The sequence below is a fragment of the Bos indicus genome, chromosome 7 (genome assembly GCF_029378745.1).
Source record: "Bos indicus isolate NIAB-ARS_2022 breed Sahiwal x Tharparkar chromosome 7, NIAB-ARS_B.indTharparkar_mat_pri_1.0, whole genome shotgun sequence".
NCBI lineage: Eukaryota > Metazoa > Chordata > Mammalia > Artiodactyla > Bovidae > Bos > Bos indicus.
The window spans coordinates 43,392,046-43,663,627 of record NC_091766.1 but is presented as its reverse complement, the minus strand read 5'-3'; the positions used below and the strand labels follow the sequence as shown (position 1 = coordinate 43,663,627).

The 271,582-nt window shown below is 57.2% G+C and overlaps 17 protein-coding genes and 3 non-coding genes across 65 annotated transcripts; 7 read left to right on the top strand and 13 right to left on the bottom strand.

Moving 5' to 3' along the window:
* Positions 1-1,626: 1,626 nt before the first annotated feature.
* MEX3D (mex-3 RNA binding family member D) lies at positions 1,627-10,332 on the top strand. Its single transcript, XM_070793546.1, has 2 exons — positions 1,627-2,486; positions 8,092-10,332. Exons 1-2 carry the CDS (start codon positions 1,880-1,882, stop codon positions 9,459-9,461), a joined length of 1,977 nt encoding a protein of 658 aa, XP_070649647.1. The 5' UTR covers positions 1,627-1,879; the 3' UTR covers positions 9,462-10,332.
* An 11,920-nt stretch (positions 10,333-22,252) lies between these two features.
* On the bottom strand, positions 22,253-26,710 carry PLK5 (polo like kinase 5 (inactive)). Of its 2 annotated transcripts, XM_070793544.1 has the most exons (11): positions 26,540-26,710; positions 25,822-25,935; positions 25,554-25,670; positions 24,787-24,916; positions 24,604-24,691; positions 24,410-24,505; positions 23,579-23,777; positions 23,322-23,448; positions 23,088-23,164; positions 22,865-22,950; positions 22,253-22,627 (listed from the first exon to the last, which is right to left on the bottom strand). In XM_070793544.1, the coding sequence occupies exons 1-11, from the start codon at positions 26,648-26,650 to the stop codon at positions 22,546-22,548; spliced, it is 1,227 nt and encodes a 408-aa protein (XP_070649645.1). In that variant the 5' UTR covers positions 26,651-26,710; the 3' UTR covers positions 22,253-22,545. The 2 variants fall into 2 exon arrangements, with proteins under 2 accessions (XP_070649645.1, XP_070649646.1); XM_070793545.1 differs by lacking the exon at positions 24,410-24,505.
* An 11,948-nt stretch (positions 26,711-38,658) lies between these two features.
* ADAMTSL5 (ADAMTS like 5) lies at positions 38,659-47,143 on the top strand. Of its 8 annotated transcripts, XM_070793541.1 has the most exons (13): positions 38,666-38,822; positions 39,658-39,978; positions 40,246-40,444; positions 40,552-40,643; positions 40,876-40,936; positions 41,081-41,189; positions 42,512-42,639; positions 42,951-43,062; positions 43,394-43,480; positions 43,607-43,770; positions 43,979-44,168; positions 44,242-44,313; positions 44,661-47,143. In XM_070793541.1, the coding sequence occupies exons 2-13, from the start codon at positions 39,923-39,925 to the stop codon at positions 44,960-44,962; spliced, it is 1,572 nt and encodes a 523-aa protein (XP_070649642.1). In that variant the 5' UTR covers positions 38,666-38,822; positions 39,658-39,922; the 3' UTR covers positions 44,963-47,143. The 8 variants fall into 8 exon arrangements, with proteins under 8 accessions (XP_070649640.1, XP_070649642.1, XP_070649641.1 ...); XM_070793540.1 differs by having other exon boundaries at positions 40,372-40,444; positions 43,394-43,770; XM_070793538.1 differs by having other exon boundaries at positions 40,297-40,444; positions 43,394-43,770.
* A 2,489-nt stretch (positions 47,144-49,632) lies between these two features.
* Positions 49,633-49,705, top strand: TRNAG-UCC (transfer RNA glycine (anticodon UCC)). Its single transcript has one exon. It is a non-coding gene; the product is annotated as a tRNA-Gly (tRNA).
* Positions 49,706-51,402: 1,697 nt separating this feature from the next.
* On the bottom strand, positions 51,403-58,288 carry REEP6 (receptor accessory protein 6). Of its 4 annotated transcripts, XM_070793535.1 has the most exons (6): positions 56,624-56,720; positions 55,494-55,530; positions 54,688-54,781; positions 54,459-54,597; positions 54,120-54,288; positions 53,369-53,595 (listed from the first exon to the last, which is right to left on the bottom strand). In XM_070793535.1, exons 1-6 carry the CDS (start codon positions 56,630-56,632, stop codon positions 53,555-53,557), a joined length of 489 nt encoding a protein of 162 aa, XP_070649636.1. In that variant the 5' UTR covers positions 56,633-56,720; the 3' UTR covers positions 53,369-53,554. The 4 variants fall into 4 exon arrangements, with proteins under 4 accessions (XP_070649632.1, XP_070649636.1, XP_070649634.1 ...); XM_070793531.1 differs by lacking the exon at positions 55,494-55,530 and having other exon boundaries at positions 51,403-53,595; positions 56,624-56,730; XM_070793533.1 differs by lacking the exons at positions 55,494-55,530; positions 56,624-56,720 and adding an exon at positions 57,914-58,136.
* Positions 58,289-59,564: 1,276 nt separating this feature from the next.
* On the top strand, positions 59,565-65,850 carry PCSK4 (proprotein convertase subtilisin/kexin type 4). 14 transcript variants are annotated; one of them, XR_011567662.1, is made up of 16 exons: positions 59,565-59,808; positions 60,025-60,129; positions 61,495-61,587; positions 61,662-61,790; positions 61,875-61,951; positions 62,048-62,136; positions 62,324-62,496; positions 62,590-62,802; positions 63,126-63,226; positions 63,305-63,408; positions 63,482-63,599; positions 63,890-64,099; positions 64,270-64,394; positions 64,494-64,572; positions 64,730-64,852; positions 64,998-65,163. XR_011567662.1 is itself a non-coding variant. In XM_070793528.1 (16 exons), the coding sequence occupies exons 1-15, from the start codon at positions 59,575-59,577 to the stop codon at positions 64,770-64,772; spliced, it is 1,893 nt and encodes a 630-aa protein (XP_070649629.1). In that variant the 5' UTR covers positions 59,565-59,574; the 3' UTR covers positions 64,773-64,803; positions 64,998-65,135. The 14 variants fall into 14 exon arrangements, 12 of the variants coding, with proteins under 12 accessions (XP_070649629.1, XP_070649628.1, XP_070649623.1 ...); XR_011567661.1 differs by having other exon boundaries at positions 64,469-64,572; XM_070793528.1 differs by having other exon boundaries at positions 64,730-64,803; positions 64,998-65,135.
* Positions 65,851-71,178: 5,328 nt separating this feature from the next.
* C7H19orf25 (chromosome 7 C19orf25 homolog) lies at positions 71,179-76,195 on the top strand. Its single transcript, XM_070793517.1, has 3 exons — positions 71,179-71,324; positions 71,417-71,555; positions 74,766-76,195. The coding sequence occupies exons 2-3, from the start codon at positions 71,426-71,428 to the stop codon at positions 74,990-74,992; spliced, it is 357 nt and encodes a 118-aa protein (XP_070649618.1). The 5' UTR covers positions 71,179-71,324; positions 71,417-71,425; the 3' UTR covers positions 74,993-76,195.
* Positions 76,153-102,288, bottom strand: APC2 (APC regulator of WNT signaling pathway 2). 3 transcript variants are annotated; one of them, XM_070793514.1, is made up of 15 exons: positions 102,160-102,288; positions 95,375-95,533; positions 95,129-95,219; positions 94,855-95,035; positions 93,924-94,032; positions 93,684-93,800; positions 93,032-93,109; positions 92,778-92,876; positions 91,898-92,288; positions 91,011-91,106; positions 88,368-88,507; positions 87,948-88,025; positions 87,691-87,807; positions 87,185-87,399; positions 76,153-83,234 (listed from the first exon to the last, which is right to left on the bottom strand). In XM_070793514.1, exons 1-15 carry the CDS (start codon positions 102,211-102,213, stop codon positions 78,326-78,328), a joined length of 6,834 nt encoding a protein of 2,277 aa, XP_070649615.1. In that variant the 5' UTR covers positions 102,214-102,288; the 3' UTR covers positions 76,153-78,325. The 3 variants fall into 3 exon arrangements, with proteins under 3 accessions (XP_070649615.1, XP_070649616.1, XP_070649617.1); XM_070793515.1 differs by having other exon boundaries at positions 93,684-93,797; XM_070793516.1 differs by lacking the exon at positions 102,160-102,288 and adding an exon at positions 98,448-98,683.
* A 3,822-nt stretch (positions 102,289-106,110) lies between these two features.
* Positions 106,111-107,890, bottom strand: RPS15 (ribosomal protein S15). The gene is made up of 4 exons (XM_019964875.2): positions 107,771-107,890; positions 107,301-107,386; positions 106,338-106,572; positions 106,111-106,256 (listed from the first exon to the last, which is right to left on the bottom strand). The coding sequence occupies exons 1-4, from the start codon at positions 107,771-107,773 to the stop codon at positions 106,143-106,145; spliced, it is 438 nt and encodes a 145-aa protein (XP_019820434.1). The 5' UTR covers positions 107,774-107,890; the 3' UTR covers positions 106,111-106,142.
* Positions 107,891-110,339: 2,449 nt separating this feature from the next.
* DAZAP1 (DAZ associated protein 1) lies at positions 110,340-129,345 on the bottom strand. 6 transcript variants are annotated; one of them, XM_070793509.1, is made up of 13 exons: positions 129,165-129,345; positions 122,930-122,970; positions 122,304-122,470; positions 121,959-122,024; positions 120,549-120,659; positions 119,713-119,761; positions 116,678-116,760; positions 114,380-114,533; positions 113,535-113,564; positions 113,298-113,438; positions 112,513-112,689; positions 111,839-111,927; positions 111,113-111,254 (listed from the first exon to the last, which is right to left on the bottom strand). In XM_070793509.1, exons 1-12 carry the CDS (start codon positions 129,191-129,193, stop codon positions 111,839-111,841), a joined length of 1,137 nt encoding a protein of 378 aa, XP_070649610.1. In that variant the 5' UTR covers positions 129,194-129,345; the 3' UTR covers positions 111,113-111,254. The 6 variants fall into 6 exon arrangements, with proteins under 6 accessions (XP_070649608.1, XP_070649609.1, XP_070649611.1 ...); XM_070793507.1 differs by lacking the exon at positions 111,839-111,927 and having other exon boundaries at positions 110,340-111,254; positions 129,165-129,339; XM_070793508.1 differs by lacking the exon at positions 111,839-111,927 and having other exon boundaries at positions 110,340-111,254; positions 120,549-120,656; positions 129,165-129,339.
* A 7,202-nt stretch (positions 129,346-136,547) lies between these two features.
* GAMT (guanidinoacetate N-methyltransferase) lies at positions 136,548-139,590 on the top strand. Its single transcript, XM_070793506.1, has 6 exons — positions 136,548-136,796; positions 137,777-137,922; positions 138,040-138,103; positions 138,386-138,453; positions 138,657-138,767; positions 139,244-139,590. Exons 1-6 carry the CDS (start codon positions 136,616-136,618, stop codon positions 139,382-139,384), a joined length of 711 nt encoding a protein of 236 aa, XP_070649607.1. The 5' UTR covers positions 136,548-136,615; the 3' UTR covers positions 139,385-139,590.
* A 414-nt stretch (positions 139,591-140,004) lies between these two features.
* NDUFS7 (NADH:ubiquinone oxidoreductase core subunit S7) lies at positions 140,005-146,476 on the bottom strand. The gene is made up of 9 exons (XM_070793505.1): positions 146,362-146,476; positions 146,109-146,208; positions 144,435-144,468; positions 143,481-143,549; positions 142,987-143,104; positions 141,346-141,525; positions 141,215-141,261; positions 140,667-140,755; positions 140,005-140,168 (listed from the first exon to the last, which is right to left on the bottom strand). The coding sequence occupies exons 2-9, from the start codon at positions 146,122-146,124 to the stop codon at positions 140,071-140,073; spliced, it is 651 nt and encodes a 216-aa protein (XP_070649606.1). The 5' UTR covers positions 146,125-146,208; positions 146,362-146,476; the 3' UTR covers positions 140,005-140,070.
* Positions 146,387-146,460, bottom strand: TRNAN-GUU (transfer RNA asparagine (anticodon GUU)). The gene has a single exon. It is a non-coding gene; the product is annotated as a tRNA-Asn (tRNA).
* A 116-nt stretch (positions 146,477-146,592) lies between the features above and the next one.
* TRNAF-GAA (transfer RNA phenylalanine (anticodon GAA)) lies at positions 146,593-146,665 on the top strand. Its single transcript has one exon. It is a non-coding gene; the product is annotated as a tRNA-Phe (tRNA).
* Positions 146,666-149,547: 2,882 nt separating this feature from the next.
* Positions 149,548-166,979, bottom strand: PWWP3A (PWWP domain containing 3A, DNA repair factor). Of its 4 annotated transcripts, XM_070793504.1 has the most exons (15): positions 166,778-166,917; positions 165,728-165,856; positions 165,066-165,151; positions 163,916-163,986; positions 161,934-162,350; positions 161,658-161,768; positions 160,681-160,782; positions 158,924-158,994; positions 157,541-157,617; positions 157,026-157,086; positions 155,675-155,750; positions 155,360-155,410; positions 154,466-154,902; positions 153,374-153,462; positions 149,548-150,906 (listed from the first exon to the last, which is right to left on the bottom strand). In XM_070793504.1, exons 2-15 carry the CDS (start codon positions 165,782-165,784, stop codon positions 150,852-150,854), a joined length of 1,761 nt encoding a protein of 586 aa, XP_070649605.1. In that variant the 5' UTR covers positions 165,785-165,856; positions 166,778-166,917; the 3' UTR covers positions 149,548-150,851. The 4 variants fall into 4 exon arrangements, with proteins under 4 accessions (XP_070649605.1, XP_070649603.1, XP_070649602.1 ...); XM_070793502.1 differs by having other exon boundaries at positions 161,658-162,350; positions 166,907-166,979; XM_070793501.1 differs by having other exon boundaries at positions 161,658-162,350.
* Positions 166,980-217,001: 50,022 nt separating this feature from the next.
* Positions 217,002-231,808, bottom strand: EFNA2 (ephrin A2). The gene is made up of 4 exons (XM_019964871.2): positions 231,395-231,808; positions 221,678-221,991; positions 219,420-219,485; positions 217,002-218,447 (listed from the first exon to the last, which is right to left on the bottom strand). The coding sequence occupies exons 1-4, from the start codon at positions 231,532-231,534 to the stop codon at positions 218,326-218,328; spliced, it is 642 nt and encodes a 213-aa protein (XP_019820430.1). The 5' UTR covers positions 231,535-231,808; the 3' UTR covers positions 217,002-218,325.
* Positions 231,809-238,220: 6,412 nt separating this feature from the next.
* Positions 238,221-241,909, bottom strand: FAM174C (family with sequence similarity 174 member C). Of its 2 annotated transcripts, none has more exons than XM_070793500.1 (3): positions 240,679-241,909; positions 239,381-239,497; positions 238,221-238,589 (listed from the first exon to the last, which is right to left on the bottom strand). In XM_070793500.1, coding segments are annotated over exons 1-3 (507 nt in total). In that variant the 5' UTR covers positions 241,068-241,909; the 3' UTR covers positions 238,221-238,588. The 2 variants fall into 2 exon arrangements, with proteins under 2 accessions (XP_070649601.1, XP_019820429.1); XM_019964870.2 differs by having other exon boundaries at positions 240,793-241,120.
* A 141-nt stretch (positions 241,910-242,050) lies between these two features.
* Positions 242,051-246,883, bottom strand: CIRBP (cold inducible RNA binding protein). 7 transcript variants are annotated; one of them, XM_019964863.2, is made up of 9 exons: positions 246,725-246,883; positions 245,524-245,632; positions 245,332-245,438; positions 245,100-245,238; positions 244,942-245,023; positions 244,790-244,857; positions 243,154-243,268; positions 242,417-242,550; positions 242,051-242,262 (listed from the first exon to the last, which is right to left on the bottom strand). In XM_019964863.2, exons 2-9 carry the CDS (start codon positions 245,624-245,626, stop codon positions 242,066-242,068), a joined length of 945 nt encoding a protein of 314 aa, XP_019820422.2. In that variant the 5' UTR covers positions 245,627-245,632; positions 246,725-246,883; the 3' UTR covers positions 242,051-242,065. The 7 variants fall into 7 exon arrangements, 4 of the variants coding, with proteins under 4 accessions (XP_019820422.2, XP_019820423.2, XP_019820425.1 ...); XM_019964864.2 differs by having other exon boundaries at positions 242,051-242,259; XR_011567659.1 differs by lacking the exon at positions 243,154-243,268 and having other exon boundaries at positions 242,109-242,262.
* A 9,074-nt stretch (positions 246,884-255,957) lies between these two features.
* On the bottom strand, positions 255,958-265,379 carry MIDN (midnolin). Of its 5 annotated transcripts, XM_070793498.1 has the most exons (10): positions 265,232-265,355; positions 265,013-265,140; positions 263,395-264,029; positions 262,282-262,369; positions 262,028-262,090; positions 259,901-260,029; positions 259,511-259,816; positions 259,184-259,331; positions 258,717-258,962; positions 255,958-258,048 (listed from the first exon to the last, which is right to left on the bottom strand). In XM_070793498.1, exons 3-10 carry the CDS (start codon positions 263,625-263,627, stop codon positions 257,771-257,773), a joined length of 1,491 nt encoding a protein of 496 aa, XP_070649599.1. In that variant the 5' UTR covers positions 263,628-264,029; positions 265,013-265,140; positions 265,232-265,355; the 3' UTR covers positions 255,958-257,770. The 5 variants fall into 5 exon arrangements, with proteins under 5 accessions (XP_070649599.1, XP_019820420.2, XP_019820419.2 ...); XM_019964861.2 differs by lacking the exon at positions 265,013-265,140 and having other exon boundaries at positions 259,184-259,328; positions 265,232-265,379; XM_019964860.2 differs by lacking the exon at positions 265,013-265,140 and having other exon boundaries at positions 265,232-265,378.
* A 2,995-nt stretch (positions 265,380-268,374) lies between these two features.
* Positions 268,375-270,620, bottom strand: ATP5F1D (ATP synthase F1 subunit delta). Its single transcript, XM_019964859.2, has 4 exons — positions 270,363-270,620; positions 269,585-269,738; positions 269,010-269,098; positions 268,375-268,919 (listed from the first exon to the last, which is right to left on the bottom strand). Exons 1-4 carry the CDS (start codon positions 270,501-270,503, stop codon positions 268,797-268,799), a joined length of 507 nt encoding a protein of 168 aa, XP_019820418.1. The 5' UTR covers positions 270,504-270,620; the 3' UTR covers positions 268,375-268,796.
* Between the last annotated feature and the right edge of the window lie 962 nt (positions 270,621-271,582).

Genomic DNA, 271,582 nt, shown 5'->3' with positions numbered 1-271,582 from the left:
CTCTTTGGTTGACTTTCTGGGAGAGTTCCTGCTGATGTTGAACTCCTGCTACTGTGCTGTTAACTCTCACCAGTCCGAGCTTGTCTGAAGAACACGTGTGTGCATGCATGACCACCCACAGGGGTGCACCCAGGACAAGACACACTGGCCTGTTCCCCATCTGTTACCAGTAAGGGCTGGATACCACTCTTTGCCCCAGCTCAAACACTGTCTCCTCCATTCCTGGCCTCTCCTCTCCCCACCCAAGCCCCTTTCTCAGCATCCAACATGCCACCCTGGGTGGGGTTCCAGGAAGGGGAAAGGATGAGCAGGCACCAAGGCCCCTCCCCACACCGTGCCCCCAGGGGGACTTGAGGCTGGCCAGGTGGGCCAGGGCAGGTCCCCCTGTGCTCTGAACACCAGCTACAGCCAGCAGAACTTTGGGTGAGGAGACAGGACAAAGCCTGTGGCTGGAACAGAGGGGGCATGGGAGGGAGTGCCGGGGTCACACACTGAATGCTTCCTGGGAGCCCAGCAGTTCTGTAGCTCCAGTGCCTGCCTCCAGGAGCCCAGTCCTGGTGGGGAGGGGACACACATAAGTCAGGATGAAGTAATCAATACTTGAGAGCATTCAAACACAGAAAAGGAAAAAAGTTCCTCTCGGATCCTGAGAGAGAAACTGGGTGGAATGCAGCCTGGGGTCGGGAAAGGCATGAGGAGGAGGCAAGGAGTTGAGGGCTTCAAGGGCAGGGGGCACCTGCCAGGAGAGACAAGAGTCCAGGAAGAGAAGAGACTAGGTGAAGGACCATCTAGTCATGGGAGCAGCTATGGCTGAGGGACTCCACAGAATTCGGGGCAGGAACCCAAGCCCGGTGAGGATGGCAGCAGACCCAAGGGAGAGACCAGTGTTGGGCAAAGGGGCAGGCCGTCCCCTTTCGCACCCAAAGAGCACATGCAACTGTCCTGAGGTTCCACGGCATCCAGCCAGGGACTGGGGCCAAGGTCCCCTTGGCGACTCGGCGGGCCAATCCTCCTTCCAGCCCATCTATTTACCTGTAAAGGGAAACCGGAAGGCTCTTTCGCCCCAAAGGCAAAAAGAAGGCCCCGAAGGGCCGCTGGAGGCCACTAGGACAGGATGGCTTTAGGCGTGGGCACACGGGGCCGCTCTCGGGAATTTTACCCAGCGACGCTCACGTCCGAGGGCTCTGGCCTGTGGAAACCAGCCCAAGCCCGGAAACACCACCACTTAGGGGATGTGGGTGCCCGTGACCTCCCGGGGGTGCCCAGAGGCCAGGTGTGCACGGGGACCGCGGAGAGGAAGGGGACTTGAGTACAGAGCCCGGCAGGGGCGCTAGGGGTCTCGGAGTGGGGAGCCCGGGACTCCGGCGCAGAGGCGAGGTTGGGGCCGTACGCCCTCGCGCACCCTGCGCCCGGGCCGCCGCGGGCACCTACCTGCGGCCCCGGCCGCACGTGCCAGGGCGCCCGGCCCGCCCGAGCGCCCGCGGCAGCGGTGTCCACGCCACGTGACCGCCCCGCCCGCCCCGCGCGTGCGCCCTGCCCGGCGCCCCATTGTTGGCGGTGGCCGCGTCACGGGGGCGGGGCCGGGGCGGGGCGGCCGGCGGCCCGAGGGAGGCGGCGGGAGGGCGGAGGGAAGGAGCGTCCGCGCCGCCGCCGCCGCCGCCGCCGCCGACTAGCCGCCGCCGCCGAGAAGCAAGCAGAGCCGCGCCGCGCCGCCGCCGCCCGCGCCCGAGCAGCCCCGCCGCCGCCCCGCCCCGCTGCTGGATGCCGGCGGCCGGCGGCCGAGCTCCCAGAGGCGGAGGGCGGCGGCGCGGGCGGCGGCGGCGGCGGGGGCGGCCGGCGGCCGGGAGGCGGGAGCGCGGGCCCGAGCGCTAGCGCCGCCATGCCTAGCTCCACCGGACAGCCCGACGGCGGCGGGGGCGCGCGCGGCAGCGGACCCGGGGCGCCGGTCTGTGGGGACCCTAGCCCGGGTCCCCCGCCGCCGCCGCCGCCGCCGCCCCCGCCCGAGGGCGCCGATGAGGCCGCGCCCGCGCCCCGGCCGCCGCCCGAGCCCGACGACGCGGCCGCCGCGCTGCGCCTGGCCTTGGACCAGCTCTCGGGTCTGGGGCTGGGGGGCGCGGGCGACCAGGACGAGGAGGGGGCGACCGCGGGCGGCGGAGACGGAGCGGGTGCAGCGACTGGGGGCGCAGACGGCGGGGCCGCGGCGGAGCCGGCGCCCCCCGACGGGCCTGAGACGGGGGCGCCCGGGGTGGCCGTGGCCCCCGGCCCGCTGCCGCTGCTGGAGCCGGACGTGAGCCCCCCGCCGCCGCCTCGGCCGTCGCCGCCCGACGTGTTCGCAGGCTTCGCGCCCCACCCCGCGGCGCTGGGCCCCCCGACGCTGCTGGCCGAGCAGATGAGCGTGATCGGCAGCCGCAAGAAGAGCGTGAACATGACCGAGTGCGTGCCCGTGCCCAGCTCCGAGCACGTCGCCGAGATCGTGGGTCGCCAGGGTGAGTGGCCGCCGTCGGGGGCGCCGCCCCAGGGGTTCCTGCGCGACTCGCCCCCAGAGGGGCCGCCCAGCCCAGCCCACGGCTGGACACCAGACCCCGGCCACGCCCCGCGTGGGCTCGGGCCTCGGTGGCCGCCTGTGCGCCTTTGTCCTGCCGCTGGCCGCGGGAGAAAGTTGGGCGCGGCCCGCGCTCCTCCCCTCGGCGCTCCGGCCCCGCTGCCGCCTTTGTCTGGGCGCCTCCAGCCTGGAGAGCGCCCTGCGTGCAGCTCACTGCCTGGGCCCTGGGCTCCCGGAGGTTCCATCCCAGGGATAAGGAGGTTGGGCCGGGCAGTGCCCTCTCCACACCCAGAAATGGCCCGGGGCGGTTCGCTCGCGTGTGAGGGGGGCTAGGGGCCAGGGCATTCTGGCAGGGTCAGGAGAGAGATTTGGTGGCACAAAGAGGGTACACCTTAAGACTTGCCAGCCTGGGCACCCTGCTGGGGTGAGGGGGAGCAGGACAGGGTGAGCGAATATCCCTCCCGCTGTCAGCCCCGTCAGGGATCTAGGGTGTGCACAAGGACCCCCTGTGAAAGCCACTTGGGGGGATCCAGCCCGACAGCCCTTCTCTGGCCAGGGTGTGGGGGTCCCGAAGCGGCATTGTCGGAGGTCTTTGCAGCCGCCCCATTGTTCTCTTTGTTAGAGAGCCAGGCTGGGTGACATCAGGCCGGCGGCCGCTCATTGGCCCTGGAGCTGCGGGGCGGGCGGGCCGGAGGTGGTGGGCAGTGCCCGGCCCAGCACACACCCACCCACCCTGTTAGCTGCTTGCCCACCAGCCTCAACTTTCTCTTGCCCACACCTCTGGGCTCCGGCCTCTCTGTTGGTCAGCCAGGTTCTAGAACTTGGGGTGGGGCCTGGGCGGAGCTTGAGATGGGGCTGGGGGACCCTGCCTCTGGGACCTCGGTCACGGGAGCTAGAGAAAGGTGTGGGGGGCTTGAATTGCAAGATGACCTGTCACCCTAACTGCCACGGGCAGAGGACCACAGGGATACCTCAACACCACCCTCTACTAGTTCCTGGTGGGTGGGGCCTTGGGGCCAGCAAGCCTGCTGCCTCGGCCACAGGTACATTCAGTCATTCATTTGTCCATCCTTCATGTGGACACAAGGAGGGCCAGGTGTGGTGCTAGGTCGGGGGACTGCCATAAAGGGGTCCTTGGCTATGGGCAAGCACCAAGAGACCCCAATTGAACACTTCCCCTCCCTGCCTTGTCCCCTCCCAGCGCTGTCCCCTCCCTGCCCTGTCCCCGGTAACCGCACTGGGACCTGGAAGAAGACAGCTGCCCCACACCAAATGTTCAGAAGCCCGTTGGGGGCAGATGTGGAGACTGAGGCCGGGGATGCCACCCAAGGTCACTAGGCTGGTGGATGGTGGAGCATGAGGGCAAGCCCCCTGTGGATGCACGTGGCAGCACCTGGGGGTGTGGGCAGTAGGCAGAGGGCCCCAAGCCCTGGTCTCTTCTGAGCCATCTGGTGGCTGAGTCGTCAGGCTCCGCCCTGTCTCTTACTTGTGCCTCTGGTACCCGTTTACCAGGTGTCCGCCTGGGTTCCCACTGATGGCAGGCAGCAAGGCAGGGACCCCCAGAGCTCTCCCCACATCTAGGGTGGTTCCTCTCTGTGACGGGGGTTGGGGGAGAGCACCTCAATGGAGGTTTTTGTGAAAATTCTCAAGCAAGATGCTGGTTCTCCACCCAGTCCCAGCCGGCACACAGTTGCCGTCCCATAATTAGTCAGGTGCAGGGCCTCAGGGGGTGGAGCACACGTGCCAGGACAGGTCAGCAGCTTCAGCAGCCCTTGCTCCCCACTCTTGAAGTATCTGTGGCTCCCATCTTCCCTCACCAGTCCTCAGGCACAGCCTGGAAGACACACTATGCCCTTCTTCCAGTCACAGTCCCCCACCCCTCCCCATCTACCCTGTGGGTCCCTGAACATGGAGCCTGTCCCTTTTTCCTGCTCTGCTGGCCCAAGTGCAGGGGTCGTGGCCTGCCCTGAACTTACTCTTCTGTCTGACCCCTGGTCTAAGGCCACCCCTTCCCTGGAGTTCATGGAGGGGGTGTGCATCTGTCCAGCCTCCTCTGGCAACCAGAGCCACAAACCTGGGCTCTCCCTTTCCTGGACAACCCCATGTTGCTCCGTGAGCCTCAGTCTCCTCCCCACTAGGTCTATGCAACTTCTGGGCAAGGGGTAGGGACCATGACCCCTGTGGTGCTCCCTGGTCCCTGAGGCTGAGAGGCCTGAGGGACTGAGAGGACCACTGAGTGGGGGCCTCAGCCTGCCCCACGGTATCCCCTAGAGAGGACCTGTCACCTCCAGGCCAGGAGGGTAAAGCGGCTGAGGTGGAAGTGCAGCCATAGCCAGCTGGTAGGGCCGGAATTTGCACTCTAGTCTCTCAGACTTGTTTTGCACTGCGGGGGAGAAAAGGTGAGCTGGGAGAGAACTGGCTCCAGGGTTGGGTGTGTCAGGAGCTGACCCCTTTCCACAAACAAGAAAGTGGAAACTCAGAAGGACCAGTTTGGGGGGTGTCACCCCAGCCCGTAAGTGGGCAGGGCTGGCACACATCTGCTACCATTGACCTTGGCCCTGTTCCTTCTGAGACCCGCCCCCGTCCACCCCAGTGCCCTCCTGCCTGGCTCCCCTTGCCAGAGTTTGCAGTGTGGCCCTGACTGGGGTGTTGGGGTTGGGTCTTCAGCACCAAGCCTGGCCTGCAGCACACTAGGTCACGGTCAGGAACAAGTGACCTGCCAGCCACCTAGTGTCCCCTTCATTGTCCCTCAGTGAGAGGGACCTCTGCTTGGTATTCTCTGCCTGTGTGTGGCCCCATCCCTGTGGGATGATCCTAGGGTGATGGGGGGCCATGCCTTGAAATTCTTATCTACCCACCCAGAGTGGGGAGTATAGGAAGAGAGCCAGGCCCAGGTTGGGGGTCGCAGCCTTCCCTGCTTGCACAATGGCTCCCTATTTCACATGGGAGCCAGCTTTGTCCCCAGACATCCGACTGTGACTCAGCCTTGCTCTGGGACAGCACCCCACTGGGTTGTCCCAGCACCCGCCTGCTTGTGGAACGCTGTCCCCACTGTCCCCTTAGCCAGGAGCGCTCCCCCAGCATGCAGCCTTCTTCCCAGGGTGGTGCCCTTGGCTCCCCCACGTGACCTTGAGGTTCCCTGGATAAGTGTGGTCTGTGGTCACCTGCATGAGCTCCCTTGGGGCCTGGTTCCTTGAATGCCTAGTGCACTCAGTGCAGGGGTGGCCTGGATCCTGGTCCAGGCTCATGTGAGCAGCAGGAAGCAGGACTGCCTGCAACTAGGCTGCCTGTGGGGACCCGAGGCCCTGCCTCTCTGAGGGCAGGTCCGGCAGCTATGGGGCCCGCTGGGGCCGGGGGAAGTCACCCGCCCTCCCCGGTTCTCTGAGTTGGAATCCTGGTAGGGGCAGGGCCCAGGAATCTGCATTTCTGCTGTACCCACCAATTGGCAGTAGCCCCCAGGGTCACTCCTGGAGCCCCAGTTTCCTGTCTTGTGCAGTTCCATGCCCCCAAGCTCTGCCACCTCTAGGGGTCTTAGTGGTGGGGGGGGCAGTGACTATCACAGCTGAAGTGGGGGTGGTGAGCAGGGTTCTGTTTGGCCACTGAGGGCTCCACCCGAGGCTGCTCTCAGGTCAGGGCAGGATGGGGTCCCGTGAACAGAAAGCTGCAGGGTTCCACCCGCTTTGAGGCTCCCCCATGAGGGCAGGTTCCAGTCCCTGGCCCATCAGATCCTGCCCCAAACCTGTGAGTCTGGGTCTGTTTCTGCTCTCTTTTGACAGATGAGGAAATTGAGGCATGGAACGGTCCCTCAGATGCCCAGAGTATCCCCAGTGCACCAGCCTTACATCACAGTCCCCCAGTCTCAGAGAGTTCAGAAAGTTAGACATAAGGTCTGAGAAGTGTGTACTGGGGCCTGGTCCAGTATAGTCAGGGTGGGCTTCCCTGGAGGAAGGCATGCCAGGCTCTGATGTCATGCAAAGAAGGAAGAGGATATGAAAGTAAAGTTGCAGATGGGAAAGGTTAGGTGCGAGGGGACTGCAGGAGAGGCCCTTCCCAGCAGCCAAGTAGGGAGGAGACCAGGGCAGGCATGGACGCAGCCACAGGTCGGGGGGGCCTTTGGAGTTGCCAGAAAGGCCGGGCAGCCACCAAGGGGAGGACCCCGGGTGGGCATGGAGGAAATGGCCAGGGACCAAGAGGTGAGGCTGAGAGATGGCAGACCCCTGCTCACCTGCCCTGCTTTTATTCAGCTATGGGTGAGGGGCACCTGCCTGGGACCCAGGCTCCATCACTCTGACTTCATCAGCACAGAAGGCTTGCTGGCTAACTTTGTATCTTTTCTTGTTGAGAACTTAGCCACACTGTTAACTCCACTCAGAGCTGCCTGCCTGCCACAGGGAAACAGTATTCCTGTGTCCTCCTGGCTTCCCAGTGCTTAGAGGGTGGGGGGACTCCCAGTCTCCTGGGCCCCAGTTCAAAATGTCTCAGAAGGCCCTGGGGTGGGGGTGGGGTGTCAGGGGCCTGGTGAAACCACACCTGGCATTTAGGTTTCTCATGTGTAGCTTCCCCTTAGCCCTGGAAGGGCTGCCAGATGCTGGGTGAGGTGCCAAGTCAAGGACCCTGCATGACTGACCCTCTCCTCAACAGATGTCCCGGCCCTTTTCTGCAGGGTCAACCCTCAGACTGCGGCCCAGGGTCACCTGGGCAGCAGTGATGAACCCCCAAGGCATGTCCCCAGCTTCCCCTCAGTGTCTGGGACCACTGGGGGGCCTGTGGAGGTGTTTTGACCTGGGGCACAGGATCTGCTGTTGGGGGAGGGTCATGTGATGAGAAGTTCCCACCACCCAGGCCTCGGGTTCCCCTCCAGGCAGTCTGGGAGTTGGTGTCAAAGAGTCTGCGTTAGTGTCCTCTGTCTGGTACAGTGGACCAAATGGCTTGAAACTAGAACTGAATGCTCACAGTTCTGCAGGGTGGGAATCTGAAATCGGGGTGTTGGCGGGGGACATGCTCCTTCCAGAGGTTCCAGTGGAGGGTCTTCTCCAGCCTCCGGGCTTCCAGTGGTGCTCACGAGCTTTGGCGTCCTGGGGCTTGTGGCCACCTCCCTCCAGCCCTAGGCTCCGTCTTCACATGACTGTAATCTCAGGGACACTCTGTGTCCCTCCCTCCATCCTTGGGCCTCAGTGTCCCCTCTGGTCCTACAAACCCCTGCTGCATAGCAGGGGGATTGTCAAAAAGGCAAAGAGAGGCCCTGTTGTAGGTTGAAAGGTGTCCCCCCAAATCCATGTCCACCTGGAATGTCAGAATGTGACCTTACCGGGCAAGAGTCTTGGCAGATGTAGTTAGAATGTGGTCATGATGGGTTGGGGTGGCCCTGAATCCAGTGACCAGTGTCTCTATAGAGGAGGAAGGACATGTAGAGTGGCAGTCTGATGTTACAGCTGGAAGGTGGGGGCACCCACCCAGGTCACCAGCTGTCCCATGCAGCTGCGGCCCTGGAGGGGCTGTCCTGAGGAGGGGTCCCCGCCCTCACCATGTCTCCCCCTCCCCCACCCCAGGGTGCAAGATAAAGGCTCTGCGAGCCAAGACGAATACGTACATCAAGACTCCGGTGCGAGGGGAGGAGCCGGTCTTTATCGTGACCGGCCGCAAGGAGGACGTGGAGATGGCCAAGCGTGAGATCCTGTCGGCCGCCGAGCACTTCTCCGTGATCCGGGCCACGCGGAGCAAGGCGGGCGGGCTGCCGGGTACCGCACAGGGCCCACCCAACCTACCCGGACAGACCACGATTCAGGTGCGCGTGCCCTACCGCGTGGTGGGGCTGGTGGTGGGGCCCAAGGGCGCCACCATCAAGCGCATCCAGCAACGGACGCATACATACATCGTGACGCCTGGGCGTGACAAGGAGCCGGTGTTTGCCGTGACGGGCATGCCCGAGAACGTGGACCGGGCACGCGAGGAGATCGAGGCCCATATCACACTGCGCACGGGGGCCTTCACCGACGCCAGCCCTGACAGCGACTTCCACTCCAACGGCACAGATGTCTGCTTGGACCTGCTCGGGGCGGCCGCAGGCCTCTGGGCTAAGGCCCCCAACCCGGGCCGCCGGCCCCCAGCGCCCACAGCCAGCCTCCGTGGGGACACTGCGCTGGGCGCTCCGGGAGGTCCTGAGTCCTTCTACGCGGCCAGCCGTGGGGGGCCGCCGGTGCCTGTGCAGGTACCGGACGCCGGCCCCGCCAGCCCCTACAGCACTTCTGGCAATGGGGGCTTCACCTTCGGCGGGGACGGTCCTGGGGCCCCCACAGGGCCACCCGCCCTCGAGGACTGCGACTTTGGCTTCGACTTCCTGGCGCTGGACCTGACCGTGCCCACCGCGGCCACCATCTGGGCGCCTTTCGAGCGGGCCACCCCGCTGCCGGCCTTCGGTGGCTGCTCAGCGGTCAATGGGGCCCCCGCCCCGCCAGCCCCGGGTGCCCGACGCAGCAGCGGGACCGGCACACCACGCCACTCGCCCACACTGCCCGAGCCCGGTGGCCTGGGCCTGGAGCTCCCGCTGGCCCGCCGGCCTACACCAGACCCAGTGGGCGCCCTGCCCTGGCGGCCCCCACAGGGTTCCCTGACGTCCTTCTCAAGCAGCGCCAGCTTCTCCACAGCCACCTCGCTGCCCAGCAGCTCCTCGGCCTCCTCGTGCTCGGCGCTGGACTCCAGCGCCCCCGAGAACGGTCGTAAGCCCCCAGCGGCCCCAGCGCCTGCGGCCCTGGCGCGGGAGTGCGTAGTGTGTGCTGAGGGTGAGGTGATGGCCGCGCTGGTGCCCTGCGGCCACAACCTCTTCTGCATGGACTGCGCCGTCCGCATCTGCGGCAAGAGCGAGCCGGAGTGCCCGGCCTGCCGCACACCCGCCACCCAGGCCATTCATATCTTTTCCTAGCTGGGCCCCTGGTGCGCCCGCGGTCCCACCCCCACCCCCGGGGCCATCAGTGGGCGCAGGGTGGGTGCACAGGGCCTGGAGGGGAGGAAGCGGGCGGGGCGGCGGCCAGTGTTTACAGACGAGCTTTAACTCTTCCGGTCCCAGGCGTGGAGACGACGCGGCCAAGCGGCACCTCAGTTCTTAACAAATGACAGTATTGAGTCGACAGGTTAAAATAAACCAGAGAGAAAAGGCCTGCTTGCCTGCTTGCACTTTTTATTTAAGACACTCCCTACCCCCTATCCCCCGCCCCAGCCCCCAGCCCAAGGTGATCTTTTTAAGAAGAAAAAACACGATTTTTACAACTCTGGGTTGTACTTCTTTTGTATGTAGCGGATATCAATTTGACAGTGTTTGTTTTCCCATGGTCTCAACCTCTGTAGCAACTTCCAGGAGGAGGATGGCTCCCTTTGGGGGGATCATATGGTTACCCTGTAGTATGTAAGCCGCGCGCAGGCCGGAGGGGGGTGGGGGGGAGGGGGCGAGGGGCGTCCGGAACTTTCTAACTTTTTTTTAATTATTAATCCCTTTCTGCTGTGGTTTCTTTTGACAGTTTTTAATTTTTGTTGTTGTTTTTTAAAAAAAAAAAAAACTTTTACTTTTTACCTCTTGTGTATATGTAGGGAATTTATAGGGAAATATGTACTTTATGGAATAAATTTTAAGACTAAAATATATTTTATTTTAAATAAAGTAACGGACCTTTAATCTTACACAGCTAAATTACTGATTATATATTTGCTGAGCTGACCTAAGGGTTCAGAAAATTGTATCAAGAGTTTTATTTTTTGACTTCAAAGCCTTCTTAATAAAGTCTTTTTACTACATGTGAGACCTTGGCCTGGTGTGGGGTGGGTGGGCATGGGGGAGGGATTGGGATAGGGGCTCAGTTCCAGCCCCACCCACCTAGTCTTCCAGGTCAAAGCGTTAGGGCTCAGGATATCCTGCTTCTAGGCTTTTCCACAAGCCAGGTGCTGTTGGCATCTTATTGGGGTTCTACAGAGAGGTGGTCCAGCCAGGTCTTCTTATTCTCAGGACCCCACATCCTAGGGGACAACCAACCATGGGGACAGCTGTGAGCTATGTGGGGGAGTGGTGATATTGGTTGCTTCCTGGGGCACCTGCCTGCTGCCATGACACTCCCATGGCCAGCAGGATGACATTGTATAGAGGAGGGGCAGGTCTTCCTCCCAGGAGGGGTCCTGAGGTCTCCTGGGCCCAAGGAACATCTGAGTGATAAGCCTCAGGTGTTGTCCCCCAGGCATCTAGTTGGGAGCAGAGAACTCTGGGGTGTGGGGCTGCCAGACATGGTTCTTTAGGACTGGGACTGGCCCAGAGGCAAGAACTCGGGGGTCACAGATTGGACTGTGGGCTGCTGACAGGGGCCAGCAGAGCTCCAGAGATGGGAGGAAGCTGAGTGGAGTGAGTTGAGGATGGGATGTGCTGACAGGGAGGGGCCCAGGACTGCTCCAGGGACAAGCAAGCCCAGGGGCCAGGTGACCACAGGCTGCTGGCTCTGGAAACAGGCACTGAGGGACCCGGAGAACACAGCCCGCTAGGGAAACTAGGAAGACAGAGCAGAGCAGCCTGGAGGGCTTTCAGGAGAAGGCCAAGAGTTTGGGATAACAGGAGCATTTGAAGGGGCAACAGGGACAGAGAGGAAGCAGCCAGAGATGGAGAGGACATGCCCAAGAGCAAATGGAGGTCACCTCGGACCCTCTGGTTGAGAGTAGTCACCCCAGACTGTGGAACCCAGTTGGGTCTCAGGACAGACCCTGTGCACCCAGGGTTCCAGTCTAGTCCTGCTGGAATGTCCCCATCTGTAAATGGGGAAACACCTAGGTCCACACTCCCAGCACTGGTGAGGCTCCAGCCTTGGAGTGCATTGGTACATGGCCCCCAAAAGATACAGCCCTGGAACCTATGGGTGGGAACTTACAGACCGGGCTTTGCAGCTATAGTCAAGAATCTTGAGATCATCCTGCATCAGGGTGACCCTGTAAGACAGTGTCCTTATAAAAGAGCAGGAGTCACAGACGTGCGGGCAGAAGCTGTGTGACCCTGGAGGCGTCTCTGTCCATGGGATTCTCCAGGCAAGAATACTGGAGTGGGTTGCCATTTCCTCCTCCAGGGGATCTTCCCAACCCAGGGATTGAACCTGTGTCTCCTGTGTCTCCTGCATCACAGATGGATTCTTTACCCTCTGAGCTATCAGAAAAACCTTCATCTGTGTTAGGGTGGCCCTAAATCTAATGTCTTTGTAAGAGACACAGCAGGATCACAGACATGTGGGGAGAAGTTATGTGACACTGGAGGCGAGACTGGGGTTGATGCAGCCACAAGCCCAGGATGCCTGGAGTCCCCAGAAGCTGGAAGAGGCAGGAAGGACCACCCACCACCTGCCCTGGAGTCTTCAGAGGAATCACGGTCCTGCCACACCTTGATCCCTGACTTCTGGCCTCCAGAACAGGAAGAACATATACCTATTGTCTTAACCCGCCCACTTTAAGGTAATTTTTTAAAGCCGCTCTGGGAAACTGATATGGTAGGTGGGCTAGACTGAGGGTTGACTGGATGGCATAGTCAGGTGCAGATAGCATGGCAAAGACTTGGAGGTGATGAGATCCCAGGACACATCCAGGGAACACAGAATGGCTGCTCAGAGGGACAGGTGAGAATAATGGGGAGATGAGTTGAAAAGGTGGATTGGAGCCAGGCCTTGGAATTTCTCCTTTAATCTCTCCCACCTGTGTCAGGACTTTTATTGGGTCCCCATTTTTGCCAAGGTCTTCCTCACCCTTGGACCTTCCCCTTTACAAAAAGAAAGACACACCAGCCCATACTGAACTTTGGCCAAGAGAATTCAAATGTAAATAGCCCCAGGTGGCTGGAGGTTCCTCTGTGGGCCACGTCTCTCTGGAACGTTCCAGTTCAGGATTGTCCCATAGGGCATCTTGTTATGATGGGACTGTTGTAGACCTGTACTGACCTGTACAGGAGCCATCAGCCACATGGGTGACCCAGCATCTGAAATGTGACTTGTGCAACCAAGAGATTGAATCTTAAATGTTGTTTGGCTTTACTTTAAATTGAGATAGCATCTAGGGAAGCTGTTTACCATGTAGACTCTTTTAAAGCAGAGAAACAGGAAGGCCAGTGTGCCCAGAGATTGTGGTGAGAGTAACAGGGAGTGGAGGTCCTGAACAGAGTGGCCTGAAGGTGACAAAGCCACGGGGGAGGGAAAACCTGTGGGCTGCTGTGGTCGGCAGTATAATGATCCCAAAGACATCACCTCCTGATCCCAGGGCCTGTGGACATGTCGCCTCATGTGGCAGAGGGGACTCTGCAGGTGGGGTTAAGGCCCCTGAGATGCGGACAACCCTCGATTCCCCAGGGGGAGCCCAGTGTCATCACAGGGTCCTTATAAGAGGGAGGGGGAGGGTCAGAGGCAGAGAGACGGGAGATTTGCACTGTTGGCTGTGAGGATGGAGGGAGGGGCCGCAAGCCAGGGATGCGGTGCCTCTAGAAGCTGGAAAAGTGGGGAGCCAGTGTTCCCCGGGAGCCTCCAGAGGGGACAGCCCTGCCCACGTGTGAATCTGAGGACTTTTGCCCTCCAGGACTGTTAGGGAGAATAAATTTGTGTTGCTTTAAGCCCCCACATGTGTGGTGCTTCGTTTCAATATGGGAAACTCACACAGCTGTGTTAAAAGCTGCCCCAGCACCTTGGAGAAATGGCTGATTCTATGCCCTGTGCAGGGAAACTACAAAATGAGCCTAGACATCTTGCGGTGCCAGAAAGTAAGGACATCCTCAAAACACCCCATGAGAATGAGGGCATGTCCAAGAGACACCGAAGCCAGAGGCCAGAGCTGAAATAATGCATCCTAGAAGACAGAGGACACCCAGTGAACTTGAATTTCTAATACACAGTGGATCATGCTTTTAGTCAAAATCTGTCTCCAATATTGCCTGGGACACCCCTCTACCTGATGATCATTCGGTTATTTACCTGAAATTCAGATTTAACAGAACATATTATGTTTTTATTTGCTTCATTGGTAACTCTATGAGGCATGGAGGGGGATGAGAAGCCACTGATTTGCAGGGAGACACATATTTGCTGGAGAGGTCCCTCCTGTGGTTCCTAAATTCCACCCTGACTTTAAAGGTGCAGAGCAGCCTAACAGGATGTGGACAACATATTAAAAAGCAGAGACCTCACGTTGTTAACAAAGGTCTGTAGAGTCAACACTATGGTTTGGCCACTTGATGTGAAGAGCCAGCTCATTGGAAAAGACCCTGATGCTGGGAAAGATTGAGGACAGGAGGAGTAGGGGGCAGCAGAGGATAAGATGGTTGGATGGCATCACCACTCAACTGGACATGAATTTGAGCAAACTCAGGGAGATAGCCGGGGACAGTGGAGCCTGGTGTGCTGCAGTCCATGGGTTCCGAGAGGCTGGGACAAGACTTATGGACTGAACAACACCAGGATGTGGGGTGGGGACTGGCAGGTTCGTGAACCTGGAGCAGAATTAATTCCACACACATTTATGGATATGGACTGAGCGCCTTGATCCTTGCTATTCCAGGAGCGGGTTTGCTCCGGGGCGGAAGCTGGAGGAAGCCAGAAAGCCCCAAGTGCTTTTGCTGCTACTAACCCCTTGCGCCATCCCCAGCCGGGCCCCTCCAGCGGCCGGGAGGGACCAGAACTGCCCGTCCTCTGTCGCCACCGTGTGGCCGAAGCCGCGCACGACACTCTGCCCGATACAGCCGCAGAGCCCGCTCCTTATTATTTATGTAAAGTGGGCGTAACTGCCCTTAGCCCAGGCCTGTGGGCTCCTCAGGACATAAGCCGGTCCCCTTCCACAGCCCACAATCCATCGCTCAGCAACTCAGCGCTGGCACGCGGTGGGCCCTCCCTAAACGTTTGCTGACTGAATACACGACAGGGACCGCTCCCTGCTACCCAAATGAAACTGAGGGTTTTTTCTTTAGCCTAACCAGATCCCTAACCGCCTGACCTCCTGAGGTCCTGAGACACTGCGCACATTTAAATACACACCTGAGTGGGAGAGGAGGTGACACAAACGCTGGAAGCCACCTGGTTTACACCATCTGACCGTTGGGAATTTACCCTGGTGTCCAGTGTGAGTAGGGCTTGGAGTTTATTTTTCTAGATAATTAATGTAAGTTCTCCCCCTAGGCACTGTGGTCATTTGGGGTCTGGATCATGGATCATCCTCTGAGGGGCATCCTGGACACTACGGGGGTTGACCAGCATCCCTGCCCACCCCCCATTCGATGTCAGGAGCCCCCCTTTCCCAGTTCTGACGATGAAAATGTTCTAAAGTCTCCCCTGGTGGCAGGAACCTCCCCTCCCCCAGTGAGAACTGTTCATCCCATTTCTCGGGGATTGGACCAAATTGGCCCTGAACAGGCTGTGTCCCGGAATCTCCCCACATACCCACCCACATGGAGGGTTCCGCTTGCAGAGTTGGAACATCTGATTTTCGTTTATTTCAAGCAACCCTTAAGATGGATTCATGTCCCAGCTAAAATGACTTATGCTTGACTCGTAGAACTTTTTAGTGTTGGAAACATCACATGTAAATCCAAGCAGAGAGGGTCAATCCAAAGGACCCAGCTTCAGCAAATAACCAATTCTCAAATTCCCCAGCAATTCTTGGCTGTTTCTCTCCAATTGCCCCACCCTCACCAGGCTCTGTAGCAAACTGCATTTGTCCACAAAGCCAGAATGCTTACTGAGTAACACACGTAGCCACAATGTCACCATCAGAACTTAAAATTGTTAACAATAACTTTAAAAAAAAAAAAGTTAAGACATGTAGGATCTAGTTACCTGACCAGGGATCAAACCTGGGCCCCCTCCATTGGAAGTGCAGAGTCTTAGTCACTGGATCACCAGGGGAGTCCTCATGGTAAGGCTGATTTCTTAACAGTAACTCTCTGGGCAGCATTTCCGTTTCCTCGAGTGTATTGTTATTGTTTACAAGTCAGTTGGTTTCAATCTACATCAGGCGCATATTCCCTGGAGATCTGGCTCTCATGTCTTGTTCACGTACTCTAACCAGTGGTTCCCAACACAGATCCTCAGTGTGGATGAGGAGGTTTAAAAAATATCAAAGCCTGAGTCCCCATAATTAGTCTGGGTGCCATGTGGGAAGCAGGATTTTTTTTTCAATTGTAGTAAACATAACAAAATTTACCACTTTGACGTGTACATTGAGTATATTCACAATTTGGCCCATCCATCACCCCTGTCTCATTCCAGCATATTCTCATCACTCCAAAAAGAAATCCCACCTCCATTAGCAGTCACTCCCCACCCCCAGCCCCTGACAACCAGGATCTGTGTCTATGGATCGGCCTGTTCTGGACATCTGCCATCAGTGGAATCACACCCTGTGTGTCTTCGTGTGTCTGCTTCCCTCACTGAGCATTGTGTTCTCAAGTTTCATCCACAGTGTAGGGAGGGTCAGGGCTTCTCTCCTCTTATGATTGAAGAATACTCTAGTGTATATATGGACCACCTTTTGTTATCCATTCATCCTTGAGGAATGAATTTTTAAATTGTTTTTATGTTAAAAATTTAAAGAAAAATCTTTGGCTGTGCTAGGTCTTCATTGCTGAGTACTGGCTTCAGTAGTTGAGGCACACAGGTTTAGTTGCATAGAGACCTAGGAATAAAATTGCTGAATTATTTGGTAGTCCTATGTTTAATTTATTGAGGAACCAAGGAACACAGTTTTTCAGTTTTATTTTTAATTTTCATCGAGGTATGCTGGCATGTGGGACCATAGTTCCCAGATCAGGGATCAAACCTGCACCCCTGCAATGGAAGCGAGGAGTCTCAACCACTGCACTGCCAGGGAAGTCCAAAACAGAGTTTTTAATTGAAATTTTTATTGAGATTATTGTAGATTCCCCTGGAGTTTTAAGAAATAATGCTTATCCCTTATACACTCTGTCCAGTCTCCCGCAAAGTTTGCGTTTGCAAAACGACAGTCGGTACCTCAACCAGGATACATTTATATCTAAATCAGATTTCCAAGTTCCTCAGTTTTTCTTGCGTTTGTGTATGTGTGTGTATTTAGTTATCTACAGTTGTATTAGTAGGGTAGGTACATGTATACACCACCACAGTGGCCCATTTCCCTAACCTTGGCAACCACTCAAATGTCCTCCATTTCAAAAAGGATATCATTTAAAAAGTGCTATATAAACATAATCTTACAGTATATGAGACTGTGACATTGTTTTTGTTTTTGTTTTTTGCTCAGCATGATTCCCCTGAGTCATCAGAATTTTTTAAACTCTTCAGTGAGGCAGTCTGATATGATTCAGGTTGACCTACTTACAGCTGTTCTGCTAGCAACGCATGTGCATCAGTTTTCTCATCTGTTAAATGGGGAGGGGGAAAGCACTCAGGTGAACTTTGAGAATTAGAGTAGATGGGGAACCAGGTGCCCGCAGTCAGGACCTGGAGCCAGAGAGGCTTTGTGATGGCACACCAGGTTGCCATGGCACCAACCAACGTGCCTGCCCGGGATGCTCCAGCCCTGGTCCCGCCTCACTTGCTGGTGATTGGAGGAGGCATCGTGACACATGCTCCCACAGACCAATGAAGAGGTAGGTAGTCCAGAGGCTGGGTTCTACCGACGCTTTAGATTGGGGGAAAAGGGTAGAATTGAGTGAAGCCAAATTTTCCCTCACTTTTCAGGCTTAAATAGGCTTTCCGTGGTTTCTTTAAAAAAAAAAAAAAGGCCTGGTCATCCCTGGAATGAATTCATTTCCATTTCATGAAGCTCCAACCCGTTGTAAATGCCCCAAAAGGTGAGGCTAATAATTCTTCTAATAATTTTATTTCTTAAGACACACAGTTAACCTCTCTGAAGAAGATTCCAGAAATTTTCAGTATGAGGGTGGTGTGGGCACTTTGCCATCTCTCGAAGTTCTCATACCTAGAAATAAGAATCGGCCTGGGAGGTTATGAAATTAATATATTCCGTGGTTGGTTTATTTTTAATAAACCACCATTGTAGGCTCAGGGTGTGGGCGATTCTCACAGATTGTTGCTGTTCTTACGCCCACAAACAGATGGAAATAAATACTCTAGGTAGGTCATTTTGCAAGATGCACAGTTAAATGGACTGTGGATGTTTTGCCTCCCCTCCACTCCCAGAAACAAATGTTCTGGGCAGAAAAGGGGCTGGGTTCTTTTCATGCTTTGGCATGTGTATTAGTTAGCTATTGCTGGGTAATGCATCACCCCCAAACTGAGTGACTTGAAACATCCGTTTATACATTAGAGTATTAGCCAGGAAAAAGAGTGACGTTCTGACACACTGCAGTGTGGATGGACCTTGAAAATACCATGCTCGGGACTTCCCTGGAGGTCCAGTGGTTAAGACTGTGGGTTTGCACTGTAGAGGGAATGGGTTCCATCCCTGGTCTGGGAACTAAGATCCCACATGCTATGCAGCAAGGCCAAATAAATAAATATTTTTTTAATTAAAAAAAAAGGAATATGATACTCGGTGAGAGAAGCCAAACACAAAAGGCCACACAGCATGTGATTCTGTTGATGGGAAATGTCCAGAACAGAAAATGGGAAGTGTGGATCTCCAGGCAGATCCACAGGCACAGAGAGTGGGTTCTTGGTTGTCAGGGGCTGTGGAAGTGGAGGGGGTGAGGAGTGACTGCTGATGAGGACAGGTGTTCTTCTGGAGTGATGGACTGTTCTGGAACTAGACAGGGGTGGTAACTGTACAACAGTGTGAATGCACTCAGTGCCATGGAGCTTTACCCTTTAAAATGGTGAATTTCATGTTATGTTACCTCAGTAGTAATAATAGTAGCAAAGTAAAAAAAAAAAAAAAACAAACACAATCCACACACGGTTTGTGTACTTTTCTGCTCACACCCCATTCCTCCGTGTTCTCCAGGGAGTCCAAGGAGATTCTAAACTCTCCCTCTTTTATGCAGAACAGTTTCTCTTCCCAGGTCTGACCACACTCAGGCCTGTGATCTCCCCTGATGGACCCCCAGCCCCTTCGTTCCCTCCCTTCACTCCGTTCTTCCACAAAATCACCAGCTGGGTCTTTCCACCCAGAGGCAGGAATGCACCGAGTCACAGTGTTGAGAAAAAGAGCAACACCGATGGTTTAATTTTTTCCATAGCAACATACTGAAAGTCACTCAGTCCTGTCTGACTCTTCAAGACCCCATGGACTATACAGTCCGTGGAATTCTCCAGGCCAGAATACTGGAGTGGGTAGCCATTCCCTTCTCCAGGGGATCTTCCCAACCCAGGGACTGAACTCAGGTCTTCCACATTGTGGGCAGAGTCTTTACCAGCTGAGCCACCAGGGAAGCCACAGAAGCATAAGTGCCTGAAAATGGATAGAAAGATCCAGAGAACCTTGCTGGGGCCTCCTCCCCAGGAAGGAAGAGGACCAGAGATGAGAGGCATCAGCCCTGGGGATTTAGCTTCATATGTCAGGTTGCAATTTGGAAACTGATAGCAGGTGACTTTTTGCGACCCACTGGATTGTAGCCCGCCAGGTTCCTCTGTGGAGAAGGCAATGGCACCCCACTCCAGTACTCTTGCCTGGAAAATCCCATGGATGGAGGAGCCTGGTAGGCTGCAGTCCATGGGGTCGCTAAGAGTTGGACACGACTAAGCGACTTCACTTTCACTTTTCAGTTTCATGCATTGGAGAAGGAAATGGCAACCCACTCCAGTGTTCTTGCCTGGAGAATCCCAGGGACAGGGGAGCCTGGTGGGCTGCTGTCTATGGGGTCGCACAGAGTTGGACATGACTGAAGCGACTTAGCAGCAACAGCAGCAGCAGGTGCCAAATGTCTTGCCCTGGTGTGACAGAGGTCACCATTTTCCCAGCCTCCCCATCCGTGTCTTGCCTGCCCATCCGTTAAGCAGTGTTCCATACTTGAGAGTTTTGGTCATGGCAGAACCCCACTCTGGTAAGGATTTCTGTGTTGGTGAAAATCTGGCCCATCTATCTGTGTCACAGAGAGCGGTGGGCTCAAATCATGCCGGGTTTGGGTGCCCGCTTGCCAAAGTTCCTCAAATGCCCCAAAGAGAGGCAGATGGGGCAGGCTGCAGAGTCAAGTTTCCTTTAATGAAAAAAGAACAAATCCAGACACAAGTCTGGGTTGAACAGTCATGTCTAGAGGTGAGGCGAGGCCCCCGCACCCCTTGCACACTCCCTATGCTGCCCCCGAGTACGTCACTCAGTGGGGAAAGGAGGGCAACGGGAGCAGAAATGGACCCTGGGTCCTGGGTCCATCAACATGCAGAGGTCTACTCTGACCCTCGGGATCGCTAGATGCTCTGTAGCATGAGGATGGCATGCTGAAGGTGCTGGTGGGTGCCTGGGGCACAGCCATGGCCCCAGAGGATGCCCAGCGGGTAGGAGGTGCCAGGCTGGCCCAGTTCCCAGACTGTGAGCAGCAGTTCCTCACCACCCCTGCTCAGCACGAGTTGTTCCTGATCTCTGCTGCTGCTGCTGATCTGCCAATGTGGGGAGAACCTGGGGTGGAAGGGAGAAGGGGCCCTGGCCTTTGGAGGGCAAGTGGACAGGAGACTGAGGGCGCCCTGACCTGAGTTTCAGTGGCTGCCCCACCCATGGGGACTCCAGGCCAGGAGCCAGGGCTCTACCGTGTAGACAGGGAGACCAAGGCTCAGATAGGACCCCCTGCCCATAACCACCCAGTGAGACCTCCTACTCAAGCCTGTGTCCTGGGGAACAGCAGCTCCTCACTGCTGTTCAACTCCTCTAGTTCCCTCACTGGGAACTGCCAGCTCTCCCTGCCGCTGGGCATGGCCATTTGAAGCCAATCCTGCCCTCTGAGATCCAGCCCAGGTCAGGGCACTCTGGTCTAAACAGAGATGGGGTTTTCACTATAAAATAAAATCATACAAATTTTTCTAAGATGATAGTAAGGATTGTATACTACTGCGTTGGAAGTCTGTTTTAAGAGCGGCTACAATTTCTCAGAGATTGCCAGAATCGCTCAGGATAACCTACAACTGATTCTGCAATGAGATGACATTTTGCCAGCTGCTACCGGTGACCACATGGGACCATGATCCCCAGTGACATTCTGCCATCATTTGAACACATTTTATTTCCAGTTTTATGCTTGGGAGTCATAAGTCTCAGTTCCTGGTTCCACCAGGAGCCAACTGCTTCCTAGGGCTTTCTCCCAAAAGCATGCAACACACCAGGCCCATTTGAGGGGGCCCCTTGATCCCCTGCACCATCCCATCGCTGAAGAGCAGCAGCACCACCTGCTTGGACACCAGGAAGCACAGCAGCCCTGGGGAACAGCAGGGCGCCCAGGAGTCTGGGCTCATTCCTCAGGGTAAACATCTGCAGCTTTTCCAAGTGGGGCGCATAGCTTACCTGGTTATTGTTGGGGGGGCACAGGGCGGTGACCATGGAGTCAGGGGCTCCATTCTGGGCAGCTCACACCCGAGGACACCTGCTCCTGTAGATCCTTGGACCATGATTTGAAACCAGCTCTACAGGGTCCAAGCCCTCTCTGTCCATCCAGTCCCAACCCTGGCCCTAAACTCCAGACCCATGGCGCCTCAGACTTGGCTGTCCATGCTGAGACCCTGATGGGTCCCCACATCTGCCCTCTTGCCACCTTCCCTTCTTGCCTGGTGGCTGCTCCATCCCCCCCACCACAAACCTGCAAACTACACCCAGATTGCAGCCCTTGCCTACCCCTCCACAGCCACCACCCCAGCCCAAGTCACCACCATTGTCCACCCAGCTAATCCAGCCACCTCCCTGCTGGTCTCCTGTTAATAAAAGTACAAGTCAGACTTCTCCTTCCTGCCCCCAACCCCAGCAGTCACCTGTGAGGCTCTGTGACTTCATGTCTGCCTCCATGCCACTCCTCAAACCCACCGCACTGGATCCCATCTTGGGGGCTCTGCACATGCTGTTCTCTTTGCCTCTCATGCTGTTCCCGACAGGCCCTTTCTCATCCTTCCTGTCTCACCTGAGCATCACTTCCCCAGAAACCCCCTCCCTCCACAACCACTCTGTGGATTTGCCTCCACGCCTCCCCCCGAGTCTGTCATCTCATCTGCTTTATTTTCTTCAGAAAACTGCCACCAAAATCAACTTAGTGATTCATTTATTTAGCATTGTTCTCCCCCAGCAGGCAGTAAGCACCTGTAGGTATGCACAGTAGGTATTTATTAAATACTTGAGTGAATGAAGAAAGGTGAAGGCAGGGAGGGCTTGGCCCCACAGCGGGTAGGAACTCCATGACTTTTCCCCCTGGGGGGTGCAGGGCCATGTGGGTGCTATCCCGAACCAAGACCCTGTTCCTACCGTCTGACAGTTGGTAGCCAAAGCCATACTTGCTATAATAGTCCACCCACTTGGGGGCCCAGAAAACAGGCTGCTGCTCTCCTGGGGGGTCCTGCATGGCTGGGCACAAGGAGGAAGTGACATGATGGGGGGTTCCTGGAGGGGCCTGGTGGAGGCACAGGAGATGGGGAGAAAGGTCCAGGGCATAGAAAACCAACTCTTGAGGCTTCCTAGCGGTCCAGTGGTTAAGATTCTGTGTTTCCACTGCAGGGGGAGCCAGTTCAATCCCTGATAGGGAGAACTAAGATCCTGCATAACGCATGGTGTGGACGAAAAACAAAGACAACCCAAGCAACTCTTGCCTTGAGGGGAGAGGACTGGGGGACCCTGGGGTCACAGCCGCTTTTAGCAATGAATAAATCTGAAACGCGTGTAAGGTCCAAAACACTGCAGGGCTTTGCTTTATTTCATTAAGCATTTTTTTTTTTTTTTTGGCATTAAAAATAAAATAGCTCAAGCCCATGTGGCAGCCCGGATGGAATCCTTGGAAGAGGAAAAAGGCGGGAATGGGGAGCCTAGGGAAATCCAGCAGCCCAGGGGGTGCCCGGGGAAGCCGGAAGTCTGTCTTCTGGGCTTCTCAGCAAATCTCACATCATCTTGTGCCGCCCCTACCTGGGGGGCCCGAATCCAGGTAGAGCTGCAGGTTCCTGATGGCTGCCTCTACCCCCTGCCTTGGACTCCCCTCGGGTCCTGGGGAGACAGATCTCTGTTGAGGGGCACAGGATATGGAGGACAACCCCACCCCCAGCTTCCACATCCAGAAAAGTCCCATGTTCAACCCAGGAATCCAGATACTGTCCACACTTTACAGGTGGGGAAACTGAGGCCAGGAGAAGGGCTGTGATGCTAGCAAGGCACAATCCTCACCCCCCACTTCGCAACCCTCACCCCTGCCCACAGTTCCTGTCTAGGATGGAGCATGCTCACCCGCTGGGGCACTCTGGAGGGTCCCCTGGGCCAGCAGCTGGATGGGGACCTCGGGGGCACAGAGCCCCACTCTCCAACAGGGAGTCCTGGGGAGGGAGCAACAGATGTTGGGAATTGGTGGTGGGCTCTGGCCTCCCCATGGAGACCTCGTGACTTCCCGTGCCCAGCCAGCTGTGAGGACGCCCTCTGCATTCCCCACTACCTCCCTGCTCCCGGCCCTCACCTCACTGCCCCACTCCATGGAGTCAGGGTCTGAACCATCTTCTCCAGGACCTGAGGCCTCCTGAGAAGCCAAGGGGCCTGCAGGGGGCACAAGGATTTGCGGGTGGGGGCAAAGCCTGGCCCCACATGGAGAGCATCTGCCGTGGAGACGGTTTCAGAGCAGGAAGGGGATATGACAGGTGTGTGAGATGCAGGGCAGGGAGGAGCAGGTGACGGGGGAAGGAGAGGTACTCACAGGGCGCCCGGCACTGGGGCAGTAGCAGCCGGCCCACCTTTCGGAAAAGTCTGCCCAGAGGCTGGGGGATGGCGAAGATGGGTGGGCTGTGGCAGCAGTGGGGTGGCAGCCGGTCCGGGGTGAAGCCCTTTAGAGTGGGGAGCTGGAGGTCAGCAGGCTGCTCCTGAGTACCTGTGCTACCTGGGGGTCCTGACCCTCACCTGGGTCTGCTTAGACACCCCATAGAGGGGCCGCCCTGTCCCCCAGACACTCCACACCTGAGTGAAAAAGTCATCCTGCAGCAGGTGGTCCAGGCTGGGCCGCTCGGCCGGGTTGGGGGCCAGCAGGCGGGCGATGAGGCGGCGCGCGTTGGCAGACAGGTGTGCAGGCTCGGGGTAGCGGCCATCTCGGATGTTCTGGTACATCTCCGACAGGGGAGCCGCCACGAAAGGAGGGACGCCAGTCAGCACCATGTACCTGGCCGGGTCGGAGGCAGGAAGCAGGGCAGAATAGATCCTGCTTGGATCTATTCTGGGCATCCAGGGTTGGTTCACACCTACCTATGCACCCCTACCCTCAATCCCTGACACCATTCCTGCTTCACACTCATTTTCTCACACCCGCCCTGCATCCACTCTCACCTAGTCATTCTTGTCTGCACAGAAGACACCAGCATCTGTTTGTACACCTGCCTGCACCTGGGTTACACCTGGACACCTGCATAGACCTTTCCAGTTTTAATTTATGCTTGCTCGCACCTGTTCCAATCCTGCATATACCTCATGTTGGTACAAATGTCCTGATCTGCCTGTGTACCTAACACCTGCACACACCTGTCCACACCTCTGGGCATGTTCAAACCCGTCCTCTGCTGTACATACACCCTCCTGTATCCCTATTCATACCTGTAGGCTCAAGTGATGGCAGGTGCCTGCTCCTGCCTGCCCCCCAGCTGCATACACTGAGGTTCTATGTTTGCTCATACCTGCCTGTCCCCACACTCAACCTCCTCCGTATATGCTTACACCTGTCCTTACCTGCCGGTGCCTGTCCCCACCTGGGCATTCCTGCCCCACTTCCCCAGGCCTGGGGCTCCCAGGGCGACTCACATGATGCAGCCCAGAGCCCAGATGTCCGACTGGCAGGAATGTCCGTTTCTGGACACTACCTCTGGAGCCAGGAAGTTTGGGGTCCCGCAGAGCACTCTGGGGGCATAACGGGGGCTCAGGAAGACTGGGGGCCCCCACACCAGACCAGGCCCACCTGCACCCACCCAGAGAGCCGGCTCAGAGCTTGCAGTCACCTGTGGCAGCGGCCCCCTGGCCCTATCTTGGTGGCCAGCCCCAGGTCTCCGATCTTCACCTCCATGTTCTTGTTCAGGAAGAAGTTACCTTGTGGAAGGGGACGCAGCCGGCAGTGAGGAAGGAGCGTGGCTTCAGTGGAAGCCCCGCCCTCACCCCGCCCCGAAGCGCCGCCCCGGCAGTACTGAGCTTCAGGTCCCGGTGGACGATGCGCCGCTGGTGCAGGTAGCTCAGGCCGCTGACCAGGCCTCGAAGATAGTAGCGCACCTCGGGCTCCGTCAGCGTCTGCCGTGCCTGCAGCACGTGGGCCAGCGACTGCAGGGGCCCGACAGGTGCCACACCACCGTCGAGGAGACACAGGTGAGTTCCAGGGGCCCAAGAAGGCAAAGGAAAATTCAGCTGGGCCCAGGTGAACGTGGCTGATTGTGGCATGGGCATTGGTGAGCTCTGAGCCCGAGGATGAGCACAGGAGTTCAGTGGACAGAGGGGCCACAATGAGCTTGTAGACCAGAGATGAACACAAGGTGGGTACACGCTGGGCACAGGTGAGCTTAGGTGTATTTAAGTGGGCTGAGTTCAAGGGATCTGTCAAGGTGCAGCTAAGTTCAGTTGGGTCCAGGAACGGGCATTCCCGCCAATCAGACATCTGGGCTCTGGGCTGCACCATGGAGTGGCCCTGGGAGCCCTGAACCTGGGGAAGGGGGCAGGGCTGCCCAGTTGGAGACAGGTGTGGGCAAGTGGGGCCTGGCTGAGTACAGGAGAAGCACAGATGGGCTAAGATGTGCCTAGGTGGGTCAAGAGAGCCTTTGGGTGGGCAGAGGTGCACAGGTGGGCCTGGTGTGGTCTCAGGTTAAAACAGGTAAGGAGAGACAGACAAGGGTGGGGGGACACAGATGAGCTCAGCAGACACGGGTGGGAGGGGACATGCCTCCCTCTCACTCCGCCCCCGCACCTGGCGACTGCAGTATTCCAACACCATGTATACGTGGTCCCGGTCAGCGAAGTGGGCGTGGAAGGCCACGATATTGCGATGTCGCAGGCGGCTGTGCAGAGCGATCTCGCGTTCCACCTGCAGGCAGGGCACCATGTGTATACACCCGGTAGGCACCCACACCCGAGGCATTCATGCCCCACAGGCGAGCTCCACACCCCAGGCCAGGGACCTCTCTGGGGACCCGCTTCGGTTCTGGGGCTCCTGGGCACTGACGCGCAGAGAGTACCTTGCAGCGGGCGCGTAGCCGCGCAGCCCCGCCCCCTCCGTGAGGCACCACTTTGAGCGCGAACACAGCGCTGGTGGACATGTCGGTCAGCTTGTAGCAGCGGCTGAAGGCGCCCTGCAGGGCAGGAGAGTCAAGCTGGGTGCATACAGGTGTGAGGACAGATGGCCAGGCCTCCTCACACACACACACAGCTCACACCTTCCTACCTGGATCCCCAAAGCAACACAACACAGATGAACACGAAGGCACACAGATACATCACAGACGCCTCCATACCTGGACACGCTGAGTCCACAGAACCCCAACACAGTACCCAGACACACGCTACAACGCCCGCACACAGAAAGCACAGACCTATGACAAACGCAGACACACACGCACAGGGACAACAAAACAGAGTCTGAGTCCGCACCAAGGCTCAAAAACACACAACACACCCATACCCTGGACATAACCCACGACACAGCACTGCACGCCCAACACCGGTTCCCGCCACACAACGCGCGCCGCACAGCGAGTACATCGCAGACCCGGGCATCCACCCACGCCAGCCCCGCGCCAGCCTCCAAACTCCCGCAGACACGCGGACACGCAGAGACAAAAGCCAGGGCACACACTGGCTCATCTGCGGGTCGAGATCTCGCTTGCGCTCCGCCGGGCTGGGACCCCCGCTCCGCCCGGCCCCCTTGCCGCGGACTTGGAGTGCTGGAGTCCCCACCTTGCCGATCAGCTTCCCGCGCCTGTACACGCGCCCCGAGCTTGGGTCGCGCAGGAAGACGGAGACCAGCGGGCAGCAACTGCGCCGCCGCCGCCGCGGCCGGGGATCCATCCCTCCCTGGGGGCCTTGGCTGGCGCACTGGCGCAGCCTCCGGCGCGACCACCGCGCACAGCGCTGCTCCAGGGGCCGCGCGCTACTGGGGCGCCTCTTATTGGCCGAGGGGGGAGGGGTGGAGTCCAGACGCTCCGGGCGGCCGGTACGGGAGGGGGCGGGCGCGTGGGGGCTTGTGGGCATGCGGGGACGCCGGGCTGGCGGGAGTTCCAGGGACCAGAGCGGCGCTGGCATCCTGCACGTAAACCCCGCGCCAGTCGCGCGCGCTCGGCTCGCTGGCTTCTTCAATCCTGCGCCTTCCGCCAAGCTGTGAATTGTCCACGCGCCCATTTCTCTGAGCAGGAAACTGAAGTCAGAAGGTTTGTCTCATTCTCTCGAGGCCTCAAAAGGAAGGGTGGGTGGGAATGAGTGCTTAGCGGGGCTCCCCTCAAGGTACACTTGAGGTTCGAGTCTAGTCGTCCTGAATACACTCATGGGACTGCTGCAGATAGGTAGGTCCCTGGGGCCTGCCTGTATGACAATGTGAAGCTTGATCATCTCGGCCCTGGGGAGCCACAGCAGGGTTCAGAGGAAGAGAGAGGAAGGGGAAGAAGCCTAATATCTCTGGGACTGGGGCTGGTGGGGAGGGCAGTGCAGCCCAGAGGGGCACTGCTAGGAAGCTGCTGTGCATAATGGACACTAGGCATGAGGAGCAGGATTTGGGGACTAAAGGAGAGGCACTAGGGTTGGTGACTACTGGCTCTGGCTTGGGCAGCCATGGAGAGGCAAGCGGATAGAGGACAAGAGGGCAGGCTTGAGCCCCGTGGAACTATGGTGGCACCTCTGAGCTGTGCCTCATACTTTCGCTGTCTCAAGTCACCCTTTCACTGATCCTGAGACCCGGGTACTGGCCTTGTCCCCATTTCACAGATGAACACACTGAGGCCCAGGGAGGTAAACTCACTTCTCCAGCCAGGAAGGGGCAATGCTGGGTTTGAATCCAGGCAGCTGCCTCCAGATGCTTCAGAATTAATACCCATACGTTACATAACACAATGAATGGGGAGGGGTTAGGAGGGCTCTGTTTGGCTGGAATTAGGCCTTGGAATTTTCCAGAGACCAGATTTCAGAGTCCGGCCCAGCCAAGCCACCAGGGATAGAAAGCACCTTCTGTGTAGTCAGATGTCCACCTGGCATGTCAAATGGGGGTGCCCAGGGCATGGGGAACTCTAAGGGTGCCTCAGTGCATTTGATGGGAGCCAGCCTCTGGCACCTTTCCAGGGGGGCTGGCCTCAGTGCCAGGGTCAAGGATTCCAGGCCAGTGCGGGGCGGGGCGGGGGGGGGGGGGGGCCCAGCTGACTGGGGCTGGGGAGCCCGAGTCCCCTGCTAATGAGAATCAGGTGCAGTGTGACCGGAGGAGGGCAGCTGGGGGGCCCGTGGGTCTGAGCTGTCACGTCACTGTTGCCCTGGAATCTGCATGGGCAGGCAGGAATCCAGGTTCCTCTCAGGGTCACACCTCTGCCACCTGCTAATTCAGGTATTTGTCCAGCACTTACTAGTGTGTGAAGCTTGTGCTGGGCTCTGTGTGCCCAAGACAGACCTGCCTAGCCCTCAGGAATATGTGGACAGGAGATCACCCAGACTTAACCAAAGTCAGGGGTCTGAGCCAGTTCTGGAGGCCAGTGTCAGAAACCCAGACCCCTTCCAGACAGTGGCTCATCCCGGAGACTGGGGCTGTTCTTAGCCCCATGTTACAGATGAGGAAACCGAGGCTTAGGAAGGCATATGGGAGCCAGTCACCGGACTGTGGCCGTGCTCAGCCTGGAGTGCAGGTTGGGGGATCCGGAGCCCCTGACCCCCCAGTACTACCCCCTGGCTCCTTCCCTGGTGGCCCCAGGAGCACAGGAAGAGCTCTCACACTGGGGCAGGAAGCTGAGCCCATTGGACCCCTAGAAGCCTCCTTGGGAAAAGAAATCCCAAGTTCTTGGCCCGGCGCCTCCCAGCAGGGCTGTCAGCTGACACCCTCTGCAGACAGCAACTCTGCCCCAGTCGCCCGGCAGCCTGCTGTTTTCCTGGCTAAGCCTCCTCCACCAGACTAGAGAGACTTTCCATCCTCAGCCTGCACCCCCTTGAGCAGGGATGCCCTCCCTCAGCACTCTAGAGTGGAAAACTTTATCATAAAAGGAAAAACTTAGATGCTCATAGCAGCCATATTCACACAGCCAAAAGGTGGAAATAGCGTGGGTGTCCATCAAAAGGTGATGGATAAATAAAACATGCTCCAAGCCCACAGGGGAATATTATTCAGCCTTAAAAAGGAAAGAAATCCTGACGCTTGATACAATATGGGTGATCTTTGCGGACAAGATGCTCAGTGAAAGAAGCCAGACCCAGAAGGACACATGCTTTCTGATTCCACTCATAGAAGGTCCCTAGAGGAGTCAGAGCCACAGAGAGAGGAAGTAGATGGTGGGGCCAGGGGGTGGGGGAGGAGACTGGGAGTCAGCATTTCATGGGGTCACAGTTTCCATTTGGGAAGATGAGAAGTTCTGGAGATGATGGTGGGGCTGGTTACACAACAGTCTGAATGTGTTTAATGCCACTGAGCTGTGCTCTCAAAAATGGTGACAATGGTGAATTTTGCGTGATGTATATTTTGCCACAATCAAAAGTGAAAACCATATTAGATACCACACCCCAAGAAGCCCTCAGCCTTAGGGGTTAAGACCCACATTTTACTGATGAGCAAACTGAAGCCTCATGTGTATGGCAAGCTAAGAATTGTAGTTTTGCAAAGGGGCCAGTGTTGGGGTAGGGGGCTCAGTGGGGCAGCCTGACCCTCCCATGCTAACACCTGCCTGGGGCTCAGGAGGCTGAGGAGCTGTGGGCTGGGGCCCCAGGCTGGCCACACAGCCCCCTGAGCCCCCTCGCTCCAGGCCACAGGCTTGGTTTGTCTCCAGTCTGTTCTTTCTCTGACCTGAGATAACTCCCCAGACTCAGCAGATTTCCTGGGAGAAGCACCACAGAGCCTTGCTCAAAATATAATACCTGCTGCAGGTGGAGGGGCTGGCTGCTGAGACAGCACTGGGGCTGGGCTAGGGAGGCCTTCCTTGGAGGGTGGGCTGGGTCGGCTTTGGGGTCCACAGTGGTGTGACTCATTCCTTCCAGAACCAGAGCGGGAGCAGGTGGACAGGCATAGGCATAACTCAGCCCGGCTCATAGGTCCCTCTCTAGCCTCTGGTCTCCTGGACTTTGAAGTGCAGTGGACTCCCTTCTTCCTGCTTGTCTGTACTTGGGAGCCCTCAGCCAGACCTTGCAGGTCTCCAGGGACAGTCCCCATGAGCAGAGCAGGCAGGAGGGGACCCCATGACTGCAGTGCCTGCTGCCTTGAGACTGGCCCAGCTGGCAGGGGTGATGGGGGCTAGCTGCCATGTCCCCTGAGTTTCCACAGGAACAGACCTCATCCTTGTCTCTCCCAGATTCCCAAAGACCACTGTCATTGGCTCCTTCTAGAAGCTCTGTCCTCTCACGTCCTCCAGACATGTCTCTGTAGGCTTTTCTCCCATCATTCTCACCCCATCTTTCTGGTTCTCCTTTGAGGCCCCTATTTGTTCTCCTAGAGCCTGGGGCTCAGTTCAGAGGCCCCCATACCCCTTGTCTACTCCCTCTTTCTGGCCTGGTCCAGGCCAGCAGGAGACTCACATGGGCAGCTTGTCTCTCCTCCCCTGTCTCAGTCTGGCCTCTCCCAAAAGCAGAGCCTGAAGCAAGGGTTTAGTGCAATGAGTTGATTTGAAGAGCAGGAGCGATGGGCCCAGGAGGATGAGTCAGGGCAGGACTTGGAAGCCACTATGGGCCCTTGAGGAAAGGGGTAGATGGTTCCCCAGAGCTGCCTGTCCACGGGGAGGATGGGGAGTGTGTGGACCCCTGGCCTCAGCCCCTCATTAGCTGGGGCCTCCACCCTGGATGCTCATTGTCTGTACGTGCAACTTGGAATGTCTCCCACACGTGGTCTGACTGCAGCTTGGAGAGTGATGAAGTATTGCTGGGACAGGAAGGGTGTGGGGTGGGAGTCTCTGAGGGGCTCACTGCCTACCCCAGAGCAAAGCAGAGCCTGGACTCAGTCACTCCAACCTCTCCCCTTTGACCTGTGACACTAAGATACATGTCCGCACCCAGAGTGGGGGAGTGGACAGAGTCAGAGAGGGGATATCCAGAGGAGGAGATGGAGCTGAAGACACCAGTGGGTGCTCCCTGTCGTGATGCTCAGGACCAGCCAAGGCCCTGGGTCAGGAGCAGTAAGGATAGCCACAGCCAGGGCAGGGGACACAATATGTCTGGGCCATCTGAAGCTCACAGAACCAGATGCTGGCTGAGAGTTGGACTCAGAGGACAGTCCAGCCTCTTCCTGACAATAAGAAGTCTTCTAGAACTAAATTGGATCACATCTAAAAGCCTGCTAGTGGGCCTCCATGGCTCTCCCACACACCCACACACACACCCTGGTCCAGTCACGCTGGCCTCTCTGTCGGTCTGAGATCCCACACCAAGCTCATCCCACCTCAGCGCCTTCGCACACACCATTCTCTCAGCCTAAAGCTCTCCCTGCCCCCTGGTCTTCATCCAGTAACTCCTTCTCATCTTCTGAGTTCCAAGCAAGGGCCCCCCCACACCCCAAGAGCCCTGTTGTGGTTCCCACACAACCTGAAATCATGCTGTTTCCTTTGTGGTTTGCTGGGTTTTCCCCCAAGGACCAGGGGCTCCGGTAGAAACATGTTGTGGTTTTCCTTGCTGTGTTCCCTGCAGGTGCTGACCCTCTCCCTGGGGAGGCCTTGGGCAAGTTCAGACCTTCCCCCGAGCTGCCCCGACCCCACCTGCTGGGTGGGCACCCTCAGGGTCCCAAATACGTGCTGCTCACCCCGGGCGTAGGCCCTTCCCACCATGTCCTCAGCTGGATGCCGTCTCAACCTCTGTTCAGGGACATTGATCAACTCCGGCTGCAAGCAGAGTGCTGTGTGAGCATCAGAAGCAGCCAAATTTCCACAAGAATAATTCATATTTTATCTGCTTGGGCCTTTTGAGCAATTATGAAAGAAACAGCTCAGTGTCATGTGGGCTCCTGGATGTGATCCTCGAACAGAAAAAAGAAATTAGTTGGAAAAAAACATAGAAGGAATCCAAATAACATTTGGAGTTTAGTCAGTCGTTATAGTAATTACTAATATTATTAATTAGAAATGGTGATATTCCAATGTCACTTCCTCAGACATCACAATAGTCATTGTTTCCTGTGGCTGTTGTAATGAGTTACAAACTTTTTGGCTTAAGAAAGCACACATGGGGCTTCCCTGGTGGCTCAGTGGTGAAGAATCCACCTGCCAATGCAGGAGACATGGGTTCGGTCTCTGGTCCAGGAAGATCCCACGTACCACAGAGCGACGGGGCGCTATGGGGCCCAGTGCATCACAACTGTTAAGCCTGTGCTCCAGAGCCTGGGACTGCAACTGGTGAAGCCTGAGGGTCCTGCAGCCTGTGCTCTGCAATGAGAGAAGCCCACACACCACAACTAGAGAGAAGCTCCCATTCGCCACAATTAGAGAAAAGCCTGAGCAGCAAGGAAGACCAGCACAGCCATGATAAATAAATAAATATAAAAGAAAGCACACATATATTATCTCATGTCCTGGAGCTCAGGCATGGGCAGGGCTGGTCCCTCTGGAGGCTGTCGGGGAACACTAGGTCCCCCCTTTTCCAGCTTCTAAAGGCACCACATCCCTGGCTTGTGGCCCCTCCCTCCATCCTCACAGCCAGCAGCACAGCATCTCCCATCTCTCTGCCTCTGAGCCTCTCCCTCCTTCTTATAAGGACCCTGTGATGCCACTGGGCCCTCCAGGGAATCCAAGGTCATCCCCATCTCAGGGGCATTAATCCCACCTGCAGGGTCCCCTCTGCCCTGTTACATGATCACAGGCCCCAGCACCAGGATGTGGACATCCTAAGGGGTGGGGTGGGGATTATACTACTGATGACAAAGGATAGACAGAACTGATAGTAATATTTTTGTAACTTTCTGTAAATCTAAAATTATTCCAAAATAAAATTTCTCTTTAGGGACTTCCCTGGCAGTCCAGTGCTTAGGACTCTGTGCTTTCACTGCAGGGGGTGCAGGTTCAATCCCTGGTCAGGTTAGTAAGACCCCATAATCGGCATAGTGTGGCCAAAATTTTTTTAAAGTTCTCTTTAAAAAATAATTAAAAGGTGACAAGAAATTAAAACCTCAAAGGCAGTGAGTAACTCAGAGTCACCTCTAACCTCCACCCCCAGATCATCGTGGGTGACCATGAGGGTTTACTCCTGTCCCCTTCCTATCTGAGTTAAGGCTAACATAGATACTTCTATATAACTGCCATTGGATCCTGCATAACTTTTCTAACTTTCTTACCTAATGCTTCTTGCTGTTTCTGTGTAACTTTCCCATGCTCCTAGCCCCCAGGCGCTGTGAGGCCCCTGTCCCCCACCTCCCCGGCTTCCTGTTCACCCCATTACACAGGCCTCCTCAGTGGGCCTGGTCCTCACCCGGCTTCTCTGGCCCCTCGGCCTTTGCACGTGCTGTTCTGCCAGCCAGGAGCACCCTCTCTCTCACACCCTCCTCTGTTCAGTTCCTCCTCATTCTCCAGGTCCTGCCTCCAGCATCCCCTGGCTCAAGAGTGTCCCCCCACCCCACTGCCTCAAAAGGAGCTCAGGAAGAACTCCCCTGGTGGTCCAGTGATTAAGAATCCAGGCTTCTTATATGACTCAGGGAGCTCAACCCTGTGCTCTGGGACAACGCAGAGGAGTGGGAAGGGGTAGGAAGGGGTGGGAGGGAGGTTCAAGAGGAAGGGGACATATGTATACTATGTGATTCATGTTGATGTATGGCTGAAACAAACACAATATTGTAAAGCAATTATCCTTCAATTAAAATAAAATAATTAAATTAAACAAACAATGAATCTAGGCTTCCACTGCAGGGGGCCTGGGTTCTGAGAACTAAGATCCCGCTTGCCTTGCTGTGCAGCCAAAAATTAAATTAGGGACTTCCCCGGTGGCACAGTGGATAAGAATCCACCTGCCAATGCAGGGGACAAGGGTTTGACCCCTGGTCTGAGAAGATTTCTCATGCCTCAGAGCACCTGATCCCACATGCCACAACTACTGAAGCCTGAGCGCCTGTGCTCTGCAAAAAGAGAAGCTAGTGTAACGAGCGGAGAAGGCAATGGCACCCCACTCCAGTACTCTCGCCTGGAAAATCCCATGGATGGAGGAGGAGCCTGATAGGCTGCAGTCCATGGGGTCGCTAAGAGTCGGACACGACTGAGCGACTTCACTTTCCCTTTTCACCTTCATGCATTGGAGAAGGAAATGGCAACCCACTCCAGTATTCTTGCCTGGAGAATCCCAGGGACAGGGGAGCCTGGTGGGCTGCCGTCTATGGGGTCACACAGAGTCGGACACGACTGAAGTGACTTAGCAGCAGCAGCAGCAGTGTAACGAGAAGCCTATACACCGCAACTGGAAAGTAGCCCCCGCTCTCCCCAACTAGAGAAAGCCCATGTGCAGCAACAAAGACCCGCTGCAGCCAAAAATAAATAAAGCAGTGTGTACATGTCAAGAAAATAGTTTGTGTTAAAAAAAAAGAAAAAATTAAAAAAGGAGCTCAGGACACCCATTCAGATATGAGTGTGAAGTCATCCCTCGCCCTCCAAGTCTTGCTGTGTGTGACTGTTCCCCTCTGCTCCCCAGAGTCCTGACCCATGAGGTGGGGTGAGGATTTCTCTCATGGGGGCCGTGGGGGATGTCACATCAGATATGGAGGCCTTCAAGGCAGTGGTGACCTGTAGATGTGAACTACTCCATCACAGGGTCAGTGACCTAAGAAACAGGACTCATCTGGGGAGTGAAGGTGATAGAAAAGATGCTGTTCTCTATTAGTGGGGACCCCTTGATGAGAAGTCACAGAAACTCAAAATTGCTCAAGTGAAACATAATGGATGGCTTCAGGTGTGGCTTTATTCAGGGACTCAAACAACTGTCTCAGAAGTCCAGCCCTTTCTGCTTCTGGCCTCTGTTGGCATCTCTCTAGGACAGAGAAGCAGTACCATCCCAGCTCACATGGGCCACCCTGGCCATGGTGGGGCCCCAATCCTGCTCCACTCATGGCCAGGAACAGCTGGGCAGCTTCAGAGACCCAAGTTCTGAGGCGGGATGACAGGACCCCTCCCACCTAATCTACACAGGAGGCTGGAGGGTCCTGTGGACCACGTGGCCAGGCCTGAGGGATCACGGGAGGCTGCAGAGTGTTGGGGAGGGAGTTTGGGAAGTTCAAGCTTGTGAGGCCACAGAGGGAGCCTGGCTGATCCACATCCGTCAGGACCCATGTTGACTGGGCCTGATCCTGTCCAAGCCCAGCTTCAAGGATGGGGTTCAGGGTAGAGTTCAGTGTTGGGAGACCCCATAACCCCTGGGCCTAGGTCTGGGCCAGTGCATGAGTTGGGGGTAGTGAGATGCCACCGCACCTGGAGCCGCCAAACCTCAAACCCACACCTCCCCTGCAGCAGGTGTTGTGAGTTGAGCTCAGCCTTCCCCTCCGGGAATCAGCTGAACCCAGCTGAGTTTCATCCCGGCTGGGGATGCGAGGCTGGAAACCTGGGGGGCAGCAAAGGCTGGGGGGCATGGGCAGGCACATGACTCCACACCTTCACCCCAGTCATATCTCGCCAGCCCTCAAGCGCTTATGTCCTCATGCCAGGCACAGACTTACTGTATACGCTCCCTGGAGGACCCAGTAAGCGCTGTGTGTTGTCCTTGCAGGACACAGGGCTGCTGTATGCTCTTTCTACAGGACTCAGTGTCTGCTGTATACATTCACTGCAGAATACAATGCCTGCCATAGACACTGTACTCAGTGCCTGCTGTGTGCACTCCTTGCAGTGTGCAATGACTTTTTTTTTTTTTTGCAATGACTTTTGTATACATTTTTTTGCAGGCTACATGGACTGTTGCATACACTCCTTGGGATGTTCTGCTGCTGCTGCTGCTAAGTCGCTTCAGTCGTGTCCGACTGTGCGATCCCATAGACGGCAGCCCACCAGGCTCCCCTGTCCCTGGGATTCTCCAGGCAAGAACACTGGAGTGGGTTGCCATTTCCTTCTCCAATGCATGGAAGTGAAAAGTGAAAGTGAAGTCACTCAGTCGTGTCCAAGTCTTTGAGACCCCATGGACTGCAGCCCACCAGGCTCCTCCATCCATGGGATTTTCCAGGCAAGAGTACTGGAGTGGGGTGCCATCGCCTTCTCCGTTGGGACATTCAGCGTCTACTAAATGCATTCCTTGCAGGTTGCAGTATCTACTGTATATGCTCCCTGCAGGACAAAGGGCCTACTTGATGCGTGTCTCTAGGATGCAGTGACTGCTGTGTATATCCCCTCCAAAGCCTAATGCCTGCTGTATATGCTCCCTGCAGAACACAGTGCCTGCTGTATGCACTCTGCTGGGCACAATGCTTGGAATATGCAGTCCTCGAAGCCTTCTGTATACCTTCCAGCAGGCACACTGTCTCCACCCCCTGGGGCTTGGGGCCTGAGGCACATGGTAGAGGAATGAGTTTGTCCACTTGGTGGCACTCCTGGTCAAGCCTGATTTCTTTCTGACATGGCCCAGGCCCCAGGTCCCAGCTTTGCACACAGTAGGTGCTCTGCAGAGGGCACCTGTCCTCACCACCACCCCCCTCCTCCTGCCACCCTCTCGAGCCCTGACCCACCAGGCTCAGCCTTGTCAAGGTCACTGCCTCCATCGATGCTGATCCACCAGCCACTGGTCCAGCTCCATCCTTAGCTCACTCACACAGGTTACTCCCGCCTCCTAGACGCCCATTCTCTGAAGACCTCAGGGGACCCCAGTCTTCGTTCTGTCCACACACACACCCCATGACCTCATCCACCACTCTCACCACCACTGTGTGCAGTGGATGCCCACGTGTCCATCTCTGGCCAGATGTGGCCCCTGGACTCCCAGCCTCTCCGTGCCTTATGCCTAGATCCATCCCCAGCTGACCTCTGAACTTGCCACCCCCATCCCTCAGGGAAGAGGGCCCCTCCCTGGCTGCTCATGCCAGGCTCCTGCCTGCCTCCTCCCATCCAGTCCTCCTGGGATCTGTCACACAGCCTGCAGACTACTCCCAGACTGCTGGGAACCATCCAGTGCTGTCCCTTCCCCCACCCCAGCCCTTGTCCCCACCATGCCTGCCGCTGCCTCCCCACTGCTTTCTGGAGCCCCCTCCTGCCCCCAGAATGCCAGAGACAGGTGTTCCCAAACCAGAGCGCCCCCCACCTCCCATGGCTGCCACCCCCCTAACCCTAACCCCTCTCTGACCACACCTCCACCCCAACCCTGGCTATTTGTTCCAACCACACCAACTTCCCTATGGTATCTTATTCTCTATTCCAGACTCAGGACCTTTGCATATGCTGTTCCAGGTGCCCTTCTGCCACCTCCCTGTGGCAATCACCTTCTAGGGAAGGGCCTTCTTGACCCCCAACCCCATCTGCAGTGAGCTTGGGCTATTTTTTCAGAGCCTCTAGGTCAGAAGGTGGCCTTACACCCTTCTAGGGGATGCCTACCTCACTAGCCTAATTGGTGGGGTTGTTTCCAGGTGCAGCAGCACATGTGTGTGATCAGTCTTCAGTCATGTCTGACTCTTGTTGACTCCATGGACTGTAGCCCTCCAGACTCTTCTGTCAATGGGATTCTCCAGCCAAGAATACTAGAGTGGGTTCGCCATGCCCTCCTCCAGGGAATCTTCCCAACCCAGGGATCCAACCAGAGTCTCCTGTATTGCAGGCAGATTCTTTACCGCTGAACCACGCAGGAAGCCCTCAGTGGCACACAGTAAGTGCTCAATAAGTTCTGGACAAATAAATGGCATTGGACAGCCCTGTTTTGAGCTGCTCCAGGCTGGAGAACAGAGCGGGACCTGCAATGCGCCCTCCCTGTGGTCTGGGCTGGGAGACCCCACAGCGGGCTCCCCGGAGAAGGCGGCACTCAAGCTGAGCCCGGGCCGAGCCCATGAAGAAGAAGGGCCGTCCTCCCTTCGCCCACTTGGTGACCCAGTATCCTCAAGCCGCTCGCCAGGGGGCATCCCGGGGCGACGGGGAGGAGCCAGGGGGAGGGGGTGAGTGGAGGGCGCCTGCGGCGTCCCTGTCAGGGCGGGAGATGGAGGGTACGCAGATGCTAAACCAGGAAAGGGTGGGATGGTGGGGAGCCCTGGGGTAACCCTGTCCTTGCCGGTCGGCACAAAATATCGCGGTGGAGACAGGTCCCGGCGGGCCCCATTGCTTGGCTGGGGAACCTGAGGTCGAGGAGGGCGCGGCCGCAGCCACATGAGAAGGGGACCTCCTCAACCAGGGCTAGCGTCGAAGCCACGGCTCGCCGCCCGAGGCCGTGCAAAGAGGGCGGGAGGCGGGGTGGGGCGCGTCCTCTGGTGACAGCAGCGCCCGGGAATGCGCCAGGCTGGGAAGGGGCTCTCCGCCCCCCACGCCCGGCCCCCGGGGCCGAGCTTTTCCCCAGTGCTCTGGGGCCCTGCGCTGGGGGTGGTCGGGACCTGGGGCGGGAACCCCGCAACCGCAACCCCGAGTGACCTTGAGGGAGGGGTAGGGAGAGTGATTTGGGGAGGGGTAGTGGCCGCGAAAAGGAACCTTCGGGGCGACGCGATCTGGGCGTCGGTGGAGACAGGGCAGCACCCTCCAGGAGCCACAGCAGGGCGCTCTCGGTGTGCGCACATTCCCTGGCCCTGAGCGCTGCGCCCGGAATAGCAGCCCCGAGGTGGGGGTCAGTTCCCGCGTGGCTCCCCTTCCCTGGGCTTCCCAAGGTCACCGGGACCCGGACTGTCGGACACCAGGCCGCAGTCCCGGGGCGGGGGGCGGGGCGCCGCTCGTGCAGGGCAGTCCCCTGCCGCAGATCCGTGCCCAGGCGCGCTACGGCCGCGCGGGGGCGCACGGCGCCACCGCCCCTCCGGACCCCGGCCGGGGCGCGCCCTGGGAGGCCGGGTGGGAGGGGCCGAGCCCGGCTCCCCCCGCCCCTCCTCAAGGGCCCCGCCGCTTCCGCTCGCCCAGGGGCCGCCCGGGGAGCCAGGACGAGCCGCCTGGGCTCTGCGTAGCCGGTAAGTCCCTCTTTCTATCCCCCCACTATCGCGGCCGGCGTCTTCTCCCCAACCCAAAGCTGGGGTTGAGGGGTGAGGCAACCATCCATAGGGTGGGAGGAAGCCCATCCCCACTTCCTCCTGGGGAAACTGAGGCCCGGAGGCGTGGCCGCCCTGAGATTGTACCCGCCGTGCGGCTCCTCGGGTAGGGAACCCTGGAGGGTGGGAACGGTGGTCCTTCTGGCCCCTCATGTTGCATCACCTAGACACCCCCCACCGCAACAAGCCAGTGCTAAATAGGGAGCAGTTGTCAGAAGGGCCAGCCCCCTTCCCTCCGTCTGCTCCCCAGCCGGGTCTTTTTCCTGCTGCCTAAGCCAGCCAGGGCTGGCGTTTAGAGATGCAGCGAGTCACACGGCTCTGATCAGACGGGGTCCCACCCCGGGGTTGCCCCCCACCCACCCAGTTCCTCAGTGTTTCTGAGCCAGGAGAATCGGATAACCAGAGAAACAGGGACTCGGGGGGTCTAGTGAGCCGGCCTGCCCCCACTCAGCGCCAGGACCTCCAGGCTGCAGGCCTCCAACGTCCTGTTGTGACCTCTGGGCACTGCTGGCTGCCGGGTGCCATGGCCCTGGCCCGAGAAAGGACTCACTAGGTGGCTGCTTCCCTCCCCCTTCCTCATCCAGTGCTGTGGTCACGTGGAGGGTGGGGATGACAAGTGACTCCATCCTTCCCTGACAAATGAGGAAACTGAGACCCAAGGAGGCAAAGTCTCTCTGCCACCCCCTCCCCTACTCCCACACAGCTGCCTCCCTCTTCCCTCCATCATCCTTACTGGTGGCCCCTTTCCCTCTTGCAGGCGGCTTGGGGGCTCCATCCCACACTCTCCGCACATAGGCCATGAGGCACCCACTGGACCAGGGCCAGGTCACTCCTCCCTGCCCCTCACCCCATCCAGGAGCTCCCTGCTGTCCCACATCTGGGAGCTGAGGGAACCCTGGAGGCTGAAGGCCTGCCTGTGAGGGGGTGCCTCTGCCAGGCACCAGCCCCAGCTCCCACCAGCCACACCCTCTGCAAGGTCTCATAGAATACTGGACAGAACCCAGCTGGTCCCCATTGCACAGATGGGGAAACTGAGGCCAGAGAAAGAGGAGCACCTGGCCCCTTGCCATACCAGAAGGTAGGCGCAAAGATGGTGGGGAGAGTGGGGAAGGACCTAGGACCCTAGAGAGACCCGTGCACATCCCTGGAATGAATGATTCCTTCCATGATGAGACACTAAATAAGCACCTACTGTGTGCATCATGACAGTAAACAACCAATAATAATAATTTTTACATTTTCCTTCTCCATACCAGGCTCTGTGCCTCCCATTTTTCTCACCTAATCTGACGGAGCCCTTAAAACTTTCCTATTAGGTGGGCTGTATTATGACTTCATTTTTCAGAGATGAGAAGGGAAATTCAGAGAGGTTGAGTTACTATCTGAAATCACACAGCCAGTCGGGACAGAGCTGGGGTTCAACCCCTGGCTTGCTGGCACCCCCACTGCCGTGCACCCTCTGCCCCCCTAGACCCCGCTCCCTCTGGAACCTCTTGCTCCTGCTGTGGACCTTCCTGAATTGTGGTTTGGGGGGCAACGCTCAGGTAAAAGGGGACATAGGCCCGGGGGCAGCAGGGATGGGGACCTGGCTGCGGCATGGGGTTAGCCAGCCTCCCCTCCAGGCTGACTGTGACTCTCTCTCCCCAAGTAGGGTCCGGGTGAGTGGACGCCATGGGGTTCCTGGAGTCGCTGTTCCAGCTCTTGTGGGCGAGGGCTCTCAGTGCGCAGCCGGAGATGTATCCGGTGAGGAGGCTGCCCAGTAGAATGGGAGGGGGTCCCTGCCCCTCCTCTCCTGCCAGCCCAGCCCAGCCCCTGGCCGCACCCTTGGCCTGCCCACACATGCTGTGACTTTTAATCCCACTGATCCAGCTGGAATGTGGGTGGGGTTGGCAAGGGTAGACTGATGGGCAGGCTGATTTTGGGGAAGGGGTTCCCAGAGGTGCTGACAACAGTCTGGCCCCCTTGCTCCTCATAGGTTTCCAAGGGAAGAGCTGTGCTGGGGGGACACCCATGAGTACCGCCTCTGCCAGCAGCCCGTATGTTCTACCCCACCCATCTCTTAAACTCAGTTCTCCCAGAAGCCCTCCTGCTTCCCTGCTCAAGCCCCCAAATATGCTTAGCACCATACCAGGTGCTCTTGGGGCTGTCCCAGCCTCTGCTGCACCCATCTCTGTCCCCAGGACTGTCCTCCAGGGGCCATGCCCTTTCGAGACCTCCAATGTGCCCTCTACAATGGCCACCCTGTCCTAGGCACCCAGAAGACCTACCAGTGGGTGCCCTTCTATGGTGGTGAGTAGCCCAGCCTCCTGTTAGTCCAGAGGGAACAACTCAAAACTGGCCAGGAAAAGTTGGCTTCTAAAAAGGAAGAGGAACTTGGAGGGTTGCAAGAAGGGGGCATTAGCACTGGGGCTTTGAAGGATATGTAGGAGTTGGTGAAGTGAAGCAGAGAAAGCATGTGGAGTTGTGAAGCAGGGGCAGGAGGAGGAAGGGTCTATCCTGCATAGGGTTGAACACCAAGCTGAGGATTTACTGGGAGTTGTATCCAGAGGCCAAGAGTTCTCAAACTTATACCAGTAGCAGGAAATGTTGTTGAGCTGAAAATAGCGAGTTATATAACTGTGTGCCCAGGGCAGCGTGCCTCCAGATTTAAGGGAAACAGGCAGCTTCAGACGCCACGGTGGGGGTAGACACAGATAAGAAAATCCTGGAATGGAGAAAGTTCCAACCGTCAACTCATGTTTTTTTTTTTTTTTTTCCTTCACCCTAAGAATTGGAGGAAATTTGCCATGATCTCACTCCCACAGAGGCCCGCCAGGGCCAGCTTAGGCTCTATTCCAGCAGGGTCTGCCAGCCAGCCTCAGGAAGTTGGGAGATGGAGGGAGTTTGAGTGGGGGTGGGGTGAGGGAGCAGGAATCAGGGCTGTGAGCCTGTGGGTGTGATCAGACTATCCATTGTGCCCCGCTGCCAGGCAGAGGGGGAAACAGAGTCCCAAGGAGGGACAGCAACATATTCAGGATATGCAGGGCTCAGCACTGAACAAATACTTTTTATTGAGCACCTGCCGGGTGTAGGGTCCAACTGCTGAGTAAGTTCTGCCCACCACTCTACCCAGAGCCTAGAACATTGTCTGGGAAATGTGCTTGATGACTGTTTGTGGAATGAACATATGAAAGAATGAGTGAAGAATAGGTAATGACGTTAATATTGTGTGTGCATGCTCAGTCGTGTCCAACTCTTTGCAACTCCATGGACTGTAGCCCGCCAGGTTCCTCTGTCCATGGAATTTTCCAGGCAAGAATACTGGAGTGGGTTGCCATTTCCTTCTCCGGATGACGTTAATAATGGGTCCCTAGTATTAAGACTTAACATGAATGAATGAATGAATGAATACATTCTGGCCCAGTATACGAGTCTGGGACAATCCCAGGGAACGGGAAGCAGAAATGCCTAAGGTCCAGTCCATGCTCTGCCTCAGCCTCCATGTGTGGCTTTGGCTGAATCTCTGAGCCTCATATGCCCAAGGGAATGGCTGCCTGGGGAAGACTGGCAAGGAGGGAGCTGGAATTCAAATATAAATCCCCCCACATTCCACCGACTTCTCCCATCCCCAGCACCCAACCACTGCGACCTCAACTGCCTAGCGGTGGGGCACGACTTCTATCACAGCTTCGGTCGCGTACTGGACGGTACCCCCTGCAGTCCGGGCGCCCAAGATCTCTGTGTGGCTGGCCGCTGCCTTGTGAGGATTCCAGGCCCCGCCCCGCCCCCTAAACTCCACCCCGCCTCTTCCCTCCATACCTCGCCCCCAAACCCCATTTATTTAGTTCCTGGTCCTGCTCTCTTCCCTAGGCCCCGCCCCTTATCAAGTCCACGCCCTCCCCTGTCCCATCTATCACTAGACTCCATCCCCAGCCTCCTCCCACGAGGACCTGCCCCCAAGGTTGCATCCTTTTAGGTCTTGATTCGGCCCTCTTCCAGGGTCCCGCCCCTTCGTTGGCCTAGGCGGGCGGGGACCGTCTGACGGCGCGCGTGTCCACCCCACCCCTTTAGAGTGCCGGCTGTGACGGTTTGCTGGGCTCCGACGCCCGCGAAGACCGCTGCGGCCGCTGCGGCGGCGCCAACGACTCGTGCCTCTTCGTGCAGCGCGTGTTCCGCGACGCCGGTGACCGTCTGCCCCGTCCTCGAGTTCTCCCAGAGCCCTTTAAGATGTCCGCGCTGATTGGACAGTCTCCGGGCCAGCCCCCCCCCCTCGTCATTCTGATTGGTCTTTGCCAGATTATCCCGCCCTTCCCTGAACAGACGTGGGTTTAACTCTTTTGCTGCCTCACTTAAAAGGTGGTAATAATCGTTAACTCCAATCCATCGATCAGTACTGGTCTTCGGAGGACCAGAGCCTTGGCTAATCTCCTTACCGCAGCATCTCACTTAATCCTCAAACCAGCCTTCAAATACACCCTAGCTGCTCCCCAACACCTTCCTTCCCTCCCGCCCAGGTGCCTTCGCTGGGTACTGGAACGTGACCCTGATCCCCGAGGGCGCCAGACACATCCGCGCCGCCCACCGGAGCCGGAACCACCTGGGTATCGCAGGGTCCGAGGGAGGAGGCGCCCCGCTGGCCGCCCGAATCCCCCGGGGAGGGAGATGGCAGGGTCGGGGAGATGGGCAAGGCCATTTCCAGGGAGCCCGGGCTGACCCTTCCCTTGCAGCGCTGATGGGGGGCGACGGGCGCTACGTGCTCAACGGGAACTGGGCGGTCAGCCCGGCCGGGACCTACGAGGCAGCGGGCACCCGCGTGGTCTACACCCGCGCCACAGGGCCGGAGGAGACGCTGCGCGCCGCCGGGCCCACCTCCCAAGATCTGCTCTTGCAGGTGGGGGCGGGCCTGAGAGGGTAGCTGGGCGTTGGGGTGGGGTCAAAGAATCTGGGAAGGGAGCAGGGGTCAGAGGGGGAAGGCTGGGGACTACCGGTCAGAGGGAGGAGGCAGGGTAGAGTGTGCGTGGCGGGGAGTGGCCGGCCACTCCCCGGTCCGAGGCAGTGCCCTAGTGTGTAACACTCTCCCCGCCCCGCCTCCGCCCCAGGTCCTCCTGCAGGAGCCCAACCCAGGCATTGAATTCGAGTTCTGGCTCCCTCGGGAGCGCTATGGCCCCTTCCAGGCGCAGGCTCAGGTCTTGGGCTGGTCCCCGCGGCAGCCTCAGCCTCGAGAGGTAGAACCTCAGCCCCTTGAGTCCCCCACTGTCATCCCTCCACGGACCCCGATACCCACTCCAGGTGAGCTGGGGACAGCCTGGGTGGGGGGCCAGCAGGGGCAAGGCCCGCACCCCTGACCGCACTGCCCCTGCAGAGCCCTGTCCACCCTGCCCTGACACCCGCGGTCGTGCCCACCGGTTACTCCACTATTGCGGCAGTGACTTCGGTGAGAGGTCCCTGACCCCATCCCTCACCTGGCCCCCAATTGACCTGAACTTGACCCCTGTCTTGCTGACCTGTAACTCTGGTCCAACTTTACCCTTCACTCCTTGACCTGACTACAACTTGACCCGTTGTGACCCTAATTTTGACTCCCTGATCTGATCCTTTGCCCTAATCTGACTCCTGACCCCTCATTGATCCCTAAGCTGATCTTGACCCCAGGCCACAGCTGACCACAGTCCCCAAGAGCCTCCATTGCCCCACCTGACCCCCAGTTCTGTCGTCTTGCAATGGGTGCATGGTTGGGACCCAGACCCTGTCCAGCAGGGCTCAGCATGGTCCCACCCACAGTGTTCCGGGCCCGTGTGCTGGGCCGCGTCCGCCAGGCTCAGGAGACTCGCTATGAGGTGCATGTGCAGCTCATCTACAAGAATCGCTCTCCACTTCGGGCCCTGGAGTACGTGTGGGCGCCAAGCCGCTGCCCTTGCCCCCCGCTGGCCCTCCATCGGGACTACTTGCTGGCTGCGCGGCGCCTCATCAGCCCTGATGGCACCCAGGACCGGCTGCTGCTCCCCCATGCTGGCTACGCTCGGCTCTGGAGCCCTGCCGAGGACAGCCGAGTGCGCCTGGCTGCCCGGCACTGCCCTCTCTGAGCCCCCGGACTAGACCTTGGCCACACATGGGTGACTAGTCTTAAAGTCAGCATATGTCTCCTCTTGCCATAGTTTCCAGGGAGCTAGGCACTGTTTGTCTTCCACCTGCAGCTCTATGACTCTCCCATCATCACACTCAGACACCTCTACATTCAGAGCCGCTCTCACCAGCAGGCCCACACGGGTGGGGACTCACTGAACAGACTTTTAATTCTGGTTTCCTCTCTCACCTTGGCTGCCAGGAAACCCATAGCTGTTCTACACTCAGAGACTTTGTGTCTGCTTTCATTCCCCTTGCTTCACACTCATGTGCTCAGAGACATTGTCACACACAAGCCTGGTCCCAGGAAAACATGCCTAAAGAGATGTTGTAATGGTTTTCCCTCTTGTCCTGCCTACCAGAAAGTTCATCACTGTTTAACCCCCGACACTCTCTCCTTTCACGCTGCTACTTACACATGTACTCTCACATTTTCAGAGACACTGTCACAAACAGGCATGACCCCCAGAAAACATGCCTACCCAGGCACTGTAACATACCAATGTCCCCTTTTGCCCTTGCCACCAGGAAGTTCACAGATAATCTTAACAGCTTCAGCAATTTGAGCGTGGGGTGGGCTTTCCTCCAGGCAACCCTGCTGTTCATCCCTTTTTTATTCCTATTTAATTTTTACAAGAGCTGTTTAAAAAAAAAACAAAAAACAAAAAACAAGCCCAATTACACACACTTGGCCGCAGACACTTTGGAATGCGCTGGTAATGAGATCTACAGTCATGCTCCCTGCTCACCCCCACCCCCCCCCCCACCAACCCCTGTGTGCACATGTGATCATGTGCCCTTTGTCCCTCCTGGTCCAGCCTCCAACTCTCTCCAGCATGACTGATCCTGGGAGCATTGTGATGACAAGAAATAGATGATATGGGAAGGTGGGGGTTTCTTAGGTCCCAACCCCATCCCCATGCCCCTTGGGGCCACACATTCATCTCAGGCCATTTCGAGGGGGGGACCCCTCCAGCAGAGTAGGCAGGTCAGTGCCCCACCTTCAGCCTGTGCCCTGTCCTGGTGTTCTGGATGTGGTCTCCTCATAGCTTCTAGAGCCAGGAGGGTAGGCCTAGGTCATGTGGATTGGAAGTGTCTGCGGGGTACCAGCAAACCTCTCCTGCCTCTCCACCCTGAGTGGGGTGGCTCATGCCATCATTTGAGACAACCTGCTCATCTGTACTGTCTGTGGTTGTTTTCCTCTGGGCCGCAGGATGGTGGGAGTGTTCAAGGGGTGCAGGACATGCAGGTCTCAGTGGACTCAACCCTTGACCTTGGGGGTGACTCCGGTCAAGCCCTGCAGCTCTCTGGGCCTCAGTTTCCCCATCGTGAGTACTCTTTCAGCCCCACTCAGCCCTGACCATGGGAAGCACACCCTTCGGGACTCCTGCCCTACCCCTTCGGTTCACTCGTGCGTTCCTCCAAAGACTATTTATTGAGCGCCTACTGTACGCCTGGGACCAGCAGCGCCTGGGGCAGCCCAGGCCTGGCCCAGTCTTCTGCAAAAAGTGATGAAGCCGGAGGATCTCAGGACCGCCCCCTCCCGCGAGGCCGAGCTGGTCGCAGCTCTGGAGGGAGGCGTGTGGCCCGCGCGCCCCCTGGTGGCAGGACGGGGAAGAAGGGATTCCGCGCTCCGGGTGTTACCTGCAGTCCCCAAGGGACCCCGAAAGGCCCAGATGGGCCCCTCTGCCTCACTACAGTGCGGGGATGGATCGGGGAAGTTGAGTCTCCGGCTTCCTCCGCCCCGGAGCTTTGTGGAATAGCGCTGCCATCTACTCACCAGCTATCTGGACCGGTTGTCCAGGGCGAGGCGCCTGCCCCGGGGTGGATTGGGGGTGGGGGGAGAAAGACGCCAGTGCGGGGTTCACTATCAGACAGCATGGCCTGTGACCCCACCAGCCGCGACTTCCAGCAGCCGCTCCTTCAGGCGGCAACATTGTTTCCGGAAACGACCATGTAACCAGGGATCGATGGAGCCATTTAAAGACAGAACACATTGCAATTTTAGATACTCGAATTCAGCAACGTAGTTGAGGTCCAAACTAGCATTAGCACTTGCCCAGCAAAAGTTCCACACCGCTTTGACACTTTCTTTTTAAACATGAATAAAAAGGCCAGGTGGTTACATGCAACAAAGGAAATGAGTGACTCAAGATCTGTTTCTTTGTGTCTTTACCATCCTCGGGTTTATTATTGACTGTCCACTTGGGTTAGCCACTGGATCGCTGCCCGGAGAGACCGCAGGTGATTACAGACGGAAACTCCCTCTCCAGGGAGGCATGCACAACTGAGTCCACTCAAGCCTCCCGCCCTGGGAATTCTTCAAATGGACTTCCTGCAGGAGGCAATGTTTATTAAAGGATGAAAACTGGAGAAGGAAATGACAACCCACTCCAGTATTCTTGCCTGGGAAATCCCAGGGACAGAGGAGCTGGGCGGGCTACAGTGCAAGGGGTCACAGTCAGACACGACTTAATGACTAAACAATAACAACTCCTTGGTCTTTGGTTCTGTGTAACTTAAAGCTAAGTTCTTGGGACTTCAACTTCCTAGAAATATTTTGAGGTTAATACTGGAGCCAGCTGGACTTCATCTAGCAGATTTGAGATAAATAAGGAGCTATGACAGGGCTTCCCAGGTGGTGCTAATGGTAAAGAATCTGCCTGCAAATGCAGGAGACTTAAGAGATGCAGGTTCTATCCCTGGGTTGGGAAGATCCGCTGGAGAAGGAAATGGCACCGCACCCCAGTATTCTTGCCTGAAAAATTCCATGAGCAGAGGAGCCTGGTGGGTTACAGTTCAGAGGGCCACAAAGAGTTGGACACGACTGAGCACACAAAGAATGGAAACAGGAAGTTTGGAACTTGCGTTCCTGTTAAAACTGTAGTAATCACAACAGCTAATTCATCCTCCCCACAAAAGATTGTATTCAGCAGTCTTGCAGCATGCCAGCTGTGGGGAGCCGGGTGAGATGCTTTTCTTACTGTTTTGAATTCTCTGCAGAGATCACCCCTCTGTTGGCTGAGCTTCTCTCTCACTGACCCTGTACCATCTGGCTGGCCCACAGGAGAACACATATCCAGTTGAGGGGCTGCCCCAAACCCCCGAACTGTCTCACACCCAGAGGGTTAGTCGAGGGCATGGGGGTTAGGATGGTATGACCACCTGGGTAAACAGTTTGGCTGTTTCTGCTATAGTTGAAGTAATGCTCGTGTACAAAGTTGAATTATCATGTTCGTGTCCTACCCTCTAGCATCTGTGAACAGGACCTTTGGGGAAAGGGTCTTTGCAATGTAATTGAGGGTCTCAAAGGAGTACCTGGGTGAAGCCTAAATCCAATGACCAAGCACCTTGAGGAGGCACAGAAAGAGAAGATACCCATGTGAAGACAGTGGCAGAGATCCGAGGGAGGTGGCCACAAGCCCAGGGATGCCTGGGGACTCCCAGAAGCTGGAAGAGGGAGGAAGGACCCTCTGCTGGGGCATCCAGAGGGAGCACAGGCCAGTGACACCTTGATCTTGGACTTCCAGCCTCCAGATGGTGAAAGGGAGAATTCTGGTTGTCCCAAGCTGCCTCACTTGTGGTAATTGGTGGCAGCAGCCCCTGAGACTCAGAAGTTCACCCCACACCCTGCAGTCTCTGACAGATAAGAGAGTCGCTAGCTCCACTCACCAAAGGCTGCTTCTAGAATGTTCTGAGCAGCTGTCGTCGCAATAGCCCGGACTGGAAACAACTCTAATGCCCATCAGCAGGGGACCAGATCATTCTCTGGCCTTCCTGCAAAATGACATGCTCTCCTCTCCAATGACAAAGAATGACACCCAGGTCACTTCCGCAGCAGCGGGGTGAGTCCGAGTCAGACAGGAGGGGACAGAAGATATCATGGACATGATGCAAGTGACCTTCAATGACAGAGGGGACCAAGGCAGGGTGGGGGCTCCCTGGGTGGGAAGTGACTGGGTGGGGCTGGTCCTGTTGTGTTATTTGCCCCCAAGTTGCTGGTTACACTTTTCCGTACATTTAAATTAAAAACAAGTCTGAAGAGCTAAATAAATATCAGTGCTTCCACCTGGGAGACAGGTGTGTGTATCCGCTCACCTGTACTCCCAGATGAGCTAATGGGTGGTGGCGGAGGCAAGGCCCAGAGACAAACTTCAAGGGGCACGGGGGGCAGGGCAAGGCCAGGTGCAGAGTGAGCCAAGGCCCTGTCTCCTGCCCCAGACCCAGGCCACACCACCAACATCAAACACCTGGGCCAGTGATAAGCAGATGATAAGATCCGCAACCCTAGAGCCAACATGGACTTCTCAGTAGGGTGGGGGGTTCATTAATAATTAGCCTTCATCCCTTCCTCCCAACAAATCCAACACCCTCTAGTAAAAGCCAAAGTCCTCACCCACACCTTCCAGGGACCTGCGTGGCCCCCCTGCCAGACCCACTTCCTGTCTTGCCCTGGCACTTGCGGTTCCAGGCACATGGGTCTCTCTGCTCTCCCTCTAACCTGCCAGGCATGGTCCTACCTCAGGGCCTTTGCACACCCCCCGTGCCTGGCCCAGTCCCGCCACCCTGTTCATAAAACTTATGCCCTCACTTTCTTCATGTCTCTACTCAAAAGTCACTTCCAGGGACTTCTCTGATGGTCCAGTGGTGAAGACTCTGCGCTTCCACTGCAGGGGGCACAGGTTCAATCCCTGGTCAGGGAACTAAGCTCCCACATGCTGCATTGCATGGCCATACACACACACACACACACACACAAAATCACTGCCATAGAGAGGCATTTTTCCAACGCTTCCAGCTTCCTGCCCTCAGCTCCCTAGCTCCTCACTGCATATTCTCCCATGACACTCTTCTCTTTCTGACCTGTTATGCATTTATCCTGTCAACTGTGACCTCCCCAAATTCTCAGGAGCAGGGGTTTTAGTTTCTCTGGGTCGTTAATCTATCCTAGGCTCCTGGAGCAAGGCCGGGCGTACGTTCAGTGTTTGCTGAGAGGTTGACTGAATGAAATGGACCTACCGCTCACTGGCGGCACTCATGCAGTACCTCCTCCTCCTGCCTTGCTGGAGTTCTCAAGGATGAGGACTCAGGGCTGCCCGGTTGGGGGCTGTGCAGAACTGCCTCATTTTCGTGAAAACTGTCTGTGGTGGAGAAGCTACCACCAGCTGGAGGCAGACTGGGCCGACAAGGGGGAAGAGGGAGGATGTGTCCCGGGATTGCAGGGAACTTCCTTGGCGGTGTATCAGTTAGAGAAAACCAGAACACCCTCCCTCTCCCAGCCATTCAAGTTCAGGTCCTTGGAAGCACAGCCTGAATCAGAAGGTGGGGGGTGGGGGAAGCTGAGCGATGTGGTGGTTTCAGGGGAGCCCCTGAAGCAGGTACCCCACCTTGAATCAACCCCACCAGGAGCCCAGGGGCCCATGTTTTGTGCCCCCACAGCTGTTGGTCACTGACTCCAGCCCACTCCCAAGAAGGGGGCTGTAACCTCCAGGGCATCTCCAGGGAGATACCTGCTGTCATCCAAAGACAAATCTACTGCCAAGGGGGCAGGTTTCATCCCTGGTCGGGGAACTGAGATCCCACAAGCCTTGCAGCATGGCCAAACAAATATCTCCAGACATGGCCCAATGGCCCCGGGACAGGAACATCCCCAGTTGGGAACCACTGAGCTGCTCCTGGAGCCACCGCCCTATTGGGGTCCCTGGTTTCTCCTCCTAAACCTCCTCTTGCACCAGAAGTGTGACCGACCAGAATCAGGGGTGCGCAGAGCTCTAGTGAGGGGCAGACTGTGATGGACACCATGGTCCTTCCAGCTGTGGCTGCAGCCGCCTTGTGGGAGATCACCAGGGAAGCCCCTTGCAATCCCGGGACACATCATCCCTCTCCCACCTTATAGGCCCAGTCTGTCCCCAGCTGGTTGTGGCTTGTCCATCACAGACAGTTTTCATGAAAAGGAGACAATATCTGCTCCAGGGGCTCCCCTGAGGCCACTGCCTCACTCAGCTCCCCTCACCTCCTACCTTCCGACTTAGGCTGTGCTTCCAGGAAATGTGAACTTTAACAAGTGGGAGAGGGAGGGTGTCCTGGCTTTCTCTCTTGTTGGATTGGATTTGCTACTTTTTGCTCATATGTTTTTGCACCTATATCCACACGACAGGCAGGCACATCACCTTCCTTACCTGTCCTGTCTCTGCCTGTTTTTATGATCAGGGTGGTGCTGGCCTCACAGAGGAAACCAAAGGCAGGTTGTAGGAGGTCCTGTCCCTGCTTACCCAGCTCCTGCCCCCCAATTTCCTAGGAGGCCAGGCGGACATCCACGGCCAGCCTCCCGGCCTCTCTGGTGAAGGTCGCCTGGTGGCAGCTGGTCCCATCACTTCATGGCAAATAGAAGAGGAAAAAGTGGAATCACTGACAAATTTTATTTTCTTGGGCTCCAAAATCACTGCGGATGGTGGCTGCAGCCATGATATTAAAAGATGCTTGCTCCTTAGAAGGAAACCCACGATAAAACTAGACAGTATATTAAAAAGTAGACATCACTTTGCCAGCAAAGGTCTATACAGTCAAAGCTATGGTTTTCCCAGTAGTCATGTACGGATGTGAGAGTTGGACCATAAAGAAGGTTGAGCGCCAAAAACTGGATGCTTTCACAATTGTGGTGCTGCAGACTATTGAGTCCCTTGGACTGCAAGAAGATCCAACCAGTCATTTCTAAAGGAAATCAACCCGAATATTCATTGGAAAAACTGATGCTGAAGCTACAATACTTTGGCCGCCTGATGCAAACAGCTGACTCACTGGAAAAGACCCTGATGCTGGGGAAGATTGAAGGCAGGAGGAGAAGGGGGCATCAGAGGAAGAGATGATTAGACAGCATCACTGACTCAATGGACGAGTTTAAGCAAACTCCAGGAGATGGTGAAGGACAGGGAAGCCTTATATGCTGCAGTCCATGGGGTCACAAAGAGTTGGACACAACTTAGTCACTGAACAGGGCTTCCCTGGTGGCTCAGATGGTAAAGAATCCAACTGCAGTGTGGGGAGACCTGGGTTCAGTCCCTGGATTGGGAAGATCCCCTGGAGAAGGGAATGGCTACCCACTTCAGTATACTGTCCTAGAGAATTCCATGGACAGAGGAGCCTGGCAGGCTACAGTCCATGGGGGTCACAAAGAGTTGGACATGACTAAGCCATTTTCACTTCACTAGCCACTGAACAACTGCACGCCTGGCCCTACTGCAGAGGTGCCTGCAAGGGGCGCTGGCTGGAGTGAATGGCCACTACTTCCCCAGTGACCAGCAGGGTGGTGGATCCTACCCAGCTCTCTTAGCTCCTGGGCAAGAAAAATCTCAGGTGTGCTTTCAACAGGGGACAGAGCGCCAGGTGCCAGCAGATGTGCTGGGTTTAGCCACCCCTGCCTTCTCAGCCTCTTTCTCCTCCTACTTTGATCTCTTTCTATAGGCTCCTCCTGGGTTCCCTCCCAAATAAAGAGCTTGAACTCAGATTCTTGTGAGGTGGGACTTTGCTTTTAGCTGGCTCCTCTGGAAGAGTTTTCAAAGAAGGGGGCTTCCTTGGCTTCCACTGCAGGGAGCATGGGTTCAATTCCTGGTTAGGGAACAAAGATCCCCCATGCTGCCTGATGTGGCCAAAAAAGAAGGGGATTGTGGTGAAGAGGCCTGAGAGCTCCTGAAGAAGGGGAGAGAGAAAGCTTAAGGACATGGGCTCAGAGTCCATCTTGGCCACTTGGTGAGACCTCCATTCTGAGCCTTGGTCTTCTCATCTGTAAAGTGGGGCTGGCCCAGCACCCGCCCCCAGGAAGCCCCTCCCCAGAGCCAGAAGACAGACAGGGGAGATGAGGCTGGTCCAGAGAGCTTTACTGAGCCCTCCCTAGCAGGCCAGGTGCTTCATCCGCCAGCAGTGCTGCAGGCAGCGGAGCCTGTGTCTGTAGTCAGGCCAGCTATAGGTGACCTCGGTGGTGCACTCTGAGCTGTACTCTGGGGAGGACTCAGGCTGGCAGGAAGCAGGGAGCTCTGGCACCGAGGTGCTGCTGGTGGCCTTTGTCATGGGCCGTTTCTGGTGCCGTCTGCTGGACTTGGGGGCGGAGGCATCCAGCCCATTGGGCGTATTGTTGGGGGGCTGCGTGGGGGTGGTGGTGCCACTGGGAGACTGCCCGAGGGCGGGGCCCTGGCTGGAGGTGGTGCTGGGCCAATGTGTGGGGCCCGAGGGCCCCTGGGAAGGGCCTGAGGAAGTGGTAGAGGGCCGGGCGCGCTGCTGCCTGGGGGCCTGGGGCTGGCTGGAAGAGTTGGCTCGAGATCGGAGCCCACCCCGGGGCTTGCCAGGCAGCTGCGTGCTGGCAGCTGTGGTGGCAGCCACGGCCTGAGGCTGGGCTTGGCCCAGGCTGGTAGAACTCCTGAGGACGGACTTGGCAGGGAGCGAGGGGCTGGTGGTGGGCTCTGCTGGTGAGTCAGTGGAGGACTGCGCAGACGACTTGTGCTGTGGCACATCCTCCGTCTCATGGTCCGGCGTGTCTGCGTTCGGGCTGGCTGGGGGCTTTACTTGGCCTTCTGAAGCTGGTTCACGCTTACTTTCCCTGCTGTGGAGAGAGCACGCCAGGGGTAAGTGAGGTGGGTCTGCCTGTGCTGAGAGCCCAAGGGCCCGGAGGCCATGCTCAGTCAGTAATACCTGAGCTCAGGCCACTGACGACCAGCATGCGGCCCACCTGAGGGACCGGCAGCCAGCCCTGGCTGGGATAGAGGCAGGTGCAGGCACTCACACACATGCATGTGCACTCACACACGTCTAGGACGCCCCCCTTCCAGGGGTGGGTGCTTACATACAGTCGACTCCGAGGGCAGTGAGGGGCCCACTGCTGTGGCTGCCGGGGTGATGAGAGCCCGGCTGCGGGCCAAGGCCTGCAGGACTGGTTCCCGAGAGCATGGGAGAGAGAGGCGGACAGTGAGATGGGGAGGAGGAGTGCTCGTCAGAGGCAGCAGGGATGCCAGATGGAGGCCAGTCAGAGTCAGGAGGACAGGAGGCAGGAGTGAAGTTGAGTCGGGCGGGGGAAGCCAGGAGACAGAGATCAGACATATGGACACCACTCGCCCTGCATGCACGCACCGTCCTTCGTCATTCCGGCTGCCACGTCCAGGGCCCGCCCGCTGATGTCGCTCACGATGCTGTCCACGGCCTCGTGATGCTTTAGAAACAGAGGACGTATGATGCGATGGTACAGCATATGAGCTCCGTTCCAGGGGCCGGGAGCCATGCAGAACAACAGGAAGGCGCACTATAGGCAGAGGTCAGGAGTCACACTGGGCCTCCTCCATCAGACACCCTTAGGGATGGGCCTGGCCTCCCCCATCAGACACTCTTAGTGATGGACCTGGCTTCCCCCATCAGACACCCCTTTGGGTACCCGCTCCCAAGATAGAGTGGTGTTTCCCGGGTGGTACCAACCTTGCCCGCGTAGTAGAAAGGGAACCAGGACAGGAGTAGATCGCTGAAGAATTCGGCTAGCCCGAACAGGCCGTACACCACCCAGTATGTGAGCCACACAGTGTCGTCCTCTTTGCTTGGGCTCTCGATAGCTTTGATCCTGGGAGAGGCATGGCAGGGTCAGAGGCTGCCCAGAGAGTGCCTCGGCGCGCCACACCCCGCCCCCAGCCCTGCCCCAGCAGGCACTCACGAAGCATATGCGGGGTATGCAAAGCCGATGAGACTGCACAGCAGAGGAGCCCCGTACCCGAACAGAAGATACAGGCTTAGCAGAGTGGCGGCTCCTGCAGACAGAATGCAGTAGGCGTGGGCTTCGCCTGCTGAGCCTTGACCCCAGCGTCCCCTGGGCCTGGCCCATGCACCCTGCACCATCTCTCCTCCTAGAAGCCTCACAGCCCCTGTAGCACCTGGGTACCCCCATCATGGCTCTGAACCCTGACTCTTGTGTCTGTAATACCCTAATATGTCCATCTCCCCCACAGGACTGCCAGCTCGCCAAGGGCAGGTGGGCACCTCAGGATTGGTCTGTACCAAGTACCTGCCCAGTGTTTATTGAATGAATATGGGATCTCTGCAATTGTAACTATCTCACTCCAGGCCCTATAGGAGTGGCTGAGCCGAAGGGGCTAGAATTTGAATAGAAGTCATGGGAGAAGACAGATTCTTTATCCTCTGAGTCACCAAGGAATTCTATGGATAGAGGAGCCTGGTGGGTTACAGTCCAGGGGGTTGCAGAGTTAGACAGGACTAAGCGACTAACACTTTCTACTCTCAGTGGGAGAAGAGGCTTCCCAGGTGGCGCAGGTGATAAAGAACCCACCTGACAATGCATATGTAAGAGACATGGGTTTGATCCTTGGGTCAATAGGAACCCACTCCAGTATTCTTGCTTGGGAAATCCCATGGACAGAGCAGCATGGTGGGCTACAGTCCATGGGGTCACAAAGACTGAGACACGACTAAGCAATTAAACAAAAATAACAATGGGAGAAGAACCTGAAAATGAGGCCATTCTGTTGTTAATACTTGATTCCTGGAGAGCGGAGAAAGGCAACAGAGTTTGTAACTTTGATCTTAGTCAAGGGTCTCTTCCCCTTGCTACTGCTGACTCCTGGGGGATCTTGGGCACTGTGGGGCAGGGAGAAGCATCCTTGCCCCCGCTGCTTGATGGTAGGAGCACCCCGAGTCGTGACCACCCGATGTCCCCAGATACTGTCCAGTGTCCCTGGGGGGCAACAGGACCCCCCCCCCCCCACCATGAGAGCCTTTGTCTTCGTGGCAGGATGCAAAGCATCATTCAGAGTCCCTCAGATGGAGAACTCTCACCCACTATGAGACCCCTAGTGAGTGTCTCTTGCTTGGAGCCTCAGTTTCCCCATCTGTCAATGGGGCAGTAGTGGCCCAGTCTCTGAGGGTTGGTGTGGGGGTAACTAAATAAGATAGAAGAGGGGACCCCTCCCTACACAGTGAGCCCCTATGGTGGTCCAAACACACTCCGAGCAATGAGGGTTCAGAGGACATTGTGGGGCGGGGGGTGGGAACCACAAGTGTTAGCCACTCTGAAATCAGAATGGTTGCTGTTGCATTTATTAAGCTCTTGTATGCAGGGCTCTATCCTCCCCCTGTTCTATCTCATTCAACAGCCAGGATGAAACAGAAGCTGGCGGGCAGAGGGTGGGGCGGTGGGGGTGAGGCTCACACTAGGTCACTTGGGGAGCCTCTGATTTCTGGGAGCACTTACAACCCCTCCCCCACCTCCAGGCTGTTATCTGCAGAGAGAAACAGAGGCCACCAGTGGACCAGAGGGCAGAGTTCCCTTCCCCCTCCACCCCCACCTGTTAGCCTTTATCCCTGGGGTCTGGCGTCAGGAGAGGAATGGAGGAATCCCTGGCTGGCCCGAGGCAGCCTGCTCACTGCTTCCTCTGGGTTTCCTCCTCTGGTAGCTGGGAGGGGAGGAGGGTTTAGACAATCTCAGGCAAGTGGGGCCTGAGGGTTTCTACATCTGGGAAAGGGGGTTGGGGAGTGGCACTCCTTCCCTGGAGATTGCTAGTTGGGGAGCAGTAGCTCTCCCAGGGCCCCCCTTCCCTCAATCCGGATTTCTGCAGCCTCAGCAACAGGAAGATGACCTGGGGCATGGGCGGGGGTGATCCCCGAGATCAGCAGCAGATGGAGTGGGGGGGTGCTCCAGACAGGGCAGATTGCAGGGGCAGCCTCCCATGCAGCCCCTACTGCTCTGGGCCGTTTTTCTGCCCTGTGACCCCCAGACTCCTCAGCAGGCCTCTCCCAACGGGCCCCTCCCCAGTGCTCTATGACCTAAATTCCCCACCCACTGGTGACAGGGATGTGGAAAGCCAGGCAGGGGATAAAGGGCTTGCTCCCAGGGGAGGTCCCTGGCTGACCGGACACGGGTTGGGCACCAGCAACCTGGAGGGACAGGTTTGGATTCTTCCTTGGGCTGCCTGGCATTACAATCCCCCAGCTGATGCGGAAACAGGAGGAAAGCAGACTCTCGGGATCTGTACACAGGTGCTTAAAACACATTGGCACGTCCTCACCCAGAGCCGCACCCCAGTGTCCGAACTAACTGTCCCGAGACTCATTCTAGGCGGGCTTCTTGGAAGAGGTGGCAGAAGGGGGTTGGGTCAGAAGCACCAAAAAATAGGGGCGGTACTTAAAGGGACTGGACAGTTTCAGAGAATGGCAGAGGCCACCCAAGGTCACTGAGGAGGAAAGGCAGGGGAGGGACTGTAATGGAAGTGACAATCAGGGGTGACTGGACTCCCTCTCCATGGGCCCCAGCCAACGTTTCTGCAAGCCCACCGCAGCAAACAATCCAGCTCAGGGTAGGGCAGAGTGAGAGGGCAGGCCAAGAGGTAGAGCTTGGGGTGGGGTGATTCTAGCAGGAAAACCTCGGGAGGGGAGGTGGGAGTGACGCTTCCCCTCCTGGTCTGGAGCATCCCCTGGGAAAACGGGAAGATCTCTACACTTGCTTCCAGGCTACAGTCCATCTGGGAAGAGGGTGGCGAGACTGGCAGGGCATTGCTACCTACCTGCCCTCTCCTCCCCCGGGACCAGAAGAACAACCGGAAGAACCGGACTTCTGCCTGGAGGGCACCCAGGGCCAGGAGGGAGGAGGGGGCAAAGGACGGCTGCAAGGCCAAGAGGGGGTTGGTCCTCGACTGAGGTCGCACGGCGGGGTCGAGAAGAGACTGCGGCCAGAACCAAGGTCCTGGTCCACGACCCCTCCCCAGGATCTCGGTCTCCTCGCTGGTCTGTGGGAGCGCCCCGCCGCCTGAGTTGGAACCCGCAGCAGGGGCGGCAGGAAGGGAGAGGTCCGAGGCCCCGATAGCCCAGGGCTTCACTGTGCCTGTCGGCAAAATGGGCGGCACTCCCAAGCGCTGCCCTCGACGGCTCACCCGTGGCCAAGTACCGCTTGTCGACACCTGTCTTGGCTTCGAGTGCCCCTAGCGCTTCGGTGGCCAAATTCCTCTGTTCCAGAAAGCGCTCGAAGCGCTGGCGCAGGCCGTCCATGGCACTTGGGCGCCCGGGACTGGCAGCTTGAACTCGACCGTCTCCCCGCGCACCGGCTAGACTGCTTGCGCGCCGCCTTCCTTCGGCGCGAACCGCACCGCTCAACTCCCGGACGGGTCTCCGCCCCCGGGCTGGTTTCCGCCTCCTGCCCTCCGCTCTGGCCAATGGGAGGGCAGGGCGGACAAAGGAGGTGGGGCCTGCCCCGTCTCCTCCGCCGCATTGCCCTCTGGAGGGCCGCGGCAGCCGCAGCCGCGACTTTGGAGGAAGGGGGCGGGGCACGGTGACTGAGGACACCGATTGGCTGAGCTGGAGGGGGACGTAGCTGATTGGAGGGGTGGGGTCATGGCCGGGGGATTATTGGCTGAGCGGTTGTGGGTGGAGCTGGGGCGGAGAGAAGAGTGCTGGGGAGGCGGAGCTGGTGGGCGGGGCTGGAGAAAGTTCAGCGCTGACTGGAGAAACAAAAAGATATTTATTAGGGAAAACAGAGGGGAAGTGGGGCCGAACATAAAGGAGGAGGGACAGAATCGGAAAAGCGGTGCTTCAGTTCAGTTCAGTCGCTCAGTCGTGTCCGACTCTGCGACCCCATGGACTGCAGCACGCCAGGCCTCCTTGTCCATCACCAACTCCCGGAGCTTACTCAAACTCATGTCCATCGAGTCGGTGATGCCATCCAACCATCTCATCCTCTGTCATGCCCTTCTCCTGCCTTCAATCTTTTCCAGCATCAGGGGCTTTTCCAATAAGCCAGTTCTTTGCATCAGGTGGCCAAAGTATTGGAGTTTCAGCTTCAACATCAGTCCTTTCAATGAATACTCAGGTCTGATTTCCTTTAGGATTGACTGGTTTGATCTCCTTGAAGTCTAAGGGAGTCTTCTCCAACACCACAGTTCAAAAGCATCAATTCTTTGGCGCTCAGCTTTCTTTATAGTCCAACTCTCACATCCACACATGACTACTGGAAAAACCATAGCTTTGACTAGATGGACCTTTGTCAGCAAAGTAATGTCTCTTTTTTAATATGCTGTCTAGGTTGGTCATAGCTTTTCTTCCAAGGAGGAAGCGTCTTTTAATTTCATGATTGCAGTCACCATCTGCACTGATTTTGGAGCCCAAGAACACGGGGCTAAATATAGGAGGCGGGGTTTATTCAAAAGCGCAATTCTGGTTGGATTAGGAAGGAGGCAAGGCTTATTCTAGGGGTAGGGGTGTATATGAAGTGGGCGGGGCCAACATGGGGCGGGGTCAATTATAGCAACAGTGAACTCGCTCCTCTAGGTCAGAAGAATTGCGGGTCTTTGTACAAATGGGGAGACTGAAGCTCCAGAGGGTTTGAGTCTACAGAAGACCGGTCTGAGCATGTGTTTCCCCCACACTTCTATTAGAGCTTTGCGCCCTTCCAGTGGGGGAGCCGCAAGGCTCCCTGGGAGTTGAAGCTTTTCAGGGGTTGCTATGGCGCCGGGGGCTGGGCGGGCGCTTGGGCCGTCTTGGCGGTTTGGCCAGGAGGAGGGGCTTTCTGAGGCCCCGCCCCGGCCCCGCCCCCGCCGCCATGCGGCCCGCCCGTACTGCGCTCTGTCTGCGCCTGACCTTGGCCCTGGGCCTGGCGCTCGTTGGCCCCATGGCTGTGGGGTGGGCCTCGGCCCGGGCCCCCATCTATGTCAGCAGCTGGGCAGTGCGGGTGTCCCAGGGTTACCAGGAGGTCGATCGCCTGGCGCGCAAATTCGGCTTTGTCAACTTTGGGCAGGTGGGCGGGACCCAGATTGACGGGAGGAGGCGGGAAGATGTAAGAAGGGGACCCAGATCTCTGCAGATGGGAGGGGGGCCCCTTGTTCCCCATATATCAAGGACCCCCAGCTCACCCCTGCCTTGTCTAACTTCAGATTCTGGGGCCCCCAGAGGCCACCTGGTTGGGGGAAGATGTAAGAAGGGGACTGGCCCCGGCCTGAGAAGAGCTCCATCAGGGGAACCAGGTCTCAGCCATGCTCCCCTTCATTCCCAGATTTTCCCTGACGGGCAGTATTTCCATCTGCGGCACCGGGGCGTGGTCCAGCAGTCCCTGACCCCGCACTGGGGCCACCGCCTGCGCCTAAAGAAAGACCCTAAGGTGAGCCTGGCCTTCCCTCAAAGTTTTCTGCCACCTCCTATTATCCTTGTAATTGTAATGAGTGGCTGTGTGACCTTGGGCAAGTCACCAGCTCTCTCTGAGTCTTGGTATCAATTTGGCTCCCTAGTCTACAGTGGGGAGCCAGATGGGGAAGATCTGTGGAGAGCAACAGATAACGTGTGAGTGCAGCACTCATCCCAGGGCCTGGTGCCCTGTCAGCATTTCTTGTCACCCCCCTTCTCTCCTGCATCTCACCCAGAAAGATCAAGGTCCCCAGGTATAAAGAGGCCGGCCTAGGGGACTGATTCACAAGAGTCAGCCTGAAACCCGCCAGGAGCACTGGTACCAAGAGAAGAGGCTGGTTGGAGATGTGGTCTTGATAGAGGCCAGGTCTGGCTGATGGGTTGGGTGTGGGGGGCAGAGAAAAATTCAGGGGCAGCTTCCATGTCTGGAGCTAAGCAAATGGGCAGAAGATGGACCTGATTGCTGAGATAGAGGTGGGAGGGGGAACATGAGCCAGTTTGGGCAGAGGTTGGGAGTAGAACAAGGAAAAGGGGGAAAGGGTAAAGGTCTGAAGAAGAGTGGCCCGAGGCAGGCAGAAGGGCATGTGCAAAGGCCCTGGGTGCAGCAGCCACTGTGGTTGCAGCAGAGGAAGGCTGGTGGGGGCCAGACAGGCAGGGGGCCTCTTGGGCTTCAGAGAGGGTGGGGCAGGAGGGCTCATAGACAGTGATGCTGCAGAATGCCTAGAATGAGTTGCAGAGAGGTGGCGGGGATGGGGCAGCTAGATGACCAGGCAGGAGGTGGGTATGGCCATACAGGTGTGTCCTGCACCTGGAAGAGTGTGGTCGAGAGAAGTGGACGCTGCAAGGGGAGATGGACGTGTCTTGGGGAGAGGGATTCTAGAATGTGGACAGAGGCAGAGTGAGCCACAGTGGCCCTGGGCAGCAGCTACCACATGTGTGGGGGTCCCTTGGGGATGGGTGCTCTGAGGATTTCAGCGTCCTCCCAAGGCAGAGCCTCAGGCACATGGGAACCTCCTAGAGCAGCCCCAGCAAATACAGGGTCCCTGGCTCCATCCTGTATCACATGGGTCCCTGGACAAGTAGGTGACAGCCCAGATACACAGCCTCCTAACCCTCAGCCCCCACACACGTCTGTCCCCCGACCCCGGCAGACCCAGTAAGAGGCCCGCCCAGACCCTGGAATCAGATTTTGGCCTCTTGGCCAAGAATCTGCAGAAGCGCTAAGAGGCAGGGCCCTCTAAAGCATCCTGGTGTGAGGACAGGAAGGTGGGAGTTGGGCAGGCTGCTCGCAGGTCCAGCCCCTCTCACAGTGTGGTCTCCTCTGCCCCCCACCCACCACCAGGTGCAGTGGTTCCAACAGCAGACAGTGCAGAGGCGGGTGAAGCGCTCCCTGGTGGTGCCCACAGACCCCTGGTTCTCCAAGCAGTGGTACATGGTGAGCTGGCTGGGCCGGGCAGCGGGGCCTGGCCATCTCAGAGCCCTCCTGACCCTGGCCCCCGCCTTGCACAGAACAATGAGATGCAGTCAGACCTGAACATCCTGCAGGTCTGGAGCCAGGGGCTGTCGGGCCAGGGTGTCGTGGTCTCTGTCCTGGATGACGGCATCGAGAAAGACCACCCAGACCTCTGGGCCAACTACGTGAGCCTGCAGGGATGGGGTGGGGGCTGCCTCAGGTCTTCCAGCTGGTGGCAGCCCCCTCATGTCTCCACCTACCTCCCCCAGGATCCCCTGGCCAGCTATGACTTCAATGACTACGACCCAGACCCCCAGCCTCGATACACACCCAGTGATGAGAACCGGTAAGCCTGGCATCCCCAGGGGTGTGGGGGCAGCCCCTGGTTCCCTACGAGGAGCCAGGAGGATGTGATGGGCTCCTGTCTCTGCCCTGGTGCCAGGCACGGGACCCGCTGTGCCGGGGAAGTGGCGGCAATGGCAAACAACAGGTTCTGTGGTGCGGGCGTCGCCTACAACACCCGCATTGGAGGTACTCAGACTAGGGGTGGGGAGCCTCCCAGCCTCACGCCCTTGCTGCTGAACGGTGGTGCCAGGGTGCCAGGCCCAGGGTGGAGGAGAACTGAGCACCCCCCATCGTCGACGCCTTCACCCCCAGGCGGGGAGAGCACGGGGCACAGGCAGGGTGTCCAGCGAGGCTGCAGCTGCTGCCCATGCAGGTGTGCGCATGCTGGATGGCACCATCACCGACGTGATTGAGGCCCAGTCGCTGAGCCTGCAGCCACAGCACATCCACATCTACAGCGCCAGCTGGGGCCCCGAGGATGACGGCCGCACGGTGGACGGCCCAGGCATCCTCACCCGAGAAGCCTTCAGGCGTGGAGTGACCAAGGTGAGTGGGTACAAGTCATGGCGGGTCTGGGGCCTACATGTGAGGCTCCCGCCCCACCCCAACTCCCACTTCTGTGCTGGTCCCTTCCTGCAGGGCCGAGGCGGGCTGGGCACCCTTTTCATCTGGGCATCAGGCAATGGCGGCCTGCACTATGACAACTGTAACTGCGACGGCTACACCAACAGCATCCACACGCTCTCAGTGGGCAGCACCACCCAGCAGGGCCATGTGCCCTGGTACAGTGAGGCCTGCGCCTCCACACTCACCACCACCTACAGCAGCGGTGTAGCCACGGACCCCCAGATCGTGAGTGCTCCCCCGCCCCCTGCACCCTCCCACGGCCAGACTCCCAAGGCCTCCTGCCTCTGCCTGCCCCACCCAGCCGCCTGTCTCTCACCTTCCCTCCTGTCCCCCAACTGGCCTCCTCCCAGGGCTGCCCCGTTGGCACTTGACACAGAGTGGGGTCCCAGACCATGGGTTGGCACCCCTTCACGCACCCTCCTGTCTACTCAGTGCCCCAGCCCTGCTGTTGTGCTCTGTGGTGCCTCTTTCTTGAAGCCCTTGGGGCTTTTGAAGCAGGGTGGGGTTTCTACGGGCACTGGTCCCAAACCCTTGTCTGTGACCCCCAGGTCACCACAGACCTGCACCACCAGTGCACGGACAAGCACACGGGGACCTCGGCCTCTGCCCCGCTGGCTGCGGGCATGATCGCTCTGGCTCTGGAGGCCAAGTAGGTGACGGTGGGGTCCCACCAGCCACCTGCGCCCCACAGCGTGGCCCTGGCTCACCCACCCTCGCCCACTCGCAGCCCGCTCTTGACATGGAGGGACATGCAGCATTTGGTGGTCCGGGCGTCCAGGCCCGCGCAGCTGCAGGCGGAGGACTGGAGGACAAACGGCGCTGGGCGCCGAGGTGCGGCAGGGCCGGGCGGGGGGCGGGGCCGCCGCAAGCACAGGGCCGTGAACGCCGGCCCCTCCCCCTGCAGTGAGCCACCACTATGGCTACGGGCTGCTGGACGCTGCGCTGCTGGTGGGCCTGGCTCGCTCCTGGCTGCCCACGCAGCCCCAGAAGAAATGTGTCATTCATATCGTGCACACCCGCACGTGAGCGCGCCCCTCTGCCCGCAGGACGCCTGCATCCAACTCAGCCCTTATGCCCACCTCCCCACAGCTCTTCTCCCTCCTGCCATCTTGCCTATCCCTCCCTCCCCCTACCTGCCACCTCCCCCAGCCCTCCTCCACCTGCTTCTGTACCTGCCTTCTCCCTCCACCTCCCATTGCTACCTGGGGAGTGGACACAGGGAGGCTTGCCCTGAGGTCTCAGTTTACCCATCTGAACAAGGAAAAGGTAGGCTTCAGGATCTGAGCCCAAACTCTGCCTGGCCCCCCACCAGCAGGCCAGCAGGAGAGGCCCTGGCCCCCATCCCCATCCTGCCGGTCATGCACGTGAGGAAGAATGTGTCGGCCTGCGCCGGCCACGCCAACTCCATCCGTTCGCTGGAGCACGTGCAGGTGCAGCTGTCCCTGTCCTACAGCCGCCGTGGGGACCTGGAGATCTCCCTCACCAGCCCCATGGGCACCCGCTCCACCCTCGTGGCCATCAGGTGCAGGGGCAGAGGCCAGCCCTAGGTGCAAACTCTCCCTCCTTCCTGGGTGCCCCTATGGGGAGGAGCCTGAGCACCCCCAGGTCAGGCAGGCTGGACCCCAGCCCTGTCCACATTGGCCATGCTGGTCAGGACTCTGGTTATGAACCCCTCTCACCTGTCTGTCTCAGACCCTTTGACGTCAGCAGCCAAGGCTACAACAACTGGATCTTCATGTCCACCCACTTCTGGGACGAAGACCCGCGGGGCTTGTGGATCCTGGGCCTGGAGAACAAGGGCTACTATTTCAACACAGGTGAGGTCCGGCCGGGTGCTGGCTGGGGCTCCACCCCTACCCACCTTGCAGACTGGAGCCCAGGGCCTCTTTAGCTGCCCCCCCTCCCCCACCTTACAGGGCTCCCACTGGTCTCCTGGGAGAGACTGAGCAGGCGGAACTGGCACTCAGTAGGTGCTCACTTACCAGCATACACCAGGTGTCTGGTTCCCAGCCCACAGAGGGTATTGGGCAACTCTGCACTGTCTGTGTCCAGGATGGGATGTGGGTGGCAGGGAGGGGGGCCCGGAATGGCATGACCAGGCTGCTGACAGCCTCTCCCGCTCCGCCCCGTACCCACCACGACCCCTGCCCAGGGACGCTGTACCGCTACACGCTGCTGCTCTACGGGACGGCTGAGGACATGACAGCGCGGCCCTCGGGCCCCCAGGTGACCAGCAACGCGTGTGTGCAGAGGGACACAGAGGGGCTGTGCCAGGGTGAGTGCCCGGCGTGGCATGGCCCATTTGCAGGGAGGTGGCAGCAGGGGCAGTGTGCGTGTGCGGCCTGGGGTGGAGGGGCGGGCAGGCCGGGGTGGCAGGTCTCAGCCTCACAGCCCCATGGACGTGTCTGTCCCTCATGCAGAGTGCCACAGCCCCGCCTACATCCTGGGCCACCTTTGCCTCGCCTACTGCCCGCCAAGGTACTTCAACCACACCCAGCAGGCGGTGACCGCTGGACCCGGGCACTCAGCTGTGCCTGCCATGCGGGTCTGCTCCAGCTGCCACTCATCCTGTTACACCTGCCGAGGCAGCTCCCCGCTGGACTGCACTGCCTGCCCTCCACAGTCCATGCTGGACGAGCAGCAGGGCTCCTGCTCGGGCCTCCACCCCGCTGAGGGCCATTCCCACTCCACGGCGACTGCCTGTCCCTACCCCCATGGCCCAGCCCAGGCCGTGGTACTGTCCCTGCTGGCCATGGCATTTGGGACACCCCCTCCTCTGCCATGTTCTCCTCACGGGCTGCCTGCTGCCATGGATGGGACCCCCTAGGACAGGGGGCCACTCCAGTTGCCACTCCAGAGCCCGCAGCAGGCTGGAACCCAGAGCCAGCTGACAAGGACAGCCAGCATGCACCTTGCTCAAGCCCTGGTGGGCACCCCCATCCTCCTGTCCAGACTGGCGCCCCATAGGAACCTGCCCCGGGAAGGTCCTGGCAGCCTCGGAGGCACAGGCCAGGGGTGGCCACGTGGGATCCTGCACCCCGGACTTGGCAAGTCAAGGTCAAAGAGAGAGAGAGAAGTCTCATTGCATAGTTTGGGTGGTGTGGGTTGGGGGGGCGGGAACCAGGCGGGGGGCCGATACCCCGATATCCCTTCCCTGTCCCAGAGTGGAGGGAGGGAGAGGTGGAGCAGACGACACGGTCCAGAGTCTCCTCTCGGGCACCTCATCCTCTGACTGTGCAGAATTTGCAAATAAAGGTTGAATAGAAGGTGGAAGTCTGTGGGGTCCTTAGAGCACCACTCTCTTCCCCACGGTGCGATTGCTGTTGGGGGTGGGGGTGTCCCATGCATACCATGTCTATCCCTGGAGAAAGGGTCGGGGTCAGTGGAGTCCAGAGCCCATGTCCTGGGGGGTGGGGGCTGGTGGGCTCCTGAATGACAGCTGTGGCAAAGCCTCTGAGTGCCCTGGAAGTGTCCTGGCCTGCTCTTACTGCTCTCCCATCCTTTTTTAATTTAATTTTGGCTGCACTGGGTCTTCATTGCTCCACACAGGCTTTCTCTAGTTGCAGTGCGTGGGCTTCTCGTTGTGGTGGCTTCTCTTGCTGTGGAGCACAGGCTTTAGGTGCTCGGGCTTCAGTAGTTGTGGCACATGGGGTTAGTTGCTCCATGGCATGTGTGATCTTCCCGGACCAGGGATTGAACCTGTGTCCCCTGCACTGCAAAGCAGACTCTTAACCACTGGACCACCAGGGAAGTCCCACCTTTGCCACCCTTATGCATGAGTTTCTCTTTAAGGCCGAGAACTAACAGAAGTGTTATCCACAAATGACAATTGCAGATCTACCCACATGGCCTGTCTACTGGCTTCCAATAATTGCACTTTTCTCTGTTTTTCTGAGGTCCTTGGGAGGCTGAGGGAATCATGAACTGGAGATACAATGCTCTCACTCCCCCAGGCTTCCACTTCCCCATCTGGAAAGTGGGTTCTCCACTTCTCTGGAACTGAAGGAGGATCCCAAAGTGCAGGGAGGGTGGGGCTGGGGTAGGGAGGGCATGGATGGAGCTATTGAGAGTCCTTCCTCTGTCCTCACACACATCTATGGGGTGGAGACACATTCCTCATTGCTTCTGATTTTCAGAGCTGGGAGGCAGTTTCTACAAGGAAGTGGAGGCTGTCCTGGTTGGTTGTGCCTTGACCACAGGCTTCACTTGAACTCCATGGAGTCAGTCCTGGTTTGTTGCAGGAGCCCCAGAGATACTCCTCCCCAGGGACCCTGGGCACCTGCTGAGCCACTAGGCTCAGGTTGGGCAGCCTCAAGCTGGAAAGTAATGGGAATGAGGTCAAGGGCTGAAGCTGGACCCACTGGAAGCAAGAGCAGCAGCCAGCTGCCCTCCGAGTGCAGTCCCAGCCACGCCCCTAGAGTCCCACCCAGTTCAGCCCCTGCTTCCAGAGTTAGCTCCAGGCTGTGAATCCAGAGCCATCTGGCCTCCCTCTCAGAGCCTCAGTGACCACACTTGTGCAACAGCATTAAACCTGGCACCTACCTCACCAAATACTCTCCAGGATCCAAAGAAGTAGTTTTCTGGCCTGACACATGGTAAGTGCCCAAATCATGCCAGTTTGGGGCAGCCACTTTGGGAAATAGTTCCACAGACAAACATGGAGTTACTGAAGAATTCAGCGATTCCACTCCTAGGCACATGCCCAAGAAAACTAAAGACACATTCACACAAACAACTATGCTAGGAAGTTCACAGCAGTATGATTCACAGCAGTCAAAATGCGGAAGCAGCCTGAATGTCCACTAACGTGGGTGAATGAATAAATGCAGGGTGGTCTCTCCACACCCGGGAGCGTCACACAGCCATGAAAAGGAGAGGAGCACTGACACTCCCAACAACTGCAGATGAACTTCAAGAACACAATGCTCAGTGAGAGAAGCAGGACATAAAAGAACACAGGGTGTGTGATCCCGCTGATGTGAACCGTCCACTGTCTATATATTCCCAAAACAATGACTTGTACACTTTAAACAGACTTTATGGTATTGTAGGCTTCCCTGGTGGCTCAGATGGTAAAGAATCTGGTCACAATGAGGGAGACCCGGGTTCAATCCCTGGGTCCAGAAGATCCCCTTGAATAGGAAATGGCAACCCACTCCAGTATCCTTGCCTGGAGAATTCCGTGGACAGAGGAGCCTGGTAGGCTACAGTCCATGGGACCGCAGAGTCTGATAGACTGAGTGACTAATACTACTACTCGTGGTATGTAAATTGCTTTTTTTTTTTTTTTGACTGTGCCAGGGCAGCTTGTGGGATGTAGGATCTTAGTTCCCCACCTTGGACTGAATCCAAACCCTCGGTAGTGAGAACAAGGAATCCTAACCACTGGTAGGTGGTGGTGGTGGTTTAGCCGTTAAGTCTTCTCCAACTCTTTGAGACCCCAAGGACAGTAGCCCACCAAACTCCTCTGTCCATGGGATTTCCCAGGCAAGAATACTGGAGTTCCTTGCTATTTCCTTCTCCAGGGGATCTTCCTGACCCAAGGATCGAACCTGAGTCTCTTGCACTTCTGGTGGTCTCCTGCATTGCTGGCAGATTCTTTACCACTGAGCCACCAGGGAAGCCCTAACTTACTTTCTATAAAGTTGCTTAAACAGAGAAAAACCTCCCTGGTCTGAGCAGGTCTTCCCACCCTACTTAAGAGGGGCAAAGCCAAAGATCAGTCCCCTCCTAAGGGGAGGGGGTTTTAGAGACTGGAGAGGCAACCATGAGGTGGATTTGGGAGAGCCCAGATGCGAATGCTACACCCCTGGTTACCTCAGTGGGACTGGCACAACTGGCATTTACTGAGTGCTCCCTGTGTGCCCGTCACCTGGTGTGTTCCCATGACAGCCACGTAGGTTGGAGGTCATGTCCCCATTTTTCAGAAAACTTGGCCTCAAATGCCTTGTTCAGTCCAGTTCAGTTGCTCAGTCCTGTCCAAGTCTTTGTGACCCCATGGACTACAGCACACCAGGCTTCCCTGTCCATCACCGACTTCTGGCACTTGCTCAAATTCATGTCCATCAAGTCAGTGATGCCATCCTATCATCTCATCCTCTGTCATCCCCTTCTCCTACTTTCAATCTTTTTTCAGCATCAGGGGCTTTTCCAGTGAGTCAGTTTGTTGCATCAGGTGGCCAAAGTATTGGAGTTTCAGCTTCAGCATCTGCCCTTCCAATGAATATTAAGGACTGATTTCCTTTAGGATTGACTGGTTTGACCTCCTTGAAGTCCAAGGGACTCTCAGGAGTCTTCTCCAACACCACAGTTCAAAAACATCAATTCTTTGGTGCTCAGCTTTCTTTATAGTCCAACTCTCACATCCACACATGACTACTGGAAAAACCATAGCTTTGACTAAATGGACCTTTGTCAGCAAAGTAATGTCTCTGCTTTTTAATATGCTGTCTACGTTGGTCATAGTTTTACTTCGAAGGAGCAAGTGTCTTTTAATTTCATGGCTGCAGTCACCATCTGCAGTGATTTTGGAGCCCCCAAAATAAAGTCTCTCACTGTTTACATTGTTTCCTCCATCTATTTGCCATGAATTGATGGGACCAGATGTCATGATCTTCATTTTCTGAATGTTGAGTTTTAAGCCAACTTTTTCACTCTTCTCTTTCACTTTCATCAAGAGGCTCTTTTGTTCTTCGCTTTCTGCCATAAAGGTGGTTTCATCTGTGTATCTGAGGTTACTGATATTTCTCCTGGCAATCTTGATCCCAGCTTGTGCTTCATCCAGCTTGGCATTTAGTATGATGTACTCTGCTGCATATAGGTTAAATAAGCAGTGTGACAATATACAGCCTTGACGTACTCCTTTCCCAATTTGGAACCAGCCTGTTGTTCCATGACTGATTCTAACTGTTACTTCTTGACCTGCATACAGATTTCTCATGAGGTAGGTAAGGTGGTCTGGTATTTCCATCTCTGTAAGAATGTTCCACAGTTTGTTGTAATCCACACAAAGGCTTTGGCGTAGTCAATAAAGCAGAAGTAGATGTTTTTCTGGAAGTCACTTGCTTTTTTGATGATCCAACGGATGTTGGCAATTTGATCTCTAGTTCCTCTGCCTTTTCTATATCCAGCTTGAACATCTGGAAGTTCACGGTTTATGTACTGTTAACCTGTACTGTTGAAGACTGGCTTGGAGGATGCTTTGTTAGGCAGTGAGAGAAGCCAGCATTGGACCAGATGCCCACCCTTTGTGCTTCTAGGCCCTGCGCGAGGAGGCTGATGTCGCTTCCTTCCTCATTATTTAACTTATATGCAGAGTACATCATGAGAAATGCTGGGCTGGAAGAAGCACAAGCTGGAATCAAGACTGCCAGGAGAAATATCAATAACCTCAAACATGCAGATGACACCACCCTTATGGCAGAAAGTGAAGAGGAACTCAAAAGCCTCTTGATGAAAGTGAAAGAGGAGAGTGAAAAAGTTGGCTTAAAGCTCAACATTCAGAAAACTAAGATCATGGCATCTGGTCCCGTCACTTCATGAGAAATACATGGGGAAACAGTGGAAACTGTCAGATTTTATTTTGGGGGGCTCCAAAATCACTGCAGATGGTGACTGCAGCCATGAAATTAAAAGATGCTTACTCTTTGGAAGGAAAGTTATGACCAACCTAGATAGCATATTCAAAAGCAGAGAAATTACTTTGCCAACAAAGGTCCATCTAGTCAAGGCTATGGTTTTTCCAGTGGTCATGTATGGATGTGAGTTGGACTGTGAAGAAAGCTGAGCACTGAAGAATTGATGCTTTTGAACTGTGGTGTTGGAGAAGACTCTTGAGAGTCACTTGGAGTGCAAGGAGATCCGACCAGTCCATTCTAAAGGAAATCAGTCCTGAATATTCATTGGAAGGGCAGATGCTGAAGCTGAAACTCCAATATTTTGGCCACCTCATTAGAAGAGTTGACTCATTGGAAAAGACTGATGCTGGGAGGGATTGGGGGCAGGAGGAGAAGGGGACGACAGAGGATGAGATGGCTGAATGGCATCACCGACTCGATGGACATGAGTTTGGGTGAACTCCGGGAGTTGGTGGACAGGGAGGCCTGGCGTGCTGCAATTCATGGGGTCGCAAAGAGTCGGACACGACTGAGCGACTGAACTGAACTGAACCCCACTTCAACTAGCTCAGTCTTGTCCAACTCTTTACGACCTAATGGACTATACAGTCCATGGAATTCTTAATACTGGAGTATTAAGATCCCTTCGCCAGGGGATCTTCCCAACCCAGGGATCAAACCCAGGTTTCCTGCGTTGCAGGTGGATTCTTTACCAGCTGAGCCAAAAGGGAAGCCCAAGAATACTGGAGTGGGTAGCCTATCCCTTCTCCAGGGGATCTTCCCGACCCAGGAATAGAACTGGGGTCTTCAGCATTACAGCTGGATTCTTTACCAACTGAGCTATCAGAGAAGCCCCACACATTCTGGTCCAGTGGTACCGAAACTCTCTCGGGCGTGGCCCCTTTAAAGGGGGGTTGGCTTCGCGGCGGGCGGGAACCCGAGAAGGCCGGAAGTGCGCATCACGTGCCTATAGGGCGGGCCCGCAGGCCGACCGGAAGCGGAAGTGGCCTCTCGGCAGCTGTGGCGGCTGAGTACCCGCGGCCAGGTGGATCTTCTGCTGGAAACTTGTCTTGAGTGGAGCCGGACACTGAAGCCCCAGACCGCGTGCTGTTCCGCCTTGGGAGGATCGAGGCAGGGCCGGCTTCCCCGGGAGCGGGGCTCCGGAGCGTGTGTGGGAGTTTGCCGGGCGGCAGGAACTGCGCGGTCAACGCTCTTTTCTGCAGCCTGCAGGAATGGGCTCCAAGGCCAAGAAGCGCGTGGTGCTGCCCACCCGCCCGGCGCCCCCCACGGTAGAGCAGATCCTGGAGGACGTGCGGGGGGCGCCCGCCGAGGACCCCGTCTTCACTGCACTGGCCCGGGAAGGTAGGGGAAGCCCAGGTCGTGCAGGGGAGGGGCGCTCCGGAGACCCCAGCGAGAAGGGAAGCACCTGGCTGCTTTTGAGACGAACTGGCAGAGTTAAATGGTCAGGACAGAGACTGTCTGGCCCTACAGTACCCAAAATACTTAGGTCTGGCCTTTTGCAGAGAAAGAGTGTCCACCCTTTGCTCAGAAGATAAACGGAGAACATTGACTGCAGGGTCCGACATACAGTTGTAGTCTGAATATTGTGTTCTCTATGAGTTTCGTTTATTCGTTCAACTTTATTGAGAACCTCTTATGGGCCAGGTTCTATTCTAATCACTGAGGTGGTGAGGTAGATCTGAACGTTGAAAGTCCCTGAGACTTCCCTGTCCGTCCAATGCTTAGGACTCTGCGATTCCACTTCAGGGGGCATGGGTTCAATCCCCGGTCGGGGAACTAAGATCTACATACCACGTGGCACAGCCAAGAAAAGGGGGAAAAAAAAAAAGATGAAAGTGCCTGTCCTCAGGCCATTCTAATGGGTAGAGAGGATCAGTATAAGGCTTGTGGGATGTCAGAAGGTGAGAAACACGTTGGGACTTTTTTGGGGGGTTCGTCTTTGTGTCTTTTTGTTTTTTTTAAATTAAAGTATAGTTGGTTTACAGTGTTAATTTCTGTTTTATAGCAGAGTTACTCAGTTACACATACTCATTCTTTTCCATTATAGTTTATCACAGGATATTGAAAATCCTGTGCTATACAGCAGGACCTTGTTGTTTATCCATCCTGTATATAATAGTTTGCATATGGTTATCCAAAACTCCCAGTCATTCTTTCCACCATCCCGCTTCCCCTTTGTGTTTGTTGTTCAGCCGCTCAGTCGTGTCTTTGTGACCTCATGGACTGCAGAACGCCAAGCTTCCCTGCCCTTCACCATCTCCTGTCCTTCACCATCTCCCGGAGTTTGCTTAAACTCATGTCCATTGAGTTTCTAATGCCATCCAACCATCTGATCCTCTGTTGCCCCTTTCTCCTCTTGCCCAAAATCTTGCCCAGCATCAGAGTCTTTTCCAGTGAGTCAGCTCTTTGCCTCAGGTGACCAAAGTGTTGGAGGTTCAGCATCAGTCCTTCCAGTATATATTCAGGGTTGATTTCCTTGCTGTCCCTCCCCCTTGGCAACCACAAGTCTTTTCTCTATGTCCGACCCTGTTTCTGTTTCATAGATAAGTTCATTTGCATTATATTTTAGATTCCACAGATAAGTGATATCATACAGTATTTGTCTTTTTCTGACTTCATTTAGTATGGTAATCTCTAGTTGCATCCATGTTGCTGCAAGTGACAATATTTTTGTGCTTTTTCACTGCTGAGTAGTAATCCATTGTGTATATATACACCATATCCTTTTCTTTTCTTACCGTACCTTTTTTATTCCTCTTTATCCATTTATCTGTCGATGGACATTTAGCTTGCTTCCATATCTTGGCTGTTGTAACTAGTGCTGCCTTGAACATTGGGGTGCATGTGTTTTTTTGAATTATGGTTTCATCTGGATATATTTGCACAGGAATGAGATTGCTGAATCATATGGTACCTCTGTTTTTAGTTTTTTGAAGAACTTCTGTGCTGTTTTCACAGTGGCTGCAGTAGCTTATATTCCCACCAACAGTGTAGGAGTGTTCACTGTTCTCTACACTCTCTCCAGCATTTGTTATTTGTAGAGTTTTTTTGTTTGTTTTAATATTTATTTATTTGGCTGTGCCAGGTCTTTGTTGTGTCATGCAAACTCTTAATTGCAGCATGTGGGATCTAGTTCCCTGACCAGGGTTTGAACCTTGGCCTCCTGCATTAGGAGCATGGCGTTTTAGCCAGTGGACTACCAGGGAAGTCCTTATTTGTACAGTTTTTAATGATGGCCATACTGACCTGTAGGAGGTGGTACCTCATTGTAGTTTTGATTTGCTTTTCTCTGATAATTAGCAATGCTGAGCATTTTTTCATGTGATTCTTGACCATCTGTAATGTCTTCTCTGGAGAAATGTCTATGTAGATCTTTGGCCCATTTTTCAACCGGGTTTTGTTTGTTGATATTGTGTTGTATGAGCTGTTTGCATATTTTGGAAATCAAGCCCTGGTCAGTCACATCATTTGCAGTTATTTTCTCCCAGTCTATAGGCTCTTGGTTTCCTTTGCTGGGCAAAAGCTTGTGAGTTTGATTAGGTCCTATTTGTTTATTTTTGCTTCTATTTCTGTTGCCTTGGGAGACTGACCTAAGAAAGCATAGGTAAGATCCATGTCACAGGATGTTACACCTATGGTCTCCTCTAGTTTTATGGTGTCATGTCTTATATTTAAGCCTTTAAGCCATTCTGGGTTTATTTTTGTGTAGGGTATGAGAGAGTGTTCTAATTTCATTGACTTACATGTGGCTGTGGGACAATTTGTTTTTAAATTAAGTAACAGTAAAAATTCTGTTCTTTGCTGCACATGGCCACATTTTACAGGCTCAGGAGACCCTTGTTGCTGCTGCGCTGAGGGGCTCAGCTGGGGACGTTTCTGTTGCCTAGAACGTTGTGTTGGATGGGGCCGCCTGAGGAACCACAGCACCTATTTATCCATAGCCTGCAGCTGGGTCTTTGGCGGCTGCTTGAGCCCCAGCTTAAGGGTCACAGGCCTAGGTCCCCAGCACTTGGAGGTTGGGGCCATGAGGCATGGCCAGTCCTGGGGCCATTCAGGGAGCAGGGGGCTGCCCCTGCCGGCCTGTGTCTGCCTCTGTGTGCACCTGCACTGTCTGGCCTTTCCCACCTTGGTGTCAGGCAGGTGATAAAGTGATCTGTAATCAAATGCAGAGCTTCTGGCCAGTTTGTGGACAAGGGGACCAGGCAGAGCAAGGAGGACCTTGATGTGTGTCCATGTGACCCTGGAGCCTGTGCCTTTTCCGCCCTGACTCCCCTCTTCTCCTGTACCCTTTAGGAAGTGTGGTCACTGGGAAGTGTGCATCCTGTCCTCTTCCCATCCCCCTGAGTGCTCAGAGTGCTGGTGAGAGCCATTCTGCTCCGTGATCAGGGTCAGAGTTCTTTCCAGGAGCCAGGGCCCACCCTTTGGAGGGACTGTGGTTCAGTGGAGTCCAGCCTTTCCTGTGACCTGTCCCCTCCAGTCCATTGTTTTCTCTGGAGGGTAAACTGAGTCCTCTGGTTAACGGGCAGTGATGCTGCCGTGTCCTATCCATAGACCCCCTGGGCCCCTCTGGGAGAACCGAGGATGCCGAAGCCCAGCGAGAGCAGCTCTACTTCCAGAGCCGAATCTATGTGGCTATGAACCAGCGGCTGCAGCAGGCGGGTGCCCAGTTGGAGCAGAAGCGTGCAGACCTGCAGCAGGCGGGCGAGGAACTGGAGCGGGACATCAGCCAGGTGGGCCACGTGGCTCTGCCCAGCACTGCAGCCGCCTCCTTGGGATAACCTGGCCCACTGGAACCTCGGGTCCTCCACTCAGCATCTGGCCTGGCACACCTCACCTGACATCTGGCCCCTGGGTCCCAGAAGCAGATTTCTGGCTCTCTGTTCTGCGGCCTAGGCAAGCCCTGGCACCCAGAGACTCCAGGGCTCACAGCTTGTCCAGTCGATGTGGGGCCTCACTGTGCATAGACCCCTCCCTGAGGATGGGATCTGGGTTGTGCACAGGCCCCTTGCCCTGAGGAGCACAGACTGGACTTCCTTCGAGGCTCGGGGGCCCAGGGCCGTCAATCCGTCCTCCCCTCCCTTCCTCTGGCAACCCTGTTTCACTGACCAATCAGACTGAGCTGGTGGGACCCACCCTTCTGGTTCTGCCATCTCCATGTGAATTGGTGGGGGCCCAGAGGTTCCAGAAGAGTGTGTGTGTTCAGTGTCCTCCCCAGCCCATGGTGGCTCTGGTTGTGTGAGGAGCAGTGGCCCTCAGGGTGAGTGCCACCTCTCTGGGCCCCTGGCACCCCATCTTGGGCCTGGGCGCTCCCCCAGGGCAGGCTCTCGTCTGTCTGTCACCTGTGGGATGCAGTCACATGGGGGTACCGTGAGAGGACGTGGCAGGCAGTCCCTGCCCCAGCTCTCACCCAGTGTCCTCCCTCCTTCCACCTTCACCTGCAGACAGGTGGGTAGTGGGCCAGGTGAGGACCGTGAAAAGGGCTCTCACCCTAAAAAACCAGTCCCGTGAAGACCAGAGCAGCAGAGGTGATGAGGCCACTGAGTACCTTCGACGACAGTCCCCCCATGGGCCCCTCCTTTTCAGGGTCCCAAAAGTTCAGGGCAGCGCTGGGACCCCGCACAGCAGACAAAGGAGACCTCACATATCCCAGGAGAAAAAGGTGTCTGCTTCACGCTTAGAGACCCTAAAACTGGAAACTTGGGGGCCCAGGTGTTGAGAAAGTGTGGATGCGGCGTCAGAAGAAGCAGTGGACACTGAGCAGCCTCCTCATCCAAGGGAGGGCACTCTTGCACACAACAAACCCTGTGTCAACCTCGAGTACACTTGGTTTTGGGGAGCGAGGCTATGCAGGCAGCACATGGACTCGGATGGAAGGTCTGCAAAGCCCCCTCCTGACCCCCACCCTGCCTCACCCCTCTGGAGACTAAGGTGCAGCCAGTTGGAGCGCGATTCAACAGCTGTTTATTAAAGGTGCAGTGAGATGCCTGGCTCTGCGGCCTCCTTCCGCCAGGTGATGGCTTTACAGGTGGGGGCTTTACAGGTGGGGGCTGTACGTATTTACAGGTGTCCTGTGGCACCTGGGATGGAGACGGCGGGGAGGGAACAAGCCAAGACAACCAGGCTCAGGCTGCGGCAGCGTGGTGAGGTAGTGCCCCAAAGTCAGCACCCAGCTCGCAGTGTCCATCTGCTCCGGGCCGAGGTCTGGCCTGGGTGCCCTGTGTCTCTCGGGTCAGGGCTTCACAGGAGTGTTTGCGGTCCTTGGACTTTGTTCCTCCAAGCTCCGGCCTCAGGCTGATTGTCCAGCGGTGGCCAGCACTGCCTCCTCCAGGAAGCCACTCTAATCAGGACCTCGGGCTCCCACCAGCCCAGCGGCTGTGTGGACCGCTGCTGTGATAGATGGAGGTGGCAGGGTGGGCGCTGGATAGGATGGGATGGCTCGGGCCCTGCCCCTGCCTGTGGAGAGAATGGCAAGGGGCAGCCAACCGGGAGGGTCCTCTGCCCCGTCATGGCAGCCGACCTGCTGAACCCAGAGGTAGCTCCCCACGGCCCACGTGGGGAAGCAGGCACACAGCTGCCAGAGCACAGCCTGGGACTCAGTACGGGGGCTTCCACTCCAGGCCCCCACAGCTTGGCAAGCTGGCAGCATTTCTCCATTTCCAGGGGTGGCTAGCCTGTGATGATGGGGTGCAACATTCTGCAGCCCCCACATTTGAGAAGGAGCTCAGAAGGCCACTCCCCCCTTCTGGCTGCTGATAGGATGGGAGCAGCCGTTTGCAGAGGTGTCTTATCCGCCCTGGAGAGGGGCCTTAGGGTCAGCAGTGGCTGTTCTAGCGCTTGCTCAGTCCCCACCGCTTTCCCAGGCTCGCTCTCCCCAGGAGGAGTACGTGGTGCAGCCTTTCCTGCGTCCTTCTTCCGAACCCTGGCCTGCGGGACGCGATGTCGCAGCGTGTGTATCTTAAGGAGCGGCAGCACAGCGTCCGAGGGGGGCAGAGGCAGGGCTCCTTCAGCACGTCCTCTCCACCTGGCTCTGCTCCCCTCCTCCCAGAGAAGAGACAGGAACCGGCACACTTCCCGGCCCCCAGAGCAGCTCGGCAGGGCGGTGTGACTGCAGATCCTTAGGGCGGCTGAGAGCAGAGCCGGGCTCCTCAGGGAAGTGGGATCGGCTGTTCGGGCAGGTGTGCTGGCCCCTGGGAGGAGGCCACGCCCCACGGAGCCCGCAGATCCAAAGAACAGGAGACTCGGTGAAAAGGCAAAGACCTGGGACCAGGCAGGCGCCCGCGGGGACCACTTCCCGCAGAGCGCAATCCAGGTCCCGTAGTCCAGGCCTGGCTACCGGGCGGTGGCTAGGCCCCGGCCTCCCCTCCGTTTCTCGCTCTCCTCAGCCACGGCGCTCCCGGCACGCCTGCCTCTCCTGGTTCCTTACGAAGGCTGCGGGGACGCCCTGTGTACCCAGCTCCCCCGACCAGTTTTGGGGTGCTCCAGGCTCCCTGCGCGTGTCTGTCTGGGGTTGGGGCGGCCTTTCTGTCTGGCACAGCACGCCCCTCTCGCACGCCCCCAGCTGAGGCCGAGACCGCAAACAAACCAGCTAAGCCGTAGTTAACCAATTACCCGGCCCTGCCCGTAATTACAGGCTTTCTCTTGCGCATGCGCAGCCGCCGCCCTCGGCTGGCAGGCTCCTGCTGCCGCCACCCTCCCAGCCCCTTCCCCACCTCGGCGGGCACTGTCATTCCCGCCCCCTCCTCCCCATGCGTTCCCCAAAGGAGAGGGGAGCAAGTGTGGTGCTAATGCAGGGCCCGGCAGGGCGAGGAACCCAAAAGGGCACCGCTGAGGACGGCCCTAGCCAGGAGGATGGTCTCCGCGCGGGCGCCAGGGCTTCGTGGGCGCCCCCTTGCGGTGACGCGCGCTCCAGCTCGTAGCTCACTTTCCTCCCGAAGCCGCCTCGGCTCAAAAGCAAGCGTCTACGCGGGAGTGCGAGGCCCGTGTGGGCAGGGGTGAGGCTCGGAGGGCGGGGCCCTGGGTTTGGGGGTGGCAGGCGGGTCCTGGGACCACCCTAGGGGCAGCCAGACGGTCCTGGGCCAGGAGAAGATGTTCTGGAAGTCCAGTCCCGGCCACTATTCCAGGAGGCTGGTGGGGACCGGGGTGGGGGCCTTCTCCACGGTGGAGTCAGCGGTGGCCGCCACCATGGGGCTGGGCACGTAGTTGAAAGGGGGGACACGGGCGGAGCGGCTGGGGGAGCCGTGCCGGCTGGCGGGGACGAAGGGGATGGGTGCGGGCGCCTTGGAGGGCGGCCCGTCCACGTCGCTGCCAAGAAGGGAGGTGGGGCCGCCGGCCGTGGCCTCGGGGGGCGCCCTGCTCTCCATGCTCGGGGACGTGCTGGAGTTGGTCTTCGCAGCCGCGAAGTCTTCAGTCTGGACCACGGCGTCGCTGGTCTTGCGCTGTGGTGGGCCGGCTGGGCCGTCCTCCGGCGGGGAGCCCAGCAGCGGCAGGGCGCGGGCGGGCAGCGTGCTCCGCAGGATGTGCGGGACGTCCTCGTCCCGGATGCGGCGCCACGTGGTGCCCGGCGCGGCCACCCTGGGCAGCGGCCCGGCCTCCCCTGCGCTGCTGCGGCGGGTGGCATCCGCCGCAGGTTCGGGGATGGTGGCATCCGGTCTGCGGGCCACGCTGATGTGAGGCAGGGAGGCGTAGCGCTTGACCGTCTCGGGCCCGGCGGCCGGCGTGCGGACGGGCAGGCGGGACGGGCTCTCGGAGCTGGTGCGCCGAGGTTGCCGCTCGCTGGGGCGGGGCCGGGCCGTGTGGGCCCGCTGCGGGGCCGGGGCCTGCCGGGAGCCTGCCCGCAGCTCATCACAGCGCGAGGAGCAGAGGAAGACAGCGGGTAGTGCTGGCCGGCCGCGGCAGGGCGAGGCAGCCTGGGTGGTCGGGTTGGTGGCTTCGGGTGCGGACAGTTCCGAGCGTCGGCGCCGCATCAGGCCCGGCGACTCCTTGATAAAGGTCAGCTGCCGCCGGAAACCCGAGCGGTCGGAGGATTCGCTGCCGCTGGAGCGGGCGGAGGCCACGCGCACCAGGCCCAGGCGGCCCCCTCGGGCTGCAGAGCCGCCTTCTGCGCCCACCCGGCCCCTGGGGCCTGGCTCCGGGGCTGCCCTAGCCAAGGGCGGCGGCCCCCGCCTGGCAGGCCTCTGCATGAAGGGGATCCTCACGGGTGACTTCTGCGTCTTGTGCTGCTTGGCCAGCAGGGCCCTTGCTGGAGTCTTGGGCACTGGGGAGGCCCTGGGGCCGGGCAGGGGCCCTGCAGGCTGGGCAGCAGGGGGTGACCTCCTGGGCAGAGGCTGGGAGGCCGGTGAGGTCTGAGAGGAACTTGACGATGGGGTCTTGGCAAGGCGGGCTGGTGGTGTGGCACTTCTCTGCGGGGGGCTGAGTGTTGCCAGCTCTGAGATCTTGCCAGGCCGGTGCAGGCTCCTAGACCGCTGCTGCCCTGGGTTGGGGGCTTTGGTGGGGGCTGCCGGCTGCACGGGGCTGGGCGCTCCCATCTTTCTTGCCACAATGCGGGAACCAGGGGCACCTCTGGGCTGTGCCCGGGTGGCCGGGGTGGGCATGTAGATCACTGTATGTCCCCGGAGCACCGCCGGCACCCCATTTGGGGCCTTCTGAGTGCCACGCGGCTTCTCCGGCCCGCTGCTGCGCTGGGTGAGGGCCCCTTCTGGTTTCTCTGGCCGCAGGGCACCACCCGCTTGGCGCTCTGCCCTTGGCCGACACCCCTTCCTATGCACAGTGGGCTGCAGGGTGGAACCCACAGACTGCCCTGTTGCAAAGGACAGAACAGAATCAGACTCTGAGGAGGCCTCACGTGCAGCCGCCGCTGCGGCCTGGTGCAGCCATGTGGCAACAGAGTTGGCACCCTCCTGGATGGCACGCCACTCGATGCTGTCCAGGTCTGAGGCATGGTCTGAGCTGGCCGCCTCCTCACCGCGCTCCCGGGGCCCTTCTGCTGCACGCGCCTTTGGCTGGGCCTCTCGGGGTGGGCGGCGCCTTGGGCCGGACACCTGGGGCTGGCGCCTGGGCAAGGCTGAGCCTATGCAACGCCGGAGCAGCTCTGCCTCAGCCCGAGGGCTGGGGCAGCCATCCTTCCTGCCCCCAGGGACCAGGTCCTTGGTGAGCCCTGGCTTGTGGACCCGGGGCCGACTGGCCATGCACTCGGAGGGCTCAGGTTCGCTGAGGGAGCTGGCGGAGGAGCTCAGGGAGTAGCACGGTGGTGTCTCATCTGCAATGAGGCTGGGCTGGGCCCGGGCAGGCGGTGCCGCCTTGGGTGCAGCCTTGGGCACAGCCTGCACCTCCTTCCTGGCACCAGTCGGGCGCTCCCTCTTGACCGCCCGGGGGATCGCAGATGCCCGCCGTGGGGGTGCTGCTGCCACTGCTGTGGCCGGCTCCTCATCCGAGTCATTGCCATAGAAACAATACACAGCCTCCTCGGTGGGCGTTGTGAGGCAGAGAGACTGCAGAGCCCCATCCCCATGCTCCTGGCCTGGGCGGGAGCTGTCAGTGTCCCTGCAGGTGCTCGGGGGCCGCCGGAGGGGCAGCTCCAGCCCTGCCCTGCCACTGCCAGCCCCCCGGGGCTGCTCTGTGCTCCGGCCCATGCCCCCCACCCTGTGCCGCTGCCCAGCAGACTGCCTAGTGGAGGCAGCACGACCCACGGGCTTCTTCCCATCCAAACGCCCACCATCCTTGGGGGGTCCCTGCAGGGTCTCGTCGCTGAGGGAAGCGGTGCTGGAGAAGTTGACTGGAGTGCCCTCAGCCGAGTCAGTGCAGGAGTCGTCCTCACGGGCCGGGGCAGGCACCAGCATGTAGACTGGCACGGGCAGCGTGCGGCAGCCAGGCACCAGTGCTGAGGCCACCTTTCGGAGCCGGGCAGGCACGGCCCCACCCAGGCACTCACGCAGCAGCTCCAGCTCCTGGTCGGTGGACGCCGGCCCTTCCAGACAGCCACTGGCCTCATCCCGTCGGCGGTGCCCTGGGCCTCCGCCTCCCCCACTGCCGCGCTCTGGGCAGGCAGGGGGCAGCAGCCGCAGCTCCACGTCTTTCTGCACGTAGAGCTCATGCAGGGCCAGTGCGCTGAGGCTGGAGGCACACGAGAAGTTCTCGTCGGGCTTCTCCACAGTGAAATGCACGCTGCCTGCGTCCAGCTCGGAGGGCAGCCGGCAGCGCTCCCGGCAGTCGGCGATGTCCAGGAAGCGCTTCACGTAACTCTCCCACTGCAGGCTGAACTGGGTGGCTTCCCGCTCGCCCGGTGGTGCTGGGGCCAGCGGTGGTGTCTTGCTGCGGCTCGGAGGCATGGTTTGCCCGGGGCTATCAGGCAGCTCACTGGGGCTGACCGTGCCACTGCCCAGCCCGCTGCATGGGTCACTGGGGATGGAGCTGGCAATGGATGGGCTCTCGAAGCTGCCCAGTGAACTGACTGAGCTGCAGCGGCTCAGCACCAGCGGTGTCTCCTGCACGCAGTTCTCAGAGGAGCTGGACGGCGTGGCATCCTCCACCCCCAGGCCCCGACCCCTCTGGGGCGCTGGGATGGCCATGGGCAGGGAGGCGGCCCCTGGGCCCCGCCAGGCCCCATCCAGCTCTGTTTCACCAGGGCCAGACTCCTCCAGCCCCTCCAGGGATGAGTCGCTCTCATCTAGGTCCCCAGCCTCACTGGGCCCCGGGCGGCCAGCTGAGGACAGTGAGGACAGCGAGCTGCAGCGGGACAGGCAGAGGGGTGCCTTCTCAACCACTAGCTTCTCAGGCACACTGCTCAGGCCTTCTGTGGACAGCCAGGCCTGTTTCCGGGCCCCAGGGGCCAGGGACCCCGCACCCGCCCTAGTGGTGCCCTCCAGCAGCGGCACGTGCTGGTAGGTGGGCGACAACTTGATGGTACGCACGTGGGCATCTGTGGCCTTGGCATCCCGGGCCTCAGGCTCAGCCTGGCCTCCAGGCAGGTTGAGGTCAAGCCGGCTGGGCCGCGCCTGACCACGTGGGGGCCCCTCTCGGTGCTCGGCCAGAGCAGCCAGCGAGCAGGGCCGAGAGTGTTCGCGAGGACAGTGCCCATCACTGGTGCTACCGCTGTTGAGACTGTCATTGGAAAGGCTGGCGTGGGCTGCCTTGAGCCGCAGCAGTGGGTGAGCCCGGCTGCTGCCTGCTTCCCGCCGCCCCCCCTCAGGCCCCCTGCAAGGTGAGCAGGATTGGGCACGGCCTTCTCGTGGGGCCTCCTGGCCAGGGTCCCCGGAGCTGAGGCTGAAGCTGTCGTCAGATGAGGTGTGCAGGGCCGAGATGTCCTCTACCAGCCTGTCGATGCGTGCCACCGCCAGCGCCAGCTTGGCCTTGGCCCTAGCTGCCACGGCTGCCTCTCCACCGGCCTCCTTCTCCACCTCCAGGCCTCCTCGGCGGGTGGGCGGGGCTCGGGCCAGCGCCTGGCCTTGCAGGAAGGGGCTGCCCAGGAAGAGGGAGAGCACTGCGGGGCTGGCGGGCTCTGCGGCAGTGGCGGCAGCAGCCAGGGAGGGCGCATCGTCGTCGTCAAAACAGCCCGAGTCAGAGGCGTAGTCCTGGGCCAGGCCGTCCAGGTGGCGCAGGGGCGGGAGGGGCTTCTTGCAGGCGGTCTCGGCCTCCGGCAGGCCCTGCTTCTCCAGGTGGTCAAGTGCCTGAGCCAGGTGCCGTGTGTCCAGCTCGGCCTCCAGCGCCCGCTGCTTGCGCACGTACAGGCTGGGCGCGCAGGAGCCCGGGGAGACCGCGGTGGCCGCTGGCTGGTACTTGGCAGGCCGGTGAGCCAGCAGGTTGCGCAGCGCGGCGGCGCTGCCCATGGCGATCATTTTGTGCTTGGAGTGCACCAGGTTCCGCAGCATGCCCACGGCGCCCAGGTCCCACAGCAGCTCCTGGTCGCGGGGGCTGCGGGCCGACAGGTTCCAGAGCGTGCCGCACGCGTTGCTCACTATGGTCAGGCTGTGCGACGTCAGGTGCTGCAGCAGCGTCTGCAGGCAATTGTGGTCTCGCAGCACCTGCCTGCGGGAGGCGGGGCGGAGCGCATCAGGCCCCGCCCAACCTGGACACCGCCCACCACCCTCCGCGGCCGGATGGGGAAAATCCAAACAGAAGATGCCCAGGTAACTTTGAATTTCAAAAACAGGGCTAAATTCATAGTGTAAGTGTATCCCAAACATTGGATGGGATGTACTTGTGCCAAAGCTTTTACTAGTATCAAACTATTAAACAGTACATAGAAAAGAAATGCAAAAAAAGCAAAATGGCTGTCTGGGGAGGCCTTACAAATAGCTGTGAAAAGAAGAGAAGCGAAAAGCAAAGGAGAAAAGGAAAGATATAAACGTCTGAATTCAGAGTTCCAAAGAATAGCAAGAAGAGATAAGAAAGCCTTCTTCAGCGATCAATGCAAAGAAATAGAGGAAAACAACAGAATGGGAAAGACTAGGGATCTCTTCAAGAAAATCAGAGATACCAAAGGAACATTTCATGCAAAGATGAGCTCGATAAAGAACAGAAATGGTATGGACCTAACAGAAGCAGAAGATATTAAGAAGAGACGACAAGAATACACAGAAGAACTGTACAAGATCTTCACGACCCAGATAATCACGATGGTGTGATCACTGACCTAGAGCCAGACATCCTGGAATGTGAAGTCAAGTGGGCCTTAGAAAGCATCACTACGAACAAAGCTAGTGGAGGTGATGGAATTCCAGTTGAGCTATTCCAAATCCTGAAAGATGATGCTGTGAAAGTGCTGCACTCAATATGCCAGCAAATTTGGAAAACTCAGCAGTGGCCACAGGACTGGAAAAGGTCAGTTTTCATTCCAATCCCAAAGAAAGGCAATGCCAAAGAATGCTCAAACTACTGCACAATTGCACTCATCTCACACACTAGTAAAGTAATGCTCAAAATTCTCCAAGCCAGGCTTCAGCAATATGTGAACCGTGAACTTCCTGATGTTCAAGCTGGTTTTAGAAAAGGCAGAGGAACCAGAGATCAAATTGCCAACATTCGCTGGATCATGGAAAAAGCAAGAGAGTTCCAGAAAAACATCTATTTCTGCTTTATTGACTATGCCAAAGCCTTTGACTGTGTGGATCACAATACACTGTGGAAAATTCTGAAAGAGATGGGAATACCAGACCACCTGATCTGCCTCTTGAGAAATTTGTATGCATGTCAAGAAGCAACAGTTAGAATTGGACATGGAACAACAGTCTGGTTCCAAATACGAAAAGGAGTACGTCAAGGCTGTATATTGTCACCCTGTTTATTTAACTTATATGCAGAGTACATCATGAGAAACGCTGGACTGGAAGAAACACAAGCTGGAGTCAAGATTGCCGGGAGAAATACCAATAACCTCAGATATGCAGATGACACCATCCTTGTGGCAGAAAGTGAAGAGGAACTAAAAAGCCTCTTGATGAAAGTGAAAGAGGAGAGTGAAAAAGTTGGCTTAAAGCTCAACATTCAGAAAACAAAGATCATGGCATCCGGTCCCATCATTTCATGGGAAATAGATGGGGAAACAGTGTCAGACTTTATTTTTTGGGCTCCAAAATCACTACAGATGGTGACTGCAGCCATGAAATTAAAAGACGCTTACTCCTTGGAAGAAAAGTTATGACCAACCTTGACAGCATATTCAAAAGCAGAGACATTACTTTGCCAACAAAGGTCCGTCTAGTCAAGGCTATGGTTTTTCCAGTGGTCATGTATGGATGTGAGAGTTGGACTGTGAAGAAGGCTGAGCGCCAAAGAATTGATGCTTTTAAACTGTGGTGTTAGAGAAGACTCTTGAGAGTCCCTTGGACTGCAAGGAGATCCAACAGTTCATTCTGAAGGAGATCAGCCCTGGGATTTCTTTGGAAGGAATGATGCTAAAGCTGAAACTCCAGTACTTTGGCCACCTCATGCGAAGAGTTGACTCATTGGAAAAGACTGTGATGCTGGGAGGGATTGGGAGCAGGAGGAGAAGGGGACGACAGAGGATGAGATGGCTGGATGGCATTACTGACTCGATGGACCTGAGTCTGAGTGAACTCTGGGAGTTGGTGATGGACAGGGAGGCCTGGCGTGCTGCGATTCACGGGGTCACAAAGAGTCCGACAAGACTCAGCGACTGATCTGATCTGATTAAACTACTATTAATTCATTAATAATACTCATTTAAAATGAAATTTAGTTAACTCATTTTATTAAAATTTTTATTCTATAATGGAGTATAATTGACTTACAATGTTGTTAGTTTTAGACGTACAGCAAAGTGGTTCTGTTATACCTTTGTACATTCTTTCTTGGATTCTTTTCGCATCTACTAGATTGAGTAGAATTCACTGTGCTATACAGTAGGTCCTTGTTATTTTACATATAGTAGTGTGTAGTATATTTCATTATATACCTATGCTAGAGGTTTTTGTTTCTATTTATTATAGCATTAGTAGTAGATGAAATGTTTTATTTTGCTTGATAAGACTTTTTTTTCTGTCCACTCCATGACTTGTAAGATCTTATTTCCCCCACCAGGGATGACTGAACCTGGGCCCTTGGTAATGAAAGCACACCAGGGAATTCTCTACTGGGGTAAGATCGTTAGCACAAGTATATCCCATGTAATTGGAGATGTGAATGGCAACCCACTCCAGTATTCTTGCCTGGAAAACTCCATGGACAGAGGAGCCTGGAGGTCTATACTCCATGGGGTTGCAAAGAGTCAGACACAGCTGAGCGACTAACACACTTACTTATCCCATGTAATATTTGGGATATACTGAAAATAGTATTGGGGGCTTCCCAGGTGGCGCTAGTGGTAAGGAATCCACCTGCCAATATGGGAGAGGTGGATTCAACCTCTGGATTGGGAGCCTGGACAAAGAAATGGCAATGCACTCCAGTATTCTTGCCTGGGAAATCCCATGGACTGTAACCCACCAGGCTCCTCTGTCCATGGGGTCCTAGAGGGTGAGACACAACTAAGTGACTAAGCACACACACACACACACACAGATAGTATTAAAAGGAAACAAATCTAAGTGTTGTTTCTTAATGTTTTAACTAATAAAATCTTCAGCACAGGTATATCCCATGCAATATTTGGGATATACTGAGACATATACTTTTTAAAAGTTATGTACTTTCATACATCAGAAGCATTACTTATTAGTAATATTAATAATTGATATTAATAAATAATAAGTTTTTATTGCTGTTTAGAAAATGATGCATTTTTATTTTAATAAATTCATTTAAAATTCAGTATAAGTATCCAATATGTTACATAGTAGGAAATAAATATGCTAATGAAGAATAGGTATTGTTTTACTTAATATTAATGAATATTTTAATAAAGAGCAAGTATTTATTATTAATGTTATTTAGAAAATTATGTATATTTTTACTGAGTTAATTTAAAATTTAGTACAAGTATATCACATGCAGAGTTTGGGATATACTTTTAAAAGTTATCTCTGTTCACATATTGAAGTATTGCTTATTGTTAATGTTACCTAGTAAGTTACTTATTACATAGTGAATAACATTTTAATAAATAACAAGTATTATTATTATTACTTGAATATTATGTTTATTTCTACAAAACTAGTTTAAAATGTAGTACAAGTATATCCCATGCAGTATTGGGGATGTATTTATACTAAAAATAGCACCTGGGGGTCATCTAGATGACTCATTGGCAGGAGAAGGCAAGGCTCCCCCGGGAGTTTACTGCAGAGGGGGAGCTGCCAGCCCCACCCCCGTACCCCCACTCCCTCCCCCACCTCTTTACCCCCAGCCCTGCTCCAGTGCCCCTTACACCTCCTTCCTCCACCCCACAGCACCCCCTCTCCTTCCCCCCGCCACTTCTTTCCCCAAGCCCCACCCCAGTGCCCCCCACACCTCATTCCTCTGACCCCAGCATTCCCTACTCCCTTCCCCCCCATCCCCTTCCCCTGCCCCCAGCTGACCTGTAGTCCTCGCGGGTGGCGATGAGGCTGGACACATTGCGCAGGATGCCACCACCGCTCTCAATGATGGCTAGCGAGTTGCTCTGGCACTTGTAAGTCAGTGTGCTTACCAGGAAGCCCAGGGCACCATCCACCTGGCAGATGGCCGCCTTGTTCTCCGTGCTGTGCGCCGAGAGGTTCCACAGGGCGCTAAGCACGCTCTTCAGGGTGGACTCCTGGGTGCGGGGCAGGAGTGGCAGGGGGTCAACAATGTGGGGGGGATGACACATCCTACTCACCAGGCCCTCTCCCCGGAGGCACCCACATAAGGTACCCAGATGCATTTTCAAATTTAACTAACAAGTAATGGAATCAGCCATGACAGGTTCTCTGAGCGGCAATGTTGGAAGCCCCAGGTGTGGGCCCATTACGAAGCAGTGGGTTGTCTGACTTGGTTTCCCCCTAGGTGGAGGGGCCTCCTGACTGCCCTGGCTGCCCCGCCCCTCAGCCACCCACCCGATGCCCACCTTGGTGGCTCGCAGGACGCACTGCATCAGGGCAGTCATGCTGCCCACTTCCCTCAGCACCTTCTTGCTGTTGATGTCGGCCCTCCAGGACAGGTTGCGCAGGATGCTAGACACAACCTGGGGGCGGGGCAGGGCAGGCAGGGTGGGCCTGGGCCAGGCTCCCACCCTTAAGGCCTGAAGCAGCTGGCACACGGCAAAGCCCAGGGGATGCCCTCCACCTTCCCCCGCCCCCCAGTGTTCCCACAGCCTCCTGATACCTGGTGCAGCTCCTCACTCTCAGATGCCAGCTGGGCCACAATGGCCTCCATGCAGCCCCGGCGGGCGCACAGTGCAGCCTGTGGGGGGCACAGGGAAGTCATGCCATATAGGGAGGACAGGTGGGGCGAGTGTTAAGCAAGCACTTGCAATGTGCTGGAGCTTGAACCCCACCCCCATCTTCACCACCATGGAGGGAGGGGAGCAGTCATTTCATTGCTCAGATGAGCCTGAGGCTCAGGCAGATGCAAACACTGGCCTCCCCCCAGCCCTCCATCCACAGCCCAGAGGCCCCCCAGTCCACAGGGCAGAATGGCCAAGAGGACGCTGGTCGAGGGAGAAGCTGGGCCACAGTCTCCCCGCCTGTCCCACAGCTCAGCGCTGCTCCGGGCCGGGTGAGGCCGACCCACCCACCCAGGCACCTTGTTGGCAACGTCCCCGAAGGTGAGGTTGGTGAGGGTCATGCCAGCGTATCGGCGCAGGGCCAGGTTGAGAGGGTCCCGGGTCATCTTGTGCATCTCATGGTCAACCTGCAGTAACTCCGCCACTGCCTGCAGCCCACCTGTAGGGGGACCCGGGAGCGCAAGGGTGGTCGGATGCCCCCAGCCATCCCGCCTCACAGGTCATTCGACTATACACCCTCCCTTCTGTTCCACCCCCAATCTGCTCTCCTTAAACCTACTTTTGAAGCCCGACTCTGAGGACACCTCCTCCAGATGGCTGGCTGGCAGGCTGGGCCTTCCCCCAGTGCCCTGTGCCTCCACGCCTGCTTCCTTTCCACCCTCAGTTTCCAGTCACACTTGGTCCAACTGCAGAGCCTTTGCATGCACTATTCCCTCTGCCCAGGTGCTCTTCCCCACTGTCCACCCAGTTTCCTGGGTCCCCTTCTGTTCAAGAGTCACTTCCTCAGGGAAGGCCCCCAAATTCCCAAACAAGAAGCCTCAAAACCATTAGACGGAGAACCACTGAGGGCAGGGCGGAAGGCTGTGCCCCGCCACGTCCCCAGGACGGACCAGATGGCATATGCTCAGGAGCCGTTGCTGATGGCCCACACACACAATCTTCTGTTCACTAGGACACAGGGTTCTCATGAATGTGGAGGGTGATGGTCAAAAGGTGCAGGAACCCAGACACACACGGCCCTTCCCCTCGCTCAGCAACGGGATCCTTCTCAGGGCTGTGAAGCGTTTTTGCTCATGAGCACACCAGTGGGGGCCACCCTGGGGAGGGGCTTGGCAACACAAACCCACAAGCTTCCAAAGTGACCCTTTGTATGTGTGTACACAGCAGAATGAGTCACGATACCCAGAAGATGGACAAAACCCAAGTGCCCATCACCAGATGATGGATAAACACAATATGGTCCCTCCACACCCGGGAGCATCACTCAGCCCTGAAAAGGAGAGAAGCCCTGACACTCACTACCATGTGGATGGACCCTGAGAACATGCTGCTGAGTGAGAGAAGTGGACACAGAAGGACACACAGGATGTGATTCCACTTATGGGAAACATCTAGAACAGGCCAATCCACACACACACAGGGTGGGCTCTTGGTTGCCAGGGGCTAGCGCTGGGGGAGAGGGAGTGAGAGGTTAATGGGGACAGAGTTTCAGTTTGAGAAAATATGATTTAAAATGGTTAGAATGGTGGGAGGTGGGAGGGAGGTTCAAGAGGGAGGGGACATACATATATATATATACACACACACACCTATGACTGATTCATACATGGCAGTATATGGCAGAAACCAACAATACTGTAAAACAATTATCCTTCCATAAAAATAATTGTTTAAAAAATGGTTAAAACAGTAAATTTTATGTTATATATAATTTACTACAATTTGAAAAAAATGTTGAGATACATAATTCAAAGTTAAGGAGGGTATCCAAAACCTTTTTGCTTCTTAAAAATCCACTCCCAGGAACTCATATATACATATAGTGGAATATTACTCAGCCACAAAAAAGAACAAAATATTGCCATTTGCAGCAACATGAATGCAACTGGAGATTTTCTGTGAAAGACAACAAAAGCCATATGATGTTACTTATGTGGAATCTAAAATATGACACAAATGAACCTATCTCCCAAACAGACTCACAGACACAGAGAATAGACTTGTGGTTGCTGACGGGGAAGGACGGAGTGGGGGGCTGGGGTTAGCAGATGTACGCTATTATGTGCAGGATGGATGCACAACGAGGTCCTACTCTATGGCACAGAGAACTATATTCAATACCCTGTGATAAGCCATAATGGAAAAGAATAAAAATATATATATATATAGCTGAATCAATTTACACCTGAAACCAACACATTATAAATCAACTATACTCCTATAACAAATATTTACCATACTATAAATTAAAACGGAGAAATCTTATAACCCCAGAAAGCACAGCCCAGGGGTCCTCAGAGTTGTTACGTGCCTGTTAAATTGCACTGAACACACCATGCCCACAAGAGGGGAAAAGGCAAATCATATCTTAACTTCATCAACACAGGTGACCTTTCAGGCCTCCTGGAGGGCCTCCACAGACCCCCTCCCCCAGGGGTCTGTGGAACAGCCAAGAGAGGAAAGCCTCAAGAGCTATGCGCTCTTGTAAAGTGGCCACTGCTCCAGATGCCCCCCGCCCTGCCCTAGAAAGGCTGCGCCCAGCTGCTCCCCCGCCCCTCACCCCACGATGTCGGACCATGTGAGACCTTAGGGAACTTCTGAGTGCTCCGACCACCTGCCAGGTGAGAAGTATGTGCCTTATTTTGTATTAATTAGAGTAAAACAGAGCAGACGAATGTCATTTGCACCCTTGGTATTTCTGTTTCCAACATTTCAACTGACCTTCGTTAGGAAAAAGATGTAATATTCCCAAACCTAAAATTTCACAGGGTCGCCCTGCCCTGACTACTGGTAGGTTCAATTCACCTCAGCTCCTGACTTTCCCTGCCCTGCCCCCATTGTCTGAGTCCCAGAACCACTAGGGCCCAGAGCCTGCCCTGCACTGGAGGAGGCCTGGAGACCTTGGACCAGATCAGAGGCGGGGGTTGATGAGGGACACTCACCCAGCTCATTCATAGCTCGGCGGTATTCCTCGTCAAAGGACAGCTTCATCACGGCGCAGGTGGCCTGACAGATCTGTGGCTCGATGGGCACCGGCGCTGTGGGCACGAGGACCATGGTCAGAGCCCTCCCACTCCCGGAGATGTGACCTGGTGGGTCCCCGCCCCTCCCTGTGGTCTGCACTCTGCAGGCCTGCCAAAACCACAGAGTTTTTGAAAGTGCTGTGCGCTGGGCTTGTGGGAGTCACTCCTGGAGCAGAGGGGCCTCCTTTACAGAACCTCTAAAGTGAACAAGGAGCGACCTGCCTCACTCAGCCTGGTGCTCAGCATCGGATATTAACTTTGCAATCAGCCACAAAAGCTGCTGCTGCTGCTGCTGCTAAGTTGCTTCAGTCGTGTCCGACTCTACGCGACCCCATAGACGGTAGCCCACCAGGCTCCCCTGTCCCTGGGATTCTCCAGGCAAGACACTGGAGTGGGTTGCCATTTCCTTCTCCAATGCATGAAAGTGAAAAGTGAAAGTGAAGTCGCTCAGTCGTGTCCGACTCTTAGCGCTGACCCCATGGACAGCAGCCCGCCAGGCTCCTCCATCCATGGGATTTTCCAGGCAAGACTACTGGAGTGGGGTGCCATTGCCTTCTCCGCCACCAAAGCTAGGAATCTCAAACTCCGCACTCACGTTTGGAGGGTTGCCTACAATCCATGGTTTCTTGAACATCTATCCCGCGGCCTGGGTTGTTCCTGGTTGTCCCTTCGCCAGTCTATCTTCCCAGGTTCCCATGAGACCTCAGCCAGCACCAGGCACAAAGCAGGTGCCCAGGAGAAGCCAGAGGCCCCTGACACCCCAGGGTGCTGCCCTGCCCCTCGGGGAGCCCAGGATGCACACTCACCAGCACCAGTGCCGCTGCCCTCAGGCCCGCCATCCCGGGCCTGCAGCCAGTCCCAACAGGTCTCGCAGTAGGCGCGGATCTGCTCCAGCACGTGTAACACGCGCATCTCCTTGCGTGCTAGCCCCTGGTCGGGCTGAGAGAAGACGATATTGTGCAGCGCTGCGTTGGCACGCATGCGCGCGTCCTTGGCTCCCGGAGCCCCGGGGGTCCCGTTGCGACCCCCGGCCCCGGCCTCAGTCCCGTGCAGGATCTGCAGCAGCAGCGGCAGACAGCCTGAGCGGCGCATGGCCACGCAGCTTTCGGGTGAGCTGGACATGGCGAGCAGCGTCCGCGCCGTGTCCTCCTGGTCCCGCGTTGCCAGCATGGACAGGAGCCAGAAGACCACCTCCACCTGCGAGAGGCAGGAGATGTCAGGGTGGGGAGGCTGCACTTCCCAGCCAGGGACAGTCCCCCAGCTTCTGGGGACTCCCCTTAAACAAGGGAGTCCCATCATGTTAGCCCTCGCTCACCCTAATACCCTCACCCTGCATCCTCCCAGAGAACAGCACACACATACATGCTACTGCAGAGACGCCCCCAGTCCGTGAGGGCCAAAGGCCCACCCCACCGGTATCACGGGTACTCTTAAGTCTAGCATGCCCTCCAAATTTACAGGACAGGTAGCCACACCTACGCCAGGCTCCAGACTACAACCCAGCCTCACCAAGCACTCCACCTCAGGGCGATCCTCCCACACCTGGATAAGCTTTATAGCCGCCTGGAGAGGAAGGGCCTTCAAATGCAGTAGGGGTGCAGGACCCACTTCACTATGTATCCCAACCAAGCCACCGCCATCCCTCCACCTCGCCTGTGAGCATCCCCCGACCTGGACTCCCCTCACCTTACTGTTGCCTGGCTGAGGGGCACCATCCTCAGGGTGCGTGGGGACCTCATTCTCAGCGTCCTCGTCCATGGGCATCGACTTCACTGCCAGCAAGGCCTGTGGGAGAGCGCCAGGCCTGTAGTTTCCGCCCAGGGGCACCATACAAAGCTCTCAGGCTGCCATGACAAAGTAGTGGGGGCAGGGTCTTGGGGGTCCCCTTAATGCCTTGGCAGTCGTCATCCACTAGGGCCCTAGCTCCGCCCCCCTGGTACCTGGGGCTCGGTCTGCTGCACTCGGTCCTGCGCGGACAGCAGTTCCTTGTCGATCTGCTCCAGACGGGAAGCACGGATCTGAGTGGGAGAAAATGCATGCTGTGGAAATCCTGACCCGTCCCGACTCCGCCCACGTCCCAATATGGCCCCACCCTCAGCTCAAATCGGCCCCACCCACTGTCATAGCCCCACCCTGGGCTCTGACCCTGGGCTTCTTCCTTAATGTGGCCCTCCCACTCTAAACCCCACCCAGTTACTTGTCTCCACTCACTTCCTGGCCCCACCCTTAACCCCGGACTCTGGACCCGCTCAAAACTTAGACCCCTGGCTGCCCACCAGGCACACTCAACTTTCTGACTTGGTCCCGCCATTTGACTGGCAACGCCCAAGTCTTGTTCAGACTCAGTTCCTCGCACTGTCGGCCCCGTCCCCATCGCCCGGGGACTCTGCCCTCTGTGCTGGGTCCGGCCTAAGCCCCCTCTGGCTTTGTTCACAACCCGCTCTAGCTGTGGCTCTGCCACCTGCGACAGGCCCCACCCACAGGAGCCTCTGCTCTCTGATTCGCCCTCAGGCATATAACCCCGCCCTCTAACCCAGACTCCTCCCACAAGATCTGCGCTCTAATTCGCCCACTGCCCCGCCCGCGCCGTACCTGCGCCCGCTGCACCATCTCGTCCGAGGTGCCGAAGCGCTCCTCCATCAGCGAGCGGATGTGTTGGGCCTCGAATTCCAGCTGCTGCCGGATCAGATCCATCTGCATTGAGAACTGCTGGGAGGAGCGGACGGGCCCCGGTGAGGGGGCTCCCGGGAGAGGGAGAGGCCTCCACCTCCGCTCTATGCCTCCCGCCATAGGCGGGGCCCTGTCGACCCCGGGGCAACCCAGGGAGCTCACCGTCTCCACGTGCGGGAGTTCATCCAAGCGCTTAGATAGCCCCTGCAACTGCGAGTAATACCAGAGCTTCTCCTTTTCCTCCTTCTCAATCTCATTCAACAGGAAACACCTGGGGAAGGGCAGGTTGGTGGGCGCGGGCTCTCAGGGCGGGAGCCGAGGCTTATGTGCTGTCTACCCTGATATTAATGATCACTTCTTGGGTGTCATGTTAAAAAAGTCAGTGTGGCAAAATCTCAGCGTCCATAGCACTCCCGGGACTGGGGTGGGGATGGGGTGCAGAAATTAATTGAAAGTTAAAAAGGCAACTCATTTGTAGATTGTAATCCTCGGAGAAAGGCTCTGAGGAGGTTAACACCTCTCCAATACTGGATAATCACCTTCTAGCCTACACAGGGTAAACTTGAGGCTCAGACTTCTTCATGACTTGTGCGGAGACACTGTTATTCCCATTCTACAGGGCAGAAGTCTGAGGCTAGCAGGGGCTAGGGTTCCTGCCTGAGGTCAGACAGCAAAGCATAGAGTTAACTCCAGCTTGCTCCAGAGCTGTTCTACCTGACCCTACACGACCCAGCTGAGCTAGGCACCCAGACCCTGCCTCCTCCTGGCCTCAGGCCCAGGTTTCTTGGGCAGCAGCCCTTTCTCCATAAAGATTGCCTTGAGTCCCCCTGGCTCCAGGCCTGACTCTGAGCCCTGGCACCGGACACAGCCCTGTCCCTGGCAATGCCTGTGTGTCCGGGACCCCTGGGGACGTCTCCCAGGAGTCTTCCCCTCAGCAGGAACACCCCCCTCCTCTTTGTCCTCCGGTTGAGGTCAGTTGGGCCAGGGAAGGGGGCTGAGGTACCAGCCCCCCTGGGGACAGTGGGTGGGGTGGGGTGGGGTGGGGGCAGGGCAGGAGGGCTCACAAGGTGGGTGGAGATCCCCCCCATCTCACCGTTCCCGGTCCAGTTCCTCTAGGAGCCGAATGGTGGCCCGGCTCAGCTCCCCAAAATTCTCCTTGGAGGGCCCAGAGCTGTGCACCGGGCTTCCCTCAGGGGTCCTGGTAGTGGGTTCAGGGGCCAGAGCTGGGGGCTGGAACTTGAGGTTATACAGGCTGGTGATGTCCATCTGCAGGGCTTGGTGGGCATGGAGAGAGAGGTGAAAATAAGTACCTCTCCCTTCCTCCCCTCCCTGCAGTATTCAGAGGAAGTCCCAGGTCAGTGCCTCACCTTTCAGCTGTTCCAGCACCTCAGTCTGCCCGGAGGACACCAACACACGGGCCTCCTGCTCTAGCTTGCCCTGTAAGTGCTGCAGGACCGCCTGAAAATGGAGGCAGGAAAGACAGTGGTCGGTGAGGCCTGGGAGCTCCAGGTCTGGCCATCTGTTAGATGCCCTCGTCCTGCCCACCCATGCCTTGTTTGTCCCTGCGCTGAAGGCTGAGGCCTCGCCTCGCCTCGCCTCGCCTCGCCTCACACCTTCATTCCCGACGTCTCTGTCTCCAGCTTGGACAGGTGGCTTGAATTATCCCGAAGCTCCTGCCGCAGGTGACTGTTCTCGGCCTTCAAGGCCTCCACCTGCCGCACCAGCTGCTCATAGGCTGCCACTGAGCTCGTCATCTTCAGCGCCTGTAGTGCCTGGGGCCACGGGAGAGAGGGATCATCTAAGGGTCTGGGGAGGGTGCAGCCTCTGACCTAGGTTCTGGCCCTCCCACCCAGCCCTGGGTGGGTCTCAGGCAGGGTGGCTGGATGTTGCAGGCAGGATGGTGCTGGCCCAGGGAGTCTGGGGGACAGACGACTTGGCAGATGGAGTGACAGACACAAGCAGGCCGGGACAACAGGAGACAGAGGGACAGAGCCATTGAACAGGTTTTCAGACAGACAGCCAAAGTGACCAATAGACAAGACACACAGACAGATGCTGGCCCTCACTGTGGGGGCTTCTGGACACACAAACGGACAGCCAGCTAGACAGACAGATAGCCTGACAATTTAATTTTATTATTATTATTAATTTTTGGCCACATCCATGACACGTGGGACCTTAGTTTCTCAACTGGGGATTGAACCCACACCCCCTGCATTCAAGGCCATATGTCTCAACCCCTGGACCACCGAGGTAGTCCCCAATCTGACAATTTAAACTTGCAGGTGGGCTTTCCAGCCCAGTGCCACCAGGCTCACAGACACACAGACAGAGACAGACAGACAGACAGATGATAAACCAAGACCTTCTCCTGAATGAGCACAACTGCCCAGAGGCTGGGTGGACAGACTGCCAGCTGGTCCAGATGATGGACAATAAGAATGCCATGAAGGTTCTAAGAAAGTGGTGGACAAGCTGATGGTGGAGCCCTGGCAACTGTACAGTTAGAGAGACCCAGAACCATGGGGGTCACCTAGGGGTCTGGAACTTGGACACCTGCAGCCCCCACACCCATTCAAGCAGCAGTTGGATCCAGAGTACCTCCCTGCTGGGCCCGGTGCCCCTCCGGTCAGCCCTCTGCTAGCCCCTCTGGCCCCCGGGGCCTCCTGCCCCATCCCCAGCACATGGCCACCAGTGCTTGCTTCTTTGTGTGTCTGGCTGTCCTTCCTCACTTGGCCCAACCTCCTCCGTCTGTCCAGCTGGCCAGTGCCTCCTCCCTCGGCTTGGCCCTCCTGACGGTGCAATCCCACCACCAGCCCCCTTCCCTCTTTGTTCCCTTCCCATCAGCCCATGCCCCCTCCCTCCGCCTTTGTCTGAGGCACACCAATGGCAGCCCATCTCCTCTGCCACCTCCTCCCTAGGAGCCCCTTCCCCAAGTCAATCAGTCAGCCACCCCTGCCCACGGCAGGGGGGGCCGCGCACCTGCCCCCTCCCCTCCCCCTCTCCCACCTGGCCGCACCCATTCATTCGCTTTTTCACTCATTCTCCTCTCTCTCCCTCACCAAGGAGACCCCCTCACCCTAGGGATCCCAAGGGCACAGCTGAGCCTGGAGTAGCGGTGCAGGGGCTTGGCCCCAGGCATGACATGGAGTCAGTCCTTTCTAATCATTCAGAGGATCTACTGCATGCCTGGCCCTGTCATCTGACACCTTGTCACAGTCCTGAGCCTAGAGTCTCAGTGACCACCCTTAGACTGTTCCCAGAGAGAGAAGCTGAGCCAAGGGGGATGTACCAGGCATGCATGGAACTCAGACACTGCCCTGCAAGTGCTCACAAGTCCAGGCAGTGCTGGAGGTATACCAGCCCCGCCCTCTTTGCAGGCCTCAGTTTGCACATCTGACAAATGGGGAGAACTCGATCTGCCAGGCCTGTCTTGTGGGAGATTAGACGGCCAGGTGGGATGGCTGTCATGGAGCAAACCACAAGTGACAGGCAGACAGGACAGTCCTACAGGAGACAGCATGCCAGGTGGGGGAGACTGGTGCCCGAAGACCACAGCCTCCCCTTCCACCGAAGTACTGATCCTGCCTATGACTCAGCCAGGGGTCCCAGCTGGGCATCAGGATGGACTGGAGTTGCAGTGAGACCCCTGGGGTCCAGCGGGGGCCCTGTGTCCTGGCAGAGACCACCACACGTGCCCACCCAGGGGGGAGCAGTAGTCCCAGGCATAATCCTCCCATTCCCCAAACCCAGGCCCTGCCTGCAGCCCCCTCCCCAGGCTGCCCTCATGAGCTTTTCTGGAATGGCCCAGTGGAACTTCAGACCTTTCACCCCCCTCACACTCAGTAGTTACTGCTGTGTCCCCATCAGACTGAACTTGGCAGCTGGGCCACCCCCCGGGCTCCCCCCTCTCATCCCAACCTGGGTCTCTAACCCCACACTCCCATCACCCACCTCAAGCTCTGCCCTGGAGGGACCCTCTCAGGGCAGCCTCACCAGCCCCTTCCTAGCCTCCCACGATCCACTTTTCACACAGTCAGAGGGAACTTGGAAAATCACAAGCTGGACTCCATTTCTCCCCTGCGCCAATGCCTCCAGGGCTCCCCGGGGCCTTCAGCATAAGCTGTGACTCCTTCACAGAGGCCCCACGTCACTGCCACTGGCAGCTCTTTCTCCCCCCACCCCAGGCCTTGACACATGCAGTTCTCCTGCCCAGACTACCTCTCCTGACTCCTGCCATCCCTCACAGTGCAGCCTCCTCCTGGAAGCCCTCCTGCCTGCCCTTCATCCCAGGCTGCCTCGAGGAACTGCATCAGACATCTCCATCACCAATAAGAAAGGACCTACAGCTGGGGGGTTGTCTGAATGAGCAGCAAGGGGCCGCATTTCCTCTGATTCAGCTGACACCCAGAGGGACGCAGCAGCATCCCCCTAGGCACACTGGCCAGCCCGCAGGCTCTGGGAGGCCTGGGTGTTGAAACCTGTGGGTGGGTGTTTGCATGGGACCAGCTGCAGCGACGCAGACGTCCAGCTCCCTGGGACACAGTTTCTCCTCCGGCTCCACCCTGAAGAAATGGAGTCTCCACATTGTGTATTTACAGGCAAGGCAGAGAGAAAAGGATGGAGACTCCTGGCGAGGCGAAGGCTGCCCTCCCTGCCCTCCACCCAAGGAAGGCGTCCGCTTACTCTATTTCATTGGGGTTGGGCTGGCTGCGGTGCAGTGCTGTGAGCTTGGGTCTTCCTCCCTCCGCGCAGCTACGCCAGCCCCTCCCAAGCTCCCAGTCTTCCAGGGCTGGGGCGGCCGCGGGGCCCAGGCTCCAGGGCTCCGGGATTTCGGCGGGTCTGGCAGGGGGCTCCAGGGCGGACAAAGCCCGGTCTGGGCCTCGACAGGCGGCGCCGCCTCTCAGGGCGCTGGGCGAGACCACCGCGAGCGGGGGAGGATGCGGGATGGATGCAGGCGCGGCGGCCAATGACGGCTCGGGAAGATGGCTGGTGCCATGGCAACAGCCAATGGCGGCCCGGGGCGGGGACCGCCTCTGGCTGCGGGGCGTCGGGCCTTCGCTAGGGTTCAGGGGGTGTGTGTATGTGTGTGGGTGAACCCCTATAAGGAAAGGGAACGCCCCAATGACCATGACCTCTTGTCCTCCACTCCATTTCGGGGCGAAATGGCCTCTTAGAACCTGCTCTTAGAAGTGGCTGAATCTGAAGAATCTGAGAGTAAAGCATCCAGTCCTGGGTGTTACATCAGAATCTCAGGGTGGAGGGAGGGCAGCCCAGGGACGGTGGGGCAGGAAGCCCTTCCCCACGGATCAAGCCTGGCCTTGTTCCGATGGGTCAGGGCAGGCCAGAGCTGGGACACAGCTGGAGGGCCTCGAGGGTCCTGACTAGCATAGGGAGGTGAGCTGGGGGATGGGCAGGCATGCACCTGGGACCCTGCATTTCTCCCCGCTTCCTTGGCAGAGTGTGTCAGCGCCTCCGTGACTCCATATCCCTCCCCACATTCCTCTATCCCTGGCTTTCTCTGAATCTCTCTGACTCTGTCCCAGGTGGAATCCACAATTCAGCCTTGCATAAGGGAAGCCGGAGGAGGGGTAGGTCTGGGGTCCCCAAAGTACCCATCCCCAGCTGTATCAGATCCTCAATGAGTCCCTGGGGGCCACTTGAGGGTTTGACACCCAGAAGCCGAATCTGTAGCTGCGGCTCAGGCTGCCTGGTGCCCAAAGCTATGAAGGAAGCACTAGGGCCACAAGACACAGCTTCAGGACCTGCCTCCGTCTTCTCCTGGCTGGGGGACCAGAGCAAACAATCATTCACCTGGAGACCCTCCCATTTCTCTCTGTAAAATGGGAAGGTGGCTGCAGCCCTTGCAAGGGCTGGTGCGAGGAAGGCCAGGACAGGAGGGGCAGCCAAGGACAAAAGGACCACGTTGTTTCCTGTTGGGTGAGTTGCAGGAGGCCCCGTGTGCCCCATCCTGGGACGACAGTGCTGAGGGCCCTGAGAGGACACAGACCTTGACTGTCCCAGAGCCTCTAGAGCTGGACATTGCTGTCCCCAGCCTACAGGGCTCAGAAGGGGGTGCAGCAGGCAGAAGAAGTCCTTCCAGAGGCTGGGAAGGCTGCACTGAGAAGAGGACATGGGTGCTGGGTCCCTTCAGAATGAATCAGAATTGGGCATGGGATCAAGGAAGGGAAAAGCCTTCCAGGCTGAGGAAACAGCAGGTCTGATGCCTGGAACCAGGGAAAATCAGAGCCCACTCGAGGCATACAGGCTTCTGGTGGGGCCACAGAGGACAGAGGGTGGTGGGGCTGGACCAGGAAAATGATGAGGCCTTTAGAGCAAGGGCAGTCCCCATAGAGGAGTCCTGGGGCTGAGTGGGGGTGGGGAGAGAACAGAGCCCAGGGCCTCGGCTTCAGCTCCACCTTGACTCCCCTGTACAACCTTGGGCACGTCTCTCTCTGGCCTCAGTTTCTCACTTTGTTCACTGGGAGGTGGGTTGGAGAATCACTGCCCCCACTCCCATGGGATGAAGTCTTAGCTCCCCCACCCAGTTTCAAATAGCACTGTCCTTAACCAGAACATTAGAGCTGGCAGGGACTTGGAGGGTCCAGTGACTAGTCCTATCTTCATACACGGGGCAAACTGAGGCTCAGGGCAGGGAGCAGGTTGCCTAAATTCATGCAGGAGTCCCAGTAGATCCTCCCTGGGCATTTCTCACCACTCTGGGTGTGTCTTTGACCTGGAAGGCTAGAGCACATGAGGGCTAGATTGTTGTTGTTCAGTTACTAAGTCATGTCTGCCTCTTTGCGACCCCATGGACTGCAGCACACCAGACTTCCCTGTCCTTCATTGTCTCCTGGAGTTTGTTCAAACTCATGTCCATTGACTCAGTGATGCCCTCCAGCCATCTCATCCTCTGCCTCCCCCTTTTCATTTTGCCATCAAACTTCCAAAGCATCAGGGTCTTTGCCAGTGAGTCAGCTCTTTGCATCAGGTGGCCGATGTATTGAGGGCTGATACCCCAAGGCAAAATGCCCTTGTCCCCAAGCCTCTGGAACATCATGTCTCTGACATCGCCCAAGACTTGACCCTGTAAATCTCTGAGGCACAGCCAGAATGTGGCATCACTGGAAATTCTATAACCACAAGAGCCTTCGTAACCCTCAGAGGCTCCCAGAACCCCAGGCTCAGTCTTGGGAGGTGCTGAGAAGCAGTGCCCAGGTCTGAGGGGGGTCCCCTCCCAGTCTCCATCCCTGCTATCATCTGCACCTCCTAGTGCACAGGGCTGTCTTCTCCCCACCCCCACCCCAGCACTTGGTCCGTTCACTCTTGGGCCTTCTGAGCTTGACCTCGAGCATCTCTGCCCCCTTGATTCTCTGCCCTCCCCTACTGAGCCTCAGCTGTGTCAGGGGCTGGAGACGGAACCAGAAGTGGCCCCTGACTCGGAGCTGGATCATGGGGGCATGGGAACAGGAAGACACCAGATGGTCATGAGACCACAGAGATGGGCTCAGGCTGGGTGACTGAACAGGGCCCTGACAGGTGAGGAGAAAATGCCACTGGAGGTGGGAGAGGGGTGGAGCCGGCCGGGCCAGGCCGCGTCCCCGAATCCCAGTCGCCTGACCGCGGTTCTGGGCCTCAGTTTCCCGGGAGTGGAGGGGCCGGGCGCGCGGCCCGTCAGCACCATGGATAGCTCCCGCCGGCCTCCTGGCTGTGTCACATGCGGGCGTATCCGCTCCGGGCTCAGGCTCCAGCCCAGCTCTAGGCATGACCCTGGGGGCTCCCCGCTGCATCCCCCAGCCTCAGTTTCCTCCTAAGGAGGGAATGATGGCTCCAGGATTCGGATGTCAGAGGTAGCAAAGCGCTCGGGCCCGGTGGGATGGACATTAGTATTAACATCAGCGTGGGTGATGTTAGTCATACGCTTGGCGTCCAGAGGGGGAAACTGAGGCCTGGAAAGGCACGGAGCGTGGCATGTCCCTCTACCCGCCTGTGCTTGACGAGCTTCGGCACAGCTCGCCCCCGCCGCAGCCTCCCTCTCCCTCCAGTCTCCTGGTCCGCTCGATGAGGAGGGGTCTGGAGGGAGTCTTTCTTAGAGGCTTTAGGCTGGGCACGAGTGACCGCGCTTGCGCAAACCCGGGAGTCGGGGGAGGTTGACTGCGGCGCGGGGGAGGGGCTTCTAGCCCTGCGAACGACCTGAGGCGGTTTCCCTGGCAACGGTCTCCACAGCGATCGCGCAAGACCCCAGACCCGCGGAGATTCACTGCGCGTGCCCCGGTGCCTCCTGATGCCACGACCACAGTCCTCGCGGTCCTCACTGCATTCCCGGCTGCGGCTCTACGCGCCCCAGCCGCGCCAACGCCCAGACCCCACCCGTTAGACCTGGATCCCCGCGGCCTACCTGGTCCCCAAAGAAGACCGAGTGCAGCAGGCTCAGCAGCCCCAGGAGCCCCATGGAGCTGTGGCCACCTCCACCAGCCCGCGCCCCACCCCTCGACTGCTGGGGGTGGGGTGGGAGGAGCGGACCAGGGCGTCTGCGCCTGCGCGGAGCAAGGGGCGGAGCGGGGTCACACATCCGGGCAGGCGGGGGTCTCTAAAGCCGAGGGGGCTAAAGAGGGGAGGCCTGGAGGACTCGCGCAGGCGGCGGGGGTCTCGAGGGCTGAGGACTTGGGAGGGGTGGTGTGAGATCCGGAGGGAGGGAGGTGGGGGCGGGGACCAGCGTGAGCGGAGGAGGGGGGAGGGGCGGGGGTCCAACGGGGTTGGGGAACCCTAGAGGTCGGGAGGGGCTCCGGCGGGGCGAGTGGGAGGAGGAGCTCTCGCGGGAGCTGCGGAGGAAGTCCGGCGTTGGGAAGTGGGCCGGGGGTAGGAGTGGTCTCACGGATGGAGATCTCGTACCGGGCCGCGCGTTCCGTTCATTAGTCATTCAACAAACATTGGCTGCGAGCTCTGAGTTGGACGCTGGGCACGGGCCGGGGCGGGGTGGGGAACTGGTGTGACGACACCACTAGTAAACAAGGTTTCAGTAATTTACCAAATACTTATTAAGCACCTACTGTGTGCTAGGCCCTGTGCATGAAACAAAACAGTGAAAACCCGTCTGTGGGAAGCTGACATTGGGTGGAGAGGGGCCGACAGTCAACAAGAGAACATGTTCGTAGAGGAGGGTGCCGAGGAGGAAACAGCCCGGGAGCTGAGGGGCTGCTAGAAAGTGCACTTGAGTGGAGACTCGAAGGGTAAGCATCCGGGCAGGTGGAACAGCCAAAACAAAGAGGGAGCTGGAGCTGAGGGGGTTGAGGGGGAGGGGCGAGTGAGGCCGCGCAAGCCCCCAGGGCAATGGTCAGAGCAGGAACGCGCCCCTGCCCGCGGCTCATAGGCGCCCTCTGGTGTCTTCAGGGAAAACGGCCGTGAGTGGCGCTGGGAGACGGAGGACTGCGGGGGGTACCAGATAAGTGGAAGCTGGGGAAGGATGGTGGAGAAGGGAGGATGGTGAGGGTGGTGGAGGGGACGTTATCTCGAGCTCTGTTAAGTTTTGGGAAGTAGAGAACAATCGGTCCTAGTGTACTCCTGGAAGTAGAGTAAGGGGCGCTGCTGTGGCCAGGATGCTGAGGGCTGGCCTCATTAAGCAGGTGCTGGGAATCTGCAGGAAGGGCGTCGGGCGGAGAGCGGAGCCCGGGGGAAGGCTGGGAGAGGGGAGCTAGTCAGGAGAGGATGAGGAGCAGCGGGGAGGAGGGACTTCATGGACCACGGAGGACCCTAGGCATTCTTCTGGAACCTGGGGAGGTTCCAGGAGGATGATACGCATTTAGGTTGACGGCCAGGGTAGTAGCAGTGGGGCGCTGGGGAAGCAGTTCTGAAGGCAGCTGACTCTGACCGACAGGGAGCCGAGGGTCGAGCAACGGAACCGCCTTTGAGATGGTGCAGATGGCCCGCAGGGTTGGGGGTACAGAACCAATAGGATATGTTCAGGAGACGGGACAAACCACGAGCGTGGCGTGGCCTGAGCCAGCGGACCGGAGAGAGGCCATCCGAGTCTACAAGGACTCCTGCCCCGCCCCTTGGACCTCCAAAAGTTCTCCCGGAGTAGGGCGCCACCTGGCTGCTGCTGCGCGCACCATTAGCTGCGTAGGAAAAGGTGTTCCCCTTGCGGTATTAATCTGCATTGTCCCCTAATCACACGTGTAGTTTATTTACAAAGCCAGATGGCAATGCTTGCCCACCCCGACACCACACCCATCACCACTTCTACCAGGGCCTCTTCACCCAGCAGGGTGGAGGGCCTCACAGTCTTGGTACCCGCATTTTGCACCTGCAGGGGCCTGGAGGCTCCAAAACTGTACTTGTACAAGTTCAGGGTCAAAAAACTCCTTTCCAAAAAGGGGCAAATTTGCTCTAAGGTACCCCTCTATATGGGGCTTCCCTGTAGCTCAGTCGGTAAAAAATCTGCCTGTAGTGCAGGAGACCCAGGTTCAATCCCAGGGTTGGGAGGAGCCCCTGGAGAAGGAAATGGCAATCCACTCTAGTATCCTTGCCTGGAAAATCTCATGGACAGAGGAGCCTGGTGGGCTGCAGTCCATGGGGTCCCAAAAAGTTGGGCCCAACTAAGTGACTTAGTTACCCCTCTATATACACTTTGAATTCAATGTGAAAAACATGCTTACTTCAGCACATGTGTTTTTCTGAATTACGGAAACCCCCAAAATAGACAATCGAGGGTATAGCAAACGCTCACCCACTCCTGCCCTCCCTCTTGAATTGTGGGGCCAGGCAGGCAGTTCCTGGTCTGAAGTGAACTTGGCCCATATAGCCCAATAAGCAGACAGTTAACAATCTCACCTGACACCCAAGCCTCACATGATGGGCACAAGTTTCTAGTTGGTCCCTTTGAAGCCTGACTGGGTGCAGGGGGCCATCCAGAGTGTTCTACCCCATGAACCAGTGGGCAGCCTCACTGCTCCTCACTACAACCACCCAGGTGTCTGTTCCCCTCACCCTTCCCTCCAGCCAACTTTAGGTCAGGCCCACTGGTCCCCACTCAGCCAGCAGGAGCTTGGGTGGGATGGGGGCATGGACTGGACGTCCAGCAGCATTTTGACATTGCTTACTTCTATCAGCCTTGTTCCTTCCAGGTTGCCCCTTTCCCTAGCAGGTTATAGGAGCACCCTGTGAATCAGGGACACTACTAGACAAACTGCAGACAGCCTAGTCTCAGTGCTGTCACACTGTCTCCGGCCTTCTCCGTGATAGGTTATAAACAGTGACCCGTGCTTTCTGTTCAACTAAACTCCAGATCAAGATATCAACAGTATGGGGACTTCTGTGGCAGTCATGTGGTTGAGTCCACATTCCCACTGCAAGGGGAGCAGGTTAGATCCCTGGTTGGGGAACTAGGCTCGCACAATGCTGTGCCAACCCCACCCCCAGACATTAACGGTAAGAACAAATTATGTTAAAACAGAGATCAATGAGCTCAGAGCAGTGGCCACTGTGGGGAGAGGAAGGCACCTGTGTGCTCTATCTCCACACCCAGACTCCGGCCATCGCTCACATACCAAACCCAAGCACACCTGGATGTCTCAAGGCCACCTCAGTATCTGCAAGACACACCCCTGTGTTCACCTTCCACCAGCTCTGGCTCCAGCCTGGGAATCCTGTCCACGTTCTCCCCCATCCTGCCAGTTGCAGACCCCTTAGGGCCTTACTGCTCCCTGGACAGTTACCCACCCTGTCTATTCACCGATGTACCTGCCATCTTTGCCATCGTGAAGGAAGTAACACCTGACAGGAACACTTTAGGGAACATGGTAGATGGGGGTGATCCCACCCACACAACACCCCAGGAAGCTCAATGCAAGGGTTGGGCCCTGGAATTACTTTGGAAGATCTTTAGAAGCTGATCAGGAGCACAAGGGAAGCCAAGAAGAGGGACAGACATGGGCAGCATGGTTGATTGCCCAGGGCACTGAAGAACCGTGGGCAAGGTGTGAGAAGCTGGAGCAGGGGGGAGGGAGGTCAGGTTACTGTTCGCAGGTGGGCCCACTGCGGCAACTCGGGAAGAGGGGCTCCAAAAGGGGAAATGCTGCTTTCAGTCCAGGAGTGGCTGAGGCATAGGGAAGGCAGAACAGGTCCCTGGACATCCCAGGACTTGTCACAGAACCCAGTATGCTTGATCTCTAGCTTCAACCTACCTGAGACCGGATGTGTCTACAGTAGGAAAGCCCAGGTCACATTCTGCCTGGCTCTGGCCCGTTTTTCACCTTAGCCTCCAGATTTTATGATCATGCCCAGCCCCATTCCTGGGAGCCTTGATGGGTCACAGCACCCACGGGAAGTAAAAACAGGTCGCACTCAGGACTAGAGAAATCTCTGCTTTTATTGGCCAGCAGGTTACTTGAGGGGGATGAAGCGGGAGGAATGGGTGGCCCCGATACCGGGCCGGCCATGCTTCACGGGCTTGTAAGTGATGGAGAACTCGCCTAGGTAGTGGCCGATCATCTCAGGCTGCAGAGGAAGGGTGGGGGATAGTCAGCGGAGGCACGGTGGCAGGGCCCCACCCCCGGGTCCAGCTCATCCCACACGCACCTTGATTTCCACCTGGTTGAAGGTCTTGCCGTTGTAGACGCCAACCATGCTGCCCACCATCTCGGGTAGAATGATCATGTCGCGCAGGTGCGTCTTCACCACCTCGGGCTTCTCCATGGGCGGCGCATCTTTCTTGGCCTTGCGCAGCCGCTTCAGCAGCGAGTGCTGCTTCCTCCGCAGGCCGCGGTTCAGCCGCCGTCGCTGGCGCGCGCTGTATAGCTGCATCAGTTGCTCACTGCGGGCGAGGGCACAGAGTGGGCGGTCTGAGCCCCAGCCCAGCCCCACAGCCCACCAGGAACACTCCTGCTTCACGAGGAGCTCCGAGCTCCTCATGAGAGCAACGTTCCCCGCCCGGCCAGGGCCCACAGTACCCGCTCCGAACGTTCGAGCGGGAGCTCTCCAGTTCGAGAATCCCCGCTCCGCTATCTACAAACGAGGAAGCCGAGCCGGGAAAACAGGTGACTCGGGGAGTTGCAAACTCGCGGACACCCCGCTCTGCTCTGCTAGCCTCAAGAAACGAGCAGTGGGGCCACCCTGAGAAGCCCCCGGCCGATGAGGACCCTATGTTGTGCCCCCTAGGAAGCCGGCCCCTCCGCCCCAGACCGCGCATACCTCTAAGAGAAAGGGCGTCCCTGGCGTCACGAGCCTCCCTTCCCATCCGGGGCCCGGGCTTCGCACCCACCCTACCCAGATGTTTCCAGCTCCGGCCAAACCTTAGAGCAAGGGTCGCCAAACTCCTGCCCACGTGCCAAATCCCAGTCGCGGCTGCCCTATCTTGTAAGGCTCGCGGTCTAGAGCGACCTTTACGTGTCCGAGTGGACGCCAAAACGTCCGAGAGAGACTCGTGGAAAGCCAGTTCAATCCTCAAGGACTCATTTTTATCCGACCGCAGGTCAGGCTGCAGCTCTCAGTCCACCCTGGGGACCCCTCCAGCCGCCAAACCCCTGCCCTGCCGCCACTTACTAGGACATGTCCAGTAGCTGGTCGAGGTCTACGCCGCGGTAGGTGAACTTGCGGAAGGTCCGCTTCTTCTTCTGTTCCACTTCCGCCTGCGCGGGCCGGGCCGGGGGTGAGCGGGTCCCCGAGATCCACCCCCAGTCCCCACGGCGAGGTCAATGGGCCCGCGGCTCCCGCCGAAAACCGCGCGGCGCTGCCGGTATGGGAGCCCGTGGGCACGCACCACCTCACACCCGGTCCAGGGCGGCCCGCGCGGCTACGGGGGCTCGGCTGGGACAAGCGGGCAGACACAGGCCTTCCCTGCCCCGAGTCATCCTGACAACCAGCAAGCCCGCCCCACACCCCCATATCCGGCAGTTCCAGAGGCCTGCAGGAGAGGGCCGCAGCCTCGCGGCTTGACCTCGGCCTCCGCTGTGGGCCAGAGCTCGGATGGTACCGGATGAACCCGGAACATACAAGGAGAACGTAACACTCACCATCTTGCCGATTCTTCAGAAAGGCTTTTTCGTTCTGCGCCAGCGCAGTTATCGCGGGGTCTCAATGCCCCGCCCCCGGCCTGCGCGCGCAGGCGCTTCCGCTTCCGCTTTCCCAACAGGACGCGCGCCGTCTGCTGTCCGGAGGTCAGAACTCCGTCTCCGAAGAATAAAAGAGCCCAGCAGCCATGACAAACCTGGACCTCGAATTAAAAAGCAGAGACAAAGATGTGTATAATCACAGCTATGGTTTTTCCAGAGTCATGTACGGATGTGCGAGTTGGACCATAAAGAAGGCTTACCGCCAGAGAATTGATGCTTTCGAATTGTGGTGCTAAAGAACACTCTTGAGAGTCCCTTGAACAGCAAGGAGATCAAACCAGTCAATCCTAAAGAAATCAACCCTGAATTGGAAGGACTGATGCTGAAGCTGAAACTCCAGTACTTTGGCTATCTGATGCGAAGAGCCCACTTCTTGGGAAAGCATCAGAATCCTGGGAAAGATTGCGGGCAGGAGAAGCGGGCAACAGAGGAGGAGATGATTGGATAGTACCATCAACTCGATGGACACGAATTTGAACAAACTCAGAAGACAGTGAAGGACAGGGAAGCCAGGCGTGCTGCAGTCTATGGGTTTGCAGAGTCGGACACGATTGAGTGACTGAACAACAGCTGCCCTCCACTGCTGGAACCCCCAGGCTGGAGCTGGCTGCCTAGTATATGGGAGCCCCTTCTTCAACTTGGGCACGTGACTCATCACTGCCCATTTTGAAAACTCATATTGTTGCTGCATAACCTCTATAATAAAACCCATGTTAAAAAGTGTTTACGGAGTGCCTGTTGGCAGGAGGCGCTGTCTGGGGTTCTGGCTGGCTCCATAGGGAGCACGGTCGAGGCATACCTGTAAGGGACAAGGTCATACAGATATCTGACCCAAGAGGGTGGGACACTGGCTTTGCACAGACGGTTAGAAATGGCATCCCTGATAAGGGCCTGCAAGCCTTTAACAGACAGAATTATATAAAGTAACAACTGTAACACTGCAGTGTTAGGTTTGCAACACATAGAGGGGTAATATAACAATACCAAGAACAGGACAAGAGACAAGAACTATATAGGGGTTCAGTTCAGTCGCTCAGTTGTGTCCGACTCTGTGACCCCATGAACCACAACACGCCAGGCATACTTTGTCAATATTCAGTGGAACAGTGTCCATCCGAAGGTGATTCTGGTACACTAAGATGTATGTGGTTCCATGATGTCAGCAATTCCACTCCTGGGTGCACACCCCAAGGAACTGAAAGCAGGGACTCAAGCAGATTTGCACATGCCTGTTCACAGCAGCATGATTGACAAGAGGTGGAAACAACTGGTGCCCATCCATGAATGATGGATAAACAATGTGGTTCGTTCACAGTGAAATATTATCCAGCCTTGAAAAGGAAGGATATTTTGACACCTGCTACAATGTGGATGGACCTGGAAGACATCAGTGTGAGAACCCAAACACTGGACAAATACTGCACTACTTCACTCAGAAGAGGTCCCTAGAGGACTCAAACCCATAGACAGAAAGTAGATCTTGGGGGGCTGGGGCTGGAGGAGGGTGAGTGAGATTTCAGTTTGGGAAGATGAGGAAGTTCTAGAGATTATGGTGGGGATGGCTGCACAACGTGACTGGGTGCTTAACGCCACCGAGCTGTGTGTACTTAGAAATGGTTAAAAACGACCAATCTTAAATTTTGTCACAATAAAAAGCAACCAAACAGGTGCATATGGTACTCTAAAAACCTCAAAAACTACAATGAAAAAAAAAAATCATTGAAAGAATTAAAATATTACACTAGAAAATATTCGTTTAATGCAAAAGAAAGCAGTAGTCTGAGGACTAAAAGAGATGTGACATGTAGAAGGGACAGGACGAGGGGCATTTTGGGTCTAGGGGAGAAGGTGCCTTTCTCCCCGGCTCTCTGAGCTGGTCTGTTGGTTGGGGCAGGGCTTTCTGGCTATTTGAGTTCATTACATTATCTCCAGTCCAGCACACTGGAGCCATCCAGACATTTTCAAATCACTTTCCCCCTAAAATCTTGCTTGTGATTTTTCCAGTGAAGTGACAGCCCCATCCTTTCACATGGCAGGGGGAACTCTGCAGGTGGGAGCTCGTCCCACCCCACCTCCCTGCCCCCAGGTTCCTGGCCCACCACCACGACCTTCAGCTCCATAAGGCTGTACCCAACCAGCCCTGAACTGGGAGTCCCACCAGCCCTGCCCACAGCCAATGCCTGGAAAGGTGAGCAGCCTGCCCGAAGCCACAGTCCAGGTGTCACCTCTGCAGGGGTGGAAGGGGCCTGGCGAGCCCCACCCAGATCTGTCTAAACTCCTCTTCCTCGGCACCCAGCAAGTGGCCAATGGACCCCAGTGCCCAAGGCCCCTCACAGGGGGCCTGCAGTTCTGAGCAGGCCCCCAACCCCAGGCTCCAGACCCCAAGACCCCCATACCTGCTGAGGAGGGCCCAGCTTCCTGCACGGGAAGGGGCTACTCCCAGCAGAGGGAAAGACGGACACAACGTGGGTTTCTAGTCCAAACGCACTTTCTTTATTCAAACTGGTCAGCGCGGATGCCCTGAAGCCCCGAGCACGGGAGATGGGCCAGCCTGGCCCCCTGGTTCTGGATGGCGGGTGGACACAGGCAGGCGCGGCCCCACAACGCTCCTGCAGATATGGCCAGGCACGCCAGTCGACAAAAGCAGAGAAGAAAACAAAAAACAAAACACACTCAGTAGATTTCTTCTTTATGCTCCCAGAGTTTCTGGACCAACAAGTCCCAACCCTCAAAGCCAGGAGCAAGGGACTAAAAACGCCCCTCACCTCCACCAGTGCCGACGGAAACCCTGTTTTAAATTAAAAAATAAGCAAGTATACATCGTAGAAAATTTCTCTTAAAAATCTCACAATTTGTAAATGTATATTTTTTTCTTTAACATAAAAGTTTACAATATACGGTAAAATAAAGGCTCAAGAAAATAATTTCAAAAAAAAAAAAGGAAGAAAAAGAAACCTGAAGTTTTGAATTAAAGCTGAAGAATTTTTTTTAAACCCTGTTGTTGAACCAGTGACTTTTTTTTTATTGTGCTGATGGGTTAGAGAAAGAAATATATTTAAAAACCTCAGTCCAGGTACCCACAGCCACCGCCAAAAGCCTCCCCCCCTCCCCCCACGGTCGAGTCGGTATTTCCACCAAGTTTGTGATTGTCACGAGTTCACAAGTTTGAATCCTGGTCTCAGCCGCCTGCCATCCGCAAGGAGGGGCTGCAGCTAGCGTCGATAGGGATGGAATCCTTGTACGTTGTGGTTCTGACCGCGTCCAAAGCCACTTCCGCCAGCGGGGGGACCCCCCGAGCCAGGCACTGAGGGGCCCCCGTAGGAGGGAGGCTGCTGGCTGGGGTCTGAGAAGCCCTGTCCGAAGCTGGCCAAGTCCTGTCCGTAACCTGCAGGGAAGAGCCCAGTGAGCTGGGGTGGGGCCTGGACCCAGTGGATGGAGGGACCCCCCCGGAGCCCTGCTGGGACCCAGGCAGCCATCTTCACAGAAAGGAGAGCAGCTCCGAGACCCCTTCCCCCACTTACTGCCCTGCCTCGGGCTGGGGGCCTGCGGCGCACCCTCGCGGCTGGCGAGGCCTTCGAGCTTGGAAACACAAGACACCTGGCCAGACCTGGGGGACCACAGGCTCCTACAAGGTTTGTTCTCCAGTGGAACTCAGGGTGGACGTGGCAGATTCCAGGATTTGAAGAAACATTACAGATCAGGCTGAGCTGCAAAGCTTGGACCCCAACAGTGCTGCCCCTCCTTAGAGCAGGGCCAACCCGCCCCATGAGGCCCCCTGGGTCAGTGGTGCCGACCGTGGGGGCAGAGCTCCAGGGCCAGTGGGGTGGTGGCCAGTTGAGATCCTCACCCTGGCAAGGGCCCGTCCCCGAGGGCACCGCCGAGTCCACCCCCGCCCAGAACAGCAGAGGAGGTGCCGTCCGTGGCCCGGGCGCAGACAGGGGGGACCATGGAGGAGGAGGCACCACCTACCTAGGCCACATCACTGCTCAGCCTGACCAAAAGAGTGTAAACAAAGTGTGGGCCGAAGCCTGGCGGCTCTGGAGAAGAGGTGCCCAGGCCTGGCGAGAGATGAGACCAGGGTAACTGCCCCGGGCGGCCTTGGCAGAGGAGGGGGGGTGGGGGGCACATGCTTGCTCAGTCGCTCGTACATCCCCTCTAGGGGTCAGCAACACTGCACCCACCACCGTGGTGTCCTGCTCTGGGCGAGGCGAGAACCCACATGACCACAGCCGGGCAAGGCCCCGAGGGCACAAGAACCTGAGATATGGGGGTGCTGGGGGGGCATCTGTTCAGCACAAGAGAGCCCCATGCCACCCTGCCCCCACTCGAGCTGCTCTCACGGGCGCAGACCCTGGTCTCCAGCACCTACTTGGTGAGCACCCCTTGGTGAAGCTGGATGCCGACTGATGCCGCATGGCCCCCAAGCCCACCCTATGTATGGCAGATTCAGACACACACGGCGCAGGCCCGCTGGGGCCCCCACACCCACAGGCTCCAGACACAGGTGCCGAGCTGTGAATGCTCCTCCACACCAGCACCCTGGCCAAGATCCCACCTCAGGCCTGCTCTAGTCTGGGCCCTGCAAGCAATCCCACAGTCCTGTGGCACCCAACCCCCAGGCGGACGGGGAGCAAGGCACTCACCATACTGGCTGTACGGGAAGTCGGGCTGGGCGGTCGGTGGTTTGCTCATGTCTGGGGCAGCCTGAGATGGAGGTGGTGGGAAGGCCAGAGGTGCGGCCCCGGGAGTGGCCGGTGGTGGGGGAACCCCTGGAGGGGCAAACTGATCTGGTGGGGGAGGTGGAGGTCCGTAGCCAAAACCTGTGGACAGACAGGAGACAGACAGACGTGGTGCTCATGCTCTTCTGCCACCAGGACCACATGCATCCACCCCAGCTGACCAGCCTGCAGCCCAGGGAACAACCCTGCTGGGCAGACAGCGACCAGCCAGTGGCCTGGCAGAGTGAGGTGGGGCTGCGTTCCAAGCCCAGGGTCCCAGGAGGATAGGAAGTGCGGGCATCTATGAAGAAAGACCTGCTCTTTCCTATTAGAAATGAAAGTGATCTAGGCCTGGGCCGGGAGTGGCAGCCTGACTTGGTTGTCAGGTGGCCTGCATGCCATGGCAGGGCTACAAAACTGCAGTGTCCTGGGACCCTGGTCACAGATGGCCACTCAGCACGCAGCGCAGGGTCGGAGAGGGATGGAAGGGGGAGGAGGACTCCTGCCGGCTGAATGACATGCCCCAGCACCCCCACCTGCCGGCCCAATGGGGTCAATGGGGGCACTCCTCTTTTGGTGGACACAGGCTGCTGGGGACAGAGAATCCAGCCGAGTGGACAAGGTGAGTCCAGCCCTCACCTGAGGTGTGGGGAGTCGGCTCTCTGTGCTGACATGCCCCAGGCCCACCCCCAGGGGCCCAAGGCACTTACTGAACTGTGGGGGCGCGCCGTAGCCCTGGGGGAAGCCCTGGGGAGGCGGGAAGCCTCCAGGAGGGGTAGACACAATGTAGGAGGTGAAGGGTGGGGGCGGCGGGGGGGCTCCTCTTCCTGCGGGGGGCGGTCCATAGCCACCTGGAACATAGCATACAGGTGAGGTGAAGAAGCCCTTTCCCTGCCCCACCCCGCTCAGATCCTGCTTTTCTATGTTTTTTTCCAACAGGGACTTACCGATCGCCTGTCCTGCCGGCACCCACATTCCTGCAGGGAGACAGGGAGGAGTGGGGCGTGCCACATCAGCACCAGGTATGGATTGGGGGACCCTGCCCCCCCAGGGGACCCAATTTCCTGACACATCTCAGGTGCAGGGCAAAGACGTCAGAGCAGCTCCAGGGACACCCAACAGGGAGGCTGTCAGCCAGGAGAGCGGGGACCCAGGGTGTCCTCCGGCCAAGTGCTGGTTCTTTCCCTGCGATGGGCGTGAGAGCATCCGGTCTCACTGGCCAGTTTCCTATAGCTGTGGCTCATTTTGCAATAAAAAACACTTTTAAAGCCAGCTCTGAAGAGACCAGGTGAAACTTGGAGCCAGGTAGAAACAGCTCTACAGCTCAGGGTACTGGTATCCTTCCTTGGACACCCTTCTCTAGGTCTCTAAAGGGCATGGAGGCTCCTGGCCATCCCAAGTGGTCTGTAAAAGGTCCACCCATGCTACATGGCAAGCGCAAAGCCAGGGGAGCTGGAACAGACCCAAAGGGCCCACAAGGCAGGGCTCATATTTCCTCCTTGCTCCTCTGAGGAGCATCCAAGTGAAGCTCTGAAGACAGCCTGACCTGCCCACATCCACTCCAGCCTCAGTGCTCGCCCTGGGGGCAAAGCTGGCTGCTGGGCATGACCCCTGACCTCCCCTGAAGGTACCGCCCCAGCACCCCTGGTGCCTGGGGGTAGCTGAGGGGACAAACCCACTTGGCCCCGGGTGACGACGCTCCACAGTTCTGGCTCCCGTATCCCACCTGGCCCACCCTGGTGCCAGAGCTGCAGGAAGCTCCTGGGGCTGGTGGGCAGGCAAACACCCTTACCTTGTGGGCCATATCCCTGCTGCCACGTAGGCGGGGGCTGGCCTGCCCAGCCATTGGCGGCGTTGGGCACAACCCGACTGCCCCACTGGCTGGCACCTGGCTGTCCCGGCGCTTGGCTCTTGCTGTCCCGAGGTTCGGCCCGTTTAACTTCCACCTGGACAAACCAAACTCTGATTTAGGGAGACGCCAAGGGTCTCAAGCCCCCTTCCCTTCAGACACACCCTCAGGTAACTTACGACTACACTTAGCATCTTATTATGACTTAAAACTAAATACTTAACTATAAACCTTATTTAGACTAGTAACTTTTTTCTTAAAAATTTTAATTTTTTTGTCTAAAAAAATGTTTCTCAGGTACAACAGATCCAACTATAAAACATGTGAGGTCCCACCCACTGCAGACTGGGCTGAGGACCAAGAGTCTGCAGAGTTCTGTGTATGACAAGGGGTCTTTGGGTCAAGTTAAGGGACAGTGTAGACCCAGGGACACAGAGGCCAGGCTCCTCCCCACAAGCGCAGCCCTCCTCCTGGCCGCTCCGGCGGTCAGGCCCTCTCCAGAGCCCCCACCTGCCTGCGCTTCCAGCTCATACCTGAGAAACACAGTTGGTTTACTTAGGTTTTGTATTTAAAATGTCTAATGGAAGATAAAAGACTTACCTTCCCCAGGCTAACGCTTAAAGAATCTCAATTAACTCAAAATAATGTCAGAGGGGATGGATGTGATAAGAGAATCTTACATTACATCTAACAAAAAAGTAAACAAACATGCAATAAAATGGACATTTGAATCAGTAAGCAATCTTCATACTGTGTTAGGTCAGCAGCCCAGGAGCCTTCCCTTTTGGAGGTGCCAGGAGCCACTGCATGCGGAGGGCGGGCGGAGGACCAGGTGCCCGCCCCACCAGGCTGCATGCCCCCCTCACACAGCCTTTTCAGTCTGGGCCGACTGAAAGCAGACCCCCAACTCCAGGGCTGCATCAGCACTCAAGAATCCCAAGTTGCTCTTGTTTGTAGGATAAATTTTAATGAGAAAGAGACAATGAATTCACCGGAGTCGTCCTTGGGGTCTCGGAGCCTGGCAAACATTGTGTACTCAGAACCCCGTCAACTTGGCCTAAACCCCTTTCTGTGAGAGGACAAGGAGGGCACAAAGGCACAAAGACCCCACCTTCCGATGCCCCAAGGACGCTCCACAGAGGGGAACAAAACCCCTGCTAGCTCCGGGCAGTGTGGCAGCAGGATGTTTCAAAGAACTCAAATTAATGAGTCTTCACACACTTTCCTTAAGGGAATATGGTTCCTGCTTACAAAGCAAAGCAGCCCTTGTGATTTAAAAAAAAAAAAAATCTGCTCTTCCTGGCCTGTACTCAGGTTTTAATTACAAAGTGGGCTCCTGCCCTTTGAGACAGGACTGAGGCTGGACTCTGCCCCTGGGAGCAGACCCCGCCCTGAGAAGGCCCTCACTGCTCCCCAGCTGTAGCCATCACAGGACCTTGAGCAGGGTACACAGGCACCTCGGAACCTGTGTTCATGATGGCACGCACCCCGGAGACCTGCATGCCAACCCTAAACTAGCCATTGATGAGCACCTAGAACAGCCTGTGTCTCCTGCACAGCAGGCTCAGGTGGAGCTGACCCAGCTGCCCATCTGTGATGTGAGGGACAGAGGGGCCACCCTGGGCCACGTTCCCTCTGTGTCTCAGCTGATGGGGTGGCCGGGGCTCTGGCAGGGGGGACTGGGCTTGCCTCTGGGACGAGGAGCCGGGGGCCTGGGAGACGGGGCGAGGAGGGGTCAGGCCACTTTCTGAGTTTCCCTCCGAGGCAGCAACACAGTATGAAGATGAAACAACCAGAGGTCACTTGACTGCATGGAGTTAAGAACTACCAGGAGCATGTGGTCGGACCGAGTTCACAGTAAGTGACCCAATTTGGAAACCAATCCTTCAGGATGTTTACGTTGCCGTCAGTTTTACACGGAACCAGTTCTCAAAGGTTCACGGCCTGGCACGTTCCAGGCCGGCATGGGACAGTCAGGGAGGGGACACACATCTGAAGGAGAGGTCACTGAAACCAAGCCTGAGGCAACCCACGACTTCACTGGACGCAGCCCGCCCACCCCCCGGCCATCCCCAGGGGCTCTAGAGCCAGGGGCTCCTGAATCAGGTCTGACCCACAGGAGGGGTCCTAGGACCACTTGCCCGGCCCTTTTCCTGCCAAGGGATCTCCTCTCCAGTGAAATCCCTAGGTTGCCTAAGACTTGGTTTGGTCTTAAGGTAAAATAAAACTACAACTACACACTTTTTTGCCCATGATGTCGTGAAAATGCATGTTGACAGCCTGGTCCACTGATTGTTCGTCCTCGAAAGTAATAAATCCAAAACCTAGCCAACGACGAAGAGTGAATCAAGGTAGCAGGGTGTTGTGACACAAAACAGGATGATGAACAGTATTAGGGACGGGCCGAGGGATCGACCAAGGGTTTCAGCGAAGCCGGTGTGTGAGGCTGCGGGGCAGGAGCTGATCTCAGCCCAGACGCTGTGGCCAGTTATAAATCAAAGACGACCTTGGGACCCCTGGGTGCGTCTTAGCCGCCGTCTGGACAGTGGGGTGGTGAGGGCCCAGCGGGCAGGCAGCCCCAAATGTGTCATGGGTGCACTTGTGCTTTTCTGAAACCCAGGGTCCTCCCCCTCGGCTGGCAATCGCTCGGCCGCTAGTGCTGACAGCAGCCGTACACTGCTCTAGCGTTAACGGAGGCACGTCTCTACCACAGTGAGAGCCTCGCCAAGCTTGCCCAACACTGTTGGGTAAGCCCGAGGAGTCCTGCCCAAGTACCATACGTATGCACACAGTGTCTATATCTGTACGTATCTATGGACTAAATACACAGAGATACAGGCCACAAGGGGTTCCAGCAGCTCAAACACTGCTGTCAGCAGCAAGAGCAAGAGGCACCATGTCATCAAAAGGACAATTTTAACGGGAAAGACAATTTAGTGTTTCCCAAACACAAGAGAGTGCAGTATAAACGAAGTTTGCTGGTCTGGTGGGCGGGCCACCCGGCTAGCCTGCGTGTCCAGCCCTCGGGCTGCTGTTCGTCCCCGGGGGCCCATCTGCACTGAGCACTAAGACCACTCATGGCAGCAACTGCCGGAAAACCCCGCGGAACAAAGGACAGGCCAGGGAAGGGCCGAGGAGGGTCAGAAGAGGGGTGCAGAGGAGGGACAAGGGTGCAGGGGAGGGGCAGGGCACAGAGCTTCCAGGGATGTGGATACAGGGTGGGGCAGCCCTGGGATCCCGGCCTCTCAGGCTGAACAAAGAGGGATGTGGGGCCATGGTCGCAGGGACCGTGGGGAAAGACTCCTGGCAGAACCGAGGTGGGAAGAGGACAAAGACGGGAAAAGAAAGCAGCTTAGCTCAGAAGTGTGGGCGCCAGCCTCGTGGGGTGGGCCAGCTCTCTAGCACATACGTGTGTCCAAGCATGACACACGCACATAGCCTGAGCCCACACACCACATGAGAAGAAACAAGAAACAGACCAGAGAAGACAGGCCAGGCAATGGGGATGTGGGGGGTGGAGGGGCAGTGTGAGGGAGCAGAGGCAGAGCCAGGTGCATGGGGACCAAGCCCTGGGAAGGGCACGGATGCTCAGATGGACTGTGGGACAGGCAGGGAGAAGAAACAGGGGCTGCATGGAAGGCTCAGGAAGAGAAATTGGGGACAAGCTATCTGGGGCACCTGCTGACCAACTGCTGCTCCTGCTGTGGTGCCCACCCTCCGCCCACCTAGCACTGGGGGACCCACGGGGACTCGCCAAGGCCCACGGCTGAGGATGGCAGGACCCACACAGAACGCGGATCTGCAGGTCAAGCCTGGAGTGCCCTCCTGCCAACCCCTCCTGCCCAGACCCGGCCCAGGCAGCCCGGCACGCCCCAGGGCCCAGGCCAAGGACGGCAGGCAGCCCTGCAGGGACAGCAGGCAGCCCTGCAGGGGATCTAAGAGCAGCCTCAGGACCCCATGTCCCAAGATGCCCCAAGATCGGAGGCAAGTGGTGGAGCACAACATGGGTGATGAGCGGCATGTGAGAAAGTGAACGTTTTCTCCAAGTGCAGGAGGGTCTGAAGCCACAGGGCTCGCGGTCCTTAGAGTGCAAGAGGCGGTGAGTCGTGGGGAGGGAGCCCCGGGGCGGGCCCTCTAGGGATGCGTCTGTCTGTCAAGAGGCGACATCACCGCTGAGGAAGCGGAACAGAAACACACTGAAACTTCGTTTACACCCCACTGGAGCAAAGCCCGCTCCCTCCTCTGACTGCGGGACTGGCCTGTACCTGTGTGATATAATTTAGCACCTGGAGAAGAGAAATCTAAAGAGATATCGTTAATCACAAATAATTCACAGAGAGAAAAGGAGAAACAACTTACTTAACATTACTGTACTTTTCTATGAAAACACTTAAGTGCATCACTAAGCAAGTACGTCTATGTAAAGTTAAGACTAAGACTTAACAGCTTAATTAACATGAGGTGAAAGTACGTTACTTAACCATGGAGGGAGAGGAGGGTGAGGTTCAAATGGCAAACTATTCTCCAGCATGGCGGGCGCATGCTGCGGGCGCGCGGCTGGTGCAGTGCCTCCAGGGGCTGGGCAGGGGCCGCGGGCTGGACGCACTCGGCTCACGAGGCCGGTCCAAAAGCGGTTCAGGAACCAAAACACAGAGGCAGGGACAAATAGCAGCAGCCAAAAAAAAAAAAAAAAGGAAAAAAAAAAAAACGGCTCGCAAATTGGGTGCCCAGTGTCCCAGCCTTGCAAACCAATGTGGCCGTGCAGGTGTGGGCAGCTGGGGCAGCTTCGCGCCTCACAGACTTCAGTCCCACAGACTTCAGGAAAAAGAACAGGAAAACAAGAAAAAAGCATGGGACACACCAAAGAAACTCCATGTTCAAGCCGAGCTGGGGGAGACCTAGCCTGACAACATGAAATGAAACCCCCGCCTTCACTGAGTGAACTTCAAACAGAAGATGGTCATAATTGAGGAAGTTCACCATTTAACAAAACCACTCATCTTTCAGGACACGCTTAAAAACAGAAACCATGCTGAAATTCATGTCAAGTTGGAAAAACTTCCAAAGAATGAGCTTAAAAAACAAAACAAAAATGAAAGAACCCCAAGACTGTACCGCCTGACCTTTGGAAGCAGACAGGCCGGGGCTGCGTGGGAAGGACTACGCTAGTCTCGAGTCACCCTGTGCTGAGGCCAGGCTCGCTACAACCACCACCTAAGTGTGAAATAGTTTGCCATCTGAGGGGGAAGGACAAGGACAAACTCGATCTCTTTTACCTCGAGGCCTCTGCTTTTCCGCATCGTAGATCATGACCACTTCTGTGACCTGTAACAGAGACAGGGGTCTCAGGGCCCAGGTCGGCAGGCAGCACGTCTGCCCACAGCCAGGAGGTCCCGAGGCAAAAGGCCCGCTTCCTGGGGTGTGAGACCCTCAGGGCTGTGAGCAGGCTGAGGGGTGCTCATAGGCGGGGCAGGACCAGTGGTGGGTCACCAGGGGCCCAGGGCTCCATGTGCCAGGACCTCCCACTCAGGGTCGGTGCCCCTGGCCTGGCTGGGCCCGCATCCTCCCCATGCTCCTGCATTGTGCACTGCAGCACAAGTTCCTTGCCAGGCCCTGGGTACGCATAGGCACCCCCTAGACAAGCACACTGCAGCCAGAGAACACGTGCTCGGTGGAAGCTGGAGATGACCTCGTGCTTTTGCTTAGGACAAGGGATAGCCTCCTTCCCCGACCCCCAATACCAAGGCCCTGCCTGCCTCCTGTCTGCCTTATTAGAATTCAGTTCCTGTATAAGCCCCCATGAAGTTCTGAAAGATTTTAGGCTCTTCTGGAAAACAATCCCTTCACACCCTGTCCTAGGGTGTGTGTGTGGGGGGGGCAGGGAATGGGACCCAGCCATGTCCAGCACTTCTCCAGACGTGATCAAGTGCTCTTGACTGCAGGGTTACAACCAGCCGAGGGCCTCCCAGGAGGGAAGCTGGCCCCGTCTGCAGCAAGCACTCCCCTGCGGGTGACTGGCCATGTGGGGTGCTTTGCGCTGTCTTGCCTCCCCAGGACACAGGGCTCTGCCACTCCCGCCCCAATCGCGGCTGTGGGCAGGGCAAGGACTCACCACTCCAAATTTCTTGAAGTATTCCCTGAGCTCTGTCTCACCACAATTGTGAGGAATTCCTCCGACAAATATCTTATTTGATTTACTGTTATCGCTCCTGGGTCCTTTCTGCTATTTCAACAAAGAGAAAATGGTTAGTCCATGTAGGGAACCCTCCAAACACACCCTGCTATTCAGGGCACAGTCCATGAAGGCAGACCAGACACTGTAGGGGACCAGGCTGTCCAGGAGTGCCTCACAGGCCAACAGGGGCCAGGGGCCCAAGTGCCCCAAACAGCATGTCTCCGGCTCAGAGAAGGAGCAGCAGGGCCTGCACCAACCCCACTGGTGACCAAAGGGTGGTGGGAAGTTCCTAAGACCGAGGACAGTCGCCACCTTCTTCACCTTCAGGGCCAGATCCTGCCCTCTGCAGACAACCCCTGAAGCTGCCTCCCCTAGGCACCGCAGCCAGGAACTCAGACTACATCGTTGGGGGTGCTGGTGGCAGAGACACGAGCAGAGGTGGGCACGTGCACACACACATGCATGCACACGCACACACCGACCTCCACAGCCACAGGCTCTGCATCTGGGATTCGACCAACCATGGATCAAAAACACTTGGAGAAAAAGAAGTCCAAAGTTTCAAAAGCAAACCTTGAATTTGCCACATGCCAGCCAGCTATTTACACTGTATCAGGCAACCGCAGTCAATTAGAATTGATTTAAGATGCACAGAGGATGTGCGCCGTCACAGCCATTTTATAGAAGGGACTTGAGCGCCCACGGATTTTGGTCCCCTCGGGCATCCTGGACGCAGTGCCCACAAAACACACAGAGGCACGGCTGTGCAGACTACGGAAGGACCTGGGCAGTGTTTCTACCCACGTGTTTGCTGCACCACTGTTTCTGTGTTTGATGTTTCCTAGCAGACTCAGAAACATACACACCTGGTCTGAGGCCCTGTCTACCATCACAGCTGGGAATCCTGCCAGAAATGAAGGTTCCCAGGTCCCAGCCCTCAACAGCACCAGTCCACCATGTCTGGTAGGGCTCTCCTTGAGAACGGAACACTCTGGTGATAGCTGGCCAGGCCCTGGGGGCACAGGAGGCTCACAGGGTCCCCGAGGTGCGAAAATAGACAGGCCTCAGCCCTGGAGGGGAACAGCCAGCAGAGTGCTGAGTGGGGCAGTGGGAGCGGTCAGTGTGGATGAACACGAGGTTCCTGACAACAAACAGCCAAGAGCCATCGTTTCTAAGGTAGACTAATAAGATACTTCTTGGCTACAAGATGAAAAGCTCCCAGCACTGAATCAATCCAAGTGCTCAGGAGCTTGGCTGCTCAGCGCCACACGGGAAGGCCTGCTGTCACTCAGTCTGATTGAGCAAGGGCCCCAGGGAAGCAAGCAGGAGGAAACCCCCGCCCCTTACCCAGCCTTCCTTCGGCCGTGTCCTCTCCGGCTGCATCCCCCGAGGCGTGCATGGCTTTGGGTCAATCTGTCGGAAGTTTCAAAGGACCAGCTGTGAACAGGAGGCTTGTCTCCCAACAAGAGAAGGTGTCGGCAGTAGGGTCAGGGGTACAGGCCCATCAGGTCGCCGGGGCCACATCCTGGCCCAGCGTCCGGTCTAAGCTCAGAGCTGTAACTTTTTTTTTCCGGAGTTATAACTCTTGTAACCCAACCCAGGGGAAAGCCATCCTCGGCACCCACACAGCGCTGGGGCGCAGGGGCACCAAGCAGGAAGGCGGCAGGTGCCTCCTCAGAGTCGGGCACTCACGTTTCGGCCATCGAGGGTATGTGGTCTGCTGGCCAGCACCGTGCCCACGCAGTTTGGATCTTTGAATTTGACAAAGCCAAAGCCTCGAGACTGGTTGGTCGTCTTGTCTTTCATGATCACGCAGTCCACGACCTCTCCATACTGGGAAAAGTAGCTGCGCAGCGTCTCTGCTCAGAGATCAGGACACACACAGCCAGGCGTCAGGCAGGTCACAGGCTACTAGCCTGGCAGCCTGACCTGGAGAGTGTGCAGCCAGTAACCTTTACGCCAGCTGACCTGCTGATATGGGGGCAGCGGATAGGGAGAGGGGGAAGGACAGGTGCCAGGGAAGGGAATATGCACCACGTCTCCCTGGGAAGGAGAATGAGCTGCCAAAGGAGGGACACCTGCAAGGCCTGAGGCTGAACACAGCAACCACCACAAACGCCTAACTCTGCTGGCTCCGTCTCCACCCTCCCTGACCAGAAGCATCAGCACAAGATCAAGTTCCAAAGCGCTGCCCCAGTCTACTCCCAATCAAGTGCCCCCTGCCCCCCGCCGCAATCCAGACAGTAAGTCAAGAATTGAAAAGCTAATTCTCACAACTTGAAGACAAGATCACATGCCCACAGCCCATCTGCCCTTACCTTGGGTGGTGCTCCAGTCAAGACCGCCCACGAAGAGCTTCCTGCAATTCAACAAGAAAACATTCAGGGTCAGGAGGGTTCTGCCCAGGATGTTCCTAGCAGCCCAGTGGTTAGGACTCCACACTCTCACTGCCAAGGCCTGGGTTCAACCCCTGATCAGGGCACCAAGATCCCACAAGCTGCATGGCACGGCCAATGACCACAGAGGGATCTGCCTGCGGTGCTGCCCATCAGGCTCACCCTGGGGTGGTCACCTGGGGGCACGGCCATGGTACGGCATGAAAAATGCCACCGGGATCTGCCCAAATGGCAGGAGTATGAGTCACAATGTCCAGAGCCGCACACAATGTTGACCTCAACCACAGTAAGACAGACTGCCACCCCCAAACCTGCCAGTGCGGGAGTGGGATCACGGAGCCCCTTCCCAACTGCTCTGCAAACACCAAAGACTTCAACATCTGAGACCAGACATGGCAAACTCAAGGGGCAGCAGTGGTGGGGCTTTAGGACAAAGCAGGGGTACCCAGCACATGGGCATGAGTAAGCACCACCAATCGCTGGGGAGGCTCCTGGAGCTTGGACTCAGTTGAATGGCTTAGGTTATACTTTTGAGCTAGAGCCCTACTATGTGAGAGGAAAAGTACTGGTGGCCTCCCTGGGGCCACCGTTTCCAGAGCCTCCGTGCCTGCCATGCTTGGGCTGGCTGAAAGGAGAGATGCCCCGTGCTGTGGACTTCAACTGGGGCAGGTGTGACCAGAAGGCAAGGCAGGGCACTCTCCACCCCGCGTGCTGCCCCAGAAAAAGGAGTGAAACTGGCACTCTCAGAGTGGCACCTGGGCGCTATCCGGTCCACAGCCAATCCCCCCTTGCACAGCCTGGACACAAAACAGCCCCCTGAAGCTGGCTGCACTGAGGCCCCAGAACCGGCAGCCGGGGCACGGGGACAGACCCATCAAGGCAGTGGCCTCAGCTGTACTCAGGGGTCCCTCCCACTGCGGCTTTCTCCCTGGGGTCGAGAGGCTCAGTGTAGAAGAAACAATTTTCCCACCCCACTCGGGGTGGTAGCCCCTCACCCCCATACACATTCAGGGCACGTTCCTGGATGGAGGCCAGGAGGCTCACACCCAGCCTCCTGACCATTCCGTCCGTCCCCTACACACCCCTGGGAGGGCAGGCAGGCTCCTCCTGCTCCCTAAGACCCTGGGGAGCATAATCCCATCTGTGCCCCGCTCCCCCAGCGCCTGACACCAAGGCGGGCAAATGACAGAAGGACTTGATCTGCCCCAGGCCAGTGTGGACCGCCTCTTTGCTCAGGCCTTTGGCATAGGCACAAATGGGTTTGCTATGGAAAAGCAGCTTGGAGAGGAAAAAAATCTTGAGCATTCTCAGAACACCCAGGACAAACCCCAACTGAGAGGAATACCTGCCTGCTTAGCCTGCATCTGACCAAGATGGGAAGGCCTAAGTGGTGTCCCTTCGAGCCACCCAACCCCCCGCTGCTGCAGAGGGTGGAACTGGTCTGACCAGTCCACGCTCCAGCCCATGTTTAAATTTCAAAATCAGACATTAGTGGAAAAAGACGAGAAAGGCCGTCCTCTGTGCAGCTGACAACATCCACCAGAACTCTCACTCCGAGTTGGCCAGGGAGCCAACATGGACATGGGGCTTTCTGATGCTATCACCTCGCTGTGTTTGGAAAACAGGACACGGTGGCGCGTCCGCAAAGGCACGCTGGCCCGTGCGAGGAGGGCAGGGAACTGCACTCCTGCTCCTGTCACTGCTCTACGGGCCCCAAGTTACAGATCTAGGAGGTAAAAACTGAGGAAGCGCCAGGGCCTGGTTGGCACAGGGCACAATGTTGGGGATGAACTGCAGAGCCCCAGGCCCAGCATTGTGTTGGGGCTTCATCTATATTGTCTCCTCTTGCTCCCCATCTGCAGACAGGAGGTCCTGGGAGATCTCACTGACCCGTGGTGGTCTCAGGGGCCCTGGACAGGATGAGCCGGACACACCTGCATGGGAACTGGCCTGTGCCCACCCTCCAGCCCAGACTTGCTTAGCACCAGGTGACCTGAGGCCTTGTTGAGCATTTATACGCAACTCAGCAGGTGAAAGGATCAGCTAACCCTGAGTGGCTCCCTCTCCAACCCTGCCCTACTCTGAACAGTGTCATTCATCCCTCAGCTGCAGCTGAAGTTGGGGGCCCCCATAGACCCTGCACCCCACCTCCTCTACCCCTGGGACCAGAGTCAGGTGGTCTGTGATAAGCGCAGGCTCCTGGGCCTGTACCCCAACAGTAGAGGGGTGACTGGGTGGCAGGCTCTGGGCAGCATGCCCCGTCTTCCGCCTGCTGACCTGAAATCTAGTCCTGGATGGCTCCTGAGGGCAACCATGTGCCACTTATGCCAGAAAGTCAGCCTTCGGGGGCTTCCTCAACCGGGTTGCCTACAGCAGGCGCCACCCAGTGGACAGCAGGCACCCCCAGACGGAGGGCAGGGGGCTGAGGCCGGGTCCATCAGGTGAACTGGCAGGCCCTCTCTTCCTCTACAGCCTGTGTTCACGCCTTCCTGCAGCCAGGGAGCCATCCCACTTTGAGCCCTCTGTGACAGACTGAATGCCCGAAAACAACAGGTGAGGCGGGGGTCTCTTCCCAGTCTGGGCTTTCCTTCACCTGCGGATGAGATCACCTCTCATGGACTATGGGGGCTGCACACACGAGACCCTAGCCTGGCCTTCACTGAGTGCCCCGAGACAGGACCAGTGTGTTCTCGCCGGCCAGAGTGCTGGCCCCCGCCAACAGTGATCTCTCACCAAAACCTGGCCACAGCACCACTCCCCAAGAGGAAGCACTGCAGGAGCATCAGGGGTGCAAGCGGCAGCAGGCCAGCTCACCAGGAGTGCCGGCTCCCCACTCTAGCTCAGCCATGCCAGGAATGACCTTGACCAGGTCCCCTGACCCTCTTAAGCCTCAGTCTGCTCCACTAAGGAGGCTCTGCCCAATGTCTGGAACCAGATAGGGGTCAAGTGGAATAGCCCCCAACCCTCATGGCCAACCGTGCAGGTGTCCAAGCAGCCCCGAACCCGTGTCCTAGTCCCCAGAAGCAGGCAGCCTGGACACACTGGGAACCAGGCCTCAAAAAGCACTCTGTTTCAAACAGGAGACCTCAACAGGACAGTCCTGCCCCCAGGGTCATCAAGCCAGGGATGTTGTTCCACCTCACAGGTCCAGAACACGAGACACCTCCTTCCCACCACCGGACGACCCCCGCCACGGGTTCTCCCTCCCTTAGGCCTTGGCAAGTCGGCCTGGGATGCTCCAGGTCCACACCAACCACTCCACAGAGAGCTGGCCCACGGAACTGTCGGCTTACCTTCGGACCCCTCGGAGCTAAGTCACCTGAGCCCCACATGGCCTCCACCCCCACCCACCTCCAGCTTTTGACTACCCACCCCCCAACCTGCCCAGGTCTCTCTCCCAGAGACCCACACCCAGTGCTGCTCCCCTCACAGGTCCCTCTAGAACCCTCTCTTCGGACACATCAGGGTCCTTCCTCACCAGCCCGTGGGCCGCCAGCAGAACCGCGTCTGCCAGATGAAAGCCCCACTCACTCCTCTTTGTCTCCACAACCTGTCAGCTCCAGGAACCTCAGTCAGAAGACCCTCCTTCAACTTGACTCTCCAAGGCCATGGCAGAGACCAGGCTACTACATCAACGGCTCCCTGCGAGGCCACATGTAACAGTGGCTGCTCCCCCTGGCTCTCTGCCCTGAGACCCGCCCTGGTTCCACTCTGGCCACCGGGCCATTATGACAACCAGGATGCTGAAAGCCCAGCCCATCACATCCAGATGCAGGGAAGGCCTGCCTTCAGGGACTTCAGTGCAGAAGCACAGTTCCCCAGTGGGGTGGCATCCAAGCATCACACACTTCCTGAGGATGTGGATCCCCATCCAGGAGGGGAGCCGCCCCATGGCCTGTCAACCTCCCTCCAAGAGCCACTCAGAGAGGCTGACTGGACACCACAGTGAAGGCAGTCAAGAGAGGACAGTGGGTGCCACCAGTGACCAGTCAGACCGTCATATCCCAGCAACACAGGCAATTGCTTCCTCTGAGCACCATGTGGCAACCACCCTGAGTGGGCAACTGCGGTCCCCCCCACAAACAAGAGGGCCCGTGGTCAGGGAGCCGGCGGCGTCACAAGTACTGCACCGGAACAGCCACCAGAACAAGGAAGTTAAGGTGGACCTGCACTCCCCATAGCCGCCAGAAACAAGGCTCCCGCAGGAAACAGAAACTGAGCAATGCTGTGGGGCAAAGTGATGACCAGTTCCTGGGACACCCAAGATCTACAGCTTTAGAAGTCAGGTGGCCTGGCTGGATTTGCTGGGGTGCCAGGGCAGGGAACACAGCCAGGCAGGTCCCTGATCCCATCCTGCTACCAACTCTGAGGCCTCTCCAGGTTGCCCGTGGGTCTGGGGTGGGTCTACGGTACAGAGGGTGGGACCTTCCAGAACCAGTGGGGATCCTGGCTCCGCCCTCACCCAGGGGCTGGTACAAGCTGGAGAGGGGAACTGCCAGGGAGCCCAGCCTGACTATCTCCTCAAGAACAAGAGGCAGGCCTCCTAGATCTGGAGGCTCCCTCCCCTCCAGGCCTAAGGAAGTCAGAAAAAGATCCCTTTGGCTGAGGGAGACTGCTGGCCCCCCTCAAGTCTGGCCCTTTGGGGCTACAACTTTCATTCTGCCCACAGGCTAGTTTCCCATCGGAAGTGCTGCAACTTTTCATTTACCCTACACACAGCTCAGACTGCCAGGGCCTGCCTGCACTTCTCTCCCAGACCAGGCTAGAAGCTAAGTGCCTTCTTTCTGGCGCTCTAAGAGCCGTGGGGACTCTGGATCTGGGACCCCACAAACACATTTTCTGTCTTCTGGTGTAACCTGCTGCCAGAGCCTGGCCAGCCACCCAGCAGCAAACAATGCCTTACTCACCAAATCAAACATTTTGTAAACACGGCATCTGTTCAAAGCGAAGGGCACTCAGAAATGTACACAAGGCCACGGAAACCCAGCCCAGGCTGTTTTGCCATCTTTGCAAAAAGGATTTAACTATAAAATTATGCTGATGCTGTAGGAGCCATTCTGCAAAGAAAACTAGACCAAACCCCTAGACTAGGGCAGAAATGGATTTTCTGGTTCCTCTGGGAGCGCTTCCCTGTTCTCCCGCTCGTTTAGCATTAGGCAAGGCTATAATTAAAAGGGAAAACTTAGCTATAACAAACCTCCTCTCGCTAATAGCTACACCAAGGAGAAAAAAGACCTCAGAAGCACCACCGTCAGTCCACCGCCCAAGTTTCCAGGTCTCTATCTTTCAAACACACCGATGGGGCTTAGATGGGGGCTGAGCAGGAAGGGGCTCGAGCAACATGAAAACAACAGTTGCAGACACCCATCAGGTGGCGCGGAGGCGCCGAGATGGTGGTCACTTCAGGGTGCGCGGCAAGCAGACCGGGGACAGGCCCCCATGACCTTGGCCCTCGGGCCCTCGGTTTGCAAACCTTCTCTTGGTAGTGGAGTGGATGGTGGAGGGGCCGCCGCTGTGAGTCCTGGGTGGGAAAAGCTGGGCGGCGGCAGCACTGGAACCCCCCGCGACCGGGCCGCCACGTGCGCTGAGCCGCCAAGTTCGCGCACGGGCAGGGGGCGCCCTGGACCCCCCAGGTTCCTGTTCGAGGTCCCCGAGGAAAAACACGGGCGCGGGGACGCTTCTGAACCCCGCCAGTGGGAAATACACGCGCGGGGGCAGACAGGATGCCCCGGACCCCCTAGGTTTCCGACCGAGGGGCCCCGACGGTAAATTCTGGCCAGGCGGCGGGGTCTCCCTCAAGCATGAAACAGAGGGGACCCCCAAGAACCCCCAGGTCAGGTTCTGGGTTCCTGGTCAGGAAGCGGCAGGGCGCCTGGACCTCCAAGACTCCTCAGATTCTCTCCGGTTGAACCTCGGGGTCTCCGACCACGAGGCGACGGGGAGACCAGACCCACAGGACTCCCTGGATCCCCGGTTCCCGCTCGGGGTCCCAGGCCATGAGGCAGCAGGGCGCCCGGCACCCCAGGGGACCCCGGCCCGTCGCGCCCCCGGACCCCCGGCCGCCGGCTCGGCGCGGCCCCGCGGCGTGACCTTGACGGGCCGGGCCGGTCTGGGCGGGGGCCGGCCGAGGCGGCGGCGCGGGCCGGCGCGTCCTCACCCGATCTCGTCGGCGCCCGAGTTGTTCATGGCGGCGGCGGCGGCGCTCGGAGTCCGGGCCCCCTGGCTCGCTCCCGCCTCCGGAAGGTCACTGGCCCCGGCGCCCTCCCCACAGCCGCGGCCCGGATCTGCGCAACGGCGGCGGCCGCGCTGCCTCCTCCCCTCAGCGCCAACGGTCACCGCGCGCCCCCGCGCCCGCGCCGCCGCCCTGCGCACGCCCGAGCGCGCTCCCGCACGGGGCCTCCGGGGGCGGGGCCAGGGGTGCACCCGTGTGCGTGCGTGCGTGCGTGCGGCGGGACCCGCGCCGCCGCCGTTCGGCCGCCGCGCTTCGGCCTTCTTCCTCAGCGGCTGCGAGCGTCGCCGCGGGGCACACTGGGAAGTGGAGTCCCGCGCCCCGGCTCCGATCCCGCCCCGCGGAGGGGGCGCGCGGGCCAAGCCGCGTGCGTGCGCGTGCTGAGAGCGTGTGTGCATGCGCAGCGGCGCGGGGCGCGCGCGCGACGGGGCGCTCCAGACTAGGCACTGCGGGGCGCAGGCGCGGCTGCGGCTTCCTTGTTCAGTCTTGAGTGGGGGCCGGCGGACGCGGGTGGAGTTAGCTCCGGTGGAGGCCACGCTCTCACGCCGCCGGACCGCAGGAAGCAGGGGCCCTACGTTCAGCTCCCGCGCCTCAGCTGCTCCAGCTGCCCCAGAAGAAGATACCGACGGTCAGAGAGGCTGAATCACCGGCCCAAGGTCACTCACTCAGGGGAAAAACTGGAATCAAACCCAATAGTTGGCTGTAGATCCAAAGATTATGAAAACACATTGAGCCCCTGCCATGTGCCAAGGATGGTCCTGCCCTCGTTTGTCGACAGGTGTGGGTTTCATCCAGGGTGATTCAGCCTCCTCTGGGGACACTGAGCTATGTCTGGAGATAACAGTTTTGGTTACCACTGGCTGTGGGGGCTACTGGCACCTAGTGGGTGGAGGCTTGGGATGCTGCTAAATACCCTACAATGGGCAGGAGAGTTCCCCAACAAAGAATAATCTGCCCACCGTGTCAACAAGGGAGGTGGAGCAATCCACTGACCATGATATAATAAAAACTGACCTGTACGCTGTTGTCAGATGGTGGTTCCTGCTGCCTAGTGACTTTTCACTCACTTTCTCAGCCTCTTGGTAGCCTAACAATATAACTGATTCACCATAAAATCAAATGAACTGTGAGGAATGAAGGAACAGGTGTCAGGCCAACTGCTGGTACTGCTAAGTCACTTCAGTCGTGTCCAACTCTGTGCGACCCCATAGACGGCAGCCCACAAGGCTCCCCCGTCCCTGGGTTTCTCCAGTTAAGAACACTGGAGTGGGTTGCCATTTCCTTCTCCAATGCATGAAAGTGAAAAGTTAAAGTCAAGTCGATTAGTTGTATCCGACTCTTAGCGACCCCATAGACTGCAGCCTACCAGGCTTCTCCGTCCATAGGATTTTCCAGGCAAAAGTACTGGAGTGGGGTGCCATTGCCTTCTCCGTCAGGCCAACAGTATAACATAAAACATTTATAATACACCTCACTTAGGTCACTTTACAATTTGCTAAGCTCGTTGGCATCATCGATTCCACTGGAGGAGGGTAACTTATCAGTCCCCATTTGCAGGTAAGAAACAGAGGCTCAGCAGAGGGGAAAGCAGTGAGCTCAGGTAGCATCAGGGAGGTGTTCTGTCTTTCCCCTGGGACTTTGCAGAGTTTTTCAGCTCAAGAAACCTATAATGCTTAGCAGGAGTGGGAGGAGCATGGCCCAAGTGGGAAAACAGATAGACATGCCCTAATACACACACCCCACTATTAGAAGATCAGAAAATTTGAAACAACCCATGTGTCCGTCCAGGCTTCCCTGGTGGCTCAGCTGGTAAAGAATCCGCCTGCAATGTGGGAGACCTGGGTTCAATCCCTGGGTTTGGAAGATCCCCTGGCGAAGGGAAAGACTACCCACTCCAGTATTCTGGCCTGAAGAATTTCATGGACTGTATAGTCCATGGGGTTGCAAAGAGTTGGACACGACTAAGCAACTTTCACTTCACTTCACATGTCCGTCCATTGTTGACTGGATACATAAACCACAAGGGCGTGAATGAAATGCACAGGATGTGGTCAAATGAAGGAAGGCAGACATAAATCATTTAAAATAATGTACTTTTAGGGACTTCCCTGACAGCCCAATTGTTAAGAGGCCACCCCTCCATTGCAGGGGGCAGGGGTTCAATCCCTGGTTGGGGAACTAAGATCCCCAGTGCAGCAAAATAAATAAATAAATAAAAATAAAAACACAGACACTTACCCAAGATAAAACAAGCAGCCATGTACCTGTCACTGAAACCAACACATTCTAGCATTTTTGTAACTTTTGCTTCAGATCTTTTTAAAGAGATGAACTTGACAGCTTGCTTTTCCCTCCTCCCCATTCATTTCCTTCTCCCCACCCCAGGGTGAACAGTGAATCAAAAACAGGTATGTCCACACTTTGCTGAATGTAACTCCTAACATGGGTTGGTTCAGGCATACCCAAAACACAGAATACAGTTTTGCCCTTTTCTCAATTGCAGTAAAATATACAAGTTACCATTGTAACCATGTATCAGTACAGAGCTCAGTGGCATTAAACACATTCACACTGTCATGCAGCCCCCACCCCCACCCCCTATCATCTCCCGACTTTCTCATCTTCCCGAACTGAAACTCTGTCCCCATGAAACACTGACTCCCCATCCCCTCCCCCAGTCCCTGGCCCCATCATCTACTTCCTGTCTCTGGATCTGACACTTCTAGGGACCTCCTGTGAGTGAAATCAAACAGTGTGTGTCCTTCTGTGTCTGGCTTGTCTCACTGAGCATCATGTCCTCAAGGTCCATCCATGTGGTAGTGAGTGTCAGTGCTTCACCCCTTTTCATGGCTGAGCGATAGTCCCCCGTGTGTGGAAGGACCACATACTGTTTATTCATCACCCATTGACAGACACTTGGGTAATTTCTACCCTTTGGTTATTGTGCATAATACTGCTATGAACATGGGTGTACAAATGCCTTTTGTGTGTCCTAAGTTGCTCAGTTGTGTCCGACTCTGTGCAAGACCCCATGGACTGTAGCCCACCAGACTCCTCTGTCCATGAGATTCTCCAGGCAAGAATACTGGAGTGGGTTGCCATGTCCTCCTTTAGGGAATCTACCCAACTCAGGGATCAAACCCAAGTCTCTTATGTCTCCTGCATTGGCAAGTGGGTTCTTTACCACTAGTGCCACGTGGGAAGCCCATTGAACCCTTTTAATTTAAAAACTATACGTAACATTGTGTACAGAGAAAATATATGGCATGGACATTGCCTGGTAGAGGAGAGACCTGGACAGGGGGCAGGGGTCATGGGGATTTTGTTTTGTCATAGCTGCCAGGTGACATGCACTTATTATTTATTTCTTGTCCATCCCTCAATATGCTTTGAGCTCTGGGTGGGGCCAGGGCAGGACCCCTGGGGTGAGGAACTTGATATGTGCTGAATAACTGGATGACTTTCATTTTCCAGGAAGGAGCTTCCGGCTGCTCTGGAAGGGGGCTTGGGAAGCTTTCTCTTCAGGGCCACACAGTAAATGTTTTTGGCTCTGAAGCTCCGTGGCAATGACTCTGTGCTGCTATAATCGGAAAGCATCAGAGTTCATATGGAAACAAATAGCTGTGACTATCAACTTTATTTACAGACACACCAATGTGACTGTCATATAATTTCCGTGTGTCTCAAAATACTTTTGATTTTCGTTCAACCATTTAAAGATGTAAAAAAAACATTTTTAGCTCACATACATCCTTTTGTGCTTAGTCACTCAGTTGTGTTTGACTCTTTTCGATCCCATAGACTGTACCCCACCAGGCTCCTCTGTCCATGGGAATTCCCAGGCAAGAATACTGGAGTGGGTTGCCATTCCCTTCTCTAGAGTATCTTACCCATCAGGGATTGAACCTGCATCTCCTGTGTCTCCTGCACTGGCAGGCAGATTCTTTATCTATCGAGCCTCTAACAAAACCACAGAAAGGGGATGTGACCCACAGGCCAGAGTTTGCCAACTCTATAAGTTGGAATGTTTTGATCAACGGTGTCACCTTTCTAATCAGAAAATAAATATTTTCTTTCTTTTAAAACATCTTTGAAGACTGCATTCTGGAGTCAGGTACACCCCTGTTCCCATCCTCTCTGCCACTGATTCACTGTGTCCGAGAAGGTCACCTTCTTTCTCTGAGTCCAAGTGTGCGAAATGCAGATAACAGGGCATGCATGCTAGGCTCTCTTGAGAAAAGTGGACACAAGGAACCACCATGTGTCATTTATTTGAAGACATCAGCGGGGAAAGAGTGGTCACTCCACTGAGAGAAGAGGACACCAGCCGCCGAGGCTGGAACAGAGAGCCCTGTGCTGACTTACCAGCCAGGTTGTGCCATGCTCTCAGCCACTCTTGGGGATGGAGTCCCGGCTGTTTGCTGGCAACCACTGGTAGGTGGCAGCTTGACCAGACAGACATGGGAGGTTCCATATCTCCTGGCAGCAAAGCTGCAGGTGACAGTACCATTTCACTCCCTTCCTCTGCCACCATGACTTCCTCTTAGGGTCTGTAGTGGGCAGCAGCTTCTGAGAATGACCCCTACTTCATGGGCTCCTGGGGTCCCTACCCTTGTGCACCTGGCTTCTAACCAATAGGACATGGCCAGGGTGTGGGGATGTCCTTTTGTGACCAGACTGTAAACAGTTTTGACTTCCGTCTTGCTAGAAGCCAAGGTGAAAATTCAGGAAGACCCACGCGGCCAGGAACTGAATGCAGCCAACTGCCAGTGAGCAACCCTGGAAGAGGACACATCCCCAGCTGGGTTTCAGATGAGTCTCCCAGCCCTGGGCAGCCTCTCAATTACAGCCATGCCACAGGCTGTGAAGCAGAGGACCTGCTGAGCTGCATCTGAATCTGACCCACAGAAAGATGCTAAACTGGGTTGCTTTAAGCAGCTACATTTGGGGCAATCTGTTATATAGCGATAGCAAAGAGGGCTTCTCTGGAAGCTCAGTGGTAAAGAACACACCTGCCAATGCAGGAGATGTGGGTTCGATTCCTGGGTCTGGATGATCCCTTGGAGATGGAAATGGAAACCCACTCCAGTGTTCTTGCCTGGAAAATTCCATGGACAGAGGAGCCTGGCGGACTACAGTCCATGGGGTCAGAGAATCAGACATGACTTTGACTGAACAACAACAACAATAGCTAATGAATACAGCCTGCCTTCCCTTGTTTCTGGCTGGGCATTCTGGGGCATCGCTTGAATTGGGTGACATTAATGCCTCCTGTGTACAAGGGTGGCTTAAGGATACTGGGGTGCATGCCTGCAAAGCCCCCACCACAGTGCCCAGCACAGCCATAACCAGACAATATGAACTCACATGAGACAAAAAGCAGTGTGAGCTGAGCCCTAGTGCCTGGTGCCTGATGCCTGGGACATCTATTTACCGTGCCTCTTCCTGAGAGTCTCTTCCATCCAGACCACATGAGAACCGAAGTAACCCAAGATTTAATCAAGCACTTTCTGTGTACCAGGTGGGTCAGACAGACAATACCACCTTAAAGAAATACCTTCAGTGAGTAAAATACCAAAGAGAGGTACCAGAGATAAAACAGCTTCAAATGGGCTGTACTCAGCCTGGAAGGGGGTTGCCTCCCAGGGGAGGTGTGGCTGTAGCCATGAAGCAGAAAGAGAAGGCAACCAGGCCAGGAGAGAGGAGAAGCTGTCCAGGCAGAGGAAAGAGTGTGTGCAAAGGACTGGGGGCAGGAGGGACACAGGAGCTCTGCAGGGGGTGGGCAGGGACTGTGGGGAGGAGTCTGGAGCCAGGTCAGGGCTGTTAACAGCCATCCAGAGGTGGACACAGAAGGGCATGGCTTGTTGTTGTTCATTTGCTGTCATGTCTGACTCTCTGTGACCCCATGGATTGCATCATGCCAGGCTCCCTGTCCTCATTTCCCACAGTTTGCTCAGATTCATGTCCATTGAGTCGATGATGTTATCTAACAGTCTCATTCTCTGTCGCTCTCTTCTCTTGCCTTCAATCTTTCCCAGCATCAGGATTTTTTTCCAATGAGTCAGCTCTTTGGTGGCCAAAGTATGGGAGCTTCAGCATTAGCCCTTCCAATGAATATTCAGGATTGATTTCCTTTAGGATTAACTGGTTTGATCTTATTGCAATTCAAAGGACTCTCAAGAGACTTCTCTAGCACTATAGTTCAAAAGCATCAGTTCTTCCGCACTCAGCCTTCTTTATGGTTCAACTCACAACTGTACTTGACTACTGGGAAAACCATAGCTTTGGCTGTATGGATCTTTGTTCAGACCTCAGCCTCTCTGGGCCTCAGTTTTCCCACATGTTCACTGGGATGTGCAAAAGGTTTGGCAGGGATGGAGTGTTCCAGACTCACACCCGGGGGCCCCTGTGTGCAGACAGACAGGAAAAGGAACAGCCTGGAGGACATCCCAGCTCCACTTGGGGCCGGGTCCCAGCATGGCAGACAGAGGACATAGCTGACTCCCAGGCTGCCCTGGGGCGAGACAGCAGGGGTGGGCTGTCCTGCCCACTGTCCTGGGGAGGAGGATCTGGCAACTCCTGACTGCTGGGGTGGGTGTTTCAGGCCCAGCACTGGAGGCCTCTGTGCCCTGAGCTGCTCATCAGGCCTCTGGGGTCTCAGGTGGCGTGGGGGAGTCATCTGAGCTCAGGAAGGGTGGTCAGGGTTTGTTCTGGGTCCCCGCACCCCTGCACTCACAGCCATGAGGTTGCCAGCTTTGCCTGTGGAGCATTAGTTTCCCCACCTGTAAAGTGAGGAGGGATAAGGGAACTCCCTGGTGGTCCTGTGGTTGGGACTTGGTGGCACTTTCACTGCGCATCCCAGTTTTAATCCTTGGTCAGGGAAATAAGATCCCATAAGACATGTGGCACGCCCAAAACTAAAAATTTAATAAATAAGATAAAAATGATGAGGATAAAATAAGCCGCTGCAACACTTCTGAAGGATGAGTAATTGTAAATACTAAAGCACGTCCAACCCTGTCTGGAAAATCCTTAGACCTTCACACTCCAGCAAGGAGGGGTATGTTGATGCGGTCGGTGGTGACAGATGAGGAAACTGAGGCAGGAAAGCGACAAGGTGAGGACCCCGAGGGCTCCAATGCCTGGGCTTCGGGAGGAGGGACCGTCGCGGGGATCCGGGACCCACCGAGGGCCGCCTTTTCCACTACGGCAGCTAGAGGCCGCTCGTGCCTCCGCGCAAAGAGCTCGCGCCCCGTGCCCTGGGCCGTCCGTCCCGCCCACCATCCGCCCCGCCCCACCCCGCCCCCTGCCCAGAAGGCCCTGCAGGGACGGGGCCCTGCCACTCCGGAGCTTGCAGGGTGCGCGGTCTATCCCTCAGCATGAGCGCACCCGCCGCGACCCCAATCTTCGCGCCCGGCGAGAACTGCAGCCCCGCATGGCGGGCTGCGCCCGCGGCCTACGACGCGTCGGACACGCACCTGCAGATCCTGGGCAAGCCGGTGATGGAGCGCTGGGAGACCCCCTACATGCACGCGCTGGCGGCCGCCGCCGCCTCCAGAGGTAGCCCGGCCCGGCGAGCGGGGCCGACCGAGGCCAACCCGCTCTCCGGCGACGCGGCGGAGTCTCTGTGCGCCTTCTTTCCTCGCCCGGAATGTAGGGCCGCTCGCAAGGGCCGCGGTGTTGTCCTGGGGGCGCTCCGGGCGCCTTGAGTACCAGGAACGCCCTCTCCAGGAGCACTGACGCCCCGACTCGGGGATAGGGGTGAATCGGGGGATGGGTCCTCAGACGCGGAACTCAGCGCCCCTCCCCCCCAACCCCGCGCGAGGCCGAGGACGGGGAATAGCAGCCTGGCGAGGTGCTGCCCAAGCCCACGTGGGGACTTTTGCCTAGGAGTCGCGGGAGGCCCGCCTCAGCTAAGAATAGCTCCGGGAAAGCTAAGGCCAGGAGACAGCTGTTGGAGGTGGCCCTGCACCAGGTGTCAGAGCCCGTGGGGTGCTGAGAGATCCCCACGACCCCAGAGGCTGTGCGTGCCACCTCTGGGCCTCTGTGTCCCCATCTACCAAATGTGCACAGCCAGCGTCCCTGCCTGGTTAGGGTATTTCTCTCTGCTTCCGTCTTTGACCCAAAGGGGATCAATCCCCGCCCCCGTCTCTTCCAGGCCTGGGCCTCGAATCCTGGTTCTTCCTTGTCCTTTGTTGACTTCACTGTTGCGGGGCTGGGGACTGCCCAAATCCTCAGATAAGCACCCTCAGAGTAAACAGCCTGGGCCAGGGCTCAAGGTCCAGGGTCTGCCCTGCTCCCTGGCCTGGCCAGCCCAGTAGTCGTTGTCCATGGCCTCCCTGGCAGGCCACCCTCCCTGGCTACTGGCCCGGGCCCACGCTGTTCCCTCTCAGAGCTGCTGTGTTCTGTCCCACCTCTGCTATGCTGTGCCGCCCGGTCCTTGTGGCAAATGTTTATCCCCGCCAAAGCCGTGCCCCCTCCTCCAGGTAGCCTCACCAGCCCCACCCTGCGGGTAACACCTGGGCTCTCTGTCTGCCTAGGGGGCCGGGTGCTAGAAGTGGGCTTCGGCATGGCCATCGCAGCCACAAAGGTGCAGGAGGCTCCCATCGAGGAGCACTGGATTATTGAGTGCAACGAGGGCGTCTTCCAGCGGCTCCAGGATTGGGCCCTGCAGCAGCCACACAAGGTGCCTTTCTCTGCCCTTGGCCCCTGTCTTCAGGGTGAAGGCCCTGCCCCCTCCCTCGTAACAGATGGAGTTCTGGGCCCCCTCTGACCTAGCCTTCTTTTTCTCCTCTGCCCCAAGGTGGTTCCCTTGAAAGGCCTGTGGGAGGAGGTGGCACCCACCCTGCCAGACAGTCACTTTGATGGTGAGGGGCTCTGGGAGCTGGGGGGTGTTGCTCTGCAGGGCCTGCCAGCCCCTCTGCCTGCTTTTGAAGCCTTGATGTTTCACTGGGGCATAGAGCCAAGAGGCAGGCACGGACGGATGCACGTCCAGGAGCCTGCATGCAGGTGCGCATATACCTCAAGGATGGAAGAGACATGATGCGTATAAGTGGCCATGGCACTTGGGGCCTCCCCAAGGCTCCCACTGGCAGCCCTGCCTGGTGAGGCTCCCTCCCCAACCATGTGACTTCCATCCTCCCACACAGGGATCCTGTACGATACATACCCGCTGTCGGAGGAGACCTGGCACACTCACCAGTTCAACTTCATTCGGGTAGGGCCACTGATGGTGGAATGTGGGCTACCAGCCACAGGATGGAGGGCAAGCCCTGTGGGGGGCACCTGCTGTCCATGCAGGGGTCACCTCTCCTTCCACCATTCCCCTGACCTGCCAGGAGGTGGGAGGTCCGCTGGGAACACCTCTGCCCACCCTCACATCCCTTCCTGACCACTGTTCACCCCCACCCCCACCCCCAGGACCATGCCTTCCGCCTGCTGAAGCCAGGGGGTGTCCTCACCTACTGTAACCTCACCTCCTGGGGAGAGCTAATGAAGACCAAGTATTCAGACATCACCACCATGTTTGAGGTGCCCCACCCCCCTCCCGGGAAGTGACTCTGGGTGGGGAGGCAGCTGTGATCTGGGGAGGGTCCCTGGCTTCCGCCAGCCCTACGGGCTGATCTCCTCGGTGGACTCAGTGCCCACCTGTACATCAGGAGAGGTCAGTCTCTCCATGCTGACATCTGGTGGCTCCCCGAGGCCCTGGGGATACAGGGATGCAGCCCAGAGTTCCCGCACCCCTCCCTCTGCCCTCTTGCACCCAGGCTTCTCTTTATTGATCTGGCCACCTTTGTCTCAGGCCTTTGCCCACTTGGTTTCCTCTATCTGCAAGGACGTACTAGGCGATACCCCCTAACAGCCTGGAAGTGGTGTTTGAACACCTGGAGACACCCACACCCAGGCCTCAGACCCCGCCTAGCCCCCAGGGTACCTGGCAGAGAGGCGGCTGCAGAGCGTCACCCCTGCTCGCCACTCCCCATGACGTGGCGCCTCCCTCTGGCCAGGAGACCCAGGTGCCGGCCCTGCTGGAGGCGGGCTTCCGGCGGGATAACATCCGCACACAGGTCATGGAGCTGGTCCCACCAGCCAACTGCCGCTACTACGCCTTCCCGCGGATGATCACGCCCCTGGTCACCAAGCACTGAGCCCAAGGGCCAGCTGCCCACGCCACCTGGGGGCCCTGGGTTTCGGGAACCCCTACCCCTACTCAGTACCTTTGTGACCGGAATTGAGGGCTCCAACCCTCAGCCCTGGTCCAGACCCACGCTAGCCTCCCTACCCCTCTCTGCCAGAGGACCTAGGGATGAAATAAACGCTAATGCTGGTCTGGCCCATCAGCAGTGGGACACAAGTGTGTGTTTGCTTTTACTTTTCCTGCCTCTCCAAAGAATGGTAAAAGGAAAAAATCTGCTACAAGGGCTTTTTGGAGCCGGTGGTCATTCCCCACTATTTTCCGATCTCCCGTCCCGCCCTCAGCAGACATTGACAATCAATCACCGATGGCCCCTCCCACCCGCCCGCTGGTGGGCACCTAGGGTCCTCAGAAGAGGCAAAACTAGGTCAGGGCCACAGAGGGTGGCAGCCCCAAGATCCAGCCCCTCTGCTCCCACCCAGTCAGGTTGCACCCCAACTCTACCGTCATCCTGTTTCCTCTCACTCGACGCCCTCCCAGGGCCTCAACTTGCCCCACACGAGAGCAAGGCTCCCCTCTCCGCCCCGCCCTCCCCAGCCCAGGCCCACAGAGCACGCTGGGCGGGAACGCAAGGAGGGTTGATCGGGTTTATTGACCGCCTCTTGGAGGGACGATGCTCAGGGCGGCCGGGCGCCAGCACTACCTGCGGTACCAGATCCGCAACCTCTTTTCCCGTTTGATCTTCTTCTGCAGCTGCAGAATGCCATACAGCAGGGCCTCGGCCGTAGGCGGGCAGCCTAGAGAGGAGCGGTGCAAGCGGTGCCTCAAGCTCCTGACCCCTCCAACCAATGCCGGTTGGGATGGGCTTGAGGGTGGGCAGGTGGGCGGGGCCACCCTCGGGGTCCGCCAGCCAGACGGAATGAACCCAGGACTGGACCTCCAGGCCAAGACGTGGGTGGGGGAAGGCCGGGAGGGCCCCGCCCAGGTGAGCTCTCCTGTCCACGTCCCTTACCCCCACGTGACCTGGCTCGGGACCCAGGAGACAAGTATGGGCAGCCTGCTGACACCCAGGCCACACTGCCCCGCCCCCCAGGACCCTTGCAAAGAGGTGGGGGCAGACTGGAGCAAGCTGAATCCGGGTGAAGTCAAAGACACACAGCTGAGGAGACCTTCCAGGGATAACGAGGGCAAAGGCTGAGGTGTCACTCTTCTGGGACCCTGGGTCTGCTCATGCTTCACAGGGTGAGCCCTCTCAGTGGGGGAAGAGGGGGTTCTGTGCGCCCAGAGGGGCTCACCTGGGACGTAGATGTCCACTGGAACGATGCGGTCGCAGCCCCGCACCACTGAGTAGGAGTAGTGGTAGTAGCCACCTCCGTTGGCACAGCTGGGGGTGGGGAGCGGGGCTGTGAGGGCCTTTCCCACCACCGTGGCCACCTCTCTCCCCTCTCCCAACCCCAACCCACACCTCTTCCATAGATATGATGGGTACACAATACTGTAAATGTGCCAAACCCCACTTTGAAAGGGTGAACTTTATAGTATGTGAATTTCACCTCCACCAAGAAATTAGATGACTACACAGCCTTTAACGGCGTGGAGAAATAGGAGCTGGCCAGATGGGGAGAAGGCTGCAGCCCCCCCAGAGCAGGACGTCCCTCCCATGGTCCTACCGCAGACACAGACAGGAACTGGACAGGCTGCTGGGGTGGGGGCGCGACTGTCACGGGCAGAAGGGGACATTCTGGATGACCCCAGTGAGAAGGCAGCACAGAAAGGAGACAGGAGAGAGGCCAGTGTGTCACTGGCGCGTCTGCCATCCGACCCTGCCCCACTGGGCACTCACCTCCCCATGGATACGACATAGCGGGGCTCCGGCATCTGGTCGTAGACCTGGAAGAGACAGGGGTCTGTGTGCAGCTCAAGGCTGGGGGGTGGGGGACAGGGAGTAAGGGTGAGCCTTGGGGCTGGGCCCACCTTGCGGAGCGCAGGGGCCATCTTGTTGGTGAGCGTCCCAGCCACAATCATCACGTCGGACTGGCGCGGGCTGGCACGGAAGACCACGCCAAAGCGGTCCATGTCATAGCGGGGTGCCGCCATGTGCATCATCTCCACGGCACAGCAGGCCAGGCCAAAGGTCATGGGCCACAGCGAGCTCTGCAGGGCAGGGTAGGTGGCCAGTGAGCAGACTGAGGGGCCCCCTGTGTTTAAAGAAACTGGGCAATTTCACAAAGGAAAATCCAGATGCCTAGCCTTTCTTCAAAGATGATCCCTTAGCCCACAGTGACTACATGACCTCCAGACCCCCAAGACATTCTGGATGCTGGTCACCAGCCTGAGCATGCTGCCCCAGTCCAGGACTGCCCGCCAGGAGGGCAAAGTGAGTTTGGCCAGTGGGTCCATGCTTCCCAGCAGCCACGTTACCAAAAAGAAAAACAGAAAAGCCCTAAAACCAACTGCAAATAGTTTTAATGATACAGTGCACACAACCACTGCTGCTGCTGCTAAGTCGCTTCAGTCATGCCTGACTCTGTGCGACCCCATAGACAGCAGCCCACCAGGCTCCACTGTCCCTGGGATTCTCCAGGCAAGAACACTGGAGTGGGTTGCCATTTCCTTCTCCAATGCATGAAACTGAAAAGTGAAAAGTGAAGTCGCTCAGTCGTGTCCGACTCTTAGCGGCCCCATGGACTGCAGCCTACCAGGCTCCTCCGTCCATGGGATTTTCCAGGCAAGAGTACTGGAGTCTCCCCTAAATCTGGCCTCCAACATGGCACATGCTGCTCTGGGTGCCCAGTGATCACTCCTGGCACAGATTTAGAGCCTGCAATTAAGCCCCTGCAGGGCCTTGTTCCCAACAGTGCCTGAACTCAAAGGGCCAACTCCTCCAGGAAGCCCTCCTGGACGCACCCTGACTTCCCTCCGACTTGTAGTGTCTGATTCTCACCACCCCCTGCCCCCCACCACCCCAGATGTTCTCTCTGCTTGTCTGTGTCCATCTGGGGATCTGGCCAAGGTCCCTGCTGCCCTGCAGATGTGCTAATTCAGGTGACAGGGCTTGGGCCATCCAGAGGGCAAGGGCAGCCCAACATGGCAGGGTACCCGAGCAGTGCCCACAGTGGCCGACTCCACAGTGCCTGGCCACAATGACATGGCCACCCTGGAGCTGCAGGTCTGGACGGGTGTTCACTGCATGGACACTGTACAGCACCATCAATGGGGGCCTGTTCCCCAGGGGGGCGCCCTAGGGGCACTGAAAGGAGCCCCTGTCCTAGGACAGAGGACATGTGTCTTAAGGAGACACAGATGAGCACGAGGATACCCAGACTGTCCCAAGGCCAACATGGGGGGTGAGTGGAAGTTAGGATACCTCCTGGGAAGGAGCTACTGTTTTCATGCCCATTTCCAGTTAAAAACATGGGCTTTACATTAAAAGAGAAAAGAGGAACAGAAGACAGAAGGACAGGAAGGAGGTGGGTCATTCTCTCTGGGAAGTGGCAGGAGGAAGGGCAGAGATCCTGAGAATCAGAGCCTCAGGTCTCCACACAGAGGAGCCTGGCCCACTCTGTGGCCACTTGGCAGCAGGGCCCTGAGGGACAGAGACAGGGAGGGGCTCACCCGGCGCGCCCAGTTGATGAGGTCGTCCAGCTTGGCCACCACATACTCGCCCCGGCTGCTGGGAAGTGCGGCAGGTTTGGGGACCACAGCTCTTGCCTGGGATACGGCGGGCTGAGTGCTGGGCATGGACACATGGCATGGGGAGGCGTCAGCCAGGCAGGCGTCCCCTCTGCCCCCACCTGCTGCCCAGGCCTGGGGCAGGACATGCCTTGCTACAGTCCCAGTGAGACCTTGTCCTCTCAGGGACTTGGTCTCCTTATCTGGAAAATGGGTTTGGCTGACACACTCTTGTCAGGAAGCTCCTGGTCTGGACATGTGCAGCCATCAGCCTGGATGTGCAGGAGGGGGCTGGGCAGGACTCTGAGGGCAAGGATCCCTGGTATTGCCCCACTGGGTGGTGGGAGGGCCCCAGGGTTGCCATGGGCCACTGCTGTGCCAGTGGGGGGGAGGGGGGTAGTGGCTGGGGGGATAGCTCCCAGAAAGGCTGGCCTTACCTGCTCGGGCTGTCAGCGGCCATGCTAGAATGGACCCCTCGCACCTGCAGAGCGGCACCCACGCCAGAGCTGTCAGGAGATGGATCACACATGACAGGGAGCCCAGGGTGCCTGCTGACAGGGTCACCCCGGGACCAGCGTGGGGGGACTGACCAGGAGCCAAATATAGCCCTCCACCTGTTTTTTGTAAATTGAGTTTTACTGACACACAGCCATGCCCATTCACTTTCTTGGTGGCTGTGGAGGTTTTTAAAGAGCCGAAAATGTCCACTATCTGGCCCTTTCCGGAAACAAATCTGCTGATCCCTGGTCTAGAGAGTGCCTGCTCTGCATCTGAAATTTTCCTTGTTTTCCCATTTTCCCTTTGCTTTGCATTATTTATTTTATTCCTAGGGGAAAAGCCTATCAAAATAAAATCAGCCCAAATCCACACCGTCCTCAGAGCCCCCAACTCCCCTCCATTAAGAAGACCCTCCCTGGGGTTTGGGGGAGAATGGATACATGTATATATATGACTGAGTCTCTTCACTGGAACTATCACAACATTGTTAATCAGCTGCAACCCAAAACAAAATGTTTTTGGTATTAAAAAAAAAAAAAAGACCCTCCCCTGAGATCTGCTGTGTCCCTGAAAGCTTGGGGCTGGGGCTGGATTTCTGGGCTTTGTCTGCACCAAGGGCCTAGCAGCCACCTGCATTCCCGTCCCAAGGAGGTTTGCACAGGGCTGCTGCCTCAGCAAATGCACCAGAAGCCTTCCAGTGCCAGGTAATGGCTGAGTTGAGGGCACGAGGGCAGGGAGACATGGGTCTGCAGGCCAGGCGACCCCCAACCTGGCGCTGCTGGAGGGCCCTCCCAAGTCTGAGGCACCCTAATGGCTCTGTCTAAGCCCCTCCCGGCCAGGGCCTCACTGCTGTGGGTAGAGGGACAGGATCAGAGCCCGAGGCAGGCACTCACCGCACAGCAAGGATAGGGTGGAGCAGGCGGAGAGCTGCAGAGAGAACCACAGGGTGGAGGCAGTGAGCTGAGGCAGCATCAGAGGCCACACTGGCTGGGAGTGTCCAGCCAGGCATTTGCCTGCCAGGACCTAGCACCCCCTCTCTCTCACCCTCAGTCTATCTAGACTCCATTTAACAAGTGTTTGGTACAGAGCGATCTTTCAGGGGACTTCCCTGGTGGTCGAGGGGTCAGGACTCCGTGCTTCCACTGCAAGGGGCCCGGGTATGATCCCTGGGCAGGGAACTAAGAGTCTGCAAGCTGTGAGGTATAGCACCCCCCCCCCCCCAAAAAAGCCATCTTTCAGAATACGAAGCAGACACCAGACAGTGTCCAGTGTCATTCCTCTGTTTCCAATGACACAGTCCACACTGGAGGCCAGTGATCCTTTGCTCAGGCACATCAGTGTCCCACCTACCTCAGGGCCTTGCGCTTGCCATGCTCTCTGCCTGGAGCACTTGGCCCTTCTTGTGGGTTTCAGCTCAACTGCCTGGGTCTACACTAGCTTCCTAGGCCCTCCTGATCCTGCCACATCTGCATGTTCTTGTATGGTGCCTGCCTGCCTCAGATGCGATGGCCTCCCTGGCTTCCCTTAGTGTCTGTCATGGCCTTGACTCAGACTGACAGGTGTGTGTCAAATTAACATATCCATAAACTTCAGCGAGGCTCCAGGCCCTGGGCTGGGAGTTCCGGAGTCCCAGAGGCTGGGCAACTCCAGACTCCTGTGTAAGCTGCCTCTGTCTCAGCCTCAGCCCCCCAACCTGACCTTAGTTAGGGTTTGGGGTAAGCTCACAGCACAGTAAATGCCCTTCACCTTCAAGGTGAGGGAATTCCAACCTCTGGTCCAGACTTAGCAAGAGGCTGCTGGTAAGGATTCAGAAGGCCGGCGAACTTGCACGGAAAGGAAAAACACCCGTTTTATGGTCACCCACGTCTTACTAAAATTTTGGCCTTTCCTTAGTATAGCCCAAACTGCAGCAGTACTAGCAGGATGCAGGCATTTCACCAACAGAAATGACAGTGGTTTCTTAACTACGCCACAGGGACTGCTGCCAACCCTGTGTAAAGGAAGGTGCCCACTCCATTCCTTCAAGGACACAGCAGTTGGCAGACCCGCCACTAGACCCTGACATTCCAGGCATGACTAATGAAGCACCCGGACTGCGAACAGATCCCTGGTTCCCAGACACTATCTTGACAGCTGTCAGTATACCCACTTTTCTTTACAATCCTGGGAATCCATCCTAGGCGCTTAATCGCTAATCGGAGAAGGAAAGGGCCCTGGAGCAGCCAGGGTTAGGACGCCTGCTCAGCGGGTGACCGACCCCTTCCCAGGGTGGCAGGCTGCCCTGGGTCGCGTTCCAGCCCTGCCAGGCCGCGTGACCTCCAGGGGGTCCCAGCCTCTCTCTGGGCCTCACTTTTCTCCCTGTCAGGGCCGTACCCACCAGCGCCGCCTCTTCCCGGGAATTTCAGGGGCAGGATCCCGGGCCAAATGTGGGCCCCTTCTGCCCCCGCCTGGAATTCCTCCCAAAGATGGCAGCCTGCATCACCCTCGGCCTCCGCTTGCCCGAGCGGCTGAGGGTAAAGGCTCCCGGAGCGACCTAAACCCCGACCCCGCCGCCCCGGCCCGCTCACCCGCCAGCGCCGCCATCTTGGCCTCGGCCTTCAGACAACCTCTACGGTCCGTCCTCTGTAGCGCTCCGGATGCCCCGGGCCGTCGCCCAAAGCGGCTCGGCTGGTGAGGAAAAACCGGAACTCGAGTGGGGACGTTCCGCCTCTGTGGACGCCCCACCGCCGCGCGACTCCGACACCCCACGCGGAAATAGAACACAGAGGCGTGGGCGGAGAGCCTTGGCAAAAGGAAGAGGGTAGCCCACTCTCTTCTTACCCGGGTAAGCAAAAAGTGTAAGGCCCGTCCCTGGGTGGGCTCGAACCACCAACCTTTCGGTTAACAGCCGAACGCGCTAACCGATTGCGCCACAGAGACGGCGTTGCGGCTGAGTTGCAGGCGCGACCCTACGAGGCATGCGCGGCCCGCATGGGCGGCCCGAGCTACGTCTGCGTGCGAGCCGCACAGAGCGGGGCGGAGTCAGGACGCGAGGACGGCCCTTGCTATCCAGCCGAAATAGCTCAGTTGGGAGAGCGTTAGACTGAAGATCTAAAGGTCCCTGGTTCGATCCCGGGTTTCGGCAAAAGTTTTGGCGCTGCTAGCATCATCCTTCTCTTTGACTCAGAGCTGATACGTGGATGTTGACATTGGCTTATGCCAACGCGGGAGGGCTTGAATGGAAAAAGGCCTCAAACCCGCCTCGCCAATCCCCAAAACTGTGAATCCAGCCCCAAAGCACCGCCCTCTCCTACCTCGATTTTCAATGTATTTTAAGTAGGTAGGATTAGAACGAATGCTAATTGTAAAAAGAAACACTGCTAAACACCAAAAGCGGCAAAAGGGAGTTTGCAAAAACATCTTTGTCTCCGGTTTGTGTGTGTGTGTGTGTGTGTGTGTGTGTGTGTGTGTTTAAAGTTAAGTATTTATATTTGGCTTCATTGAGTCTGCTGCTGCACAGGCTTTTCTCTGTTTTCGCAGAGCGGGACAGTAGTTGTGTCGCAGGGGCTTCGTTGCTCCAACGCATGTGGGATCTTCCTGACTAGGGATCCAACCCGTGACTCCTGCATTAGCAGGCAGACTCTATCTGTGGACTGCCAGGAAAGTCCCTCCTATGTGGTTTAATTGTGACAATCCTGTGGGGCACCTGTTCTACCCATTTTACGTATAGGGAAACTGATTCTTAAACGGGGGAACTCAGGTGAGCAGCAGGGCTCCTCCTGGCGGGCGAGGACCAGCCCAGGGGTGTCGGGGAGCCTGGCGATAGAGGTCCGGGCAGGGGCAGGTGGGATCTGGCCGCCCTCACCATCCATCTCCAGCACATGCAGGAGTAAAGAGCAAGTGGGGCCGAGGGGAACCCTACAAGTCCTCAGTTCCCAAGACTGGCCAGGCTGTGGAGCTGGCTTTTTGTTTTAAAATTTTAAATAAATCCAAATAAGTTAATTAATTTAAAAAATGAAGACCCAGCACAGCCAAAAACAAATAAGTAAAAAAAAAAAAAAAAATTTACGGTGGTGGTGGGGGGCGGGAGGCTTCTCTGGTGGCTCATTGGTAAAGAATCTGTCAATGCAGTTGTTACGGGTTCAATCCCTGGTCCATGCAGATCCCACATGCCCTGGAGCAACTAAGCCCTTGTGCTACAGCTATTGAGCCTGTGTTCTAGCACCCGAGAGCCACAACTACTGACATAGGGGGCCCTAAAGCCTGTGCTCAGCAGCAAGAGAAGTCACTGCAGTGATAAGACCACATATTGCGATTAGAGTAGTCCCTGCTTCCGAAACTAGAGAAAAGCACACACAGCAAAGAAGACCCAGCACAGCCATAAATAAACTGTTGATTCAGAGAAAAGTTGTGAACATAGTACAGAGCTTGCTATGCTCAACACCCAGTGTCCCCTATTGCCAACATCTTACACTCACGTTCACGATTCAGGAACCAATGTGGATACATCGCCCTCACGTCACAGCTTTAAAGAGCTCGTTTTCTCCTCACGTCCTAGTCCTGTGAGCCAGGCACCTGGGAGCCGAGCCCCTAGCCCCACCCAAGCCTTCAGATGGTGCAGCCCCAGACGGAGATCTGAGACCACAGAGTGGCGCACAGGAGAATGTAGTTTCTGGACAGCAGGGGCCGGTTTCACTGCTGATGCAGGGCTGGACAACTCAGGCACTGGATGGGGAGGGAAGAGCCTGATCAGGAGCTTGGGGTGTCCTGGGAGAACCTTCAAACAGGCAACCCACCAGAAGCAGGTCTGATGGGGCAGGGAGTAAACAAGAGGGCAGGCAGGGAGGAGGGATGAAGAAGACAGGGAGGGGGGGTGGGGGTGGGGAGCAGGGCTAGAGGAGGAGCAGGGAGGAAGGCAGAGGGGCCAGAGGCAGAGGGAAGCTGCAGGGCGGGGAAGGAACGCGAGCAGGGGCTGGGGGAGGGGGTGCCCTGACAGGAAAGCCTGGAGGGAGAAGCCCCGCCTCAGAGTTGAGAGGCCATGACCACACTGCCCAGACATGCATAGCTGATTTGAGATTCTCAGCCTGCTCGCGTGTGCCAGGCATTCCTCGTTTTAATCAATTTCCCGAATGATGATGGGCTTAAAGAAGTGCCCAAGTAAACGCAGGGAACTCCTCCCCAGGAAGCAGTTTTGTTGAAATGTGCTGCTCCTTCCATTGGGGGTCTGATCACCCCCTCACGCCATCCGGGCTGGAGCCAGACAGGTGAAGCAAATGCAGCAAGAGCGTACTGATGAGCTCTGGGGTCTGGGTGGAAGGAGGGTCAGGGAGGGCAGACTGGGAGTGTGACCACGTGGGAGATGACCAGACCTGGGGGCAGCAAGGTGGCCGTGCAGAGGCGCAGGCAGCTTTTTCTAGCTGGCTGGAGCCCAGGACGGCTGAGGGGGGACCGCAGGTGACGGGGTGCAGGGAATCTGGGGCTTTGGAGGACAGGGATGCAGGAGGCCACAGGCCAGCTGGTGGGGGCCCCTGCCTGCACTCCTGTGCTGGGTGCTGTGCTGGGTATGTCTTCTTGATGCTTCAGAAGCAATCCGTGTGCTGACTTCCCCAGGGAGCTGGGGCCAGCTGGCAGGCCCTTCTGAACATCCCTCACCTGGTGAGCCAGTTGGGTCAGCTGGCTCCAGCTTCCTTACCGCTGCCTGATACCACCTGGGGGCATCAGCAGGTCCCACCCACCACCGCCTGCCCTGGTGGATGGACAAAGCTTGAAGACAGACATGCTCAGAATCCACAGAACACAAGACACAGTGAGAGCTGAGACACCGGGGGGGGGGGGCAGAAGCCCCCAACACATCTGCTCAGCAGGGCACAGTGCATCTATAGACACCTGCTCTACTCGGCCTGGTGTGGGAACCCCCTCCCCAGCAGGGTTAAGGGCCTCCAGAAGCAGTTGTTGGGGACAATGTGGCTGCCTGAGTGCCTGTACATGGTGGGCTGCAGGCGGATCCCAGAAAAGAATAAGCAGGGCTGCAAAACGGCCTTTAATTCCAGTCTCAACAGTTCAGTTCCACAAGCAGACCTCAGAACAGATATATAAAAATACCCAACGGTAATGGAATAGTTCATGTGGTCCCCTGCCCCCAAGAGCGTACTGCTCTCCACCCGGACCTGTTTCAAGAAGGCTCATTGTCAAAGCACCTTCCAGAAGCGGGTGAGTCCTTCCAAGTCAGCCCAGCCAGGACACCCCTGGGGTCTCCTTGGAGGGTGGCTCAGCCGGACCTCGGGCCAGCGGCTGCACCTCTGCTCAGGGTCATGCAAAACCAGCAGAGAGGTCACATGCCGGTTCCTGGTGCCTGCAGTGATGGCTATACCTCCTTCCTCCTGGACCACTCCACTCTGGTCAGGGCCCACTCCTTCACCCCTCCAACTCCCTAACCCCCACAAGAACCTCTCCCCACTGGCCAGGCTCAGACTTTGTGGTGCAGCCATCACAGTGGGGACCTGGCTGTCTCCTTCCACAAGCAGCTCGTCAGCTTAGAATACATAATCTGTGGTGTATAGAATTTCTGTGACCGCACAGAGGACCCAGCCTTCAGGCAACTGTCTCCGAAGTGGGGGCCCCTAGCTTGGGACCCTCGGGCGGCAGGGGACCTATCCATGCTCTGGCTTTAAAACAAAGGGCTGGTTTCCGCAGGTGCCAGGCCACAACCCCACAGCCCAGGCCACATGCACAGTGACCCTGGCCAGGCTGGATGGGAGCAATGACCACTAGGGATTGTCACACCGGCCCAGGAGTGGGCTGGGTGGAGAAACCCACAGAGAGACCGAGGAGGAAGTGGCTGGAGAGGTTCAAGGTCTGCCTCTCCCCTGCCCGAGTGCCAGCAGAGGCAAGAGTGCGGACGGCAGCTGGTCTCTGGGCTGCCTCTCATAAACACCGGGTTTTCTCAAAAACACAGAACAGAGGCACAGCAAACTCAGGAGCCAGTGTGAGAGGAACCGCACAGAAGAGAGAAACAAATGGAAAAACACACTGTGCCGGGAGCAGCACACTCGTATGTCTTTAAAACTCCTGTTGAATGTCAGATACAATGCTTTTTAACATAAAAAACAAATGTGCACCTTCTATGAACCTACACAGTACAGTCACAGGTAATGATGTGAAATTTAAAAAAAAATAAAATAAAAAATAAAGTGTTTCTTTTCTTTAAAAGCCTGTTCTGTTGGGAAGTATACCTTCCACAAGAGCCAGGAAAACAGAACCCACAGACAGAAGGAGGCAAACGGCCTGCCCGGCCCCCAGAGCGCAGGCATGGAGCACTGCCACCGCCTGCTTCAGCATCGCCGATTCCGTTCTTCTAGGAGCTGGTTATCAAATATTTCTTTTTCCCTGCAAAAACAAAAGGAGATCACCTCATTTTACTCAGTAATTTTGTTTTAATAAACGTCAACAATCTTCCAAGGCAACAGAAATAAAAGCAGAAATAAACAAATGGGACCTAATCAAACTTACAGGCTTTTGCAAGGCAAAGGAAACCATCAGCTTACAGACTTGGAGAAAATATTTGCACGTGATGTGACTGCCAAGGGCTTAATCTTCAAAATATACAAACAGATCGTACCACTCCATAACCAAAAAACATACAAACAACCCATACCACTCCAAAACCAGAAGACAAATGATGCAATTGAAAAATGGAGAGGACTTATATAGACATTTCTCCAAAGAAGACAGATGGCCAAAAGGCAGATGAAAAGATGCTCAACATCACTCATTATAGAGAAATGCAAATCAAAACTACAATAAGGTCTCACTTCACACTGGTCAGAATGGCCACTGTTAAAAAGTCTACAAATAACAGATGCTGGAGACAGTGTGGAGAAAAGGGAACCTTCCACTGTTTGTGGGAATGTAAATTGGTACAGCCACTGTGGAGAACAGGATGGAGGCTCCCCTCAAAATTATTAAAAATAGAGTTGCCGTATGATCCAGCAGTCCCACTCTTGGACAAATATCCAGATAAAACTGTAGTTCAAAAGATAATGCACCCCAATGTTCATAGCAGCACTACTGACAGCAGCTAACGCATGAAAGCAACTCAAATGTCCATCAACAGATGACTGGATAAAGATGTATACACATACACGATGGACTACTACTCAGCCATGAAAAAGAATAAAATAATGTCATTTGTAGCAACATGGATGCAACTAGAGATTATTACACTAAGTGAAATATTTGTAGTTTTTTTTTTGCCACACAGCATGCTGTGCCAGATCTTAGTTGCCAGCTACAGATGGAACCTGATCCCAGTAGAGAGAATGTGGTGTCCCAACCACCCAGGAAATTTCCATGCTAAATGAAGTAAATCAGATGGAGAAAAACAAATACTGTGTGATATCACTTTATATGTGGAATCTAAAATATGACACAAAAGAACTTCTTTACAAAACACAGACTTCACAGACATAACTTATTGTCATCACAGGGGAAGGGTTAGGGGAAGGATCAATCAGGAGTTTAACAGATGCAGACTGCTATGTATAAAATAAATGTCAAAGATTAACTATAAAGCACAGGGAACTACACTCAATATCTTCTAACAAACTGTAGTGAAGAGAACCTGAAAAAAAAAAAAGATATATACACAAACAAACATACATATATACTGAATTACTGTTTCCCTGAAAATAATGTAACGTTATAAATCAACTACATGTCTATTAAAAACGAACAACCTCCGTCATCCCTTAAACAAGAAGTGAGTGTTCAGTGGGGACACGGTTTCATAGTGTCCTGGAGATGGCGCGGATGCTACACAATATGAATGAGCTTAATACCACTACGATGTATGTTTAAAAGTAGGGAACGTGGTGAATATTATGTATATTTCACCACAATGGAAAAAAAATAAACTACAAAGAAAGAAGATGAAGTATCAAGTCGGCCTTAAGTGACTATCTATTATCAGGTAGGTGAGTGGCCGCTCCTCTCAGGCTAAACAAGAAACGTGACCCTGAAGGGGATGCCCTTGAGGGAAATGGGACACGGCAGCCTAAGGACCCCACAAGGAGACCTGACCTTGTCTCTGTGTGAAGGTTCAATGACCTGTGTATAAGAACTAAACGCAACTATGGTGTGAGAAGATGGGGGAGGTGGGTACATTGGGATGGACCCGCTGGACAACTAAAACCCAGCCCAATGGAACCCTGGCCGCCCAGGCTCAGCCGCTTGGACTGTGTCCCCAAGGCAGCACACAGTGACTTGTGCAGCACACAGCACCCCCCACCCCGCCGCCTGAGACAGGACACCCTCTGACTGGCGCCTGAGCTTGAGGGAGGCACTGGATGGTGAGGGGCCACTTGGACCTCGGTCTCCGAGAGCACCTGCTCTCTATGCGGTTACATGGATGGCCAGCTGACCACTGAGACCAGGGACAGACTCCATTGTGAGCGCCTGCTCGGCCCTGGCCCAAGACCCTAGTTGAGTCTTCAGCCTGTCAGGGCCACGCGGCCGGCCTGCTCCCAGCCAGCCTGGCAGCAGGCCCAGAGCCGGGATTAGGGGCTGGGAGGCCAGCCTGGGGCGGCTCACCATGGATGTAGAGGAACATCTTGATCACTGCATTCTTCCTGCCAGCCAGGGATGGCAGGCGGCAGCTGCCGCTTAATCTCAAGGTTTCCTCAAACAGCCATGGCAGCGAGGTGACAGGGGAGGACAAGGGGGAGGTGGACGTCAGCCCTGAGGATCAGTTCAGATGAGGTGGGAGCAGCTCTGCCCACTCAGACCAGCGGCCCAAAGGCCCAGCCACCGGCATGCAGAGACAGAGCCCTCGGGACACAGTGTGTGGCCCACCCACCGGGAGCTCAGCGCCGGTCCTCGGATGTACTTCTCCTCGGCCGTCTTGTAGTCCACTGCATCTACTGCTGAGATCGCGCAGATGATGGCCTGCAAAGAGGCAGCACGGGTCAGGCTTGGGCCGTGTGTGGCCACTCACACCAGGCTTGGAGAAGACCACAAAGGTGGACAGTCCAGTCGCCAGGGCCCTCCCAGCACCGGACTCACACATGCACACCATCTGCGAAATCTCTGCTCCCAGTGAAATCGTCAAGATGAGAGTTCATGGCACTCAAAGCAGAGAAAGGCAGGACCCAGGATGTCCCTGGCGCCAAGTGGCTAGGACTTGGTGCTCTCACTGCCAAGGCCAGGTTCAATCCCTGGTCAGGAACTAAGATTCCATAAGCAAGATAAGCAGCGCCCTCCCCCACCTCCAAAAAAGGCAGGCCGCCAAACAAAAAGCAGCTGTAAAAATCTGAGTGAACCAAAACAAACAAAAAACACAAAGTGGTAAACTGAATACACATTAGATGTCTGGTATCACAGGATCACTGTTAGTTACTCCAGATGAAAGTGTATTGCAGTCACTTCAAAATTCTTACAAAGTCCTTCTCGTTCCAACCAGGGATCCCTCACCTGGGCACGGCTGACATGGGGCCGTCCTGGGCTGTAGAGGGTAGAGCAGCGTCCTGTTCTATGCCAGAAGCATCCGACTTGTGACAACCTCAGAAACCCTCAGTGTCCCCAGGGGGCAGGGTCACCCTTCCTACACTCACATTACAGTGTGTCCAGAAGAAGGGGCTGGAGGAGCATATGGAGCAAGGCCACTGCTGCAGATGGGAATGGACACATGAGGGTTCACAGAGTTGCTTTATTTTTTAACGTACTTGAAATTCTCTGCGGTTACAAAGCTGCTCAGTGTTCCTGAGCCTTCTGGCAGTCCCACACGTTCTGTTCCCATCCGCAGTGCCCTCTCTGAACTGAGGCTCAGGTGGCACCAGGTTCAGGGAAGAGGATGGAAAACGACACCTGGCCCCTCCACCTCGCTGCACGCCCTGGGAGACCTTCCCCCCCCACACACACCCTGCACGTGGAGGACCCACTGACCACTCACCTCAGGCAGTAACACGTCCAGGATGAAACGGATGCCGTCTCCGTGCCCACGTGCCAGCAGCTGGCAGCCTGCCTGCTTGTACACACCCTGCAGGTACTTGACCACCAGGTCCAGCTGCTCCTCGTCCTCCAGGTAGGTCTCCACACAGGTCATGTACTGGCCAGAGCTCAAGAAGGTCTTCAGCCACCGGGATGGCTTTCTGTTCCTCAGGATGGCCCGCAGGTGGCTCTCGGCGCCCCGTGCCTTCACAATGTACTCCACCAGCTTCTGGTTGGCCCGATCCCGGGCGGCCCGCGAGCGGTCGGGCAGCACCTTCCTGTAGGCTGGCCTCCTGCCCTGTGGGCTCCCAGCCACAGGCTCCTCGGGATCTCCCCCACTCAGCTGGGGGAACCTCGTCCCCTGGACGTCCTGCTGGATGGACTTGCGGACAGGGGAGCCTGTGAAGGAAGCAGAAAACTTCCCCTAACTGGGCGCCCTCAGCAACCATGTGGGAAGGGGCCAGGACACCCCATCTGGGCAGGAACCCCCACAGGACCCTCACCGCCCTTCCCAGCTCTGCCCCCTACTGCCCACCCCACAGAACCAGCATCAGCTCATCTGCACTGCTCCATAAGGACCAGTGCCACTGAAAATGCCCAGGACGAGGCAGAGGGGATGAGCCACCCAGATGCCCCAGCTCTGCACACTTGGCGAGTGGCTACAAGTACAGACGGTAGGTGGGGGCCCCTCAGCAGGGGGATCCGTGGGGCCTGGAGACTCGGGGGCGGCTGCACGGTCAGCCTCAGGCTCGAGACGCGCTGCCCACTGCACAGCCCATCCAGATATCAGACAGAGAAACTGCCGCTTCTCGATGGCTAGGAAGCAAATCCTGCTTTGAAGGAGTTGGTGACTTACTTATGTCAGCCGCATAGTATTCCAGGAAAGAGCCGGCGAAGGAGCCACAGCCTGCAGGGCAGGAGGGGTGCTGGTTACACAGGACTGACGGTACCAAGCTGCCTGCCGGGTGTACACCTCGACTGCGATCAGGAACTGGCAGAGCACCCTACCCCGCCCCGGGCAGTGAGCCCCTGTGGATGGAAACCACCTGCATGCAAAGGAAACTGTCCTGTTTGGAGCCAGGATGGAGAGGAGAAGCCCACCTGAGGGCCAGGCTGTGCTCACCCTGGGGACATGAAGGGAAGCCCACATCACTGCCCCAGCCCCACGCACCGAGCCGGACCCTGTAGTCAGTGATGAGGGAGACACACCAGCCGATGGCCTGGGCGAAGTCCTCCTTTGCCTCGTCCTGCAATGAGACCCGGACGGCGGTTGTCAGCAGGAGGCCGCAGGCAGCGCCTCCCTCGTCCTGTGTCCTCAGTCCCTCGGCCAGGAAGGAACCTGAGCAGGGCTTCCGAGGCACGTCTGAGGCCGAGGCTGCTCAGAAAATGGTCACTCATGGGCCGAGCCCTCAGGGCCAAGAGAGAAGCACAGACCTGAGAACAGGAACGGAGAGACCCCACCCCACTGCAGCCGATGGGCCAGCAGAAGGAGAGGACATAGGGTGTGTGAGACTAAGCCCACAGGAGAAGCCTCTGCGCCTGCGACTCCAAACAAACACTCCTCCCAGAGTGTTGGTGGGAGGAGGGTGCTGCCCCCAGGGTGGGACACCCCTGAGCTGGGAGGACCAGCGAGACCAGCCCAAGACCCACAGGTGTCTGATGGGAGCAGGCAGGAAACTTAGGGTGAGGAGAGTGCTCGGGCCGTGGCCAGGCTCGCTGACAGGCACTTGGGACAACTGGGGTCTGGCCCCAGGACAGACAGCCACTCCCACAGCCCATTTCCAGGAAATAGGAGAATAGCGAGGGATGCCCAGACATCAGGTCATTTATGGACAACATGCCATCTCTGCAAACCTAGGCATCCCCCTGGTATTTAATGCACATGATCTCAACCTCAATTCCTGCTCTCCTCCTGCCCCCCACCATCATTCCTGAAAGCCCAAGGATGCGCTCCACATAGGTGCCGGCCTTCCAAACAGCCCCCACATACCCTAGGCCCTAGCTCACTGTCCACGTCCAAGACGCTGCTTCCCAAGCAGGGAAGCCTCATCCCATACAGAGCCTGAACCCTCTGACTGGGCCAAGCAGACGCTGGCATCAAGGTGGAGCTGACACAAAGCACTATCTCAAATTAGACACAGTGCTCTGCCTGCACCAGCTCCCAGGGCGCAGACAGGCGGGTCACAGGGCCATGAGGCGGCCTCCCTGAGGAGCGCAGTCCACAGAATCACAACCCCATCTGGGGGCAGCTCAGGGCCCTTGGCCTCAGCCTGAGCCCTACCACCTCCCCTCCAGGGGGCACCCTGTCCACTACCAAACAGCCACCCTGCACAGGGTCAGGGGGAATGGTGGGCAGCCTCCCTGGAGGCTGAGACTCTAGGGTGATGACCTCCAGCAGAGGAGGCGGGGCCGAGTGCCACTCCTGCGATGGCCAGTGTCTGAAAGTACACATCGGGGCAGGGGACAGGGTTACCAACCACCAAGCCAGCAGCTCAGAGAAGCATAAGGAATCACCCACTCACCAAAAGCGCCTGCTTCTCTTTGCAGTCAAAGTGCTTCAGTCGTCGGAGCAACACTGAGATACTAGGAGCAGAAAGCAGAGATTAATGGGACTGGTGCCATCTCATGACCCAAAAGCAGCCCTCCTCTGGGAGAGCCCCACTCATGGGGGAGGAGGCCCCAGGGAGCCAGGTGTACCTCCAGGGGTCCCTAGGCACCCCCTCCTTGGCAGTGGGGTGTTTCTAAGACTGGCTCTGGGCAGACGGTGCTTCTGTCCCACGATAAAGGTCTATGGGGATTACCAAATGGTCACCTGGCAGGGGGTTGCTCACAGGCCTTCAGGGAGCGAACTGTGCTGTGGTTTGTGGGGGCCAATGGCCATCCAGCAGGGCTGATTCTGGAAGCCGACAAGCAGTCTGGAAAACCCAACTGTCTGGCCAGGTGTCTCAATACAGCCTTTGTGGGGGTGCTCCATCAGGGGTCAACCTCAGGGCCCCCCCACCTAGAGCACTGGGCAGAGCAGATAACGGTGCTTTACCCTCTCCCTCTGGGGTTCATGTTCCCTTCAATGAAGAGCACGCTCGCCTTCTTATCTCTCCGCCTGACGCTCTTGACCTGTAGGCAGACCCAAGAACACAAGGTGTCCAGCACCCAGGACCCAGGAGGCTGTGTTTGTGTTTTCAACACTTTCGTGGTGTCACCTTGTCAAGTGTGTGACAAGAAAGGTGGCTGGCCCGGGGTGACCAGGGCACAGCTGACACGAGGAAATGCTCAGCAAGCACTACCCGGCTCCCAGCACTGTTACAGCTGAGCAGAAGTGGGTGGGGTGGGTTCTGGTCAGTTTTATAAAAGAGGAACCAGCCGCTGTGAGTGCCCTTCCTCCCGCTGAGTCTTTTCAGGCTCAGGGCACGTTCCTCCTCATTCTGGGGGACAAGTAAAGCGAGCTTGGGGAGGTCCACAGCCAGGGGGTGGCTGGCCTGACTACCCCATTTCCTGTACTCACTGGGAATTTACAGTGCTGGCCCCAGTTAACCAAAAGCTCCCCTGGGAACTGGTAAACAGGGAGGGGCACGGAGAAGGCTGCCAACCACAGGGGGACATGGTGCCTCCGGCAAGCAAGCGCTAGAGGAAGGGAAGGAGCCCCGACGGTCAGGTCCCAACTGCCGAGGAGCTGCAGGGGAGCCAGGTTCACCTACATGGCCAAGCTTTTTCCACAGACACCATGCAGGTTTAATCCTGTCCTTCCCAAGACTGCCAGTCACGTGCCTGGAGGCCATGCTGACTGCGTGAGCCGAGACTCACTACAGCAAAGAAAGCTGCTCCACAGGGCAGAGACCTTCCAATTCACTGCCTCTTCCCCAAATTAAAGACCTATAGCTAGAACCCTGAGAATCCTGTCCCTGCTGGAAGAGGACACAGGATAAATTCAGGCGAAAATAGAAGGGGCAAAGGCAGGTGGGTGGTGCCCTGGCTCAAAAATTCTCCACCTGACCCACTGTGTGCACCCTTCAGGCACTTGGAGGAGGTACGACCATGTTTAAGGGTGTCCACCCCACTGAGGGTACAGCCAAAACCTCAAACACCTGCGATTACATACGTGGTAGACCTACACCCTAACCTACAAACCAAAAAACTCAAATGTACAAAATTTAAAATGAGCAAATACTGGGCATTTTTTCAGAGTTGGCCTTTCTAAAGCTGCTTGGTGAAAACCTAACCTACGAGGTTCATTCTCAGCAGTGCCGGGAGGCTGAGACCCCTTGCTTAGGTGAACTTGTCTCTACATTGTTGCTCACGGACCCACCGTTTCACCAGCAACAACAGTGAAAACCCTGTCCGGGCCCAGTGTCTAGAATGGGGCACCCTGGGCTGCACACTAGGGAACCAACTGACCGAGCGGGAAGCAGAGAGGTGTTCTTACCACGGCCGGCCAGAAGGGGTATTTTTGGTATTTATGCCAGACTAGCATCCCTACTTCAAATGAACGTGGTTCTAGAATTTAAAGGAAAGAAAAAAGCAAAAAAGAGACATGTTAGATCCATATTGAGCACCAGACAAAGCTGCTTGAGAAAACACAACCACAGAAATGCTGCTCAAGCCCAGTGTTAACGTGGTGCCTGGGACAGACCCAAGAGTTGGGAAGGCAGGGTGCACTCCTGACCCTGGAACCTAGGTGCTGGCCACCAGCAGCTGGGGTGCGCATGGATTTCCTGGTGGGGACCACGCGTGTACCAGCAGGGGCGCAGTGCCACCTCTGCCACTTTTCTGAGTCTCAGATTACTCCAGGGCAAAGCACTTTTTAAACGTAGCACATAAACAGAAAGGAGACCGTGGCACACAGTGAGGACCCCACACGGGGAGTAAATTTCTGAGAAGCTCATCTGAGAAACTGGGGGCTTTAAAAAGTGGGGGGGGGAGAAGAACTATTTAAATAATCGTAAGGTAACTACAAATGATTTCTGAATAAAATTTAACTATATTCGCAACCAAAAAAAAAACAAAACCCAGAACAAGTAAATAACTCAACGTTAAAAAACCAGGTAACAAAAGCAAGCAGGGAACAGAGGCTGCTCGAAGACCCCAGAGTGAGGCTCATGGCCGAGCTGCAGCATATGACAATAGGAAGAGCTTTGAGGGACAGGGGGCCGTGATGGAGGAAGGAGACACACCTGGGGCACAAGTGGAGAGCTGGTCACCCTCGGGAGGAGCACAGGGCCACCCAGGACAACAGTCACAGGTGCAGTCAAGCCAAACACCAGCAACCAAAACCCATGGAAGACAAAAGCAGGAGAAAGGAGCTAACTCTAGGGCCTCCGGGGGCTGAGTGACCCCTCCAGGTGGACAGAAACGCCCTCTGCAGGAAGGTACGGGGCCCCTTTTTGTGCCTGCGGGAACTGATACCAGTGATGCCCCAGGAGCCCACACTGCAGGCCCCCAGGCTGGATGCATCTAGACCCCCAACAGCAGGGTAGGGCTTGGTGAGTGACCCACACCCCCACCGTCCCTCCCAGTAAAGGATGACCAGCCACCATAAGAACAATCGGAAGAGCCCATGGGAAATACCCAAGAAAGCAGATCAGCCTTCCAGCCAGGCAGGAAGGGCCCCCAGACCACCCCGTGCAGCTCTAGCCACAGTCTCTGAATGCACAAATATCTCAGGCTAAAAAGATTAAAAACAAAACAAAACTAGACTACGTTAAGATGAATGGTTAATGGGTGAGTGGAAAACTGAAGCCAGTCCTCAACTGTTTAGTTCAAGGCAACTAACTTTCCCATGGCTGGCTTGGATGCTTGGGCCTGTGTCCGATCCCTGCCCGGGAGGACAGGGCAGTTGACCTGTGCACTGCTCAGCGCCGGGGCGGGGGGCCTGCGTACACCTGGGAGGGGCGCCCACCCTGCTGTGGGGACACTGTTTGGGAGGGCTGAGAGGCAGCGCCAGGCCACACCCAACGGTGGTGACAGAGCCCATCTGTTCACTTGGCCGCCCTCCGCCATTCCCTCCAAATGGCGTCCTGGGAGCCTCCCCCAACCCCCGGCATGTGTTTGTCCTTGAGAGAGGGGAGCCAGGGCTCCCTCTCTGTGAGGTCTGGGTTCAGGACAAAAGCCAAACAGCGAAGACACCTTCCCCAGGACAGGGGATGTCAGGGACCTTACCCCAGGAAGGTGCCAGTCACTCACCGTGATATAGCAGGATTCTCGGGGGCTCCTCGTCATCCTCGTCCTCCTCCAGGAGAGAGTTCACAGCGCTCGGCTCCATAAACTCTTCAGACAATGGTCGGGCTGCCAACAAGGATAGATCAGACCTTACTAGTCACAATACTGGGGACTTACCCAGGGAACACCACCCCCTGATCCCTGAACATCAGCTCAGAGAGCAAAGCCACCACAACGTGGACTTGCCCTCAGCCTCACTCGGTGAAAGCATGTTCAACAGAGGAGACAGGGCAGGAGTGGCCGCAAGTGCGAGGAGGGCAGATGAATGAACCAGGGGCCTGTCCCTCCTAGGGTACACTCGGCCACATGGGGAGGATGCGGATCTGGGGCTGGCCCCTTCAAAGTAGTAGTCCCTGCTTCACTGCCACTGCTGGGGAGGGGGCCCCTTGAAAGGGGAAGAAGAAAGGCAGACACCCGGAGCGAGTGTGGGCAGGCAGAGCGCGGTACCTAGCCATGCAGAAATGAAGATCTCCAAATTAGCATTTCAAAACTAAGTGGGATGCTACAGCATCCCAACAGAGAAAACCATAGCGCATGGCTGCAGCCACACAAAAACTCATGCACGCGGGAATCCTGAAAAAGTCAGGGGCCTTTTAAGTGAGTTAATCACTTCTGAGATTCCTGCCAGTTTAACAGGAGTGCATTAGGGCTTCTGCAATGGGAGGAGAAAGGAGTTAATCCTCCGGGAGCAGACACGGCGGTAACGCGGCCACCGTGTGCCCCTCCAGTCCCTCCGCCGCCAAATAAAAATAAAAACACAAGTATGGGAGGCAGTTGAAGTGCTTAGAGCATGGTGGAGAGATAGAGAGAGAGGCCCCAGGAAACTTCTACTCAGGATCTGTTCTGGTAATGATCTCATTAAGATCTGGGGCCTGGCTCTAGATCGGCCACGGGAGAACCCACTGCCAACCTCTCCCAACTCACCCTCTTGGGGCCTTTACCTTCCTCCAGTGGCCGGGTGTCTGCTGCCTCCTCTGCAGGGCCGAGCTGAGCAGGGCTGTGGGGACTCATGTGAGCCCTCGGCCTCTGGCCACTGTCCAGGCCCAGGTGCTCTGCGGGACAGCCATCCAGGGGACTCAGGTCCCTGCCTCCGGGAGGCGAGCACAGGGCTGCCGGGCCGGCCCCTGTCTCACCATCTTCCTGGCCGGCTCCCTCTGAGGATGGAGCCACTCTCTGACCCGAGTGGGGTCCCTGTGCCGGGTTCCTCCCTTGTTTACCGAGAGGTGTCATCCAGTCTGCCTGCTGTTTTCTGGATGCCTCCCTGTCCTGAGCGCCACCGCTGGCTGAACACATAGCCGGGGCATCCAGGCCTCCGCTTCTCTTGAGCCCCTCCTTGTGGTCCACTCCGTACTCCAGATCCTCCTCACCAGCTGGCAGGCCGGACAGCCTCTGGGACATGCGTTCCCTCCTTGTTGGCCCCGGACTGCCCACCGTGTCTTCAAGGAATGATGGGGAAAGGCTAGGTTTGGGGGGCCAGGAGGCTGGTTCCATGGGCTTCACTCTTGGAGGCCGAGGGGTCGTTCCTTCCCTGGAAGAGCTCCCTTGTCTTTCGTTCAAGACATCCAGAGCCACGCGGAGTGACCGCCGGTAGGTCAGCTCCTCCAGGGGCGCAGCAGGAGTCCCGTCCTGTGAGGCTGTGGGACAGAGGAAGAAGAACAAAACCTGGTGCTGAGTGGGCCCCAGGCTCCAGCACCCAGAAACACCGTGCCAGCTCTGGTGTGTCGCCAAAGCTGGTCCTCACACCTGAAGAGGGGGTGATGCTTCTCACCGGCATATTCCCCAGAACCATGGACTTGGGCATCAAACCACAGCTGTTCGTTCAGGGCTGCAAGGCTTCCTTTCCCCAGAAAGCACGCTGACTGAGCCTGCCCTGCCTGGGCTGGTATACTCCTCTAGATTTCAAAACAATACTGCCCACAAAATGTATTCAGATATTTCTCAAATCGTCTCTCAGCCTTACAATTTCAATTCAATCACGGTCAATAAATAAAGGACACTGCTGGCAGGGTATTTTCGGGTAGGGGCGGCGGGGGTGGGGGTGGGTAAGAACAGCTGCCTAAAAGGCTCTTTGTGGGCCAGCAAATTGTCCACACTTCCCTGCAAGGGCGTTTCAAAGCCAGTGGACGGCATCGCAGGTGCAAAGATTCCGGCCTGACCTCCCCACCACCACAGTTTATTCATTCATTCCCATGCGCGGCTCTGGCACCCTTTATTTGAACAAGATGACGGACGCAATATCAGAACTCAGCAGGCATAAATAACACCTCCTTCGGCACAGGACTCTGCCCTGTTTAATATTAAAGGCGCCCATAAACACCAGCCCCCCAACACGATCTGCACGAACAATCAGGGCGGCTGAGAGGTGGTGGTGGATGCTGCCTGAGCTGGGCACCCCGCTCTGAGCCAAAGCCATTCCCTGAAAATGCAGGAAAACAGACCCTATTTCCCAGTCGCCGCTGGGAGATCCTGGGCAATCTTTTCACAAGACAGAAAATTCTCTGCATGTGGAATAAGCTCTTAGGTAGGCACCCAGTGGGTCTGGGAGTGGGCAGTGCACCAGGGGTTAAGCTCAGCCAGACTCCAGCCAGGTCTGTCTCACCTATGACACTGACCCTTGAGGGGATGGGAGTCAGGGCTCCACTACCAGCCTGCCTCGCCCTGCCCTTGCCCTTGGCCCCCACAGCCCTGCAGACACCAATGGCCAAAAGGCTGATGGCAGTGACACCATTTTTTTCTCCCCTAGGCTTGGGCGATAAAATGTAAATATACACCCAACTGCTTCTTAAACCTTGGACGGAGGCCAGACCAGCAACAGAATCGTTTTACAGTCTTACTACAGATAAGTGGAAAAAAAAAAAACCCACACAGAAAGAGAAGCCTCTTGCCCTTTCTTGGGGGAGGCGCACCCCTTCTGAGTGCACTGCAGGCTGTGGACGGAGCCAGCGGGCCCTGATGCTGCTGTCACTGGCCATCCGGGGGCGGGGGCGGGGGCGTGGGCCAAGGACAGGACGGGCTCAAGAAGCAGATTCTAGAAGGTTAGAGACAGCAGCTCCTCTAGTTCAGGGAAATCACGTTTCCTTGAAGGAAGGGGAGAGACAGGGAACGGGGTCACTCTGCATCCAGAAGGCCAAGTCTGTTTTCTCCCAGAACACCCTGTGCTCTTGCCAGACCTCACTGGGACGGAAAAACATGCTCTCACCTAATGAGGAGGCGATGTCTTCGATGTGCACCTTTCTCAGGACCTTGGCTTCCGCGCTCTTCACCTTAATCCTGCGGGGACAGGGACGCCCATTATGCGCCACCAGCAATGCCACCGAAACCTTCGCAAACATATTTTGCTTTAGATGACAAAAGAATCAGATTCGTTTTCTTCTTTCGCACCCTTCCACTCAAACCAGGAGTCACTGCCAACCAGGAATTCAAGCGCCTGAGGTTAGAGGCAGCGAGGACCCTTGTGAATGTGGCTTTTTTTTTTTTTTTTCCTTTCCCCTTTTAAGACAGAAAAAGGCTGGTTGGATTTAAGAGTAAAAATGAATTCAAATTGTGACTTTTATGAGGTACATCCCACTTTCAACTGCACAAATAACTCCTTTGTTAGATTTCCAGAGTGGATGATAATGTCACTAAAAGCTGTTTACAGCCCAGCAGGTGTGTTTTAGTTTAAAAGGATGCGCTTCCCTTTTAAACTCGAGTATTCAATTACTTTCCCAGCCTCAGGGAAAGTGTGAGCTGCGGACTAAGCAGGCTTAGGATCGGCTCTAAAGAAAGAAGGGTCGAAGGATGGGGACCCGGAGATGCAGGAGCAGGGGCTGATCCTGTTTCATTTTCTACTTAGAATCAGGAATTCGCCCATCAGAAATGCGCAACCTGGGCCATTTTAATCGTCCCCAGTCATCTGTGTCCTTCCACCATGGGATGTAACATGGTACCCTGCGCCCTCCATGCATCTGCCTTCTGAATGCTAAACAACAGTTTCTTATTACAAGCACAGGCTCAAACATCAAATATCCCAGAACGCAGGGGGCTGACACACGTTTCTGAAAGTCACACAAACCTATCTGTAGGAAAGAAACAGGCCTACCTGAACCCCAACGAGAGTCTACCAGCATATAATTTACACCCATCCCATTTTTGTACTGATCTCTCTGGATATCAATACCACATAGAGATTCTTCAATTTCCAAACATACATAAAATAAAATTGGTTGTTTTCCTCTTCGGGTTACTGTGACCACATTGATAAACAAAGAAGTGAGAAGACTTAAGAGCAGACTTCACTTTTTTTTGGCGGGGGGGGGTGGGGTATCACAAATCCCATGCAGGAGGACTACAAAAACACAACACTTAACTTTTTGTCTAAGGAGAGTATCTGAACGTTTAGAAAATATCCTTTTTTCCTCTTATTTTTGGCTGACTTTTCAGTTCCAGCCAGGACCTACATTAAAAAAAAAAAAAAACACAACCTTGTTACAAGCCAAAAAACACAGCTGACCCTGACAAGCAGTAGCGACATATAAACACAAATGCAGTGCATGATTCTTAAAGAATATAAGATAGGACTGCAGACACAGGGAAACTGAGGCACAAAGGGACAGCAGCAGACCGAGACCAAAAGCAGGGTCTTGCCTCAGGATTTGGCCCTCTTCCCACCACACTGCTGGAAAGCGTCCCCAAGACAGTCCTGTTATTTACTATCAGGGCTGCTTGCCAAAAATTTCCTTGAGTTACAGCCTTACATGCCTTTTTATAGCTGACACTGCTAAATTCTTTTTTTTTTTAAAGCGTGAGGGAAAAAAAAAAAAAAAAGACACTTCCAGAAGTGTAACCTTGTAAGCACTCGACCAAAACTCCATTAGACCAGGAGCAAGGACCGGTGCCAACAGATCTGAGCACCAACTGTTCAAACTCAATTATTTTGCTGAAGCGACTCCTAGGTATCTCCTGATAAAGATTTTACTTGTCACCCGAAAGTCATTTCTAATTCCTGAAATTACAGAATAATGGCTGTCACCTTTGCGGGCCATAATCGCTTTTTCCATCTGCAAAGGACATACTTGGCATCCGTCATGATTTAGACTCATGTGGCAAGTGGTAATGATTTGGCACAAACAAAGTACTTGAAGGTCTGACGCGATGTGCCCTGCAACAAAATTTGCACGGTGGTTTATAACATCATTTGCTTCCCGCTTCGACGCAACCACAATTCTTAAGGGCGAAGGTGAGCTTGGCTGATCCTCAAGTAGATGGTTCAGTTCCATCATCCTGTACCGAGGGGCTCCATGCCAAAAAGAAATGACTGGCCTTGATGCCTGGGGAGGCGCCTGGATTATTTTAACAAATAAAATTCAGTCAAATTCCCTCCCAAAGGTTCCGCCTAGATTATTTTTAAAAGGCTCCTGAATAAATCGTCCCCGTGCTGAGGGCCTGCCTCTGACCTCGGCACGAGAGGCGTTTTAAATGGTCAAAGCTTACAACCCTCCCGTGTTTGGGGAGCTAACAATTGACCCCGGCGCAAAAAAATAAAATCGGAGAAAAACGACTGCTCTTAAAGGACGGGGACAGCTGCAGGCCATTCATTACATCAACCAGGAAGGCTGATCTGGCTGCTGACAGAAAAGAGGAGCTGGGGGGTGGGGGTGGGGGTTCGTTTGTGCAAAGTTGGGGGGTGGGTCACCACAGCAGGACACTGGGCCCATTAGCAGGGGAGGGGGATTCAGGCAATAGAGGTGGGGATTCAGACAGCAAGGAGGCGATTCAGAGAGAGGAAGCCAGGTTCACGGAGCAGAAGTACGAGCGCAGACAGCAGAGGGTGGGTTCAGGGCAGGGAGGAGGGGGCTCAAGAAGCAAAGGAGAGGCTTCAAGGCGCAGAGGAAGGGGTTCAGGCAGAGGAGGAGTTCAGTGAGCAAAGGTTCAGAGAGCAGAGAGATTCAATGAAGAGAAATGGGAGATCCGCTGCACGGCGGATCACCGCCCCGGGGAGCCTCTTTCGGGGTTCGCCCCTCCCCCCAGGCCCAGCCCCGCCGCCACGGCCGGCCCGAGGGGCGCAGCCTGCCGGGCTCACCAGGCCCCTGGCCTCCCCAGTGCGGCGTCCCCGAGCCCGGTGCTGGGGGCAAGGAAGCCGCGGCGGCCTAACGGCGGTGGCACCCGTGCCGCCCCAGGCGCCGCCGCCCGCGCCCGCGCTCGCGCTCACCGCCTCCGCCGCCGCCGCCGCCGCCGCCGCTCCCGCGGGCAGGGGGCGGAGCCAGCCTGGCGTCGGCGCCAAGCCCCACCCCCGTCGTCGACCAATGGGACGCCCGCGTTCGCGTTGTGGCCCCACCCCTTCCGCCCCGCAAGGCGCAGAGTGACGGGCGGGCGCGCGCGCGAGGCTGACTGACGGGCGCGGGGCGCGATAGCTGGCGCTAGGTGGGCGGCGACGGCGGCGGCCTCCATCTTCCCGGCTCAGGCCCGGCCGTCTTCCGCCTGCGCCGGTCGGGTCCGCGTGGTCCTCGAGGCCCCTCCCGCCGAGGCCCTGGAGGAACCATTGAGAGCCTTACAGAACTTTCCAAGGCCGGAGGTGCCTGACGTGAGGCGCCACGGCGGTTCCGACCAGCATCCATCGGAGGAGGGGTCGTGCGTTTTCACAAATGACCCACTCGTGTGGGCGGTGACCCGGGAAGCAGCTACCACGCTGGGGCCTGCCTTCCCGCTGTGGAGTCGGTGTGAAGACACTGTGCTGTGAGATGTGCGATGTAGCGACCCCACAAACGGCCCCCGCCCCCACCTCAGCTCCGAGTGTGTCTGTCCCGTCAAAGGCAGAAGTTGGGATTCAGGGTGGCCCGTTCGGGAACCTGTGCTGCTCGGCCCGCCTCGTTCTGGGAAGTTTTGTGTCAAACGTGGCGGGTCCCTAGGGCCCAGCCCACGCAGGGACAGGTGACCGCTTGGCCCGTCCCGCGGGGATCAGAGTCTGGGTTAACGAGGTCGAGGTGACTAGTGGGGTTCCTTCATGGCCTCCTTACCTGAATTAATGGAAATATCGTGGGAGGGGGCAGGTGTCTCAGTTCTTTAGCCATTTGGATGTTCTGTTTCCGTCGTTTTAGAAAATACCAGATTGCGGACTTCTCAGGTTGTCCAGTGACTAAGACTGAGCTACCAATGCCGGGGGCCAGGGTTCCATCCTTGGTCAGGGAACTAGATTCCACATGCCACAGCTGAGAGTTCACAAAACTAAATGTCCCACATGCTGCAAGGAAGATCCCACGTGAAGGCAACTAAGACCCGGCCCAGCCAAATAAAGATGTTTTAGAAAAGAAAATACAGATTCCGTCCTGATACAGGCTCCCTTGCTAGGGTGTGTGTAAATACGTTTTCATGTTTGATTCGGTTCATGGTTCAGGAACAAACTTAGTATGTTTTTCTTCCCATCATCAAATTAACAAAGAGGAGAGAACTCAGGCCCTGCCCCAGCACCGGCTGTGAGATAGGCAGCGCTAATTCGGGGCTGTTGGGACGTGTGAATTGGTACCTTTCTGGAAAATGACTTGACGTTATCTGTCAGATTCCTCAGAAATGCTTCAGACCCTCCAACCCTGCAGTTTCCACTTCGAGGGACATCATAAGAATATAATCAGATGTGCACAAAGATGTAGGTACAGCAGTGTTGTATGCAATGTTACTTGGAAAAAAATCAGGAGGCCCTGAAATGTCCAGCAATAGAGGTCTGGTTAGCAAAAACACAATGGAAGCTATTTTTAAAAATGTGTTCAGTCTCAAGAAATGTTTATGATACATTTCCAGTAGAAGGGAAAATTTTTAAATTAAAGCCAAACAGACTTCCAAGAAGGATGGATCTTGTTAAAGGATGTTCTCTCAGCAACTTTGCCAGTCATTTGTGCTGCTTTAGAAGGAGGCCCTTTGCTGCAACTGTGAGTCTCAGTGATTTGGGGCATGTATTTATTCTTGAAACGAAGATTTGAATGACTACTTGGTGACAGGAACTGGGCATATAGTGGTGAGGAAAACAGCACTTGGGGAGCTCAGCCTTATGGGGAAGACATTTAATAAAATCACAAGTAACATTGTAACACTTTTTGCTGCCACTGCTATAAGTGCTTTATAATTAATGTTATTTAACACAAGAGCTCTAAAAGGATGGTGTAATAATAAGCCCCGTTCTTTCAATTATCACTGTACAACAAAACATCATGAAGCATACACAAAGATGTATACACTTAGCCAAAAGAACCGATTTGTTTGTTCACAGGTGTGCAGTCTGGTCTGAGTTCACCTATGTGGTTGTTCTGTCGGTCTCACCAATGGCCACATCGGTGCTTGTGTTCAGCAGAGCCTGGGACTGTGGGGTTTGCCTCTCTCCAGGTGCTCACTCCTTCAGGGAAGCTGACTTCTGGCTTACACGACTGCTCAAGGTTCCCAGGACCACAACAGGGGACACTGCAGGTCCTTTTTAAGGCATAAATTCTGAACTGGCCTGGCTTTACTTCGACCACGTTCTCTTGGTGAAAGTGAACCTCGGGCCCAGCTCAGCTATAAGAGGAAAGGATTATAACAGCAGACGTGAATCACTGGGCATCACTGCACCCAGCCGTAGTATAGACAAGGAAACCAAGATAGAAAAAGGTTAAATCACCTGTCTAAGGCAGAGCTACAGTTAAAAACAGGAAGTCTTGCTGCAGAGTCCAGAGTGTTAACCACTGCACCATAAGATAAATACAGGTTGTAAAGAAGTTTGTACAGGAAAAGTGCAGGGAACCCTGAGAATAACAAAGACAACTTTGTCTGGAGTGAGGGGGTGGGGGGTCAGGATAAAGGAAATAACATTTAACCCTGAAACCTGATGACTAAATGGGTTGGGAGCAAGTTTTCAGAGCTTCAGATCAGATCATTCGCTCAGTCGTGTCCGACTCTTAGCGACCCCATGAATCGCACACGCCAGGCCTCCCTGTCCATCACCAATTTTCAGTTTCAGAGCTTAGGAAACTGCAAAGGCTCTGGTGTAGCATCGGGCCTAACTGCACAGAAGAACTGAGTGAAGCCTGGTGAGGTCAGGACCAAGGTGTGAGGGTAGAGTGACACGCAAGAGTCCCTTGGGGTTGGATGTGCTCTCGGAGGGTTTTGGGGGTTTTCCAACTTATTATTTTGAAATAATTATAAATTCATGGAAATTTGCAAAAACAGTATAGAAATTTGTAAAAACAGTGTACCTGTCACCCAGCTTCCTCCTAAGGTTACAGCTTATGTAACTATAGTGTAAAAACCAGGACAGTGACATGGGAACAGTCTGTGTAGATTCCTGTAACCACAAACCCAGTTACAGGACATTTCTGTACCCATAGAGAGCTTCCTCCAGCTACCCCGCCCACATAGACTGCCCCCCACCCCATTGCCATGCCTCACCCCTGGGCTCTAGGACTCTTCTCTGTCTTTGTCATCCTGAGAATGCTCTATAGAGGCGACAGCACAGCCCGGAACCTTTGGAGCTGTTCTCCCCTCAGCACAGTACCCAGGAGATGCCTCTGAGCCCACCCGAGAATCAGGACTGCCTTTCTTTTTGTTACTGAGCAGTAATCCATACTGAACACATGCTGGGTGACCTCCCTATCTTAAGGTGGCTAACCTCATCCCACCTGCAGAGTCCCCTCTATCATCTCACATGATATATACGGAATTTCCAGAGAGGAAGGGGTGGACATCTTTGGGGCCCATCTGCCCACAGCAGGGGTCGAGGGGCAGTGGACGGCCTGAGTCACCTAGACCTTCGTTGTACCAACTCTGTCCCATATCCCACATAGGGTCCAAACAGACCCTCCCAGTAATGCCTAGGGAGCAGGTCGGTTGGGAGAGCTGTCTTTATTCTGGGAACCACCTTCCCAATTAAAAACAGGGGTCTTCCATTTGGGGGAGAAGGGATATTGGGAGGCAGCTGAGAAGTCACAGCAGAAGCTATCCATACCTCACCCCTCTGTAACCCAGAGCAATATTTTTGTTACTCAGGACCCTTACTTGTAGTGCATAAAATAGAGGGGAGGCTGGCTGTGACTCTGGGGGCCGAGGGAAAAAACCAAAGAGAAAGGCACCTGCACATCCTTAATCGCTCCTACCAAGACCACAGGTGCCAACAGCCAGCAGCCACACCTCTAGCTGTGGTGCCATTGGACTTCCCCCCACTCTCACTGTCAGTGTCTTTCTGTGGCAGGCAGAGTCCTAAGCCAGTCCACAACAGCTCACACCCTTGAGTATGGGTAAAACCTGCCATATGATCCTTTGATACTCTGGCAAAGGCAAAAGGATTTTCCCAATGGAATGAAGGTCCCTAGTCAGTTGACCCGTAGTTAATTACAAGGGAGATTATCGTGGCTGGGCTTGGCCAGATAGAAGGAGCCATTTAGCAGAGGAAAAGACTAGGGTACCCTAGAGACTGCAAAGGCTCTCCTGTGGTTCACGGGGAGGAAAGATGCCCCGAGTGCCAGGAAAGAAGTTCAGTCAATGACCTGTGAACTTGGAAAAGGCTCCAGCCTTGGATGCAACACAGCCACTGTGTCACCTGAATGACCATGGGGACCCTAGCAGGACACCCAGTCATGCATGCCCAGGCCCCTGACCCACAAAACTTTCAGAAGGTGGTGTTTTAAGCCACCATGTTTGGTGCCTGCTGCATGGTGTCTCTTGGTCCACTGAGGCAAAGCTCCGTCTTTGCCTCACCCGCCTTCCTGTTTCCATGCTCCCCAGGCCACATCCCCCTCCAATCCCAGCTTGAGTTTCAGGAAACCCTCCTGGGAGCCTATCCCGGGAAGCTGGGTTCTCCCTCTGAGACCACAGCCAGTCTGAACCTAAAGCTTGGTGCTCACTGGCACTGTTCCCATCTGTGTGGTCCTCTCTCCTCCATGCCCACATCCTGCCCACTTGATACAGACGTGGTCAGGGCACTTGCTTTGATGACATATGAGCAGAGTGCCATGGCAAGTATGCATGTCCCCATTTCCCCTTTCTGTCCACCCTGGGGACTGGCTCTACTGCTGATGCTGGCTGCCTCACTAGCTGGGCCTGTGATGGAGGAAGACGGTGACACGCAGAGGGACCCTGTCAGCTCTGGTGGATGAGCGCCCCTGGATGCAGACAATGGTATCCGAGCTCACATTTGTGGAGATGTTGAGATTGAGGCGTGGGTTGGGCTGGTTCTCTCTGGGGACTTGGAGAAGCTGCTCCCTCCCAGCTACTGGGGCTCTGACTGTCCTTAACTTTGTAGACACACCACTCCCTTTCTGCCTCCATCTTCACATGGCCCTTTTCCCTGCTTGGTGTCCCTGTGTCTCCCCTTATAAGGACACCAGCTATTGGATTTAGGGCCCACCCTAAATCTAGTACAGGTTCTTCTCAATAAATTAATGTCAGCAAAGGCTTGTTTCCAAACAAAATCACTTTCTGAGATTCTGGGTAGTAGTGAATTAGGGGGGAACGATGTTCAACCCATTCCCACTAGTGTCCATGAGAAATGGGCCTTAGTTGTTTATAGATGCTGAGCTTCGGGGTATTTGTCACTGCAGCACCACTGTGCGAAGCCTCGCTGGTCCACGCTGTAATGTAATTATTTGTTTATACACTCGTCTTCCCCAGACGCTGACCTCCCGCCGAAGAGAGACGGCGTGTCGTTTGTTATTGTATCATAGAGGATGGTTAGGAAAGAAATTAATTTTACCGGCTGGCACCAGAACTCATTTTAGAGATGCAACTGGGCTTGTTTAGGAAAATACCTTAATTAGTACTCGGGGACGGAGACCGAGGCCCTGAGGATGTGAGATGAAAGGGGACTCAGAGAGACCGCTCAACATCTCTGTGTGAGAAAATAGCTGTTATTTGAAAGGAGAGGAAGAGGAGCTGAGAGAGGTGGGGACCCACGGATATCAAGAGACAGATAGCCAGGAGATGGCAGAGCAGGTGTGGTCAGGGACCACCAACATCCCCTTTTCATGCCCTTCAGCACCTGGCAGGATCAGCCAGATCCTGGCAGAGCCAGACTGGCTCAGCTAAAGCAGAGAACTAGCCTTCATGACCCAGTCAGCCAGCTGGCTGGAGCCTGGCACCCAGGTGCCCTGGCCAGCACTCAGCAGGTATGTGGTATGACCATGTCTGACAAAGATGAGTATTAAGGTCGTTATTAGAAGATGCCTGAGATTCACGAAAGCCCAAGAAGAACCATGCTCCTGATTAAAACAACAAAACCCGAACGTGCCTACATCCCCATAGACTCCAGCTTGTCTCATGCTGATGTCAGCCAGATGTGGGTGAACTGAAGGAAGAGCCAGTGGGATTCCATCTTGTTCCTTTTGTCCCATTGCCTTTGGCCTGTGTTACTTCTGTATTGTTCTTCTTTTATTTAAAAAGTTGTTTATTTATTTGCTCGCCCTGATGCGAATCTTCTGGGATCCTTGTTCCCCGACCAGTGATCCAACCCCAGGCCCTTGACAGTGAAAACTCAGAGTCCTAACCACTGGACTGCCAGGAAATTCCCTGTATTGTTCTTTTTTTTTTTAATTTAATTTTATTTTTTAACTTTACAATATTGTATTGTTTTTGCCATATATCGAAATGAATCTGCCACAGGTATACATGTGTTCCCCATCCTGAACCCTCCTCCCTCCTCCCTCCCCATACCATCCCTCTGGGTCATCCCAGTGCACCAGCCCCAAGCATCCAGTATTGTGCATCGAACCTGGACTGGCGACTCATTTCATATATGATATTATACATGTTTCAATACCATTCTCCCAAATCATCCCACCCTCGCCCTCCCCCACAGAGTCCAAAAGACTGTTCTATACATCAGTGTCTCTTTTGCTATCTCGTATATAGGGTTATTGTTACCATCTTTCTAAATTCCATATATATGCGTTAGTATACTGTATTGGTGTTTTTCTTTCTGGCTTACTTCACTCTGTATAATAGGCTCCAGTTTCATCCACCTCATTAGAACTGATTCAAATGTATTCTTTTTGATGGCTGAGTAATACTCCATTGTGTATATGTACCACAGCTTTCTTATCCATTCATCTGCTGATGGACATCTAGGTTGCTTCCATGTCCTGGCTATTATAAACCGTGCTGCGATGAACATTGGGGTACACGTGTCTCTTTCAATTCTGGTTTCCTCAGTGTGTATGCCCAGCAGTGGGATTGCTGGATCATAAGGCAGTTCTATTTCCAGTTTTTTAAGGAATCTCCACACTGTTCTCCATAGTGGGTGTACTAGTTTGCATTCCCACCAACAGTGTAAGAGGGTTCCCTTTTCTCCACACCCTCTCCAGCATTTATTGCTTGTAGACTTTTGGATCGCCACCATTCTGACTGGCGTGAAATGGTACCTCATAGTGGTTTTGATTTGCATTTCTCTGATAATGAGTGATGTTGAGCATCTTTTCATGTAAACAGTAAAATGTTTTAAGACCAGTTATACAATGCTAGCTCTTCCATGATCCGTGTCTGCCTCCATCCAGGCCCCAAGGAGTCATCAGGTGCCACTGAGCTAACTGCTGTTTCCCAAACTGTGTTAACCCTCTTCTCTACAGCTGCCCCATTGCCAGCTGTCCTGGGAGCTCAGATTCCTCACTTGACCTCGGGTGTCATCCGTGGCTCCACTGACCTCTGTGAAGGAGCTGTGTGCTCTGCTTAGCACTGATCCTATTGTGTGCTGACCAGTTTAATGCCAGAGTGGCATCTCCCCCAGTCCTGCTGATGCTGAGGTCTGTCATTTTCTGAGGGGAGTGGGGTGTCTCAGGCACTGTGGGTGATGGAGCAGCATCCCTAGCCCCCACCCACTTGATGCCGGGGGCACCCTCAGTCATGACAACCACACATGTCCCCAGACATGGCCCTGTGTCCTAGGGGAGCAGAGTGCCCCTCGGGGGAGACCCACAGCCATAGACTAATTGCATCCCTGCCGGAGTCCTGGAAGTAGCCAAGCCTGGGTCAGATCTCTCCCTGGGGTGTCCTCGGGACAAGCCCAGTGCCTGCACCCAGTGTGCGCCCTCCACCTGGTGTCTGAACAAATGAAAGGCAGCCGTCTGTAGCAGACAGATCTCCTGAACTTCCCCTCGTAGGTCAGCATTGCCCTTCCGGCAAGGGGCCACAGCAGGAGGAGGGGAGAGCCCGGGGTGAGGAAGCATATCCCATGACGTCTTTCACCAGCTCCCAATGTCAGCCCACCCCATCGTCCCCCACCCCGCCCAGCCACCCTGCCTGCCATCTCCTGGCATTCCCAAACTGATTTTGGCAAACAGCTTGATTTTTCTCCTCACCCAAAACCTTCCTTCCTGAGATCCGAGACGGGTCCAGTCGAGCACGTCAGTAACCAGCCGTGCGCATTTGGCTCCTGAAAAGTCAGTCATTCACCGGGCTTGGGACTCAATGCCACTCACGGTGCTGTCCTGACCAGGGACTAGCCCTGCAGATGAAATGCTAACTGGGCAGCAGCTACAATACCTGGCCACAGACCCTGTCTATAGAGCACTCTGGGTACCCCTGGCAAGACAAGTGTGTGACCAGACAAGGACAGAGATGCCTCTAGAAGCTTGAGAAAGAGGCACAGCCCTGCCCACACCTGGATCTCAGCCCGAGAGACCCATGTTAGACTCCTGACCTGCAGGACTGTAAAGGACTATGAGATAATCAATGTGTGTAGTTTTAAGCCTTTGAAAAAAATTGCCTTTGTGGACTATGGAATAAGAAAATTACCCATGCTTTCTAATCCCCATTTTACGTATTTCCAAACCCACCTTTATAGAAGTAAAAAATATTGAGCCTGGTCATATTACTAAGAACGGAGTTCAAAAACTCATACCACCTCATGCCATTAGGATGACAAATACTAAACAACAACACAGGAAATAACAACTTGATGAGGATGCAGGAAAATTGGAAACCTCTTCCATGAATGCTGGGAATGTAAAATGGTACAGCTGCTGTGGAAACAGTCTGGAGGTTCCTCAAAAATTTAAACATAGAATCGCCATATGCTCCAGCAGTCCCACTCCTGGGTACAGACCCAAAAGAAGGGAGATTAGGGAATTTTTAGAGATATCTGCACACCCATGTTCTTAGCAGCACCATTCAGGACAGCCAAAATGTAGACGCAATATAAGTGTCCATGGATGGATGACGGATAAACACAATGTGGTCCATGTACACACTGGAATGTTACTGCACCATAAAAAGGAAGGAGGTTCTGACACCTGCTACAACAGGGATGAACGCTGAGGACGTGATGCTCGGTGAGAGAAGCCAGACACAGAAGGACACGCTGATTCTACTCACAGGAGGTCCTAGAGGAGTCAGATCCACAGAGACAGGAGGTAGATGGTGGGGCCAGAGACTGGGGAGTCAGTGTTTCATAGTGACAGAGTTTCTGTTTGGGAAGATGAGAACGTTCTGGAGATGACAGTGCGGCTGGTTGCACGACCGTGTGAACGTGCTTAATGCCACCGAGCTGTGCACTTAAAAATGGTACATTTTATGTTATGTATATTTTACCACATAAAAAATATTTTTTCTCTAAATTCATCCCTACCAGCAAGCATTTCCCATACCAAGTGGGACACCTCCCATTGTGTTCACTATTCGGCTCAGAGGGCAGCCGCCACCCTGCCGGGAACGTGACCCCGCCGCAGCCCCCCTTCAGTTGTTCTCTTGCGTCCCCCACTCCATGGAGATCCCCACATCCCCAGACCAGGAGAGGGCGGCGCACTGCAGTGTCTCTTCAACAAAGAGTCAAGGATTAGGCCCCGTTGAGTTTCCATCCTGTTTGCCTTTGATTTTTTAAAAAAAGCCTTTCATTTTAACTATTAGGCATTTCAGGGCAGGCTGCACAGTGTCATCTGCATTTCAAACAAGCGCCGCTGTGAGGGTTTGTTTTCTTGCTTTTTTTCTGTTTCCTTGTTCTTCTCCCAGACCTCGGTAATCTACAACCGTCTTTTATTTGTTTTCTTCAAGGTCCTCTATCATATTATCTCACATTGTTCCAGGCAGTAACTTTCCTCTTTGTCTGCAGCTTGTCCACACGGACACAGCGCTGACCGTCCCCTTCCAGTCCCCCCAGGCTCCAAGCCGGCCCTCTGACGGGACACCAAAAACTCCAATTCTCAGGGTCTCCGCAACCTTGTTTCCATTCCACCCAAGACACAGTGGCTTCCCTGGTGACTCAGACTGTAAAGAATCTGCCTGCAATGCAGGAGGCTGGGGCTCAATCCTTGGATCAGGAAGATCCCCTGAATGAGGAAATAGCAACCCACTCCAGTATTCTCGCCTGGAGATTTCTACGGAGGAGCCTGGCGGGCTATAGCCCATGGGGTTACAAAGAGTCAGACACAACTGGGAGACGTACACTTTCACTTTTCACAAGACACACTGAGCAAAAACAAAGATTCTGCCTCTCTAAGTCCCCTAGAACCTTGGCCGCCCCTCCCTGTCGACAGTTGCTCGAAGGACCCAGGACTGCAGCACGGCGCCAGGTCCTCACTCCAGGCTGGACCCCGGTGGGAACCAGGCTGCACACCAGAGGCAGAGGGACTGTCACTTGCCTCTCATCTGGCAGGTATACCTCAGTTCCATGGTATAGATTCAAGGTGGATGAGAAGGGTTATTTATTTCTGTGTCTAATTCTTACACGGGGCAGTTTTCAAAAATTATGGTAAAACACTCATAATTTAAATTTACTCTCTGAGTACACAGTTCAGTGGCACTCAGCACATTCACATTGTCAGGCAACCATCCCCACCATCATCTCCAGAACTTTCCATCTTCCCAAACTGTAACCCTGTCCCCATGAAATTCTCCTGTCCCCAACCCCCGACTCAGGGCCTGTTTAGAAGCTTGGGTTCTACTTTTTGTGTCCATCCAAAGCTGTCATTGGACAGAAGAGGCCATCGTAAATCTGGTTAAGAGATGAAAACTGCAAGCGTCTAGTTAATTTAGTCGAGTCATATTTTGTATTTGCCACGGTTCACGGGTCAGCTTATGACCTGAACCATGGTGTATTTAGGCTCTTAATTCTTTCGATAAGGACCAGACGACTTCGCTCAACAATCTTGCCAAAACGAAGTGGGATGGTGCTGGGAGGTGTCTATCTCCCTACCATCCAGAATTTCATTCTCTGAATGTGAAACTGTGTTTCATGAAGAGTGTGAAACCCCAGGATCGCCTGTCAGAGTGATGGCAACTGGAGGATAAATCGCATTTCCAGCTGAGGACCAACCACATTCGCATCTCCAGTGTGCAAAGCTCTCCTAGGCCGCCTGGATCTGTGTGTTGACCGTCTCCCATCATTAGGGAGCCTCTGTCCTCATTAGAGGGTTTAGCACCAATCGCCAGTGCCCTCTGCCCAGCCACAGAGCTGCCCCGTGTCACCGGTCACCGCTCATCAACATACACCTCATCGGTGGTACGATGTAGCTGTGAATGTTTCCATAAACACACCCCCCAACCTTTTTTGTATGAAAGTCCTAGGCTCTGAGACCTGCTTTAATCAGCACCATACATCAGAATATAAAGGAGTGAGGGAAACAGAAAAGATAATCAGAACAAACTTTCAGACACACAGTGCATTTGCTGTGTTCTCAATCTTCCCACCACCTGCTCCGGAATCTGCCTGGTCCTCAGGCACCCACGGCATTGGTGGAAGTGGCACCCAGGATGGAGGGCATCCAGGTGAGGGCAGGCCTGCAGGGGGGGCAGGAAGGGAGCCCACATCCTCCTGTAATTTGACCCGGGGAGCTGTGACTCACATCTGTGCTTGTGACCGGATGGCAGGGAAACACAAACAGAAGTGTGCATGGACCTGGAGAGCCGAGTGGGCTTTGGGGTTGGGCCAGTAGCAGCATCCTGGACTTGATGATGCTCTACAGGGCAGCCATTCTGTCGTCTGGCTCTCCTGGGATCTCGTTACTCTCTGGGCACTCTAGTACCAGGGTGATCTAGTTACCATCTGCTTACTCTGGTGTCTAGTTATTATCTGTGTGCACTAGTACCTAGTTAATCTAGTTGCCATCCACTTACTCTGGTTGTTGTTCAGTCACTGTATCTGACTCTTTGTGACCCCTGGACTACCGCATGCCAGGCTTCCCTGTCCTTCACCCTCTCCCGGAGTTTGCTCAAACTCATGTCCATTGAGTCAGTGATGCCATCCAACCATCTCATCCTCTGCCACCCCCTTCTCCTCCTGCCTTCAATCTTTCCCAGCATCAGAGTCTTTTCCAATGAGTCAGCCCTTTGCCGACTCTTGTATCCAACTACTATCTGTACATACTAGTACCTAGTTAATCTAGTTACTCTGCTTACTCTAGTATCAGCTTCCTTCTGGGGCTCTGGTACCAGATGCTGTAGGGTCCCAGTGCCACGGTTACCAGGTGTCACTACTGGTGGAGGCTGGGCCAAGAACACTTACATACACAAGTGAAAGTGAAAGTGAAGTTGCTCAGTCGTGTCCGACTCTTTGCGACCCGTGGACTGTAGCCCACCAAGCTCCTCCGTCCATGGGATTCTTCAGGCAAGAATACTGGAGTGGGTTGCCATTTCCTTCTCCAGGTTACGTACACAACTACCTGTGTATTTCGCTGTACCTTTCTGTGACTGTAATTATTTCAAGTAAAAAGTTTGAAAAATGCATTTTAAAAAAATGAGGGCAACACTCCAGAAATCAGTTCTCTCTGCAAGCCAGCAGGGTTGTAGTAGGACAGAGGTGAGTGGACACCTGTGTGACCCCACACCAAGGGGAACGATGGGGCGGGGAGCGGGATGCCTGGGGACGCGGGCAGGTCCTTCCTCCTGGGGGAATGCACCATTTCTGACACTGTGTTCCTCTCACACTCAAGTCAGGACCAGTTGCTGTCTGTCCAACTGGGGGTCTCGGAGCAGCCCTGGCTACCCCTACCAGCCCCTTTCCTCCTCAGCATTCCCAGTATGCCCTCCTCCACCCAGATCTGCAAGTAGGGAACTCAGGGGCACCAGACTACAGGTATCCTTGACGGGGCCCAGCTCCATGGGGACTGAGCCCCGTAAGGCATCTAGAACCTCGAAGCATGTCATATTTCCGCAAACCCATGTCAGGGCCGGAGTGCCCTACACAGAGACAGTGCCCGTGTCCTTTTTGAGATGAAAGAGGGCATTAATATTCTACTGGGCTTCCCTTGTGGCTCAGCTGATAAAGAATCTGCCTGCAATGCAGGAGACCTGGGTTCAATCCCTGGGTTGGGAAGATCCCTTGGAAAAGGGACAGACTATCCACTCCAGTATTCTGGCCTGGAGAATTTCATGGACTACAATCCGTGGGGTCGCAGGGGGTCAGACACGACTCAGCCAACTGTCACTTTCACTTTCAATATTCTACTGGCAACCAAAGGTTCCGGAAGTAACGGACACACGCTGTTCTGAAAATGTAGCCTCGATGGGACTGCGGGACTCCGGGACCCCAGGCCAGAGGGAGGCCACAACTGGGCCCCTCGGGGGCTTAAAACAAGGTGCCTGACTGCAGCAGTGCCTGCACCACCCCCATGCTGGCTTCGGGGGGCCCTGGGCATGGCCAAGGCTCCCTGAATGTGCCTGTCCTCGGGGCACCGCGTCTGGAATCAAGGAGGCAGCCACTTGGGGCTGCTCCAGGCCACTCCAGAGACCGTGCCGGCCCCAGGATGGAGGTGGCAAGTTGAAAGGAAGCTTTTAAATGCTGCTTCTGCCTCTTGAGGCTGCTGGTGCTGACGCAAAGATGCCGGCAAGGACAGGACTAGAATCCAGGTGACCTTGACAAGGTAAAGACCCCCTCGGCAGTGGCGAGTCCCCTGTGTGAAGAGATGGTAGTGGTGGGGCTTGAGCCCGACCCCCAAGTCCACACATGAAGACCTGAGCCCCGGAATCTCACAATGTGACCTTGTTCGGATATAAGGCTGTTGCAGGTGTAAGTAGGGTCCTAAGCCAACAGGACGGTGTCCTTACAAAAAGGGGACGTTTGGACACAGACACACATAGGGGTGGGCTCTGTCAGCATAGGGCAGGATTGCTCCATCCCCTGAGGCTGCTGACATCCACTGGTCATCTCCTGGATCCCTCTGGGTTCCTGAGGACCCCCCTCAGGATGTCTGGGGGGACATCCTGGCTGCTGTGGGGTGTGGGGCAGCCTCCTTGTCCCCACCCCCTCGATGCCAGGAGCCCCCCTAGACCACAGACACCCCAGACGTCACCTAGCATCCCCTGGAGGCAGGACTGCCCAAGTGAGACCCATGGCTATGCGTAAACCTCTATTAAACTCATCTCAGCTAAAGTGCTGCCTTTTTCAGTTTAAAGAACATGCAATTTCCTTTAAAATGTCCTAGAGAGAGGCCACCAGCGATTAAAAGCAGTGTTAACTTCTGAAATTCGAGAAAGGGCACTTTTTTTTTTCAATATGAATGACCAAACACTTGAGTAATTTTTTTTAAGGACACAAAAATGTTACTTTTTGTTTTCAGATTCTGAGATCTGAGGTTTTCCTTTAATTTTTTTTCATAGTATGATTCTCTTTAAAGTTCAAAAGCAGGACAAAGGAGACGCTTCATTTAGAATTACAGATACAGGTGGCATCCTTTCATTTTTAAAGGTCGTAAAATATGAGTAAAACATACAGAACACCAGAACAAAACAAGTTTAGGAAACGAAAGAGCCCAGTTATCAACAATGTGAAATACATTAGAGATGCTGGGTGTGTGTCCTGGGGTCTCCCTCCAGGACCTGGATCCCGAGGATATGTGACCCGAGTTCACAGGAGAACCACAAAGGTGGGTGTGGACTAAGGACCCCTCTCCAAAACCACCTCCCAGGCTGATAACCACAAGAAAAACAGCCAATGAACCCCTCCTGACTGCCCAGGGCAAGAAATATCACAGCTTAGGCGGGCTCAGCAGACAGGAGGCCCGGACATCACCGGGGACTCTTGGACATCAGAGAACCTGAGCCAATGCAATCGGAGCACGGGTATGAGTCCTAAACATCTCTAGTCTGCTGGTTGTGACAAACGGATGGCATGAGGGGACCAGGGCTTCAAAGTGTGCATTTGGGTGGGCTGGTTCGCAGGTCCCCTGCAGCCCAGCCCCTCGGCCCCCTGGGAAGCCACACACCGAGCTGATGACAGTGTCCACACTCGGTTTTCCCCTGACCCCTGAGGGAGGAACATGGACAATCGGTATGTCTTCTGCAATAACATTAAAAATCAATGCCTGTGTTCAGTTAAAGTAGCACAGACTTGAACAACGCCAGACATCAGGGGTCCCAGGCTGGCTCCTGCCCAGGGACCACCTCTCTCCCCCTACCCCACTGTCTCCCAGCTCCTGGGGGTTGCCGGTCACCCTGTGCTTGTAAAGGCCTCACCCCAACTCTGCCTCTGCCTTCACATAGCCCCTCCCCATGTGTCTGTGTCCAAGCATCCCTCGCATGAGGCCCCTAGTCCTGCTTCATCAAGACTACCTGCTCCCGGGCAGCCTTCCCTTAACTAACTCCTCCTGCCGGTTACACACAGATTCTGCACTGAGATTCAGGGTCATGACTTCAGCTTTGGAATTTTTTGGGGGGTGGGGGGTGCACAATTCAACTGATAACAGAACCTGAACTCTAAGGACACTAGTCCACACATGCTGGGAGCTAACGTGGGCACCCGGAGCCTTCTCTTCCCTTCTTCCCCAGCACGCAGTTCCACGTGGCCCCATGATGTGATGAGGGCTGAGGGCATCTCACTTGGGATCTCAAGGGCTGGCTGGGTACCTGCCTGCTCTTTCCCGCTGCCTAGACCCCACCTGGTGCCCAGTCTCACCTCCTGGGCCAGGATGCTCACCTGCTCCCCCACAGCTGCCCATGAGCTCTGCAGCTGTGAGGGGGTCCCAGGCTGGCTCCTGCCTGGAGCCACCTCTCTCCCCGTACCCCTACAGATTTGAGGGGGCCTCTGGGGGAGTTTTGATCTCCTGTGTGGGCCCCAACCCTGGCTGTGTACACTCCAGCAATGCTGAGGCCCCAGGGTCCACCTTGATCCCCACAGCCCAGCCACGAGTCGTGCTCCCTGGTTATCGGCTCCTATTGCAATGACCCAGTTTCCAGCTGGCTGGGGGGCTGGGGCAGCTCAAAGACCTACCTGAAGCCATATACCATGGCCAGGAGAGAGCATGGCATGAGGCCTGACAGCTCACAAACCCCCGGCCCTGGACTCATGGACTGACGCCTCTGCAGTGCCTCCCAGCTTTCTCCAGCCCTTCTCTGGACGGAATCCCCAGACCCGGCCTGAAGGGGCCTCTCTGCCCCGTGCAGTCTCCCGGGGCTGGCCTGTGCCCCTGACACCAGGCAGGACCCACCTTCTGAGGCTTGGGCCTCAGTCTGGTCCCCTAGGGGATGGAGGGGCCCGGTGTCTGCCTGCTGGCCATGCCCGGCATTCCCCAGACCCCAGGCCCACCCAGCTCATAAGAGCCTTGTACACAGTTTGTCTCGAGGCCACAGAGACAGGGTGCCAAGAGCCCAGACAGAATGTTCCCAACCCCTGGAGCTACTCAGCCCCCAGGGTGTCCACTCCTTGGCCCAGGGCCTGTGGAGGCATCATCTCACTCGGTGAAGGCCCTCATAAAAGGGAGGGGGAGGGTCAGAGGTAGAGAGACCGGAGAGAGACAGCCTGCTCCACTGGCTGTGAGGATGGAAGGAGGGGCTGTGAGCCAGGGATGCAGCGCCTCTAAAAGCTGGAAAAGGGGGGAGCCCCGTGGAGCCCCAGGAGCCTTCAGAGGGATCAGCCCTGCCCACCCCTGGATTCAGCCCCATGAGGCCCAAGCTGGACTCCTGACCTCAGGACTGTCAGAGAATCAAGCTGTGTTTTGAGCCACCACGATTGCAGTGGTTTGTTCCAGCCCCCGTAGGAAACCCAACGGCTATGGAGAGAAGCCCCAGGAATCAGCTTCAAGATCCCTCTGGCTCCAAGGACCTAAGGCTTCAATGACAGCCCGTCCTAAACAATAAAAACACAATCTGCCTCTCAGAACACTTTATACATGTTCTTGCCCGAGCCGGAAAGCAGGAGGCACTCCAGAGGGACCAGCCAGAGGCTGAGAGTGCAGGGTCCAGGGCAGCGGGGTTGGGGTGGAGGGGGCAGAGGAGGTTTGAGGACTACCGCTGGCGGCTCCCACATACCCGCCACACGCACACACAGGCTAGTGTCACTCTAAACCTGACGGGAAACCAACAAGCCTCATGGTCCAGCCGTTCCCAAGGTATTTTTCCAACCCTCCTCTCAACAGCTGCCAGAGTCCTTGGAAGTAGACCACGAACTGAAACCCTGACCTACTTCCCAGGATGGGAGCCAGGCTGCAGAGTGGAGGACGGAAGCAGGTTTTCAGGGCTTGGCTGGGAAAGGCTTCATCACTTACCGTGGGGAGCCAGCAGGTCCCCAAGGCAAAGACAAGCAGGAGGCCAATAAGAAGAGATATACAAATGGCTAATCAACTTGGGTTGGGAAGGTCCCCTGGAGAACGGAAATGGCAACCCACTCCAGTATTCTCGCCTGGAAAATCCCACGGACAGAGGAGCCTAGCAGGCTACAGTCCATGGGGTCGCAGAGAGTCAGACACGACTGAGCGACTAACACTTCACTTTGCACTTTCAATTGACTCGGGAGAAAGACGTCTTTATCTTCAGCAGGAAATTGAAAATAGGGACTAACTCCAAATTGTCATGTTTTTTAAAAAATACCAAGAATCTGTACCGATGAAAGTGGTTAAAATGGCACATTTTATGATATATATATTTAACGCAATTTTTAAAAAATTGATAATGTAATATTTCCAGAAACCATTGAATCGTGCATTCTAAATATGTGAATTGTATGATATGTAAATTATGTTTTAATAAACCTGTTTTTTTTTAATTCAGTATTATGCTACGGTCTCAACCTTTAAATTATAGGTTTAATTTTTTTAAATATATACATATGTATGTTTATATTTTACACATGTTTGTATATGTATAGTTAGTTTGATGGATTTTTTTTTTTGCTCTCTTTTCTGAGTTTTGTTCTCTCCAAAATCTCTACCACTTAAAAAGTTTATAATTTAAAAATTGCTTTTATGAAATCTACAGATAACAAATGCTGGAGAGGGTGTGGAGAAAAGGGAGCCCTCCTACACAGTTGGTGGGAATACAAATTGGTTCAGCCACTATGGAGAACAGTATGGAGGTTCCTCAGTAAACTAAAAATAGAACTACCATATGATCCAGCAATCCCACTCCTGGGTACATATCCAGACAAAACTATAATTTGAAAAGACACATGCACCCCATGTTCATAGCCACACTAGTTACAATAGCCAGGACAAGGAAACAACCTGAACGCTCACCATTCATCGAAAGAGGAATGGACAAAGAAAATGTGGTACATGCATGCAACGGAATAGTACCCAGCCATAAAAAATGATAGAATGCCATTTGCAGCAACATCGGTGGACCTAGAGATTGTCACGCTAGCGGATTCTCTGGCGGGTCAGTGCTTGGGACTCCTCAGTTTCACTACCGAGGACATGGGCTCAATCCCTGGTCAGAGAATCAACATCCCAGAAGCTGTACAGTGCAGCCAAAAAAAAAGGAGAGAAAAGAGATTATCATTCTGAGTGAAGTAAGTCAGAGAGAGACAAATACCAGATGATACCATTTCCATGAATTTATCTACAAAACAGAAACAGACTCATAGGTATAGAGGAACAAACTTGTGGTTGCCAAGGCGGGAGGGGTGGGGAGAGAAGGATTGGGAGATGGAGGTTAGCAGATGCAAACTATTATATATAGAATAGATAAACAAAATCCTACTGTATAGCACAGGGAACTATATTTAATATCCTTTGATAAACTATAAAGAAAAAGAATATTGAAAAGATGGATGTCCCTGGTGGTACAGTGGATGGAAATCTGCCTGCCAATGCAGGAGACATGAGTTTGATTGCTGGCCTGGAAAGATCCCCCATGCTGCAGAGCAACTAAGCCCGTGCGCCACAACTATTGACCCTGTGCTCTGGACCCGTCGAGCCATAACTGCGGAAGCCCATGTCCTAGAGCCCATGCTCTGCAATAAGAGAAGCCGTGGCAATGAGAAACTGGTGCACTGAAATTAGAAAATAGCTCCTATTCACTGAAAGTAGACAAAGCCAGCGTGCAGCAACAAAGACCCGGCACAGCCAAAGATAAGTAAACAAATAAAAAATTTTTTAAAAATATAAAAAAGAATGTGTATGTATATGTGTATGTGTATAGTGAAAGTGAAAGCGTTAGTCGCTCAGTCATGTCCAACTCTTTTCGACCCCATGGACTGTGGCCTGCCAGGCTCCTCTGTCCATGGGATTCTCCAGAATACTGGAGTGGGTTGCCATTTCCCTCCCCAGGGGATCTTCCTGATGCGGGGATCAAACCTGGGTCTCCTCCATTGAAAGCAGATTCTTTACTGTCTGAGCCACAGGAAAGCCTCTTATGTGTATAAATGAACCACTTTACTGTACAGCAGAAATTAACACATTGTAAATCAAGTATACTTCAATTTATTTTATTTAAAAAAATTTTTAAAGTGCTTTTATCGACTGTCAGTATGTGTGATGTGTTGGTCTTCCTCCCCAAAAGCCATCACCACAGTCTGACCATGTGAAACACATCGGCAAATCCCAGTAGAGAGGCATCCACAGAATTGACCCAGCCTTCTCACGACTGCCCAGGGCAGCAAACAAGGCGTGCGAGAAACCATCACAGCCCAGAGGGACCCCAGAGATGGGAGCCTGAGGGACCCTGGGACAGAGAGGATGTCAGGGAACTACATGTGGGCGTTGGCGAGCCCTGACTCAGCAGTTAGTGCTGGCATGTTGGTTGTGACCAACGCATCAGGTCAGGGTGAGCTGCTGTCTATCAGTGGGGGCACTGGCGACAGGCATATGGCAGCCACGTGCTGTCTTTGCAACCTTTCTGTGACTCTAAGACTTTCCAAAAAAGTGGAGTGTATTAATAATAGTAAGAAGAGTAATCAAATGTTCGGAAAATGCTTTACAAGTACAGTGTTCCCTGTCCTGTTAAGCAGTCACCCAGGTTGGTCCCAGGGGCGGCCAAGGAGTCATTCTCTGGGGGGCACTGGACACCCAGCTAAGGCCTACGCTATGTCTGTCCCATAGAATAGGGGTCCCCAACTTCTGGCATCACTGACTCAATTAACATGAGTTCGAGTAAACTCTGGGCGATAGTGAAGAACAGGGAAGCCTGTCGTGCTGCAGTCCATGGGGTCGCAGAGAGTCGGACACGGCTGAACGACTGAACCACAACAACTTCCGGGATCTGATGCCTGATGATCTGAGCTGGAGCTCATGTAATAATGATAGAAATAAAGTCCACAATAAATGTCATGTGCTTAAATTATTCCAAAACAACCCCCCCACCCCTGCCCTGATCTGTGGCAAAAATTGTCTTCCGTGAAACCCATCCTTGGTGCCAAACAGACTGGGGACCCCTGCCCTACAGCCACCAGTCCTCCTGCCCTGACCAAAGCCCTCCTGACTCAGGGTGGAGGTTGGGGCCCAGACCTGTGCTGGGAATCGGGGGTCCCCGTCGGCATCCACATGCACCCATTTCCACCCCAGAAGGCACAGGGCAGGAGGTGGGGGCTCTGTCTCCCCCACAGCCCTGATGCAATTCTGACACCATTTACATTTTCAGCTCCAGGTGAACGATGGGTGCCCCTCCTCATGGTTTGGAAGCAGGTCTCTGTGATGCTGTTTGTGCACCTGGGAAGCTCCTGGGAGCCAGGAACAGGCAGATCCACAGACACAGAGAAAAGGTTCCTAGTTGTCAGGGGCTGGGAGAAGGGGTTGGGGGCTGACTGCTGATGGGGACAGGGCTTCCTTTGGGGTGATGGAAGGTTCTGGGATTACGTAGAGGTGATAGTTGCACAACCTTATGAAGGTCCTAAACACAATTGTTCACTTTAAAATGATTACTTTCATTTTATGCAAATTTCACATCAATGGGAAAAATAAAAAAAACTTCAGGGGACCACTTCAGGGAGGAATTTGTCCCATAAGCCCAGGCATCCGACAGGGCCCACTTTGCCGGCTGGAGGACATTCTCCACAGGTGGGGCTGTGACACCCCACCCAGGGCTTCACAGAGACGGGGACTTCCGCCCTAACTCCCCCCGGGGGGAACAGCCACCATATCTCAGTTGAGAAATCGACTCTGTTTGCCAGCTTCTCCCCTCCTCCCCTGACCCACAATCCCAGTTCCATGAAACAGGCACCCTGAGGAAGAGGGTGCTGCCTGGCCCTGAGGGCTCCCCAGGTACCTAACACACACCTCAGAGCCCTGGTCCTGGCAGACGCACCAGAGCGAGGATAACCCACCGACCAGCAGGCCATCAGCCACTGGGTATGAATCAATGATTGTCGCTGGGGCGCGGCCCCCATGCACTGCCACAGCCACTGCAGTTTGCTCTGATTATACATTCACCGTGGGAGAGGAAGCGCCAGGCTGGCCTCGTGTTTTATTCATGGAACCCGACTCTGTGTAACCATTACAGGTTTTTAGCAGGGAGGCCAGGACCACCGACACCAGGAGCTGTGATCCCCATGCCACGGCCACTCTGGAGGTTAGGGGAAGGATAGCAGCGGCACCTCCAGGGCGAAACGCCCACCAAGGGTTCTGCCGGAGAACCAGAGGCTCTGGTCGGAAATGTGCCAATCCCAGGGACTTTCGGGACTGGCTGATGGGGGGCAGCGGGCTTCTTATTTTATAAAAAAAGGAGACGCTTAGTTTATTGCTGCCTGAGTCTTTGGTCTCCAACCATCGTAGAAGTTGGGTCTGTGCTCATTGCCTCTCAGCGCCGTTCTATAATTCTGCACCAGGCAGCTCCGAGGTGCTGGCCTGGGCTGGGTTGGGGGCTCCAGAGCCCCCCTCCCACCTGCTCACCCGAAGGAGCCCCTGATCTGTAGGAGTCAGATAATCACCTGTATTTCCAGTCCCTACCCTCAGCCCAAGTCCACCTGGCTTCCAGCCCCTCCTAGCTAGTCACTGCCCACACCTTCCCCTAGCTGGCCTCGGAGGGAGACCCCGTGTCCCCGCAGGAAACACGCTTTTCCCAGGTCAGGACTCTGCTGGCTAGGGATGTGTCGGTACCCACAGAGCCAGCCACCCCACCCCCACTCCCACTCCTCCCCCAAGTGCCCCATGGCAAGAGTCCGACCGTGACCGCTATGGACCGAGAGCTGTCACCCGACTTGTCCAGAGGGTGGAAGCGAAGTGTCCCTATTGTCTCCCCCAAGGAAAGCACAGAAAGGGGACAAAGACAGTCGGCCTGGAAGGGCCCTTGGCCCCCGCTTTCCATGGTGGCCGTGAAGATGGCAGAAAACTCGGGACGACAGCCCTCATTGTGCGTCCAGCGCCTCGCCGCACCACAAGCCTCAGCTTTCCACAGCCGTGTCCATCTGATTTTAGGAGAACCGGACCCCGGGGGAGGGTTCAGGGGCCCATTGTGCCCCCACCTCCCCTCCTCGCCCACCCCAACCCCCTCCAGGACGCCTGGGGTCCTGCTGAGCGTGGGCCCCGCACAGCATTGTGCCTGGGGTCGGGCGCCGAGGCCTGGGTCTTGCCCCGGTCATACGACAAGCTGAGCTGTAGCAGGTCCTTTCTGGCCCCCTCCAGACACCAGCCTGTTCTCCAGTCTGCATCAGATCTGGGGGGCTCTGCCTGGTGGCTGGGGGTGAATGTGTAGAGGGTGTTTAAGGAGAATTGAATATAATCTGCAGGAAATTTTCCAGAAGGGTAAAAAGAAAGAAGTATTCCACCTAGAGCCAAATGGGGGATAGGAATCTCAAAAGAAGACACAGAAATTTCCTGCCTGAAGGAGTAGGCAAGGGACTGGGGTGAAGGTCCCCAGGTCCTACCTGAGTGAGGCTTCCTGAGCAGGGGACCAGGTGGACAGCCAACCTGGACACCCCAACTCTTCATCCTATCCACTTCCAAAGGCAGGCCATCGGCCCCTGTTGGGTCCGGGGCCATCAAGAAAGGACAGACTGTCCCGTCACCCCCAAACCACACTGTTCACCATCACCACACTCCCAGGCTGTATGAAAGAGCTCCGTCTGGCCAGAGGGAAGGAAACAAAGACTCCAGAGAGAAAAGCAGACCAGAGACAAGGCAGCAGGTGTCAGAAGATACAAGACCACTAAAAATACCTGGGGGGAGGAAGAGGCCGAGCATCACCTGTAATCCCACCCATATTAGAGTAACCACCTACCTCTGGGGCTTTTTAAATCAGCCTCGCCTGCCCGGTCTCTCCTGTTCTCCATGGCCAGCGGGCGTGTGGACCTGAGCTGTCCTCCTGGAGGGCGATCAGGGGACATCTGTTCAGATCCCTGGAGGAGGGGGGCGAGGGGGCTGCCTCCTGGGAGAAGTCCCAGCAAACATGAAACCACTGTCTGGACCTGAAGGAGGATGGTTGCAGCCGCCAAAACTTCTGTCCCAGCACCATCCTCATGAGAGAAGTGCCGTGGTAGCTCCGGAGACGTTGTTAGCGGGTAAACAAGTTACAAATCAGCAGGCAAAATACCCCTAATCAGGAGAGGAAAAGTGGATGAGCACAGACACACAGGCGCTCGGACACACACACACACACACACACACACACGGACCCGGGAGGGGAGGGGCAGGGGGGTATACACTCCTCGGTGCCAGGGTGGGTTCTGGGTGAAGACCTTCGAGTGAGAGTTTGTGGCTTGGTCTAGAACTATTTTCAGTGTTCTCCATGCTTTCTACGATGCCGGTGCCCCATTGTCATGGCCAGGAGGAGAGAGAGCCACAGGGAGACTTGGGGGTCGCCGGCCCGCCAGGGAAAGGGCAGGAGTCGGGCGGCCAGTCTCGCACCCCAGCCCGGGGCTGACACTAATTCCCTGTCGGAGCAGGGTTACCGCTGCCCTTGCGTGACCCTCCTCAGGAAGCCGTGACAAGTGTTAAATCACACTGTCGCGTCTGCGGGGACCACATGTAATGCAGCTCCCATTCATCCATTCGGGCACCAAGGACATGACACACACACGGAGGCTCGCCAGAACACAGGCGCATCTTTTCCAAAAAATGAAAAACTGCTCTTTTTTTTTCTTTTTTTAAAAAATATTTTATTTTATTTTTTAACTTTACAATATTGTATTGGTTTTGCATTTATATTAACATGAATCCGCCACAGGTATACATGTGTTCCCCATCCTGAACCCTCCTCCGTCTTTTTTTTTCTTTTTTAGTATGGTAAAAAAAAATATACCTCCTGTGGAAAAACTCTGTGAGCGTTCAGAAAAGGGAGAAAGGAGACATTCCCCTAGATTGCACGGACATCACCATCCCGGGAACACCCTGTTAGGGAGTCTGTGCTTTCACACAAACAGGATCGTATTTTTTTATGCTGTTATTTTTTTTCTTACTGTTTATTTGGAGATAATTACAAAATCACATGAAGATGTGGAGACAGCACGGAGAGGCCCAAATACCCATCACCTAGCTTCCTTCCACAGTCAAAACCAGGCATCTGATACTAAGATGCTACATAAGGCTGGGTGGATGCAGACTTCTTTGTATCCATTGTATATAGGTTGTATGAATTGGTTGTATCACTTATCTCCCGTGCAGATTCCTGTAACCCCCGCCCCACCCGTCCCCCAGTCCCAAGTCCATTCTCCGTCTTTTCTCATCTTGAGATTGTTCTGTAGATGCAACCGTGCAGCTCAGAGCCCTCAGAGCTCCACACGGCAGCCGTGTTACCCACACTGTGTTGCCCGTCCCTGTGGCTGGTTCCTACGTTGTGCATAGGAACATTCTGTGGTGCACACGTACCAGCCAGTGTGGCCAGTCACCAGTTGAGGGCATCTGGGTTGGTTCCCACTAGGGGGGTTTGAAAATAAGCTGCCCTGCATGTTCTCACACAGACTGTGAGCAGAGCGTGAGTGTCCACTTCTCTGGGACGAACGCCAGGGATAAATGCAGCGATGGCTGGGGCGCGTCCCATGTTTTACGTGCTGTTTGGCGAGTTTGACACCAGCATATCAAGGACAGCGTCCCTCACAGCCAGACGCGCTTGTTTACAGTGGCTGCTGGGGACCCCTCCATACAGAAGGGAGTGAATCCTTAGGATCCCTGGAGATGAACGTGCAGGTCACTGGTGGGGACACAGCCCTGGATACTCGCTGCCCCCGACTGCTGCGGCTTTCAGACAACGTTTTTCCAGAAGTAGAACCACTGAGCCCAGGACCCAAGCTGGTGTTGATATGAGGAGCCACATGCCCCCACCCCAACTGCCCTTAAACATTTTTTATGTTGCCTTTTTTTTTGTTTGCTAAATTGAGATATAATTGACATATAACATTGTGCTAATTGAGGGTATACAGAATGATTCCATATTTGTGTATATTAAGAAATGATCACCATGATAGGTTCACATCCTTTCACACCAAGTTACAAATTATTTTTTCTCCTGATGAGAACTTTAAAGATCACTGTTAGCAATTTTCAAATATAGGCTGCACTGTTGATTATAGTCACCAAGCTGTAAGTTACCAGTCTCGCAACTGGAATAATGTACTTTCTGAACCCCTTCACCTTCAACCAATTCCCCTGAACACCCCCTCTATCTACCACTCATTGGCTTTCTGCATCTGTGAGCTTGGTTTTTGTTTCAGATTCTACATTGGCACTGAGATCAAATAGTATTTGCCTTTCTCTGACTTATTTCACTGAGCATGCATTAAATCTTTAAAAATAGATGATTCAGACCATTGGTTAAAAAAATTGTTTTTTTTAACCAATATATATAATACATGAAGGATGTATAGAGTGTAACCAATTTAAATCTCTATCAGTCATTCAGCCTTGTCCAAAAAAACACAGAAAAAAATGAAAAAGACATCTCTTTTCAGTGATTTCTTTGGCTGTTGAGCTGAACATCTCTCGCATGGAGAACTGCATTTTCACCGACTTTGCCCATTTTTTTTCCTGGGTTGCCAGTCTTTGTTGATTCACAGCAGAGTTTTTTACATTAATGATATTAATTGTGTGTCCCAATGTTTACCTGTATATAATTTGTTGTAAACTTTTCAATGATCTGATAGTTGAAGGTTTTTTTTCTTTTATTTTGGCCATACCAAGCATCACTTGGGATCTTAGTTCCCTGACCAGGTATGGAATCTGAGCCCCCTGCAGTAGAAACATGGAGTCTTAACCACCCTGGACTGCCAGGGAAGTCCCTGAAGGGTTTGTTTGTTTTCTTGATGGTTTCTGGCATTTAGAGCAAATTTTAAAAGGATTCCCTCATCTCAAAACTAAAAAGAAACTTATCTGAAATTTCTTCTAGGACTTTATGGATCTATAGACGATCCAAGGATGTCTTTCTCAAGTGAGCTGTCTATTGTGGAATAATTTGAGATTCTCAGAAAAGTTGTAAAGTCAGCCTGTTGGGTTCCTGACACCCAGCTCCCCATGGGAACCTCTGACAGGAGGGGGAGTTCCCTAACAAGGAAACCAGCCTTTCTTCGATTTCACACATTTTTCCACTGATATCTTCTTTCTGCTCCTGGATCTCATCTAGGATTTCATGTTTCATTTCATGTTTCAGAGTTCTCACATCCCCAGGCTCCTCTGGCCAGATCTTACTGTCATATAAGAATCTGCTTGATTCCTCCCGCCCAAGGGCATTGACATGAAATTTACACAAACTTAGAGTCAGTTCTTGGAGAAGGCGATGGCATCCCACTCCAGTACTCTTCCCTGGAAAATCCCATGGACAGAGGAGCCTGGTGGGCTGCCGTCCATGGGGTCACACAGAGTTGGACACGACTGAAGTGACTTAGCAGCAGCAGCAGCAGAGTCAGTTCTAATCTATAAAGGTGGGTTTTCTCATCCCTCAGTATTGTGGGTTGCTGTGTATGCTCCCAAAAGATAGGTCCATGTCCCGTCTCAGAACCTGGTATCCAGGGCTTATTTGGAAATCAGGTCTTTGTAGACATGATCAAGTTAAGATGAAATCACAATGGATGAAGGTGGCCCTGATGCCATGGCTGGTGTCCACGTAGGAAGAACATTGGGACACAGATGCACATGGAGAGACCGCGTGAGAGTGGAGGCAGACATCAGGGTGTTGCAGCTTCAAACCGAGGTAGGCCCAGGATTATCAGGAAGCTGCCAGACCCTAGAAGAGGCCCAAAGCACCCTCCCCTGGAGCCTCAAGGGGCCACACGGTCCTGCCCACACCTGGACCTTTGCCTTCTGGCCTCCAGAACTGGGAGGGAATCAATCCTGTCATTCGAAGCCATTCAATTTGTGGTCATTTGCTAAAGCTGCCCCCAGAAAACCATACACTGGGCGAGAGCCAGAGGATGCTGAATGGCTGCAGTGCGTGGTGTTGTTGTTGCTCAGTCACTTGTGTCCAACTCTTCACGACCCCACGGACTGCAGCACCCCTGGCTTCCCTGTTCTTCACTATCTCCCAGAGTTTGCTCAAACTTAGGTCCCTTGAGTCAGTGATGCCAGCCAACCATCTCGTCCTCTGTTGTTCCCTTCTCCTCCTGCCTTCAATCTTTCCCAGCACTCAGGTCTTTGCCAATGAGTCGGCTGTTTGCATTAGGCGGCCAAAGTACTAGAGCTTCAGCTGCAGCATCAGTCCTTCCAGTGAATATTCAGGGTTGACTTCCTTTAGGATTGACTGGTTTGATCTCCTTTCAGTCCAAAGGACTCTCAAGAGTCTTTTCCAACACCACAGTTCCAAAGCATCAGTTCTTCAGTGCTCAGCTTTCTTTATGGTCCAACCCTCACCTTTGTACATGACTACTGGCAAAACTGCAGCTTTGACTAGAAGGACCTTTGTCAGCAAAGTGATGTCTCTGCTTTTTAATATGCTGTCTAGGCATGGTGTGCACCCTCCAAAGTACTGCCTTGGAGCTTCGCCTGACAGGGAGCCCCCAAGCAGGTGTGTCTCCAAACAGGTTCCCCTACAGAGGGTGCCCCAAATCTGTATTTATTATGAAAATAGCAGGTAAAAACTCAGTAATCAAACGTGGCATCTCTGCCACAGTGCTGGGCAGCCAGGCTGGCTGAGGGGTGGTGCACGGCTGATGGAGCCCAACACTGGCAGCTGTTGTGCAAAACAGGTTAGCAGCGGCTCCCTCCCTCCAAATTAAACATAGATGCATATGCGACCCAGTTATCCCACTTCTGGGTCACCTTTGCGTATTTGCCCAATTGAAAGCAGGGTCTCGAAAAGATATTTGCATACCCATGTCTACAGCACTGTGATTCATGGTAACCAAGAGGTGGAAACAACCCATGTCCATCCATGAATGATGGTCCATTCACACACTGAAATATTACTCAGCCTTAAAAAAGGAGGTTCTGACACCTCCTACACTGTGGCCGAACCTTGAGGACATGATGCTCAGTGAAAGAAGCCAGACACGGAAGGACACACGGACATAAACCATCTGATTCCACTCACAGGAGGTCTCTGGAGGAGTCAGATCCAGAGACAGGAAGTAGATGGTGGGGCCGGAGTAGGGGAAGGGAGAGGGAGCTAGTGTTTCATGGAGACAGAGCTTCCATTTGGGAAGATGAAAAAGTTCTGGAGATGATGGGGGCTTGTTGCACAACAGTGTGAATATGCTTAACGCCACCAAGCTATGCACTTAAACATGGTTGAAGTGATAGGTTTAGTGTTATGTGTATCTTATCACATGGTTTTAAAATATGGAAATGAAGAAGCTGCTGGTACTCAACCCCCCAGGTCCCAGATGGGAGGGCCCACTGCTTTGCTAGAGGATCAAGGCCTCCTGGTGTCCTGACCCACGTGGTGGGGGTGACTCTGACTTTAGAATTGGAGTTGAATGCCCCCCAACCTGACTCTCTGGTCCACACAGTCCGTATTTTTTTAAGTTAAGGATCTAGAGAAAAGAGAAGAGGAGATGAACAGCTGGCCAGGCCTATAAAGAGCAATTCCCCAAGTAGAGACGCCCCCACTACAGCCAGTCAAGGCCCTGGGATCCTTCTCTGATTTGCTGTTGTTCAATTGTTAAGTCCAATTCTTTTGAGATCCGGTGGACTATAGCCCACCAGGCTTCTCTGTCCATGGGATTTCCCAGGCAAGAATACTGGAGTGGGTTGCCGCTTCCTCCTCCAGGGGATCTTCCAGACCCAGGGATCCAACCTGTGTTTCTTGCATTGGTAGGCAGATTCTTTAGTGCTGAGCCACCTGGGAAGCCCCAAGTGATTAGGGTGGTCCAAGTCCACTGACAAGCTTCCTCATGAGACAGAAGAGGCCACGTGTCAATGGAGACAGTGACTGGGGTGATGGGACCACAAGCCCAGGATGCTTGGAGCCCCCAAAAGCTCCAAGAGGCAGGATGGACCCTCCCCCAGAGCCTACGAGGGAAGCTGGAGCCTTACTTTCCCCGTGCCCGGAGCAGTGCCTATCACACAGTATATACATACTCATCAAACACATGAGAACCTGCTGTGGACCCCTTTAATCCACCTGCTGACCCCCAAGCCCCGGCTGGGGCCAGCACCCCAGAATAAACTTGGGCAGGGACCCTGGGCCCTGTGGCCGTGCGTACTGTCCTGGGCCCTCCTGCTCCCCTGGGGCAGCTCTGATCCACCTAGGTGGTGGGTGCCATCAGCATGTAGAGCCTGATTCAGCACAGGTTTTCATAAAGGTGCCTCTGTCCCTCCAAACACGGGAACATCCCTCAGCCATGAAAAGGAGAGAAGCCCTGACACTCGCTACCACATGGACAGACCCTGAGAACATGACGCTCAGTGAGGAGGCAGACACAGAAGGACACACAGGGTGTGATTAAACTGGTGGGAAACATCCAGAACAGGCTGATCCACGGACACAGAGAGTGGGTTCCTGGTTATCAGGGGCTGGGGAGAGAGTAGGGGGTGACTGCTGATGGGGACAATCTTCCTTTTGGGGGGATGGGGTGATCTGGAATCAGACAGAAGTGATGGTTAGTAACCCTAACCCTGTGAATGTACAAAATTCTACAAAAGTATTTGCCTGAAAACAATTAATTTTATGTTGTGTGAAGTTCATCTCAACGAAAAGGTTGCCTTCCTAATTCCATCCCTTGTATCGCAGGAGTCAGACATGGTCACTGCTAACTAAAGCTGTCATGAAAGACTGTAGCCTGCGAGGAGGCGCACACCTTAGTTCAAAGTTCTCTCTGGGAGAGACGTCTGTGCAGACAGGCTGTTTTTATGTAACAGCCAAACAGTAATGTCAGCCACAGATGTGGCCCCCAAGCTGAGGGCTGCTCACGTCTGCTCCTGCTGGCTCTGAAGGACCTGGAAGCCCACAGGGTCAGAAGTGGCTGCTACCCAAGGGTCTCAGGCCCCATCATCCCTCTTGGGCGGGGTGGGGGATGGTTTCTCCATGGAGATCACTGCCCTCGGGTTTGCAAATTTGAGCCTTGGGTCTTGTTCAGACCCAGAGGGCTGGCAGGGTTCCTGCCCTGAGCTCGGGAATCAGAGAAGGAGAACCCTGGCCTCTCCCATGCTTCAGCTCATCCTCTGGGGCACTGCTCAGGATGGGACATACCCCCAGGAGACGGGGATGCCCTCTAAGCCCCAGGTCCCACTGGCTGCATCAGAGCCACTGGAGGGCCCAGGAGATAACTCCACCACCAACTGGGCCAGGGGTCCTGTTGTTCCCACTTCACCACTGAGAACACCAAGGCTCGGGGGTCTCAGCGGGCCCCAGACCCAGCAGGGGCAGGGCTGAGATCTGCCCCCTGGTTCCCCACGTTCCTCCCAGGGCCCCCACTCTGTACCTCCCTGGACTCTGGGCCCCACCCCCCACCCCCAGAGCCTACGACCAGGCCCCTCGCACTGGGTACTTCGGGGGGGAGTGTCTGTTCTCCTTAAGCCTCCATCTTTAAGCTAGCCGTTGCCTTGGCAACAGTCTGCAGCTGACCTTTGTGCAGGAGAAAAGGGTGACCCTCCCAATGCAGCCCCCCTCCCCGCCGTTCCCCCAACCCCCTGTCACAGAGCAGTTTAAAGGCATCTGTCTAAACAATGCATTATGGATTCTCTGCTGGCGTGCACAGCCTGAGAATTTCAATCTGGGTGTTCCAGGAGGGAACAGCGTCCTGGGCCAGGGAGGGCCTGGGAACCAGGACAGGGCCTAAGATGCAGTCCAGCCAAGGTCAGAGCCCCAGCCTCAGTTTTTTCATTTGTATACTGGACGCTGGGCTTCCCTGGTGGCTCAGTGGTAAAGAACTCACATGCCAATGCAGGAGACACAGGAGATGAAGGTTCAGACCCTGGGTTAGGAAGATCCCCTGGAGCAGAAAATGGCAATCCATTCCAGTATTCTTGCCTGGAGAATCCCATGGACAGAGGAGCCTGGCGGGCTACAGTCCATGTGGTCACAAAAAGTCTGACGTGACTAAGCCACTAAACTGAATCCTGCAGGAACTAGCAGGTGGAGGTGACCGGCTGGCCATTCCAGGGGCCATAAGGGGCAGTTCCTCTAGCAGAGACACTGCTGTGCCAGCCACAGGGACATGCTGTTTCCTCTGCAAACCAGGCCCCCCTCACCTGCCCAGGATGGGGAGGAGCTGCCCCTGCTGCAGCTGGTCAAGGCCCTGGGTTCTTGCTGGGCCTGGTGCTCCCTCAGAGTTCAGACAACAGCTGAGGGCTGGAAGGGCGGCTGGGCCCCTCTTCTCAGAGAGTGGCTGTGGGCACCAGTACCCTCGCCACCGGGCACAGGAGCCACCACCCAAGTTCCTTTTGGTAGGATTTCTGCCCAGGGCTCTTTCCACTGCCTCCAGGCAGCCCTCTGTGCCTGGTTCTCCTGATGGGCTACTACCAGATCATGTCCCTCCCCTGCTCCAAACTCTGCCACGGCTGCCCAGGGACCTCAGAGAGTTGGGGGAGGAAGCAAACTCCTCCCTGGAACCCTCCCCAAGCCCTCACTGGCCGCCTGTGCCAACCTCTCCCTCCCCTAGCCCCTCACTCCAGCCACACCTGCCACCCAGTAGACCCACAGACACACCCAGCTGCGCCCCCACCTCAGGGCCTTTGCTCTTCTCATGCCTTCTGCCCAACTCACCTCAAGACACTCCTCTCCTTTCAGGTCTCAGCTCAGATGACACCTCCTTTGGGAAGGCCTCCTGCCCCTTCCCTTGGAGCTTGTTGAGACGGACAGGGAGAGACCGGGGCTGAAAGAGACAGGCTCCCTGAGGACAGGACTGCTCTGTCTTCATTATTTTATTATCTATTTTTTTTTTGGCTTGTGCCACATAGCGTGTGGAATCCTAGTTCCCCAAACAGGGATCAAGCCACACCTACCTGCAAGGGAGGCACAGAGTTCTAACCACTGGACTACCAGGGAAGTCCCTAGTTTATCATCCTCTAAAATTTCATTTCAGGGGCTTCCCTGGTGGTCCAATGGCTAAGAATGCCTTGCAATGCAGGGGACACAGGTTCGATCCCTGGTCTGGGAAGATCCTACATGCCTCAGAGCACCTAAGCCTGCGTACCACAACTACTGAGCATGCACTCTAGAGCCTGTGCTTTGCAACAAGAGAAGCCACCACAGTGAAGAGCCTGCACTCCTGAACTAGAGAGTAACCCCACTCAACGCAACTAGAGAAAAGCCCACACAGCAATGAAGACCCAGCACAGCCAAAAATTAATTAATTATATTTCAAAAATCCCCAGTTTGGGAACAAAAATGCTGAATGGTGCAGCCAAAAAAAAAAAAAAACAGAAGAGGGTCCCCCCTCAGCTCCAAGATCAGGCCCAGCAGCTCTTCCTAGGGGCCTGGGGTACTCAGGCCTGGCAGAGCCCAAAGGTGTGCCAGCACTTTCCCCAGTCCCTGAGGCTGTGGCTGGCATTCAGCAGGCACTCAGATGGGGCCACCCCAAAGCTTCCAGACACTGGGAGTGGCCATGAAGCGGCCCCTGAATTCCTAGGAGCCCTGACCTGGCAGCACCAGCTCACCCTTGATCCCAGACTCAGAGGAGTCAGGTGGCCTCCCACCTGAGGCCACAGAACAGGTCATGGTCAGTCAGGGCGTGGGGTTTGGGGGTTGGGAGCTGAGAATGAAGCTCCCAGCCTGGAAACCTCAACCTGGCCCCGGCTGCTCCTGAGTCTCTCTGTCTCTGTGTCTCCGAACCACCGTGTGGCCATTGGCCCCCGTGACCTCTCTGGCCTCTGCCCCACACAGTCTCCACTCGGTCTCCAGGACCTCCTTTAAGGAAAGGAGATGGATGCACTTGGAGGTGGATGAGGGCAGGGACTTATGCAGCCCCCCTCCTCCCTGGGGACTGTTGGGTGCAGGTTGCCTGGCACAATGGGCAGAGTGGGGCAGGTCCAGGGACGGCCCAGCCAGTGGACAAGGAGGATTTAGTGCCCTCACTGGGCTGCAGGCAACAGGTGGATCCACCCCCAGGGTGGGCTCAGGGACCCCACCCCCATGCCTTCCTTCCCCACTTCTGCACAGCAGGTACGAACATGCTCCTCTGGGACCACCCCCTCGGAGGTTGGGGACCACAGGCAGAAAGTCGCCCTCCTGGGAATCTGAACAGAAAATGGAGGGGTCATGGACACGGGGAGACCCCCTCCCCATGCTCGGCCTGCCCTCCAGTCACAGCAGCAGTGAGACTCCCATCTACAGGAGCGTGCGAGCCACCTTTAAGTGAAAGCAGGTACGGACACAGATGCTGTCCCCAGGTTGTGACACACAGTGCTGTTAGAGCCCTTTGGCAGCTGCAGACACCAGGGTCAGGGTGGGGTCACCTGAAGAGACTCAGGGTCCATACCCTTGACCCCACGGAGGTTTTCCCCTGGAGCTGCAGATGCCCTCACTGGGTTGGGACAGTACTTTATTTTTGGCCTCAGGGGGCCTTGACCTTGTGTGAGGGTTTAACACACAAGGCCTAGAATGGTTAAGGGTTTTCAAAAGAACAGTATTCTCTCCATCAACTCCAAGGGAGGGGAAATGGCCCGAGCTCCTCAATGGTGACACATAAACACATGTGTCCTTCCACACCCAGGAATACCACGCAGCCTGGAAAGTGGTAAAGCTGTGGCACTGGCTACCATGTGGATGGACCCTGAGAACACAATGCTCAGTGAGGGAAGCAGACACAGAAGGACACACAGGGTGTGGGTCCACTGAAGGGAGATGTCCAGAACAGGCCGATGCACAGACACAGAGAGTGGGTTTCTGGTTGTCAGGGGCTGGGGAGGTGGTGGGGGTGACTGCTGATGGGGAGAGGACTTCTTTTGGGAAGGATGAAAATGTTCTAGAATTGATTGTGTCCATGGACACATAACCTTGTAAATAGAGTAAAACAAATGAGCTGTACACTGTAAATGAATGAGCTGTAGGATATGTGAGTATCTCGGACTTCCCTGGTGGTCCAGTGGATAAGAATCCACCTGCCCATACAGGGGATATGGGTTCAATTCCTGGTCCAGGAAGACCCCACATGCCGTGGGGCAACTAAGTCTGTGTCCTGCAGCTACTGAGCCCGCACTCTAGAGCCCATGCTCTGCAACAAGAGAAGCCACTGAAATGAGAGGCCTGAGCACTGAAACAAAGAGTAGTCCCCGCTCATCGCAACTAGAAAAAGCCCATGTGCAGCAACAAAGACCCAACACAGCCAAAGAATAAAGACCCCCCCCAAAAAAATAGTAAGATATATTAGTATCTCAATAATGTTGAAACTATGGCACTCCCTTCTGTCCTGTGTCCCTGTTCTCCCTGAATTTGGATGTCCACCCCCAGGTAAGGCATAACTTCACCCTCAACCAGGTCCACATGCAAGGAGGTGTTGTCTGGAAGATTTGTAAGGTAGCGATCTTCCCATCTCCAGAGGCATGCAAGCAGAGAGCAATAAGCTGTGAGCAGGGCTCCCTGCCCTGGGTGACAAATGGCCTCTGACTCAGGCCAAGCCTGAAAATTGGGAACTCCTGGTTGCTAAAAGTCCCCAGTATCTTGGACCATCCTGCCTGACGTAGAGGCCCCAGGGGTGAGCGCTCTGCTGAGATGGCACCTCAGGCCTACCAGGGCTGCTGCCACTGCACGTACGTACATGTATGTTCACATGCACACATATAACTATTTGAGGAATTTTCCCTTCTTTTCTTCCAGTAAAGGAGCCTGTCATGGTCACGGGGCATCGGTGACACCGTGGATTTCACGGTACTTTCATCACTGCGGGCCTGGCTCACAAAGGCCCCTCTAAGCCCTCTCGTCTATTCTCTACGTGGGAGCCTCCTGGTTTCCTATTAACTTCAAAAGTCTCAATCCCATTAGGGTGGGGGCAGAGGGACAGTGGGCCATCCGGGGGCCCTGGGGACCCTCACTAGGCTGGTGGTGCTCCCACAGGTCTGAGGGTCTCTGACAAGCACCATCCCCACCTCACCGTCCCGGAAGCCACAGCCGGACACTGAACTGCCCACAAAGGCCATTCCTTCCGAGTAGGGATGCTGGGCGGCTAATAGGGTCCGCATATCTAGGGGTTCAGCTGACATCACCTAGGGTAGCTGAGACCCCACTCTCTGGAGTCCCGACTTACACCATACCACTCAAACCTCCGTCTCATTACCTGGAAATGGGGCCAATCTCACGCACCCAGCCTTCACCCGCCCTTCCCTTCCCATCTGAGCCAGGACCCTCCTGAGGATGATGCGGCCCCACCCTATGGCACCAGGGGTGTCCAGCCATGCCCCGGAATCCGGATTAACCCCAAGGGCAGTCGGGAGCCACAGATTTAGGCAGAGGAGGGTAACGGTCTGATTTGGGGATTTTTACAAGTGCCCTGGTTGCCCCGGGAAGCAGGGAGCGTCCGGCTTCGCCCAGAACAGAGTGCTGCATGAGGGAAGCACACTGATTCCATGTGTGTTGTACTAGAGGGGAACAGTTGGGGGGGTTGGGGAAAATTGTGGATCCCTGTGGGACCCCAGCCTGGAAGTGCTGGCCACAGGGAGGAAGGGCCAGTTCCAGTGGCCTACATATGATATTGGGACATGGATCTCTTCAGGACCTTGACTAACGTGGAGAAAAGGACAGGATGAAATGGGAACATCCATGCACGGGAGCATCACTCAGCCATGAAAAGGGGATGAAGCCCTGACACTCACTACCGCATGGACGGACCCGGAGAACACGATGCTCAGTGAGGGAAGCAGACACAGAAGGACACAGGGTGTGATTCCACTAGTGGGAAACGTCCAGAACAGGCAGATCCACAGACACAGAGAGTGGGTTCCTGGTTGTCAGGGGCTGGGGGAGGAGATGCGGGTGACGGTGATGGAGACAGGGTCTCTTTTGAAGGAAATAGAATGTTCTGGAATTAGACGTCGTGGTTGCACAACAGAGTGAATAGAGTTGAGAACACTGAACTGCCCACTTTGAACAGGTGAACTACGTGGTGTGCGCAATTATAGTTCTTCTGGGTAAGAACATACCTCTCACTCTGTCAGTGTATGAGGTAACCCTTTTTCAAGCATGTTTGTCTCCTGAACTTGACAGTGACTTTCTGAAGGGAGAGGAACACAACCCCCACCTCATTTTTAATAAATATTGTTGGACTGAAAGTGAGAATGGCGTCGGCACGTGGGGAAGGGTATGTCTGGGAGTAGGTGCTTTTTGCCTGGCTGGCCCAGGGTTGTCACACACAGGAAGGGAACATCTGTGCAAGGGCCCTGAGGCAGAGACAAACAGAACAGGATGGCTGGGGGCAGGGAGCAAGGAAGAGAGGTGGCCTATGGGGAGAAGGTAGGTGTCAAATTTCTGGCTCTTGGTGCACGAACCTGTGTAGGAAAGCGGCTGGGGACGTGATTCAGGGTCGAGCAGGGCAGCTCGACAATGCTGGGACCCCAGGGCTGCCCCCAGAGCAGCTGGTGTGCAGGGGGGAACGAAGCATTGTTTTGGGGGATCCCCTCCACACAATGGAAACAAGCAGGGGTGCCAGGGAAATGTGGCCTTTCTGTGGTCCAGGACACAGATGGGCTAATCATACCACAGTGGGGACCCAGGTGTGCTCATGACATAGAAGGGGTCATGAGGACCACAAGGCACTAATTGCACAGATGCACCCCAGATGTGACCATTGTACAGAGGGGAATCTCACATGTGCTAATTACACAGAGGGAGCCCTGCATGTGCTAATTACACAAAAGGGGATCCACATGTGCTAACTGTACAAAAGGGGGCCCATATGTGTTAATTGTACAAAAGGGAAGCCACATGTGCTAATTACACAGAGGGAGCCCTGTATGTGCTAATTACACAAAAGGGGAGCCACATGTGCTAACTGTACAAAAGGGGAACCACATGTGCTAATTGCAGAAAAGGAAACCCACACGTGCTAATTACACAGCTCAGTGGCTCAGTCATGTCCTACTCTTTGCAACCCCACGGACTGTGGCCTGCCAGGCTCCTCTCTCCATGGGATTCTCCAGGCAAGAATACTGGAGTGGGTTGCCATGCCCTCCTCCAGGGGATCTTCCTGACCCAGGAATCAAATTCATGTCTCTTGCATCTCCGGCATTGCAGGCAGATTCTTTACCACTGAGCCACCTGGGAAGCTCCAATTACACAGAGGGAGCCCCAGATGTGCTGTGAGTGACCAAACCCTCTTTGCCTCAGTTTCCTTTTCTGAGAGATGGGTCTTCCAAGAGAATGCAGCTAGAAGCCACTCCTCAGAGGGCAGATGGAGCTGGTGCAGGCAGGAGAGAGCGGGGGTGAGGGGGTGGGGGTAGGCTGGGGGTTCCTGTTGGGGATGGATCCAGCCCTGAGGTTCTGGGAGGCAGAGGACAGCCTAGGGCCGGGGATAACACCTGAGCCCACTCAGGCCATCCACATCTTGAGCCTTCCTGCTCCGTCCCTGCCCAGGCCCCACCTGGAACCCCCAGCCTCCCCCTGGCCCACCTGGGCCCTTACCCCTGCCCGTGCTGGGAGCTGGGAAACAAAGTAACTTACATATACCACTCTCCTACTCTCACCCCCCATGGCTCCCCAGTACCCTCTGCACAAAACTAAAGTGCATCACCCCCCTCCTATGGCATAGGAAGGTCTGGAATAGGGGTGGCCTGCAGCCCACCTTGGGGTCAGGGGAAGCTGCCCGCCTGCTGCAGAACGCTCAGCCTGCTCAGGATCCCTCAGGCTCCAGGTCAGCTGCAAGGCCACTTCCTCAGAGAAGTCCACCTGTCTGCCCTGACACTGAGTCCTTGCCTGGGGATGGGAAGCGGGTCCTGAGGACCTGACCCAAAAGGATTCTCGAATGCCCCTGCACGCTGGAGGAAGGCAGCCTCAACCTCCCCGGACACCAGCATCCGCAGGAGGCAGCCAAGTCAGGAGTCGGGGGTCAAGGTCGGGTCGGTGGTGGGACCTCACCGAGCGCTCCGGACCCGCCCCTCCCGCTCCCCACGCGCACCCCTCCCAAGCTGTCCCGCCCGGGGGCGGCGCGCTTCCCTGTCTTCAGGGCAAGGGGCTTGAGCGCGGAGCCGTCCCGGGATTCCGCGCACCGGAGCGCGTCCTCCTGCGCGGCGTCTCCGCTGGCCTCCTCGCTCCACCTAGCGGCGGCCGGAGCCGGAGCCGCGTGGGGCCCAGGGAGGGCACGGTGCCGCTGGGCACACAGCCTGGGTCGGGCCCCAGGGAGGACGCACAACTGGGTATGCGCGCGGGGACCAGGCGCACCACTCGGGCTGGGGCCGGGGGTACCCACTCCCTGGGGCGTACAGCGGTGGGGGTGGGGGGGTCACCCCCCACCAGGTGCACAGGGCAGGTCCAGGCCTGAGCAGGGCTGCAGGGTGTGTTCAAAGCCAGGAGAGGGGAGCTTCATACCCTCCTCCACCTTAGTCTGAGAGCAAAGAGTCTCCCACAGTCCCTTGTTACAGGGTGGGAAACGGAGGCACAAAAGGGACAGGTGTGACCCAAGGTCACCCAGAAGGACAGGTGAATTCAAGTCAAACTCCAGGGACTCTGGACCCAATTTATGTCCTTCCTTACCCCAGAAATTGAAAGGGGCCTGGAGCCCCCGAATAGTGGCGGGGAGGCGGGGGAGAGGGGTGCCTGGATTGGGGGGGGTGCAGTATGGTGGCTGACAGTGCACTGCAGAGGGAGTGACGGGCCCTACCACCGTCCTGCCTGGGACCCTGGAATATATCTGAGTGGGGACCAAACCCCAGCTCTGCTAGATGATAACCCTGGCCAGAGGCCCCCTCTTTGGCTTCAATTTTCAATCTTCCCCCAAGTGCTCAGTGGTAAAGAATCTTACTGCAGAGTAGAAGACACAGGAGATATGGGGAAGATCCCATGGAGGAGGAAATGGCAATGGAGGAAATCGGGTCACTCCAATATTCTGGCCCGAGAAATCCAATGGACAGAGGAGCCTGGTAGGCTACGGTCCATGGGGTGGCAAAAGAGTCAGACACGACTGAGCACATAAAAGGTAGTTGTGAGGTCCAGGGAGATGAGGCAAACAGTTGGCACTAAATAAATGCTGTTGATTAACATTGAGTAATACTGTCACTGGGCTCCTCCATGCTTCCCCTGCCCAATCTCCTAACTTGCTCCTGCCACACAGGCCTTCCCTATGTTCCTCCAGCTGCCTCAGGGCCTTTGCATGTGCTACCCCAACCCTCCCGCCAACACCTCCAGGCCCAATTAACTTGCCCTGACTAAGCCCATGTCAATTTTGTCTACCTTGGTTCCCACCATGTTCCCAGCATCCCACATAGGATCTGGCACACAGTTGGCACTCAAGAAATGCAGGAGGTCAGATGAAACAGGCCTGACCCCAGGCTGCCTTCCCCTCCCCATTTCATTATTTTCAGGAAACTAAGGCCCAGAAAGGGGGCAGCAACTGGCACCAGACACAGGTGCTGGGACCTGAGGGTGGGCAGGCTGAGGAAGCCACCACCTCCCCTTCCCCAGCCCCAGCCCCCAAGGAGGGCCAGGCTGCAGAGGCAGAGACCAGGCCAAATTGAAATTGATCGTGGGGAACAGCTCGGCAGGGTGGAACAGACACGCGGCCGCCGGGGAGTGCAGGGGCGCCCGAGCGTGTGAACGCATCGCAGCCAGCCAGTGGTGGGGAATCGTTTAATCTTCAGTGCAGGCTCCTAGAGGGGGCCTCCAAGGAGCCGGCAGTCTAAGTTGCCGCAGCTGCCAGAAGCCAGGACACCCGCCTCCCCTCATCCCTTCACCCCATTCTTCCTCGGGCATTTAGCAAGCATCTGCTTATTAATTGTCTCAGTCTCTCCTCAGCCAGCCCTGCCGGGCCAGTAGAAGCAGAGAGAGGCAGAACGCTCATGCACGGTGGCCCTAGGTCAGGACCAAAGCCAGGGCTAAAGTCCAGCACCATCCAGAGCTGCATCTATTGAGTGCCAGCTGTATGCCCAGCACTGGGCTCAGCCTGACTACTGTGTTTCCTCATTTTATCTTCACAACAGCCCTGGCCACCGGGGGAGGGCCAGAGAAGAAGGCAGCTTGCCCATGGACTCACACCTGGGGAGGAGGAACTGAGATGAGAAGCCAGGCCATAGAGCTTGACGGCCAAAGCTTTCATCACTGTTTCTGCAGCCTTTGTCTACGTGGGGAAAACCGTCTTGAGTGGGAGCAATGGAGGGATCTAGATCAGAGGAGGGCAGTCCAATCAGAAAGCCCCTCCCTCACTCCAGGCCAGGGTCTGCGGGGGCCTTCCCAGAGGGGACACCAGGGCCCTGTACCTTCTTAGCCATCCCTCAGCCCGGAGGGGTGCACTGACCCACAGAGTCACTTGAGAGTTGGGACACCCAGCATGGCTGTGAGCCGTCCTCCAAGACTCCCAGCCTTTCTAGACCTTCCCGTTTTCAGGCTCAAAAAGGGTAGCTGCTGGCCTCTGGTCACCAGCCGGGACGTGGCAGGGCCTTGGGGCTGCTGACAGCTCTGCCGGCCCTCAGTTTCTTCTGCAGGCCTCTGCAGGGTGGTGACCGGACACGTGGCCAAGGGGACTAATGTGTTCTCCAAAGCCCCTATGACCCTGACCCGGAAGCCCCCCCTGGCGCCTAGGGCGAGGGTCACACCCGGGCCCATCTCTCAGGGCCCCTCCCCGTGAGGGCCTCAACCCTGGGATTAGGGGGCCGGGGTCAGGGGTCAACAGCATTTGCCTCGGCTCCTTTCAGGCCTCCAGCAGATCCGTTCTCCCTGCCACCTCAAATTTCCTGGACAAAGGCTCCGTGGTGGGACCGGGCGGAGGGCCGGGCCAAGCACCCCTGGGAAAACTGCAGCAGCTCAGGGAAGGTGTCTGCCCCCGCCCCCGGCTTCTGCCCACACGGCCCCATCAATCCTTAGATTACCCGCGGGCAGCCATGGCGGACACACCCATGCTACAGATGGAGAAACTGAGGCTGGGGAGGGGCTCAGCCAGGGCTCCAGGCCAGAAGCTGCTCTGCCAAAGGCCCAGTGGAATTTTGTGCCGGCCACAGCTGAGCACCAGGCTGGAGGCTGTGCTGTGCAGTGCTGGAGGCGGTGTCTGTGAAGGCAGGCAGGCAGGGCTGGCGGCGGACAAAGGCAGGCAGGCCTGGCCCGCAGGGGCGCGTTCCGCTCGTCAGCGTCGGTTCCACTTGAGTCCATCCTGGACAGGCCGGAATAATCCCTCCCGCGACCACTGCTGGGCCGTGACGACTTGAAGGGGCCCCGCGGGCCTGACTGACGGCCAGGCCGATGGGGGGGGCACCTGGGGCCCCCCCCACACCCCCTAGTGCTGGGAACAGCCTCAAGCCTTCGTTGATGACAACTTGGGGAAACTGAGTCACGGGAGCACACACGACCTCTTATATCACACATCGAGGGCTGGCAGCCCATCGAGGCCCAGACCCCAGGCCAGCCTCACCAAGGCCTCCCCATCCCCGCTGGCTACACAGCCTCGCCAGTGACCTGGGGGAATTTTGGGGCCTGAACCAGCTGAGTCATGGGAACTACGGGCCTCCTGTTCATTTCCCAGCACCTGGGAGGCAGGTACACACAGGTGGCTGGACCAAAGCCAGGCCAGGGGCCCAGGGAAGGCCCCACTGGCTGCTGCCAAGGCTGGTAGACACGGCTAGCTGCCATGTGCTCAGGCCGCTCGGCGGGGCGCGCCTCCTCCTCCTCCGCTCGCACCTGGGTGCCTGGAAGGGATTCCGTAGGAAGGGATCAATGACCTCAGGAGGAGAGGAGGAAGCAGCTGGGCCAAGAATAATTAGCAGACTCATGGAGCATGAAGGTCAGATGGGGTCAGCGGGAATGCGGGGACCACGCTGGGGAAACTGAGCCCCAGAGGGAGGTGGCCTTTGAGGGTCAGTGTTCCACAAAGGATGCTGGGAGGGAGACAGGGGCCAGTTGGGCTAAAAACCTCACAGGGCTCTCTTGTTGCCCCCTCAGAAGGAGAGACGAGATTCTTGTCTGCTGGGCTCCTCCCACGCCAACCTCAGCCCTTCCTGGGCTCCAGCCTTCACTGCCTCCACCTGCGGCAACTTCTTCATGGATTCATCCTTCGTCCAGTGGACATTTATCTCCCACCAGATCCCAAGCTGCCCAGGTGGCGCTAGTGGTAAAAAAACCCACCTGCCAGTGCATGAGCCACAAGAGATGCAGGTTCGATCCCTAGGTTGGGAAGATCCACTGGCGAAGGAAATGGCAACCCACTCCAGTATTCTTGCATGGAAAATCCCATGGACAGAGGAGCCTGGTGGGCTGCAGTCCATGGGGTTGCAAAGAGTCGGACACAACTGAGCACATATGCACGCACACAGACCCCAAGCTGCCCAGGCCCCAGGCTCCCTCCTCCTTGTTCACTCTGCCCTCAGCACTGGGCTTGGCAAACTGCAGGTGCTCAATAAAGGCACAAAGGAATTGTTGTTTAGTTGCTAAGTTGTGTCCGACTCTTTGCGACCCCATAGGCTCTAGCCCACCAGATTCCTCGGTCCATGGGGATTCTCTAGGCAAGAATACTAGAGTGGGTAGCCATGCCCTCCTCCAAGGGATCTTCCAGACCCAGGGATCAAACCTGCGTCTCCTGAATTGCAGGCAGAATCTTTACCTTCACTCCGGGTCTATCTGGGCCTCAGACCCTTGCTGAACACAGGTCCTGGCTTCCACAGAGGGAGATTGCTCCCCCTCTGCCCACCCCTAGGGACAGCTTCCCCCAACCCTCCAGGGGCCTCACTCCACTAATCCACCAGCCAGCCTGCGCCTCGGTTTCCCCTCCCGGAGGCCTAATCCCAGGATTGTGGAGGCCGGTTTTACATACATTTAGAGGCTTTTCATAATAGATTTACTGGGCCCCAGAACGGCCCTTGCTGGGTGATTAGCTGCTCCTTAATTGAAAACTCCCTTTCCGCCCCCTTTGGCCCTCCGGGCTGCGCTCAGGCAGAGGGATGGGGCCCGGGAGCACCCCTCAGCCATGTGGGCCCCACAGGGGCCTCCCCCTGAACTCAGAGGGGGTCGCTCTCGCAGCCAACCTGACTGGGTGGGGGGTTACCAGGATTGTTACCTCCGGGAGGGGAAGGGCCCAACCAGGATTCAAACCTGTTGTGTCCCAGCCCCACGTCCAGTGCCACGGACTGGGTGGGTGGGGGGGTGTCTCATCTAGTAGGACCAGGTCCTGGACACACACCCTGGGGCTCAGAATTCAGGTCTCAGACCCAGATTTTGCTCTCTGACCCCTAAAGTCCCCCCAGGTCCCCAGCAGGCTCCAGGGTGCTGGGATGCTCCCCAATAGAATGAAGGGTGGTCCAGGGGCAAGAAGCCAGCAAGGCCTCCCCAACCCCCACCCCAGCCACTGCTGCAGGGTCCCCAACCGGGCGACTTAATTCCGCCTGTCACCAGGATGTGGGCTGGGTTATTTATCTGGTGTATATATGTATTTTAATTTAAAGATCTGCCAGCCAGCAGGGCTGACTCCTGTGGTGCCCCCTCTGCCCCCCTCGTCTGAGAGAGGCTATTCCCCACTACCTCCCCACACCCAGGCCTTCCCTGAGGAACCAGCGCCAGAGAAGGAGGCCAGCACCGCCAGCCTTGCTGGTAAGCAGAAGCACTCAAGTTGGAGTCCATGCACCAAACACATTCAGTAAGTCATTCAACAAATGTTCAGTGGGGGCTGGCTGACATTGTGCCAGATGCTGGGGCCACCGGGGGTGGGGGAGAACCGGAAGTCCTGCCTTTATGGGGCCATTTGGGTCATGGAGAATCCTCCAGGCAGGGAACTTCCCTGGTGTTTCAGGGAAGACTGGTTAAGACTCCACACTCTTGATACAGGGGGCCCAGGTTCTATCCCTGGTTGGGGAGGTAGATCCCATGTTGTTGTTCAGTTGCTCAGTGGTGTCCAATTCTTTGCAAACCCATGGACTGTAGCACACCAGACTCCCCTGTCCATTATCTCCTGGAGTTTGCTCAAACTCATGTCCATTGTGTTGATGATGCCATCCAATCATCTCATCCTCTGTCCCACTCCCTCAAGTAAAGGGTCCTGCATGCCTCTGCTGGGACCCGGCACAGCCAAATAAATAAAGGAATAAAAAAATAGACTTAAAAAATAAAAGAACCCCCCACCCCCACCCCCAGGCAGAGGCCCCACCATGTGCCACTATAGCACCATTTTCTGGGCCAGCAAACAGGTTCTGAGAAGAGCGATGACTCAGGTATGGTGGATAGCAGAGGCCGCTATAATGAAACCCCAGTCTGTCTGATGCCTACAGCTATGCCCTCGGCCAGGTGGGGCACTAACCTCTCTGTGCCTCAGTTTCCCCTCCCGGCCACCGGACGTCTCTAACCTCAGAGGGGCTGCAGGCATGATGCATGATGTTAATAAAGACCCCCGGGTGCGCGGGGCCGGGGGCGGCGCTCCGTCATTAACACTCGGCCGGGAGGGGAGCAGGATATTGCAAACCATAACTCTGGAGCGCCTGCCGGGCGGCGCGGAGGCAGAAGCGCAGAGGGAGGGCCCTTTCGGCGTGCCCCCCGCAGCAGGGTAATAGCAGGCTCTCATTTTTGCAGCTTAAGGAGGACTCCCAACGCCGGTCCTGCCGCCGCGCCCCGCCCGCTCAGGCGCCCTAGCAGAGCCGCTGCGGAGGGTTCTGCCCATAATAAAGACTCCGGACCCGCCTGAGCCGCTGGCTGCCTCCCTCCTTATCCACCCCTCGCTGACGGCCAGGTCCCAGCTGTGGAGCCCCCTCCTCCGGCCTCGGCGTCTCATCTGTAAAATGGGTCTCAGCTGGGTCTCTTCTACTAGTAGGGAGGTCAACTGAGGCCCAGCGGGGAGTGGGGGGGTCCCAGTGGAGAGAGAGGCTGAATGGGGGGCTGGGACCCAGGCCTTGCACCACTTCGCACACCTGGGTAAACTGAGTCCTGGGGAAGCCGACTACTCGACCATGCCTGCCCGTCCTCCCCCACCCCTAACACCGGAGCTCACGCCCCCACTTCGTAAACACGGAAACTGAGGCCCAGAGTGGGGTCTTCGAGGAAGAAGTGACGTCCTTTCGCAAGCGAAGGCGAGCAGGGGACCGTGGCGCGGGTGGGATGGGGGACCCGCCTGGGCGGCGGCGCGCAGTGGGCGGGGCCTCACTGGAGGGGTGGGGCCCTGTCCTAAGTGTTGGGGAGCCACGCAGGAATTGGAGCAGAGGAAGGGGTGCGGGAGCCGGGACCTTGGGTTCTGCGGCGTGGGGTGGGGTGCCCGGATGCCACTCCTATCTTAGGGTCAAGGCCTTTTCCCGTGGGGGCGCCCCCAGCCTCAGTCCCCACTGCCGTCCCCCTCGCCCGCCCGCGGATCCCAGGGGCTGCAGGAGGCTTTTCAGCACTTAGAGCCGCAAACTTTGTGAGGCGAGCTGCTGGCTCTCCAGCCCCCACTCCAACCCGCCCTAGGGTCCCCGGGGCCCAGCACCGCCTCTTGCCTCTTCTTCCTCGCGTCGGAGGAAGTTGGGACAACGTGGGGTTGGGACAACGCCCGGAGGCTGCCTCAGTACCCCCCACCACTCTACCGCCGCCTCAACAGGTCAGTGAGGACCCCTGAATCAGGGAAGCCGCGGAGGAGGGAGGCCCGGTGGACCAGAAACTCTGGGAGTGCCATAGACAGTAGCCTCCCCACTCCCTCTGCCTCTCTGCGCACCGTCTGTGCACAGAGGGGCTGGAACTGGTCGAGTCACCCAGATCCAACTCCTGGCCCCAGGGAGGCCTGGGGCTCACCCTGGATCCACCTTTATTGACCTGTGGAGCCTCAGTTTCCCCCTCTACACAGGAGAGGGGTCTCCTCCACCACTCGTCCATCCCCTTCCCCAAGGACTGCATCGTCCATTAGGGCCCATAGATCACCTCTGGGCCTCAGTCTCTGTTTCGGGATCAATGGGGCAAGTCAGGGGCTGTCGGGCGGGCAGCCCTCTGGGAGAGTCTCTCTCTGGCCTCAGAGGGAGGGGTCTGGCCCCCAACCTCCCTGCCTCCACAACGAGGTTCCCAGCTGGCTCCCCAGAGCGAGGAGAGGATGGCTGGGGTACAGTTCTCCTGCAGCAGGCGATAGTGCAGGGAGGAGACAGGGAGGGTCAATGGCCTCCTGAACACCTCCCTGGAGGGAAGCTGAGGCCTCAGGCTCAGCAGACCCCACCCAGAGTTCACTCCTCCATCCTGGCCTCCAGTCCTGCCCCAGAGCCCCCTGTGCACCACCCCCCTACCCATCTCTTTGCCCTGCCCCCTCCCTCCCAGCCTCCCATAAGACCACGCAAAGAAGTGCCTGAATCTCCAGCAATCTGTCCCTGTCCTGCACCTGCCCTGAGCCCCACATTTGAGCCCTTCCCTCCCCTCTCCAACTGTCTTGCCCCTGTCCACACCTAACCACAGCCCTAGTGATCATCTCCAGCATAGGTCCAATAAGGGCCATCGCCTGCAAGCCTGGATGGGAAATTGAGGGTGGGAGGGTCTCTTGGCTCCCGCCCACCACAACTGCCTATCTCAGCCCCACCGGCCTCACTAGCCCAGCTGCAGCCTCTTAATTTCCAGCTTGTGTGTCATCTTGTGGTGGTTTATGGCTCCTTGGGGGCTCCCAGGCTATGAACTCACTTTTTATTTGTCTGCATGGCCACCTGCAACCAGGTCCAGGGTGCCCATCACTGTGGCCTCCTCTCATGGCCCATATGCCCCCAAATATGGGGCCCAGGGACCACCCGGGCAGGACTCAACATCCTCGCCCTGACCCCACAGACTGAGGGAGGGCTCAGCACTGACTGCACACAGGAGGCGTTCACTGAATGCTCGCTGGGGATGCTGACACTGATGCGGGAAACGTAGACAGTGGGGCATCATGTCGGAGGGTCCCTGAGGGAGCAGGTGTCAGGAGGGAGGAGGGGGTGGAGGCATCTGGAGAGGGGCAGTGAGCCCAGGGCCTCTGGAACAGTGGCCTTTCCTCCAATATGACCCACTGCGTGCCTGTGGTCAAGGGACTTGATCAGACCCCCTGAAAGCCAGGTGGTCCCCATCAGTCTGGAGGGCAATGTACGAGCCCCTTCTGTCATGGTCCCAGAGCTGGGGCCCAAGACGTGGCCTGGGGCTTCTTCTCAGACTAGATGGGGACACAGTGACCCAGAGGGGAGGGGCTGCGGTGACGTCCTGTGACTGTGGGCATTGACCCCCCAAACCAAGATGTCCACAAATCAAAGAGATACCCAATCAGGAAGCCCAGCTCCACCCAAGAGTGACAGTCATGATGTGAGGGGAACCTCAGGGTTCTCCCACCCCGCCTCCCAACCCTCTTTCCGTGGGCAACCACCAGGTACACACGGGACCCGCATACCCATGGCTGCCTGGGGTACCTGCTGTGCCCAGTGCAGCCCCCGGTGTGGGGGCCACCCTGCACCTTGGTGTGGGCTTTCAAGGCCATTACCAGTGGCCAGTGATGGATGGCCTGGTTCCTGAGAGACCTAGGCCCCAAATGCAAGCACCTGTCCAAACAGGGGGCGCACAGGTGGGCAAGGCTGTGTGGTTTCTCTGCATATGTGTGTATGTATGTCTGTGCCCATGGCAGGTGACAAGTCCCAGGGGAGACACAACTGTGGACCAGTCCTCCTCCCCTCTGGGGACTCTCAGCCCATAGGGAAGATGGATGGACAAGTAAAAATATCAGAGATTTGACAGCAGGGGCTGTGGGGTGAGGACTGCTTGACCAGGGAGGTTGAGAGGGGACATGGGACATATTTAAAGGGGGTCAGGGAGAGAGCCAGGTGTGGTCTGCTGAGGGAACATGTGCAAAGACTCCAATGTGTGAACAGAGCTCTTAGTACTTACCCATCCCAGGTCACCTTTTGTGTTAAAACTTTGTCTCAAAAATAAAAGCCTCATAATAGCTAAAAGCAAACAACCCAAATGTCTATAAGCTGGTGGATGGACAGAACATCACCCTTCCATGGATTGGAATATTACTCAGCCCTGAAAAGGACAGAAGCCCTGACACCCACTACCATATGTATGGTCCCTGAGAACACTATGCTCAGTGACAGAAGCAAACACAGAAGGACACACAGGGTGTGATTCCACTAATGGGAAACATCCAGGCCAATCCACAGACACAGTAGGTTCCTGGTTGTCAGGGGCTGGGGCAGGAGTGGGTTTTTTGGGGGGGTGATGGAATGTTCTGGAATCAGTAGTGATGGTTGCTCAACCCTGTAAATGAATAGAAATTGTGGAATTGTACTTGAAACGGATGGCTTGTGTGGTATGTCAATTATATCTCAAATTTTTTAGTAACAAAATCAAAATGAGCTGCTACGATTCTGCCCCACAATCCTTGCATTTAACCCTCTCTCACCAGTTCCCTCCAGCCCTGTGGTCGAGTTGGGGTGTTTGGGTGAGGGGTCTCGGGAAGGGTGGGCAAAGGAAGCCTCGGAGTGCAGGGGTCCCTCGGCTCTCCCTCCGTGGCACTCTGCACAGTGGCCACCCTGCGTCCCCTGATGCTGGGCAGGGCGGGTGGGGCGCACACAGGGATCTTTGTGTCGCTTGCTGGCCTCATTAAGAGGCAGCCCCCGTCGCCGGACCCAGCACGGCCGAATTAATTAGCCCAGAGCCTTCCCACTCCACTCATTGTGCCGGGGATGCTACAGTCCCCTCGGGTGGCACTGAGGCGAGGAGCAGCCCCGAGGCCCCCTCCCTCAGCCCCACTCTGTGCCTCTCCTGGGCCAGGCTGGGGTGAAGGCCCCTGGGACTCCAGAACCCTCTGATACATGCTGCCTGGAAGCTGGGAGGGGATTCAAGATGACAGACAAACCTCCACGCTGGCCTGGAGTCACTGGGGACACTGAGTCACACTTTGGCAGAGCCTGGTGACCAAGATGACATGGAACTTTTTTTTTTCATTGTTTTATTGTTTGGCTGCACCAGGTCTTAGTTGTGGCATGAGAGATCTTCAGTCTTCACTGCGGCATTCAGGATCTTTAGCTGTGGCATGTCAGATCTAGTTCCCTGATCAGGATCGAACCCGAGCCCCCTACATTGGGAGCTCAGAGTCTTAGGCAGTGGACCACCACACATAGAACTTGGTAGGATCCTAAGAGACCTGTCATAGAACCTGGGGACTGCCCCCCAGCATGGATGAAGGGTATGGGAAACGACTGGCCCTGGGGTCTGGGGGTTCCAATCTGCTCAGGTGCATCAGGTGGTGGATACTTAATAAGCCCCTGCTGTGTACTCAACGGAGAAGGCAATGGCACCCCACTCCAGTACTCTTGCCTGGAAAATCCCATGGACGGAGGAGCCTGGTAGGCTGCAGTCTATGGGGTTGCTAAGAGTCAGACATTAATGAGCGACTTCACTTTCACTTTTCACTTTCATGCATTGGAGAAGGAAATGGCAACCCACCCCAGTGTTCTTGCCTGGAGAATCCAGGGATGGGGGAGCCTGGTGGGCTGCTGTCTCTGGGGTCGCACAGAGTCGGACACTACTGAAGCGACTTAGCAGCAGCAGCAGCAGCAGTGTACTCAAAGGCAGCCCCGCCTCTTCCCAGCCTCCCCATAGCTGCCCCAGGGAGAAGGGATTTGTTTCCATTTCCCAGGGAGATGAAAAAAGGCACAGCACCCCACAAATGCTCATGCCAGGGCCCTGCGCCCAAACGACACACACCCAGAAGCAAAGATTCGCCATCAGCCCTACGGTCTGCAGACATGGCTCCCCAGCAGATCTCAGACCCAAGCCCAAATTACAAGCTCAAACCACCCCTCCAACAAGGACTGGCAGGCCCCAAATACAAATACACACCCTGGATGCTTACGCTCATTTTATTATAAAAAAATACAGAATCCAAAGTTGATTGTGACGGAGTTGGGGAGGCCCCGTCGCCAGCTCCAGGCGTGGCAAGGCCGCCTGCCCATGACCCCTACAAAAGCCCCCGCACCGCCGGCGTGCCTGAGCCGGCTCCCAGCGGCCACGCACCATATATATTTATATATAATATATATAAAACACAGATCAGGAAAGGCGGGTAGAAATATGAAATCTGTATAAATGAGCTGTTTACTTCATTAAAGTGTCTTCCGGAGGGGGTTTCTTTTTTGGGTGGTGATGTTCAACACCCCCCTCCCCCCAGTTTTGTTTCGTCCTGTTTTCCTTTTTTCTTACAAACATTAGTCATAGAGGAGAGGAAAGGGGGTCTGACAGACAAAGGAGCTTATTGCGAAGTGCAGCTTCTACACTAAAAAGTCTACCCCACCCCCCCGCCAAAATAAAAGACCCTCCCCCCAACATGAAGGGGTGAGGAAAAAAAGAAACATTCCAGTCCATCCTCAGGAATACAGTAAAAATAAATCACAGTATATACTTGCTGGCTCTATTTACAGGAATGTAATGTCTTCTCTGCCTCTGGGGTGACTGTGTGAGGCTGAGGGGATGAGGGGGCCTAAGACATCGCTAAGATACTAGGATGCTATGATTCCCAGGACCAGGGCTCCATGGCGACCTCCAGTGAAACCTCGTGGTTTCTGCTCTGGGAGACAATGACCGGGAGAGAGGAGGGGAGAGCTGGGTTGATGGGGGTCTGAGGGCCCATGGACCAGAGTCAGGGGAACTCACTACCTGCCTGCCCCTTCTGCCTCAGGCCAGCCTGTCCCAGGGTACCTGGGGGTCCACTCCACGGTCACCTCCAGCCAGGACCAACAAATGGAATGACCAGGCCAGGGGTCCCTGGTTCCCCTTCTCCCAGTGGGCCGGGAACCCCTGCCCCATCCATCCATTCTGTTTCCTTCCCAAAGTCACAGGCGACAGCAAGGAATAAATTAAATTAGAAACTCAAGTCTTTCCGATCCAACCATGAAAAATACACTCAAAACAAAACAAAACAAAAATCCAACATTGCCAAGAGGTCCCCTGGTTCACCAGGGCCTCCAGACAAGACGGTGTGGCCACGAGCTGGGTGGACAACCAGCCTCTCGGGCACGGGTTGGGGGGGCCTCGGCTGCCCCCGCCCTGGCCAGCCTGGGACGTGTGGACAGCCCTGCCTCACAGAGCAGCACCAGCGGCGGGAGGAGCGGCGTCTCTATTTGGTCTCAGAGGCGGGCCATCGAGGTGGAGCCAGCGTCCTCTGGCGGGCTAGGAGCCCAGGAGGGTCCACAGCACGGGGACAGTGCTGAGGAAGAGCTGGCAGCTGCCCAGGCCACTGCAGGAGTTATTGCTGGTGAAGATGGGCTCGGGGGCCTCATACAGGGTCTCGTCTGTAGGGGGACAAAGAGACAGGGTGGTCAGTGGCAGGCCCACCCACCCCCACCCTGCTTCCTAGACCTCAATACCCAGTGTTGTTAAACATCTCAGTTTCAGGACTTCCCTGGAGTGGTTAGGACTCCAGGCTTTCCCTGCAGAGGCCACGGGTTTGATCCTTGATTGGGGAACTATGACTGCACACGGTGCACAGTGCAGCCAAAAACAAAATAAAATCAAACAGCAAAAATTAAAAAACAGTGTAACCAGATGATTGGCCTGAGATCATGACCCTGCTCTAAGGGATCTATGTCCCTGTACCTCTGGGGCAACGCCTCCAATACAGAGTGTGGCAACCAGCAGGAGCCCAATAAATGTGCCTGGAGTTGGGTAAAGTGGTGAGGCCATGGGAATCCCCCTTCCCTCTGAGCATCACGATGTTTCAAGAGCTCAGAACATGGATATTCTAGAGAACTTTCCTGAAGCCCACTCTGGGTAAAGAGGGCTTCAGCCTCAGGGAGGCCCAGCTGCAGACTTCAACCTTCATTCTTTCTTAAATTTATTTGTTTTTGGTTGCACTGGGTCTTCATTGCTGCACACAGGCTTTCTCTAGTTGCAGTAGGCGGGGGCTATTCTTCATTGCGGCATGTGGGCTTCTCATTTTGGCTCCTTCTCTTGCTGCCGAGCACGGGCTCTAGGGACATAGGCTTCAATAGTTGTGGTGCACAGGCTTAGCTGCTCCACAGCATGCTAGGGATCGAACCCACACCCTCTGCACTGGCAGGAGGATTCTTAACCACTAGCCCACCAGGGAAAAACTGAAACTTCATTCTTGAAGGTCTGACATGGCCCCATTTGCAGGGCCTGTCCCAGCCATTGGTGAAATTGTGGGACTCCCTAGGGTACGCTGTCACCACCTCCTTCCTGATTCCACCGACCACTCAGTGGGTTCTATAAGTTGAGGACCCCATTGACCCCCAAGCACTTACTGGTTGGCCTCACATAAACCTTCAGTCGCAGGCAGGGTCGGTCCACAGCATTGGGCGGTGTGGCAGCTGGAAGAGAGGGGCTGGGGATTAGTAGGGCAGGGGACTGTTGGTGCCTGGGACCTCTTGGGACTGCATCTCCTTCCCCATGCCCGTGACCCAAGCCTGACCCCAGGTAGGGGAATCCATACATAAAACTCCTCATCATACATCAAAGGCCCAGACATAATGCCCATGAATTCCCAGAAGTCTTCTTGCATGCTGCCCTTGCCCCTCACTTCGCTGACTCCTAACCCCAGAGATGGGGGTGGGGTGTCTATGTCTGACTCCATCTTACCCCAGGGCAGCACAGGACAAGGTTCAAAGGTGATGAATAAAAGTGTGTGTTTTCAATAAGCAAATAAAGGGAATCCCCTGGCAGTCCAGGAGTTTGATCCTTCATCAGAGAACTAAGATCCCACATGCCACACAGCCAAAACCAAAACAAAACAAAATCAAATAGCAAAAAAACCCCACAAACAAATGATTGACTTGAGATCAAATCCCTGCTGTCAGGTATCTGCGATGTTGGCAAGTCACCCCCTATCTAGGCCTCATGTGGCCCAAGGTAGGTGCTTTGGTGTGCATGCACACTCAGTCGTGTCCCATTCTTTGTGATCCCATGGACTGCAGCCCACCAGGCTCCTCTGTCCATGGGATTCTCCAGGCAGGAATACTGGAGTGGGTTGTCATGCCCTCTTCCAGGGGACCTTCCCGACTCAGGGATCGAACCCACATCTCTTGCGTCTCCTGTATTGGCAGTCAGATTTATTTATCACTATGTCACCAGAGAAGCCCCAACTGGGTGACTGCCTGAGCCCACTAGGCCTGGGAAGGAAGCAGCATCCGGCCTCCCTTGGACAGTGACCCACAAGGCCCCGGGGTCACATGGAGGTTGAAGTGCATTGAGTCCTCACACCTAAAATTCCACCATAGGGTTCCCTGCTTCTTGGTCCACTTTGGGGACAGGGGAGGTCCAATAGCACTGGCCATGAGTCAGGAGAGAGGGGCTTGGGGGCCAGGCTGGGGACAGGGAGGGAGGCCTCGGGCTATGTGGGTGGTGGGCTTCACACAGGTGAACAGGTGCAGGCACCCACATGGCTGCGGCCAGGCCCATCCCCGCCTTTGTTCTTGGCCGGTCCTCTTTGTGGCCGTCACCTCTGCCTGCCCCCAAGAAGTCCCTCGTGCTGGGAGATGAAGATAAAAAGCACGTAATAAAAATAACATTCGTCACAGAGATAGGACGAATAATTACAATAATTATCTTTATGAAACTCCCATCTCGGAAAGAAAAATGTAATTTTTCTTACATTACAGGGACTTAATTTAAACACCTTCTTCCCCTCCCCCACCCTCTTCTTCCTTGAATTAAAAGGAAAAAATCCAAATAGAGCAGAGAAAGGAGGAAATGGAGCCTCGTAGAGTTTAATTTGACTCAGCGGGAACCAGGGTGGTGAGGCGCTGGGTCCCTCCCGGAAGCCCAGGGCGGGGGTTGGGTTGGGGGGTAGGGGGGCCTCCCCACCTGCTCCCCATCAGTCTCCAGGATGCTGAGAAATGGGGCCGCACAACCCCTCAGAGCCAGCGCCTTGGGCCCAGGTGGATTTCCTGGGCCCCCATCTTGGCAGGGGCTATGGGGGACCGTCCTGTTCTCAGATTCTCAGAGACTAGGGGCTGCTGAGGCCTGGCTACTGGGAACTTGAACTCTGGGCACACTCCGCCACGCCAGGCCCTGCCCTTGGCATTTGGTGGGGAGGAGGAAGAAGGGGGCCCTCGGGAGCCCCTAACCCCAGCAGAGGAGGGGACAGTTTACCGGCTCGACTCCCCCAGGCCTACAGCACAGCATGAATGCCAAGTGGACCTGGACCAAGGCTGCCTCCGACCTTGAACCGCCTCCACACTCCTCTGGGAATCTGGTGCGAGGGGAAGGGACGGGGTAGGCCTGGGAGATGCCTGCCCGGTTCACGGTGTGTCCTCCATCCCTCCTCCCCGACCAGACTAGGCAGGCCTAGTTTCTGGCTTCAGTGCAACATGGGGTGGGCCCCCCTGGTCTCAGGGTAAGACGAACTGACCGTGGGGCCACTGGCTCAGTAGCCCAGAGGCTGACCTGCAGGCCGAGGGCGCGAGGATGGAGACCAGAGGCCCCGGCAGAGAAGAGAGGAGGAAGGAGGGAGGAGGAGGGGAAGGGAGACGAGGGGGAGGAGGAGGGAGCCCGCCCCACTCACAGATGTAGTAGTACTCGTGGCCCGGGCGGAACTCGAAGCCCAGAGAGAAGGGCGTGAAGAGCTGGAACTTCTCGGAGAACTTGAGCGGGCCCCCGGGCGCCGCGGGCCGGTTGCACTCCCAGCGCTTGAAGCCGCGCTGCCTGTGGTCGCAGGAGGCGTGGCCTTCGCCGTTGACCATGTACAGCACATAGTGCTCCATGCGCTCGGCCGGTGGCAGCGGTGCCCCGTAGTGCGGGCAGTAAATGTCCAGGTAGTCGTTGATGCTCACCTCTACGGTGTAGCCGCCGCCGTCGTCTGCCGCGCCCGCGTGGAACCTGAGGGCGGGGCCGGCAGTCAGCGCGGGGGAGGAGGGCTCAGGGATGCGGAGCAGGGGCCGGGAGTAGGGTGAGGGGTTAGTGCAGGAGAAAAGGGAAAGTTAACAGATGGGGTAAATGGGGAGGGGTCATTGGTCAGCGCAGGGAAGGGGCAGGGCCTGGGGATGGGGAGCCCGGGGAGGGTGTGGAGTTGATGGGTCAGTGCAGGAGGCAAGCGCAGAGTCAGCGAAAAGGTAAATGGGGAGGGGTCACTGGTCAGCACAGGGGGATGGGGAGCCGTGGGAGGGTGTGTGGGTGATGGGTCAGTGCAGAGGAAAAAGGTAGGTCGGAGATGGGGGAAGGGTGAGGGGTTGCGGGGTGGGGGGTGGGGGGGACACCCTGCCTACAGTCAGGTGCCAGGGTCTGAGCCCATGGTCCCCTGCCTGGCACAACAACCTTGCCACACCAAGGCCAGAGCAGGTGCCTGGAGACCCAGACTAGCCCTGAGCCCCAGGCCCACCGTGAGGTTTGTCCCAGGGACGAGGGCCTGCCCCCAGGCATTCTGGGTAACCACATGCACCCAAGCAGGTGCCCTGTGACTCACAGCCCCCCAGACCCTCAATTCCCTGCAGAATCCACATCTGGGCCCTTCAGCCACAACAGGCGTGGCACAAGATATCCCCCCCCCCACCAGGAAGTCCCACTCCAAAGGCTTTAACTGCTTGACTTCAATGCCCCCTCCTCCAGGCAGCCCTCCATGCCATCCCCAGAGATAACCTCCTGTTTTCCTTCTGCAGATCTGCCTGCCAAGAAGACCCAGGGTACCTGGGACACAGGTCAATGATCCCTGCCTCTCTGAGACAGGCTTGGCCCCTCTCCTGTATCCCTGGGGTAGGGGGGGGGCTTGACATGAAGGATGCTCAGACACCCTCATCCCTCAGTCCAACTCAGGGGTGCCCTGGGTTTGACCCCCCTCAGCCCCAACCCTTCCACCCTGAGTGACATTTTTCATCCTCCCTCCAGAGCCTCCAAAATCTGGCAGCTACCCCACAACTCCCTGATTCCCCACCCCTGACACCTTAGCTCACCAGCTCTGCCCCCAGCCTTGGCCCTGGAGGTCTCCTCAGCTGTCATAGAGCCTATACCCCTTTCCCTGGGGGCCCCCTTGACCCAGCCTCATCAGGCAAGGATGGAGGTCAGCTGAGCGAGGGACAGGGCGCTCCCCTTCCATCAATGCCTCCGGCTACAGCGCCAGGAGCCTTTAGATCTCCGGGACGCAGTCCCCCGGGTCCCCGTCATGTAAACGCGGCCTGGACCGAGGGGGGACAAGGGGGCCTCCCAAGAGGGGATTATTAGCACATAAAAGGCCTGGCAGCGGAGGGTTGGGGGCAAGCTCCCCCACCTCCTCCCTCCTCACACCAGCAGGGAAACTGAGGCCTGATGAGGGGCGGCAGCAGTGAGGGAGGGCGAGGCCACTGGGGCCCTGGCCCCGCCGCTGCCTCTGTGCATGCCCACGTGCCAGCTGCCCTGTACCACGGAAGGGAGCAAGGCGGCCCCCATACCAGGAGCACTAACTGGCACAGCCGGCACCTGAAGGGGTGGCTGGATGATCACATGGCATTGGCTGGCCCCCCACCACCCCGAGACCGTGTCAGGCAGGGGTGAGGGCTCCGGGGACCCTTGAGCTGGGAAGAAGGCAAGCAGGGGACTGGCCCATGGTGCCTCAGTTTCCCCACCCGTCAGGAGGGCCCCCGGATGATGATATCAAGTCTGTGGCTGAAGTCAAAGTTCAGAGAATTTCAGGTTGGGAAGTAGGGGGAGTGGATTAAATCCCAGCCCTTCCCTGCTGCACTGGGTTCACCCAGGAATACGGTGCCCACTCCCTCCCGCAGAGGTGGGAAGGCCTTTGCAGAATAAATGTGTCTGGCAGTGCAGGTCCACTGGGGGCCGAGAAACCTCATCTGGTTCCAACCCAGGATGGAGCCCAGCTGGGTCTTCCCTTCTCTTCTCAAAGACTCAGTTTCCAACTCTGTCATGGAGATGGTCCCTGAGGCGGATGGGAGAACTTCAGCTGTGCACACAGCAAGCACCCCACAGACACAGGGCAGCCCTGAGTGGGGCTAGGAGCCTGCCCATCCCATGGGCTGCTTTGCGGCTGGCCGGGCACAGGCGTCTCATTGACCAGCCGCGTCCTCCGGCCCCTTGGGCACGATCGATGCAGACGCTGCTCCAGGCTTTTTGAAAAGTCATTTTCACTCCTTCCTGGCCCCATTGAAAGCCCAATTGATCAACCGATCGATGACAGCCACGGCCCAGCAGCCGCCCAGGGACCCACCCTCACCCCAGCAGGCCCTGCAGGGGAGGCTGTGACGGGGAGCCATAGGCAGAGGTTGGGGAGTCCTGGTCCTGGCCTCTGAGCCTCAGTTTTCCCTCTTGTCCCTGGCTTGATGCCGGGGATGTCCGTTCAGTCTGGAAGAGGACGTGACTCCACGCAGGGCACTTCCGGAGAAAAGGTGGGCTGCATTGTCTCCCCTTTCTCCTGCCTCTCTTTCCCCATCATGCTGGCCTTCCTCCCCTCTTGAAACCAGCACCATCAGGTCCCCCCAGCTCACCTTCATTAGAATATCTGTGGCCAAACCTGCTTTGCTGGGTCAGAGGCTGGACATCCAGGTCCCACTCGGGCCCCCCAAAATCCAGGACTCACTTTTCTGGGTATCCATCAGACCTCGCCATCCACTGGCTCAAAGCCTTCTATTGGCTCCCCATCACTCAGAACAAAATCCACAGTCCTCCCAGGCTCATGGGGCCTCATATGGCCCCCACCCACAACCTCATCACCCCCTGACTTCCCCAGCTCACTCCCTTCCAGCCATACCAGCCTCGGGGCTGCTCCTGTTCCTGTCCCAGGGCCGTTGCACACACTGTTCCCTCGGCCTGACAAGCCTTTCCGTACTTTCCCCAACTCATATCTTTTGGACATCATTGTATTTATACCGTTACACTGTCTGCCTTCTGGGGGTCAGCCTCCTTCTCTGTACCTTGCTTGGTGGCCAGCATGAGCCCAGTATACAGTGGTGCTCAATACATGTTAGTAGGTCAAAGGCCAAACGCTCAAGGTCTTTGAGGTGATAGAGTCATGGGGAGCAGAAAGCTGCCTCAAGGTGGGGAAACCGGGACCCCCAGGCAGGTGGATCCCAGGAGAAGCCCCACCCACCTATCCCCACACCTGAGCTCTGGGAGCCAAAATGGACATTTTTCTCCCTTCCCTGCTCTAAAATAGCCATGGCCTTGTATTGGCATTCCCAGTTCCAAGCTGGCACCTTGCCCCTGCTCAGGGTGGCATCAATGGAGGGGAGATGGACCCCACCCCAAGCCGAACCTGGTGAGAGCAAGACAAAGCCTTCATTTCCTCCACCAGTGCCGAGGCCTGATATGCAAATGATCCCTGGGAGCAGTAGATACAGATCGAAATTCTCACTAAGGGGTTAATGACTGACTTGGGATGGTTCCCAGACACAGGGCTCCCCGAGGCTTCAGACCTTCCCGCCCCCAACTTCTACACCTTCACCCCCAGTGGTTCACCCTGCCTGCCCCCTGCCAATGTCCACCCTGCAGGCAGCCACTCCAACCCCACCTACCACCCCTTCCTCTGGCAACCACCCGGCCTGCAGCTAATTAGCTCCAGTCAGGCGACAGTCAAGTCATTAGATGCTAACAGCACAGAAACTAATTAGGAGTCTCACCCGAAATGGGAGTGGGGTGCTGGGCTGCCTTCCCAACCTGGAAACTGAGGCAGGGGTGGGCAGGCGGGGGAGTGTGTCCCCTTCACTCTCCGACTCTCTGTCTCTTGTCTCCCTGGTCTGAGCCATTTCACAGCTCCTACTAAAGGGCTCAGAGATGCCAATGAAGACCCCAGCAAAGAGACACCCAGGCCTGCCCAAATGGACAGCAGAGCCTCCAAAGGCCAAGGCTGGAACCTCACTGAAAATTAGGGCCTCAGGACTTCCCTGGGGATCCAGTGGCTAAGACTCCATGCTCCCAATGCAGGGGGCCTGGGTTCCATCCCTGGTCAGGGAACTAAATCTCACAAAGAAGCTCGAAGATCCCGCGTGCTGCAACCAAGACCTGGCACAGCCCAATAAATATATAAGAAAAGGCTTTCAAGAAAAAGGAAAGAAAATCATGGCCTCACGATAGTGCAGCATCAGCTGAGAAAGGACGATTATGGCCTTGTGGGTACAGGGTAAACTGAGGCACGGGCCCCACCATGGGAAGCAGGAGGTGAAACAAATGGGGCGGGGTGGGTGGGGAAGGTGAGGGAAGGGCCGCAGGGTCAGCCCACACCCCACCGGGCCTTGGTCTCAGGCAGGAGGAGGCCCGGGTGCCCAGTCCACGGGGCATGCCTGCCTGGGTCACCCCGCCCTCCTCAGCCCCCACCGTGTGTATGGTGTCCCCGCACTCCTCAGCCAGCCCCAGACCTGCATGCCTCTCAGAGGGGGTCCCCCCACTGGACATAACTTCCTCCTGACCATGGGTAAATCACTTTCCCTGGGTTCATGAAACGGGGGCATAATGGGGAGCCCGACCCATGAAGTGGACAGGCGAGATGAGGGGGTGCGTGGCCAGGGTGGCAAACAGAGCCCCTCGAAGTCAAGACCCCGCATGGGAGTGGGTATGGGGGTGAGCCCCCACCGGGGCCAGCCCGCAGAGCTCGGAATCTGGATTGTGTGCTCCAAGCTCTCAGCTGTGTGTCTGCAATGGGGCAGCACAAAGGTGGCCGTGCCCTTCCTTGCCTGGCCCACTGGGCAGGGGACACAGTCGAGCCCTCCTTTTGGAACTGTCCACCACAGACAATTTCCCCAAAGCAATGCCAGGGGGATGGGGGTTGAGGCTGGTCCGTGCTGGGTGCCTTGGTGAGGGGAGGGGACCTGCTGCCGAGGCAGGACCCTGCATTGGGCTTGGCTCAGGGGCTGCAGAACAAGCCATTGAACCTGCAGGAACCCTGACTCCCAGACCCCCCGTTCACACACCTGCGCATCCCAAGGTCAGCTACCTCTGCACCTGCGGCCTCGAGGGACCCATGACCCTCAGGGGACATCTGCTGAGGGCCCCTGAGGTCAGAGATGGCTGCCCCTTCCCCGGGCCCAGCTCCCAGGTAGGCTAGAGGCCAGTCCCTCCCCTTCCCCCAGTCGTGAGCTTGGCTGCTGCCTCAGTTTCCTCCTCTGTACGCTGAGCTGCCCAGGGTGGGGGTGAGAGGCAGTTGTCCACCGTGGGGAGAGACCAAGGCTGGGGAAAGGGAGCCTGTGGATCCCAGCCTCAGAGCCCAGGCTACCAGCAGGTGGGGGCACCTCAGAACTGGTCCCTACCCCAGCACTGCGGTTCCCCCTGCTGCATAACCACCTGAACCTCGCCGCTACTGCAGATACACTGTGGGCCGGCCTGGAGCCTCCCTGCTTGTCTGCAGGGAGGAATGGCCTCCATTTCCTGTCCCCGTTGGGGGCCTCTGGTCCCTTGGGGTCACATCCATGCCTCGCCCGTCCACACCGGGGCCCGCCCTGCTGCCGTCCGCAGAGGGGCACAGCCCGCCACCCCACTTCACAGAGGAAACACAACGCAGGGGCTCTGAGCAGCCAAGCCACTAGCCCAAGGGCTTCCCAGATCCCCAAGTCCAAGCTCCAGCCCTCCATGGCCCCCCAGACCACACCCTCAGACCCCAAGACTCCTGGGTCCCTGGGTCCTCACTCTCCAAGTCCCCCTGAAGTCGAGTGGATGAGCTTCTTTCAAACAAAACAAAAAAGCCTCATGCGGCAAAATATGGCATCACCCCCTTCAAAGCCGGTTCTCTGGAAGCCTGGGCATGGCTGGCAGGCACCAGGGGTGCCTGACACCCCCACAGGGAGGACGTAGTCCTAGTCACTATCTTCCCCCTGGTCATTTGAGACGGGAACGTGGCCGCTGCCCACACGCAAGGACAATCAGGACCCCAGTCAGGGTCTGCACCACTGGGTCCACCCAGCCTGCAGACTTCCAACCAGGTGGAGGACTCAGGGACAGGAGGGTCCCTGCCGGTGCCAGCTCTGAATATCGATGGCCCCTCTGCACCATGGGCAGCCAGGAGCCCAGCCCACAGGACCCGGACACATACCCCCAGCAGGGACCCACCTGGGCTGGAGGAGGGGGTGGAGGAGTGGTCAGGTGGGCACGGAGGGCAAGCTGTGACCACCCCCCTCTGGTGTGGGCTGTCAGCCCCCGCACCGGGGCCCCCAGAGCCAGGCCGTACACACAGACATGTGTGCGCGCCATGAAGACATTCCAAAGACACACGTGCACCCCACATACAGACACACCTTCTCCCCAGGTGTTGATCTGCATGCACAGATACACACGCACACTCCACATCCAGACACACTGCTGCAAACATGCATGCACCCTGCACACATGTGTTCTCCAGGCACACATATGCGGAAACGTGTGCAGACAACACAGGGCCAGGGCTGCCAAACACACATAGGCACTTCAGTATCTGTGTGGCACTGGGGGTGGGCAGTGTGTGTGCTCCATGCACACAGCTGTGCACCTCCCAGGCCTTGGGACCCCCAAACAGCATGGGAAAGAACACGCAGCTACAGGGCATACGTGCCCTGCAGCCCAGCGAGCCTCCGAGGTGTCCCTGCACCCCCGCAGCCCCAGAAGCAGCCCGCCAGGATGCCCGGCCCAGTCCAATCTGGCCACAGACAGGCCCAGAGACACCCGACAGCCAGACCCACAGTGCCCAGCTCAGGCGGGGACAGGACGGATAAACGGCTGAACAGCTGGCCAGTGAGGGTGCAGGGGTCCGTGGCTGGATCCAGTCTCCACCCTTCAGCGGCGGTGGAGGTGGGTGCGGGGCTCCCTGGCAGCGTCGGCCAGCCTCGTGTGCACAGGAAATCCACGGCACAGCAGGAGAACGCAATTGGGGAAACACAGCCACACACTCATTACCTCGGCGCAGGTACAGGCCAGCCAGGCGAGGGTGGCCAGCCTTACTGCAGCACTGCCTGGGCCTGGTGGTCCTCCACCAGCCCGCATGCATCCCCGTGGCTCCTCTGCTGCCTGACAGTACCCCACCCGAGGCGGCCCAGCCCTGGCTCGGTCCCCTTCCCAACACACGGTGCCTTTTGTGTGTGCCCCCCTCTCTCTCTGCACAGCCTGTCCCTGCGTTTCCTGGCTCCTCTGCTGGCCGCCGCCACCAGTCTCCCTGTTTCAACCCCATTCTCGCCTGTCCCCACACAGGCCTGTCTCTCATCTCTGCTCGAGGCACTGCCTCCCATATCAGGCCCACCCGCCTACTTCACACCTCTCCCTGCATCCTGGCAGCTGCCCCTGCAACTGGGCACCCTCAGAAAATGTCCATTCCGGGTGCCCTCAGAGCCTGAGGCTGGGCAGCAACCTCCTCCTGTGCCCGGCACTCACCCAGTCACTGGACACAGATTCTGCTCCAGACACCCCAGGATACCCAACCTCCCAAGGAGGCCACCCTTTAGCAGAGATCCCCAACCATGGCGGTGAACGAAGCCCTGATTCTTGACCCAACCGGGCTTCCCAGGCGGAGGGTTCCTGGGACCCCAGGCCCCGCTGCAGGAAGTAGGGGAGGTCACCTCCCACCCAGGACACCCCAAGCAGGAGGACGCAGAGGAGAGACCAGTCCTGACCGCCAGGGTCTGTGCTGGACAGTGAGGCTGTCCCTTCGGGCGCTGGTCAGAGAGAGCTGTTGGGTCAGCAACAGGAGGCAGCTGAGCGGCTGGACAGAGCCGGCCTCAGGGGCTGCCTCCTTCCCAGCCGGCATCCCGCCTGCAGCCCTGTAGCAGGTGGGGCAGCGGCCGGGCTCCTCCGCAACCCCCTTCTGTCCCCGTTGGAAGCTCCTGGCGGGTCTGGCATTTGCTAGAACAAAGGACAGGCCATGCTGGGACAGGATTCTGAGACTGAAACCAAAAACTTGGGCCGGGGAAGCGCTGCCCGCTGGGCTCCCTGCTTGGCCGCAGGGAAGAACCATAATCAAACCCACATGTGACCAGTGGGGCGGGTGGTGCAGGGAACCCGCTCCACAGCAGCCTGGCCGTCCCTCGTCGACCCCGGATCTCTGCCCTCAGCCCTGGGGCTGACCCCACAGCCAGGCAAATGAGGGGGGTGTCCGCATGGGCTCCCTGCCCCGACCTGGGACACAGGCTGCCCTGGTCCCAGGGCTGGCCTCAAAGACGGTCGTTTATGCAACTTTCTGCAGGAGGACCGAGGACAGCAGGGGACGGCGAAGGGATGGTGGGGTACTGCTGGCTTGGAAGGCAGGCAGTTCGGCTGGCTCTTGAAAACCGAAAGAAAGTGACTGCAGGCAGAGGATCAGGGGGTGGGGAGGCCGGCGCCCCTGCCCCCACGTGCAGCCCAGCTGGCCTGGATATGACCGTGACCCTGACGGTGGGGGGGACCAGGAGCTGTAGGACCCTAGAACCCATCTCCCATGGGACCCCTCAGCCCACTCCCTCTTCCCAGACCCCAGATGGTCCGAGGCTTCCACTGCTGACCAGGATGTGGTCAGTCCCCAGCAAACTTTTCTCGCTGGAGTAGCAGGGGCTCCCGCTGCCCCCAGACTGTACTCAGTACCCGACCTAGAGGAGGTCTGCAGGCAGGCGGGTGGGGCACCTGGGTCCTAGCCCCAGATCTGCTCCCCTCACCGTGACCTTGAGCCAGCTGCTTGGCCCCTCCATACCTCAGTTTCCCAGTCAGTGAGAGGAGGACAGCGGAGAACACCGCCTGATCAGGACTCTGGGGACAGACCCCGAGCCTCCTCTGTGCCTCAGTCTCTCCGTCCCTTTGAGACCCCGGACCAGGGACCCCCCTGAAGCAAATGTGGACACTGGTCCACCGAGAGGGACATTCCAACTTCCCCAAGTTCATCTGGGGAGCCTCCGACAGAACACGCCTGAGGAACCCTCCCTTGCGGGGCCACGGTCCCCCACCTCAGTCCCTCACCTTTGGGCGCGGCTCAGTGACAAGATTCCTGGGCATTCCCACCAACTCTAAAGCTAGCGGAGGTCCCCGGAGAGACCTGAGCATTGGGTCCCCCAAGAAAAGGGAGGGAATTCAGGGACAAACGGCTTCTGAGGGTGCCAGAGGGGATCCCCAAACTCCTGGGCCGGCGGCGCTCCGAGGCATGCAGGGCGCCAAGTCTCCCAAACCTGTAGGCGGAGGGGCGCCCCGAGGGGAGATGCACGCAGAGTGAGTCCCCCAAACTCCGGTGGCCGGAACTCCCTGGAGGCTCCCGTGGGAAGCGGGCGTCCCCACTACTGAGGGCAGCGCGCAGGGGCGCCCCGAGCCCGGGGTGGGAGGCCAGGCTGGGGTGGGGGAGTCCGGGGTCTCCCGGCGCGCGGTCCTCGCCTGCGGCCGCACTCACCTGGGGTTGCTGCGGTTCCAGTAGACGGCGTACCGGTCCGAGTTGGCGCGGGCGGCGTCCTCGCCGTGCGCGAAGGGCGGCGGCGGCAGCGGCAGCAGCAGCAGCAGCAGCGGCAGCAGCGGGCGCTGCGCGGGCGCCATGGCCCCGGTCCGGCCGCCGCGCTCGCCTGGCCGCCGCCTGCCAGCCGTCTCCGCCTCCTCCGCCGCCGCCGAGCGGGCGGGCGCGGGGCGGGCGGGAGGAGGGCGCGCCGGCGCTTGGAGATCCCCGGCCACCCCCGCCTGAGCGCGCGCGACCTCGGGCGCCGAGAAGTCAGGCGGCGGCGGGCGGGGCGCCGGGGTCGCCCCGGGCGCCTGCCCGGCAGCGCGGACACTAAGAGCGCGGGCCGTCACCACCGCACCCGCTGGGGAGGGGCCGGGGCTCCGGCCTTTGTCCCGCCCGAACGCCGGGAGGGCCGCGGGCGCCCCCTCCTGCCGTGCCCCGGCCACGCGGGGGCTGCAGCCCCAACCGCGCCCCCACCTCCCCATCCCCCTGCCCCGCCCAGACCGTCCTGGAGGCCTCCGCCGGTCGGGCTGCTTGTACCCTCTGCCCCAGGTCCTGCCCCCTGTCACCCCAACTCTGTGGGGCCCTGAGTGCACATTCCTTATCATGGGGGCTGGACCCAGGGTCCGGATTGTTCTCAACCACCTCCATTCAAGCCAGCAATCTGGTCTGCAGAGTCAACAGGCCAAAGGAACAGAAGACCCAGAAATGGTTCACCGCCCTGTGCCCTCCCACACTCAAACCCGGACCTCAGAATTCTAACCCAGGCTCCCCCAACACCAAGCCACCCTGTCCAGCCTGGTGAAGGGTTTTGCAGTCTCACTGCCCAAAATGGGAAGTCAGCGGCCGCTGCTGCCTCCCTGCAGGACCCCCGACACGCACACCCCTCACCGGGGTGGTCAATTCTCACTGAGTCTGTCTCCTGTCTAGGAAAGAAAACAGAAATCCTGACCTCAGCCACGAAAGGTACCAGGCATAGCAGGTGCCCAGTATACCCAGGAGCCCAGACTGGGGTCCAGGCCAGCAGGAGGTGGGAGGACAGGGAGTCTAACCAGGGAAAAGGGCAGGAAGGGTGTCTGGCAAGAGGGTGGAGCAGAGGGCTAGAGTGCTTGACCCATTTGGGGCACTCAAAGTGACCACTCCTGGGTGTGGGGAGCAAATTGGTTGGGAGGAAGCTGACTGTGGGCCAGGAACTTGGGTCCTGTTCTTCGTTTCTGCTCTTATTCTCCCTCACCAGACTCTGAGTTTCTGAAGGTACACTGTCACCAAGTGCTGGCTGGAAAGTGTCAGCAGTGCCCGGCCAGGTTCTACCTCTCTGGACTTGTTTCTCTTTTCCAGGCCTGGCCTGGAGCAGTCTGGGCGCCTAGAGCTGAAAGGTCATGCGTGAGGCATTATCAGAACTCCTTGCATAAAACTCACTAGAGCGGACAGAGCTTCACCACAGCCAGGTGGGGAGGGTAAATGCATTTCGGATGTGCTGGGGGCATGTGCCAGGTGTTCCCTGAGCATTCGCCTCCAGAACTTACCCCTCTTTGCTCAGGCCGCTCCCTGAGAGGCCTTCCCCTTTCCTCCTGTTAAATTTCAGTTCTTCCTTCAAGGCCTGTCCTCCCTGTGTTTCAGCCCTCCTCACCTCCAGCCCTACCCGCAAGGTTGTCTGTCCTCTGCCTTCCAGGGAACTCTGCCCATCTGTTTGGGGTGTTCTGGCTTCTGGATCTTGTCCATTGACTGTAGCTGCCAGAGTCTGAATTCCCAGGCCTGGCCTAGAGGGCTCCACACAGGAAGGTAGGAACATGCCCCCACCTCCCGCCCCCGGCAATGGCCGGGGCAGGCCCAGAGGTTGAAAGAGGACCAGAATTGGCCCAGGCTCACCTGGCAAGCCCTCCAAACAGTCCGTCTGGACCACTGGAGCCTGAGTCTGGGGCTCCAGCCACATAGGCCAGGCTTGGCCCAGGCTGGCTGGTCTGGCTCTCTGGGGAGTGATGGGGTGGCCACTCAGGGAGGCGTGGGGCCTAAGCCCAGGGACAGGGGCCATGAGCCCAGGTGGCCAGGGCTGGCTGCCAAAGGGGACCGCCTGGAAGCTCTCACTGCCCTGGGACGAGAGCCCCCTCCCATGTCATGAGACCTCAAGGGTGGGTGGTCTCCTCTGTCACACCCAGCAGGACTTGGACCTGCAGGGGTGGGGGTGTCGGAAGGGCACAGGGGCAAGGGGATGCCCTGCCTAAGGCCGGGATGGGTCGACTCATTTGCATGCAGGGGCCACCGAGGCGGGAGCTACCGCCGCTGCTGAGAGGATTTGAGCAGAAGCTCCGTTTTCCTTCTGTTCTCGTCTCTCTCTCAAGGTCAGAGCCCGAGCGGGGACAGGAACAAAGCGCACGTCCCCCATTCAACCTCCCTGTGCCCGCTGGCCGCTCCTGGAGGAGGGGGCCCAGGGAGGGGAGGGCAGGGCAGCTCCACGGCCTGGCCCCAGGCGAGGCGGGGACAGGGCCGCAGGCACAGCTGCCCAGCTGCCCTTGGGGACCCCTGCCTGGTGAGGACCGCTGTGGGTGCCCAGGAGGCTCTGTCCCCTTCCAGAGTGCGTGGCCATCCTGGCCTCCAGACCAGCCATCAGGAGGTAAGCTGAGGTCAGGGGTCATGGAGTCAAGGGTCAGAGGTCAGACTCACTCTGGGGACAGGGGTCAGTCTTAGTTCAAGGTTCAATCAGGGACAGATGTCACTGAGAGCTGACTGTCAGCCTCAGCTTCAGACCCAGGACAGGGTCTTTTCTGGGGGTCTGTCCCTGTTCACAGTGGTCTCCTCTCCCAGGCTTGAAGGTCTGCCTCAGACTCTGGGAGGGTCTCAACTGAGCCAGGCACAGACCTGCCCCTAGCCTGTGCCCATCAGCTCTGGTCCACCACCCACCACCTGCTGCCCAACAACTGTGACCAATCACCCACTACCCACTATTCCCAGCCCAGCACCCACTAGCCTGACCCAGCACCCACCCCTGCTCACCCACTGCCCACCTCCCCCAGCACATCACCCAGCCCCCATCACCTGCCCACTGATCCCAAGTCCAGTGCCCACCACCCAGCACCCATGACCTGTGGTACTCCAGCCCATCGGCAGAATCGCCAGGGCTGGGGATCAGTGTCCAGGGCACCCTCAACCTTCAAAGGCCTCAGTGCCTTGGAGAAAGCTAAAAATATGCGTGGAGGAATTTCTCATTACAGAAAAAAGTAGATCAAATACATCACCTGCTTCGGCTCAAGAGTTTTTCAGGAGGCAGGAAGGGGTTGCTGGGAGGGTGGGGGCCTTGGTAGGTCTGGTGCTCCACAGACCCAGGTCAGAGCGGGGTGTGGTGTGTGTCCCCACGGGCAGTGGGAAGCAGGCATCTGCTGGCATGTGGGAGAGGTCTCAAGGAGAGCTCCCCAGGCTGTTACTAAGAATAAACAAACACACCTGTCCCTTTCTCTTGCTGATCAATTAAAATTCCCACCGTTGTGTCCAGTGTCCAATCAGGCCCCGAAACCTCAGCCCACATCTAACATCCCTGTAACCCCCGCAACCAGGCGCCTCCCCTGCAGTGTCCCTCCCTCCTCCTCCCCCCTCCCCACCTCCTCCCTACCCACCGTCCACCGTCCCAGTCTCGGGGCCCAGGACACAGACCCCTCCTCCCAGGGCCACCTGCCAGTCTGGGGACTAGACTATTGCTGTCCAAAAGAACTTCCCACAAGGACACAGGCACCACCAGCAGCTCCATGTGAGTACTGGGCACAGAACATGTGACAACAGGATAAGGAGCAGAGTTTCAGACATCACTTACTTTCAGCGAAGTTACATCTAAACAGCTGCTCCACAGGCAACACGGCTGTGGGCGGAGCCACGCCTCAGTGGGCACCCGGACATGAAGGGCTGCCAGGAGGAGGGAGGTGGTGGCTCGGACAGCCCAGGGAGCAGGAGATAGGGGGCCCTGAGTCCCACCGGAAGAATCGGGGGTCAGGGGAGAGGTCCCAGAACATCCAGAGGGCACAACTCCCTTGCCTGCTGACCCCAGGTGAGCAGGTGGCGGCCCTGTCGGGTCCTGGGGCCACGTCGGAGGGAGACCCACGTCAGAGCCGGCAGAGGAGCCCGCTCTCCAGGGAAGACGCCCGCTCTCCAGGGAAGATGCCTGGCCTTGACCACTGGCTACCCACTTTCTGAGCCCAAGGTGTCCAGTCTCCCCCGCCCCTACCTGGCCCCATTCCCCAGATGGGGATAGGAAGTTGGGGGCGGGGTGTCTTGTGCACAGTGAGCCACCCAAAAGCCAGAGACTCCCACGTGGCCCCAGCAGGCCAAGGGACAGTGACAGTGGGCGTGACAGTGGGCACTCCCCTGGTGGCGAGAGGAGGGGACGGACGTGGTGGGAGGGGCCTCGAGGGCGACACCCGTGCTCGAGTGTGGGCTTGTGTCCTCTGTGTGCATCTCGCATGCGTGGCTGCCATGTCGCGTGTCCCCGTGGCTGTGTGTCATGCCTATGCCCATGCATGAGTGCACAAGGTGGAGGAAGGTGCTGGAAGGCCTCCCGATCCGGCATGCACACGTACACGCACGCATACACGTCCCTCCAGCCTGCCGGGCCCCAGGGCCTTTCATCTCGCGCTGACAGGCCCCTCTCCCGGCTTTTAGCCTCAGAGAACTTCCTGCTAATAGTGCATTAACCTTGGTGGGGGCTGCCAATTACTCGACACTAATGCGGGGGGCGGGGGGGGGGGGGACTGGTGCGGGCGCTGACTGCGCTAACAGGCGCAGGGGCCAGGTAGCGGGCGGGGCTCCCCTTCTCACCCAAGGGGGACGGGCAGGAGGCACGGGGCTGGGGGGGCACGCGGTGTGTTCCCAGCTCCGGATGGCAGAGCGTGGGGTCTCTCCTGACCTCATTAGAGTAATTAACGTGCCTTTTGAAGCTGGAGAAATCGCTCAGAGCTGTGGGAAAGGGGCGCAGATCACAGGGTGGGGGGGCCGTGGACGGTATCTGCGTGCCTGTTAAAAGTGTGTCCCAGTGAGTCAGGCACAGAGAGAGCCCGAGTGACAGAGAGGGACAGACGGAAATGGAGGGGGGCCAAGGGAGAGGCAGTGCAGATGGTGAGAGACACCAATAGGGAGGTGAGCAAGGCTTCAGAATCAAATAAAGACAGAGACACAGAGACAAAAAAGCAGAGATGTGTGGAAAGACCCACAGGGCGAACAGATGGGGAGAGCGCAGGGGGGTTGGGTTCGGGGATGTCATCTCAGTACCTCCCTGGGACTGTGGCCTCAGTTCCTCAACCTTCCCTGGCTACTGGGGACCTGCTGGCCACTCTGTACAGGGCTCTCCCAAAGAATGGTAGTAGGCAGTCAGGGAAGACCTCCTGGAGGTGGCAGTAGCGCATCAGAAAGGGAAGAGGAACTGTGAACAGCCTTGGGGCATGATGGGAGATATTGCCAACAGAGAAGAAAGTCAACTGGGGGTCAAGGCAAAGGACCCCGGCCGGAGGGAGGGGGGACCAGCTGACTGTGACAGAGATGGTGTTTCTTCAGGAACCCAGGCTCAGGCTGGGCAGGAAGGGTCAGCAGGTCTGAGGGAGACTGGCCAGAGGGGCTGACGAGGCTTGAATGGGCAGCAAGCTCAGACCATCCCACGGTGGACATGGCAACAAGGTGGAGTTGAGGTGTGAGAAACAGGGCCCCCAGCCGAACCTATTTCCCCACCTGTACAGTTTGGCTCAGGCCACACCTGGGTAGACTGTGCAGCACAAGGCTGCCACCTGGTGGCAGCCCCCTCTGATGACAGCTCCTTCTAACAACGTGGCCTCCATGCTTTCAGCCAGAGGCCTGAGGGTAACTTCAGGCTGGGCAGAGAGCTACAGGCCAGCCACACTGGTCCTGCTTCCCACAACCAAATTTATAGGGTCCAGGGGGGAATAGGCCAGAGCCAGACTCTGCTTAGAAACAAGGCCCACAGAGGAACTCATCAAGCCCATCACAAAAGATGGGAACCAAGGTACTCCAATGGGACTCAGGTGACCAGTATGGGCCTCAGATGGCCAAGATGGGGACTGAAACACCCCCATGAGATCAGGTGCCAGGATGAATCCCAGATGGTCAGGATGGGGACTGAGGTACCCCTAAGGGGTTCAGGTGCCCAGAATGGGGATCAGTTGCCCTGATGGGACTCAGATGCCTGAAAGGGGTTCAAGATCCAAATATGGGACTGAGGTGGCCAGGATGGGCACTGAGCCACACGCTGTGGAATTCAAGTGTCTCCGTGGGACTCGGGAGGCCAGGACAGAGGCCTGAGTGCCAGCACAGATTGCCTGGGATGGGGGATCAAGTTCACCAGTGATTTCACTGGAGGCTGAAAATAGAGAGGCAGAGTAGGCACGGGGAGCCTTGGCTGGCTCCAGACCTGGATGCTGCAGCCTGGGGCTCTGTGAGAAATGGCCCTGGAGTAGTAGTGTGTGGTGAAGCAGAGAACACTGCCCTTGAGGGGCCCTGGGCTGAAGCTGGCCTGGAAGGGGAGTCCTTAAGCAGTTTGGTGGACGAATAGGAGTTCTCCTTTACTAAGCCTAGAGATAACTAGTGGCAGGGTCTTCTTCCAGGCAGGTGGGGGCAGGTCTCCTCCATCTTTCCCCCTCCTTTGTGGGATTCTGCATGGGACCCTCTAAACAGTTAGGGATGATCCAGATGGTCACAGGTGGGAGAACAGGCTGACATGGACCCAGATCTGCTGCCCCCTGCCCCACCCGTGAGCCAGGGGCACTGGGTCTGGCCCGCTGTGGAATTGGGTACCGGCTACAAAAGCACTGCTGCCTTTATTGTCCCCGCCCCAGAGGAACGGTGCCCCCAGACAGGACACCCAGCCTGCCCACCTTCCAGGCCTCAGCCTGGGGCTGCCGCATTCCCACCAGGGAGGGTGACTGGTATAAGTCACATCATGGCCAGGGGCCTCAGAGTCCTGCATAGGGCTGCCAGTGCCCCTCTGGCTTCCACCCGGTAACCTGGGCAGCCCTGTCTGCAGGGAGGGCTGAGTTGGCTTCCAGTGGGCCGGGAGGGCCCACACATGCTCTCTGGTCCAGGCGGGGTGTTCCAAGCACTGGGAGGGCCCCTGCCTTTCGTCCTTCCCCCAGGGCCACTGGAAATGCTGCCTTCCTGAACCAAACATCTGGAAAGGAGGGGTAGAAGGTGGTGAGAAATGTGGGTAAGCCCACCCCGCTCTGCCCCCATTCAGCTGTGTTTGAGGCTGAGTGCTGAGCCCTCTAACATCCCAGCCCCCGCCCCCAGCCTGCAGGCCTTGCCGACTCCAGACCTGGGAGGAAAGGGAGTAGGTGCCCTAGCCAGGAAATGCAGACACCAGAGGGATTCGCGACCATACCCACGCCTCCCTCTATGTGTGGGAGGGGGGCCGGAAAGTCAGAATTGTCCTACGGTCTCCAAGCTTCGGGGACTGAGCCCGCAACATGCTGGGGTTAAAGGGGCCATCAATCCCGCTCAGGCGGCCGCTGGCCCTGAGCCCAGAGCCCCTGGGTCACCTCAGTTGTCAGCCCCCTTTCTGTCTCTGCTGCTCCCTGTGCCTGGGACACTCTTCCTAGGGCTGGGCGGTGGAGAGGCAGTCTCAGACCCATCCCCCAGCTTTGGTAGCACCTGGCAGGCATCCTCTATCTCTGACACTGATCTTGGCCTTCAGTGTCAGGCACAGAGGAAGTGCTCACCTACTCCAGCCATGCAGCTGGTTCCCATGTTAAAGAAATGGGAAACTGAAACGGTGAGACAGGGGCCTCAGATGAGGCCACGCAGCCTGTGACGGCAAAGCAGTGCTCACTCCAGGCCCACCCCTGCTGCTGGGTGCTGACTACACTGAGCACAGGCACAGGTGGTCCACCTGACTCTCTTCCTGCTGATCCCACCCTCCACCCACCCAAGGAGCCCCTGAAAGTGTGTAGAGTGCTACCCTACCATCTCAGGTTCCTTGTCTCAAAGACTGTCTCCTCGTCACTGTCCATCGAGGTCATCTCGGTGGGGTCCTCGGTGTTGGCCAGGAGCCCGTATCTCCTCCGCTGTGGCTTTTTCAATCTGAAAGCAGGCCCAGGCTCACTCAGTGACTCTCTCACGACCTCTCCGTGAAGCTGCTGACCCCCTGTCCAGCTTCCCACCTTTTCCCATAATCCTCCTCTCCATGATTCCCAAAGCCTTGCAGTGTACTTTCCCGGCCTAATTGCATTTCTTCTCACAATGGTCACAACGATTATCAATTGCTCTTATGTCAATAACAAAAGGTGGATGGACATCTCCCTTGGCAGGCCCCGGAGCTAGGACCCTTGGTGGGGGCGGGGTGGGGGGGATGTTGTTATCCCACTATACATATAAGAAGACTGAGTCTCAGAGAAAGTATTAGGGTTTGCCAGAAACATCAAGTGGAGAGCTGTCTCAGACAGAAGCTCTGGCTCCTGACCACCACCAGGAAAACCGCGAGGTCTCTATGAGGCCTCTACGATGGATACAGCGTGCACTGACATGGAGACAAGCGTTGTGCACCCACAGCAGTGTTCGAGGAAGACAGAAAATGCCCGTTGAGAGCGCCTGAACATGGTCAACTCTGTGGGACACAGGCTCTCTGGCGATCAACCCCAGAGAGGAAGCCAAATGCGGAGATCAGGGGCCGGAGGAGGGGGCAAAGGGCCTGCACCAGGCAGGGGGTATGCCTCGGGAAAACCAAAGTGAAAGAAAGTGAAGTCGCTTCAGTGTGTCTGACTCTTTGCGACCCCATGGACTGTAGCCTGCCAGGCTCCTCTGTCCAAGGGATTCTCCAGGCAAGAATACTGGAGTGGGTTGCCTTTCCCTTCTCCAGGGGATCTTCCCAACTCAGGGATCGAAACCAGGTCTCCCGTATTGTAGGCGGGAAAAGCAAAAAGGTCCTCAACTCTTGGGGGAGCAAGGGCAGAACCTAGACACTGATAATCATGGCCAGCCCTGGACTGAACAGGAGCAGCAAAGAGCAGGGGCAGGCTCCGGTCTGGCACCGGCCGGGCTGTGAACGTCAACCACAGCGAACGTTGCGGCCAGCCCCAGCTCGCAGACGCAAATTGGATTGGTGGCCGCAACGCTCGTCGCCAGGCTGGCGGAGCCGCATAGTGTTCCGGAGACTCCCGGTGCCCTACACAACCCACAACCTCCCGCCTCCGTGGCTCCCTCTAGAAAACTAGCAGCAGCACCCAAACTCAGAAAAATAATAGTGCATCACGTGATTTTCTTACCGCACCCACCCACGTGACGCTGGCGCACTAGGCTTCAGGAGCCTAAGCACGTGGGGGCGCGAGGCGCGCGAGGATTGGCTGCGCCCGGGCGGCGGCGGCGTGGGCCTGACGCACCTGAATGCCCGGATGAGGAAGTAGAGCGCGGCCAGGACGATGAGGCCCGTGACCACGTAGAGAGAGCGCAGCAGCGGCGAGCCCGGCGAGCCCAGTGGCCACAGGTGTGTGTTGTTGTGCGGTGCACCCGGCTGGCTCCCGTTCGTCACGACGGGCGGCGGCGGCGACAACGTGGCCTGTGGTGACGGGGGCGTATCCTCGGCTCCGTACAGCAGTGGCGGCAGCAAGAGCGCCGACAGCAGCAAGAGCCGCGGCGGTAGCAAGCGCGGCCCCATGGCCCGGCGGAAACGCTAGTTGCGCCCCGCCCCCTCTTAGGGACTGTCATTCAATGGCGCGGGGCAGTGTCAGCCAATGGGATTCAGGGGCTGGCCTCGTAGCCGGAAACGCCTAGCCACGCCCCCGGCCGTGCACCTCACTTCATCTGGGCCCCTAAGTTTCCCCGCGTCCCGAGCTCGCCGGCTCCTCGCTCAGCCTGCCCCCGAGAGCTCAGAGCCTCAGTCCTGTACCCCGACAGGAGCGTGAGCACCGCGGCCGCCCCGCCCACCACGCCGGGGACGGGTTATCGGGAACACCCACCAATGTCAGGGACTTGGATGCGGAGGCAGGTGCGACCGAACCCGGCGGGCCTCCCTCCCACCTGGGCCCTGGGAACACTTGCGTCCCCACCCAACTCACCCTGGGCTACGGTGACACCTGCGCAGTAGCACACTGGGCCTGATTCTCCCGTGGAGGAGACATCCAGGCCCCGAACCTGCACATCCTGCCTTTGGGGGCGGGGGGACCAGAAGAGACCAAACACATCCCGTGGGAGAAGAGGGGGTTAAGCCAGTGACCTGGACCTCACAGGGCCACACCCTGCTCAGAGTTGACATAACCAGCCCAGAACCCGAGGCAGTGGAACCAGGGCTCAACCCTAAGGTTCTGTACCCCAAGACTGGGGCAGAAAGCAAGCAGCTTGGGAGCAAGGCCAGCCCCATGGGCTGCAAAGATGAAGATGTCCACGGTCACTGCCAAGACCTCAGCCTGGGCTCTGGGAGAGGTGCCTTCCCCCTGGGATGGGGGGCCCCAGGGACTACCTCCTCCTCTGCTCAGGCTTGCCACACCCTCTCAGACCCTGAGAGAACAGTCCCAGGAGAACTGCCCAAGAAGGCAATGAGCTGCCAAGCTGGTCTTCCTGGTTTGATTCCAGCTCATGCCCAGAACAGAGGCCGAAAAGGGTTTTCTCCAGTGGACTCTCCTCCCCGCCCCTTCCATCTGGACCACCCCTGCAGGATCAGTGTCCGCCCTCCACACCACACCCCAAACAAGACTCAAGATTTGTGGGTGGACACACCATCCCTTTATTCAAACGTGACTTCCACGCTTTCTTGTCACATCGCCGGTGAGGACACACCGCCATGCCAGCACCACAGGCCTGTCCTCCTGGAGCACCTTGAACCCCGTGCCCCAACCTTGCCAGTAAAACATCTGCTGGAAAGACAGGAGGGATTGGGGGGAGCACAAGGGCTACTCCGGCAAGAAGTGAAGATGCTGTCCCCAGTGGATCACGCTGCCAGGAGGGGAGAACCCACTGCAAGGGCCTGGGCCAAAGGGCCACATGCCTCCCGCCCCGGGAAGCACTTACAGGCGACGGGCTGCGAGGGCAGGCATCCGTGCCTCTGGCTCGATCCTGGGTAGAGTCCCTCCTGGGACAGGGACCCCAGGTCAACACTGTTCTCAGGCCACACTTCCTCCGGGTCACACTGACTTCCATTCAACCTGCCAAAGCAAACGAATGTTAGCCCTTACCCCTGGCAGAGCTGAGCTCCCCTCCCTGCCTCCCCCCAGAACAATCCACAGCTCCTGGGAGGGTCTCAAGCTAGTCATCGGGGCCAACCTGAGGCCCCACCATGGGCAGGCCTGAGCCTTTCAGGTGGGCCAGGCTACCTTCCACTCTTAAGCAGAGCCAGCCACCTATTTGGGACGGAGCTGCTTAGAAAACGGCACAAGCTCTGGGAAAAATGTCATGGCAGCAGCAGACACCATAGAGAACTAGTTAGGAGTGTGACTTAAAGAGGTCTGGAAAAGACAGTCAATTGATGAACAAAAAATTCCAAAAGGCAGGGCGTTTGGTGGTCTCCAATCCTACTAGCGGGTGGAACCTACTGGTGAAACTCAACTGCCCAGGCTGCTCACCTGGCTGCAGGTGGGGAAGGGCAAATGGCCGGGGCCTGCCTTTGGTTCCACCTTGTTTTTATTTAAAAAAAAAAAAAAAGGAAAAAAAATAGAAAAACAAAAAAGTCAAAGGAACATTCCCCGGGTAATATGGCTTCCATATGAGCGCCCGAGAGAAGAGGAATGCGGACGAGCAAAAGGAGTTACCTCGGTGACAGGACTATCTCCACATATGAGCTAGCCCAGGGAGCGGCTTGCGTCTCAGAGGGTTCTGTTGGGCGCACAACACTTCTGTCCTCCGAGGGGCTGCAGCTTCCATAGGCTAGCAGAGAATGCTCAGAACTTGTAAAGCAACAGCAGAGCTAGCTAATGAGCCAGTCAGTCTGTGGTCACCCAGGGACACTGTCTGCATCCGCTCGCTCTCTGGCCTGATTCTAGATTAAGGGGCTCAGGGTCAGCGTTGGGCGCCCCCATGTCCACTGTCCCTGCTAGGCTGCCCGCCCATCGAGCCCTCCAGCTGCCACGGCCAGAAGAATCCCGGGGCTGTCCTGCAGTCCGAGAGCCCACTCCCATCACCCACCTGCTCGCCTAACTGGGTGGGGGCAGTCAGTGGTCACAGGGGCCCAGCCAGCATCACTGGCTCTACCTTCCTCCTCTAGCCCTGGGAGCTGCAGGCAGGATGGCAGCCCTAGTCCTCTAGCTGCCAGCTCTGCTCTACTCTGCCTGCCTCAAGCTGGCAGCAGGACGCGTGTGGTGCGATCAAAGGGAGATGCTCAGAGCGAGGTTCATTCAGACAGTCTTTTAATCAGCTTCGTGAAGCCAAAGAAAACGGCATACAAGGATTCCTCAACCACTTCAAATACAACAGTGATGGCATATGTGTATGACTTCCAGTAAAAAAGGACAATATAAACACACATTGTCAAGAACCTCTTGGGGACTGTGGGTCGCCCAGGACAGGCGGGCAGCCCGGGCACCTCCACTGCCTCCTGCACAGTCTGACCACGCTACACTCAGAAATGTTACACCAAGTTGGAAAAAAGCCACAGCTTGCTCAGCTTCCGACAAAGAGAGCGGATCCAGAGTTCGTTCAACCTCAAAAAAGAGCAACCTCACGGGGTTGACCCCGCTGAAAAGAAACGAAAATAGCAACACAACCAAAAACAAAATAACCCCCAGTTATTTTCTAAAAAATCTCTTGGCTAGTGGTAAAAAGGTTAAAAGTAAAACCAGAAGTGCGTTTCCAAACGATTTAAAAACCCTTAAAAACAGAAAGCACTTCCTTAAAAAGCAAAGGGCAGCAGTGAGGCCATTTGGGGGTCAGAAGCAGTCAGGCTGTGTTTGACAAGATCAGAACCAACAAGACTACAGAAGTGGGCACAAGGAGGCGTGGTCACTACACACTAACGATGCAGCGGCGCTCCCCAAGTCCTTAAACACACAGCCATTGGAAGGACGATCTCGATCAGGAAGGATTTTTACTCGTTGTGTGTAGCTGAGAACAAGAAGCAGGCACAGTGTAAAGGCGCAGAAGCAGACGGCAAGAGGCAGCAGTCCACGCCTGGCCCGGCCCTCGGGGCCCAGCCCTGCAGCCTCAGGAGCAACCAACCCCCCCATAGCCGAGGGTGGCCGTGGCCCACACGCACGGACGCTGCCTGCCCACTCTGCTCGGAAGCCCTGGATCTCCCTTTTCTCCTTGGTCAGAAGTGGCTGCTGGCACCGAGACATGAGAGGACAATCTTGTCCCTTACAGGGTCAGCAGAGTAACCAGCTCTGATCGAGGCTGGCAGAGTGCACTGAGGCGCACTGAACTCCCACCACCAGCCCTTGGAGCGCCACTTACCATAACTGTCGTAGCTATCTCTGTAGGACCCGCCAGAGCTCCGGTCGTACCCGCCACCCTGACTCCGGCTGCACAAAGGACATAGATGGGCATGAAGGGCACCTCAGGGGGTTTCCACCAGCCCCCACCCTCTGCAGGACCGCTGCCCCCACCTGCTGTAGTAGTCTCTGGAGCCTCCATAGCCCCCGCTCCTGGACTCGAACCTGCTGCCCCCATAGCCACGGTCCCCACCTCCTACAGAGGGCACAGAAGGAAAAGTGTGAGCTCCTGCAGCAATGCCCCCCACCTCATCCCCACAGGTGGCACTCACCTCTGGAGAAACCACGGCCCCGGCCCCGGCCCCCACGGAAGAAGCCCCGGCCTCCAGCAGAGCCACCACGGTATCCACGGGATCGGTTATCAGATGACTTGCCTGCCTGGTCCACCCGGATCTGCCGCCCATCCACAGACTGGAGACCAAGAGTGAACACGGTAAGCCTCTGTACCTCCCGCCCTAGGTCTGCAGCCCAGACCCTCCGGACCCCAAAGTGGCCACCCCTCACCTTCCCATTCATAGCCATCATGGCGTCCTTGGCATCGTCGATGTTTTCAAAGGTGACAAACCCAAAGCCCCTGGATCGCTGGGTCTCCCTGTCTTTCACGACCACCACTGTGCAGTAGAGAGGTCTGAGGTCAGGACCCCGCCCTCCCTGTATGCAGCCCTGCTCAGCCACCTCCTCTGGCACCAGTCTCACCTTCAGAGATCTGTCCATACTTTGAGAAGACCTGCTCCAGTGACTGCTCATTGGTGTCAAAACTCAGCCCTCCGACGAAAAGCTTGCCCTCATCTGATGCCATGGTGGCCTGAGGCAAACACCAATGAAATACTCTGAGGTCGGGCAGGGGCTTCCAAACTCACCCCTCCCTATTTTACTTTATACAAGTAACATATGCTCATGGGGGAAACCGTGAGAAATTATTTTGCTGCCCTTTAACCGTCCCAAGCCCACACCCAGTACTTCATCTCAAACAAGCCCTTAATTCCTTTATCACTCGGGCCCCTTGCCTCTACTCTGTACGTGGGGCAAGTCCACCCCTCTCAGTCAAAACCCGGAGCTCCGAGAGCTGGGTCCACACCACGGTTCTGCCTCGCTCCTCAGTGCTACTTGACCATGGGGCCCCAAAACTCCAGGCTAGTTAACAGCCTCACAGGAGGTTTAACACTGGACCCTTAAAGAGGGCATCGACCACCATTGCCACGGGCTGAGTGCAGCCTGGCTTCCGCACTTTGCAAACACCGGAGGATTAAGTCCTAACTAGACCATCATGGCAAAGTGCTCGGTCCACTGGAGGGTACTGTGCAGGGAGTGGCAGGGGGCGCGGGGGGTTCTGCGCTGGGATGCCAACGCAGGGCGGGATTGTGGGGCGGTGCTTAGATTGACCCTTTATGGAACACAGGCTTCCGCTGAGGGGCCAGAAACAGGCCAGAAGGCGACCTGCAGCCGCGAAACTAGGACCCAAACTTAAGCCGTGGCTAGCACCGGGGCTGTGTTGCCCTCGCAGAACACCAATAGGAGAGGCGGGGAGGAGCCCTGGCCCGGCCACGCCCAACATGCGCATGCGCCCCCGCGCGCGTCCTGCGCCACACCATCCGGGTATCGGCGCTCCCGCCATTTCGATAGGCGCTGTCTCGCGCTCGCGGCCGCCATTTTACGGAGATGTCACGCTCGCGGCAGGCCTGGCCCACAGGGAATGCCGTCCGGCCACGACTCTACCCAGTCTACGCTGCCCCTCGCCGCTGGCGGGGCGGACTCCACCCGCCTCCACCCACCACGGGGTGCCCGCCCTGGCACCGCCCCCGCCCAAGGGCGTGCCGCCGCCGCCCCGCCTCGTCCATCTAGCCGCAGGCCGCCCGCCGCCCCGGGCCCGTGGAGCCGGTGCCGCCAGGGCCCTCACCACTGAGTTGGGCAGGTCCCTGGCGCAGGCGGGAAGACAGGAGAGCAAAACGACCAGAGCCTCCTAACGCGCGAGTGAGGAGGGGGGGCGCTGTGCGCCTGGCCTTATATACTTCGCTCCCAGGCCCCGCCCCTGAGCTCTCCTCCCCGCGCTGCACCGGCCAATCCCAGGCCCTGGAGACCGTGGCTGTGCCTCATATTCATGAGCTGGGGGGCCGGGCCTGTGGCGGTCCCGCCCCCTCCCGCGCGTGGGCGCTGTGCACAGGGACGCGCCGGGTCCGCACCCCCCAGTCCGTGAGTGGGGGGCGGGGCAGGCTCGCGGCGGGGCGGAGCGGGCCTACTTCCGCATGCCAGCCCCCTGGCCTGTGGCGGAGAACAAAGGGGCTCTGGCGGATGGTGCCAGAGCATTTCCTGGGAACCTTCTTGGGGTGGCTGAAACCCCTAGTTTTGCGGTGCTCCAGCAATTACCGACTAACCAACCTCACTTAGGTCCCCAGAACCAGCCGGGATCCAGTTCTCAGACACCCCACCTTCATCTGAATCCTGGCATCAGTCCTTATAAACTTGCCAACCTAACGGACAACCCAGAAGTCCTAGAACCTCAACTCTCCTGAATACACAACTTCATGTGGTCAGCCCCCAAGCCCGCCCAAACCCTAACACTGAGAAAACTACATTTATGTGGACCCCCGTATTCTCCACGACCCCAGTATTCTCTTCCAGCTTCCCAACTTTGTTTCTTTACAAATTCCAGACTGCATCCACACCTAATTCCCACCCCAACCCTGACTTCACCAGGTCTGGTAGGTGGCACCCATACCCTACAGTCAGCCGGCCAGACATTTTTGTGCATCCTAGCTCTAGATTGCAGGCTGACCTTGACTTGGGCTCTCAAACGCACAGAGCTGGGCTCTGTGCCCAGCCCTGGAGTCTGCACTGCACCCCAACATTCAGCTCAGCCCCCAACTTCACTGTGTGCTCTAGCCCCTTCCCCTTTCCTCAAAGCACACTGTTTTGCACCTAGAACCCACTCACTGCCTATGCCAGGGGCGTGCCACTTGGCTCCTCCCCATGAATCTTTATCCTGTCTGGGGGTCCCAAGACCTCTGCTATTGCAGAGATATTCACCCCCAAGGCTGTTCCCACTTTCTCCTCTTGAGGTCATCCCTTTCCCCTGCCCAGGCCTTGGCTCACAGTACCTTCTGTGGCCCTGGACTCTTCCATGGGGTGCAAGAAGCTAGTGCAGACCTCTGCCTCCCCAGACCTCTGGTAATACTCCTGGGCTCCAGACGGTCTTCAAAGGCAGACATTCTGCTAAAAGTTAGAGGGATTTGAGGGACTTCCTTACTGGTCCAGTGGTTAGGACTCCCCACTTCTTATGCAAGGAGTGCAGGTTCAATCCCTGGTCTGAGAACTAGGATCCCATCTGCCTCAAATTGAGGTTAAAAAAAAAAAAAAAAGAGGGAATCTGAGAAGAGAGACCTCACACACATACTAGACAAGCTCCAGTCCTCCCTAAGCCCCACACTCGGTCCCACACTCAGGTTGGTCTAGCTGACGCAGTAGGGACGGAGGCATGGACAGTCTCCTGTGACAAGGTCGCTGAGACACCTCCCAGGCTCAGGCAGTAGTTCATGACTCCTGGCAGCCGTCTCTCTGCACCTCGTCCCCCACACCACAGCCCCCACCATACAACTGTCAGCAGCAGCATCAGGAGCTGCTGCGTCAGCCACTCACGCAGGGCGGTTATTAAAAGGAGCAGAGGGACTCATCGCTCAGCTCCCCCTCCCGCCGCGCCCATGGTGGGGCCGGAGGGCCGGGCATGCCCAGCCGGAGAGTAATCACCGCCTCCACCGGCGTTCTGATCTGCTCCCCAAGCAAAGTCAGGTCGGTGGCTCCTGGCCCCAGCCTAGGCGACGGAATCACAGGGGACCCTCATCACTCTTTGCCCCCCGCCCCCACTCTTCTGTGGTTCCTAATCTGCCTTCTCCTGGTTTTATGAAGTACCTTGGTTCATTCATTTTTCCACCAGCAGTTATTCAGCGTGTACTAACTACGAGGCTGTTGCTTGGTACAGGGCTGAGTAAGTACCCACGACTGTCCCGGGTTACCATCGCAGTGTGGTCCTATACCTGTGGATACCTGTCCTCAGGTGCGCCTGCCCCGGGCACAGTGTGGGAAGTGTGTGCTTGCGTCTCAGGTGTGATTCCTGTATCCGTACCTGGTTGCCGGCGTGTCCCTGTGACTCAGTGTGTTACAAGGACTGTTTGTCCCCGTGAGCGGCGGGGTGGGGAGGGTGGGGTGGGGAGGGTGGTCGCAGGGGGCTAGGACCACCTTCCTTCCTGCCTCGGCCCTGCTCCACGTTCTAGCCGAGGACACAAGGGGGCGCTGCGGCCTCGTTGTCAGCCTGGCCCGGGGCTCCCGGGCCCGCCTCGCTGTCCAGCTGACTGCCAGGAGCACTGGCGTTGGGGGGTGGGGTTCCCGTCCCGCCCTCAGGCCCCCCCACTTCTCCGCCCGAGCGCTTGGGGTGGTCGGGGAGAGGGGGCTTAAAATAGCCTTGGGCGGGGGCGAAGCTGCTATTCGTGGCCGAGATGCGCGGCTTGCCGCCTGCCCGGCGGGACGGGGATTAGGCCGAAGGTCTACTTCTACGTACTCACAAGACGCCCCTCCACAGGCGCCCGGCGAGGACCACCCGGCTTCCTCCGGGCAGGGCACCTCACCCACTCGCGTTGCCACGAAGGCGGGGGCGTGGCCGATGCACTCCCGCACCGAACCCCCAGGCCTCCCCGCTGGGTCGGGCCCGCCGGACGCCGGGTCCTCCCCCGACCCCAGCTAATGACCGGGCGGGAGGCGGTAATGAGCGTCTGGGCTCCGGTCGGGCGTGGCCGGGATGAAAGGCACGTGGAGAGTGAGAGACCCCGGGGCCGCGTAATTACCGCCCCCTCTCGGCCGACCAGGCGGGGGCCGAGCCGGTGCACCTGGCTGGCGGCCGCCCGGCGGGGGCGCGGAAGTGGGACGGTCCGGGCAGAAACTCCAGCCCGCCAGCCTGGCCCAGATCCCCGGGGCCCAGAGCCAGGGAGGGAGAAGTGGGGACTGGATGAATGTATGTTGCCAGGTGTGGTGCACATGTGTGCCTCTGGGCAGGGGACCCGTGGGTGCAGAGATGGAGAAACAGGATCTGAGGACCATGCCTGTGTGAGCATGAAAGTGGCGCTGTGTGCCCGTGCACATAGGTGTGGAAGTGTGTGCACAGAACTCACGTGTATGTGTATTTACAAAGTGGCATGGAGGTGTGTGCATGCGTGTGCACACATGGAAACATGTTTGCATGGTCATTTTCTATGTGCAAGAACAGGGGTTGTGAACGGACCCCAAAGTATGTGCAAAACCAGGATGTGGAATCAGCCCAGAAGGGCTGGGTGTGCGTGACTCAGGGGACCAAAACTCCCAGATCATATGTGCCCATGGCTGGTGGTGTGTCTTGACTCATGACCCTGGGGTGGGCACAAGCCGTGTGCTGTGTCAGCAGCAACCAGGGCCTCTAGGGCAGAGGAGGGTGACAGGAAGAAGGCCAGAAGCCCGGAAGAAGAGGTTAACTGCCCCTCATTTCCCACCTGCATGCGTAGGGGGCACATGTGAGATCCCTAGGAAGCCCAGGTGGCTGCCCATGATGAGTACAGGAGTCAGCTGACTGCAGCCTGGCTTCTGTTTCCCTTCTGTTCCTAGGAGGGGGCTTCCTGGTGGAGGGGTTCGTGGTGGGCACCTGGGTGGAGCTCCCTGTGACACATGGCCCAGGAATGTGATGGCTGCCTCTCTTCTGCTCCTGCCCCAGTCCCTCGTCCCAGGAATACAAAGGTCAGGCAGCTCCTGGACCATGCTAGTGACTACAACCCCCACCAACTGCAGGCAGACTGTGAAGGGACCCAGGGGACACCTGGAGGCCCACACCAATACATGCATTCATGCATGAGATATATCAAGTGTGTGTGAAATGCAGGCCTGGTGCAGCCACTGCATGCTCATGGAAACCCCAAAGCTTCCCTGGGTAGGGATGCTGGGGAGGCAACCCCCTAGGTTTCTGAGACTGGGGCAGGACTGTGTGGTCTACAGCCCCACTGCAGAGGCAGGAGGAGTTGTCCCACTGAAGCCCAGTCGACTCCCTTGACCTTGGTCCTATATACAGGTTCACTGAAGACAGGCAGAGGGGCCAAAGGACCCCTGACTGGGGCTGTTGAGTTTCCACGGCAACATTGGGAGTGGCAACCAGGGAGAGAGCCCGCCCTCCTGGGGCAGCTGCCAAGGGCTCAGGAAAGACACCTCTGTGACCTGTGTGTCCAAGCAGACGTACATAGCAGCCTCCACATCCCCACCCCCACACCCAAGCTGGGAGACACAGGTGCCCACAGGACTTGTCCTGCCTGCCGCCCATCCTTGTCCCTCCTTCAAGGGTCAGCGACTGCCTGGGTGCCCAGCTGTGAGGGCAGGCAGCGTCTGGGGTGCTTCAGCTGAGAATGGGTGCAACAGCAGCACTTCCCCGCGTCAGCACGGGTCATAGCGAGGCAACCAGGCCTCACCCTGGAGTGGCTCCTAGGGCCGTTTTTCTTCCTCTGGGTCTTAGGCTGCTCAGGGCATGGTCCGCCGTGCAGGAGGAAGCTCCACTTTTTCTGAGGGTGCACCTACGCTCCTGCACCTGCCCACCCCAGTGGCCGCTTTGCTCTGCTGGGCCTGCAGGAGGAAGGGCGCGTAGGCAGTGTCTGTGGCTGGGGCGCCCCGGCTTTCAGTGCTGCCTCCGCTGAGCAGCGTCTCTGAGGGTCTGATTTTGGGCTGCCTGATGTGACCTTCAATGCTGCGGTTTTTGTCAGGGAGGTCTTGGCCCTGGGTGAGAGCGGGTTCTGAGGGTCACACAGTTGACTGAGGTTGTGGTACCCAAAAGTGTAGGTTGGGGCGGGTTTGGGACTGTGGGGGGCGTTGCGTATGGGGGTCCCTGTGCTGCAGGCGAGATGAGCTTCTCCGTGGACTGCAGAGCGGGTGCAGCGCGCGTGTGGGACGGGGAGGCGGGTTGGTCTGGGTCTGGTGGCAGTAAGGGGCCCTGCGTGGGCGTCCGGGGTTGGGTTGATTCTCTGCGAGGCCCGTGGGTAGCGTTCGGGGTGTGGGCCATGCGCAGGGCAGATGTAGCCAGCCGTCTCCGCCTGCGGGCGCACGACCTCCTTCCCCCGACCCCGTGGGGCCGGACCAGCCCACATTCCAGAGGAGTTAGGGGGTGCCCTCTCCAGCCCCCGCCGGCTCCCGACCTCTGACTTCAGCTCAAGCCTACCCGCAGCATCTCGAGAACCCACCACTGCAGCAGCTGGCTCCAGAGAGGGGCGGCGAGGCGGGGGCGGAGGCTGGAATGTACGCCGGGGGTGAGGGAGGGGGCCCCAAGAGGGGGAACAAGCGGGGGAGGGGTCGGGAGGAGGAGCCGGTAAGGCCGAGACTGAACGAAAATAGAGGGAGACAGCCTAGAGATGGTGACTCCGACAGAAATACGGACAGACCCAGAAACCAAGAAAGGCGGAAAGAAAGGGGAACAGGAAGACACAGGAAAGGAGAACTCAAAGGGAGGAGGGGGAGGGGCATACGTGGGTGAGGGGAAACGAGGCAGCAGGGCTGGGGGCCATCTCCAGTCGGGAAAGGGCCCCAGGTGACAGCGGCCCCGCCCACACCTGCGAGCTGGGCGGCTCACCCGTCCCGAGTGACACCGGAGGCTCCTTGTCCTCTGCCCTGCCCGGTGGGGGCGGCCGTGGGTGGGGCTGGAGGGGAGACTCCTGAGTTGAGTCCTAGCACCCTTGGCTGTAGCTTGGCAACTCCCATTCCCAAGGTGCCTGGAGAGGAGGGCGTTCCCGCCAGGCCTGGGCGGGGGTGGCTGTGCTGGGGCACACGCCCGGTGCTGGGGGTGCTGGCGCTGGCCCCAGCGGGGCACCACTCACCCTCACCTCCCCAGGGACCTGGCTTCTCCCAGCCTTCCTCCCAAGCCACCCCAATGCCGCGTCCTTTGGCATTTCAAAACCGTGCAGCTAGCCCCAGTTACCCATTTGGCCACGCGCAGGGGACTCTGGCATTGAACAAAAAGACGTGACCCCAGTGACCTTCCCTTGCCCGCCTACAGCTGCCTCATCACCCCAGAAGCACGGCCCATCTGTGAGCCAGCACCTGGATCCAGGCCTCTGTCTGGACTCCACACCTTGGCAGCCACACCTGTCCACACGTCCAGTGCCAACCCCCATCTAAGTGTTGGGGCTCTCTGTCCGCCCCAGCTAGCCCCAGGGGTAACTCGGACCAGAGGTTTTGGGTCACATCATCCCGACCTGGCAAAGGCCACCCTGTTTATACTGATCGCTGCCTTCTCTGAGTGGACTACTGGTCACAGCAAAACTGAGGCATAGCCAGGCAGCGACGAGGCCTTCCTGCCGCCATGACCCCTCCTGGGTCCCTAACCTCCAAACTCCCTGCAGCCCCCTTGAAGACATCGCACTGTGAACCAAAGGCCCCCTTCAGACAATGCCTCATCTGTCCCTTCCCAGGCTTGTCTAAGCAGAGCGTCCAGACCAGACACCTCCTGGGATGTTCCGGCCTCTGCTCCTTCCACCTGCTCCTCCTCCTTGGGGTCCCCATCTCATCGCCCCCAAGCCAGATTTGAGGAATCATTCCTGTTGGGTCCTTGCCGTCGCCTTTTGTTTTAGGTCCCCCAAACTGACTTTCAGATGTTTCCAAAATGCACCCGCATTCACGTCTTCAGACATCTGCGCACGCCGTGCTCCCAACAAGGGGCACCATTTCCCTTTTCCTGTAGTTGGCAAACTCCTATTCTTTTGGCAGAGCCTCAGCCCAACTGCCCTTCTCCCGCTCCCCGCCCTGCGCTCCCCTAGCCTGGAGCTCGTGCACACAGGGTCATGGGGAAGAGACAACAGACAATGCCCGGCCTTGAAAGGCGGGTGCACGCGATCGCGCCCGTGCGGGGGTCCACGTGCGGCACCCTCAGGTACGCCCCCTCTTCCGTCTCAAAGCTGCATCGGTAGTCAGACCCCTTGGCGCGCCTCCCGCCCCCAAATTGCGGACGTGCGGCCAGTGGGAAAAGGAGGTTGGGCGGGGTGGGGGGGGGGGGGGGGAGGAGGTTGGGCGGACGCCCCCGCTCCGCGCCTGCGCACTCCGCCTGGCCACGCCGCAGTCCCGCCTCCGGGCAGCAATCCCGCGCGGCTATTGGTGCGAGCAGACCAGCGATGAGGTGGCCGCCAATGAGGCGTCCCAAGAGTAGGCGGGGCCTGAGCCTCTCAGCGCTAGGACGGGGGCGGGCGGGGCACCCGCCTCACAGTGACGTCAGGCCCGGTTCGCGGCGCGTTGCCATGGAAGCCGCGTTTCCATCCCTGCGGGCTTCCGGGGGCCGCCCCCTCCCATTCAACTTTTTCCTCCCTGGGAGGAGGGGTTGGTTGGTGCAGGGCCGTCCCCGCCTCCTGTGATTCCGCAGCCCCTGCCTACACTGGGCCTCAATTTACCTTTCTGTGCTGCCCACGACCACGTGGCCTGACCCGCCGCCTCTCAGGTCGCTGCACCCCTTCGGCTGGGCACCTCTCTGTCCTCGCCCCCCTCTCAGGCGTGTGCGTTTCAGGCCCGCACAGCGGGAAGGGACCAAGGGCCACAGCCCCAACCCGGGGTGGGGTTCTAGGACTCCCGGGTAGGGCTGTGACCCTCGGACCCCAGGGCTAGGCACCAGACAGCGCCCTGAAGAGTACCCAGCAGTGGACCAAGTGCCCCCCGCCCTGCACCGTGCAGACACAACTCCTGTGATTCAGCAGGTGCTTTGATCTACACCCTCCTTCCTTATCCCCTACCCAGCCCTGCAGTGGCCATCTGGTTCACAGCCCTAACCTCCGGGGGTCCGGCTGCGTGGGCAGGGTTTTCGACCTTAACTGTCCCATTCTCACCTCCACCTTGTGGTTCTCCGAACCAGAGGGGAAGTTTGTGCTTTTGACCTTAAGATCTGAAGGGATAAGGCGGATCCGGGCATACTACCTTCCCGGCCTGGTTGTGCAATGATTTGGGGGTGACTGGGTAGCAGGAGGGGCAGAAGGGCCTTAGCAAGTACTCCCAGGACACTCCTGGACTGCACCTGTTCCCTTCCCCCTGGGTGGGGCTCCTGGAACTGGGGCTTAGGAGGGCTGGGTCTTGGCTACAGGAAATGAGCCTAGGGACGGTGGTCACTAATTTAACAAACACCGCCAGTGCTCTGGACCAAATGGTATTTCTCTTTGAGCCTGGGTTTTCTCATCTACCAAGTGGGAGGATAATTAATTCTCTTAGGTGACGGTGCTAAGTGAGGAAATACATGTAAAACGACCTTCAGTATATTATGGTGTGTCTCTGTCCAACCCCAAAGTGGATGAAGGTGGGACTTGCCACCTGACCTGGCCCGGCCCTCAGGGAGCCCCAGGTGGGCAGCGGTGCAAGACGCAGACTAGGGAAGTTCCCAGCCAGAGGTGGGGAGCTGGGATGGGAGTGTTCCTGGGTAGGGCACAACCCGAGCAAAGGCCTGGAAACTTGATCGCAATGGTCAGGGCTGGGGAGAGCTGGAATGCAAGGCCTGGCAAGCCTAAAGGAGTCCATTAAGGGTCAGGGTGGAGCCAAACTGAAGGGCCTTGAGTACCTGCCCTAGGCCCTGGCTGGACTCTGGGCGCGATGGGTGTCCTGGAGGCCTGGCACCACCCCCCTAGGGGTGGAGCTTGGGCCAGGGGTCCTCAGGCTGCCCACCCCCCCACCTTTGCGTGGGCGGGCGGATGTAACTACTTCCCTCTTTCTGTGCCTGGGGAACCCGTGGCCTCGTGTGTGGCCAGGTCTCCCTGGAGACTGAGTCTCTGGGCTCGCCTGCAGCCCACTTAGAACTGAGGCCCCACCCAGGGCACACAGCCCTCGGGCAGCCCCGTGCCCACACCCTGCAGGACTTCCGGCCTTGGGTACCGGGAAGTGGCCGGCCCCTCCCTCCCTTGCCAGACAGCTTCCTGCCCACCCTCAACCCAGGGCGGGGAGGGGGTGTGGGAACTGTTATGGGACGCACCCCTCTCCCCGCAGCCCTTCCACTCTCCGGGGTGGTGGGCTACCCCAGCATCTGACCTGGTGGCCCTCCTGGGAAAGACCACCCTCTCTCATACTCAGAACCCCTTCAGTAACCACTCTACCCTCCAGGCGAGCAGGCCGGACGTACACTTGTGTTTCATTTTCTGTTTATTCCTTGAAGTCACGGTGTTTGCGTAGGCTTCTTTTCCAATTTCATGTTTTCATACAGGAAACTCCCGCAAGGTGCTGGGACACCCCACAGCCCGACCCCTCCTCCCCGAAGATGGGTAATGCTTTCTGGGGAGGGGCCCTCCCAAGGGCAGAAAGGGTGGACAGTTCCTGCCTGGGGCCTCCACCCTCAGACCAGCGGAGGCACATACGTTATTTAAAAATCGTTAAAAAAAAAAAAAAAAAATAACCATCAGAACACACATTAAATAGATATCCAAGACAGCGTTTCAAAAACAAACCCGCCCCTTTTTCTTTTTTTTTGAAAAATGAAAATAAAAACAAAATCCTTGACCCCTCCCCTCTGACCCCCCCCCTCCCACCCCACCCCCCCACAAAAAATGTACAGAGCTACAGTTAACACAAGATGTTCACATCTGAAACCATTAACTTTAAACACATAACCTGGGGTAGGGTGAGGACCTGGGGTTCTTCTAACAAGGAGGGGCAGGCAGAGGGTGGGGGGAGTGTTGCGCAGCAGAGGGGCGGGGCCAGGACAAGACTGACAGGTGGGGGGCAGGGCCCAAACGTCTCCATTATCAGTAAAAAATAAGTGAATGAAAAAATAACTCCACCCCCATTGAAATGGCCCCAGTAGTGGGGAGGTCTGCCCCTCTGTCCTGGGGATGCCCCTGGGGCAGGGGCGTGAGTGGGGGGGGTCCAAATTAGACCAGCAGCGAACCCCCCCCACGGGGGGTTAATGCTACACAGCTTTGCCCCTAGCGGGGATTTCACAGCTCAGCACCCCCGCCCCTCGTGGCTGCCGAAGGGCCCCCCAGACACAGTCCACAGGCCCAGATCCCTCAGGTTGGGTGGGGAGGAAGGGCTGGGGGTGGGGCATCATCCCCGCCCCTCTCCCCAGCCATTTCTCTCCCTATTTTTCAAGAGATTCCCAACCACTATTGGCTCAGTCAGAAAATTAATAGTCTATAAATACCCCAAGCGCAGAAAAACGGGGTGGGGTGGGAGAAAACGCACAGTGCGTGGACGGCGGCGAAGGCTGGCGGCAGGCTCCCCCCTCTTTCCTTTCCTGGCAGGAAAGGGTCCCACACCCCAGCCCGCACCCCAAGGCAGGCTCTGGCCAGCCTCTCCCCTGAAAACGGCTTTTCTTTTCTTTTCCAGGAAAAAGGTACATGGAAAAGGAAATCAGGAACAAGAGTTCGAACATGGAAGAAAAGAAGCAATCCTTGGCCGTCATGGGCTTGGTCGCGGTTGACGCGCACCTGACCGCGGGGTTCCTCGCCCGGTGGTTTCAGAGCCAGGGTTTGCGGTGGGGGCTCTCCTCTCTGCGGCCCCCTCCCCTGTCTGTAAAGTGCATAATGAGGCATCTACGTTTTTGACTTAAACCTGAAAGGAGTGGGGAGGACGGCAGAACGGAAGGGGGGGGCGGCTTCCTTGTCTCCGCTCTCTCTCAACCATCTGGAAAGACTGCTACATATTTGGAGCTTGGGAAGGTGGGCGGGAGGGACTCAGTGCAGGTCGGGAGAAGGATGAGGCAATGGAGGAAGGGGCGGGAGTGTGAGCCGAATCAAGGAGGCAGGAACCCAAGTCCATGGAGAGTTCGGAAAACCATGGTAGGAATTGAAATTTTAAAAAAGAAAAAGAAAAAAAAAAAAACCACCAGAAGGACACGGAACCGGGAGGGGGGAGCCTCTTGCTGCACCGACAGACAGCCTGCCCTCCCGTGTGAGGCCACGCTGGCGGCCACCCAGGGCTGGGGTGAGGGACAGGGTTCCTAGGCCACCACAAACTCTGATTTGATGTCGGGGTTCACTTCTGGCTTCCAGACGGAGTCCTCGAAGTCAAGGCCCAAGCCGGCCGCCTCGCTGGGGCTGCCACCTCCCCCACTGCCAGTGCTGTCGCTGCGGCCGGCCTTGCGGCTGGGCGGCCAGTGGTAGGGACCGCGGGCATCACGCCGGGCCTTTCTGCGGAGCCGTTTCTGCTGGAGCAGCAGCTGAAGGCGCTCCACCTTACAGCGGGTGGCTCGGTTCTCCGTCTGCCGCAGCCGGTCCCCTGCAGAGGACGCAGTGGGCATGACCCTGAGGGTCCCTTGGAGGCCAGAGTCCCAACCAAATGTGAGGACCCCCAGTAGCTGCCCCTGGATATCAAGCCCAACCCAAGACACTCCCTCCAACGAGGGAGCCAGACAAGAATATCTACTGAACTTTCCGTCAACTGGGGATGTCAGCTCCACGAGGGCAGGGCTGGCCCAAGACAGCCCTTAGTGACTCAGCTGTCATAAACATTAGCTGCTCAGGCTGTGTCTGTTTCCCCTTCAGGACCTGGGCTCGGGGGCCCACTTCACAATTCCGAAGGACTCAGAATGTGTCCGGAATAACCAGGTTTTGTGGGGGCAGGGGGGCACAAGCTGCCTTTGAGCAGGAGGAGAAGCTAACCCCCTCCCTCCCTCAGGCTGACTGGGCCATTCACAGTGGCTTCACCCACCATCTGGATAAGGTGCCCGAGGGGGGTGAGGAGGAAGTGTGGATGGAGCCCCCTCTGGAGGGCACAAAGACACTGTGTGCCCCAACACACACACTCCCTTCTCTACAGGCGCCTACAGAGCAGGGCGAGCTGCAGCTGGCGACCCCCTCCCCACCACCGGGGGCTCAGCTGCTGGAAGAAGCACACAGAGGAGCCTTGAGAGACCCATGGAGGGGGGATGCAAGGGGGACACTTACCCGGGGGCTTGCACAAGCGGGCCTGGCTCAGGGAGGCCGGGGCCGCGGCCGCCAGCTTCTCACAGGAGGTAGTTTTGGGGCCGAGGTCTGGGGTGCACTGGGCGTGGCAACGCAGCTGTGTGAGTGATGGGGGCATGCCCTGGTAGTGCCGTGTGGCGCTTAGGAGGTCATTGAGGATCTGCAGGATGGTCCCGATGTCCCGCCTCGGCCGCCCACTGCTGTCCTGGCAGTTGGGGTGCAGTGTGCCTGTGGGGAGACACGGATGAGGACACTGCAGTGGTGGATGTGTGGCCTTGGCAGTGCGGGGTTCCACGTGTACATAGGGCACCCCTGGCTGACTTGGGCACTTGCACCCCCATTAGTGGACCTGTGGCTGGCCGTATAGCCAGGCATGTACGTGGCCACCCCGGGGAGCGTCTCATGCCTAGTGTGTGTGTTACCGCTCATGGGGACATTCTGACACCTACCAGAGAAGGTCCCTGAGAAGACCCCCGGGGCGTGGTTCACGAAGCTCTCGATGACTGCGCCAGGTTTGCGGGAGCGGGAGGTGGGGCTGCTCCCAGTCGGGGATGTGGGGCTGGCACCAGTGCTGGCAGCGGGGGAACAGTCCATCTGCTGATGGGGAAGGAGGGCACATGAGCTTGGGGTGTGAGAGTAACCCTTAGGGTTCAGGGCCAGGATATCACCCACCATACCATGCAAGACCAGGTTGTGGGGACAACTATGGGATTCTGGATACAGAAGACATATCTGGGGGTCTGCTGTCCTCCCGCTGCACCCTTCCCCAGACTCACCTCGGGGCAGGTGGTAGAGGCTGAATGGGAGCGGAAAGAGCCGGCTGTGACAGGTGAAGATGCGGGGGCAGGGCTGGTGGGCACTGGGGGGACACGGGCAGCACTGGACACTGGCCGGCAGGGAGAGGACACAGGGGTGGTGGTCATGCTGGGGTCCCCGCGGGTGGCGGCAGCAGCAGCAGCCAGCACGTGGCGGTGCTGCAGCGGGGCATGCTGGGCTGCGAGCTGCAACTGGACAAACATCATGTGGTCCCCCACACGCAGCGCCAGGGTCAGCGGCGAGCGTCCTGACAAGAAGTCACTGACCTGCAGAGAGAGGCCCGTCAAGCCTAGGGCCCCAGCCCGCAGTGTCCCCAGCCCGGCCCGGCCCGGCCCCCCACGCTGTGTGACCTGGGGCCTCTCGCCGCCCCTCTGTGGGTTCTGGGGTCCCTGTCGGTGCCACGGATGCTTAAATAAAATGAATCGGTATTTCCGGAAGCCGCCTCCGCCAGCCCGGCCCAGGTCGGGAGCCGCTGGGGGCTGTGGGGGGACAGAGGCGGGACAGAGGCAGATAAGACGGGGGCCTGGCCCACCCTGGCCAACTTGGTTCTTTCAAGGGGAAACCGAGCCAGAGGGGGCGGGGCCCAGACGGCATCTCTGCTCTCAAACAACCCCCAGCTCACACCTCTCCTCACCCTCTCTCTGCCTGTGCACACTGCAGGGGCTAGGCTCAGGCCCCCTCCCAGCTAAGCTACTACTCGGACAGCGAGTGGGTGGAATTCCTGGACAAATTCTTGTCCTAACCTTTGCTTTCTCAAGATAAATATTTATCTGTCCTGGGCGGGGCTGAGGCTGAGGGGGAGGCGTTGCCTCTGCTGGCAGTGGGGGGGCCCTGACCATTCACACTGTGGCCTTAGTCCCCCAAGGCCTCAATACAGCCCATGCAAACATGAATCTCCAACCTGGCAACCCCTTTGGAGCAGGTGAGGAGCCTGTAAGATCCCCCCATCTGCACTGGACCCCTCCTTTGGGGGCCCGCCAGCACTGCGCTCTCCCCAGGGGCCGGGATTGTGGGGGGGGTGGAGGTTTCTGAGAAATGACACAGGCTGGGATGACTCAGAACCACCTCCTCCTCCCTGCTCTCTGCTGGCAGCGGCTGGTGTAACCTTCCCTACTTTGGGGGCCATGGGGAGGAGGCAAAGGAGGCGGACAAAGTGCACTCCCCACTCCCCGCAGCCCCTTCTGCATGTGCCCTCCCCAGCCCCAGAGATGCCCTTTGCAGAAAGGGCCTGGGTGGCTTTGTAAGAGTGGCTGCCCCCTCCAACTCCACCCTGCAACTTCCTCCCAGGGGAGGGCGAAGGGGCAGGCATGACTTGGTGCCAGGCAGGGAAGCAGTGCTGGGAGCCCAGTCACTCCGCCCAGCCCCAGCGCCTCCCCGACTCCCTCCTGACGCAGGCACCCTGGGGCGGATGTGAACCCAACACGCCCCAGGGGCCCCCTGCCAACCACAGCACCGCCCCCCTCCCCAGGAGCAGGGAGCTCAGGTCACACCTGCCCCAGAAAGCACACCCCCAGCTGGCTCCCGGCTCTCCCCCAACTCCTCTGCCCCTCCCAGTGGCGGACCACCCAGCTCCCAGGGCCCCTTCTCCTCCCCTGTGCTAGCCGGCTGGCAAGGGCAGGACGCAGCACGCCGGGGAGGGGGCGAGGGCCTCGGGGCAGGAGGAAGGGAAGCCGCTGAGCAGGTTCTGAGGCCGGGGGCCAGCCCAGCCAGGGAGGCCGAGGACTTGCCACCCCCACCCTGGCAGCAGGCGGATAGCTGAGGCCTGTGTCACCCTCCTGGGAGGAGGGCCCCACTGCCAGAAAAATGAGGAAAGGAGGGAAAAAAAAAAAAAAGCTGCAACAAAACCGGGAACCCTGTGTGGGCCAGCCCCAGCCTTCCTCCTCATCGCCCTCCCGCGCTTACTAAATATTTTCCTAACATCCTGTCTGGGCTGTGCTGGCCCCAGGGCTGGGCGCCCCCACCCCCTCCCCCTTTTGGGGCAGAGAACAAAGGCCAGAGGAAGGAGGAGTAGGGGTGACTCCCCACCCCTCACAATGGGGTCACAGAAGGCGGAAGGAATGTCACCCAGAACCACCCTCCTATCAGAAATGTTGCTCTGGGGAAACCGCAGTCTGGGCAGGGGGAGCTCCACGACAAAGCCGGTGGGGCTGGGGACGCAGGCCCGGGTGTGTGGGAGTGGTGTGAGAGCATGGGCCAAGGTCACCCCGCAGGCAGGCTTGTGAAAGCTGGGCCCCCTCCCCCATGGAGGCCACCGTGGGAGAGAAGTATCTCAAGGTCAGGTGGAGAGTGCTGGGGGGGCGGGGAGGAGGAAGAGGAAGCTGGGTGACCAGGCCAAGCTGGCACGAAGGCGGAGCGGCGCGTCCCCTCCCCTTCCCACAGGCCTCCTGGGAGCACAAACAACCCCAAAGCTCTCCGGAGTGGCCGGGCACTCCACCGGTTGCCCCCAGGGGTGGGGAGGGCGCTGGCGCGCATCTTACCTGGGTCTCTGTCAAGCTCTCCAGGGCCTGCATCACAGATTGTTCTGGCCTGGAGGCCTGAGACTACAGAGAGAGGAAGGAAGAAGAGGAGACCTTGAGGATGGGCCCTGAGGAGGAGTGGGGTGGGGTGGGGTGGGGTGGGGTGGGCAGCCCTGCAGGGACGGGGTTCCGTGTCAGTGCTGGGGGGTGTGCTCGCAGGGGAGAGGGCTGCCTGCTAACGCGGGGCTTCGGGGCTCGCTGCCCCAGCCATTTACCATGAGGCCCGCCTCCACGGTGGGCACGAGCGTCAGCTTGCTGCCATCCCCCACGCCGAACTCCTGCAGCTTCCCCGAACTGAGCCGGCTGAGGGGGGGAGGAAGGAAGAGGGTGAGGCTATGCCGCCGCCGAGACAAGGCAGGGACTCGGAAGCAGAGTCCGCGGGGGAGGGCTATGCTTATGTGGTAGAGACAGGAGTCCATCGCCCCCACCCCTTCCTGGTTTCCAGATCCAGGGCCCCGAGTTTGTGTGGAGGGTGGAGGTCAGACCCTGGGAGTCCCATGCTGGCAGTTCAAACCCCTTATTCCAAGGAACCCCAGTTCTGGACTGGGACACTCCAGTTGCGCCTCAGCAAAGCACTTTTTCACCATCCACGCACAGCGCGCCCCTTGGCACACTCCCCCCACCCCGGGGCCGCCCCCTTGTAATTCAACCACCCGGGCCTGGGCTGTCCCTGCGGGCCAAGCGCTTAGCCTTTCGGGGCTTTGCCGGGCGGGCTCCCCTCCTCCCTCCCTCCCTCCCAGGCGCAAGCCGCCGCCGCTCAGACAAAGGAGACCCTCCCCCACCCTCCCCTCCCCCACCGGGCCCCTCCGCTGGGGATGGACATTGCGTGTCCCCGGAGGCCCGCGGAGGGAGGGCTCCCCGGCCTGGAGGCGATTTAAATGGCAGGGGGGAGGGGTAGACTGCGGAGAGCGCTCGGTGGCGAGAACAAAGGGGGGCAGAGAGACGCGAGTAGGGGGTGAAACAGCCAGACGCAAAGGGGGCCGCTGAACAGATGCGGAAGCCGGCGGGTCGCAGGCAGAGGAGGCCCCCGCAGAGCCCCCCACCCCCGCAGCTGGGACCCCTACTCCTTCCGGGCCTCCTGCCTTCCCGTGGGGGACGCCGCCTAAGCCCGACCCGAGGCGCCCTCGCAACCGCCTTTGTGCAGCGACCCCGGGCGGGGGAGGGGGCCGAGACACGCAGGCCGAGCAGAGGGCGCCCGTGAGCGCGCGGCGCGCCCCCGTACCCCGTCTGGCCGCCCCCTTCCTTCCCCGAGCGGCGCGCTCTTTGTTCCCGCCCCGGGGCCGGGGCCCGAGGGGGCGGCGCGGGGGCTGGGGGCGCGCGGTACCTACGTGTCTTTGTGGAGCAGCGCCAGGCGCTCCTTGGGCACTTTGAGGCGCTGGGACAGCCGCTTGCGCAGCCCCTCCACCGTCTCGTCGGGGGGCACCGACAGCTCGTAGCGGGTGCCTGTCGTGCTGTGGATGGCCAGGCTCATGGGCGCCGTCTCGGCCGTCGGGCTCAGCTCGCAGGCGCCGCCGGGGGCCCCGCGCCGGCAGCTCCGGGCGCCGCCGGGCTGCGGCTCCATCCCCGGCCCGCGCTGAGGGGCTGGGGTCCGCGGGGCGCCGCCAATTCTCGCCGCGCCTCCGGGCAGGGCGGGTTGGGGGAAGAGATCCCAAACTGGTTTCCTCTGAGTCCCTGGAAGCGGAGGGCACCGAGCGTCCCTTTGGAGAAGCTCCCAGGAGTGGAAAGCGAATCAGGAATCAGAAATCCGAGTGGAGCTCCGAGGTCGCGTCGGCTCGCCGGGGCGCCTTCCTAGGTGGGGACTACACTCCCAACTCCTTTCCAGGGCGGCGGGCTCGGGGAAGGGTCCCAGAGAAGGGGGCGCCGCTCACCCAGCCACGCTCAAGGATGTCTGCTACTCGGGCCGTGCTTCCCCTCGCGTCCCCTCCCTTAGCAACAGCCGTCGCCGCCGCCGCCGCCAGAGGATCTGGGGGTGAAAGTAACAGAAAAAAAAGTTATAATGTATCAACGTTCCGAGGGGCGGGGCCGCCGCCCCCTCCCATTCACTACTTACTCCGCCGGCCCGCGCCGACCAATCAGCGTGCGCCGAAAGCCCAGTCGGCAGCGCGGTCCGGCCAATGGGAGCCGCCGAGGCACCGCCCCACGTGGCCGCGCGGGCCCGCCCCTCTCCCCGCCCCCGACCCGGCGGCCAAGCGGAGTGCGGCGGGGGCGGGGCCGGCGCCGCTCCGGCCCGCCCCCACCCCCGCCCCGCCCCGCCGCAGCCATTCATAAGGCCGGGACCCTCAACAAAGGGCGGGCGGCGGGGCGCTCGGGGCCCGGGGCCCGGGACCCCGGGTTGGGGTGGTTTGCCGTGGGATAAGGCGGCGGCCCAAAGCTGGAAGAGTAGGAAGCCGGGGCCTCCCCCTGTGCCCGTCCGGGAAACCGCTGCAAGCGGAAGCGGGACGCGATCCCCGCGCCTCATGGCTGGGTCCCCGCTGAAGGACTCGCGGCAGGGTCTGCCTGCGGCGCCCACTTTCCCGAGAAGTTTGAAGCCCCTGCACGGGGTGGAGCTGCGGGCGGGGCCTGCACTCCGGTGACGTGGCCGCTGCCGGACGGCCCCTCCCGCGCCTGTGCCACCTCGCGTCCCACCCCCGTCCCGCGGGCCGGGCCCGCTTCCCGAGTCGCGCCCGCCCGAGCCGTGACGTGACGCGGCGTCCCCGGCTGCGCCCGCGCGCGCCGCTCGGGGCTGCGGTGAGTCAGCAGCGCTGGCGCGCCCTCTGCCGGCCCCGCCCGGGAGCGCTGCCCAGAGACCCGGGCAGGGGGCGCCGATGCAGCCCGGGGTAGGGGGCAGTCAGACGGGACTGCGGGCGTTAAGGGAGCCTAAGAGCGTTAAGCCTCTGTGTCAGTAGACTGGGGCTACACAGTCGGGGAAACAGAGGCCAGAACGGAAACTAACTCAAGGTCACTCACGGGGAGTGGGAGTGCCCCGGGGGCGGGGCGGGGGCAGAGGTCCAGACTGGGCTCTGCCGGCAGCGCCGAGTCCTTCCCATTCCGGTTCCCAAGGGGCTCCCCAGGGTTGGAGACACCTTGAACCCTGCCTGCTCAAAGAACAAAGAAAAGTAGGGCACCCTTAAGAGCCTAGAGTGAGAACCCTCTTCTTCGGCCAGTGAGGTCCCGCCCCCCACTCACCGGGAGCGGCCCGTCCGAGGTCCCAACTGTCCTGAGTGTACCCACGTCCGGGACGAGTACGCGGTGGCGGAGCCGGTCTGGGGCTAAGCGGGCGGCCCCCGAGCCTTTATCCGCACCGCCTTCCCTCGGGGTGGAGTTTAGGTGGCCAGGGGGCGGGGGGCCGGGCGGGCGGTGACGCAGGCTGGCCCCCGCCCCTGCCTGTCGGCCAGGCCCTGGGGCACCGTCCGGCCTGGGCCACACGCCCCCTAAGCTTCGCCCTTTTAAACGGGGGGAAGCGGGGTGGGGGGCGGGGTGTAGCCCTCCTTGAATGCTACGAAACAAGGGTCACGGTCGGCAGCGCTGACGACTGAGGGCACCCGCACTCCGGCCCCCGCCATAGGGTTTTGGGGTGCACGGCTGGATTTGTTGCCCCGCCCCTTTCCTGCTACCCCAGGCCCGGTGTTTCCGCCTGGGGGCGCCAGCATCGGGGAACGGGAAAGGGTGCCTGAGTCAGCGGCCTGCGTCCAGGAAAACAGGCCCGAGTCACCTGCCTGCAGTGGGGGTGCCCCAGCCAGCTGCCCTGGCCTCCTGCATCCCTTAACGGTGACCTCAGAGGGTATTTATGGAGCGATTCACCAGCTCCAGGCCTGCCCTGTGCATCCGTCATTACCTGCTGGGCTTTGTGACTCTGGAGGGCAGTGACCTTTATGAGATCCTGTGGTATGGAGTAAAATACAGCAGGTCTCTCCAGAACCCCAGGGATACAGGGCCCTCACCTAAGCCTGGCGATCGACATCAGCCCATTAGGTTAGCTCACCTGCTGGTGTCCAGCCTTGGCTGTGGGTGTACTCACCCTACCCATCTTACAGGTGATGAAACCGAGGGCATACAGCCATTGGTTTGTCTGCAGCTTTGTCTTTGCTGGCTGCCTCGTGTAGGCTTTCTAAGGGTGACCCTGACTGAGGGCAGGGCCCTCTCTGTCCAGAGGAGGGGGACCCCAGGCCACCCCCATCCACTTATCTGTGCCTCCCTTTATCTCACCCAACCACCTCCACCTCCACCCTTGCCCTGGGGCCCCTCCCAGGGCTGTGCTCCTTTCTAGGATGGAGCCAGTCCTCATCCTGCTCCCACCCAAGGTCCCCCAGCCTCTGCCCCCCACCCTGTCACAGGCACACCCAGACACTCCCAGTCCCACAGGATCAGGCCTGGGCCTGAGGGATGGACAAGAGCTTGCCAGAGACAGAAGAGCTCCAGGGAGGAGCAAGTCCACGACAAGCACAAGAGGCTTGAAAGAGGGCCCCAAGGTCAGGTGTGGGACCAGGCCGTTGGCCTACATTCAGGGAGAGCAGGGAGGCAGCATCGGGGACGTGGGCTCTGAAGCCGCAGCATCTGAGCACAGTGGGACTCCAGGGCGGGCAGGCCAGGTGGAACCCTCAAGTGAGCAGGTGGCACTGGGTGGGGGTGTTGTGGAGACCTCAGGTGGGTCTCTCATCTCACCTGGCTGGGTTCCTCTGCCTGCAGGGGAGTGGGCTGGTCCTGGCATGGGGCTCCTGAAGGTCACACACACAGGAGGGGACCAGCCCCTGCCTGGCTTTGCAAGTCCAAGTTGATAAACATGCCAGATCAGCCTGCTTCAGGCTCTCCTTCTCAGAAGACCCCTCTCACCTGGCTGCTGGTCCCAGGTTGCGAGCACACTCCAGATATGAGGGCATCCCTTCCCGGGAAGGAGATGAGCCCTTGGGCACCACCTAGCCTGCACTCTCAGTAGGGGGTCATGGTCCCTGGTTCCTGGCCCTGTGACCACTCCCACCCTGGGTGCCCTGACCCCAGGACAAGACCTGGCCTGTGCTGGCCATCCCTGCAGTCTATCAGCACAGGGGTCCCCAGGCCAGGATCCAAGCCTTGCCCATCCCTCAGGGGGCCTGCTCTGCACTGTGGGGCTCAGCTGTGTCCCAGTCCCAGAATGCCGGGGGCAGGTTACCTGGTGTCAGGGCCGCTGCTTCAGTGGTCGGCGATGGTCTCCTTCCGCAGGCCCCCTGCCGTGTCCTCACTCTTATTTATAGACCAGATAAGGAGCTGGCCAGAAGTCGGAAAATCTGTGCCCTAAGCCTTTGGCAGGGGGGGGGGGGGGCTGCACCTGAGCCCCCACAGCAGTTCCAGCTTTATCTGAGCTGGGGGTTCTTGGGCAAGTGGGGGCTGGCTGCTTGGGCTTCACCTGCCCAGAAGGATCAAGCCTGGACAAACACCCTCTTCAGAGCTGCAAGCTGGCATGGCAGCTCCCGGGACACCAAGCCTCAGAAACAGCCGTGGGACAGTCATTCGCACGGGACCATGACACAAGACCGCGCAGCCCATCCGTACCAATGAAGAGCCCTGGAGTGGCCTCTCTGTCACCTTCTGGCTGCCAGTGACACACAGGGAGGCCCGAGCTCTCCCACACATTCACTCCCCTGGAATCCCCTGCCCGCTCTGCTTGGACCCAGGGCCAGGAAGGGGGCAAGGCGATTCCTGCCGGCCACCTGAAGCCAGTTCCAGGACACCCCTCAGTTGCAAAAAAAGGAATGACTGGCTGAAGGAGGTGGGATAGCACTGAAGCTTCCAGGTGCCAGGACCGCCCCCGCCCAGCCACCCCACCCATCTGGGGCCATTCCAGGGGCCGGGGTGCCACGGAGGTGCCAACACCACCAGGGACTGGGCGCCTGGCCAGCTGGGGCCACCCACAGGCCAGGCGAACACAGGGCGGGGCCTCCATGGGAGCAGGCAGAGCCAGCCCCTTCCCAGGGCAGCTAGGGCGGGGCGCCCACGGGGCACACGTCAGTCTGGAACCTGGTGGAGCCCTGCTGTCCGCTGGGCAGCCCAGGCCCAGCCCACAAGTGGCAAACCACACCCCTGCCCACCATCCCCAGCCCCAGCTTGGTGACCTTTGCCTGTCCCCACCCTCTCGGGGTGAAGACCAGAACCCAGCCTGGTTTTACTAGCAGTGTCCCCACCCCCCCCCAGCTTACTGCAGACACTCAGGATGTTTCAGGACACAGCCTGCGGCCCCAGGAAAGCTGAAGCTAGCATTCAGCACCCCGCCTCAGTGGGCAGACACAGGAAGCCAGCGAGACGCTGGACTGAATCCGGAGCCCACCACCAAGCAGGATAAAATCAGCATAAACAAGTTGGATCCTAGGTCTTTAATATGGGCTGGGCAGGGGGCAGGCTGCTGGCGGTGGCTAGGAGCAGCGGTCTCTGCAGCAGACACTGCAGGGGCAGAGCAGTGGTGCAGATGGCAGGAGACCCCCCCAGGGGGACAGCATTCCTCGCGGGCAGGGCAAGTGTCCCAGCTTGCCCCCAGCCACCCAACCTGCCAGAGCTGGCTTGTTTACCTGGGTTTATTTAGCGTAAAGGGGCAGGGCCCCAAGGGGCGCTCTGGGCAGAAACTGGCACTGTGCTGCCCCCTAGTGGCTTATTAACAGGACAGCTTCCCGCAGGCCCGCTCCCTGTCAGCCTGCACCCATGGGGAGCTGGGTCTTCATGCCAGGCCACCCTTGCCCAGCTCCGGCCAGGTCTCCCAGCTGGACCAGTGTGAGGCAGGCACCGCCTACTCCAGAGCCTTCACCAAGGCCTCGTTGGCCTCGATGCGGATTTGGATCTCAGCCCGAGTGGCCTCGTCTGCTGCCCCCAACAGCTCCGACTGTGCCTTCTCCAGGTTCGCTTTGGCTGCCTGCAGGGGGTGGGGGTGGGTGAGGGCTGAGCAGGGACCCCAGCCCGGCACCTGTTCCCACCAAACCCCTGCTTCCCCCAGGACACTCACCCCCAGATCCAGCATGTCCAAGGTGACAGCTTCCTCAGCCAGTAACTGCACGGAGGAGTCAGCATTCACTGTGACAGAGCCGCTACTCACTGCAGGAAGAGGGAGCTTGAGAGTCAGCCCCACAGCCCCTGTGAGGCTGGGAGGCTGACCCTACAACCTGGCTCCAGGGTTGAAAGGCCCCAGCACACAAGTGGACAGGCAGCCAACAAGTGTATCCGCTGGGGGCTGGACACGGAGACAGAGACCCCTCTCTTTGCCCGGCAGCTGAGCTAAGGTTGGGGTGATCCCCAGCTGAATTCCAGTGCTGGACAGGAGCCATGCTGTGAAAGACCTTTACAGAACCAAGGACCCCTTCTCCAAAAGGCACCTGCCAGGCAAGCACTCTTAGGTCTCTTTCCCCAGTCTGTCAGTCCCAACTGCTGAGCAGTTACATCCCAAACCACAATTAGACTACTGCCCGTATGGGGATGGTCTATGTCCCTGGCGCCCTTTCTCAAGCTGCCACCTGAAAACAGGACTGAAAACACTCTGCTGAGACGTGCGTCCCCTACTATCTGTGTGCCCACTCGACTCACCGAAGTATTTGGAGGTGGTGCCATCCTCAGCGTGGACCACAACTAGGCCTGGCCGCAGGACCTGCAAAGTGGGCACATGGGCTGCAAGGATGCCAAAGGCGCCGGTCTGCGTGGGCACGTCCACCTGGCGGACGTTGGCGCTGTTGAAGAACACCTAGAGAACACACGTGATGAAAGGGTCACCTAAGGCCAGTCCCTCGAGGCCCAGCAGTCGGTGTCCTCTGTAGTTAAACAACTAGAACAGGAGTGACAGGTGCGGGGCGGGGGAGGGGGGCACAGGCGGCTCCGCTGCGGCCAATGTTTTGGAGGGGTACAGCACCTTCCTCTACTTGAGGACGAAATCCAGACACCCTAGCTTTCGCGGAAGCAGATACGGTTAAAGCACCACCAGCGAGCCGCCAGGGGAGGAGACACTGAATTCGGCAGAAGGGCCAAGGGGCTCAGGTTCTGAACCTCGCGAAGACGAACGCATGCCGAAATAGGGGCTGAGGGGAGGCGACCCGAGAACTGGGGGCTCGGATCCCAGACCATAGGTCCAGAATGCGGGTGGTCTCCGACCAGAAGGTTGGGGGCTCGGATCCCGGACCACATGGAGGAGGGGAGAGGGTCTGGAACGGGTGTCTCCGACTTGAGGGTTGGGAGTTCGCATCCAGGATCACACGGAGGAGGGGCGCGGGTCTGGAGTGGGAGTCGCCGACCTGAGGACTGGGGGCTCGGATCCTGGGCCACATGGGGGAGGGGTCCAGAATGGGGTCCCGAGCACCGCGGACGTCCGAACCTGCGTGGGTGAGGCGAAGGTGAAGGACATCTGTCCCGGACCCGCGGCAGGGGCCTGAGCAGCGGCAGCCTCGGCGTAGAGGCGGACCTGGCGAACGAGGCGGCCCAAACCCGGACGGCGGAGCAACGCGGAGGGGAGCATGACGGCTGGCGGACAGCGGAAGGCGACGCAGAGGCGAGCTCACTCCTGTTAAACGGGAGCGGCCTGGAGGGCGAGGAGGACGACGCGAGAGGACTTCTGGGAGAAGGAGCCTGGCGAGAGCGCACGCGCGAACTACGACTCCCGGCGCGCTGCGCGCGCTGCTGCAGACGAGGCAGCACTTGGGCGCGTGGCATGCTAGGGATTGTAGTTTCCTTCCGGCGAGAGCTCCTAGCCCGGTGGTACAGTGAGGGAGATCGGTTACATGGCTCTGCACCCTGAGGACCAGAAGCCAGCGCGGAGAAGTTACGGAAACACTTAATTCAAGATTTGGGGGACGCTCGTTGGATGTCAGGCGCTGGGGAGACATCAAGGAAATAGCGAGATTCCTGCTCTGGTTTGGGGTGGTGGGGGCGTTTAACAGACATTAACGTAATATATGAGCGTCCGAGGTGGCAACAGTGGTAAAGAACCTGCCTGCCAATGCAGGAAACGCGGGTGGGGAAGATCCCCTGGAGGAGGGCATGACAACCAGCCCCAGTATTCTTGCCGAGAGAATCCCGTGGACAGAATAACCTAGTGGACTACAGTCCATAGGGTCGCAAAGAGTCGGACTCGACTGAAGAGACTTAGCACGCGCGCAACATAGTTTATAAGTTGTGCAGTACGTTAGGAGGTAACAAATACATAAAAATAACAAAGGGGCGACGGCCGGATAGAAGAGGCTGTGACTGTGGGAGGTGCAGGCGGCGAACCAGGGCGGCATCCCAGGTAGAGTGTCCAGCTCCCGGCAAACGTCCAGCGGGAACCTCTTGGCTGTAACCCTAAGGGCGCCGGCAGAGGGCGCACTGCGCCCAGAGGTGCGCTCCCCGCGGCCCCGCCCGGCCACCGCCCCCGTGCGCTGCTGACGCAGGGGCGCGTGCGCGCGGGCGGCCCAGGGCTGCGCTGCCGTCACCGCTGCCCGCGCCGCCTCGCTCGCGGCGCTGACGTCACTGCTCCGCCCCCGCGCCCCGGCAGGGCGTCTCCAGGGGTTGGGTCCTTGCCCCCACCTTGGGCTCCGGGAAAACGCGAAGTAGGGCTCC

Excerpts from the sequence above, each read along its gene's own strand:
- APC2 (XM_070793514.1), bottom strand. The coding sequence starts at position 102,213 with ATGGGGCTCCTGGGGCTGCTGAGCCTGCTGCACTCGGTCTTCTTTGGG. Across the intron at positions 93,801-93,923 it reads AACTCCCGCACGTGGAGACG|CAGTTCTCAATGCAGATGGA; the intron begins GTGAGCTCCCTG and ends CGCTCCTCCCAG. Across the intron at positions 92,289-92,777 it reads CTCAGCCAGGCAACAGTAAG|GTGGAGGTGGTCTTCTGGCT; the intron begins GTGAGGGGAGTC and ends TGCCTCTCGCAG.
- REEP6 (XM_070793531.1), bottom strand. The coding sequence starts at position 56,715 with ATGGGAGGCTGCCCCTGCAATCTGCCCTGTCTGGAGCACCCCCCCACT. Across the intron at positions 54,782-56,623 it reads CACCCCCGCCCATGCCCCAG|GAGCCGCCACTCTGCTAAGC; the intron begins GTCATCTTCCTG and ends TTCTGTCTGCAG. Across the intron at positions 53,596-54,119 it reads AGCCGGAATGACGAAGGACG|CAGGGAAAGTAAGCGTGAAC; the intron begins GTGCGTGCATGC and ends CTCTCTCCACAG.
- EFNA2 (XM_019964871.2), bottom strand. The coding sequence starts at position 231,534 with ATGGCGCCCGCGCAGCGCCCGCTGCTGCCGCTGCTGCTGCTGCTGCTG. Across the intron at positions 221,992-231,394 it reads TGGAACCGCAGCAACCCCAG|GTTCCACGCGGGCGCGGCAG; the intron begins GTGAGTGCGGCC and ends CCCCGCCCTCAG. Across the intron at positions 218,448-219,419 it reads GGTTTATGTGAGGCCAACCA|ACGAGACCCTGTATGAGGCC; the intron begins GTAAGTGCTTGG and ends GTCCCCCTACAG.
- GAMT (XM_070793506.1), top strand. The coding sequence starts at position 136,616 with ATGAGCGCACCCGCCGCGACCCCAATCTTCGCGCCCGGCGAGAACTGC. Across the intron at positions 136,797-137,776 it reads GGCCGCCGCCGCCTCCAGAG|GGGGCCGGGTGCTAGAAGTG; the intron begins GTAGCCCGGCCC and ends CTGTCTGCCTAG. Across the intron at positions 138,454-138,656 it reads ACCAGTTCAACTTCATTCGG|GACCATGCCTTCCGCCTGCT; the intron begins GTAGGGCCACTG and ends CCCCACCCCCAG.
- PWWP3A (XM_070793502.1), bottom strand. The coding sequence starts at position 165,784 with ATGACGGATGCCAAGTATGTCCTTTGCAGATGGAAAAAGCGATTATGG. Across the intron at positions 160,783-161,657 it reads CACCCGGCCACTGGAGGAAG|CCCGACCATTGTCTGAAGAG; the intron begins GTAAAGGCCCCA and ends CCTTGTTGGCAG. Across the intron at positions 157,087-157,540 it reads ATGAACCCCAGAGGGAGAGG|TATCTCAGTGTTGCTCCGAC; the intron begins GTAAAGCACCGT and ends TTCTGCTCCTAG.
- PLK5 (XM_070793544.1), bottom strand. The coding sequence starts at position 26,650 with ATGGATCCCCGGCCGCGGCGGCGGCGGCGCAGTTGCTGCCCGCTGGTC. Across the intron at positions 25,671-25,821 it reads GGCTACGCGCCCGCTGCAAG|GTGGAACGCGAGATCGCTCT; the intron begins GTACTCTCTGCG and ends CCCTGCCTGCAG. Across the intron at positions 23,778-24,409 it reads TGGGCTCTGGGCTGCATCAT|GTACATGGTGCTGACTGGCG; the intron begins GTGAGTCGCCCT and ends CGACCCGGCCAG.
- FAM174C (XM_070793500.1), bottom strand. The coding sequence starts at position 241,067 with ATGGGGCCGCGCTTGCTACCGCCGCGGCTCTTGCTGCTGTCGGCGCTC. Across the intron at positions 239,498-240,678 it reads GCGTCACGTGGGTGGGTGCG|ATTGAAAAAGCCACAGCGGA; the intron begins GTAAGAAAATCA and ends GCCTGCTTTCAG.
- RPS15 (XM_019964875.2), bottom strand. Across the intron at positions 106,573-107,300 it reads CAGCTACTGGACATGTCCTA|TGAGCAACTGATGCAGCTAT; the intron begins GTAAGTGGCGGC and ends CCTCGCCCGCAG. Across the intron at positions 106,257-106,337 it reads TCAACCAGGTGGAAATCAAG|CCTGAGATGATCGGCCACTA; the intron begins GTGCGTGTGGGA and ends CTTCCTCTGCAG.
- MIDN (XM_019964860.2), bottom strand. The coding sequence starts at position 263,627 with ATGGAGCCGCAGCCCGGCGGCGCCCGGAGCTGCCGGCGCGGGGCCCCC. Across the intron at positions 260,030-262,027 it reads AGAGCTTGACAGAGACCCAG|CCCCCAGCGGCTCCCGACCT; the intron begins GTAAGATGCGCG and ends GTCCCCCCACAG. Across the intron at positions 259,817-259,900 it reads GGGGCGGCGAGAGGCCCCAG|GTCAGTGACTTCTTGTCAGG; the intron begins GTCACACAGCGT and ends CTCTCTCTGCAG.
- DAZAP1 (XM_070793507.1), bottom strand. The coding sequence starts at position 129,193 with ATGAACAACTCGGGCGCCGACGAGATCGG. Across the intron at positions 122,025-122,303 it reads ATACCCTCGATGGCCGAAAC|ATTGACCCAAAGCCATGCAC; the intron begins GTGAGTGCCCGA and ends AACTTCCGACAG. Across the intron at positions 111,255-112,512 it reads CTTCCCGTACAGCCAGTATG|GTTACGGACAGGACTTGGCC; the intron begins GTGAGTGCCTTG and ends TCTTCCCTGCAG.
- ADAMTSL5 (XM_070793536.1), top strand. The coding sequence starts at position 39,923 with ATGGGGAAACTGAGGCCAGAGAAAGAGGAGCACCTGGCCCCTTGCCAT. Across the intron at positions 40,644-40,875 it reads CGCAGCCGGAGATGTATCCG|GTTTCCAAGGGAAGAGCTGT; the intron begins GTGAGGAGGCTG and ends TGCTCCTCATAG. Across the intron at positions 44,314-44,660 it reads CTATTGCGGCAGTGACTTCG|TGTTCCGGGCCCGTGTGCTG; the intron begins GTGAGAGGTCCC and ends TCCCACCCACAG.
- MEX3D (XM_070793546.1), top strand. The coding sequence starts at position 1,880 with ATGCCTAGCTCCACCGGACAGCCCGACGGCGGCGGGGGCGCGCGCGGC. Across the intron at positions 2,487-8,091 it reads CGAGATCGTGGGTCGCCAGG|GGTGCAAGATAAAGGCTCTG; the intron begins GTGAGTGGCCGC and ends CCCCCACCCCAG.
- PCSK4 (XM_070793518.1), top strand. The coding sequence starts at position 59,575 with ATGCGGCCCGCCCGTACTGCGCTCTGTCTGCGCCTGACCTTGGCCCTG. Across the intron at positions 59,809-60,024 it reads ACGGGAGGAGGCGGGAAGAT|ATTTTCCCTGACGGGCAGTA; the intron begins GTAAGAAGGGGA and ends CTTCATTCCCAG. Across the intron at positions 61,588-61,661 it reads TCTCCAAGCAGTGGTACATG|AACAATGAGATGCAGTCAGA; the intron begins GTGAGCTGGCTG and ends CGCCTTGCACAG.
- C7H19orf25 (XM_070793517.1), top strand. The coding sequence starts at position 71,426 with ATGGGCTCCAAGGCCAAGAAGCGCGTGGTGCTGCCCACCCGCCCGGCG. Across the intron at positions 71,556-74,765 it reads CACTGCACTGGCCCGGGAAG|ACCCCCTGGGCCCCTCTGGG; the intron begins GTAGGGGAAGCC and ends TCCTATCCATAG.
- ATP5F1D (XM_019964859.2), bottom strand. The coding sequence starts at position 270,503 with ATGCTCCCCTCCGCGTTGCTCCGCCGTCCGGGTTTGGGCCGCCTCGTT. Across the intron at positions 269,739-270,362 it reads CCTTCGCCTCACCCACGCAG|GTGTTCTTCAACAGCGCCAA; the intron begins GTTCGGACGTCC and ends TGTGTTCTCTAG. Across the intron at positions 269,099-269,584 it reads CACCACCTCCAAATACTTCG|TGAGTAGCGGCTCTGTCACA; the intron begins GTGAGTCGAGTG and ends CTCTTCCTGCAG.
- CIRBP (XM_019964863.2), bottom strand. The coding sequence starts at position 245,626 with ATGGCATCAGATGAGGGCAAGCTTTTCGTCGGAGGGCTGAGTTTTGAC. Across the intron at positions 245,439-245,523 it reads GTATGGACAGATCTCTGAAG|TGGTGGTCGTGAAAGACAGG; the intron begins GTGAGACTGGTG and ends TCTACTGCACAG. Across the intron at positions 242,263-242,416 it reads GCCCTCGCAGCCCGTCGCCT|CAGATGTTTTACTGGCAAGG; the intron begins GTAAGTGCTTCC and ends CTGTCTTTCCAG.
- NDUFS7 (XM_070793505.1), bottom strand. Across the intron at positions 143,550-144,434 it reads CACCCTATCCTTGCTGTGCG|CTCTGGCGTGGGTGCCGCTC; the intron begins GTGAGTGCCTGC and ends ATCTCCTGACAG. Across the intron at positions 141,262-141,345 it reads TGGCCCCTGCGCTCCGCAAG|GTCTACGACCAGATGCCGGA; the intron begins GTGGGCCCAGCC and ends TGTCTCTTCCAG.